The following is a 288358-nucleotide window of genomic DNA, read 5'->3' on the forward strand; positions in this document are numbered from 1 at the left end:
TATTATTTTTATTGACAGTTTCTTATATAGCGCAGCAAATTCCGTTGCGCTTTACAATTTGAATCAACATTAAAATTTTATTGGGTTGTAAAAGACATACATACATACATAAAAGACATACGTAACATACACAAAAGACATACGGACATGCGCCTAAACACCCAGGTTAAGTCGTGAGAACCGGAATTCTCTGACTTAGCGCGTTGAATTGAATAGTTCCGGGAGCTCCCTCCCGGGGCTATTCAACATCGCATTCAATTGAATCGCGGCCACAGACTGGAACATCACTCTCAGGAGGCCTGAGCAGGAGGAAATCCGTTCTGTACATGTGCAGAATCGATTTCCTCCGTTACACAAGGGGGGATCTAGAGAAACAGTACTAAGGCATGAGATGCGACCTGGTCAGATAACGCACTCCTGGCTGCGGTAGCATCTTATACATTAGTGCCAGGCAAGGGGCTAGTGTACTATTAGAAAAGGGGATGCGTTTATGATGCCGGCGGTCGCTATGCCGACCGCTGGCATCTCCACTACAGAATCCCGGCGAGGGTTAATTAACCTACGCCGGGAGACCGGCGCCCGGCGCCCGGCATCCCGATCGAAGGGATGCCGGGCGCCGAGCACAGACAGCCTTTAGGTTTAGGGTTCCGGGGGGGGGGACTTAGGGTTAGGCACCCCCCCGGAGGTTAGGTTTAGGTAAGGGGGAGGGAGGGTTAGGGTTAGGCACCCCCGGGGGGAACTTAGGGTTAGGCATCCCCCCGGGGGACTTAGGTTGAGGCAGCGGGGAAGGGGGGGGTTAGGTTTAGACACTTAGAGGGGGGATTAAAGTTAGGCACAGGGGGGGAGGTTAGGGTTGGGCACCCCTAAGGGAGGGTTAGGGTGTAGATTAGGTTAGCTAATACCTTGTAGACGATCGGGATTTCTATCCACGTCGGGCTGGCGCTGCAGGCATTTGAACATCCGGACGTAACGTATGTATTCCTTAAAAAAGGTATATGTGTCTTATAATTCCACTGCAGCTCTTTCTATCAGCCAGTAGGTGGCGATATCTGCTTTAAGATCTGTGAAATCCAATGGGCAGGTGGCTAGTCTTCTGTAGGCTTATTAAGAGCCTCTGGGGTAAATTTGCTAAAGTGAGAGTTTTTAGACGTGGAGATGTTGCCCACAGCAACCAATCAGATTCTAGCTATTATCTTCTAGAAGGCGCTAGTTAAATGTTAAGTAGAATCTGATTGGTTGCTATGGGCAACATCTCCACTTCTAAAAACTCTCACTTTAGTAAATTTACCTCTCTGGCTTTAATATATAACTACATTCAGGTATAGAACACATTGTTAATGTGCAATTAAAACATCCATGGGGCCAAATGTAAAAGGGGACAGTTTAGAAGATGTGAGAGTTTAGCAGTAACCTATCACACTATTACATTGGTCGAGTTGTATTTTGAAAATGGGAAAACATCTGGATGAGAGTTTGCATGCTCCCGGGGCCTGATTCATTACGGATCGCTATTCTGCTTATACGCATGCTAGTTGATCATATTTGCCTACCCTCCCGATTCGGCCGGGAGCCTCACGAAAATCGGTTGCCGCTCTCGGCCCCCATATAATTACCATACCATACTGATTACCATTTAAACCACAGCAGCGGAGGGACTGGTGATGCGATTCGCGCAGAATCGCGTCATCATGGCCCCGCTCCCTGCTTCACATTGCCATTATTCTCGGCATTGTGAAGAGGGGGTGGGGCCGCGATGACGCGATCGCGCTGTCATACCCATGCTCCGCCCCCATCTTCGTGTCATTTACCTACCCATGCCCCCCCGCTGATGAAGCCCGACAGCTCCCTCCCGGAAGTAGGGAGATAAAAGTCGGCAAACCTGCAGTTGCTAATAGCGGTGATATGTAAATGTTTGAATTCGCATTGCGATCGCAGCCTGACATAAGGACGCCCATTTCCCCTTACTCACATCCGTATACTAGGGCAACATAGAGAAACAATCGGTAACATCACGTAACATCGGACAATGAAGCTCAGACCTTATTCAGAAATTGCTTACTTCAGCGCACGCTATGAGGCCTCAGGCGGCGTCTGGTATCGCAGTGGCTAATTTATGCACGCCCCTGCAACGGCATTGAAACGCACTGCCATGCCTGCATTCGCCCGACCACCTCTCTGTCACTACCCACAAACAGCACCTCTTATCAATCACTCTGCAAAGGGTCTACATAACCTCTGCGATCGCTGTCCCGAGCGCAGTGGCTAGTTCGCGCACTGCAATGCATATGCATGCGCAGAACGCAACAATCGGCCGATTGCGTGCGTATAAGCAACTGCGTTCCTTGCTGAATCAGACCCTCGGACTCTATTACATTTGCCGAGATTAAAAAGTGTGAGCGTTTACTCTCACAATTTCTAAACTTTCTCCCTATTATATTTGGTTTCTGTTCTAGAACAGAACTTTCATAGGGATAGCACAGCGGCACACAATTCTGCTGTGATTTGTTACATCATTTTGTTGTGCACTATCCAAAATAAAGTGACATACTGTATCACACTCACCCACACCAGAGATCGAAAGGGGTCACTCTACCCATTGTGGAACAAAAGTGTTTAATCTGGTAGAAGTTACATCGGGAGTGGCATGTTAGACCTTCTTACATGTCGACCATTAGTGTGTCGGCCTATTGTCCCTGTCGATCTACTGACTGGCTAACATCTTGTGTCTATCTAGACACTGTCAACCTTTTTACTGTCTATCTGTTAATCCACACCTGACAATTCACATGGCGACAGTTCATATGTCGTCATTGTGAACATGTCAACATTATGAGGATGTCGACATGTTGAATCATGTTAACATTCTAATATTCAATTCAGAGTCGGCTGGATCTTTGCTGGATCTCGCCTTGCATGAAGTTAGTGTTTTCGGGGCAGGAACTGGGTGGCGGCTATGCGCACAGAACTGTTCCGGCTTGTGGGAGTGTCATGGGCATGTAACTAGAGTTCCTGAGTCTTATTAACAGTTCATCTTGTTGAAGGCTTCACTCCCTTACCAAGATGGCCAACTAACCTAGTACTGCGCATGCATAGCGCCATCTTGTGTTAGAGCACCAGATTGGGAGACACAAGTCTTCGACTTAGCTTTGTAAGACCTGCAATATACTGCCTTATACAACCTTACAGAGAGTCTAGCTCTGGCTGCACCACTTTCCACGTACACTCACCAGCTGATGAGCTGTAGGATACCTAGCTCCACTCCATAACCAGTGTAGATAACTGTGTGTACGGTTGTGCTGCCACTGATATCAATAGACCAAGACCACCCCACTGGTTAAGCAGTCTGGGCTGTTCGTTGTCTAAGGGCATCTGCTGGTGTGTCCACTAAAGGAGGGTATCCACTACCAGATCTGAAAACGACTGCACGATTACGACATTGTAATCGTTCAGTCGTTTGTCAGTCGTGTGATGAGCCTGCACTGAACAAGCAGACGTTCAGTGCAGGGTCATCAATCATCTGGAAACATGCTGAACCTGACGATATCGTCAGGTTGACCAGCATGTTGGAGAGATCATAGATGTCTAAACGACCAGCAGGCACGGGCATCGCTGGTCGTTTTAGACATTTTTGCAAATGATTTGCAAACGATTGACCGATCAAACGATCGTTATCGTTCAATCGTTCATAAAAATCGCTAAGTGGATATCCCCCTTTACTCTGTCATTCCACCATCACCGAGTTATATTCCAGGCATATCGGAGGAGTCTTCTCAAATGCTTATCCTCTCTACTCATCTCACTTCTCTTCCCCACTGTCTGTTTCTCCTGCGCTGACCAAGCTGTATACCTATACAATGTCTCCCTTACTTTGGCTCTTGACTGTTGCTCTCGGTCACTACTCACCTCGCAGATCCACACCTCAACCTCGGCATTCAAAAGGCACGAGATACCTGCAAAAGTGCTCACGAACCGCCAAGCGACAGTGGAGGGAATCGCGCTTCAATGCAGACTTCCTCCATTTCAAATTTATGCTGTCATCCTACAGTTTTGCCCTTTCCCTCTCTAACCAGTCTTATTACAAGACCCTTATCTTCTTCCAGTACTCCAAACCCCATCGTCTCTACACCACTTTCAACTCCCTCCTCTGCCCCCCACTCCTCGCACCCCCACCTCACTCTCTGCCCTTCACTTTGCCACCCACTTCACATCTAAAATTGAATCCATACATCAGGACATCACACTCCACCAGACCCTCACCACCCGACCCCTTTCTTCCCTAGCCTACCTATCCCCATTCTACCCATCCATTTTGCCAACTGTCTCATTCTTACTAGTATCTGGAGATAAAGTCAATGCCCTAAACCAGTTCTCCCCCCCCCCCCATCAACCTCCCCCTTGACCCTACTCCTTCCTGCCTTATCGGCTCCCTTCTGCTGAGGCCTGTTCCCGTCTAGCACACCTCCTCAATCTCTCCCTCTCATCAGGAACTGCCCCCTCTGCATTCAAGCATGCCCTTGTCTCCCCCATTCTTAAAAAGCCCTTCCTTGACCCTGACTCTCTAATTACTACCTCATCTCTCTCCTCTCCTTTGCCTCCAAACTCCTTGAGTGGATCGTCTACAACCGCCTTACCACCTTTCTTTCCTCCCGCTCCCTGCCAGACCCATTTCAGTCTGGCTTCCGTCCTCTCTACTCCACTGAAACAGCCCTCACTAAAGTCATCAATTACCTCCTTGCTGCCAAATCCAAGGGCCACTACTCCCTCCTCATTCTACTTGACCTCTCTGCTGCTTTGGACACTGTAAACCACCCACTCCGCATGCAGATCCTTAACTCCCTCAGTCTGCGTGATACTACCTTCTCCTGGCTGTTCTCCTACCTATCTGACCGTTCCTTCTCTGTCTCCTCTTGTGTCTCCTCTTCTCCCCCACTTCCTCTACCAGTAGGTGTCCCCAAGGTCCTGTTTCTGGTCCTCTCCTATTCTCTCTTAAACATCCTCATTAGGTGAGCGCTCATCAGCTCTTTGGTTCGCGAATGTCAGCTTGATGTTGATGATACTCAGATCTACCTCTCCTCTCCTGATCTCTCCCCCTTTCTCCTCACTCGTATCTCATGGTTGTCCCAGCGTTCTCTTTAACTTAACATGTCTAAGACTGATCTAATATCTTCCCACCCTCCCAAATTACCTCACCCTCCACAATTTTGCTCTCTTTTTATAGTACCACCTCCTGCTTCTATCTGCTGTAGAGGCTGCAGGGTGCAGTTCTAGGAGGGTGCAGTCATGGCTGCCGGTCACAATCCCGACGGCAGAATGCCGAGTAGGGATTATTGATAGGCGTTGAAATACCGACGCCTAACATAATCCTGATGCCGGAATCCAGAACGACGCGGGACCGAACGAGGTAAGAATGGTCCGCGCGCCCTCATAGCAGTAGGGGGGTGGGATTTAGGGTTAGACACCCCCTTGGGAGGGTTAGTGTTAGGCCAGGGGAAAGGGGGATTAGGGTTAGGCACCCCCGGGGGAAGGTTAGGTTTAGGCATCCCCCCGGGAAGGTTAGGCTTAGGGTGCCGGGAGGGGGATTAGGTTTAGGACCCCGGGGGAGAGGTTAGGGTTAGGCACTAAGTGGGGAGGTTAGGGTTAGGCACCCCTAAATGAGGGATATGGGGGGAGAGGGGAGGGTTAGGTAGTTTACTCACCTCCGTCGGGATCTCGCTGTTCAGCCTGCCGGCGTCGGGATTTCGACCGCCGGGCACTCGTCCAGCAGTCATTCATACCGATCCCGTTCTAGGCATCCTGCTTGCTAGAAGCACAGGTCATGAAATGGCGAGGGTGGTGCCCACAGAGCCCTGTACTCCGTGCAGCGGCACTGGTCGCACGCCCATAGAATCTGAAACTGCAAATGCACACAGCGTCAGATATCTGAGCCCATGGGAGAGGGATCATAAGGCATAGAGTGGTTTACGAAAATGATGTAAGTCAACGGGACCTACATAGGGATCAGGCCGTGTTCCCCACTGATGATAATGGGAAATGCGGTCTGCAGCGCTAATTAGCTTGATTATAGCCCCATTTCTGCAGGTATACTCCCCAGAGCAATACATATACAGTAAGTAGATCAACTAGCACATAGCAACTACATTTAATGTGCACAATATATTTAAGTGCTGCTGTATAAATTCAGCTGTCGTATCTCATTGTACGTTATCGTAACACATTTAATAGTAAATCACATTTTCTATGTGATTGATGCCAGCTGGGTATAAATGAGAGCTGCCATCTCAGGTGCTTCGTATCTTCCCACATTCTTACCTGACCCAGCTTTCAGAGTGTATGGCCCTCATTCAGAGGCGCTCGCAAGAAGCGAGCGCTCGTTCTGAATGAGGGCGGCCGCTTCATTTTTGAAGTGCGGCCTCCTGGTCGTTAGGTAAGCTGTGGGTTACCACCCACAGCTTAACGACCGACCAGGTTGATGGTCGTGATGGTGAACACCATCGCGACCATCGGGGCTTGCGACGAGACCCTAAGGTTGGGTCTCGGCAGCCGCAAGCCCCAGGGAGTTTCCTGCTCTGAAAGAGCAGGAAACTCCCCACTGACATCACTGATGATGTCAGTGTGGCCGCCCACAAAACGGTAGGCGTTCCTTAAGGAACGCTTCCGTTTTGGAAACCACCCCCCCGGCCCGCCTACAAAACGGGGCGAGCTGTCGATCAACATCAACAGCCGCCCCTTTTGTAGAGAGCTCCAGAGCGAGAGAGTTTCTCTCTCGCTCCGGGGCTTGCACACGCACGGTGCGGCTGCTGCGCATGCGCAGGGCTAACTATCAACCCGGTTGCGAGCACATCGGTGCTTGCGACCTGAATGAGACCCTATGTGTGTATGCACCTTATATATAAATTCATTGGTCTGTTTGTCTGGTTATGCATTCAGACAGCCCTGCACTGACTGGGATGAAACCAATGTGAGGTGGTCCAGTTGGATCCTAGCCAGGTTTTAGGGGGGTTAGGGTCCTGGTCGGACTTCATGTTGGTGTACGCTGGGCAAAACTTTCACTCACGGCGCCTGTTCCGAGCCTTCCAATGGATGGATTTGGACGAAAACTTCACAGAGTGGTAACATTGGATCCCAGAAGACATACTAGGGGGGTTAAGGTCCAGGGCGGACCTCCCTTTGGTGTACACTATGCAGAACTTTGACCCGGGGAGCCTGTTCTGCTGGGCCTTCCACTGGATGGATTTAGATAGAAACTTCACCCACTGCTTAAGTGGCTGGTTCGGGGAGCTGATGACGCGATTCACGCTAAATCGCATCATCGCGGCCCCGGGTACACAATGCAGGTAATCTTCACATTGTATAGCGGGAACGGGGCCGCGATCGTGCGGCAACGCCCCTGAAAATCTCATCAAGCCCCCTCCCCCCCCCACTGCTGTGCCAAGCTGGCTGCCTCCTCCCGGATTCTGAGTTTGGTGTAAAGCAAAAAAAAAAGAGCAGTAACTTTGTACCTTGCCAAAACCATGCTGCACTGCAGGTGGGGCAGATATAAAATGTGCAGAGAGATTTAAGGGGCCTATGTATCAAAGCTTGATGTGAGATAAAATTGTGAGATATATATATCACTCACCAACCAATCAGCTTCTAACTTACATTTTGCAGGCTGTGTTTAAGAAATGATAGTTTTGAGCTGATTGGTTGGTGATATATATTTCACATCAAGCTTTGATACATATGCCCCTTAGATTTGGGTGGGACGTGACCAAACCCAAATCTTAATTGCAGTGTAACAATAAAGCTGTCCAGCATTTGTGAGCTACATGCAACAGCACCCACTATTCACCCTGCATGCAAATATTTATATATATATATTTGTCCATCTTGCATTGCAGCATGGTCTGTTCCAGATACAAAGTCCCTTGCATTTTTTTTCCATTTGCTTCCAACTCAGAAACAAGCCCAGTGCTGGTAGCGCCTATGAAAGTGTAACCTGACTTCTCAGGTGCAGAATAGTTTTGCTTCCTTCCTGCTCCAAAATAAAGGCTCGGCTTGAAAAGAAAAACCCAAGTAGCCCACCTGTGGGAGGGGCTGAATTGGATCTCAGGGGAAAAATTCAACCTGACAACAACAAAAATGAGATGTTACTTTTACAAGGAAGTAATGAAATATGAAAACAGACAGTCCTGACGAGTAACACTGAAGACAGCATTGCCCAGAGAGCTGAGGCTGGTGTGGGAACGAGCAGACATCATGGAAATGGTGAGGCTGATTAATAATAACTTAATGCTGCTTTCATTAAGCATAGTGTTGCCTCTGCCTGACAGAGACTGAGACCTATAAACATGCTCTTACTACTTGTGCTGCCTGATCCCCTGTAACCCAGCGCTCATCAAGGGTTTAATGGGAAAGGCTGAAAATGGGTTAGACATGGACATAAATCTGCTATTCTATATTCAGTCATTAGGGGGCTACTAGTATAACCGTCCTGATCTACAACTCCCAAGATTTAATTTTAACATTTAACATGATGCAGTGTAAGGATGTCAATTCCTTTAATAAGTATGTGTATGTATTACCATTGGTGATTATTTTCCAGATCAGGGGTACAGGTGTATTAATTACTGATTGGCTTATTCTATTATGGTAGCACCTGTACTCCTGCTAGATCTGGAAGTTGCACGGTTTGTGGTGGAAACTGTAACGGGATAAATCTGTCTAAAGGTGTGTACACACGGAACTATATATTTCAACGATCTGAATGATAACGATATCGTTCAACGATATATCGTTCCGTGTGTATGCAATGAACGACCAACGATGGGTGCTCCCGCTGGACGATAACCATATCGACCATCGTCCAGGCATACAGGGCAACTCGGACGATATCGTTATCTCTCCATAGGGTCCGCGATTGTTGATCGTGGGTCGTTGGTGTTTTTATTTGGTGTGTGGATGAACAATATCGTTCATCCAGCACACCAGGATTTTTAAATATCGTCATCGCTGACGATCGTTCCGTACGTTGCCAGCATAAGGCAGGGGTGCCCAAACGTTATTACTTGGAGTGCCATATGAAGAAAATGACTGTGAAAAATGGGTCACACCTTGTTTTCTTGCAATTAGCCTCCAAGCAATTAGGTAAGGGTACTTTGCTCAGTAAGGGACCCATTTATCAATAATCACATCCTCAATGCCAGCTGGGTACAATATTTATGCCCAAAATATCCATTGTGCTATTTGGGGGAGATGTACTAAGCCTTCGAAAGTGATTAACTGCCAGCCAGTCAGCTCCTAACTGCCATTTTTCAAATGCAGCCTGTGACATGGCAGTTAGGAGCTGATTGGCTGGTACCTTATCACTGTTCAGTTTATCTCCTAACACAGCTTAGTAAATAGATCCCTGTGTTTGAAAAAATGACAGGAGCTGATTGGCTAGCAGTTTATCACTCTCCAGAGCTTCATACATCTGCCCTAATATCACTGGAATGTATCAAATACCCCATGCGGGAACTGCCCGACCCTGCGATGTGACTGCACTAGCGTTCTCTTCACGCCACGCATGTGCGGCAGCCATTGCAGGGAAGGGTTCTGGTGGAACCCTCTCCAGGTAAATTCTGCGAAGTGTAGCCCGTAGGCTACAGCAGCACAACAACATCGTCAGATGGCATTAGCAGCTGCGGGGGCCAAACTCTCTGCATTCCGGAGCTTGATCTGACATACTCAGGGGGAGATGTATCAAGCATTGGAGAAAGCTAGAATGGAAAAGTTGCCCACAGCAACCAATAAGCTTCTATCTGTCATTTATCTAGCATCACCCCATTTATTGGGGTGATACTTAATATTTGAGGGTGTTCCTCGAAAATGGGTGTTTTTTTGGGAAACGTTATGCAAATATTTAATGATTAATAGGCCCTTATATCTTAACCTATGAAATGCTAAGGGGGAGATGTATCAAGCCTTGGAGAGAGACAAAATGGAGAAGTTGTCCAAAGCAACCAATCAGCTTCTGTCATTTATCCAGTGCAATCTTTGAAATGACAGTTACGAGCTGATTGGTTGCTTCTTGGCAACTTCAAATTATCTCTTCAAGGCTGGATACATGTCCCTTCAAAACTAATAAAAATACATTGAACTAGACCTATTTTTAGATGGCAATGTTACCCCCTGTGATGAGAATCTGCATTAATGCAATCAGTGGGGTTGTTCCTTTGACGAAAGTCCCTGGTCTCTACTCCCTCAGATACTGTCCCTCTGATGGGATCCGGTCTAAAGATCTACAGTAAAAAGGTTGACAATGTCTAGATAGACACCAGATGTCAAAAAGCCGACATGCAGAAATCGTCAACATGTACAAATGGTCAACAGGGTCAAAAGGTTGACACACAAATTGTCGACACTTTTTATTTTTGTTAGAGTTAGGCCATACTTGCCGACAATCCGCTACCTCCTTCCGGGAGGAAGCCGATTGTCGGCTAACAGCGGGGGACGTGCCCGGACAGTTATGACACATTGGGGACGGGCCGCGCGATCGTGTCATCGTGGCCCCACCCCCTCTTCACAATGTTGTTATTTTCGGAATTGTGAAGCAGGGGGCAGTGCCACGATGACGCGATTCAGCACGAATCGCGTCCCCGGCCCTCCCACTGCGGAGATTGCTAGTTTATTCTGGGGGGAGGTCGGGAGGGTTGGTGGATGCCGGGAGGCTTGCCTCCCTTTCCGGGGGGCCGAGAGCGGCGCCCGATATTCGGGAGGCTCCCGGCCAAATCAGGAGGGTAGGCAAGCCTGGGTTAGGCACCAGGAGGGAGGGTTAGGCACTAGAAGGGACAGTTAAGGTCAAGCACCAAGGGGAGGGTTAGGGTCTCCTGGAGCCTACCCACACACAGGGGAAAATGGCAGCCCGCAGTTCGGATGCCCCTCTTGCATACGTGTACCAACGATTGGTGGGCAACCTGGTATCTATCACTTTCTGCTTTTCACAGTTTATTCTCAACTACAATAATTGCTCAAGTAATTAAGGGGTCACACTCCCCACCCACCCCCGTCACTGCTTCAGACCCTTGTTGTGCGGAGCCAGGGACTAGCATGCAAATAATTATTCGAATTATAACCAGACACCTGCCCTGATAACCTGTAATAAGCAGCTCACACTCGCTGGTGGTCCAGGTTCTGTGCAGTGTTTGGGGGAAGTACAAGATACTGTATCCTTCATAGTTAGTGCACAGGGCCCACACTCGCCTATGAGTTCTGTGGATGTTTCTGTAATACACTATTACAGACAGTTACTGAATATATTGCTACACATTCACAATGCACTTAGAATGGGTTTCATCATGTGGAAAATTCAATTAACACTGGTTATTATTGGAATTATTTCTTGGGTGTGTATGACTAGGCTGGGCCCGGGCAACCTGTGCCTCTCCAGGTGTCATGGAACTACAAGCCTCAGCATGCTTTGCCATCTGATAATGGGCAGGGTATAGTGGGACTTGTAGTTTCACGACGCCTGCAGAGTCCCAGGTTGCCCAAGGCTCTCATACGCGTCAGGGGTGTCATTTGTTTTGAGTTTGAAGTGGGTGGGGGATAAAAAACATTCAGCCAATGGAATCGTCAGAAAGTTGGTAGCAGCAGGAGATAGGTGTGCCGATTTTGTGGGTGGCAGTTTAATCTCTACTCTCTGAGAATGTCTGGGAGATGTCTGAATTAGAGGGCGAGCAGGTCTGCATGCCGCATCCAGCGGAGTCATCCGAGGCATGTATACACAATTGGCATCATACATATTGTGAGGAGGGGAATGGAGGCAGCAGGAAGCCACAGGCTGAGAGTTATATAGTGGAAGGAGCAGGGTACCCAGCAGCACAGAGTATATAAGAAGATGAGTGATGTGTTAGTGAAGACAGGGCTGCATGTGACAGGGGCAGTGACATGATGTGAGGAGGGGAATGGAGGCAGCAGGAAGCCACAGACTGAGAGTTATATAGTTGAAGGAGCAGGGGACCCAGCAGCACAGAGTATATCAGGAGATGAGTGATATGCTAGTGAGGACAGGGCTGCATGTGACAGGGGCAGTGACATGATGTGAGGAGGGGAATGGAGGCAGCAGGAAGACACCGGCTATAGTGTAATGTGCCGGATCCCCAGCAGCACAGAGTATATCAGGAGATGAGTGATGTGTCAGTGAGGAGTCGGAGGACATGGCTGCATGTAACATGCTTGTAGCATGCTTGCCTACTTTTGTTTTGTTTGTTTATCTCGGGAGAAGCCCCGAGAGGAGATGCAGCTGCCTACTACAAGAGGGAGGCTGGGCCTTCACATCATTAGGCCACGCACCCGTCACAGCAAAATGACATGATTCAGATCCACAGGGAGGGGATCAAATGATTTAGTATCATCATTTAGCCCAATCCCTTGCCTGATGTGAGGGGGCAGCCAGGTCAGCATGGTGCAACATAGAGATATGGGGCATGGTGCGGCATAGGTGGCATTATGGGGGCGTGGCAGCAAGATCGCATCATCGTGGCCACACCCCTGCTATACAATGCAGTGATTACCTGCATTGTAGAGCAGGAGGCATGGCTGCGATGACATGATTCAGTGCGTATCGAGTCATCTGCTGCTTGCATTGTCCTCTTCACCCAGTAGGTGGTCGTGTGGTGGCTCCGGGAAAACTAGCCCACATTTCCGGGTGGCTGGGAGCGCCACCCAATATTCGGGAGCCTCCTGGCCATGGCAGGAGAGTAGGCAAGTATGGTTTAGACTTTAGACTGACAGGTGTAGTTGAGGCCAATTAGCCTATTGTAGTGTAGAAGGGGAGGGTCCTTATGAGTTTCTATAAGGGAGAGTCTGGTTAAAGTAATTTGCTCTTTTATTCAGGATTCCCCAACCACCCTTCCCTATTGTGTTTTGTTGCATGCCCCTGCTCCGCCCCTAATGCTGCATCATTGCCGCGTCACCTTTGCCCCTCCCCCCCTCCATAGAAGCCTGGCTACCCCCTCCCGCAAGGAGGTAGCTGAAAGTCGGTAAGTATGTGTTGTGGTGGTTTTTGTTCATCTGAGTTCCTTCAATTTAGAACTTGGCAAAGGCTCAGCTAGGCGGGAAAGCTTTGCTTCTCAGCGGCCAATAATTGGCGCAAGTGTTGGCTGCTTCCCTTTCGCTGGGTGAACTGTCTCTGCCCATAAGAGGGCCTGGGCTCCTTCAGTAAGTTTGGGCCCCAGTAGTGCTATGCTAATAGAGAGGGGAGAGTAGGCCTTTGCGGCTCAGTTTGCAATGGGGGCGTACAGCAACTGAGGGCCTGATTCAGAGCCGGACGCTCTGAACGAGCGCCCGCTCTGAATCAGGGCGTTTTTTTTTTTTTTAGCGAAGCGGCCTCTTGGACGCTCGCATAGCTTATGCGAGCGTCCATGATGATGGTCGCGATGGTCAAGACCATCGGGCTTGCAACGAGACCCTTGTGATAGGGTCTCCTTGACCGCAAGCCCTGGAGTGATTTTGGCTCTATCAGAGCCAAAATCACTCCCAGTGACATCGCTAGTGGGCAGCCATGCCCCCAGCACGCCCACCAAAGGGGGCGTACTGTCACTCACCATCGACAGCACGCCCCCTTTGGTGCGAGACCCTTAATGACGGCTTCCCCGTCGTTATTCGGGTCTCGCGCCTCCGTCGTGCGCATGCGCATTTGGGCAACATCGACCTGCTTACGAGCGATCAGTGCTCGCGAGCGGGTCTGAATCAGGCCCTGAGTTTTTGGCAAAGCTTCCTTAGGTCACCTTTACTCAATCTATGTCATATTAATAGAAGCTGTGACCTTAGTTAAATCCCAATACGCGTGTCTTCTGTCTTTTATTTCTAGTTTATGGCTTTATTGTTAAGCTGCATACACACGTAAAGATTTTCTGTCCAACCATCCAACTAGTTGATTGGTTGGAATGAAAATCTGGTAACGTATGGGAGTAACTGATGATCAGCAATTTGCTCCTAAATGCCAGAAAACAGATGAAAATGGTCGGCAGACAAGTTTGTTAAATGTTTGATCTAAACAATTTGTTCAAACAACAGATTTTGTCCATTTTCCAGAGGGTTTGGGAGCAAATTGCTGATTGTCATTTGCTTTCATACCTTACCAGATTTTCATTCCAACCAATCAACTAGTTGGATGGTTGGACAGAAAATCTTTACGTGTGTACCCACCCAGCTTTAGTGATGATAAATTCTGATCTTATGCTGGGTACACACTTGCCGATGCTGGGAGCAAAACAGTGGGGGCCATGCTGCATGCAGGTCAGACGGGAGATGTTGCTGACAGCGCGCATAGTCATCAACGTAGTGGGTACACACCGCCCGATGTGGATGATATGTCGTCTGATTCGCCGGAACGGACGACATATGGTTTAGTGTACTGTATGCCCGGCTCTAGACTATAGTCATACAGTGGGAGGAGCAGGGTCCCCAGCAGCACATAGTGATGATTTGCGGCTCCTGTCAGACTGATGTAGTTACAAACACACCTGTTATATGAAATTAGAATAGTTTACACAACACACACACACGTAACCTTCATAGCCCATAACCTGACCTATTCCATCTGGGTGAATAGAGACGAGTGAATTGGAAGATTGTATCTACGAAATTTCGGCCACAAAGAGGGGTGAAGATTTGTCACCACTTTGCTCAGCTTCTATGAAGGATGTTTTTCCATTTCTGAACTTAAAACTTCTTTTTTTATTTCTAAGCATTAACCTGTGCTCTGTTGCTATCTATCTACTAAAGCTGCAGATTAAAATGGAGCCTCATAGTGGGTGGGAAGAATGACAGAGCCCTACTGTGTGCAGCAGACCCCAGACCTGTTGGTGAGGAGAGCGGTGCGGTGGGGGACGCACCTTAATTTCAGGAACAGGCACATATGTACCAGCGATCCCTTGTATGAGATCCGCTTAAGCTGCATTCATGTCCTGGTAAATAACAGGCAAATCATCAGTGGCCTAAATTGCTTGCGGTCCGTTTTCATTCACAGACCTCCCCGTGAATGGGCCACACGTTAAGACCTGACCACTGTGCTAGCTTCACCAAACACTGGGCCTGATTCAGAGGCGCTCGCAAAAAGCGAGCGCTCGCTCTGAATCAGGGCGGGCGCTTGTTTTTTTAGTTGCGGCCTCTTGGCCGCTCGCATAGCTGTGGGTTACCACCCACAGCTTATGCGAGCGGCCAGGTGATGGTCTCGATGGTCAAGACCATCGAGACCATCGGGCTTGTGACGAGACCCTTGCGGTAGGGTCTCGTTGCCGCAAGCCCCAGTGGACTTCCTGCTCGAATAGAGCAGGAAGTCCACCTACTGACATCACGAGTGATGTCAGTAGGGCCGCCCACAAACGGCTGGCGTTCCTGCAGGAACGCCTCCGTTTGCCCAGCCACCCCCCCGCCCAGCCTTCCAAACGGGGCGAGCTGTCGATCAACATCGACAGTCGCCCCTTTTGGATGCGAGTGCCGGAGCGAGTGCTTTTTGCGCTCGCTCCGGGGCTCGCGTGCACACTGCCTAACAATCGACTCGCTTACGAGCGGGTCTGAATCAGGCCCACTGTTCATGCACAATGTAAGAATGCAGAGAGAGAATGCAACTTACATGCTGCAAATATGCATAAACAATCAATGTCCTCAAAGCATTCCGTGAAGTACGGTGGTAAATGTCAAACTGTGATATATGATCCCATAAACATATGAAGAGATTCACAAGGTGTAGAATAGTTGGGGATATCTTGTATAAGTTAGGTTTATAGCACTGTTTTGTTGTGCCCCATAGAAATGATGGTATCGGCAGACTGTATAGTATGTACATGATGCAGGGTTAATAATATTGTACAAGGTGAATGTGTAGTTATTTATTTGTGTGTAATATAGGCGCTAATCTGGCTTTCTATAGGTGTTTTCTTTTTTTGATAATGGGTTTTCAAAACCTTTTACTCCCAGGTAAGGAGATATTAGTTTCAGCTTGAGGAATGCAGCTAAACTCCTCAGACCTCTGATTTAATGCAGATTATTATTTTGTTTTCCCCTATGACTTGGACAGCTAGTGTGGAACTACAGATCCCAGCAAATACTGATTGGCAGAACTTGTAGCTGAGGGCCATGTTGTCATATAGTGCGCCACAATGTGCTGCATACGCCTTATCCGCTCTTTACTTTAATCGGTTTATTTTGGATAAATGATACCTGGCCACTTAGATGCGTGTCCGTGTCCAGTCGAATTCAAGTTACCATTTTATGCAATGTACCGGATAGCTACAATCTGGTTGCTATGAGCAACACTCCCACGTGTCCCCTTTAGAAAGTTTGATAAATCTCCCCCACAGGCCTTAAGAAATCACCTGCTGACCACTTTTACTGTCAGTGATTTGACCGAATCACTGCCTATACTGATAATTGATTATAAGATTGCAAACATAAAACATGGGGGGAGATGTATTAACGGCAAAAATGCGGTAAAACCCCCGAAAATGCAATTTTCGGGGGTTTTAACTAATTTTTAACGCATTCCCCGCATTCTGCTGCTTCGCGTCGCTAGGTAACGCCACCTTCAGGTGGCGTTACCCAATAGAAGACTATGGGCTTCTTAACGCGACACTCGGTGCTGGGAGGGATCCGATCGGATCCCTCCTATGAGCCCCGCGGCCTTCTACGCATGCGCAGAAGGACTTCTGGGTGTTCAACCCGGAAGCCCCTGTGCCCGGCAGCATCGCAAAGGACAGCTCTCATCGAGACAGCTGTCCTTTGAGAAATCCTTGGTACATACCGCGGTAACGAACCACGGTATGTACGCGAAGTCAGGGGGGATGTAAGGCATTGGCGATATTGCCGTTAATACATCTCCCCCATGATCCCAAAGTAGTTACCAAACTCTTTATACGTTTGTTATAGTTGATCACTTTTGCAGTCCTTGGTAAATGGCTGGAGTTCTACAAATAATGAACACACTCTGATTAATCAATGCTACCGGCCCTTTAAGTGTGAAACTGACCAATCCGGTTGTGAAAGGTTGAACCGCGCAGCAAAAAATGCTGAAACATAACTTGTGACATTGTATGAATGTTTTCCTTTATCGTGCATTCTGCCTTAGAGGGTTCTGTATAAACCTACGAAGATTTGCAAAGGCAGAAACACAAAAAAAACACTCTTCCTAGGGCACTCCTGATGGTTAAATGTCACAGTATCATATAAACTATAACTTTTATTGATATACTCTAAAACTGCATACAAATAAGCAAATAAGTATTAAAATAAATTAAATGTATAACCATCCTTGATACATAATTAAATGGTAATTACATATATTTCTCAAGGTGTCACGAGCTGTGGTCCCAAAATATTATTAATCAAAAAGCTCCTAATACTGTAGTCTGGTCCAAAATAAATTAATATCTATATTTGATTACCACCATACACAAAATGGCTTGGTGCTAAGAATTGAATATATATATAAAATATATCGTTATTAAACGATTAACGAAGTGCATATACAAAAAGCAGCAAAGGACTAATGTGCTTATGGTTGCCCATATAAATATAAACACATGAAAACAGGTGTAACATAAAAATCTATTGATAACCTCTGCGCTGATAATATAAGAGAAGAATGGTATAGAGAAATTCACACACTAATAATGAGCTCATTTTATTATTATTAATAATAATAATAATAATAATAATATTAGAAACAATTTATTGACCGGTCAACAGGGTAATTGTAAAATGTCACAAACATTCTCCATATACATAAAACATTGGTTTTTTTTCCTTAATTTATTCTTTATTTATACTATTATTTGAATAGTTAATATCGCTCCACTTGTTTGGGTTGCTATAGGAGTTGGATCTTATATACCCTATCAAGTCCAATATATAAAAAAGAGGGATATTTGCTCTGTCCACACAGAACTCTTAATAATTGCAGTTATAACCGTATCCTCCTCATCTCAGAAGTATCACAGTCCTTGAACTGTAGCTTGTAGTTAGATTTAATGCAATGATTATGTAAGCAGCTTTGTGCTTATACTAACATTTGTATGCACCATATATTATTATGTCTCCAAATCAGGAGATCGGGACATCCCCCTGCGCGCTGATCAGGGAAATAGAAGAGAGGGAGGCTTAATCTCCAACTGGAGACATGGGGTTTATTTATCAAGCAGTGATAAACATAGTGAAGTGGACCAGTGGAGAAGTTGCCCATGGCAACCAATCAGCTTTGAAGTAACATTTATTAAGTACAGTCTATACAATAATAGGTAGGAGCTGATTGGTTGCCATGGGCAACTTCTCCACTGGTCCACTTCTCTAAGTTTTTCACTGCTTGATAAATAAACCCCTTTAGTGTGGCTAATGACGGTCGGGTTCTCTCCTGTGTCCTTAGTCAGCCGCGGCACGGTCACAGCCTCAACCTCCCCAACACTGCGTTTCCAGCAACACAATGTCCGCTCGCCCTCCGGAGACCAGCAATGCATACCAGTGTGCCGAAGGACGGCCAGACAATCCGGCAACGCAGACAGGTAAGTTTGGTGTCACAGCAATATCCCATAGCTCCAAGCCTCTATTTGCAGTGACACCAAACTTAACTGTCTGCGCTGCTGGATTGCGCTGCAGGCCACGGGGACCCATCGCAGAGTGATTGATGGAAAGTGAGCATTTGAGAGTGTTGATGGGAGGGGGGGGGGGTCAGCGCAGCGCAGGCCTGCCTGGCCACTTGAACACCGTTAAATTGGCCACGGCTATTGCATATGCAGCTCTGTGTGTCAGAAGACGCTCCCAGGCTGCAGCAGTTCTGACCTGCCACAAGGGTAAGATGGCCGCCGACGTGCTTCAATGTTCTCTGAATCAGGCTGTATATGCTTAACTGAGTAATGACGGTCCAGGGTTCACCAATCTGTGAGGAGTTTACCTGTGCAAATATAATATATAATTTTAATCTATTTGGGATATGATACTTTGACATTTTACCAAATGAGTGCTCCAGGAAGAGTTTTTTTTTCTCCTGCCTGTGCAAACCTTTGTAGTTCTGTATTTACAAAAACACTGGGAGCACCACCAATGTAGGGCCTGATTTAGAGATGGATGCTAATGCAATCGCAGCTGTGAAACTATGCTAATAGTAATATAAGTACACACACCTCTGCCTTCTCATGTGTGTACTAGGGATGTGCCGGCTCGGATTAGTTCAGATTTTCCCGCCAAAAATTGGGTCTCAGAAAGAGGCAAAACGTCATCTTTCATGGACAATCCTCATAATTCCTGGACATCAATGCACATCGAGCAGCCATCTTGCCCTTACGGCAGGTCTGACCAGCCGCAGACATGGCAGCTCTCCTGACACGCAGAGAGCTCTCATGCTGTGTAGGAGTTCGCAAGGGCTAATTTATGCACGCCCATGTAACAGCGTTTAAACAGTCTGACACGCCTGCGTTTTATTGACCACCCCCCAAACGCTCACAACCTGTCACTTACTTTGCGATGGATTCCTCTATGCGTCCGTAATTGCAATGTGATCGCTGCGCACATGCAGTGTGGCTTATGCGCATACGCGATGACAAACGTTCGATCTGTGTACGTAATCGCCATTGCGCCCATCTTTGAATCAGGCCCTTAGTGCGGCCGTAATACTCTGGTAATTGATCTGCTTATACATTTGGTTCATATTTAAATGTTATGCTTCAATTTTGCAAAGATATTTAAGCAGGTGATATATAAAGGTACTTGTGCGGACTCAAAAAAGTTTTTATTGTTTTTTGTATTCTGTATAAACCTACCTAGTAGCAGGTTGTCATTTTCTGGCTTTATTCAGGTGAGATCCTGTCACTGTCGTACATGTGCTAAATTCTGGCCGACACAAGTCCTTCACTAATATCTTGAAAAGTTTCAATCGTCCGCCATACCACGATGCTAGCTACTACCAGGGGCGAATTGGCATTCTAGTTTACCCGGGAAGATTCCCGCTGGGGTGAGGGGACACTGGGGCCGGTCTGCCTGTCGGATGGCTCCACCCCCTGTAGCGTGTCGCCAGTTGATTATCCCAGCAGCAGCAACATAAGGCCACTTTTAGAATTTTTGCCAGGGCCACTGCTAGGTACTCCTCATTACCACCACTACTACCTAATGTGGAGATTAATGAGCCTATTTTTACCAATTTAGGTCTCTGCTTCACTGCTGGTTTATTTCTCCCCTCTGGGAGTTGCTGCGGGAGTTCTCTAATACTGCCTTTACATAGACCCGGCTTTTCCGGCGTTGAAGTGGACGCTTGAAGATAATGTCATCTCCAAGCGCCACTGAAGCCGGACCAATCGACCAGCATGCGGCGAGCTCCAGGTCATCGTGACCCGGAGCGTGCCGTTCACACTGCAGGGTTTCACTGGTTATTCCCATGTTAAACCCTGCAAGTTACCTGGGTTGGATCGCCGGATCGCTCGACCCGGCGATCCAACCCTCTCCCCTTTTACACCAAGGAGCTGCCTGGGTTAACCCTGCAATAACCCGAGTTTTAGCTAAAAGGGGTATCACTGGGACCATCTCTGTTAAGCAGGTAGCCACTGGTGCATGTAGGTATTGTAAAGAAAACTTGGGGGTACATTTACTAAGCAGCGAGTATGAAATCCAGTCGGATTTGCAGCATTTATTTATATCGGAGATTATTATTACTATATTTATTAGTATTCCTCAATTCTAAAGTGCTGCCCTCCTCAAATATTCGGCAGTCAGCACTGTGACTGAGTGTTACGGCGCCCCGTGCCACCCACTCCACCCGAACTCTGAAGACATCATGCCAAGGTTTTTGGAGGTTTGGCCACTTACTGCATGCGGTGGGCAACGCCATCTTTAGATGGAGTTACCCAATAGAAGCCTGTGGGCTTCTATTCGCATGTTCCCCTGGGAGGGATCCCTGCCAATGGGATGCAATTATCCTCCCAGGTGTTGGGATGCTGGCGCTCAGAATGGCTGCACCGGAATCCCGACACAAGTCAGAATCCTGGCGCTGGCATCCCGACCGCCGGCATCTCGACTGTAAGTATTGGGGTTACGGTTAAGTTTAAGAACTAGGGGAAGGGTTGGGGTTAAGCTGCAGGGGAGGGTGGTTAGTTTTAGGCACTGGGGGGTTGGGTTAGGTTTAGGCTGCGGGGAGGGGTAGCTTACCTCCTTTCTGTCAGGATTGTGACACTGTCGGGATGCTGGCATCAGGATTCTGACCACTGTGATCTCGAGCATCGGCATCCTGTACCCAACCCCTTCCAACACCAACTACAACAAGCGCAGAATGACTCCTGGGTCATAATCCCGGAAGTCCTTCTATGGCAAAGGACAGCTCTTACGGCGTTGGTGTGTGGCGGGATGTATTGCATTCAAAATGCGATGTGTCATGCATCCCGCCCTATGGGGGAGATGTACTAAGCTCTGGAAAGTGATAAAGTGCAGAGTGATAAACGAGCAGCCACTCAGCTCCTAACTGTCATGTTACAGGCTGTGCACACGGGCCCCTGGGTCCAGGGAGGCCCGGCACCGCACACCCTGCACCCATAGTATTACTTACCTCTCTGGAGTCCCAAGTCGGTGCGGGGGTCCGGCACTGTAAAAATGACTGGAAAATGGCCGCCGCGGCCATTTTCCCGGTGACCTACGCATAATCTATGGACAGCTCAGTGCGCTGCCGGACAGAGAGGAGGGGGCCCATGTAGGAGGGGGCCCTTGGGCAGTCTCCGATCTAGAAACGCCACTGGTTGGCAGCTTATCACTCTCCAGTTTTATCACTTTCCGGAGTTTAGTACATCTGCGCCCTGGAGATCTCTTATTGGTCCATTTATCAATAATCACATATAAATAAAATAGTAATGCCCAAAATCGCATTGCAGAATGTGATAATACCACCGCATTGTATTTAAAAGCACACATAGGGGCTCCAAAAGAAGTCCGCCTCTATGTGCTCAGAGTGAAGTGAACGCATAAACATTCTCTTCGTTTGTCTATCTGGTCTCCTGCACATGAACGGTCTGCTAACCATGCATGTGCGGCGGCCATCGCCGGGGAGGGTTCGAAGTGTAGGCCATAGGCTACAGCAGCACAATGACATCTTTAGGATCCATCACTCTAAGGCCGAGGCACCCAAACTGTTTACTTGGAGTGCCAGTGACTTTGAAAAGTGGGTCACACACTGGTTTCTTGCAATTAGGTAAGGGTTCTTCGCTCAGTGATGGGCCCATTTATCAATAATCACATGCTCAATGCGATCTGGCCACAATATTAGTATCCAAAATTGCATTGCAGCATGTGATAATACCGCCAGAATGTATCAAATACCACATGCAGGGACAGAGACATCAAAAGGAGACTGTCCTTGCGATGTGTTCGGAGTGCAGTCACTCCTCAATTGGTGTAGGGCGTCGCTGTTGCAGTGACGTGCGGTGAGGTCAATGGCTGGGAAGCCTGTCTCACCCCCTATCCATTGTAACTCTCTTCTCACTACACTAAGCTTCAGTGTCCATTGATTCTCCTACCTGCATCACTGTCTTCTCATACTGCCGGTGGCTGGTCACATGACACATCCAAAGTGTCCATCAGTGCTTAAGACACACACACACACACACACACACACACACACACACACACACACACACACACACACGAAATACACAGAGGCATGCCTCTATTAGGTCTCTTTCTGTGCAGCTTACTGCCTGTGGTGTGGCCCCTCCCCCAGCTCTGCAGGCAGTGTCTGACTATACAGAAGCAAGGCTGAGCTGTTGCTGCCTCATCTCTCATCTCACTGCAGTCCCAGGAAGCTCCACAAAGCTCGTGAGTGTTAACTATAAAAATGATTACAATAAACAAAGATGTTTATAAGTTATAAATATCTTCTTTGATTTACTCTAATCCTTTTTTTATATCAAATATATCCTTTGCGATATTATTCATGAATAGTGGCGTTATATATGCCGGCACGCATGCAATGAGTGGCAGGATGTATTGCATGCAGAATGCGAAGCTTGATGCATCCCGCCGTTTGAGTCCTACTGGGAGAAAAATGCTATATAAATAACTTTATTATGAGTGCAGTAGTGCACTGCATATACCAACAATATCTCCATGATGCTCCTTTATTGGAAGCATCTGTCCTTTACCAAGATGGCCGCCGACAGTGTTACTGCGCATGCACGTAGCCATCTTGCCACTGTGTTAGAGAGCAACACAGTACTACACAGACGTGTTGTACTAAACTCCTGGGAAGACCCTGTATTCTACTGATCTCAACATACATGACCGGTCGGTCCACTGTCTGCTGATACTGCTGTGTGTACGGCTGCACAATATCTGAGCACTGCAATAAACCCAAACTACTGGTTAAGTCTCCTTGTCTAGTCAACCTTAATATTGATTCTACTGGTGTACACCACCATCTAACGTGTATATATAACAAATCGTACACACATATCGACAATTATTACTATTAGATGATCACATTTCACCAACACGTCTGCCGTAGGGTGCTGGATAAGGGAATGACAGTAACTGGGGAAGAAACATGCAACTGACCTTCACAGCTTGGCCTGAATTGCTAAATCCATGCAGAAGTAATCCCCCCTCGCCACCTCCATTACACAGACACTCCACAAACACAATACTCTCATACAATAATATCCCATATTAACGGTGAACAATAATCCATTCAGTTCTACAAGCCTCAAGTATGTTTTCTATTAACAATAAAAGCAGAACCAATGTTTAGTCAACAGCAATGTGGGCACAGAGGTGCCAATTTATAGAGCAACCGTACCAGGACCTGTGATCAGAATTAAGAGGACACTGGTCAGGTGCAGCGAAACTGATCTAAAGTATGGGACAGTCGACCTGACGGGAGAGTGCGGTGACTTCTATAGATCCTGAATCCCTTGCACATTTTTTTTTCTCGTATGCACTTTTTTTTGTAATTTATTCTACTCTGTTTTACTCAGTATCTGCGTTATCTTCTTCTAGCTAAAACAATTAATATAATTTATTGTCTATTCTCTATTGTCATTTTATTACAAAGTACTGCACCGTGTGATTCTCCAGCCTTAGTACTGGCTAGGTATGCTGGGAGTTATAGTCCCACAACAGCTGGGGATTCACATGTTGCCTATCTCTGCTTTAATACAGTATGCGGGGAAGCAGGTAAGTACAATATGACCTGTTCTGTGCTATTTTCAATTAGCCCTGAATTGCTTTGTCATAAGTTAAAATTAGATTGTAAGCTCTATTGGGTCCGGGACTGATGTACCGGTGCAGTCTTTATATAAATTAATATATTCCTATTACACTTTAGGAAGAAGAACTATCAGACTTTAAATCACGCATTGCAAAATTTCAAGCTGCCGGCCGCTCCACCACCCTGCCTGCAAATTATTCCAAACCCCAACATGATCAGATCTCCACAACCAATATTTCTAATGTACGTTCCAATCCAGCATTGCAGGATGTTATCTCTATTCTAGAAAGCCAAGTGAAGCCCGTTCCACCCATTGCAAACAAGCCTGCGGTGGTATCGAAGCCAGTTGGTTTTTCGAATGTTGCAAACCCGCCACTCGCCTCGGCACCGTCAGCGCTGAAGCCACCAGTTGCTCTCAGAGACAAGTTACCTGAAGAAAGCGACTCCATGAAGTCGAATAACTTTTTCCGAAAGACTGTGCATATCATGGACAACTCCAGAACAGAAGGGGACGGGGCGTGTGAAAGTCTCCCTCAATTCTACAGAGTGTCCTGGCCCAACCTCCCTGAACAAAGGGCCACCCAGCCTGCGGTCCAAGACTGCTATGAAGTTGTGGGCCCTGATTTGTGGTCAATGGCAGCTTCTTCACCGGTTACTAATGACCCGATCAAATCTGCTCATAGCTCCTCATCAATGAGCTGTAAGGACAGAGGTCGTCCATCTCCATCCAATGATCTTTCTCCAAAGAAAGCCGACATCCCTCCCAAGCTAGGTAAGGGTTCTTTAATCTTTTTAGCTGATTTATGTTTCATTAAATGTAAAGAAAATGGTCCTGATGCAGTGTTGGGAGCATATTGTTCAAAAGAAGCGTGCATGCAAAAAGAAAAATTGCGTATATTCGCCCACGTGCAGAGATGTATATATCTCCGGATTTGGCCACACCTCCTTAGGTTTCTGATTTATTATGAGTCCTCATTATCAGTGGGCACTTGCACCTGTCCTACACTAGATGCAAAGGACATTTATAGTTTTGTTCTATGACCATAATAATTATTTTTTTCTTGTTTTACATTTTCTTTTTTTAATTCAAATATTCTATAACACAACTTATGTGTTTGAGTAACCAGAATGCACTTTATCATAGTTTGATGCTTGTGCGTGTATTTATCCTTTGCGTGTAAGGATTTTCTATTTATATGGAGATGCAAAATGGTGATAAATATGTTTACAACAGGAGCAGAGGAAATTCCCAGGTACTGTAGGTGCAAAGGGGCTGATTCTGAGGTGGGAGCAAAGACCAGACAAAAAAAAAAAAGTAACTTTGTATCTGGAACAGTGGCATCACAAGGGGGGTGCGGGGGTGCAGGCCGCACCCTGGTGTCACCTGCCGAGGGGTGACACCAAAGTGTCGACTCCTACTCAGTGACAGGAGCCAGGTGCTGTGCTGTAGCATTACATGCAGCGCTGAGCTCCTGACACAGTGAGGGAGCCGGCACTGCACACAGGCTGGTCCCCAGGAACAGTCCACACCTCCGGGACCCCCTTGGAGTGATTACAAAGGGGGTTCTGGCCACGCCCCCTTTTTGTTGGTACGCGGCTTCGCCATGCGCTCTACAGCCCTCCCTGCATCGGGTGTCACCGCGGGGAGGGACACCACTGATCTGGAACACACCATGCTGCACTGCAAGGGGGGCTAGTATAACCATCGCGATGGGTATACTAGCGTTCAAAAAGGGGGCGGGCCTCTGGAAAAGGGGCAGAGCATTACGGCAACTCCCCCATTCATGTCACTGTGTGGGCGTGCCCAGCAATCTCAGAGATGCTGGGCTGCCCCCAGGCCGTTTTTTTCTAAACTGTACTGTGTTCTGCTGGGAGAACACGTGTCAGAACAGCCACCGGAGCCAGAGGCGCTGCAGCGGGCGGATAAGTGTGTGGACGGGTGGGAGGTATGGGGAGGGGGTGAGGGGGACACAAAATTACCGCAGGTTTTTTCAGTGCTGCGCATGCACTGGTTGTACGGATGTAACAGCGCATGCGCAGCACAGATTACACCTGCGGTAAGTTAGTGTGGAGAGGGAAAACTATTTCCCGAAAAGCTGTCATCGCAAAAATGACGACAGCTTTTATAAATAGATAGTTATGGAGAGGAGGAATGATGAATTCCTCCGGTAATTAGGTAGAACTCCATGCGACTTCTAAACCTAATTACCTCCATCGAATTTTTAGGTATGATGAATAGGCCCCTGAACCTTATTTAAACACCTCTGAAACCCACTTTTTCACTGGGGGTGATCATTCTGTTCCTACATTACACTGGTACATCCTCGCTTGCCACCCTGAGCTACATTCACACCCTTTGTCTGTGCCTGGCTCCTTTACCACTGGATTGCACTTCTCTTTTGAACAGGACCCTCCCTAACATTTTATGTGTTGCATCTGTATGTATTTTTATTAACCTGTATGTCTCCCATTTATGTATGCACTGTTTCCCAGTGTTTGGCTCTGCAGACACTGTGTCAATGTACAAACCAACAACCATATTAATACCGATCTGCTCACAGACTCCATGCTTAATGTTACCAGTGTAATTGTATACACTGCTAGGCCCTTTAAATCCCCCCCCCCCCCCACAAAACCAACAAATCTGGAAAACCTATTACAACGGAGAGATCTATGGCCATTTGTATTTCCCAGAAACCCTGTAGAGTAATTCACATGTATCACTGATATTTCTTATATAGTGACTGCACAGTCTACATAAGGTTGATGGATGATTTTATTGTAGGTGGAGATGACAAAGGGAAACCATATTGTGTGAATAAGACTCCCGAATTGAAATCTCTTCCATCGATCGACTCTCAGGGACCACCACCCCCCAAATACCCCAGACCCCCAAAGGTGGATCTAAGCACTTTCCTGAGGGGGTCACATCAAGATAGGCCGAGGAAAGGCCATGAAGGTAAGTACAGACCTGGCATACTGTATTCCATTGCTTCTAATTGTTCTCCAAATGCACAACCACATTTCAGTCTTTGGAAACCCCTCCTTTAAAAAAAATGAAGGATACTCCTACCAGTGTGGGTTTGCAGATCAACCTTTAATTGTGCAAGATGGAAATGAGGTAAACATCATTACAAAGTCCAAAATACTTACACCTTACGAACACACAATTCCTTCGTTAACCTTTGTTTTCAAAGTACTGCTCAGCTTAACCAGATTTCAGAGGGCCAACAAATTAATGAGATGAGAGAGAATCTGTTGAACAGAAGCATCTGCAGATTTGATGTATGCTGCATCTGATAGTCGCCTATAAGACACGGATATGATTGAATTGATAATCTCTGATGAATACACCATAAACTACTGGCTTTTTTTGAAGTATTACTGACTCTTCAATTGGAGCTACCTGTGCCAGAAAGGAGAAAGGACTTAGGGTCTCATTCAGACCCGGTCGTTAGATGCAAGCGGTCGCTCTGATTGAGGGCGGCCGCTTACATCTTGAGGTGCGGCCTCCTGGTCGCTAGCTAAGTTGTGGCTTACCACCCACAGCTTAGCGACCGACCAGGGTGATGGTCGCGATGGTCAGGACCATCGCGACCATCGGGGCTCTAAGGGTGGGTCTCGGCACTCGCAAGCCCCAGGGAACTTTCTGCTCTGATCGTGTGCTGATGTCAGTGGGGCTGCCCCCAAACGGCAAGCGTTCCGTCGGGAACGCCTCCGTTTGGCCGGCCACCCCCGGCCCACCTTCCAAACGGGGCGAGCTGTCAATCAACATCGACAGCTCGCTTCCTTTGGTGCGAGACCCGGAGCGGCCGTCACTAGCCGGGTCTCGAGCATGCGCACGTTGGAACCGGCTCCGACGTGCGCATGCCCAGTGGGCAAACATCGACCCGGTTGCGAGTGCTCAGCGCTTGCGACCGGGTCTGAATGAGGCCCTTAATTTACATTTTGGATTCTGGTGAAGAGGTTCTGCATTCCTCTTCTGCTTTCAAGGCAGCAGACTCCACCAATTGGTTGGACTGGGTGCTGCTCCATGAGGAATAGTCACGGCCTCTTGTATCGAAACCTCTTCTTCTTTTCTTTTCTTTTTTTTTTTTTTTTTTATACAGTTTTTTTTTTTTTTTGACTTCGTCACAAACCAATGCACAAGTACCGCAAGCCCCAGTGGTCAGTGTAGGTTAGCAATGTAGTTTTTTTCCGCATCTTGCAGTTAGCGGTGTGAATAAGACACAACTATTTGAAAAAAAGATGCTTACCACAGCTAAGGTGCATGGAATCCGGTGCTACAAGAGGGGCTATTTCGTGCACCTAGAGTAAAAGTGTATGAGGAGGACCTATCTGTAATAACTCTGCTCCTGATTGGCTGGCAAGGCTGCAATCCAGATGGTTGGACCATGGATGCCTGGTGCAAAACTCTGTCCAGGCTCCTCTGCTGCCCAGGTTCAAATGCAGATTTCCTTTCAGAGACCACCTTAATATTAGTGCCTTAGCAGTGCCCCCCACCCAGACCCCTAAGCAGCTGCCTAACTCTGATGCCGGCCCATTCTAGAGGAAGCCTAGAATGGAGCAGAGGAATGAAGATAAAGGGGCAGACTGTGGAGTGGGGGGGGGGGGTGAGCAATATCTATTGAAACAAACACTTAAAGAAAGAAGGGACATGAGGGAAGTAAAATGTAACGGAGGTTAGGGCTAGAACCGACGGCACATAAACTTCTAGTCAGGGATAGAAGGGGTTAATAAAGTTAAAGATGTTTGTTTGACAGCAGGTAGGCAGATGTGATAGGGCGATAGGTCAAGGGGCGTGTTTAAGTGAGAGGGTGTGGTGATAGGGTGAGAGGTTAGGGGGCGTGTTATGTGAGAGGGTGTGGTGATAGGGTGAGAGGTTAGGGGGCGTGTTTAAGTGAGAGGGTGTAGGGAATTTGCTGTGGTAAAATCTGCCTCTTTGAATTTGATCTCCCACCCTCCCTCCCCTATTGTGTCTTGTGTCGGCTTTATTTCATAGCAGGGAAAGACCGGCAATATTGAAGTGTCCATCTTGCGGCAGTAATAGCGGTGCGCACCCCTTCAATGCACTGATGGGCTGATTTCACCCTATTGGGGTCAGTGGCACCTCTCGACCGAGCAGGATGAATAGTGCATTGGCATGGGTGTTGGGGCTGCATCACTTGCTCTGAAAGGGATAGTTGGCCCTTGCAAGTTTTAAGATCACACTTAAACTTATATGGCATAGTTGGCCCTCACAAGTTGTGATATACTTTTGGCCTAAGACAAGTGGACGCTGGTTTTTTGCCGTTCTTTCTCCTGCCACCATGTCTACCTTGTAACCAAATAAAGCTGACCAATTTATTTAAACGGCATAACTTGGTCTCGTGTGTTTATTTTAGTTAAGTTTAGTTTAAATTTATGGGTCACATCTATCATCTGACGATAGAAAGTTTATATAATATTACATGAATAGTCACAAAACATTGGCTTGATAGGGTGCTAGTTTGGCCCAGCCCACTGTACTCCAGTGACTTTCAAAACTGACTTTCATGTCTTGGATACATTTTTGTTAGTTTGTGAAATTAAACTTAAAAATAAATGGTTAGAACAGATGGAAAAGCGCAAATACTGTTGTACATTCCTCCTTCATATATTAGTGGAACATAACTATAATCAAAAGGGCAGCATGGTTAGCATTACCGCCTCACATTACTGAGGTCTTGGGTTCGATTCCCACCAACGCCCTGTGGGGAGTTTGTATAAGAACTCTGGGCCTGATTCAGAGGCGCTCGCAAATAGCGAGCGCTCGCTCTGAATCAGGGTGTCCGCTTTTTTTTTTTAAACCCGGCCTCCTGGCCGCTCGATAAGCCACTGTTTTAGCGGGCGGCCAGGTGATGGTCGCGATTATCGCGACCATCGGGCTTGTGACGAGACCCTTGTGGTAGGGTCTCGTCCACCGCAAGCCCCAGTGAGCTTCCTGCTCTAATAGAGCAGGAAGCTCACTACTGACATCATGAGTGATGTCAGTAGGGCCACCGACAAACGGCAGGCGTTCCTTTAGGTACGCCCCCGTTTGTCCAGCCACCCCCCCGCCTACAAAACGGGGCGAGCTGTCGATCAACATCGACAGCCGCCCCGTTTGTAGCGAGCCCCGGAGCGAGTGAATTTCTCACTTGCTATAGGGCTTGCGCAGTGCCCCACCATCAACCTGCTTGCGAGCGGGTCTGAATCAGGCCCTCTGTACAGAGATAAGGGAGAGGACAGGAGTGTAGAAGGGTGGTGCACCATGCTGTGCATGACTATAATCTATATTACAAACTTTATATATGCCAAAGTCTATTCTTATTTTGTTTCTCTGTTGACCTAAAAAGAGTAATTTACTGTTTTAGCCATTTCCGCTTGCACAAGATCTTAGGTAAGATGATACCCAATGCACGAGCCATGACCAAATGTCCTATTACCCTTCTACCTGAGCTCATCCACGAGTCCTGCTGCCTGACCGCTTTACCTTTTACGCCAGCGGAATGGTGTCCAATGATCATACAATTTATTTTGCAGTCCCACCATAGACTTTTGATACCTGCAGGCCTGTTCTTTGAAATAAACTGAAATAAAACAACCTATTCACCCATACACTGCATCTAAACTTCAAAGCGCTGCACTTAAAACTTCATTTAATGCGTTCAGTAGACTTTTGCAATTCTTTTCTCCAAGATTTTGCTTGTGCTGCTCCCCACCTTTGGAACTCTCTCCCCCTCTTTTTGAGACTCTCCACCTCTCTACTAAACTTCAGACGGGCTCTTCAGACCCACTTCATCAAAGCCATCCAGCTCTCATCCTAACCCACTGCTCCTTCCTCACTGTCTACTCCATCTGTGTCACCCCTGTCTGTCTGCCCCTCCCTTTTTAGAATGTAGGCAGTCACGAGCAGGGCCCTCTTCCCTGATCTGCTTCTCCTTCCTTTACTTATACTGTCTTCTACTCCTAACTCCCCACAACTGCACCTAACACTATTTTGCTGTCGCCCTGGTGCTTATTTCAGTGTTATGATCGCTAATGCAGCAATGTCAATAAACCTTGTCCTGCATTGTTTAGTACTGTTAATAACTCAATTGTTTATGTAAGGCGCTGCAGAATCCTTGTGGTGCCATATAAATAGAGTATAATAATACTCTTTTTTTCTTTTTTTTAATGGAGCGGCCTCCTGGCAGCTCACATTGCTGTGGGTTGCCACCCACAGCTAATGCGAGCGGCCAGGATGATGGTCGCGATGGTCAAGACCATCGCGACCATCGGGCTTGCGATGAGACCCTTGTGGTAGGGTCTCGTGGCTGCAAGCCCCAGAGAGCTTTCGGCTCAAACAGAGCTGAAACCTCTCCCACTGACATCACTTGTGATGTCAGTGGGGCCACCCCCAAACGGTAGGCGTTCCCATGAGAGCGCCTCAGTCTGGGCAGCCACCCCCCCGACCCGCCCACCAAAGGGGGTGTGCTGTCACTCAACATCGACAGCACGCCCCCTTTGGTATGAGACCCGGAGCGACGGATTGCCCGTCGCTATCCGGGTCTCGCGAATGCGCACGACGGAGCCGGCTCTGTCGTGCGCATGTGCTCTGGGCCACCATCGACCCGGTTGCGAGCGCTCAGCGCTTGCGACCGGGTCTGAAGAAGGCCCAGTGTTCCTGATTTCAAGTTGCGCACCGACGAGGAGCTATTTACTGTTTCTTGATGGTGACACCTTTGTGTGTTTGTGTAAGCAGAGGAAATGTGTGGATAACTTAAACACAGCTTTATGTGTCGTTGTATAGATCACCATCACTCTTGTTTTGAATATAAATATTGGATACAATACAAAGTTTATATTTTCAGACGACAAAAGTTAATGCATGACAAAAATTGCCAATATTAACAAGTTGCTTTGTTGTTTTATATTGAGCCACCATACTCCAGTTAGTAGCTGAATAAATGATTTCAGAGTTGACTGCCCGGGTTATCTTGATCATTTTGGAATAACACTGGCATTTATTCCTTAAACATTGTTTTTTATTTTTTTTAAACTTCTGTGACCTACTATTACACACACTTATGTATTAACATTTGATTCATTTACTGGTGGTTGTTTTAAAACCACAAACTTTGGACATAAATTTGTTGTGCTCCATCACAGTGGCGTAACTTCATCCCAGGTGCCCGTAGGCAAAATAAATGTTGGTGCCCCCCCCCAGATTAAAAGTTACCGCCGCCCCCTATGCAGTTTCTCTTATACAGTGCCCCCAGTAGAGGTCCCCCTATGCAGTTTCCCTTATACAGTGCCCACCTATGTAGTGCCCCCCAGTAATGGTCCCCCTATGTAGTGCCTCTTATACAGTGCCCCCAGTAGTGGTCCCCCTATGCATTGCCCCTTATACAGTGCCCGCCTATGTAGTGCCCCCCAGTAATGGTCCCCCTATGCAGTGCCTCCAGTAGTGCCCTTTATACAGTGTCCTCAGTAGTGGGTTCCCTATGCAGTGCCCCTTATTCAGTGCCCCCAGTAGTGGTCCCCCTATGCAGTGCCCCCAGTAGTGCCCTTTATACAGTGCCCCCAGTAGTGCCCTTTATACAGTGCCCTCAGTAGTGTCCCTTCCTATGCAGTGCCCCCAGTAGTGCCCTTTATACAGTGTCCTCAGTAGTGGGTTCCCTATGCAGTGCCCCTTATTCAGTGCCCCCAGTAGTGGTCCCCCTATGCAGTGCCCCCAGTAGTGCCCTTTATACAGTGCCCCCAGTAGTGCCCTTTATACAGTGCCCCCAGTAGTGGTCCCCCTATGCAGTCCCCCCAGTAGTGCCCTTTATACAGTGTCCTCAGTAGTGGGTTCCCTATGCAGTGCCCCTTATTCAGTGCCCCCAGTAGTGGTCCCCCTATGCAGTGCCCCCAGTAGTGCCCTTTATACAGTGCCCCCAGTAGTGCCCTTTATACAGTGCCCCCCAGTAATGGTCCCCCTATGCAGTGCCTCCAGTAGTGCCCTTTATACAGTGTCCTCAGTAGTGGGTTCCCTATGCAGTGCCCCCTATGCAGTGCCCCCAGTAGTGGTCCCCCTATGCAGTGCCCCAAGTAGTGCCCTTTATACAGTGCCCCCAGTAGTGCCCTTTATACAGTGCCCCCAGTAGTGGTCCCCCTATGCAGTGCCCCCAGTAGTGCCCTTTATACAGTGTCCTCAGTAGTGGGTTCCCTATGCAGTGCCCCTTATTCAGTGCCCCCAGTAGTGGTCCCCCTATGCAGTGCCCCCAGTAGTGCCCTTTATACAGTGCCCTCAGTAGTGTCCCTTCCTATGCAGTGCCCCCAGTAGTGCCCTTTATACAGTGTCCTCAGTAGTGGTCCCCCTATGCAGTGCCCCCAGTAGTGCCCTTTATACAGTGCCCTCAGTAGTGTCCCTTCCTATGCAGTGCCCCCAGTAGTGCCCTTTATACAGTGTCCTCAGTAGTGGGTTCCCTATGCAGTGCCCCTTATTCAGTGCCCCCAGTAGTGGTCCCCCTATGCAGTGCCCCCAGTAGTGCCCTTTATGCAGTGCCCTCAGTAGTGGCCCTTCCTATACAGTGCCCCCAGTAGTGGGTCCCCTCTATGCAGTGCCCCGTTATGTAGTGCCCCCAGCAGTGGGTCCCCCCTATGCAGTGCCCCTTACAAATATAACACATAACACCCACAGATTACTTACCTGAATCCCCGTTCCTGCACCCCCGCCACGTTCGCTCCTCTGTCTGTCCTCCCGCTCGGCACTATGGGAGAAACGTCATGACGTCTCTCCCATCACCACTGCGGGAGCCTTAAGGTGGAGCTCATGAGTGAGCTCCGCCCGGCTACCTCTGTGGATAAAGCAGCTGAGAGTCGGCGCCGGTCGATGTGTGTGTTACTGATTGGCAGCAGGGCTGTCTTAACAGCAGTGTGGGCCCTGGGCAAAGCAATGCACTAACCCACTAACCACACCCCATTTTTGTCACACTGGATGCATGCCCACAGTCCCCCTCTCTAGTGAATAGATGCGGCACACTTGCGCATAGCATTTCTTCACAGCCTGCTCTAAGCAGCCACCTGCTTTTTTTTTTTTTTCACTGAGGAATTAGGCACACTGAGCAGGTTATATGGCTGCCGCCGCGGCTCCCAGTCTCCAACAACGCGGTATCAATCTTGCCCGCACTACAATGTGACATTGTGTTGTCACGTCTCCTTCCAACCAAATGGGCCGCCCCTTGCAAGCCAGGGAACGATGCAGTGCTACCAGAGGTGTAGCATGGAGCTGTGCTGCCTGGAGCAAGTGCATGCTACTGCCCCACCCCACCCCACTTCTACTAAAGTGCGGACGGGGAGGGGACATGGCCGGCATTTGGGTGTAGGATCAGGTGATAAAAAGCCAGACTGAAACAGTGCAGCAAATGTCAGCATGTCACTCCCTTACTGCTACCTGACTGTGACCTGAGCAATGAAGACAATTAATCTGCATCCAATGTAAATGAAAAATTGAATAGATATGGCTACTATGCAATATGTATAGCAATAATAGCATAGTGTATCAGACACACATACAGACACACACACACACACACACACACACAGCAGTCACCCGTGTGCTCTTACCTAGCGCCACCTTGCAGGCTTTGTGCAGCTGGCCCGTTCACTTCCTCCTCTCCCCCCCCCCCCCCTATGGGCTGACCTGGCAGTTCTTCACACGGCAACAACTTTCATCCCACCCCGATACCGTTGGCCACGGAGCCAACACACCTACTGTCTGTCCAGAGCACTGCTTCATTGTGCAGTCATGTGCACAAGCTGACAACAGCACAGCCCATCGCATCCCCAGGTGTCGGGCTATGGCTGCCTGCTCCCTCCACGGTGTGGCGCTCTACTCGGCCGCTCTACTTGGGGGGAGGGGGGGCAGGCAGATTGGAATACAGTGCTTTAAAAAAAAAACACATTTACCAACTGGCTGTGGCTGCACTGTGCAGGGGGCTGGCGGGCCCCTTGAAGCTTCAGGCCCTTGGGCAACTGCCCAGAAAGCCCAATGGAAAAGACAGCCCTGATCGGTGGGCAGGGGGAGTTTCTGTTTACTCAGAAACTCCCCCCCCCCCCCCCCCCCCCCTGCGTGCGCGTCGGGTGCTCAGGTGGGTCGTGTCTGTCACATGCTAATTGAGGTCTGTGACCATAGAGCACTCCAGCAGCAGGTAGTGGAGGTGGAGCGGCGCTCCTCCTCCATGCAGCTCCTCCTCAGCAGTGCCCGGAACGGCTGGGTGACAATGGAGCCAGGTGCCCCCTTCAGGGCTGGTGCCCGGCGGCAAATGACTCCATTGTCTTCGGGAGTTCCACCACTGCTCCATTAGTCTGTGGCTTCCTACGTTTCCCTAATACTTTTACACCTGTCACATGCAAAGTAACAGGGTCCCCAGACTCTTGTGGCTTCCTACTGCCTCCAATACCATCCTCACATTATGTCACTGCCCCTGTCACATGCAGCCCTGTCCTCACTAACACATCACTCATCTCCTGATATACTCTGTGCTGCTGGGGGTCCCTGCTCCTCCCCACTATATAACTGTCAGTCTGTGGCTTCCTGCTGCCTCCGTTCCCCTCCTCACATCATGTCCCTGTCACATGCAGCCCTGTCCTCACTAACATATCACTCATCTCCTGATATACTCTGTGCTGCAGGGGGGACCCCACTTCAATGGCCCATTTATATTGATGGGGCTTTTCCATGTAAATGTACAACTCCATTGAAATGAGTTGCCTAATAAGATAAATTGGGAATCCTAGAAATCAAGGCACTTTTCCAAGTGCATAGACCTGCTTTAAATGCAGTGAAATGGAGACACCAGCATCCTAGAAATGCAAATCTGAGCAGAAATAGGATTGAAGCCACAGAACAGAACAGGTTTTCTTTTAATTTTCATATGTCGTTGTGTTAAAAAATCCAGGTGAGTAGAACATAGGAATTGTAATATCTGATAAGGTAACTTGGTGAAAGGACATTGCTTAGTACAGTTACATAATGATTCTACTGTATGTCAGAGGGACTTAACCCACACACGTGCTGCGTATACGTGGATACATATACTGTTTTCTCTTTACAACCATATACCATCATCTTATTGCAAATTAGCAGGCAAACAACATCAGATAAATGTTTATCCACTGCAGCGTGCTGTATGCTAAATGTACCACTATTTTGTTTTCCTGCAGAAGCACCTGGACCAGTATACGAGCTTCCCCCCCCAAGGTACAGTAAGGTGTACTAGCTGTCTGTATGCAATAACGTTACTAGACACTGGGTTACTACAACTCGAAAGCGTATGCGGTCAGGAAGCCGGCGGTCGAAATGCCGTCCGCCGGCTTCCCGACTGTGAAATCCTGGCATGGGACTAATGATGGGCATCGAAATCCCAACGCCTATCATCTCCACGCCGAACGAAGGTAAGCCGGGCGTCGGAAGCGAATAGCCGTGCGAGGGGGGGAGGGTTAGGTTTAGGGGCTCCTGGGGGGACCTAAGGTTAGGCACCCACACGGGAGGGTTAGGCTAGGGGAAGGGGGGATTGGGGTTAGGCACCCCCGCACTCCTGTTCTTACCGTAGGTGGTAATCTGTCTTCCTTGTGCAGTGACTGTGATCGCCTGACGTCTCAACTCACGGCTTCTGGTAACCACCTCTCCTCTGGGGCGCCTTCTGTCGGGACCGTTCCAAGTATCCACTGGGTGGGAACGCCAGTAATCTGTTGCTGTCACATGACTCTACAGCATCTCACACAGCACAGCCACCCGGCATCGCCTACAATCACCCAGGCAACAGATTACCGGCACTCCCAACCAGTGGATACTTGGAATGGTCCCAACAGAAGGCGCCCCAGTGGAGAGGGGGTTACCAGAAGCCGTGGGTGAAGACGTCAGGCGATCACAGTCACTGCACAAGGAAGGCGGATTACCACCTACGGTAAGAACAGGAGTGCGGGCTTCCGCCCCTGTCTTGTCTCACACCCATTGTACACAGACCTACAGTGCCAGTATAATTTAGTGAGGGGACGTATAATACACTTATACGGCAGGTCAGCCCGCAACAAGGGTAAACCTACACCCTACACTCACTGGACACAGGACATATCCCCTATTGAGAATCACTCACTGGGGACCAGTTTACCATTCACTACCGGTCCTACTCGGGTTGTCACATTCCAGTGGTAAAAGGGAAACGTAGGCACTTGGTGCTATACGGAAAGGGACACCCTAAAAGTGTCTCCTTATGTTACCTGCAACCCTATTATAAGAACAGACTAACATTCTGGGCTGTCCCCTACACTCTATGGACGAGCACCCAACCTGGCCATAGGGAGACGTAGACACACCATTGTGCCCCACGGAAAGAGGCACCCTATAGGAGCCCTCTTACCTCACCCACTTAGAGCCATTATCAACAACAGAACATTATTGTAGCCTTTGGACATTTATTTCTCGGCAGGAGCATTGTGACTCCTTTATACGTTTATATATTAAATATCCATTTTTAATATAATTTGTTTCTTGTACATCTAAATAACAACATGCTTGATTATACACTCATTCGCATATAAGGTTAGCGCTGGACACGAAAATCTTATTCTTTAGAACTTGTGCGTCACCATAATGAAGTGTGTTTTTTGCTGACTGCTATTTGTGGGGAGGGTTTAGTGGAGTCTCAAAAGACTTATGTAGCAAATATTGAGGATAAATTCCATGAACAGATTCATGTCACTTTGACAGGTTATATTTTCAGTTCTGGTTTCCTGGTGTTGATTTAAAATGCCTGAAATATTTACCCCCTGGCAACATGCGTGTGCTGAATCTAGACAAAAAGGGCAACTGTGGTCCTGATACATGTATGTACTGTGCTACACACACTGGCGTGTGTGTACTATGTCATCTGTGCTTCTCAAACATCTTATTACTTCAAAAAGAATTCATTTGGCTGAATTTGCATAGGAATATATATATATAATTTTATTTGGAGCGAATAAGCCTCTTTTTGCATTAAGACGCCTCTATCTGCTTGCGTCCTGTGACTGACAGAATAGTGAAAACTGCTATTCTGTTATCTGGCTGTCTTGTGTTTGACCCAGTGTCTCCAAGCTCAACCCGCTGCGCACTACCAATCCCAGTACTGGTCCATAGTAACTGGCCAGTGAGGACTCCAGCCAGGTGTTGCAGCAGCATGACCGCACATACCCACAATAAAGCGGTACCAGGTGCTGGTGGAAGGATCCTGGGTGAAGTGGGCACAGGTGCCAATGTAGAACAATAGAAAGTATAGAAAAAAACCAAGCGCTCTAGACCATACACATGTATATTAATAGTTAAAAACAAGGTCTAAATCCCATCAACAGCTGCTATCATAAGAATAAGTCTGTGCCTTAACCTATTAAAACAGAAAAGAGCAAAAGTTGTAGACAGCGCTTAATGGACAAGATTTTAATAACAGAATAATTAATAAATTACAATATATAAGTATACATAAATAAATAAGAAACAAAAATTGCAATTGGTATAAAAGTATTGAGTTAAAACCGGCCGGTAATTGTACTCAAGAAATAACAGGTTAATATTATTCAACCATAATGATATGTAATTGTATAATATTATAAGTGGACATTAATCAACATGACAATCAATACTGAAAAAACATCACTAGTTAGTGTGCCAACAGAATTACAGACAAACACATATAAGTCACCCGCTTGAGCTCTAAAGATGCAGATTAGATGTAGATAAAGCAGTCAATACTGCAAAAGCAACACTGGTTAATGTCAATTCCAGGCACGCATGCAAACACACATATGAGTCCAAGCTGAAAACTTATATGTGTTTGTCTGTAATTCTGTTGGCGCACTAACTAGTGATGTTTTTTCAGTATTGATTGTCATGTTGATTAATGTCCACTTATAATATTATACAATTACATATCATTATGGTTGAATAATATTAACCTGTTATTTCTTGAGTACAATTACCGGCCGGTTTTAACTCAATACTTTTATACCAATTGCAATTTTTGTTTCTTATTTATTTATGTATAGTTTTTATTTTGTAATTTATTAATTATTCTATGTTATTAAAATCTTGTCCATTAAGCGCAGTCTACAACTTTTGCCAATGTAGAAGCCTGGGTTCCAGTTGCTGATTTACCAGCCTGATAGTTGCAGTGACTGGCACTGCGAGGAGTCGGTAACTGATGGTGAAATGGTTTCCTTATACCCTAGAAGTGGCAAAGTGTTCCCACTCAGGTTCCTCGGGAAGAGTAGTGTGTAGTTCGCTTGTGGGGGTGGCAGGGGGTGGCAGAGGGTGGCAATGAGCTCTGCTCCGGTGGCTGGCTTCACCTATTTTTCTCCTAATGTGATTTTGACTCTGTGGGCAAATAAGATTTTTTTTTGTGTGTGTATTAAAACTATACCCTTTTGTTCCAAAAAGTTACTGCTTTCTCTAACTATTGTTTTGCATATTGCACAAGTCGATTTCTTGGGACATTGTTTTAGTAAAGGTTTTTGTATTAGCAAGTCTCCGATGCCCGTTTAGATCTTTCCTCAGGTCTTGTGTAGCGATGAGTTGCATGTCTGAGTCTTCCCCTTACGTCAGCAACAGTTGACCTTTAACTGTATCACGCAGAAGCTTTGTTCATTCTTTTCATCTAGAGATTTAGTGAAACATGCAATGTGTCCTGTGTGTGTGTGTGTGTGTTGGGACTATGGGCCTGATTCAGAGCCGTTCGCTATTTGCGGTCGTTCGTTCAAAAACAAGGGGTGGCTATTCAAATGATCCCTTCGCAAATTGCAGTCTGTTCCCACCTCTAAGTCTGAACGAGCGAGCAAAACATACGCTCGTTTATTTGATAAAAACGCCCCCTGGCCGCTCGCACCATACGTCATGTCCGCTATTTATTAGATTAATCGAGTACATCGTACAGCGTATGAACTGCTCGCTATTCTTGTGGTTGGTTTTTTCAACCGCTATTTTGCGAGCAGTTCTGAGTTAAAAAAAACCAAGTGACGTGGTCAATGACGCTGCTGTATTAATTGTGCACTCCCTTAAAACGCCCGTTTTGACCTTTAAGCACGCCTGCGTTCGGATCTCCACTCCCCGTTTTCAAGCACCTTCCCCTGTTACCACCCACATACGCCTCATTCTGTCACTCAAAATAGCAGGCCCTCGCTATATTGCGTACCAACGATTTTCGGCCGCACTGACTGGTTCGCGCATGCGTACTAAAAACCGTACGCATGCGCAGATGTGCGAACATCGCTCGGAACGAGCGTACTGCCGCTAGCGAGTGGCTCTGAATGAGGGCCTATATATGTATTGTTTTTATTTGGATGTATCTGTTTTTAACTGGGATAACGTGCATAATGTCCATTCATGGGTTTTAGGTGATAAATGACTGTTCAGACCATAATCAGTGACTTTATATTTTGTCCCAGCCCAGACCCCGTGGATGAGGGTGAATGTTATGAGGATGCTTTCAACTTCAATGAATCAGCAGAAAGTGGTTCCAACGTGTATGAAGTAGAGGCCGTGTATCATGGTATGTTCTTTGCTAACAATCTGTTTAAACACTCAAATTTGTCTTTTTATTTATTTATTTTTTAATTGAATTAAGTTTCGAATATATTTCCTTTAAAAAAAAAAAATCTATATATTTTATTGAAAAAAAAAAAAATGCCTAGTTGGTATCGTACATCTCCCCCCGCCAATGTCCATAGACCTCCATTGTAAACAAGTGGGAGGAAAGCGGATTACCTGGAGGAAACCCCTGTAAGCTCAGGGAGAATATATATACTTTGCACAGTTGGGTTAGATTACCACCACGGCCCTAAGAACTCAGGGCCTGATTCAGAGCCGGACGATATTTGCGCTCGCTCGTTCAGAAAAAGGGGCTGGCTATTTAAATTAACCGTTCGCTCTTTGCGGTCTGTTCACGCCTCTATGTCTGAACGAGCAAACAAAACATGCGAACGTAATTTTGAAAAAAACGCCCCCTGGCCGCTCGCATCATACGTCATGTCCGCTATTTATTAGATTAATCTAGTACATCGGTCGGCGTATGAACTGCTCGCTATTCTTGTGGTTGGTTTTTCCTACCACAATCATGCGAGCAGTTCTGACTATAAAACAACCAAGTGACGTGGTCGATGACGCTGCTTTATTAATTATGCACACCCATAAAACGCCCGTTTTGACCGTTTGGCACGCCTGCGTTCGGATCTCCACTCCCCGTTTTCAAGCACCTTCCCCTGTTACCACCCACAAACGCCTCCTCCTGTCACTCAAATTAGCAGGCATTCGCTATTTTGCGAGCACACGATTTTCGGCCGCACTGACTGGTTTGCGCATGCGTACTAAAACCCATACGCATGCGCAGTTGTGCGAACATCGCTCGGAGCGAACGAGCAGCCGCTTACGAGCGGCTCTGAATCAGGCCCTCAGTGCTGTGAGGCAGCGATGCTAGCTATTACACCAACCGTGCAGACCATGTTGATGTTACTTCCTGGGGTACCCCTATTTGGGTGCCCAAATAGGGGTACCCACTTCTTAAACCATGTTTTGTTTTAATACACCCCTCCCCAACACTCACCGACTTGTTTTGGGTATCTGTGTGATATTGATTGATCTCAAGCTTGGTAATTATCAGTTATTGATCAGTGGTCACTGTCGCATATTAGCACCTGAATAGCTGATTGACGTACGGGAAAAACATAAATTATTATAGACTAGCGATCCGCCCACAGCGTCCCACAGGAGCAATTTCATCTCGCCACTGCCCCCTGCATCTCAGTACTCTCCCCTGCATTTCACCACAGGCCCCTGCTTCTCGCTTATACTTTTTACCACAGTGCCCTGCATCTCACTACAACCCCCTGCTTCTCACTCCTGCCCCCTGCATCTCATCAGTGTCACCACAACCCCCTACTTCTCACTCCTGCCCCCTGCATCTCACCAGTGTCACCACAACCTCCTGCTTCTCACTCCTGCATCTCACCAGTGTCACCACAAACCCCCTGCTTCTCACTCCAGCCCTCTGCATCTCACCAGTGTCACCACAACCCCCTGCTTCTCACTCCTGCCCCCTGCATCTCACCAGTGTCACCACAACCTCCTGCTTCTCACTCCTGCCCCCTGCATCTCACCAGTGTCACCACAACCTCCTGCTTCTCACTCCTGCCCCCTGCATCTCACCAGTGTCACCACAACCCCCTGCTTCCCACTCCTGCATCTCACCAGTGTCACCACAACCCCCTGCTTCTCACTCCTGCCTCCTGCATCTCACCAGTGTCACCACAACCCCCTGCTTCTCACTCCTGCATCTCACCAGTGTCACCACAACCCCCTGCTTCTCACTCCTGCCCCCTGCATCTCACCAGTGTCACCACAACCTCCTGCTTCTCACTCCTGCATCTCACCAGTGTCACCACAAACCCCCTGCTTCTCACTCCAGCCCTCTGCATCTCACCAGTGTCACCACAACCCCCTGCTTCTCACTCCTGCCCCCTGCATCTCACCAGTGTCACCACAACCTCCTGCTTCTCACTCCTGCCCCCTGCATCTCACCAGTGTCACCACAACCTCCTGCTTCTCACTCCTGCCCCCTGCATCTCACCAGTGTCACCACAACCCCCTGCTTCCCACTCCTGCATCTCACCAGTGTCACCACAACCCCCTGCTTCTCACTCCTGCCTCCTGCATCTCACCAGTGTCACCACAACCCCCTGCTTCTCACTCCTGCATCTCACCAGTGTCACCACAACCCCCTGCTTCTCACTCCTGCCCCCTGCATCTCACCAGTGTCACCACAACCCTCTGCTTCCCACTCCTGCATCTCACCAGTGTCACCACAACCCCCTGCTTCTCACTCCTGCCCCCTGCTTCTCACCAGTGTCACCACAACCTCCTGCATCTCACCAGTGTCGCCACAAACCCCTGCTTCTCACTCCAGCCCCCTGCATCTCACCAGTGTCACCACAACCCCCTGCTTCTCACTCCTGCCCCCTGCATCTCACCAGTGTCACCACAACCTCCTGCTTCTCACTCCTGCCCCCTGCATCTCACCAGTGTCACCACAACCTCCTGCTTCTCACTCCTGCCCCCTGCATCTCACCAGTGTCACAACCCCCTGCTTCTCACTCCTGCCCGCTGCATCTCACCAGTGTCACCACAACCCTCTCCTTCCCACTCCTGCATCTCACCAGTCACCACAACCCCCACTGCAGCTGGCTGGAGCCCGGCCACTGGGATGTGCTGGGAAGGGGAGGAGGGTGAGAGCTACCGTAAGCATTATCAGCAGCATGGTGTTCCGATGGCATTGTTTTTATTAAATTCCTGATAGCTATGCCTCCCATGGCTCCTTTCTGGCTACTGTGTCTGCATCAAGGCATCTTCGTGGGTTTGTTGGAGGCGATCTCTCACTCTCTGGGCCTGATTCACATTTGGGAATAGAGTAAGATAGAGCAAGTTATTCTGTACCTGGACAAACCATGTTGCAATGCAAGAAGTGCAAATACATATTTATTTTTTGTGTGCATGTGGAGTAAATACTGGCTGCTTTTGCATGTAGTCTACAAATGCTCGACTGACATCTTAATTCCAGTTAAAAATAAAGCAGTTTGGACACGCCCCTCCCAAATCTAAATTTCTCTGCGCATTTTAAATCTGCCCCATCTGCAGTGCAGGATGGTTTTTACCAAGATGCAGAGTTACTTACTCTTTCTTACTCTATTCCCAAATCTGAATCGGGCTCTCTGTCTGCCTCAGATGTGATCCTGCTCCAGTCCATGACTCCCTCCCCTCTCTAGGCTGCTGCTAAGCAATTGGCAACATTGCTACTGTAGCTCTGATTGGCTCTCACTTTGCTGTTTCAGCACTATGGGCAGCTACTCTGCTTTAGTGTTGCGCAAGATTAGATTTTTTTTCTGTGACTGCATCAGTAAAATCGCCACTGCTCGGCTCCCTTTTGTCACAGATGAATGGTTCATACACAAACTTTCCTCAACCAATGCTGTATAGAATTTTGAAAACCCCATCAAAATCCGTCCAACCCTAGAACCGGGAAAACATGCGCACGCACACATATATAATTAAAACAAAAAGATCTGAGGACACTAGCAAGGTGCAGATATATAAATGTAGACACGGTTTAACCGCACAATTAGTTCCTTGTGGTGAACACGTCTTTAATTCTGGTTCCTGGGACCAATGAGGGTGGATTCTTCTTGTGTCAGTTCTAGGGATACCCCATCAATGGGTTAAATGAAATATCCTGGAATTGGACCCTCTCACCGAAAAATCCCCCCCAAAAATGGCCGGAAGGCCTCTTGTTAGTAAATTACCAATTTGTTTATTTATGATAAAAATAGTTTTTAAAAAATTGGAATTTGCTTACATCCAATAAAATGTTGACCAATACCCAACGCCTATGTGAGGCGTAACTTCACACGATCACCCCAAAGGGTGTGAGCTCTATGGTTGAAAACCTCGCTGGTGGTGGATGGATTTTGACACCAAAACAGATCTTACGCGTTTCGTCCCCAGCATGGGACTTCTTCCGAGAATTGGACAAATTACTCCACAGATTCGTACAGAGCACAATGACCCAAAAAACACGACCAATAATACAGTATATCAGAATGAGAGAATTGCTCCGCAAATTAATGTAAAGACTAAAGCTCCAAATGTGGCTTCAAATCCACGTCCGTTGTGTGCCCAGGAGAAATCTTCCATTGGCAATGTATATAATGTGTATATGTGAGAGATTTGTGTGCATATTATAGATGTGTGTATGAGATATATAGGTTTGTCTATATGTATATATTTATTTATGTGGTAAAGGCGACCGTCTGAGTTGGAAATAAATGACTAAGAAGTCTTTATTCCAACCATTTTAGCTCCATAGAGACCTTTTATACATTGCAACAACAAAACCGGTGTAGGCCTCCTTGTGACGTTTAAAATTACAGTTTCTTCTCTACGGTACTTTTTGGAACTTAAACTCTGAAAGATATATATAATCAGAATACTAAACCTATTAGACAACAAATTACATTATTTACACTAAAAGTCTCTCTTTTTTTTTTTCTGCAGACACATTGGGAGTGGAGGAGAGCGAGCCATTTGTCACAAGGTACAGTAAATACGGTAATAGTAATGTTCTGAACCCTTGTGGTGTATATACTGTACATGTCAGAACGTGTTCTCAAACACTGTTGCTGGAAAAATAGCCCTTCTCGGCGCGCCAGGTCCTAGGGTGATTCGGCCGTGCTGAATGTCTGTCTTGCTCAAAATATGAGTCATATACGCATATATAAAACAACCAGTAGAGCGAATACTACTTTGCTAGACTGCACTGTTGACTCTGATGCACGACATTTGTACATCTGTATCTAAATCAGTGTACAAAGTGCTGCAATGCCGCTACTCTTTCTTCTTCAGGGTCCATAGGCTCCACAGGGAGTCCTTTGGGGTGTAGGTGATGGAACTGAATCCGTGCACCACGCAGTTAAAGCTTTCAGCTCCCAGGATGCATTGGGTCCACTCTCCCTAGTCAGGCCTCCCGGAGAAGACCCAGACTGCAACTGGACTTTACACTACTCATCCCGGAGTGTAACAGTTAAACCGGGTTACTCTGGCTGTATGAAGTATACATGCTTAGGTGTATGTATAAGAGCTTTTTCTTTTGTTCCTTCTAATATATTAAAGAGCGAGGGTGTGTTTTTTTTTTTTTTTTAATTTTAGAACGAGGTCTCCCACCTCCTCTGATGCTGTTGGATACTATCATTCAGGCTGTTCTTAAATCTTAGGAAAGACCTATTATAAACACATTTTTAGCACATACCCTTGCAGTGCTTTGTGTGATAGAGTAGTACAGTGCTGCCGTTGGCAGGAGATGTGATTCTTCCTGGTTAAGACCATAAGGGGAGATGTATTAAGTCATAGGGGCCTATTTATCAATAATATTTTTGTTTAAAAAAAAAACAAAAAAAACATATGGGTGTTTTTTCAGTTTTTTTCACATTATTTTATTATCACATAAATTTATTAAAGGGCAATTAGAGTAGTTTTCATGAAAAACTGCTCTATGCCCTTTTAATTTTACATATTTTTTTATGCAGATCGTATTTCCCATACTTGTAATGGGGAAATGTGATCTGCCTGAGATTTACTAAAAATAAATTGTAAAACAATAAGTGTGAAAGCCCTGTGATAACGTTACCTTCAGATGGCGTTCTCAGGGCTTTCCCCCTGGTCCCCCGACTGACAGGCAGAGCAAAGCTTGGAGCCAGCTCCTGTGATCAGCTGTATAGTCTGAATAGATAACAAGCTGATTATCGGAAAATAAAAATGATTCCAAAAAAAATATCTCTTTCTTGTTTCCGGGGACCGTAGACCAGTGCTCCGGTGAGGTCCCCTGGGGCAGCTGGTCTCCGGGCTCCTGCAATGTGACCCTCGTCAGCTGCTGCACAGAGCAGCTGCCCGGGGGAACCGTTCAGGAGCTGGGAGACCAGCTGACTGGAGCCCCAGAGGGACGACTTCACCAGATCACCAAGGTAAGTGTAAGGGAGTGGGGGGTCGCGGGGGGAGGTATTCGGTGAGTCAGCGGCGCAATGCGAATTTAGGCGAAAATATCACATTACAACCGCATTTGATATGCGGATTGTAGTAAATCGGGCCCATGGAGTGAGATAAAATTGAGAAGTTGCCCAAAGCAGCCAATCGGCTTCTCTCCTTTGTCTAGCAGTCTTTGAAATGACAGAAGCTGTGGGCAACTTCTCCATTTTATCTTTCTCAAAGGTTTAATACATCTCCCCCATCCCCTATATAGTGAGTGTGTAGTTATGGTGGTATTGGGGGGAGTTGCCCTCTTCAAACACTGATCTTTATTATAATCACTGTGCTCAGTACAATATTAACCCTCCTAAGCCCATTGCTGATGTTTCCACTCTTTGGACCAGATTATGAATAGGCAAATAAAAAACACAAACAGAGCAATTTGCACCTTGGTAAAACCATGCTGCACTGCAGGTGGGGCCCATCTAAAATGTGTAGAGAGATTTATAGTTGGCAAGGGGTGTGTCCTAGCTTAATTCTAAATGTCAGTGTAAAAACAAAGCTGCCCAGTATTTGTTCACTACATGCAAAAAGAAAAGGCCGTATAAACACTGCATTGCATCATATGCATTGTAACCAGTGACATGTGGTAAGGTCAATGGCTGGGGAGGCACACCTGGAGATGGGTCTGAGTGCTGGGAGCCTGTCTCACCCCCTACTCACTGTAACTATCCCCTCCCTACACTAAGCTTCAGTGTCCATTGATTCTCCTACCTGACTGAGCTCCGATCTCTAAACACTGCAGTGCACTTCCTGGTCACATGACACATCCAAGGTGTCAATCAGTGCTTAAGGCACGCCCCCCATACGCTGAGGCATGCTTTGATTAGCTCTTTCTGTACAGCTTTACTGCCTGTGGTGTGGCCCCGCCCCCAGCACTGCAAGCAGTGTCTGACTATGTAGAAGCAAGGCTGAGCTGTTGCTGCCTCATTTCTCTTCTCTTTGTAGTCCCAGGGAGCTCCACAGAGCCGGTGAGAGTTAACTATAAAAATGATTACAATAAACAAAGATGTTCATAAGTTATAAATATCTTCTTAGGAGTGTGACAAGGGAGGCTCTGCCTCCCCTGCCTACCCTTACTGCGGAACCTGTATTATATCCCGCCGGACGTAAGCCTGGCGGATGTAATACTGACACTGGAAGCTAGAAAGGACTAGATCCCGACAGGGTAAGTATCTAATCTATCCCTAACCTTTTCCTCCCCCTAACCCTCCCTTAGGGGTGACTAACCCTAACCTCCCCCCCCCCCCCCCAAGTACCTAACCTTCCCCCAGGGGTGCCTAAACCTAACCCCCCCCCCCTCTCCGCACCCTAAACCTAGCCCTCCTGGGGGTGCCCCTAACCTAGGAACTGGATGGTGTTACGCCCGCAATAACCTCTACAGGCTGCTGTTTACACGGCAGCCTGTGTGGATTTACGAGGCAGCCACAGCACAGGGATCTATTCAGAACCCTCCCTGCTGTGTCTGCACTGCCGGGCCACGGAGCCGAACTCCGGGGAACTGCAGACATGTGAGCCAGGAAAAGGAGGGGGGGGAGGTCAGATCGTACACCCGCGTGGGGGGTGGGGCAGTGAAGTCTGCAGCCTGTCTTCAAGAATGTGGAAGTGAAAAGTTTCACACTTCCGAAAAACCACTTTGTAGAAACAGCAGTTTTTCGGAGGTGATAGTTTAGAAGGAGGCATTATGAATACCTCCTAAACTGTGTTTGAACTCGCAGTGAGTTCAAACCATAATTATCACATGTTATAATTATGTTTTGATGACTAGGCCCCTATAACCTTAAAAAAAGGGTAGTGGCTCCAAACTGTAAGGTAAATCCCTCCCCCCCTATTCTCATGACTCTGCCTTGACCTGATCACTGTATTCTCTCCCTAGTTCTTGAGGGCCATCCATTAAGGCCATCACAGTAATGCATTGCAGTAGAAAACTATATATGGGCGGAATTCAATTGTTTTATCGCGGCCGATCTACCATCTAAAGTGAGGGGATATCGGAGGGGCGATATCAATTGATTTTGAGCACACATGCCTTTCCGCTCATGTCAAGCCCAAATAGACTTGGTTTAGCCGCGTAAAGCAGCTAAACCCATCTGAAGTCCTGGTTAGCGTGCCCAAACAACAGTTTGGGCATCCAAAATCAAGTGTTTTCGATGATGTCTGCTCACCACCTCAGGAGGGCGCGAGCAGAAATCTGTGCTTTCTCAGCTCTCAGCATTTGCTCTCGATCAGAGTCGCAATTAATTTCCCACCATTGACGTTATACACAATAGTATACACATGAAGAAAGCATTGCAACGTGAGGTGCATTTAAAAATTTAACCTTTAAAGTCTAAATTACATTTTATTTTTTTATGCCTGTCTCAGCTTGCAGGAAATGGATTCGGAATTGTACGCGGGCGTTCTGAAAGTAAGCGAAAAGGAGAATCTTTACGAACTTGAGGAAGCCAGTAAGTCCCACATTTTACCAATTTGTGTAACTGTCCAATAGTTGTGATTACGTGCTTACCTGTTAAATCCTTTTCTTCGATTCCATAGGGGACACAGGGCGCCCACCCTGACACACCTGGGCGTAGAGAGTTTGATTTATTATTTGGTGCAAGATTTGCAGCTCAAAGAAAATCAGTCTGTGCTGCCTGGGGAATGTACGATGCACAAGCTCATTTCATAGTGTTTCACTAGCATGCAAATACAAAAATCCCCCAAATTACATTTTCACCTCTTGTGGTGCCCTGACGTTTTTGCTTTTAGCTTTTTAAATATTCTTCAACAGTTTTTCATAATTACTTTTTGAAAATGTAATTAATAGCAGACTGGTTCATAATATCCGAAGACTGGGTTCCAGTCAATCTACATTAAAAAGGTTGACAATTTCTAGATAGACAGTCAATAATTCAACAGCGACAAAGGGTTGACACACAAAAGGTTGACCTTGATCAAGACAGACTGATAGAGAAGGTTGACAGGGTCAAAAGGTCGGCACTGAAATGGTTGACACAAAAAATGTTGACACGTAGGTTTCTTTGTTTTTTTCCATCTGGGAGATGCCATTGCTTCTGGGTTATGTGTAGTGAGGTGTAGAGTCGGACACTAGCTAATTGAAAACTGGCTCCCACCCCCTATATAACCCCTCCCCTTTCATCTTAAGCTCAGTCTTGTTTTTAGTGCCTTGGAGGGGATTCAATCGGGAAACCGTCTGACTTAAGCCCGACAGCCAGCTTCGCGATTGCTTTAACCCAGCGAGGGTTAAATGACAGGCATCTAAATCAAGATGCCTATCATTTTTCCAACGCCGGGAGACCAGCTCCCGGCATCCCGATCGAAGGGATGCCGGGCGCCGCGAGAGGACAGCCACGGGGGAGGGGAGGGTTAGGTTTAGGGTACCGGGGAGGGACTTAGGGTTAGGCATCCCCTGGGAGGGTTAGGGTTAGGCTAGGGGGAGGGAGGGTTAGGGTTAGGCACCCCCGGGGGGAGGTTAGGCACCCCCCCGGGGGACTTAGGTTTAGGCAGCGGGGAAGGGGGGTTTAGGTTTAGGCACAGGGGGGGAGGTTAGGCACCCCTAAGGAGGGTTAGGGTTAGGAGGGTTAGGTTCGTTTGTACTTAACGAGGGACGATCTGGATTTCCAGCGCTGTCGGGCTGTTGCTGCCGGAATCTCTGCATCTGTCGGGCTGACGCTGCCGGGAATCGAACTGCCGGCCATGCGTCAGCCGGTCTTTCATACCGAATGCCCTTGGAGTAAGGCACTGGCTAGGTCCTAGCTTTTAGTTTGGTTTTATTACTTTATTTTGAAGTTTGGTTTGGGTGTTTAGTTCCTGGCAACAGGCGACAAGCGCTAACAGAGTGGCCTCTCTCCATGCCAGACACACATCTGAGGGGGCCGCTGGCAAAGAGAAGGTAAGCTTGTTACAGAATGTATAAAGACCTTATTGCCATTACTTACCGCTCCCCGGCACACTGCTTTTGAGCAGGTTGGCCAGGTTTGTTATTACTCGCAATGCACTGTAGAGCTGGCATGTCTCACACCTCCCTGAGGCTTCTACAGCACCACGCCGTTTTCAGTCCCCGACTGTTTCCTTGATGGACCGCTGGAGGGATTACAGAGCAGCAACATGCTGCCGGCTTTGGGGGGAGAGAGAGGCTTGAAGGGTTCCAGGACGCAGCGTCGTTGCACATGTGGTCGTGCAGTGGGTGACATCTTCGTGGGAACGCCGGAGCTTAAGATTAATCAGTGAACACTCCTCCCCCAGGTATTTTGCTTTCAGCAGCTCACGCGGCTGGAAATCCATGCAGCAATCTGATAAGAGCGGCTGAAGTTCTGTGTGGTAGAGCTTACAGCAGATACTGGGAGATGGATGCTAAAAAGAGAAGCAGTTAACTAGGATTATTACTGTTTTCTGGGCTTATAGTTATATAAGCACCTCTTACTGTACTTTTTCTCAGGAATTTAGGTAGTAATATACAGGGGTATATAAGATTTGTTTTTTTTGCTTAGAGTTTGGACTTTTAAGAGCCCATGTTTTTATTTTTTTTGCATTTAACAGATGGATGAATAGAGTGTTAATTAGCCTCTCCTTGGTTTTTGCCATTCAATCAGTGCTACAATTTTTCCGTGGGAATTTAGGTAGCTATCTGTATTGGTTAGACTTGTCTTTTTTTCTCAGTATGGATAAGCCAGACAAGGGTTCTAAAAAAGCAGGGATCAGTCAATGTTCATAATTGGATAAAAAGGTGAGAAAAAATTGCCAAAAAGTATGGGTCGCTTTGTGCTGGTCGTTCACAGGGGGTTTCATTACCGGGAGGTTCGGCTGAACAGCCAGTGATGCCTGATTGGGCCAGGTCTATGGTTGAGGCCATAGGTGAATTACGTCACTCTCAGGCCAATGATATGATACCCTGTGCTCAAGCTCCTACTGTCTGATCCCTCAGTAGAGCCCAGATGGGCCCAGAATATGGGATGATGTCTCGCTCAGATGGCAAAGTCCCTAAATAAAATGATATCGTCTGCAGGGGCCACAGTCGCTATGAGATGTTCAGGCCGTTCCTCAGTGGATTTTCCTGAGGAAGAGGGTTCAGCTACCTCTTCCCAGGAAGAAGGGGAATAGGATTATAACTGGGAAGACACCTGAAAATGGGAGGGCGACTCCGATTCTGAATCTGGAGTTTCTAAGTTGATATATGTGGTCAGGATAACATTGCATCTACAGGAAACCGCTATTCCAGAGACTAGTTCAGTTTCTTTCTTTAAACGTAAGAAGAAACCTGTATCCGTTTTCCCAGGATTTTCACATTTAAGTGTCTTTATCCATTTTCAGACAGGATACCAAGCTTTGGGAAATTCCACCCATGGCGGATACTTCCATTGCTAGTTTGGCCAGGAATGCTGTTATAAGGTGTCCATTAATTTATTGCAATTAACACTTGGATACAAACCATTAAGCTAACTTAACACTAGAAATAACGACAATGACACCACTGCATTGGTTTAAAGATCAATGTTTTTTATTTATGAATTGTAATTAATTTTAATTCAATAAGGGTGGCAAAGAAAGACGCTACCAAGAACCAGATCTAGCTAATTGACTCTCTTAAAAAAAATTGGGGGAATACTAAAATGCCCCCCCTCTATAATGGCATAACCTGCACTGTTCAGGACTCACCACCCTTTACTATAGCACAGTATGGACGCTCTGTAAGGAAACGCCCGCTGTCCTACCACAGAGGTAGGACACACCCGCCGTCTTTCAAACGACCACTTATGCCACATGTGGCCACTGGCTTGTAGCACCTTCCCACCTTCTGGCTCTGCTTAACTTTACTTAAAGGTTACTAAGACAAACAACTTTAAAAGCTTTGGGCGGGTGGGTGGCACTTCTAGACTGAAAGAGGCTGTACCAAATTCAAATCTCTCCTTAAATAGCCCCTTCAAAGGTTTATGCCCCAAACCCTACTCATAGGCCAAATCTTTTGACCAATCAATACCAATGAACCAAATTATCTACCTAGCAACAGGTTCCTAACCTCTAACCAATGAAAACAAATTAGGCCACTTATATAGCTTTGTGCTTATACAGCCGTCAGCTCATTTTCCCACTACACAGTAACTCCTAAAGATCCTATGGATAGAAAGAATGAGGCTGTACTTAAATCTTTATTCACTGTGTCAGAAGTCTCGCTGCGCCCAATTCTGCCAGCGCCTGGGTGATAAAGGCTATAAATCCCTGGATGAACCAGATGATTACTGGATTGCAATCAGGGGATGTGTCTGAAGCTAACTCTTTAGCTGATCAGATTTTGTAAGCTCTAACCTACAGGGCAGATACTGGGAAAAATGGTGACTTCATTTGCCAGATTTCATGCCCGTCCACTGCAAAACCAATTGCTTCATCGATGGGTGAAGCCAGACTCTCCACTATATAGGTGATGCTTTAATAGATACTATTCAGGTAATGTCTTCTATTTCCGCTTTGGCCATTTTCGCCAGGCGTTTGCTATGGCTTAAAACATGGAAGGCAGACATAGAATCCAGGCATGCTTTAGAGGCATTGCCCTTTGAAGGAGGTTCTTTGTTTGGTCCAGAATTAACTAAAATTATTTCCCAGGTCACGAGGAAAAAATCCTTACCATCCTGTAACTACACCTAAAACAAAATCTCCTAGGATTTGTTACTTTCGGACTCAAGGCAGAGGAAGCTCTCAGGCTTTCCGAGGTGTTCCTAGGGTTCCTCAGAGAGGGACCTTCAGGGGACGTGCTGTCCCCAGCACCAGTTGCCCTGCTGCTAAGACACCAGGTCAATCCACATGAATGGCAAAGGACTGGGACCCGTCCTCTGGTGGGAGGTCGCTTACTCTGATTCAATCCGATCCAGATTTCTGGGTAAGTTAGATAGTAACTAGGCATTACATTGTGGATTTGGAGGGTCATGTTCCAAAAAGATTCTGTTCTACTCCTCTCCCTGTCAGGGTTGTCTTAACAGCAGTGTGGGTCCTGGGCAAAGCAATGCACTGGGGTCCCTACCCACCCATTCACGGAAAAAAATGTAAATGGTCAATAAAATTAAACCTTCCTGCATGCCCATCAGACCTCCCACACATGCAGAGAGACTCTGTCTGACTGGTCTGAAACCGGCGGATGAAGTGAAACTGGGACTGAGGTGAGTACTCTTCATGGGGGGGGGTGTTAGATCGGAATACAGTGCATCGGCGGTAGTCTTATAAAAATATCACAAATTTACCAACTGGCCACGGATGCAAGGGGGTCGGTTGGTGGGCCCCTACAAGCTTTCGGACCTTGAGCAACTGCCCAACAAGCCCAATGGAAGAGATGGCCCTGCTCCCTGTGGATGGTTGCAGAAAGGAGGCACTTTCCGATTCTGGAGTAGTTATGCCGGTTCTGCTACTACAGCAAGGCCTGGGGTTCTACTCCCGTCTTTTCTTGGTAGACAAACCAAACTGGTCTTTTTGTCACATTCTCAACCTCAGGGGGTTAAATGCTTCTCCATTTAAAAAAAATCAAGATGGAGTCAATAAGGCCATGGAGGAAGAGGAGTCTCTGGTTTCCATAGATATCAAGGATGCCTACCTCCCACATACCTAATATTGAGGGCTCATCAGCATCTTCTGCGGTTTGCAGTGGGGCATCAGCATTTTCAGTTTCAGACTGTGCCATTCAGTTTGGCCACTGCTCCCAGTCTTTACAAAGGTTATGGCACACATGATATCCCTACTCAGGAGTGGGGGGATAAATGTGTTCGCTTATCTGGATGATTTGTTGCTATGGGCAGCCTCAATAGCCCTATTGCAACAGCCTCTTCAGAGTACCTAAGGCATGCTCCAGAGATTCAGCTGGATCATCAATTTTCCAAAATTAAATTTAATTCCATCTCAGAGGTTGTTATTTTGGGGTCTTCTCTTCGACAACCAGTGTCAGAGTGTTTCTTCCTCAGGCAAAGATTCAGGATGTGCAATGAAGAATAAGGACAATTTTACAGATCACTCATATCTCGGGGCCCGATTCAGACCCGTTCGCTAGGCTGCGTTCACTCACAGCCGGCCGATTGTTACAAACAGCGCATGCGTATAAGCCGCAGTGAGCGTGCGAGAACCACTCACTGCGTTCAGGAGACGATCGCTCTCTGCATACTTCCAGAGCGCTAGTCACTGAGCTGTTTCACACACAGTGGTGTTCGCAGTGCTTGCGGTAGCCTTGGGTCTACCTCAAGCACTGCGTGCTGGTTCGATGTCGCCCGATGGTACCAATGTTTTCATACACTTCCTGAAGATGACGTCTGAAAGTGGGCATGTTTACTCCAGGCTGGTGGGCGTCTAAGTTCACCTGGCGATCACACGTTAGGACAGACACCCCCTTCTTAATTGGAGCTATATCCACAAAAGACCCCTTTGTACCATAACACAGAGGTCTACATAAAGGATCAGCATGTATACCCACATGCCACCAGTATGGATACTGTGCAAGAATCATACGTTGATTTTCTGTTTCCAATAAATGTAGCTTGTCACAAGGGGTTTGGTATGAAATCCCAGCTAACTCTACCATTCTGCCCCCCCAACCGTAACCCTCCCCTGGTGGTGCCTAACCCTAAGATCCCCTGGGGGTGCCTAAACCTAACCCCCTCCCTCCCAGCACCAGAAAAAAACACGGGGCAGCAGCACCTAGTAAAACTTTCACCCTCCCCCAAGTCAAATACCGGGTCACGCAGGGGCTGGTGCTCCTCCTACTGGGCTGCATCCCCCTGCACCCAACTCCGGCACATCTCTCCCTCGCCCTCTCACGCGCCCTCTCTCTCTTTCTCGCCATCTCTCTCGCCGCCAGGAATTCTGTTACCGGCCCTTGGTGACCAACCCGCGGCTTTTTCTTTGTTGCGAAGCTGCAAGGCTCCCGCATCCGGCACTGCTCCCGACACTGGCAGCCGGCCTCCTCTGACAGACGCGCAGCTGTTCAGAGCAGGCTCCACTTGTATCTGGGAGGCGCATGTCACGTCGTCACGTTGCATAAAGCCAGGCGGAGTTAGCGGCAGCCACAAGGAGCATGCGGTGGGAGGCACTGCCTTAACAAAGTAAGAGCTGTGTGGCAGCGGAGGTGCTGCCTGAGTGGGCGCCATTTTGTACAAAGCTTGGGCCTGGCGTGCCCATATAGATTCTTGGCTTTCATGCAAAGGTTTTATATTGGGAAGATTATGTAATTTGTGTTTTTTCAATGTGCCAGGTTCGCGCCCAGCGTGACTAATATTGGGGGTGTGACACAAGGTCATGCTCCTACAAACGTCATACCAAAGGCGTGGGCACAAAAATGGCTGCCGTGTGACCGCTAGGCGCGCGCATGATTTCTGCTCTTTAACTTGACTACAGATTTTTTGGCTCTTTGCCCCTGTCTGGTTGGCCACCCCTGTTTCACCCCATTAAATGATTCGCCTACAGGTGCAGCACTGAGAGTACTCCCTCATTATAGTACCAGGGCCGTAGAGAGCGAGGCCGGACCCGAGTACTGTAGGGGTGGAGCCACACCACCAAGAAAAAAAAATATAGGGCAAATACAATATTGTAGCGCAGGTTACATATATCAATTCCTAGACTTCTACTGTATACTCTGCTCTGCTTTCATCTGTGACCTGTCTTTATCGTCCTTCTGATACAATAATTATTATTTATTGTAGGTACTTTGTCTGACCCAGATCATACAGAATACAGTTATTATGAGGTACGTTTGACCCTGTACCTGCGGTATCAATACAAGTCTTTGATGTAAAAGCACTTTGCCTGTTCTCTATACAATTGCTACATATCATTATTATAGGTGGAGATGATCGATGCTGATTTGTTGAGCAAGAGAAACTGTAGCACTTATAGGGGAACTCTCCTTAACCCCATTGTGCTCATGGCGTGGAACAAGAGAGTGCTTCCATGTCTCTCTCTAGAGGGGAGATGGTTAAAACCTTTGAGAGAGATTAAGTGGAGAAGTTGCCCATGGCAACCACTCGGCTTCTAACTTTCATTTATCTAGTCTATAAAATGACAGATGATGATTAGTTGCTATAGTTAACTTTTCCACTTTATATATCTCTAACGTTTGATGCATCTCCCCCTACACTAGGTGTCAAACATTCATCAGCTTCTAGTTACCATATTATACAATCTATTTTATATTTGATAACTAGAAGTTGATTGGTTGCTATGGGAACCACTTCTAAGTGTCCTCCTCAGAAGGTCTGATACATCTCCCCCCCCCCCTAAGTAGCTTTCCAGTTGATGGTTCCAGAGTAGATGGATGGATAGATACAGATAGATATATGGATGCACCCACTCTCCTTGTGTAGTTAGTCTTCATGTGGCAGACCCTGGGGTAAGATACCTAGCCCCTGTTTTCAACATGGGGATGGGAGACTGGCTAGAGAGCGAAGGTTAGTCTCCTTTTAAAGTTAGATTGCATTAAAGTAGATGTAATAGTAATACACTGTTGTCACTTCCCCCAGCCCTCTCTTGGCACTGAATGGATGCCGCTGGCAGCATCCATTCAGACTCCGGGGTCCTGCACCACTGCACAGCTGCGGCGGGGGGGGTACCCAACCTCCCGACCAGAACACCCGCCGGCCACTTCGGCCCACGGGTGGAACAGCGGGACAGTGCTGTCCCACTGAAATCGGGATGTTTGGGAGGGGTGCGTCCTCTATGGGGTGGTGCCCCTGTTCGACCGCACTGGTCGAACACCCCAAGAGCCGGCCCTGCACCTAAAGAACTGCCTATGACAATTACAGTGACAGTCCTTATAGTGACCCCGTGTAACCCTTTCAGTAGGGGTTCTTCCAATATATGCCATTTTAACTGACTGTTTCTTAGATGTCTTATATTCATCAACTGTGTTTAGTGTGACATTTATTTTGTTAGATTATGATATAATAAATAGCATCTCTTTTTATCAATCAAGCCGCTTTTATGTCAATGTATTTATTATAACTTCATAACCACTTTAGTGCTGTTCCTATACTTATTCTCTATTGAGCGCCACTCGTCATACGAACAGCTGTACTTCCTGCTGGCGCTGGTTTGGTCGCCTCTTTTTACATGTCTAAATGCAGCGATAGTTTGATCTTTTTCTAGACAAATATTTAAGGTCACGGTATATTACGACCTTTTGTGTTTGGCTGTACAGGCAGAACAATTAGTATGTCAATATTTCTGCACTAATCTCCTGTTACCGTCAAGGTTTAAGTTAACTGTACAAATATGCAGCCAGTTTACCTTGTCAGTAAAAAACATTTCTCCTTCCTTGTGCCCATAAATTCACTTTAGGCTTTAGGTTCTTGTCCCACAAGGCTTTCCTGTCTGTCCACATTCTGAGCCTCTACTTCACTGCCATATCTACTGTACGCAAATGCTAATACCTTTTCTCTCTTCCTCAGGTTTCTGAGGCCGACAAAGAACTTGGGTAAGGGTCTCTTACCAACATGGGCCAATTTCAGAGAGCTTTTTTTTTGTTTTTGTTTTAGTATTATTATTAATAATATTAATTATTATTCTAAGGGGTCTATTCATGATAATTATCGGGCTATGACTGATAATTAACATTCTAACTCGCTGCGGACGCCGGAGCAATTCATCATTGCTCCGGTGCGGAGACAGCTGATCCAAAAATCGGCTGTCCCTGCGAGTTGCTTCACTGCTCCTTTTGGAGTAGTGAATTTTTTCACTGAGCAGTGACACTAGTGCGCACCAGTGCCCTGACGTCTGGTGAAAAGGAGCCCGACGGGCAGAGGGATTCGAAAGGATCCCTCTTCGCAACACGGGACTCCTTCCCTATGCGGGTTGCAAGCTCGGAGAGGGAGCATATGCTATCTGAAGATGGCGAATGCTCCTGCACCATACATGCCTACTCTCCCGGAAGTCGGGGGAGGCTCCCAATTTTTCGGGTAACCCCCCGCACTCCTGGTAGAGTAGGCAATTCTCCCGCATTCCTACCCACTTCCTAGTGAAGTGGGCAGAATGGGGAGAATTTCGGCAGCGATCTGAGGTTCTCCATGCAGGGGCTCGGGGCTTAATGGCGCGATTCTTCATGAATTGTAATTTGGTCCCGCCCCTAATATTTTTTTATTTTTTTTTATTACTGTAGATCTTTTGATCCATACCCAGCTGTAACGCAGTCCAAAATTCAAATAGGGGAGTCACACCAACTGCCAGTGAGTCCCAGCCGGCATTGTTTGGCAGCGTTTGGGGTGACAGTTGGTGTGGCTCCACTATTTGCATTTTGGACTGTGCTGCAGCTCCACCTCTCACACCACCACTGTTTTATAAACCTTTTGGTAAAAGGGTACCTGCTTTTTCGGTGCAGGGAAGCAGAATCACTAATAAGCGACCCCCCCCCACAGCTGTTGTAAAACTACACATCCCAGCATGCTCTGCTACAGCTTTGGTATTTGGCCATGCTAAAACTGTTGCAAGGCATGCTGGGATGTGTAGTTCAATAACAGCTGGATGGCTGCTAGTTGCTCACCCCTGCTTTCAACTGCTGCCTTGTAGTCTCCCGCTCTCCTCCGCTTTCTGTCTGCAGGTGTAAGCAGGGCTGCGGCTTGGGCCTGTCTGTGTGCAATTGTCAGGCTGGACACTCGGTAGACTTGCAGCCTTGGTTCTCTGTAGATGGGGGGAGCCAGTGGCGCCACTGGGAACAGCGATAATCCAATGTTTCCGGTAACCGGTGGTTCAACCCCATCGCGTTTCATCTCTAAGACTTTTAAAAAGAATCCTGTCCTCAGTTTGTATCCCTTCTTATTACCTGTGTTTGTATTAGTCTACACTCTGCCAATCACGGTTACTCAAATGTGGCGTTACATATATAATAAAACAATCTTTGACGTAGTAGTAAATAGGTTATTAAAACCTTCCAAACCCTCAAATTTTTTTTTCAGGTCATCCAGCACAGTGATGGGTACTTACCCCAGCTTTACCTCTTCTGTCTCTGAAGGGTATCACAGGTAAGAGTAGTTATTAAAGGCACAGCCAGCACTCATTGGTTTGTTCATGGCCATCCGGTTATGGGTTGGGTATGGGATGCCGGTGTGGTCAGAATACCGACAGCAGCGTCCTGACAGTCAAGATCCTGACACAATTAGGAAAGTGTCCTAACCTCTAACCTCTAACCCACCTTTCCCGAAACCTAATCCTAGCCATTCTGCCCCCAGCAGCCTAACCCTAACCCTCCCCCCTAACACTTACCGTCGGGATTCTGAAGCCAGCATGCCTGGATATATTGTGAAAAAGGTATCTTGTGTGTGAAGAATATAGAAAAGTCAGATTTTATGTTAATTTTACATTTGCAATATTACATAACCAATTTCACAATTTTTATTCTTTGTTTTAGATTTGTAGATTTCTGAGGTGATTAAGATTTTAGAGACATAGGGGGATATGTATCAAGGTTTGGAGAGAGATAGAGGACCAACCAAGCAGTATTCAAGCTGTGTTTGAAAAATGCCAGAAGTTGCTTGGTTGGTCCTTTTATCTCTCTCCAATCCTTGATACATCTTTGCCATGTTACACTATTGTGATAAGTGTCTTGTTGTTATGTTGCCTCTGACGGGACCTATTTCATGTTGTATTTCTTAGCGCTGGCGAGTCTGAGACGGAGATTCGATCAGGTGCAAGGAGAGAAACGTACACCAAGAAGACAAAGACTAGAAACGGTGAAAATGGGCTTCTTAAAGAATTCCAGGTATTTGGTACTTTTTCTTCTGTCTGTATAAATTTAAATTGTGTTCACGAATTAAAGTTTCTGATACTATCTGAAGGAGCAACTTGTGAACTACAAATCGTGAAGATGGGCGTGCCTGTGGTACGGAGGGGGCGTGATTATTCCCCACAATCACCTTTGCTATGCAAAGCAGCATTGAATGAGACCTACCTCCCAAATGCAGACCAGGACAATTTCTACCAGTTGTGATGGCTGTATACACTCCTGAAATTGGGACTGTCCAAACTTTACGGCGTCCAACGGTGCGAAAGTTTCCCCATAGTATACTGTATAATACGGGAAAACTCTCACCATCAGCCTTGACCATCAATGGTTGCTAAACCTTCGATGGTCAATGGCCAACCCTAGCAGGAATGCTGATGTATTGTTAGAAGTTGCTGCCCTGCATCTTTTACTATAAATGCCTGTTGGTACAAATGTATGAAGGGGTTACTGTTTCCACCTATGGCCCACAGGACTAGTGCTATTGCATCTCTCTGATTGGGGGGAGGGGGGTGGGATATTTCCGGTGTGACAGAGATCACTTATTTCTGCAATATTTAAAATTTCGATAGGTAACAGCAAACACACCCGCACATACATTTACGTTACTCAGTGCCCTCCACCTCTGCTGATCATTGAATGTTTTCAGATCTCTGGACAGGAAAATGCAATCTATACAGCAATGATTCTGGATGGGTTTAAGCCTGAAAAGTACACGCTTCCGGTGAATAAAGGCGATATGGTCCAAATCATTCGCATCACAGACTGTCCCAAAGGAAAATGGCTGGCACAGGATAAGAGCGGAAGTTGTAAGTCTTAGTAAATAGCCATGTGCAGATAACCAGGGGGATAAGGTGACATCACGGAGCCCCACAGTAAAATTTGACAGGGGTTGGGGGATGCCCTCCATTCTCCTGTGGCCCCTTTGCTCTTTGGGGCCAGCACATACACAGGGAAGTTTGGCAGGGGTAGGACTATCGCCGTTGTACAAAGTGCGACGGCTATTGGCCACTGTAATCTCTGCACCCCTGCCACTGGAGGCAACTGGGCTACACCAATATTTCACCGATCAATGCGGGATATATTCGTGACCACTCTGCGGCATGAGGCACAAAAGGCTTACGCCATGTCACTAGTCTTTGATGATTTGATTGGTAGCTTAATGTTGGATGTGCACACAATATTTCGGGGGCCGGCATAATCCTATTGCATTGACAATAACTTCGAATTAGCTGTACTATGTCCAGATGGAGAAGCCTATGTGACTGTGTGTCTTGTTTTCTTTACTAGGGTTCACCAATTACACATAGCTGGTTATTATCAAACCTTTCCAGTTGAAGACTAATGGTTGAAGGCTTGTACCATTTCATGAAAGGATAACTGCAGAGAGTGCAAAAGGGTCTGCTCCACCTGTATGTGGTGCTGTGCAATATACATAGAGGTGCACAAATTGGCGAATGGGTGTCTGAGCCCAGCCCAGCCCAGCCCAGCCCAGCCCAGCCCACCCCAAATATTCTTATATGAGCTGGCTTATAAAATGGCCCTCCCCCATTATCACTATCAATTCCTGATGATCTTACGGTGATGACAAGAACAGGTTTGGAAAGGGAGAAATTATATGAGGGAATGGTCGCTCTGCAAGTCCCCTTTCTCACATGAGGGTTTTTGTCTTCTTGGATATTGGGGAACAGCGTGAGTCACCCGTTTGGATAGGGGAGACGGTCTCCCCTGTCATTGCTACAACTCGACCTTGCTCACATTCAGTCTACATACCCCCATGAATAGTTTCACTTATCTCTATTAAAAAATAAACTTAATATTTAAGTTGGTTTCTCATTATTTAAGAAGCTACAGGGTGGCCGCTTGGTATGAAACCCCAAACCTCATCCGTTTTTATTACCCAGCAACCTCTTCTGCCTCCGCTGCTCCTGCTGTTGGACACCCAAGCAACTGATTCAATGGAAGATAGTAGCTTAGGTTAGGTCCCAACAAGACGTGCCCACTTAATAGACATTTAATGGACAAAATGATGGTCTACTCAGGCAGTCAGCTGCTTTGTGTCATTAGTGTTGCCATATATCCCCATTAAACCAAACATATCCCTCCTCCTTCTAGTGTGGCTGCCAAGGTGTCGTGGGAATATAGATTGCACCCTGGTGGCTGGGATGACTCCTACTCTTTCTGTACTACCAGCCTAAAGCCTTAGGCTGATAGTACATATGGAAAGAGCCAAGAGGACAACATAAATATTAGAGCTACCAATGGACTTTAGGGGTGGAGTTTTTTTTTTTTTTTTACTTTGTTAGAGGGAGCTGTTCCAAGCCTCCCTGTATCTCTACAGTAATACGGTTGGGTCCATGACAGAGCTGGAATATAAATTTATTGATTTATATTGATTAAACAATATATACTGTATATGAGATTATATGTCCCTATATTGAATAATATACTTTTACCGTCGCATGGCTTCTGTGTCCTCTCATAGATGGATATGTCCCCGTGTCATGCGTGGAAACCAGCAAAGATGTCCTAAATTTTCATAATTTGCCTTCTTCACTGTCTCCGATCATCCCTGACATCACAACCAGGACACATGATGGGTAACTAAATGGCACTACTACAGTCTTACTAAATCTTATTAAAGTGGCTGTGTCTAACCTCTAGCTAAAAATATGCAAATATTCCATTGTATTTCATGACAATTTGCTTATAGGGGGCACTGTTCCATTGTACTCGATTCTGCATATTAATAATAAATAATCTTATTTCTCTGAAAATACAGTAAATGTGCTGGAGTTATATCTGTGGATTATTTTATTCCCAAATGTTTCACCGAATATTTATATAAAAATGTGTTTTATATATACAATACAAACTATATGACTATATGGCTGTACAAACTATACGCAATACAGACCTTGAAATTATCATCACTGTTTCTTTCCTCTAGTGGGGCTGGAGCAGACTTATACATGAGATCTGACAGCTGTAAGTATAATAATCCCATTAAAGAGGATGTTTTACCTCTCTGGCCGGCCCTCTTTTGCCAAGTGCAGGCTATTAAAGCCTGTAGATAAAACCTTTCCCTCTCCCTCCCTTTGGTTTGAAGCACAGATCAGTTCTAACCTGGAGCAGTGTCTGCAATTAGCATTCTGGTCAGGCTAATTAGCATACTAGTCAGGTCTATTATTTTGTTAAGCAGCCTCTTTGGCTTCCTAATAAACCGAGACCAAGATGTGTCGCCAGGTGGACGTAATAAGGCGGATTGACCTATTAATTGTTTACAAAGACTATTCAACTCCGGTACTTAACACAAGAGGACCTGTCACAGAGGTAGTGAAGAGGTCTATGGATGTGGTGCATAATTACTATTATTATTTATTATTGTATAGGGCTGTGTAACTTGTATTTAAAGGTAAAAATAACTACTTCATAAATCACATGTCGCCAATTTGAAAATCCATGCAAACATGCCCAAAAAGATTACATCCCTTATTAGCTAATTAAGAACTTGACTTTTACGGCAGGAAAATACAATGTTGGGAGCCTGATTTTAATGAATAGTTTAGAATACACGGGGGAAGCATTACTAAACCCCAGCTCCAGACGGGTTGGGTATGAAATGCCTGCTGTCGGGAGTCTATTGTCTGTCAGTGTTTAGCTCGCTGATCAGCTCAGCTGGGCCTGTGAGAGTGAAACCAGAGCATGAGGGAAGGATCATACCTGTGTGGTGCTTTACCGAGAGGGAGAGATGGAAACCGCCAGCTATATGAGCACTGACAAGTCCTCCTTTTCAGGCCGGGCAACAAGCTAGACACAAGTGCCTAACAGGCAGTTCTGGGAACTTGATAGACAATATATGACCGGGGTCAGGGGCCCCCTAAGCCTCTGGGCACCGTAGCAATGGCACCCCCTGCCTCACATTGATGTATTTAAGCATTTGGCCTTGGAGTTCTACCCTGTATAAAAATAAATAAATCATTCTTGATAAGGCCACGGAACTACTGAGCAACTCTTAAGGAGCTACTTTTGCAATATATAGAGTATGCGTGTGCATAATATATATATATATATATATATATATATATATATATATAATATTTTATGACATTTGATGGAGGAAAAGCGGAATTGCACAAGCTCCCTGTATGAGCTGGGAGTATTGTTCACGTGGGTGAGATTGATGACCAGAGATGTCTGTGAGCTGTCCGGTCATGCAGGGGCGTCAGAATGATTTTATGTAAGGGGGGGTAACCTAAAAATCGTTCCAATGACCCTGCCTCCATGCAATGAGGGCCCCCTTCCTCCCACCAACTTACCTGTTGCTGGGCACTTAGGGACTGAAGCAGCGGCCGCGGATGGTCATGGGCTGTGCTTCATAGCAATAGGCTGCACAGCCCCTGCAACGCACAGAGGAGGAGGATGAGGTGTAATGTGCCGTCTTTTAACTTAAACTTGTCCCTTCCGTTCCTACGCCCATGTGTACATTTAATCGCAGAACTCCGGACATCCGCATTTGCTCGCTACCTTTTTTATTATTATTATTATTTTTTTTTTAGTTTCCACAAGCTCCAGTGATACATATGATGATGTCGGCAACAGTAATGTAGCAACAAGCAAGTCAGTACCTTACATAGATCATTATAGAATGTCTACAACTACATGGTTACATAGCAATCAATATTTTCCTATATTGTCATTCCATGACACAGTATTATTGTTGTTTTCCTTGTTGTTTGTGCACTTTTTGGGGTTAGACCGGCTATTTTTCTGCAATCTGTTTTTCAGCTTCAGTCTCCGCTAATCTCATTTTCATTTTCACATACTTTGGTCCGTTCCTTCTGTCTCCATTCTGAATTATGAAACTCTTGTACTTTCAACAATTTAAATGCTTTTTTTTATTAATGGCAATAATAATTTATGCATATTATACTCAAACATTGTCTTTCCACATGGTATGTACGTACAACAGTATTTATTTAAAATATTAGTTTCTTTGCCTTTATGTGACTGTACTATTGGCATAGTAGCCGAACAGTGTGGTGTGCAGCACAGTGATGCTGGATGTAGTTGTTGTCCGGCCAATTTACCAGCCAGGAGAGAATACACAGGCCCAAAGTGTATAAGTGAGTTGCGCAGTTGTTTGGTGCTGGCGGCGGTTAGTCCACACGTGGTACTGCTTAACCAGTTCTTAGGTTTATTGAACCAGGTAGACTCAATAAGCAATAGAAAGACACAGGAGGAAGCGGTATGAAATACCGCTGGCCGCATGGCCGTGAGTTCGAATATCGCAGCGTGAGGCAGACAGCTGGAGAGATCCCGGCAGCGGCAGCCCGACAGCGCTGGAAATCCCGATCGTCCCTAGGTAAGTACTTACTAACCTACCTAACCCTAACCCTCCTTAGGGGTGCCTAACCCTAACCTCCCCCCCCCCCCCTGTGCCTAACCCTAAAACTACCTCTAAGTGCCTAAACCTAACCCCCCCCTTCCCCGCTGCCTAACCCTACGTCCCCCGGGGGGGGGTGTGCCTAAACCTAACCCACCCTCCCTCTAGCCTAACCCTAACCCTCCCGGGGTGGTGCCTAATCTTAAGTCTCCCCGGGAGCCCTAAACCTAATTCCCGCTGCTGTCCGCTCGCGGCGCCCGGCATCACTTCAACATTTAACCCTCGCCGGGATAAAGCAGTCGGGAAGCTGGCTGTCGGGCTTACGTCAGCCGGCTTCCCGATTGCATCCCACACAGGGATCTGACAGGTGTAACAGTAGCAATAATGCAGCCTGGAGCTTAAGGGTACCTCTGGGCATTGTAGTGCGTCAGGCAGTGGTAAATGCACCAGCGGATGGTAGTACTATGCCCCTTAAATATAGTGTGGTAGTATAGTGTACTTGCAGTGAGTTAGCAGGGTCTGCATGGCTATTAAGTGTGAGAGAGTTGCGTCCATTCGGCAAGAGCACCAGGGGGAGAAGGTGAGGAAGGCAAAAAATGTAGCGAATTAGTAGCCCATAGCTACTAATTATAGATGGCTTTATCCTATCGGGGCCAAGCTTGGTAACACTGACAGCTTCGCAGCCTCCATAGAAGCCTACAGGGGCTGCAGCTGCTGTGGGACCGCGGTAGATATGGAGATATCCGCTGCGGTTCCTCCTTCATACAATGGGGGATCCTTAATATTTGCGGATAACCCCAAAATTGGGTGTTTTCTGGGATTATCCTGCAAGTATTATTTGATAAATAGACCCTTAAGTGCCCCCTCACTGGTACATTACAATGAATTTTTATACAATGGTTCATAGCAAACACCAATTGGTGTTTACCGATGTCTCTCTTTCCTCATATACCCATAAGGACGTACAATCAAAGTCATAAGCGTCCTGCCACTTGGCAAGTCATAAACCATGTTTTGCATATCTCCACCCCCTGTCCTATCGCGCCTACACATGATCAATCCTTCTCACCGCCCAGTTATGACCATCATCCAATTGAGTCTTTGTTACACCCACTATATTCTAATTCTGCCCTCATCCATTCTAATTCACCCGTTCTGTTTGAATGTTTCCCAGCATGTGTTCCCATACATTTGTTATTTTGTTGCTGTCGTTTTAAATTGTATGTACCTGCTTGTCTGCTAAATCCGCTCCCATTTCCTAACACTAAGCCCTATTTCTTGTCAGTACTAAACTGTGCAATGCTTCAGTTTTCACTTGCTTCTGTACACAGGGCCTGCTTGAGAATAGATCTACCAAACCCCAGTATTAGGGACATGTCCATGTTGGGAATACCGGATCCCTATTTAATATGCTGCACCATCCATTGAAGGGGGTGTGGCCATGTTATGTTGTGGGCGTGGCTGGCCTCCTCGGCAGCACCCACCCACAGGTCCAGGTACTTTGTAACCATTTTCCCCCACTCTCTGTAGGAGGGTGGGCATTGGAGGGTTGATCCTGGATGGAGCCATTGGTGATTAACATCGATGGCATGTTCTTTCTTAGTTAATGGATAGCCGCCTGTCTCCTGACATATTAGCTCAGCCCTCAGAACCGCCCGCTTTCACTGTAGGTAATGAGTATTTAATGACTGTAGTTCTTTGCCATTTTTTTCTTTTACAAATCTTTAGTCACTTTTTTAATCTAAATTTTAGTATTGGTGGAAAAAGTAAAAGACTTGGGAACTTATTCCGCAAGGACAAAGGCAGAAAATATGATTTAGGGTAAGTTGTGTGTTAAGTAGATTTAGTGAACTGTAAAATCTAAAAATGTCACATATTGTATGTAATACTGGTAAATTTTCAAGTTTAAATCCTTTTTTCTTGGGTCTCTGTACCCCTGTTATGACCTTGCTCATACAGTATATGAGGTATGTGGTCAGATTTGCGGCAGTCACTATATTTAATTATGGGAAAACTGCAGGTTTTCTGTTTTGTTTTGTTTTCCAACTTTATACAACAATAAATGTACTGTACTGTTTGTACATGTCTGTTTGCAGGTTTTATTAAACACGAGATGTAGTTTATATCCTGGCTGTCGGTTTCCGGTGCTGAAATCCCTACACCAGTCAGAATCCCGGCACAAGCATCCCAACTAGGGCCCGTATTCAATTTGAGCGGACCCGCGATTCTTTTTTGCTTCCCGGACTTTTCGCCTACATCGCGTGTTTTGCAGGCGGAAAAGTATCGACGCGTGCCTGCTTATCCCCGTATTTTCATTTGAAAGTAGGCGAAAACGGGACCCGGCGAAACTTAAACAAGCGGAAAGTCCTGTCAGATTTGGGGAAATCAGCCTGACACCCCCCAAAAGATGCTCTGACATGGGGGTTCCCTATGGTACCCCCCGATTTGGCTTGCTGAAGGTATTTTGGTGTTTTTAAACGGGCTCAATAGCTGCTAAATAGCGTTTTTGTATAAGTGGTGAAGAATAGTATTCCGATTTTTTTGCAGAAAATTACTTATCCCAGAAAATTTGGGGTACTTGAAAATGGGGGTCAGCATGTTTTAAAGTTGCTAAAGTGAAGTTTAAAAAATTGTGAAAAATCCACCTGCCTCAAACCCCTGCAATGAAAAAAACACTTTGGGCATACTTGGGGACCCCCCCAGAGTCAAGTTCGCTAGTTTTTATCTTTGTCCCCCAACATTTTTTTTGGGTGTTCTTAAGTCTTTTTAAAAAAATTTTTTTGACAGTTTACCTTTGGGGGACTGTCTGAAGGCTGCACGGGGGTTCCCGCAACGTTGCACCCCAAAACCCCACTTCTGCAGGCAAAAATGATGTCACCTGCGAAAAGTTTTTGCCAAAAACAAGCAAAAACGGCTTTTGTGCTCCAAATTGAACACGGGCCTAGAAGTATTGGGGTTAGGGGTAGGGGTAGGTTTAGGCTGCAGGAACGGAGGGTTAGGGGGAGGGGGAGGCCCTTGGATATGACACCACTGATCTGTTTTGCGCTGGATAGGAAAGCGTTGAAGCCAGATAAAGTAACATATTTAATAAAAGTACAGGGATGGTATCAAAAGACCCATAAATGAAATTCACGAGGAGATAAAGTCTTAATTTCAGTTCAGACGTCCTGGTCAGGTTCCAGGTAAAAACACTGGTCACATGGTCACAGCATGGCTACCCGCTACCCGTAAATAGGGGACTAATATAATAATAATAATATTAGTAATGACTTTTCTCATCAATTTTATTTACATATTTCTGTTCCTGCAGATCTGGATACAGAAGACCTAATTTAAGTAAGTCTTTTATAATCTATGGTTTAAAAATTGTCAGCAGCATTGATTGATTGCAAAGAGATTGGTGCTTGTAAACACTGACATTATTATATTACCAACGTCACCGCGCCATTCTGTTGAAAAGGGGACGGGCGTGACTCAGAGATGGACGCTAATGCCGCCGGCGCTGCATCGGTGTACACAGCTGGTGTGCAAAATGTGCAATTGTCGCAGCCGGATTTGTAATGAGGCGCCTACCTGCGGCTTCGCAAATCCAAGTGACCTGTGTACAAAGATGCCGCTTCGCTCTCAGATCATACGATGATCACAGATTTCAGTAACCCCTGTCGAAGCCGGATGATTGGCTGAGACAGAATCTGTTAGAATCAATATCTGCACAACGCCATTTTGCGACTGCCCGCCCAACGCCATTTTAGCAAATCTCACAATCCGTACATACGGCGATGTTATTATTTAGCGTTGTGCGTCTCCTACGCAATAGAACACTATTAAAAGTCCTTACTAAAACTATATGTACATTTCTTAATACCCATAACAGGAACAACTCTGCAAAACACGTATCACGGTGCACCCCACAAACACGTAGACGCACAACGCTAACTAGTGTCTTTTCTTAATATCCTTACACTTACACATTGCACACCTACATAGAAAGGTTCCCTAGCATTAAGGTTAATATTCAAGGTTATATTCATTATTAATTATGTTATGAAGTGACTGTATTTGAGATCTAAGGTTTAGTACATGATAAGCAGACCGTGTTTGGTGCTATTCTAAACCACTGTTTATTTGCAGACTTCCGGTTCCATCGGTGAGGAAATCGCAACATGCGTCTGCGAATTATGGATTATAGAGAGATAGGCATTGAAATGCACTCTGTAATGTAATGTTTATTAGCCAGTTTAGACTTGTTCTTCGGCGGGAAAATGGACACAAAGAGCTGTTGGAGGCAGAACTATTACAATACAAACTGACCTTTGCAGGGGCAAACGCAGGATTCTCAGGGAGGGGTTTCCATTATATAAGTCTACACACACACACATGTATAAGTAGGTGCGTGCGACAGAGGCCCCCAGTAGTAGTCCTCCCTATGTAATGCCCCTTATATAGTGCCCCCAGTAGTAGTCCTCCCCCTATGCAGTGCCCCTTATATACTGCCACCAGTAGTAGTCCTCCCCCTATGTAGTGCCCCTTATATACTGCCCCCAGTAGTAGTCCTCCCTATGTAGTGCCACTTATATAATGCCCCCAGTAGTAGACCCACCTATGCAGTGCCTTATGTGGTGGTCACCCCTATGCAGTGCCCCTTATATAGTGCCCCTGTAGTGCCCCCCCAGCAGTGCCAGAGCCCCAGTAGTGGTCCCCCATATGCAGTGCCACTTATATTGTGCCCCCAGTAGTAGTCCCCCCTATGCAGTGCCCCTTATTTAGTGCCCCCAGTAGTGCCCATTAGATAGTACCCCCCAAGCAGTGCCAGTGCCCCCAGTAGCGCCTCCCCCCAGCAGTGCCAGTGCCCCCAGTAGTGCCTCCCTCCAGCAGTGACCCCCAGCAGTGCCAGTGCCTCCACTAGTGGTCCCCCCTTGAAGTGCTTCCAATATAGTGCCCTCCAGTAGTGCCTCCCCCAGCAGTGCCCCTTACATATACAACGAAAAATTCACAAAAAAAAAACAAAAACACTTACCTGAATCCCTGCTCCTGTGCCCGTCTCCGTCCGTGAGCCGGAAGGTGGAGCCCGGCTCCGGCAATGCTTCCCTCTGTCTAGCACAGCCCATCCACTGCCAAATCAGCTGTCAGCGCTTCCGCTTCAGGTGGTATGAAATCCACCTGACGCGGAAGCGCTGACATCTGAACTGGCAGGGGCCTGGCCGGGCAGCGCCACGCAGCCGATCGTGGGTGGCCCGGGGATGGTGCAGAGATGGAGACGAGGCATACTGCGACATATGGGTCAAAATGACCAAGAAGTGTAGAACACCTTTTCCTAAGATTGGTAGCTTTGATTCGGAGGTTCTGAACAATCTCAGAGACAGTATATGTTTAGTGAAGTCTCTGAAGAAAAGGTTAAAGTTTAACGATTGCTTGAAGTTGTGGCAGCACGAGGGGGATATGTGGCTTAGCGGTGTGCACACGATGCAAACTAGCGTCTCGTGCACGACGCAAGGGAGCGCGTACGCAAATAGCATTGCATGCGCGCTGCAATGTAGCGCGCACGCACAGCGAGGTAGCGTTGCGGAAGGTAATGTCAGTAGTGCACGCGCACCACCACCGCCCTATGCGGATGGGGGTGAAGGTACAGTCGATCTAAAAACTCATAAAAATGTAACAAGTAACTTGTACCCTCTTCTAAGTAACTATAAGGAACATGTTTATGATGCAGATGATGAACCTGTTATGTCCGCTCTTTCCCATGTTGCACAAATGTTAAATGTACCACCACAGCAAGCACAGGTAGCTGCCCCGCTAGTACCAGAAATGGAGGTAGCCCCACCAGTACAGGAAGTATTAACACCCGCTTTAACAGTAGCAGAGATTACTAATACCATACGTAGTAGCAGTAGGCTGAACCCTCAACTAGGTAATCAGGCCAAAGGTAGCATTATGGCAGGCATCCATCTCGTCCGGACAATAACTGTTCCCAATGGGAATCCAGACGTGCATGGTGTAGTGGCCACAAGGGATGTAGCGATGCATTGTCCATGGACAAGAGCAGAACTACGTTCCATAATGACAGATTTCCCTGACCCTAGGAAAGAAGTAGCAAAGTGCCAGAGATTTGTAAAGGATTTAGGTAATGCTCATGAGCCAACCAATAAAGATTGGCAAGTGGTATTACGGGCATGTCTTCCACACAATACCGATGTGAAAAAGTTTATCACGGATTGTGTATTGAATGGAGATAGTCCCATAACTGGTGTAGGTAATCAGGACAATATAACCCACATTGTCACCCAATTGGCTATATTTTTCCCATTAATTGTTAACTGGAGTAAAATCTTCACGATTAAGCAGAAAGAAAGTGAGTCTGCAGCAGATTATTTTACCAGAGCGCTGCAGACTATTACCCAATACGCAGGTATTGAGGATATAAAAGACAACACCCATTACAGGGAAATGACAATCACAGTGCTTATGGATGGTCTTAAGGACTCTCTAAAAGCCAGGGTTCAGACCTCACTTCCTGGGTGGAGGGGAGTTACAGTGGGGACACTCAGGGAATCTACAATTGAACATGATAAAAACATCTTTAGGAAGAGAGAAATGCAGAGCGAGAAACTAATGGCTGTTAGTATTCAAGCTCTGGAAGGAATGCAAATAACACCTCAGCAATCTTATCACACACAGCCACAATACACTCATCCCACACAACCTCCAAACCCTTATCCCTATACTCAACCACAATCATTCATCATTCCCAACCCACACAACAACAACCTTTCACAACACGTCAACCATGAAGGTGTTATAGATGTAACCAGGAGGGCCACATAAGTAAGTTCTGTAAGGCTAGGAAATGGGAAATGCCAAACCAGGGAACACCGAACATACCCACAGAAGGGGCACACACAACAGAAAGGACAATTCCAGCCATCACCTGCTCACGTCGCAGCAGTGAATGCTTTGCTGGAAGAAGATAGTCAGCTCTAGGGGTCAGGTTACACCTGTAGTCTACAGGCAGTCAGGTTAACTGGGGATGTTAGAGAAGAACCTGTAATGTTAATTGATGTAGCTGGTACTAAACATTCTTTTCTTGTAGACACAGGGGCGACCAGATCAGTGATAAAATCTCCATCTAATTTACAGGTGACCAGTGAAACAGTACCAGCAATGGGTGTACCTGGTAAAGTGCAACATTATCCTTTAACCAGTTCTGCAGAGGTTACTATCGGTCCATTGCATACCAGGCATTCCTTCCTCCTGGCAGCAGCGGCCCCTACTAACCTACTGGGAAGGGATTTATTATGTAAAATGGGATGTGTCATTTATTGTACCCCTGATGGTATATTTCTAGATATCCCAGAGAGCATTGCGCACGAGGTGAAGGATATACTGGACACTCCCCAAAGGTTAATGTTTCACTCTACTGTTTCAGATAAAAATCCATCTCAGGTAGAGCAAATGCTATCCCAAATACCAGGTTCACTTTCGACCAAAGATGGACAGGACACTGGATTAATGGCAAATGTAGCTCCAGTAATGGTAAATCTATAAAGCGGTAGGCAAGCTCCAAAAATTCCCCAGTACCCATTAAATCAGGAGGTAGAGATAGGGGTTTATCCCATAATTGAGCGGTTATTACAACAGGGACTTTTAGTCCGTACAGCCAGTGTAGCCAACAGTCCCATCTTTCCTGTGAAGAAGAGTGGTGGGAGGGGTTATAGGCTGGCACAGGACCTTAGAGGGGTTAATAAGGTAGTAGAGAGCCAATTCCCCATAGTGCCGAATCCAGCTGTCATCCTCATGCAGATCCCACCAAATGCAACCCATTTTACAGTCATTGACCTCTGTTCTGCCTTCTTCTCTGTTTCTCTTCATCCTGACTCAGTACCTATTTGCATTTACATACAGGGGGGTACAATACACATGGACACGATTGCCCCAGGGTTTCATAGACAGCCCCAGTATTTTCTCCCAGGCCTTACACGACTGTTTACAATCTTTTCAACCTGCCAATGGATCTGTACTAATACAATATGTAGATGATTTATTGTTATGTTCTGCTTCGTTTATGTCATGTTTAAATGATACTAAACTACTGTTGCTTCATCTCTCACAGACAGGACACAAGGATGCTAAGGACAAATTACAGCCATGCCAGACTAGGATCAAATATTTGGGACACTGTCTAACCCAGGGATTACGACATCTGACCACTGACAGAATCCAGGCCATACAGACCATGACACTGCCGCAGAACCAACAGCAAATCCGTACCTTCTTGGGAATGTGTGGATACTGCAGAATGTGGATCCCAGGTTTTTCTATTTTGGCTTTACCATTACAGCATTTAGTCTCTTCCTCAAGGCCCGATCGTGTCATACACACAGAGGAAACAGAGCAGGCTTTCCTTAATCTTAAGGACAGTCTGACAAAAGCCCCTGCATTGGGATTACCAGATTCTGAAAAACCGTTTGATTTGTACTGTACGGAAGCTAATGGTTGCGCAGCAGGTGTCCTCATACAAAAACATTGTGATACCAGTAGGCCCGTAGCATACTACAGTGCACAATTGGACACTGTGGCAAGATCACTCCTAACGTGTTTAAGAAGTGTAGCAGCAACTGCTCTATTGGTCAGTAAGAGTGAGGATGTAGTATTAGGCCATGATATGATTGTCTATACACCCCATGCTGTATCTGCTTTGCTAAATTCTGCCCAAACCAGACATTTCTCCTCAGCTAGGTTCACGAAATGGGAATTAACTCTAATAGCACCTGCAAACATCACCATTAAGCGGCGCAGTACGTTAAATCCAGCAACGTATTTACCATATGTGCCTCAGGATGCACAAAGGGTGGAGAGAGGTGAGTCGCTGGTGGAAGGTGAGATCTGTAGGTATAGTGATGCACATGATTGTATGGAATATTTGAATCAGACCTTTACTGCAAGACCTGACATATGGGACACACCTTTAGAAAATGTAGATGTGACATTTTACACGGATGGGAGTTGTCATAGACAGACTGACACTGGAGAGTTATGTACAGGTTATACTTTTGTAAATGACGAAGACATCATAGAAGCCGCACCTCTTGGTCCACCTCACTCGGCCCAAGTGGCGGAGCTGGTGGCACTAAGAAGAGCGTGTGAATTAGCAAAAGGCAAATCTGCTAATATCTACACTGACTCTAGGTATGTCTTCAGGGTAGTACATGATTTTGGTGCTCTATGGCATCTGAGAAATTTTATGACAGCAGCAGGCACACCAGTCATACATTCCAGACATATAAAAGGACTACTGACAGCGATCCAATTGCCTAAGGCAGTGTCCGTAATTAAGGGTAAAGCCCATACATGTGAGGATGATCCGGTGTCACTGGGCAATAACAGGGCAGATGAAGCTGCCAAATGGGCAGCAGGTTTAAGAATAAACATGCCAATTAACCAAATGATGTTTCAAACGATTGATATGCAGAAATTAATTGAGATGCAAAATTTGTGTTCCATTCAGGAAAAGGCAGTCTGGAGGTCCAAGGGATGTGGGCAAGAGTCCTCTTGCCCTTCTGCTCCACGGGAGGTTTTCTGTCCTCGCTAAGCTCGCCTCTGGACAAGGTAAGCCGGTGGCACCCAAGGCATACTACCCAAGCCTGGCTGAGGCAGCGCACGGTCTGACTCACCTGGGAAAGCAAGGTATGTGCAAGTTGGTGAGAGCATACTGGTGTGCACCGGGTTTTTCCTCCCAAGTGGAAAAGACAGCAATGTCCTGTTTGACCTGCTTGAGGAAAAACATTGGGAAAACAATCCCTACCGAGCCATCCCACATTCCTCCGACCGACGGACCTTTTCTGGTAATACAAATTGATTTCATCCAATTACCACCCTGCAGGAATCTCAAGTATGTATTAGTGTGCACTGATGTGTTTTCTAATTGGGTTGAGGCATACCCAGCTGCCATTAATACTGCTGCATTTAATGCTAAGAAAATTGTTCAGGAGTTTGTATGCAGATACGGTATCCCTAGAATTATTGAAAGTGATAGAGGTACTCATTTCACAGGTGATGTCTTCCAGGACATGTGTAAGTTGATGGGTATTAATAGTAGACTTCACACCCCTTACCGACCACAAGCCAGCACCAAGGTGGAGAGGATGAATGGTACTATTAAAAATAAATTAAGTAAGATCATGGCAGAAACTGGACTGGGGTGGCCAGAAGCACTACCACTTGTCCTTCATAGTATCAGGACAACTCCTAGACCCCCTCTCAATCTGTGCCCCTTTGAAATACTGTTTGGTAGACAACTTCATTTGATTATAAGTCCGCAGGAAGATTTGAAAAGTTTCAACAAGGTTACTGTAAGGTATCTTATAACAATGAGTAAACCGTTAAAGCAGCAACAGCAGAAACTGAAATTGTTGCCACGTGATATGCCAGAAACAAACTGTCATGATGTTGAACCTGGAGAATTTGTTATGATCAAAAATTTCTTGCGTTCAGGTTGTTTGACAGATCGGTGGGAAGGTCCGTATCAGGTGTTGCTGACAAGTACAACTTCCTTGAAAGTGGCAGAGAGAGATACCTGGGTCCATTCCACTCACTGTAAGAAGGTCAGCCAACCGGTGGAGAGACAAGGCGGAATCGAGGCAGGTAACGTAGACCTGTCAATTGCGACTCTGTTTCGGGAGGGATGATTATGATGCATTCTATTCCTTATGTTCTCCCCGACGATGTATACTTTATATGTGGTAGGAAAGCATATAAGTGACTCTCTTCGAGTTCAGAAGTTTGTTATCTGGGAAGAGTAGTCCCAGAGGTTATGACCCTTACACATGGTGAAATGCTTGGTATTCATAAAAACACACCCATCACCATTTCTTCACACACACAGTATGAACACCGTGACAAAAGAAGCATGATACCTGGTGATGTACATAAAGCCACACAGTTAATTAGTGAAACAACTGGATTTCAAATTTTAGTAGCATTGGATCCCACCAGGATCGCTCGGAGTACTCTAAATTTCCAATATACTGTATTCAAGATCTTGCTAAATTAATAGATAATATCACCGAGATGTATGATGACACGTTTAGGTACACAGGTAAGGAGTTACAGGCCTACAAGAAAGAACTGGTGCAACATAAACTAGTGTTAAATTATTTAACAGCTGTCACTGGAGGGTACTGTGTGACCTTAGCCACCCAATTTGGTATAAAGTGTTGCACATACATCACAAATGATACTAGTGACCCCAAGGAGGTGATAGACTGGAAGATGGACGAAATTCTGCAGTTAAAATGGAAATTTCGAAAGAACCATAATGCTTCAGTGGCTGAAGTAGAGGAAAAGGTAGAAGAATGGGTTTCTTGGTTGAACCCAGTGAAATGGTTCTCTGGCCTAGGAGAGTGGGTCCAGGAAATGGTTGCTAGTATAGGTAAACTCCTGATCCTCATATTGGTTGTCATCATAGTAATTGGCTTATGTGTCAAATGTGTTCCTATTGTGTTGAAATGTGGAAAATGTAAAGATAAGGTAAATCGAAGGAATTAAATTACAATGGTGGTCAGTAGTAACAGTATGAATACTGAGGTAAATGAAGGACTGCATTACAACCCTGAACTGGAATGTACCATCAGATGATGTATAGTTTTAGCCATGCATGAAATGTATTATTAAATGTCATTTTAAACATCCTAATGTAAGTCCCTATCCCCTTCAAGACTTCCTTTATAGGTTAGGTGCATCCCCTCATGTTTCCCATGGTCTCCCAAGATCTGCGGTGTTCGTATAAGGGTAGTTTTATGTCCCCCCTCAAAGACTCATTATTGATGGTTTAAGAACCACCTTGTGCCATCCCAAAATATAACATTAAATAATATGCCAATAGTGTACGCCTAAATGAATTTTAAAATCAGAGTGTGATAGCGTATTGTTTGCTATCAATGGGTGGACTGTCGAAGCCGGATGATTGGCTGAGACAGAGTCTGTTAAAATCAAAATCTGCACGACGCCATTTTGCGACTGGCAACAAGACGCCATTTTGCGAATGGCCTCCCAACGCCATTTTAGCGAATCTCACAATATCCGTACATAGGGCTATGTTATTATTTAGCATCGTGCGTCTCCTACGCAATAGAACACTATTAAAAGTCCTTACTAAAACTATACGTACATTTATTAATACCCATAATAGGAACAACCCTGCAAAACACGTTTCACGGTGCACCCCACAAACACGTAGACGCACAGCGCTAACTAGCGTATTTTCTTAATACCCTTACACTTACACATTGCACACATTTCCTAGCATTAAGGTTAATATTCAAGGTTATATTCATTATTATGTTATGAAGTGACTGGATTTGAGATCTAAGGTTTAGTACATGATAAGCAGACTGTGTTTGGTGCTATTCTAAACCACTGTTTATTTGCAGACTTTCGGTTCCATCGGCGAGGAAATTGCAACATGCGCCTGCGAAGTATGGATCATAGAGAGATAGGCATTGAAATGTACTCTGTAATGTTTATTAGCCAGTTTAGACTTGTTCTTCGGTGGGAAAATGGACACAAAGAGCTGTTGGAGGCTGAACTATTACAATACAAACTGACCTATGAACTGTATCGTAACAGAAGAACCAGGAAGAAGAACCAATGGGATTATGCCAACTTGTTCTATTGTATTGCCTATCTCTGTAAGGGTACATAAGCAAGCACGCTGGATCTGATAGTTAGTCATCTTTCTTTTCAGTTGACGGAGGTTTCATAGTTGATGCCGGGAAATCTGGATCCAGAGCGCATGCGTACTGTACCTTGTGATCGTATAATTTGTTTGCGCTAATTGCATTTAGATCACAGTGTGTAACTATGTGCTTTTTGGTGAATAATATCTTTTTGTGCTTTGGAACCACAATCAAAGTCTGGAAAGCATTTATTTCTTGTGCGACTTACAACGCTAAATAGCGACATTTAGGGTGTACAGATCATTAGGTTTTCATACCCCAATGCTACTCAGAATGGGCGCAAGAATGCAGACGCCGGAGCCATTTTCAGGTGCAGGCTGTGACATACCCAGAAAAATGGTTGCGACACGTCTGCGTTCTTTGTCATCGCTTCCCGTTACCTCCCACAAACTATCCCTGACTGCCAATCACATGCGAGGAAAAAGTTGCTGCAGGCGACTACGGTAATGTACCTTGACACATGCGTAGTTTATCAATAATCGCTCAACTGCAAATATATCATCATAGCGTCCATCTCTGAATACGGACCGATATTGGGATTGTTGCTGAATACTGGTACACTCCTCAATCAGATGTCTGATTTTATTCTATAAACTTCTATACAAAAAAAAAAAAAAAAAACCTGATTCCGGGCAGTCTGCATTGGTTTTAGCAACTTTTTGCTCACCTGTGCATCGGTTGTCAGTCACATCTCCTATTAAGTTCACTGGCCTGGTCACATGCAGGACTGGATGCACGATCCCCAAAAATGCGATCAAACCTCTGAAAATGCCTTTGTAGGAGGTTTGACCGCATTCCCCATATGCATCAAGCTCCGTAAAGTGAAACTTTCTGGAGCTTGTTTCCTATTAATGCCCGTTTTTTTTAAGTGATCTTGAGCACAGGTGACTAAATTAGTAGCTCATTAGTTGTGATTTAGCCGTCTTTGCTCAGTCATGGATATCCTAAAAACCTGGACTATTAGGGTGACTTGAGGACAAAGTTTGGAAATACAGCTGTTCGACAGGGATGCAATTGGGAAGCCAGCTGACCTTATACCAATAGCCGGCTTCCCGACTGTCATATACCGGCGAGGGTGAAATGCCCGGCGTCTAGATGTAGACGCCGCTCATTTCCCCGGCGCCCGGCATCCCGATCAAAGAGATGCCGGGTGCCGCGAGCGGACAGCCGCGGGGGGGAGGGTTAGGTTTAGGGCTCCCGGGGGGGACTTAGGGTTAGGTACCCTCCCGGGAGGTTAGGGTTGGGCTAGGGGGAGGGAGGGTTAGGGTTAGGCACCCCCGGGGGGAGGTCAGGGTTAGGCACCCTCCCGGGGGACTTAGGATTAGGCAGCGGGGAAAGGGGGGGTTAGGTTTAGGCACTTCCAGGGGGGATTAGGGTTAGGCACTTGGGGGGGAGGTTAGGGTTAGGGGGGTAGGTTAGGTTAGTTAATACTTGCGTAGGGACGATCGGGATTTCCAGCGCTGTCGGGCTGCCGCTGCCGGGATCTGTTCCAGTGTCGGGCTGCCGTTGCCGGCGGTATTTCATACCGATTCCGTTTAACATGTTTATCTATATCCATCACTCTCACTGCCCTCTACACAGAACACTACAAGTTAGAGTGGAGTTAGGTACTGATTCACTACGGAGCGCTATTCTTATACGCACGCAACGCAGTTGCTAATATCAGTGGTGACATGTAAATGTTGTGCATGCCCATTGCGATCGCAGCCTAACATAAGGACGCCCACTTCCCCTTACTCATATCCGTATACTTGGCCAACATAGTGAAACAATCGGTAACATCGGACCCATACGCACAGTTATGGCAGGTCAGATCTCACTCAGGAATTGCTGACTTCTGCGCACGCTATGAGGCCTCAGGCTGTGTATGGTATCACAGTGGATAATTTATGTACACCCCTGCAACGCCGTCCCAACACACTGGCACGCCTGCGTTCGCCCAACCACCCTGCATTCAGCATCCAGAGCGCACACCTGACTCTGTGCAGTAAGTCAGGTAATCTATCGGGTACGTTTGTCAGACACAAATTTTCCTTGCAATCCCGCTGTGTAAATATCAGGAACTGTTTATGATCATATAAATCCTCAACATATTTTCAACAAATTTAATGCATAATTGTGTTATAGGGGTCTATTTACTAAGCAGTGTTGGGAGACAGTGTGAAAAGTGATAAGGTGCCAGCCAATCAGCTCCCAACTGTCATCTCACAGGCTTTGTTTGAAAAATGACAGTTGGGAGCTGATTGGCTGGCACCTTATCACTTTTCACTCTGTCTCCTAACACTGCTTAGTATATAGGGCCGATTCAGACCCACTCGCGAGCGGCTGTCCGCTCGCAAGTGGGTCGATGTTCTGGACTGAGCATGCGCACGACGGAGGGAGCTCCGTCGTGCGCATGCACCAGACGCGACGAGCGAAGGAAAGTCCTTCGCTCGTTGTGTCTGATCAAAGGGGGCGTGCTGTCGATGTTGATTGACAGCACGCCCCCTTTGGTAGGCGTGCCGGGGGCGTGCCTCCCTGACGGGGGCGTTCCCATGGGAACGCCTCCCGTCAGAAGCCGGCCCACTGACATCACTAGTGATATCAGTGGGAGTGATGGCTCTGATAGAGCCAAAATCACTCCGGAGCTTGCGGTTGAAAACCTCAACCGCAGGCTCCGGCTCGCAGTTTCGATGGTCGCGATGTTCACGACCATCGCGGCCATCAAAATGCATGCTCGTATAGCCTGTGGGTGGTGACCCACAGCTATACGAGCGTCCAGGAGGACGCTCCATTCTCATGGAGGCCAGCCCTCATTCAGAGCGTGCGCTCTGCTCAGAGCGTACGGCTCTGAATGAGGGCCATAGTCCCCATAATGTGGAAAATGTTCAGCCCTTGGGGTTTTAACCAGATCCTGACTAAAATTGCTCTAGCTGGACTGGGAGATTAGTTTCAAACTGTAGAGTAAAGTATTGTATCAATTATTAGATGCATAAAAATACTACATTCCAAAATAATGCTTTCATAATAATAGTATAGCGATATTGCCATAATATGGGGAGTAGCAGTGCAAATTAGTATATAGGCAGCAGGGGACATGGCACAACATTTATAAAATCTTATACCCCTTTTCGACTGGCCAAAATATCCGGGCTATACCTGTGTCAACCCAGGTAGCGGCTCAGGCTCAGTGGAAATGGGTAACCCGGGCCTTCTGACCCAGGACCCGTTTCCAGCATGGTGATTGGGTGGTATTCAGAAGCTGTCACTGGAGAGGGAGAGATCACAACCTCCCCGTATTGTCTGGTCCATTCCGGTTTTTACCCCGTCCCCGCTTCATATGGGGAGGCTGTAATCTCTTCCTGCCTGTCTCCCCGGTAACAGCTGTGACATCATCCAGCCTCTCGAATGAGCCCCCCCCGGGCGCCGGTCCGCTCCGGTTTGCCGTTCAGGGGACAGCTGAACTTTCCGGCACTTGGTGATGACATAATCGCCAAGCACTGGCCCTGCACCCGTGTGCAGTGTGAACTGCGCCGACCTGGGATATTCCCGGGTCAGCGCCGCAGTGGTAACTGGGTGAATCCCGGGTCTGATCCGCCTTGGAATAGTGTTCCAAACCCTGGGACAGACCTGGGATTTTGGTGGAAAAGGGGTATAAGTAGCCCCTGTGAAAGCAAAAACTGGTACGGATAACAGTTGGCGTAGTGGATGGCATTATTGCCTCACAAGTTCCATTGGTGACCAAACTACTATCTGTGTGGAGTTTTTATATTCTCCCTGTGTTTCTGTGGGTTAACTCTGGGTGCTCCGGTTTCCTCCCACACTCAAAATATACTGGTAGGTTAATTGGCTGCTGACAAAAAATATTAACCCTTGGTGTGTGTATATGGGGTAGGGAATATAGACTGTAAGCTCCACTGGGGCAGGGACTGATGTGAATGGCTAAATAGTCTCTGTAAAGCGCTGCGCAATATGTATATATAAATAACTGGTAATAAATAAATAGTTCTTTTGTTTAATAACTTTATAAATGTAGCAAATTTTATGCTAAACAGATTTTACCTAGTACTGCATATCGGTTTCTCCTTGTGTAATACATGTCCCCCAATGCCTAGAACCCAAGTGTTTGGTGCCACCTGCTGGCGTGATTTTTTTTATTGGTGCAGCTTCCCATATTTTCCGATTTATTGAATTTTCATCTTAATTAAATCATTCTAAAACAAAATCCTTCCTAAATAATAATTGATTTTTTATTTTCTAATTTCAACAGCCGCGACATCTCAGGAGGGAGCTGAGAACTCTACCTATGATGACATTAGCACACCACAACAAAAGTGAGTTAGTTCTGTTTCTTTGCTTCCCAGCCATAGATGGGACAGAAAGACACTAATGTATAATTAAAGTCATTTACATTTAAGAGAGAAGGAAGAGAAGTCGGCAGTTTGGAGAACAATATTCCACTCAAACAAGGAGCAGAGAGGGAGATCCGAGAGCCTAGGAGCGGAAGGGTCTGTATTTAATTGTGATTTCATTTTCTACAAATAATTTCACTCTTAAGCAACCACTAAACCACCGTTGCCGACCTCTCTGGCTGCCTCCTCTGGGAAGCTTTGCAGCCAGGTCGGTGGGGGTTGGCGGCAAAGTGGGCAATGGGGTGGGCATTATGGCATGATCGGGTCAAACTGCCCCTGCTGTAAATTACCGTGGTTACCTGCAAGCCTGGGGCCACAAGTCGCGCCATCAAGCCGCCCATACCGCCCACTTTCCCTGAGGGCGAGGAGGGAGACTTCCCGGTGTCCGGGAGAGCGACCCGAGATTCGGGAGCCTCCCTGACTTACCGGGAGAGGAGGCAAAAATGCACTAAGCATAACATACAAAAAGATCTAATGTGAAAAAGGCACCTTGCAATTTTAAAACCTCTTAGTATATGTATACTGTATATACAGTGACTATAAAGAACTATTCCGGTTGGGCTTACCCCTTACAGCGATTTTATTTCCTTTGAAGCCTTCCCAGCAGCGCTTGCTGTTGCTGTATCACTTGGAATATTAAGTCCTAGGATCTCTTTCAGCAGTCCGGTACAGTCATCGTCTAGACACCATCATGTCGACACTTACAAATTGACGACATGTTCAGAATGGTGAACATGAAAAATGTCGACATACAATTTTCCGCATGAGCCTAACATTTCTATCGATGACAGTTTGAAGATGTTGAAATTTTAACCATGTCGACATTGTCAGTTGACATTATGGTGTCGGCATTGTGATTGTCAACATAATGACTCGTTACCCTCTTGCAGACTGCAGCAGGTTTTCCGCCAAGATTTGTCTGTATTTCATGCTACCCCTTTTTTTTTTTCTTTCCTCTATTTTGGAGTCCATGGAGCACAGAGCCACCTCCGTTGTCTGATGGTAGTGACTGTGTTTTTTGGGTGTACTTGCTGCATCAGGCATGCACCAAATATCGGACAGGATGCACTATCATAGTGCGCTACTTAGCGCCACACACCACATTCCTACTGATCGCATATGCACTAACATATGCGATCAGTAGCACAAAGGACAGCTCTTCCGATAAGAGCTGTCCTTTGCAATCCGCGTAGCCACGTTGACTTCCGGCTTTATGACTTGGGAGTCCATCTGCGTATGCGCAGGTGCCGCGGTGCATGCTGGGAGGGATCCAATCGGATCCGTAATACCAGAGCGATGCGGTGGAAGCCCATAGACTTCAATAGGGTAATGCCAGCAATACCTGGCGTTACCCTCCGCATCGGAAACCCGGCTGCCACACATTAGTGCATATGGAAAATGCGATAAAACCCTGGAAACAGGGCTTTTATCGCATTTTCCATTTAGTGCATCCCGCCCATAGTCACTTTGGGGTTTACTGTATGTATCAAGCTGTGAAAAGTGTGGAGAGGCGGTCCAGTTGCCCATAGCAACCAATCAGCTTTTGAAATGGCATTTATCAAGTACAGTCTAAAAAATAGATGGGATCTGATTGGTTGCTATGGGCAGCTGGTCCACTTCTCAATGCTTTTCACTGCTTCAGAGATGGACCCCTTGGTCTCATCGTGCCATATAGTCTTCATATGCTTGGTAAAAACTGTTAGCATGGTGCCCTGTGAGATTTTTTTTTTTCAACAATGTACCCTCCCATAAGGCACAGATTTGTGAAGTGCCCAGTATACTGTTGCTGCTTTTTTTTAATCCTAAATCTGCCATAACAGAATGTAACTTTCTCATTCTTGACACTAGCCCATGGACACTCTGGCCCTGATTCAGACCTGAAGGGCGTTTAATTTTTTTTTTTTTGACCGGCTTTCTGGCCACTCACTAAGCTGTGGGTGACCACCCACAGCTTTAGCGAGCGGCCAGGTGATTGTCGCGATCGTCCATCACGACCATCGGGCTTGCGACAAGACCCTTGTGGTAGGGTCTCGTCTGACGCAAGCCCAGGTGAGCTTCCGGCTCTAATAAAGCCGGAAGCTCACCACTGACATCACGAGTGATGTCAGTGGGGCTGCCCCCAAACGGCAGGCGTTCCTCCGGGAATGCCTCAGTTTGGCAAGCCACACCCCCCTGCCCGCCTACAAAACGGGGCGAGCTGTCAATCAACATCGACAGCCGCCCCGTTTGTAGCGAGCCCTGGAGCGAGTGAATTTCTCACTTGCTACGGGGCTCGCGTGCGCACTGCCCAGCCATCGACCCGCTTGCGAGCAGGTCTGAATCAGGCCCTCTGTTTTTAAGAAGAGTTGGTCCTGGACAACATGTATGCCATTATTTCCCCATTCCTTTTTTTTCCATTGCTACATATATTTTTATATTCAAAATGAAAGAAAGTAAAAAAACATAGTACAGAAATGTAAAAAATTTAAGATTTTCAATTTACATGTCAGCATGGGCCTTCAGGGCTAGGCAGACCTAAGAAATAGGAGAAAAAACAAACAAACAAATCAAATGGACATATTCATGCTGATTCTGAGTAGAACACTTTTGCGGCAAGGCTGAGGGCACACAAGAATCCGCCTGTGGCTACAGAATATTCATGCATCTGCATGTGAAAGTCAATCCTGTCCACTGTTTTTACGTCCGCGACAGCCCTCACTTGCAAACTTCATCATTGCACCTAAGCCTTGTCCGGTACATGAGCAGTCATTGATTTCTTTCTGTGGTCACTGAGTAAAGCTGAAATGCGTAGGATCCAGGAGTGTATGTGGAACTAGTATTTCCTTGGTTGACATTTCTAAAAAAGACAGGACTATCATCCTTTTCAGATGAGTCAGTAAGTGCACCACCCTTTGGGAACAGTTAGAAATATTGTCCCATGTGTAGGGGCCTTTTGTCTAATACCTAACGATTCGACGCAATGGAGCGACCAATTGTCAAAATCCTTCTGTGTGTATGCGCTATATCGTTCATTGCTCGCTCTTGTGGGGTTTTCAGATGCATCTACTGATCTTTTGAACATGCAGAAAGATCAGGCGTTGTGGCTGACGATCCCATGCAGTTCTATGCGGAGGGCGCCGGCATATACGGACCGCCTGATATGTCTGCCTGGGATCGTGAGTCGCATCGGCAGGTACACAATCGTACCAGGTGTACCCACCTTTAATCCAGATAAGATCCTCTAAATTATTTGTTTGGTATGCTTTTTTTATCTTGTATTTTCATCGAATTGCCTTCTAAAAACTACTTAAGCACGGTGCCATGTTCTTCTCTGTTTATCTCCTTTTCTGAGAAAATGGCACAGAAAGTTTTATCCTTATCAAAAGCTACAATTATCACTACATTAGGTCCATGTCTGGTAGAATTTCTTTTTTTATTTCTAAACACTTATTTGAAATATCGCCATAAATAACAGAGCTTAACATTCACAATCGCTTTGACATAAAAAGATAACAAAATATAAGGTCAATTCCATATACAGAAAAAAACAAAAAAATTTACAATCCATTTTAGAGTTTAACAGTTATTAAAGCTAAAACAGGGTACCATAATAGACCGCATTGCTGTAGGCCTTATAAAAAAAGAGAAGAGATATAATAGAAGAAAGTGGAAAAAGAGGAAAAACAAAAAAAAGGAAAGCAATGAATAATATATAAAGAAGGGAGAAGATCTCTGGGACAAGACTCAAAACACATATAAAACTAAATATAAATGACTGTTATAGGGCAAAAGGTAAGGGGCATTCTCCCCATGTCTTTATGTTTGATATGAAAGCTCTCCGGGAGCTATTAAAGTCTTTGAAATGTTCTCCTATCCTTCCTCTGATTGTAGCTTTTCTATACATGTTTTGCTTTTGATCTTCACAATGAAGCTCTTGTTTGGAAATGTACTAGCCAACATTTGGACCCCTCGCAGACAGCTGTCTTAAATTTAAAATTAATTGAGACATTTGAACCGTACACACAGGTGGGCTCCAGTCAATTAATTTAAGACTTTGTAGACCCCACAACATTTTTAAAAAATACAGCTCCCACTTAGTATCAAACCTTAGAGAGACAGAAAGTAGAGAGAAATAAAGTTTCAATCAATCAGCTCCTAAATGTTATGTTACAGGCTGTGTTTGAAAAATGACAGAGAGATAAAATGGAGAGAGATAAAGTACCAACCAATCAGCTCCTAAGATTTGAAAAATCTGCCCCTTAATACTGATTCCAGCACTTGATAATGGCGTAATGGCGTCAGCCGCCATTTCTGATGGAGCTACCCTTTAATGTCTTTAGGAAAGCTTTACAATGGATGATTTCCCATTGCCTATCTGGCCCTGTCACCATTAAGCTGCAGCCGGGTGGCGATGGACCCCCTTTTACCAGCTTATGGTGAGAGTGCTAATCTCTATATTTGGTTCATAAATATGACGGTACCAGGTGGGCTAATGTATTGCTCATTCCCTTTATTAGAGTATGGCGTTCTTGGTTCTCAGTATCCTATCCATGTTTCCTTCCAGAAAACTTAACGCCCCGGGAGTACTGAAAAAGTTTGCCAAAGAAGAGAAGAATTTCCGGGAGAAATTCAAGGTATGGATACAGCGCTAGGAGCACAGGATAGGGAGACCCCTATAGGAGTGATTTACTAATAACGCAAAATGCTAAATGGCCACTCACAGCGTACTCATTCTAGGTCATTATCGACTCCATCTCTATAGATTAACACGTGTAAAGAATAATGTGCGATTAGTATTCAACTAAGAAATACAGAGCTAACATAGAATCAAGTCAAGCAGTTGAAACTTAAAACACTGTGGTTTTTTCTTTAATAAAATATAAAGTTGGGTACGATATAGGTATTCTAACTAGGGATGTGCAGGCTCGGATAGGTTCGAGTTTGCACGTTGATTTCGGATTTTTCCCTCCAAAAAAACGGAACTCAGAAAGAGGCAAAACGTCATCTTGCATGGACGAACATCATCATTCCTGGACAAAAGACCAGGAATGATGATGTTCGTCCATGCAAGATGACGTTTTGCCTCTTTCTGAGTTCCGTTTTTTTGGAGGGAAAAATCCGAACTCAACGTGCAAACTCGAACCTATCCGAGCCCGCACACCCCTAATTCTAACCCACCCCTCCTGCAGCCTAACCCTAACCCACCCCTCCCGCAGGCTAACCCTAACAGTTACCCTCCCGCAGCCTAACCCTAAACCACCCTTCCCGCAGCCTAACCCTAAACCACCCTTCCCGCAGCCTAACCTTAACCATTACCCCCTCCGCAGCCTAAACCTAACCGTCCCCTACCACAGACTCCCCCCTAACCCGCACCTCCCGCAGCCCAACCCTAATGGTTACCCTCCCATAGCCTAACTTTAACCATCCCCTTCCACAGCCTAACCCACACTCCCCGCAGCCTAACCCTAACCGTCCCCTACCGCAGCCTAACCCTAACCATCCCCTACCGCAGGCTAATCCTAACTGCCCTCTACGGCAGCCTAGCCCTAAATCTATTCCTAACCCTATTACTCGCCTTCGGGATCCATCAGTATTTTGGTGTCGGTATTGTGACCATCTGGATTCTCACCGCCAGGATCCTGACTACATCCCAAAATATATGTGTGTCATGGTGACTGTGGCCACATCATTCTATAAGTCCACACTGAATCGATCTGTTATTTGATTGTCGGTCTCGCTCTGTGTATTGATTATTATTGACTGTTTTATTTAGTACACCGGAGATATTAATGTGGTGAATGTTGCTACGGTCAATGATCTGGCTCCGCTCTCAACAAAAGAGAAACTGGATCTCGCAGTCAGGGCGGGAGAAACCGTTGAGATCATAGACGGCATCGATGAAGAAAAAATCATTTGCCGAAATCTTGCTGGGAAATGTGAGTCTTGGTCTTCTGCCCTCTATCTCTTTATAATGGAAATGTGAGTCTTGGTCTTCTGCCCCTATGTTCTTATAGGGGAAATGTGAGTCTTGGTCTTCTGCCCCTATCTTCTTATATGGGAAATGTGAGTCTTGGTCTTCTGCCCCTATCTTCTTATAGGGGAAATGTGAGTCTTGGTCTTCTGCCCCTATCTTCTTATATGGGAAATGTGAGTCTTGGTCTTCTGCCCCTATCTTCTTATATGGGAAATGAGAACACTTCAAGCATTTTATTACATAAAAATATAAATATTTTAATCTATGGTTTTGCCCACCCCTGATCTATGGTCTTTACTCCCACGAACCCCTGTTAGCTAACTCCCCATCTGGCGCTTCCGTACCAACTCTCTGATTCAAATGTTCCCAACTCCCAGGTTGTTGGCGTTTTGTTTCCTAAAATCTATTATAAAATGTTTTTGTTTGGCTTCCCCATAGTTTTACCTCTAATTTCCCAAGCGACCAATGCCTAACCCCTTCTTCATTGCAGCGAAACCCTAACCTACCTCTAACTTAACCCTAAAGTCTTGTCCCCAAAGCTAATTATCTTAATGTCTGATAGGCGGATATTGGCTGACAATAAAAAGGTCGACATCAGAATGTCGACACGTTCTGATACCGAAAAGGTCAACATGGTTAGTAGGTCCACCATCATTCTGTAGACATGTATTTAGGTCGACAGTGTTAAATGGTCGACGCAGACAAAAAGGTCAGCAATTTAACATGTCGACATGATGGTTAGGGTTTAGGGCAGGGGCATTTTAAGAGAGGAGGGGGCCCGTGTGCAGACTCAGTGCGGGCCCCCTCCTCTCTCTAGCGGTGCCGCGGTGGGTGGTGTAGTAGTAGATTCTGACTTAGTGGCTGAATCTACCGTGCAGGTCTCAGGGAAATGGGTCCTGCGCTGTTTTCCCAGGGACAGCAGGACTACGCATGTGCGGGTCACCAGGAAAATGACCACCGCCAGCAGAGCAGCACTCTGGAGACAACAGACAGGTAAGTATAAAGAGTATATGGGTGCAGGGTGCACCCATTATAGATATGCCCCTGGTTTAGGATAAAATCACAAACAGAAAGTCGTCAACGTATTAAATGTCGACATTTTGGTTGTGTTGACCATTTTAACCCTATAGACCTAAATACATTTCTACATGATGGCCGACCTAATGATAATGTCGTAATTTTTACTGACGACATCCAGAACCAGTCAACCTTTTATATCACACCCCTGATAGGTGACTGTCTTTGATTATACAAGCATTTGCCTGCTCTAGTGTAGTACTATTTGCATAGAATACTGAAATCTTTGTATTATGTGGCAGCCTAATTATTATTTTGTTGTTGTTATTGTATTCTGTATAGTGCCATCAGTGATGCAGTGCTGTACAGAGAATATTAATCATTGAAACTATCCATAACAAGCGCTAGTGTCGTGTTTCATTCCTCACCTCTTTTAGATTGTAAGCTCTACGAGCAGGACAATCTCTAAATGTAGTTCCTGTACTGTTACTATGTATGTCTCACTGACTGCGCAGTGCTGCAGAATACGTTGGTGATTATATAAATGAGTATATTAATAATAAAAGTTAATTGGTAACATACAAACGACTATGCTTATCTTTCAGATGGATATGTCCGGATCGAGTATTTAACTTTTAAGTAAGTTGATCAGTGTTAATGTTTTCAGCACATTTATTGACAATGTGACCAATGGTGAAGGCTGAGGGGCCTCTTTATCAGCTCTCCGTTCTTATCGGCACATCGAGCAGTGATTATTATTGGCTTATTCATCATAATTCCCATGCCAGGATAGCCGCCTATGATGAGAGCCCTTCCTGGTAAAGTGATAGCTCACGCTATTATTTTACTGGCAGGTTCAGACCCTGCTTGTCAACTGCTCGGGGCGGCCATCGGGACGGGCTGCCGTGGAGAAATCCGGAGGTCTCAACATCTTTTTTTTTTTTTCATAAAACTGTACCCTATATGCTACAATAACAATCACCATCGGGGCTTGATAAATTGCCCGTTCTTTGGGGGTGGGGCTGCTAATGCGACCAAATACATGGGGTACTCTCCTAATAAATAAACTATACATACTTAAATAATGTGGAAATACTCCAAAAATACCTTTATTTTTTTAAAGGATTGGTCAAAAAGTACATTAATAAATAAGCCCCAAACTGTAGAAGCTGAAAAACATTAGTTAAAAATGTTAAATTCGTGTGTGTGTCTATAGCGCTGTTAGTCATGTGGCCACTCCCGCGACAATTTATTTATTACCAGTTATTTATATAGCGCACACATATTCCGCAGCGCTGTACAGAGAATATTTGGCCATTCACATCAGTCCCTGCCCCAGTGGAGCTTACACTCTATATTCCCTACCACATGCTGTCACACAGGGGTTAATTTTTGTTGGGAACCAATTGACCTACCAGTATATTTTTGGAGGCTCCCCAACAGTCCAGGTTTTAGAGATAAAAATGTTAAATAGAGACGATCTGCTGGAAGCTTCTCTCGCGTCTGTGTCCACGTTCCTTATCTCATGTCCAAAATCATGGTGGCGGCTATCTTACCTGTGCGGGAACCCGTTACACGGCACCCGAAATTACCAGCAACCTATATATGTAAATAGGCAAACTAGCGCTTAACCTACCAGATATATGGTATTCTCTACTGACTTTGTATTATGACTGCAGCCTTGGAAACAATTGTGGCAATTATACCTAGCACTCGATCAAAAACTAAAAACAACAACAAGTATTCAAAGCCCTGTCAATTAATACACTTTCAAATGGTAAATATATACCAATGTTTTAATTAACATAAAAATCACATAATACAATAAACAGTTTTCACATATACTGAACAATATTCCTGCCAAACATTTACATAAGTACTACATATGGATGAACAGAGATTGCTGAAAAACAGCCTATATTCGTGTTAAATATCTGAATATCCAGTTTGCACTTAATAAAAGGGATTTGGTTACAATTTTTATGATGAAACAACTCATGTTATGAAACCAAGGCCCTGATTCAGACCCACTCGCGAGCGGCTGTCCGCTCGCAAGTGGGTCGATGTTCTGCACTGAGCATGCGCACGACGGAGGGAGCTCCGTCGTGCGCATGCGCCAGACGCGACGAGCGAAGGACTTTCCTTCGCTCGTTGTGTCTGATCAAAGGGGGCGTGCTGTCGATGTTGATTGACAGCACGCCCCCTTTGGTGGGCGTGCCTCCCTGACGGGGGCGTTCCTAAGGGAACGCCTCCCGTCAGAAGCCGGCCCACTGACATCACTAGCCAAAATCACTCCGGAGCTTGCGGTTGAAAACTTCAACCGCAGGCTCCGGCTCGCATTTTCGATGGTCGCGATGGTCACGACCATCGCGGCCATCAAACTGCACGCTCGTATAGGCTGTGGGTGGTGACCCACAGCTATACGAGCGTCCAGGAGGACGCTCCATTTTTATGGAGGGCGGCCCTCATTCAGAGCGTGCGCTCTGCTCAGAGCGTACGGCTCTGAATGAGGGCCCAAGTCTCCATTAGAAAGTGAATTGCTACAAAACTTCAGAGACAGGATACTAACAATCCAAATTGCCATTGTCTGCTGAAATCGTTACATAGTAACATAAGCTGTGATAGAAGCATCACCTTGAAATAAGGAGCTCTCTCTCTCTCTCTCTCTCTCTCTGCATTTTTTTTTAAATGTTTGGCAGGAATATTGTTCGGTATATGTGAAAATTGTTTATTGTATTATGTGAATTAAAACATTGGTTTATACCATTTAAAAGTGTATTAATTGTCAGCGCCTTGAATATGTGCTGTTGTTTTTAACCTATATATGTAACTGTAAAACTAGAATTAGCATGTTGATCCAAAAGAACATGTGTAGTAATCGCCTTTTTGTTTTCTCTTGCTATAGAACGGAACATTTCCAATAATAAACAATCTGGCGAAACTGACTGGAGAAGAAATGGACACAAGATGAGGAGCTGCTCAGTGCACAATAACATAGTATATGGGGGGTGGGGGGGCATGTAATATGTTGGAATTGCACAAATCCTAAATGGTTGGATATTTGAGTCTGTTAAGTTCTTATGATCTTTTTATCACACAATAATGAAATGTTCTGCACTTTCAATTCTATCGCCCGGCTTTTGCTTCTTATATTGTTCCATAGGCGAGGCTTGTAAGTCTACAGTAATCCAGTTACCCAAACAAGTCTGACGTAATAGTCTAAAGATCGGGATTCACTCACTTCTTGTGACCAAGTTGTTACCGAACGAGCAGAATGCAAGTGGGGGGAGGGGGAATAGACTGACGCACTTACCCATGTACTGGTCTTTGTATTAGCAAGAATCATTTTAGAAGGGGTTCACTTTACTTCTATCTGCGTTTCATATTGTTTAAGTCTATGTAATGGTGATGAACACTTTATATTTAATAAAATGTGACCGAGGTGGTGAGGCGGTGTTTTAATTTACAAAGGTTTGGGTTGTAGAGCATCTTCTATAAAGGTACAGCGGTATTACACTGGTCTTACATCCAGATGGAGGAGTTTAAATGGAAATTAAAACTGAACATTTGTAAAGCTTGCGGCTGTTGGTAAGGGGTGTGGTATGTTGACATTTCAGAAGGTTGACTGCCAGCGTGTCGACAGATTCTGAATGTCGATAGTCGGACTGTTGACATCGACAATATGTTGACAACCAATATGTCAGCATACAATTATATCGACATGTTCAGAGTGTCGGCATTTAGCATGTCAACACCGGAACATTGACATTTTTTTTTGCTTATTTTAGCCAAACACTAAACCAGGAGTATTCAACCTTGACCCTCCAGCTGCTGTGGAACTACACATCCCAGCATGCACTGCCACCTTTTTGATATAACAGCATGCTAAAACTATGGCAGTGCATGCTGGGATGTGTAGTTCCACAGCAGCTGGAGGGCCAAGGTTGAAGACCCCTGCACTAAACCCTAACAATCAACTAAAAACCATTCTGATATCGACATGTTAAATGCTGAAATTTTGAACATGTCGACATGCTAACCATGTTGACCTAATTGTATGTCAACATATTGGTTGTGGACCTATTGTTCATGACGACGTTACAATTGTTGACTTTCACAACATGTCTGACATTCTGAATGTTGACCTCCTGACCAAATACCAATGTTAAGTTAGAACATTTTAATTAGAACAATCTGAATTATTCCATGCAGACGTGTATTATGATGGCTTTTAATACTTCTGTTTCATTCGGCCATGCTCTTCTAATTCCTTCCTCTGCAGGCGGCTGCCCTGTTAGGGGAGGGTAGGATAATCTTATTACAGAAAGAGTGACTGACAGATTGTCAGACTTGTTTGCAGGAATGAGTTTAATCGATTCGTGGACTCAGGCACAGGGCAGGTACATTATGTAGAAAGAGTCTGTTCCATGCAGTCCTGCAGAGTTTTCATAACTAGTTCTGTGTTTAAAAGTTTTATTTACAGATCGCTTGGCTTGGAGCGTACAGTGGGGCTGATTCAGACCCGCTCGCAAGCGGGTCGATGTTTGCCCCCTGCGCATGCGCCGCCTCCGGCATGCGCAAGACCCGGCCAGCGACGGGCGCTCCGCCGCTATGGGTCTCGCACCAAAACGGGGCAGCTGTCGATTGTGATTGACAGCTCACCCCGTTTTGCAGGCGGGCAGGGGGGGTGGCTACACAAACTGAGGCATTCCCGAAGGAACGCCTGCCGTTTGTGGGAGGCACCACTGACATCACCAGTGATGTCAGTGGTGAGCTTCCTGATCTATTTAGAGCAGGAAGCTCACTGGGGCTTGCGGGAACGAGACCCTTCCACAAGGGTCTCGTCAACCATCGCGACCATCACCTGGCCGCTAGCAAAAGATGTGGGTGGTCACCCACAGCTTAGCGAGCGGCCAGGAGGCTGACACAAAAAGAAAAAAAAAAAAGCCGCCCTGATTCAGAGCGAGCGCTCTGTGGGTGTTCTGTTCACGCCATGTTGTGAATCCTGTGCCCCAATTCCGTTAATGGGTAACGTGACTGCACCCACTTGTCAGGCTGGGCCTTGACCACAGTTCTTTGGTACCTGTCAGACCCCACTCCTACAATAGACCTGCAAAACCAAGCTCCGTGTCCTTGTGCGACCTTTTGACTGTTTTTATCAACCATTTTCCCAGCAGCTATGTGCACCAATGTAAATCACCCCCCCCCTCTGCTCCCTAATATTACTAATATATACAGTAGATACCACTATAGCATTCTGAAGGCAGCTTCTATAAAATACAGAGACCTGCTATGATGTGATGCTCTAGCCTAGTATCCCCAGTGTCCACCAACCATTGTACAGTGGCAATACTCTCTAACCCAGGAGACAAGCAGTGACTATATCAGTACTTCCCGCTCCCCTTAATATCACTGCAACCTTTTGACATAAAAGTGGGTTTGAGAGTTTTAACATCATACATGTGTTTAACAAACCGACAAACACAATAAAAGTCTCTTCACACTCTTATAATTTAATAAAATTATGCTTCTATAATTTAGGTAAATGGGATTATAAGTGCAGCTGTGTACAAATCAATACTGTGTCTAGTCTGTATTGCACATGGTATTATAGATGTCACTAACAAATCTAGTCCTTTGATAACTACACACAAGTATTACAATTTTTTTAAAAACTTTTTGACATGACACGTTACAAGATTGTCATACATAACACAATTGGTAACAGATATGATATTACTCTCTTCTTGCATGAATAAAGCGCGATAAGCCCATGTTACGGTCTACTAACGTAAATGGCAAATATTCCAACAATCGCGGTTCATGCTCCTCGCTCAGTTTGGCGTAGCAAATATTAGGAGCAGTTTCTGCACACTTTCATACCATTGTTGGTGCACATGGTCACAATTTTGGCAAATTTGTGGTCGTATAAATTCCATTTCTCACAATTTTACAATTTTCTTTCTTGTTGCTTCATAAAAACATATTTCCAAAGATGGAAAGATCCACAAAGCAATATTTAAGGCACTTTATTGAAGTGCACTAATTTGGTATATGAAAGCAAATTTCACTCATCCTACTCTAGCTCTGCATGCACTGTGTAATGGACAGTGGATGGAAAATCCTTTAGCGATCCTGTGGCATGACCCTGGGTAAGGGTGTTCTGGGCACCCCCTCCTGAAAAGATTTTTTTTTTTCCTATTGCTTTTACAAAAGTAGGAAAGACTCAGGGAATGTGGGCAGTCTGATTGATTGATAATGGACATGTGAATGTGGGTAAATTTGATTGTTTGTAGGTCTGAGGGCATGTGTGGGGTGTCATGGGCATAAAAATTACACATTTGACCATGTCTGTTGGGCATAAAAATGACGGGAGAATGAGTGTGTGTATGGGGGCATGTCAAGGTTTGAGGGCATTTGAGGAGTCTGATGGGCATAAAAATGGCATGATGGGAGTTCTGTGAGCACCAGATATGGTGTGTATGTATGTATGTATGTATGTATGTATGTATGTATATATAATATATCTGTATACACACAGCTTTTGGAAACATAACCCATCATGGACTGTGACCGAGTTCTTCTGTTACTGTTTTTTTTTCTATAGGGATCACCAATCCCTATGATTCTGTAACTAACCTCCGTCCACTGTGCATTAAACTTTTGCCAATAAGACCAGGGAAAACCGTTTATATTCTTGAGCCTTATGAAAATACTGGAATTTTGCAACAAAACGTTTCACTTACATATTCACATTAAGACAGATACAGTGGTTGACATACAGTATAAATAAAGACATTGTCACTGCTTGTGTACCCTTCATATAAGGAGACTGGCGAAGTATTGATGCAAAATCACTGCAGCCAGTGCCGCATATTAAACAAAGCCCCAGTCTGTTTAGGTTTTGGTATTAATACATTTCTGCATAGTCTGAATAAAGATGGTTATTGGTTAACAAGCCAGCAAGTTAACAACATATTTTTATTTTTTTAACATATCTACTATAAATATACAAATAACAAGGAATAAGGCAATCCAGTGTGACATGACTCCAAAATATTCAACAAAGCGTAAGTGGACCTGTCTTCTATACGTACACAGGGAGCCATGTCTGGTGCAGCTCGTCTGCTGTGTATAGTAGACAGGACTGCATTAAATAAAAACGTACAGTATTGTCAGTTATGTTCTTAGCTCTCTCTTTTCACATTCTGGGGTCTAATTACTAAGCAGTGTTAGGAGACAGAGTGAAAAGTAATAAGAAAGTGATAATGTGCCAGCCAATCAGCTCCCAACTGTCATCTCACAGGCTGTGTCTGAAAAATGACAGTTAAGGTGCCAGCCAATCAGCTCCTATCACTTTCTTATCACTTTTCACTCTCTCCTAACACTGCTTAGTAAATAGACCCCTCTATTGTGTAAGCCTTCTGTAATACCCATTTCATATGTTACTCTCTAGCCAGTACAGGCCATACATATGGATGATGGCTTGCAGGTCGGAAACGTGCATATATGAGCATCACCTACAGTACTCAGAAACTGATGTAGTACTGTCACTCGGTTCATTTGCATGTCTCCACCCACACACACTTCTGTTGTGGAGCATTGTGGGCAAGGGGGTTCATTTTAAGATATTGACAATTGACAGCCCCAGATCTTCTCTATGGGGCTGATTTAGAGGTGGACGCTATTCACACAGTCACTGCGTCTTTGTACAGCATGCAGCGCATATTTGCCTACTTCCTACTCCGGGAGGGGGCAGACAGAATGGCAGACAGGGGGGCGTGGTGGTCAAGAAAGTGGGCGGTGCAGGGGTGTGTGATGGCACACACATACCCCCACCTCCTGCTATACAGGGCCGCAAAAACGCATTGTATAGCAGGGGGCAGGGCTACAATACTGCGGATCACATCAGGCCCCTTAGACCACCTACTTGTGCTCTATACATGGGTGGCTGCAGGGGGGGGGGGGGGTGTGAGCGGGGTGCTAGCGATGGAGGGAGGTGCGGTAGAATTGCCTACTTTTCTGTGTGGTCGGGAGTGCCACCCGACATTCGGGAGCCTCCTGACCATTCCGGGAGTGTAGACGAGTATGAAGCAGCGGATGTGCGCAATTATGTAAAAGCCGGAGGCGTCTTATGTAAAGTCATGTAGCGGCTTTTGGGACACTGCGAGCAACATTGCAGACCCAGATCTGTACACGCGCGGCGCGGCTCCTGCTCATGTTCAGATCTTAAATCATCAGAAATGGGCGATAACATTGAATTAGCGTATATATCTCTGAGTCTGCCCCTGTGCTGTGTATTGTCTGTTGCTTTCAATCTCTTATTGGTACATTATTATAACAGATTCTTAAACCACTTCATCGCCCAATAATATGCTGACTGTTCTCGCTGCAAATTAAGCCACTGTCTTTACACATTCCCGGTCCATAGAGTACTTCATACTGCCACAATTATTGGTAATGCTACCATCTGTTCCATAAATAACTATTCTTGTAGTGCTGAATCTTTCTACCTTTATCCTACATCTACTGTGCCAATGGCATTGTATGCCAATAAGGCAGACTGGCGTGCATTCCGGAAGTTTAAAAAAACGATGTCTCATTCTAGGGCATATGTGTGTGAATTATTGGATTTTAGACCAGATAATTGTAATTTTTATAGCTGCTTGTATCGTTGGAGTGCATTAAAAACCGCATCCAGGCACAGAGGATACAGTAGGAGCCCGTCCCTGCGATGTGTACAAGTACAGTGCTCGATAACGTGGCCACTTTACGTTCTTGTTTGGGGGTACTGCGCATGTGCGGTCATCTGAATCTGCATGTGTGAGCAGGCATTACCAGGGAGGGGTCCTGCAGATCCCTCTCCTGGTAAATTGTGCCTGAAAGTAGCCCATGGGCTTCAATAGCCAACAATATATAAAAATGGCCTTACTAATAGACTCCCTCTTAAAAATCTATGGGAGCTGTTTATGCCATAGGAAACCGGTTCTCCCCTAGGCACATCCAAGATGTACTTTGCAGATATCGAAAGAAAACTGGTGTTTTCGGGGGATCTCATGCAAATGTCTCATGATAATTATGCCCCTTCATGGGGAGGGGGAGTAGTAAAAAGGTGGTTTCCAAAAGAGTTAAAGTTAAAAATAGGGAGTGACTTATTTTGTTTTCAGAGGGTCAGAGAACTGTTAGCCAATGTGGTTTCACAACAACATACTATATTGTATCATAATAAATTAACAATTTTGGACTAAATGCAATCTACCGCCTTAAAATCCTAAAAATACAAGTTCACTAAGGTACAAACAAAACCACAGGAAAGTATGAGGTTATTGACTCGTAGGTCTCCAGATCAAGTGGAACTACACGCCCAAATAGTCTTTCTCTGCAGCTGGGATTTGTAGTTCCACAGGCGGAAAGTTACAGACTTCCTACCTCTGTTTAATATTTCCAAACAAGTTTGTTCTCTGCGGTTTGCAAATATACATTTTAATACTGTTTCTGTGTGTTTTCTGTTCTATACGAACAGAAAATGGCCGTTTAGCAAGTCGGCGTGGACGTTTTCCTGACCCTCCCTAAACTTCTCTAAGTATAAATTACGCAGGCTCCAGATAGTGCGTCATCACTCAATTTGTAAATAAAAAAATATTGTAATAGTTAAAATCTATATAAATCCATCCAATACTAGAGTAGTATCTACTTTCATATAACACCCACCTGTAACGTGTGAAGTCCTCTATAGACCATTATGGACACTTCTACAATAATCCACATTAAAATGAAAGCTCTTTCTAGAACAGGGAATAAGAAAAATTCATCGGATTATCAGATGAAAAGTTATTACTACTCCAATTAATCATTTATTTGACCAATACACCAGCCCGTACAAAACTACCTTATAGTAGCCATAATGTCGCATACATTATCCAGCGCTGACTGCTGCAGATGATGACCGGGAATAAACCAGGAGTATCCAACATGCGGCCCTAAAGCTGCTGTGGAACTACGCATCCCAGCATGTCCTGTCGCAGTTTTTCTATTAGGACATGCTAAAGCTGTAGCAGAGCATGCTGGAATGTGTAGTTCCACACGACGGCGCTGTGACTGATTGCCCCAATTCCCCGTTCTGCCAGATCGGAATAATCCAACATGTTGGACAATCTCGATTTCGACCCAAAAATGGTTGGAATCGGTAAGTGGGGAATCATTTGAATGTTGAATATCCCGATTCCCTGCCAAATTGCCGATCATTGATGTGCGCGGATTGGGTCGGAATTGGGGAATCGTGGCGCTGATGTATAACCCGCACATTTTTTTTTTAATGACCAATCTAAAAGTTTTGGGGGTTTTTTTGCACCGCACAGAATTCTCCCACATGTCTGGTAGGTAACTGCGTTCTTTACTTGCGCACGTATAAAAATAAAAGGCAGCTGTTCGTAACACTACTATAAAATAGCAAAAAAATAAATTAAATTAAAAATCTCCAGTCCTATTTATAAATTAGCTGTTTAATATAATCAGCACATATACTGTATTTTATTACTCCAGAGTCCTAAAAAAAAACAAAAACTAACCTAATGGGAAATAATGATCTATAAAATATCTTACAGCTAACTATCGGAAGCAGCAGCTGTGTGGGGTTTGTGGTGTCCAAGTGCCTGCTTGTCTGCACTCTACACAATGCCTGAGATCATTTATAAAGCTTCTAAAAACAACCCACCAGACATTACCAATTGTGCCGTACGACCAGTTCTGTTTCCAAGTTTGGACGCCCCCAGTCCGCGGCATTCGTTTTAAAAAAATAAATAAAAACATACGTCCAAAGTTTCGGAACCCTCACCTGCCTGTTCACCATAATGCAGATGCTGCGCTCTCTATTGCAGGATGGAACCCCCGTCTGATAACTAGACGCCACCTGCCCCAGGCGTCGGGAGGTTGGGAACAGAACTGGGCACGTCACAATAAGAATAACCACTAACTGTTAACGAGCTAAAGTGGTAATTAGGCTGGCGCACATTTCGAAGAAATCCATGGTGTGACTGCCAATCCGTGGGGTGGACTGAGAGAATGAGCCTGAAAGGGAGCCATAGAGAGGTCCACTTTGCGACTGGCATTCGGCTGTTGCTGAGTCAATGCTCAGACGTGGCCGGTGCAGGCCGGCGGCCGAGCACGAGCGCTGTGGCGTTGAGGACCCAGACTTGTGCTCCATGGATTCATCTGCAAAACAAAGGTGACAAGATTTCATTGTGCGCCAGGTTAGGGGGGGGCGTGGCAAAACTTCTAAAGAGGAAGGTGGCGGTGTTCCTAATAGCAACCAATCAGCACATTCTATAAAATGATAGATAGAAGCTGATTGGTTGCACTTTAGAAGGCTGTATAAATATTTACCCCCTATGTCAGTATGGGTCTGCTCCTGAATAATGCCTCTTTTCCACCAAAACCTGGGTCCGACCTGAGTTTACAGACATGGTTCTAACCCAGGTCAGACCCCGTACACAGCACCATCGATCTGGGTTATTGTCAGGTCAGCCCCGTTCACACTGAACCTGGGTCTGCCCTGCTAAACTGGTGAGGTCATAAAAAGTGGGAGGTGACTATTCCACAACCACCAATCAGCTCATTTTAGGCATGACCCAGGTCGGATAACCTGGGTTGCTCCGTTTACACTGCACCATTACCCAGGTCCATCCTGGGTCCGACCCTGGTAGCTACCTAGGTTGGATTGCAGGGTCACTTGACCGGGTTTATTTTTCAGGGACCCTTTTACACTGAGCTGCGACCCGGGTAGACCCAGCAATAACCCAGGTTTTTGCTCTGGTGTAAAAGGGGTATAACTAGTAAACAAAACATACAAGGTGAATTATTTGACGAATAATAGTAACATTCACAAATACATGAGTCCTCTTATAATGTTGCTCAAGTTGCGCCAAATAGTCCCTCTCTGCTGGTTTGCACTGATCAATTTGATGTGTGACATTTGTATATCTGTACGCGACTGCGTCTCAATCTGTATACAAAGTGCTAGAATGCAGCGCCCACGGCTTTACCTCACACCAAGTTTTGTTGTGCATTATGTCAAACGTGACTTTGTATGTGTGTAAAACTAAAGCTGCTTGTCCACTAGACGATAAATTGGACGATTTGAACGATAATGATATCGTTATTGTTCATCGTCCGTAATATCGTCCAGTGGATATGCTGTCAACGACCCGCAATGCGCGCTTCCACTGGTCGTCGCCGGCATTTTTCATCGCCCGTAGTTGCAGGGCAACCTGATGATATCGACAGGTTCTGCAGGTACGGGGATGGGGAAGGGTGACGTCACTGAACGATATATATCGTTCAGTGTGGGTGCTCAATGTTGTTAATGACATTGAGCACATCGCTGCCAGGGAAACACTAGACGATATCGCTCATGGAGCATATAGTCTATGGACATCCGCCTTAAGAGGTAGATTTATCAAAAGCTTGGAGAGAGATAAAGTACAAACCAATCAGCTCTCGATTGTCATTTTACAGGCTGTGCTTGAGAAATGACAGTTAGAAGTGGATTGGTTGGTACTTTATCTCCAAGCTTTGATAAATCTCACCCTAATTCCTGTGCGTAAGTCTGTCATTTATAAAAGTTACATTTATATACATACATATGACTTAGGGCCTGATTCAGAGCCGGACGCTCTGACCAGAGCGCTCGCTCTGAATCAGGGCCCACCTCCATAAATATGGAGTGTCCTCCTGGACGCTCATATAGCTGTGGGTCACCACCCACAGCATATACGAGCGTGCAGGATGATGGTCGCGATGGTCTTAACCGCAGGGCCAGGAGTGATTTTGGCTCTATCAGTGGGGCCGTCTTCTGACGGTAGGCGTTCCCTTGGGAACGCCTCCGTCTCGCAGGCACGCCCCCGGCACGCCCACCAAAGGGGGCGTGCTGTCAATCAACATCGACAGCACGCCCCCTTTGATCAGACACAACGAGCGAAGGAAAGTCCTTCGCTCGTCGCGTCTCGCGCATGCGCACAACGGAGCTCCCTCCGTCGTGCGCATGCGCAGTGCACACCATCGACCCACTTGCGAGCGGACAGCCGCTCGCGAGTGGGTCTGAATCAGGCCCTTAATGTTCTAAAACTATGGAAGGACAGCTCATAGAGCCTTTTGAAGCCTAAAATTCCACGCAGTCATATATGTGTGGAGTTTCTATGCTCTCCTGGTGGCTGCGTGGGTTTCCTCTGGGCGCTTCAGTTGCTGCCCAAATCCCAAAGACACACTAGTAGGATAATTGGCTTCCGAATAAATAACCCTAGTGTTTGTGTGTGTGATAGGGAATATAGGGCCTCATTCAGACCCACTCGCAAGCGGCTGTCCGCTCGCAAGTGGTTCGATAGTGCGCATGCGCCAGACGCGATGAGCGAAGGACTTTCCTTCGCTCGTTGTGTCTGATCAAAGGGGGCGTGCTGTCGATGTTGATTGACAGCACGCCCACCAAAGGCCGGGGGCGTGCCTCCCAGACGGAGGCGTTCCCAAGGGAACGCCTACCGTCAGAAGCCGGGCGCACTGACATCACTAGTGATGTCAGTGGGAGTGATTTTGGCTCTGATAGAGACAAAATCACTCCAGGACTTGTGGTCGAAAACCCCGACCACAGGCTTCTGGTCGCACTGGCGATGACCATCATCCTGCACGCTCGTATGAGCTGTGGGTGGTGACCCACAGCTATACGAGCGTCCAGGAGGACGCTCCATTTTTATGGAGGACGGCCCTCATTCAGAGCGAGCGCTCTGCTCAGAGCGTCAGGCTCTGAATGAGGGCCATAGATTGTAAACTCCACGGTTTTAGCAACTGATATCAAGGGTAAATATTATCTGTAAAGCGCTGTGCTTAACCATCTGGGCTCGAGGTTGGATATCCTTAAAACCTGGACTGTAATGGTGGAGTTTGGTAACCTCTGGCTTACAAATAAACAACAAGTAAACAGTATACAGTAAATAGACCTGTTAATGAATACACATCCTTTTTCAGATAGTTCCCCAGTTTCAAAAGCTGTTCATGGGTCTCTGTCATGAGGGAACGTAAATTGTCAGCTCCACCGATGCAGAGACTGATATATTCTCTGTAAAGCTTTATAGCTTTTAGTTACATATAATGGAAAATACCTCTGCTGCTAATGAGAGTAAATCCTGGGTATAGGTGATACATACAGGATGCACTAGTACAGTCCACTCAGCCAACTAGATTGTAGCTTTCAGCTATTGGGCAAGAATAGTCCAGGAATTATTGTATTAAAAAACACAGGCCCTCATTCAGAGCCGCTCGTTAGCGGCAGTACGCTCGTTCCGAGCGATGTTTGCACATCTGCGCATGCGTACGCTTTTTAGTACGCATGCGCGAACCAGTCAGTGCGGCCGAAAATCCTTTGTACGCTATATAGCGAGTGCCTGCTATTTTGAGTGACAGAATGAGGCGTATGTGGGTGGTAACAGGGGAAGGTGCTTGAAAATGGGGAGTGGAGATCCGAACGCAGGCGTGCTTAAAGGTCAAAACGGGCGTTTTATGGGTGTGTATATTTAAAACAGCAGCGTCATTGACCACGTCACTGGGTTATTTTATAGCCAGAACTGCACGCAAATTTGTGGTAGCAAACACCAACCACAAGAATAGCGAGCAGTTCATACGCTGGTCGATGTACTCGATTAATCTAATAAATAGCGGACATGACGTAGGATGCGTGCGGCCAGGGGGCGTTTTTAACAAATAAACGAGCGTATGTTTTGCTCGTTCGTTCAGACTTAGAGGTGTGAACAGACTGCAATGTGCGTACGGATCATTTGAATAGCCACCCCTTGTTTTTAAACGAACGACCGCAAATAGCGTCCGGCTCTGAATGAGGGCCACAGGCCCCCATTTACAATTAGTGATAAATGTCACTGTGTATGATAAATTGTGCTCCAGCCAATCAGCTCCCAACTGTCATTTTTCTAACAGGTGACAGTTGGGAGCTGATTGGCTGGAGCACCTTTATCATCCACAGTGACATTTATCACTCGTTTTGGTGATAAAACACATTTGTAAATGAGGGTCTCATTCAGACCCGCTCGCGTGCACGGGGCTTGATTCAGCAGGGCATGCAAGTGCTCTGCTGATCACAGATTCCCGATTATCGGAAATCTGCACGCGCGCAGGACCCATTCTGCGAGTGTGCAGAATGTGTCCTGCTAAGACGCATGCAAGCCCTTGAATACCTCTGCCTGATTGACAGACAGAGGCATTTAAGGGGCGGTGCGGAAGCGGCACCCAACATTTCCAGAAGTGGGGACGTGTCCTCCCCATTTTCCAGGAGTGGCCAGCCCAAAGACTGTGTGGACGTACTCATACTTAGTCAGCTGTCCAGCCGCCCTGCGCCGTCCACCATCGTGACCATCGATGGTTTGCGATGGTGATCTCAGCCTGCGACCACCGTCGCAGTGCTGGGATCGCAAATGCAGCAGGGGATGTCATTGCAGCTTTGCAATTGCGATCCTTGCTGAATCGTTACAAGTTTAAATGACTGTAGTCATTTTAACGAGAATACTAATTATTAAAATGAACGTTTATTTATAAGGAGCCACAATGTGTAGGCAGCGTCACTTAGTGTAAATCAGATCTTAAGTACACTGCACAAAGGAAAACCATAGCACATAGTCACAGGCGGGAAACGATTCAGCACTGCGTGATCCTGTGCCCAACGTATGGCCGAGCAAAGGGGAGAAGGAGACAAGAGAGTGGAATAGTGGTAACATGGATAGTGCTAGGGAATAACAAGATGGAGGAGGGCCCTGCCTGTAAGAGCTTATATCAGAGGTTCCCAAAACTCCACCATTACAGTGCAAGTTTTAAGGATAGCCATGCTTGGGCACAGAGGGCCTGATTCAGACCCGCTCGCGAGCGCTGAGCGCTCGCAAGCGGGTCGATGTTGGCCCAGTGTGCATGCGCACGACGGAGGCGGCTCCGTCGTGCGCATGCACGAGACCCGGATAGCGACGGGCAAGCTGTCGCTCCGGGTCTCGCTACAAAGGGGGCGTGCTGTCGATGTTGAGTGACAGCACGCCCCCTTTGGTGGGCGGGCCGGGGGCATGGCTGCCCAGACGGGGGCGTTCCCATGGGAATGCCTACCACCTAGGGCCGGCCCCACTGACCTCACAAGTGGGTGGACTTGTCAGTCATCATGTCAGTGAGTGGACTTCTTGCTCTGTAAGAGCAAGTCCACTGGGACTTGCGGCAACGAGACTACAAGGGTCTCGTCGCAAGTCCGATGGTCGCGATGGTCTTGACCATCACAACCATCATCCTGGCCGCTCGCACTAGCTGTGGGTGCCCAGGAGGCCGCTCTAAAAATACAATAGGCGGGCACTGATTCAGAGCGAGAGCTCTGAAAGAGCGTCCGGTTCTGCATCAGGCCCAGAATACTTATTTAGCACCCCAGGCAATTTGATTTAATCATCTGGGCTCAAGGTTGGATATCCTTAAAACCTGGACTGTAATGCCTGTGTTTGGGGACCTCTAGCTTACCTAGTAAGGGGAAGGGGTGAACATTTGGAGGGTGAACTGTGATGGATGCACATAAAAGAATTTATGGATATATTATTATTCTGTTGTATCTATATTTCTATACGGTATGATGCAGAATAGCACAAGCAACTTTCTAACGTACCATCGATGCTTTTAAAGTCCAGAAGATAGCTGCGATTATCCACTTGGTAAAGCTGGAGGCTCATTTTGACGTAACTCCCGGTGACCGGGTTCTTCCTCCGCACTCGCAGGTGATAAGGGTTCACCACCTGGGAAGAGGAATATTGTGACAATCTGGGGGCTGGGAAACATGGCTCTGACGTGCCGTGTACTGGGGGCTTCTTGTCCATTCACTAAACAAAAGGTTATGTGGGCATTCGTGCAAAGCTCTCCCGCACCACAGTAACGTGACCGGACATGTAACTATGTCTACACACAAGCAGCAGGTTTCCTAACTCACAGATTTATTTTTGGTAACTGTATAAACATTTACTAACAATATTGTTACTGACACTTTTGTTTCGATGCATCTCAGCGAAGCATCTACAGACAATTTGTATCAGCCTCTCAAATATTTTCGGATGCAGAGACAAGACATAAACGCAGAGTGAGTAAAACTCCAGTTGGCGGGGCGTACTTTGCATGAAATCGTTCTGCCGTATGTACGCATATACGGCATTATTCTGCCGACTACGCCCAAAAGCGTCTAGAGAAATGCCAATGGGGGAGGGTATAGGCCAGGTATGTTGGTGCCAATGCAGACAAGAACACTGATGTCTATACGCCTGGGAAAGCCAGCAGTCTCCAGCACTAGTGATCCGCACGTGACTACAATGTACCACCTACACTGGTGGGCATGTTCTATATTATGTGTGCATATAGTATTATGTTACTGTGTGTATATTGTAGCTATTATTTTGGTACACAAGCAGGTGAGTTGCTTCTGCTGCATTATAGAGTTTTCTGAAGATTTATTAATGCATATTCAGTGGTGTATCTATAATAGGGGGCCCCCACTGATCACCCTCCACCCATAGACGTTACACTTGTGTGCACCTGCGGGTGTATCTGCATGTGAAATGCTATGTTACAGTATCCCAGCTGCTGACACTGTAACGCAGCATTTTGCATGCAGATGCACCCAGAGTCGCTCACAGAACATAGGTATGCCACATATCATTGTAATCAGACCGTCCACCTCTCTTCAATCCTTCAAATGGGCTCTCAAGACCCCACTATTTTATCAAAGCCTTCTAGCTCTCATCTTAACTTGCTGCTACATACTCCTTTCTCCCTGCCTACCCCATCTGTATCACACCTGTTTGTCTGTCCCTCCCCCTTTAGAATGTAAGCTCTTACGAGCAGGGCCCTCTACCCTCTTGTGCTTCTCCCTATTTTACTGTCATCTACTTTTTACTCTCTACTAGGGCACCTAACACTTGGCTGCTTTGCTCTGTTGCTTATCTGGGTGTTATGGTCGCGAATGTAGCAATGTATATTATCCATGTCCTGTATTGTATTGTACTGTAAGTCACTGTAAATCAACCTATTTGTTTATGTACTTTGTAAGGCGCTGCGGAACACTTGTGGCGCCATATAAATGATAATAATAAATCAGCAGAAACTGCCTTTGCATTTATTCGCATGCATTTGAAAGTAAAAAGTCGCACGAAAAAACGATCGGCGCTACCGAGTCACACGGCATTCATGCGTTATGTTTAACGCGACTTGTAGCGCACGGAGGATAGATGTATGTGGACACATCTGTACCTTTCTGACACCACTGCCGGCGCACGAGCGGCACAGAGACGACACACCGGCCCCCTCCTCTATTAAAATCCTATGTGTCTAAAGCCGCATAAACACTAGACTATCTCTATGAATTATGTGGACGATAACGATATCGTTCAACGATATATGTCTTTTGTCGTCCGTACATGCAGGCCAATCTGACGATATCGTCAAGAATTGCCTGTTCAGAGATGGGGTGGGACTTCACTGATAGATATCTTTAAAGATGTGTGCTTGGTGTAAACTGGGGGCTTTTGCTAAATACGCCTCAGAATATGGACGTAAATGCTTTATGAGTATATAGCACGCCGAATTTGTGAGTCTACACCACGCCCACAATGCGGAATTCTTACATTTAGGCCCCATATGTGAAATGCTAAGGACAGAGGAGGCGATGTGAGAAAGGAGGAAGGTGAGGAATATAGAGGCGTTACCTGATTTCAGACATAAATAAATTATTACAGGCTGATTTATATAAATGTTTCAAACAACATATAAGCTGGGCCGCAACTAGGGCGATTATTACTGCAGTTCTCACCTTCCAATCAAAATCCAGCTGCTTCATTGCTCTGTACACCTCGGCCATGATGTCGTGGGGCTTGCTCTGGCTGCGGATTCCCAGGTGCCACTTGGCTTTCTTCACCGCCGAAGGCTTAGGTTTGGTAGTGTTCAGGGCATCCAGAGGACACCGAGACTTGGGGCTATCGGCAACTAATGGCGGCATGCGTTCTGGGTGCGGCTTGACACCGGGAGGGATGTGCATTTCATCCATAAATGAGCCAGTGGGTGGGCTGGAGGCGAGGTAGAACTCACTGGCCTGGTTCATTATCCTCCTGTTGTCTATGATGAGATGGTATGCCACCGCCAGCTGGTCCTGAGGGTCTCCGCTGTACAGGCTGTTCATAAACTCTGATTCTGTACACTCGAACTTCTCACAAACCTCCTTCACCGCCTCATCATCAATCACGTTGGCATCGTAAGAGGGGTCTTCTGGGAACAAATAGCTGGGTAAATCCTGCTTGAACCATTCATGTTCCCTGTATAGACAGACCAACATGGTTTTAATAAAAGCAATCTTGTATGTTTCAGACTTGACTGAGAACAAGCAGCAGAAAGACAGAGGGGTCTATGGACTAAGCCTAGGAGATAAAGTGGGCGGAGAAAGTACCAACCAACCAATCAGCTCTTAACTGTCACTTTACATGCTGTGTTTGAAAAATGACAATTAGCAGCTGATTGGTTGGTACTTTCTCTCTCTCCAAGGCTTAGTAAATATATCCTAAGTCAGGGTTTCCCAACCACGGTCCTCAAGGCACACTAACAGTCCTGGTTTTAAGGATAGCCATACTTAAGCACAGGTGACTTAATTAGTATCTCAGTTAATTTGATTTAACCATCTGTGCTGCAGCATGGCTATCACTAAAACCAGGACTGTTAGTGTGCCTTGAGGACAGAGGTTGGGAATGACTGCCCTAAGTTATACAACTAAAAGCCACATAATTAATCGGGGAAAAAAAAAATCATATAAAATCATATAGACCTCGTTTACAGTAGAAAGGTGTTAAAATTATTATTAACTTTTTCTCCTGCCCAAACAATACAAAAAACCCCCCCACATATATAGTAAAATGTATTGTTATGTATATTATCAGTTGGACATTGCCATTGATACAGTACATTATCAATCCTAGTACAGTACATTATCAGGTTTGGAAGACAGAGGTCTCGGCTCTCAGTTCTGACCCGTACAGCGTCAGAGATACGGATAAGGTTTAAAGGGCATTTTAATTGTAATAAAAATATATAGAGCTGGTGCTTAGTAAGTCTAATCACAAAAACTCATTATAGTAATAAAAAAAAAATCCCCCAAAAATCCATAGGAAAAAATAATAAAAGTCCAAAATGTGTATGCCTAGTGACCTCTCTTGTATTAGAGCAGAAGCTCCTCTCCCAAATACACCAAAAGACTCATGAATCTTGAAAAACAAAAAAAATAAAGAAAATGGCGCCTCCTAGTGCAGCAAATAAGAACACCACCTGTGCTGTGTAAAGCTGGGTACACATTAGACCAGTGTTGGCTAACCTTGACACTCCAGCTGTTATAGAACTACATAACCCAGCATGCACTGCTACAGTTTTGCTATTAGGGCATGCTAAAACTGTGGCAGGGCATGCTGGGATATATAGTTCCACAACAGCTGGAGTGTCAAGGTTAGCCAACACTGCATTAGACGATATGTCGTCCAATCCGGCGGATCAGGCAGACATATCGTCCACAACGGCCAGTGTGTACTCACTATGAACGACCCTGTGCGCTCTGCCAGGGTCATTCATCGCGTTGACAGATCGAGTCTACATGCAGCTCAATCTATCAATTTGATGAACGACCCTATGCATTAGGATGAGGCTGGCGAACGACATATCTTGCAGCGGTTCACCAGATCGTGTGGTGTGTACGGACCGCACGATATGTCGTCCGTCGCATCGTGGGTCTGCTGGGTACACTCATCGTCTAATGTGTACCCAGCTTCAATATAAAAAAAAAAAAAGCGTGCAATGGCCCCGTACCAAAATCTGACACAACATAGCGTAATACAGTCTGCACAGGTGCTTAAATCCACACAGGATAATAAAATGCACAAACAAGATAAAAATCAATTAAGAGGGTTTATCTGATATCCATAGGATGTGATCATGAACCAAACTGGTCATACAGGAAACGTCCACTCAACGCATTTCGTCGGAAACACAAAGTGGTGAATCCAATGACGTCATCAGGGGTGATCATGGGAAGATGGCGCTGCGCTGCGCAGTGACCGCAGTCTCTAGCACTGTGCCAGAGCCTGCTCTCTTGTGCGCATGTGCCATCTTCCCGAATATCACTGGGAAGATGGTGCCGCAGAGGAGGAGGGACCTGCTTGATGGCAAGGTCCTATGGCAGGGGCGCTCTCCTATGCATCCTATGGCAGGGGCGCTCTCCTATGCATGCTATGGCAGTCTCTCTCCTATGCATCCTATGACAGTCTCTCTCCTATGCATCCTATGGCAGTCTCTCTCCTATGCATCCTATGGCAGTCTCTCTCCTATGCATGCTATGGCAGGGGCACTCTCCTATGCATCCTATGACAGTCTCCTATGCATCCTATGGCAGTCTCTCTCCTATGCATCATATGGCAGTCTCTGTCCTATGCATCCTATGACAGTCTCCTATGCATCCTATGGCAGTCTCTCTCCTATGCATCATATGGCAGTCTCTGTCCTATGCATCCTATGGCAGTCTCTGTCCTATGCACCCTATGGCAGGGGCGCTCTCCTATGCATCCTATGACAGTCTCCTATGCATCCTATGGCAGTCTCTCTCCTATGCATCATATGGCAGTCTCTGTCCTATGCATCCTATGGCAGTCTCTCTCCTATGTACCCTATGGCAGGGGCGCTCTCCTATGCATCCTATGGCAGTCTCTCTCCAGGACAACAGGATGGCATCACACACCCCACTGAGTGAAGTCATCTCCTAGACAGCTGATGGCTCAAACGGTGCTTAAGTGACTTAAACTCTTCTGTCTTCCGAAATGCAATTAAGTTTTCAACTAAACTAAACAAATGAAGACATGAATATGTGAGAGGAAAAAAAAGATCTGTCTTTTAGAAAATTGTCTCAGAAAGTCAGTGTAAAACCCCTTCCCGAGAGGCCCAGAAAAGGTCAGCGAGATGTTCACGGCTGAATAACTGCAAGAGAGCAGCACAGAACCTGGATGTGAGCGTTCGAGCGTTCGTGCGATTGGCATTTGATTCAGGATGTGGAAAATTACCCATAATCCCCCCTTCCATGCTATAATACACTTTGCTATGGATACAAGGAGCTCGTCATAATACAATAGGCCTCACAGCTATCAGTCAAAGCTGTGACGCCAGCCCCGCTCTTGCTCAGGGTCACGTGCAGGCCGCTGTAACCTATTTACCTTTACGCCATCTCAGAGTCACTTATGATTCACTTCCCAAAAATATTCTACAGTTCCTGCAAACACATTTAACACCAGAATTGTACCTATTGTGATAGGGTTAGACAACCTGCGTCTCTCTAGCTGTTGTGGAACTATAAATCTAAGCATGCCCTAACGGAAGAAGTTCCGCAACAGCTGGAGAACCCCTGACTATAGATATCGAAATTCGAAACACAACTGTACATCACATAGATCTCTGCTGAACACCAATGTAGTTTGTATGTTCTCCCCACATTTGCGTGGGTTACCTCTGGGTGCTCCGGTTTCCTTCCACGCAGCAGAAGCACGCTGGTAAGTTAACTGGCTTATGAAAAAGCGATTACTATTGTGTTTTAGGGCATAATTAAGGCTGGGATGTGCTAAAGGAAAAATGCGGTAATGCCCGATTTTCGATGGGGAGGGTTACGCCAGGTTTTTCTGGCGTTACCCTATAGAAGCCTATGGGCGCCTCGCCACTCCGCAGTCGCACAACACCTCTCACTTCCGGCCTCACTCACCTCAGCCTCTTATAGGCTCCTCCTGGGTCCCCCGCCTCCTTTGCCTCCTATTCTTCTTCCGGGTGCAGGGAGGAAGAGGAGGAGCCCGAGTCTTCCTGCAGAGGCCACCAGCACAAATCTCCTGGGGCTGGGAGGGGGAGGAGATCTGCGGAGCCCCCTCATCCGATGTCGGCAGCTTCGCAAAGGGCAGCTCTTATCGCAAGAGCTGTCCTTTGCGATACTAATCACATATGTTAGTACATATGAGATTAGTCATTTTGCGGTGACTGGAGGGATGTACACCGCAAAGTTAGTACATCAAGGCCTTAGTCTGTAAGGTGTGTGTGGTACCCCGCCAAGGTGAGGATAATTAATGGAGTGGGTGTAAGATGGAGTTACCTCTGTAGTGGAGACACCTCCTCACTTCTTCCTTCTGTGGCAACTCTTAGCTAAGACCACACCCTGGCAGAGAGGCAAGGACCCCACCATTACCCCAAGATCAGTGACCAACAATTGTTATGAACAAAAAGAAAAGTTTATTTAACTCCAGTCCAAGACTGCAATGCTGGGATACCTGTTCTTTTTAAATGTTGTATTTCAGTTAAACAAATATACCAACTACCATCACAGTTCTGCAGTACAATGTATAAATTAATTAACTATACTACTATCTATTGGTTTTTATATCCTTAGCTACTAAGGCCCTCATTCAGAGCCGTACGCTCTGAGCAGGAGTGCACGCTCTGAATGAGGGCCGCCCTCCATAATTATGGAGCGTCCTCCTGGACGCTCGTATAGCTGTGGGTCACCACCCACAGCCTAAACGAGCGTGCAGTTTGATGGCCGCGATGGTCTTGACCATCGCGACCATCGCCACTGCGAGCCGGAGCCTGCGGTTGAGTTTTTCAACCGCAAGGCCCGGAGTGATTTTGGCTCTATCAGAGCCAAAATCACTCCCACTGACATCACTAGTGATGTCAGTGGGCCGGCTTCTGACGGTAGGCGTTCCCTTGGGAACGCCCACGTCAGGGAGACACGCCCCCGGCACGCCCACCAAAGGGGGCGTGCTGTCAATCAACATCGACAGCACGCCCCCTTTAATCAGACACAATGAGCAAAGGAAAGTCCTTCGCTCGTCGCGTCTGGCGCATGCGCACGACGGAGCTCCTGCCGTCGTGCGCATGCGCAGTGCACAACATCGACCCACTTGCGAGCGGACAGCCGCTTGCGAGTGGGTCTAAGTTTTATAACTGCTCCCTTTTACCTTTACTTACTCACTATATTAGTTACACTTTGTAGCACATGTAACACAATACTAGCAATACATTTCGTTTAGATCCTTATAAGCTTATATGCTGTCTTGAAAGTCCATATCACCATTTATCACAATAGTCCTATTAGCTGCAACTAAATAGCTGATGCGGTGGTGCACATACTGTAGCTGATGCGGTGGTGCACATACTGTAGCTGATGTGGTGGTGCACATACTTTAGTATCATTTACTTTTTATTATTGTCACGTACTGATAACTGGCTGTGATTCATAAGTTGCTGCAGTTCCTTATTGAAACAAAGTCACTGTTGGGATAAAGTTGTGTCACTATATAATTTTAATATTGAGGTGAAAACTTTGCCTGTAAACTACAGCCCTCTCCTGCTGCCAGTCACTGGGTCACTGCACTGTATGGATGGGGCAATTTACCTCAACACTCACAGAATAGGATGAACAGGTCAATTCAATTGGAGCGAAAAGTCAGTTTTTGCGATAATTTCGCACTGATGACGTCATTTTCGCAGGTTTTGGTTTTACACCGTATTCAATTTCAAAGACTTTTCGCAGGTTCGAATAGTCTATGAAAAAAACGGGGATAACTTTTCTCCACTGAATAGGTGGCGAAAAAAAGTGCAGAATTGGGGTTTAGGGGTGCAGGCTTAAAAAAAAATAGCCTGCATCCTTGGGAATGTCATTTTAAAATAAACTGTGTCAAAAAAAGCTTTAAAAAAAAATAGGGACACCCCAAAAAAATGATTTAAAATTTGGGGTGAAAAAAAAAAAATGGGAAAAAAGTGTTTAAAAATAGGTTCAGGGCTATTCTGCAAGTATGCGGCAGGTGTATTCTGGAATAGGCTATTAGCGGCAGGTGTATTCTGGAATAGGTTATTAGCGGCAGGTGCATATTTGCAGAATTTTTAAATAAAGACTTTAGGGACTTAAAAATATGCTAGTACCCATTTTCGTGTACCCCAAATTTGATGGGACCACTTAAAAAAACGAAAAAAAATAACCTAAGTCTCTTCTGCATCACTTCTTCAATGTCGGGAAAAAAACACCTGCAGCCGCTATTTAAAACCCAGACTTTCATTTGCTGGCCAAAACGGGGGTACCCATAGTGATCCCCCATGATTTTACAGCTTTAGGGGGATCCTACAATTTATTCCAGGTAAACTTCGTTTTTTTTCGCCGATCCCGTTTTCATAGCTTTTAAATTGAATACGGGGATAAAGCGGGCGCGCGCCCAATACTTTATCCCAGGAAAATCTCCGATGTGGAGCGCTCCCATATTGAATACCCCTCGAAGCCTCAAATACAGGGGTGGAGCAGCTACATGTGATCTATTCTCTGGCCACTCCCACCTTAGACTTTGGGTCAGCCTCAGCGCTCTGTTCCTCGGCAGCTCTAGTATCCCTCAGATCAGTTGCCTGTATCAAAGTCCTAATCTCTGCAGACCTGACAGGAGCGCACAGATCCCTCCGCCTGAGGTACCTCTCCGAAAAACCATCCTCAGCACCACCTCACAGCATCGCTCTTTTGCCGGACTAACTGCCACTAGCTTCCAACTGTCACTCCCCTGCCACCTGACCCTGATCATGTGACCTGCTCCTGTCCTCTTGACCAGCTGCAGAGGTTGCCGACATGACAGGCACATGCAGTGCAGAAGTGATGCACAGTGTCAGGTGTAATATTTGACATAGCAGGGTATTACAGGTGTATTTACTAAAGTGCGGGTTTATAGTAGTGTAAATGTTGCCCGTAGCAACCAATCAGATTCTAGCCAACATCTTCTAGAAGGTGGTACATAAATGAGAAGTAGAATCTGATTGGTTGCTATAGACAACATCTCCACTTCTATAAACCTGCACTTTAGTTAATATACCCCTATGTTCTCTCTAACTATCCTATGTAGAGTGATGCATAATATATGTAGGGTGCTGTAATATATATATATATATATTAGAATGTAAGCTCTCATGAGCAGGGACCTCTTCCCTCATGTGCTTCTCTTTACATTTTCTTCTACTCTCTACTCCCCATTAGGGCACCTAACACGGGACCGCCAACTCCCGGCAGCTTATTGTGAGTGCTTTAATCACTATTTCAGCAATGTATATAAGTTGTGTCCCTGTCCTGCACTGTAAGGTACTGTAAGTTACTTGTTTCTTGTTCACTTATTAGTTCTATGTACTATGTAAGGCGCTGCGGAACACTTGTGGCGCCATATAAATAAAGGATAATAATAATAATAATAATATATATATATACATACACTCCGAACTCCCCCCCCCCCCCATCCTCGCCGCACTATCGCCCCGCAACCTACTCTTACTGGTTCCACTTAAGAAAATTAATTCTAGGACAGACCAAGGGGTATATTTACTAAGGTGCGGGTTTTTAGAAGTGGTTCTGTTGCCCATAGCAACCAATCAGATTCTACTTAACATTTATCTAGGACCTTCTAGAAGGTAATAGCTAGAATCTGATTGGTTGCTATGGGCAACAAAACCACTTCTAAAAACCCGCACCTTAGTAAATATACCCCCAAGACTCCACAACACCATGGGGGAAATATATTAGCCTGCGACTTTAGCACTTGCAGGCATCGGCGACATTCTGGTGGAGTCTGCCAATGTTTTAAAGTGTCAATCATTTAAAAAGGCAAAACCAGGTTAAAATGCTAATTTCTGAACTGAGAAGGGAGATCGGGAGCAGGGGGCTCTGGGCTCAGCACTGACCACCTCGGGCATGAGTGTCACATTTTTTTTCCAAAAATAAAATATTGGACGACACAACATTTTTTTTTTTTAAATCTGGTGACATGTTCTCTTCAAATATAATACATTCCTGTTTGCCACCTTCGTTACTAGAATATTAGGATCCCTCTAACAGTTCATCCCGTTACCTGATGTCTTTGATTGTGGCACGTTTAAGTGGGTCGACCTGCAGCATATGCATTAGCAGCGTAGCGATAGAACGGTTCAGGTACTCGGGAATGTAAAATACTCCGCCGCGGATTTTCTTGAACAGCGTCGGAACGTGTTCATCATCGAATGGCAAAGTCCCGCAGAGGAGAGCGTACAGGATGACGCCGCAGCTCCATATGTCCACTTCTGGACCAGCGTACAATCTACAAAGGCAGGAAGGATATTTCTTATTTACCCTGAGAACAGAACCATAGTGTATGTGGTGACAACTAGGGGGGGGGGGTCCCCGAAATCTTTGAGAAGTCCCCAGTTTACCCCACACCCGAAATCACTGCAGTAGCTGGCCCAACCTGCTTTTTGTAAGACTTCAGTGACACCCTATTGCCTCCAGTAAATCCCTGCAATCCCACCGGTGCTGCTGAATTATGTTGGGGACTAGATGTGCCTGTTTGGCATGCCCGTGCCCCGATACACTATACCTGATCCCTTGCCCCCCGATCAGCACTCCTGGGTACAGCAAAATACCTGATATTTAGATCCCTTATTTATGCAGATCCCTGAGCTCCATCCAATAGTACATCGTACATCTGGGTTAGAGTTCTTCCCCAGACATGGGTGTAACTACCATAGGTGCAAGGGGTGGGCAGCTGCTATGGGGACCAAAGCTGATGGGAACCCATCTTCCTTTTCAAAGTTACATGAGTTATACACATTTTTCACTATTGGGTGGTACAGAGGGGCCCTTACAAACTTTTGCTATGGGGCCTTAAAATACCTAGTTACGCCCCTGTCCCCAGACATTATTGTATCGTACTATATAACAGAGGTTCCCAATCTCTGTCCTCAAGGCACCCTAACAGTACAGGTTTTAAGGCTATCCATGCTTGAAAATAGGTGATTTAATTAGTACCTCAGTCAATTTGGCTTAACCACCTGTGCTCAAACATGGAAATCTGTAAAACCTGAACTGTTGGGGTGCCTTGAGGAGCGCGTTTGGGAACCTCTGTAATATAGTACGATACAGTAATGTCTGGGGACCCTCTCCTATATGACAAAAGAACGCCTTCTAGTGTTCATTGTACAGTATCATATGTTTTGGGGTTTTTTTTGGTTTAAAAAAAAAAATAATAATAATAATATATAATATATATACCTAAAATCATGTAATTTTTGTAATGCAATACCCAAAATTCGGATTTAAAATCCGAATTCCGAAACGCGGGAAGATCAGAGAACCATGACTCGGATCTGTCCGGATATTCGGGTAGATTCGGATTTCTGGAGAACCGAACTATAAATCTCTACCAATAACATTTATGTATCATTTTCCACAATTGAGGGCCCCCTTGTTATACTTATATCTGTTATTTAAATTGTAATATATGCAAAACACAATGAAAATGACCTTTTATTCAATAAGTAGATGTACAGTACATCATATAAAGTCATTTACAGTAATACGCCCCTTACAGATTTTACCTTCCTGATATAACCTCAGGGGCTGCATAGTTTGGAGACCCACAACTGGTTCTCAGGAACTCCCCATCGGACATCATATTGGATAGACCTGGGCAAAATCATACATTACATGTATTAAGGTCCAAACTATTAAGCAAATTATTATTCTTTGTTTTATGAATATAAATCGATAACAAAGTAATTATTATTACTGAATTTACTGAGCACTTGTGATTATTTCACATAAAATAAATGGTATTTCCATCTCCCTGCTTCAATGTTTTATGAAATGTGCAATTTTGACTATTTTTATATTAATTGTGTGAGTCCCTGTTCAGGACTATCCCCCAGTCCTATGTCTGTCCCATCATCTGCTCCTAACTTTACGCCGAATCTGGTCGCTGTAACAGTTTGCGCTGGTACTCGGTGGCCATAGCAACTTGGTAGTGGAAGCAGGAGACTAGGAAGTTGTAGTGGTCTGCTTGCAGCCTACCTGTGGACCCCACAGTTAAAATTATGAGAGTCAATGGGGTGGGGATACTTTTTATTTCCTGGAATAGGTGAAGTTAACATTTACGTTTTCTGCAGGACGATGGTTTCATTGTTTTGCAGAGAGCAGCAACGTGACTTTCTGACATGTTTTCCATAGTGAATTGTGAAAGGGGGAAATATCAGCCTACGGACTACTATCTGTTCAAACTCACTCGTCATCTGAATTCACTAGCTCACAAGTAGGTAGGTAGGTTAGAAAAAAAATAAATATGTATTTTTTTTCTACCAGATGACAGAAAAAAAATAAGTAAATAAATATAGATTTCATATAATATTACTATGGACTGGGGAATATAAATTGGGGAAAAAAATGTGGAGCGGTCTTGTACGGCAGATGAATCGGTAATCAACAAGACAAATTAGCTTGTGCTAGTGAATTGAAGAACATTGTGGGATTGATTCAGAAGTGAACGCAAGTCGGAAGTAATTACAGATGCATCGTGGGCCTGATTCAGACATGGCCGCAACGGCGAGGCTGGGTGCAGTGGATGTTTTTCCCTCTGTGCATGCGTCAAAGCCACACGCGCGGCGATGGATTAGCGACCACGGTCACAGGGACAAAGTGAATGACAGGTAGTCAGTGTATGGGGGAGATAAAGGGGATGGTTAGAAAAAAAAACAGGTGTGTTGGGATCGCTTCCTGGGCGTGCCCTAGTGAGCCTCTGCGAATTTGTTTGCACATGGAGAGGTCCCGGCGTCTCAGCATCGGCTTACTCAGAAGTTGGATGTGTGACCGATGTTTCCGATGTTCCTGCTTTTGTACATAAGAGGCAGATGTGAGACACCAGAGGTGGGCGTCTCAGTGCCCAAGACTTCAGCTAAGTCATTAGCATATTTTTGCATGTCAGCTGGATACGGAATCGCAGTTGCGACGGCATTTGCGCCCATCTCTCAATCAGGCCCTGTGGGAAAAATGCTATATACATCTATATTATGCATAGCTGCAATAGGTCTATCCACGCACTTGGTTAAATATCCGTCATAATTTTCAGTGTAGCCTATCCCAGCTGAAAACACACGGATCTCTGCTTACAAACAGCCAGCAATACCAGCAACATACCCTCAACACGCATTGGCTAAAAATGTGTCACCAGTAGATGTGTACACTCGGCTAGGGAGCATGCACAGTGCTACTATACACAAGCACGGCCATAACCAGCGGCGTGTGAGTGGTACCGCCCCTGGGGTAGCAATGCTCGCTGCTCCTGGAACGGCACCCTACAGCCAGTATGGCTACCGCAGAGCTGCCCAGAGCATCCTTTGATGTACCCTGCAGCCTGTACAGCAGTGTCCTACTTCTCAGAGCTTCTCAGAGTGACATCGTGATGTCATCTGTTCAGGGGGTGGGGCTGGCACAGGACGCAGAGTAGCCTGGCTCTGGCACTGTACGCAAGAGCCATCCGCAAAACGGACGTGCGTTCAACTCTGCTGTAGTCCCTATGTTCCCTTATAAAATGTATTACACTAAATAACTTACGGAGAGTGGATACTAAAGGCTGCACTGCACTGGGTACATTATCAGGGAGGGTCTTCTTTATGGTAAAATTATATGTCACATTTATTTCCTATACATCCTCATCAAAAGTTAGACAAAATCTAAGGACAAATTCAAACATTATGTACAGTTTCTAATTATTTTGTAAACTTGAGATATGTGTGATTCGGCAATACACAGAATTTCTACTAAAGCTGCGCGCACCTCCCTGTTTTGATTCTAATTCATCACCGTGATTTTGCTTTAATTTTTGGCAAAGCCACCCTCCAGTGTTTTGGTTCGTATTCGGGGCCTGATTCAGACCTGCTCGCGAGCGCATAGTGCTCACAAGCGGGTCAATGGTGGCCCAGTGCTCACGCGTGAGCCCCAGAGCGAGTGAGACCTTCACTCGTTACGGAGCTCGTAGAAAAATGGGGAGGCTTTCGATGTTGATAGACAGCTCGCCCCGTTTTGTAGGCTGGTAGCTGAACAAACGGAGGCGTTCCCGAAGGAACGCCTGCTGTTTGTGGGCGGACCTACTGACATCACTCGTGATGTCAGTAGTGGACTTCCGGCTCTATTAGAGCTGGAAGTCCACTTGGCATTGTGAGTGCCGAGATCCTATCAAAAGGGTCTCCTCGCAATGCCGATGCATCGCCAGGCCGCTCGCACAAGCTGTGGGTGGTCACCCACAGCTGTGGGTGGTCACCCACAGCTGTGGGAGCGGCCTGGAGGCCGGAATTAAAAAAAAATAGGGACGTCCTGATTCACAGCGAGAGCACGCAAATAGCGTGCGCCTCTGAATCAGGCCCTCGGTTTTAGTTCCCTTAAAAAAAAAACAACCTAGAAAATATCGATAAAACAGCTATTTTGGACATGTTTACATGCAATCCAAAATCCAAGTTCAGTGCTTAAATCCGAGTTGATTGCAGAACCGAACCAGGACTCGGTTCGACCCGCACATCTCTCATTTGTACAGCAACGTGTGGCGCTCAGAATTCGTTAAACTCTAACTATCCCGGTTATTGTCTCATATGAATTATATGTTATATGTTCATGACAAATATGAACATAAATAATTTGTACGTCACTGTATAGAGACAGCCATCCTAAGCCGAATGATGGCACTTTTATAAATGTTCATTCCGAGATTAAAAAAGGGGTATATGTAATAGGCCGCGATTTTCATGAACCAGCGCAATGTCGGCAAATTAAACCTTCAGATTTAAATTATTGCCGCTTTAAAATCTACAGTCAAAATTGCAAAGATCACCGGAAATCACGCCCTATTACATATATACCCCATAGAGTTCACCGTATTCAGATTTAGAAAATGTTAATAGTTCTGGACCTGTTCTAGAATCAAGCAGGATCCTCTTAGTGTTCTTACACGCATCAGGATAAGTCAGACTTATCATCTCACAATTATTTGTTAATATGTCTTTTTTTCCTCAGCTTATGTAAGAATTTGCAGGGTTCTGAAGAAGAGCTCTGTAGAACAAGTTACACTGACAACCTTCAGCAAACGACCCGCTGGCTGGCTGCATTCCTGGAGGGCCTGAGGAGTCACATACCAAAGTCAGCAATCTTGGCATTCATGTTTGCGTCCAGCAGCACGTTCTCTGGTTTCAGATCTCGGTGCACCACCATATGTCTGTGGCAGTAATCTACGGCAGAGAGGATCTGCTGGAAGAGGCGCCTGGCCTCAGGCTCATCCACCTGCAAGGTGTGAAAAAAAAGGGCTGGTTATCTATCTCTGGGGAAGTGCACAAGGCTTATGGCTGGCCTGGATGACCACATGACAAGCGTGACGTTAGAGTGTCAGTGACAGCATGGAAAACATGAAGTATTAACAGTGCGATAGACACACAGTGGGGGAGACGTATCCATCCTCCTACACAGGACAATTGGAGGTGTTTCCCATAGCAACCAATCAGCTTGTAGCTGTCATTTTATAGACTGTGCCTTGCAATTGACAGACAGACATTTACTAAAGCTACGTCCTAGTGCAAGCACCGCATTTTATTATGTACAATAGCCATACCTCCCAACTGTCCCGCATTCAGCGTGACAGTCCCGTTTTTCTGGGACTGCACGGCATCTGTTCACTAGTGTAGGGAGAGCCTGGGGGGCTGCCCAGCATCTCGGAGAGTGCTGGGCACGCCCCCTATAGTGACATAAACGGGGGTTTCCGTGAGGCTCCGCCCCGTTTTCTCTGTGACACACCCCTTTTGGGAATCCCCACTCCCTTTTCGGGCGCATGCGCATTCGCCGCGCAAAGAGTCCCGCATCCCTGCCTTAGAAAGTTGGGAGGTATGCAAAAGCTCCTATTTCACGTCTTAAAAGATAGTTCCACCCAAATATAAAATAAAACATGAAGGAGTTCAATTAAATATATCTATTTACAGGGAGATGTGCCATTTGTTGGATGGGCAAATGTACTGGGTGTCTGTAATATAAAGGACAGATGTTTACACAGAGTAAAATGTGCAAGAATCAAACAGTGAAATAAAGGGGTGCAGTAGGTATTACCGCCGGACGCATTGCCGGCGGTTCAAATCCCGACAGTGGCAGCCCAGCAAGGGTGAAAATCCCGATCGTCCCTAAGGTAAGTATCGCTAACCTAATTCTACCCCCTAACCCTCCCTTTGGGGTGCCTAACCCTAACCTCCCCCCCAAGTGCCTAACCCTAATCCCCTCTCTAAGTGCCTAACCGTTACCCCCCCTTCCCCGCTGCCTAAACCTAAGTCCCCCAGGGAAGGTGCCTAACCCTAACCTCCCCCCGGGGGTGCCTAACCCTAACCCCCCTTTCCCCTAGCCTAAACCTAACCCTCCCGGGGGGGTGCCTAACCCCAAGTCCCCCGGGAGCCCTAAACCTAACCCTTACCTTCGTTCGGTATGCCGGGCGTCAGTCTTCCGGTGTCTAGTTTTCGACGCCTGTCATTAGTACCACGCCGGGATTAGAAAGTCTGGAAGCCGGCTTTCGGCATTTAGACCGTCGGCTTCCAAACTACATCCCAAATAAAGACCCCACAAGGTACTCTTACTACAGTATCACATACCCACCCCAATGATTCATTTCACGTTTTACGCTCTTTGAAACCATTGATTTTGCGCCAACAGCCGCAGACATCATCATTAGTAGTGACGCTTGCACCAGGCCCATCCGTCAGAAACAGGCTTGCCTTCCCCGTACACACGACTCCGAATCACAGAGAGCTTTTGATTCACGCCCACAACGGTTCCTACTAGTCACTGGTGGTTCATGAGATCGCTTTGCTGCCGCCCATTTCCCTCCCTGAAACTCCCTATTCTGCGGAAAGTCAGATCTGGCCAATTTGCATCCGGCTCAGAATAGGACGGACATACGGAAAAATGCGTAGAGTCGCTTCTGCACCTGCGCTGTGTGCAAAAACTCGCCATTTGCACCCGTGAATAGAGATCAGTACATCCCAGAATAAGCCCCAGTCAGCGCATTGAAGAATCAACATTGGCAGATTTTTGAAGGGATAAACACATCGTTCTCTCCTCGTACTAATACAATCTGACTCACCCGCCCGTGTTTGCAGATATAGTCGAATAACTCTCCACCGGGCACATATTCCATCACCATGAAGAAATCTGTAGGGGTGCTGATCACTTGGTACCTACAGAAACATCAGATGCCACATTTTTATTAAGACATTATAGAATTTACTTTTACTTCCTTATATAACTAGCTAATATTCAACTACCGTATATGGGCCCTCATTCAGAGCCGGACGCTGTGAGCAGAGCGCTCGCTCTGAATGAGGGCCGTCCTCCATAAAAATGGAGCGTCCTCCTGGACGCTCGTATAGCTGTGGGTCACCACCCACAGCACATACGAGCGTGCAGGATGATGGTCGCGATGGTCTTGACCATCGCGACCATCGCCAGTGCGACCAGAAGCCTGTGGTCGGGTTTTTCGACCACAAGCCCTGGAGTGATTTTGGCTCTATCAGAGCCAAAATCACTCCCACTGACATCACTAGTGATGTCAGTGGGGCCGGCTTCTGACGGTAGGCGTTCCCTTGGGAACGCCCCCGTCTGGGAGGCACGCCCACCAAAGGGGGCGTGCTGTCAATCAACATCGACAGCACGCCCCCTTTGATCAGACACAACGAGCGAAGGAAAGTCCTTCGCTCGTCGCGTCTCGCGCATGCGCACGACGGAGCTCCCTCCGTCGTGCGCATGCTCAGTGCACACCATCGACCCACTCGCGAGCGGACAGCCGCTCGCGAGTGGGTCTGAATCATGGTCAGAACAGATTCATCAACACGAGAAGGCATATTATTTACCAAAGGGATTTGCAGGTAGTCCTCCCAAAAAGATTCCACCGGATTTACTAATTGGGCGGGGGGGGGGGGGGGGGAGAGGAACTGCAGCAGATATCTACGATAGCATCCTCAGGACCCCTCCTCTCCTGCCCATACTTGCGCATTCAGCTCTACCCGGAAGTTATCACTTTGCTTTTAACTCTTCGTGGGACAGGGGTTTTCTCAGAAGCTCTCTCCCGTCACCTGAAGCTTAGTAAATTCTGACAGTAATTTACATTATCGCTTTGCGATTAAGGTTGAAAAGATCACACAACAACTGCATTTTAAATGCATTTTGTGGTAAATATGCCCTTAAAACTCTATTAGCCCCAACACCTTAACGTTCCTACTTATTTTAGAACTCTCTCAGCCAATCAATGCTTCCTCACTGTCTTCAATAGGAATGGCCGCGTGTCCGGTAAGGGTTGGGTTTGTGTTTTTTTTTTCTATACTGAAGACGTATGGACTACTGCATGGACCCAACCTACAGAGTCCTGTCATTATTTTAATATTTTCTTTACAGTGAGACTACAGGTGCCAGAAGGCCCTTAACGTTCGGGCATGCTGGTCTGCTGGGACCTGTAGTCCCACTATAAAGAACAATATTACAATCTATTTTTACACCATTAACACTGCACCCACCCCTGCCAGGGGTGCAGGGAATAGCGGTGATCTACAGGAGAGAGGGGACCCCATGTTATTTTTGGTGTCACTTTCTGAGGATTTCCAGTCCAGGGATGACCAGTTTGGGGCTGTTTTTATGTTATGGCTGGGGGACGCCACACTGTGTGTCTCCCTACTATAGCATAGGCCCCTTGGCTGGTTCAGCCCGGTGCCAGTTATTGGAAAATAGAAGGAACTGCACGCCGTTTTCCCCATTATTTTCCAGTACCACACCAAGCTGAACGGTCCAGGGCTGGTTATGGGGGAGCCACACAAATAATTGTTTTACTAATTATTAACTAGTTCTATAATTTTAAACATAATGAAGCCTGCACAGATCATAGTGATCCGTGCAGTGCTTCTCCCAAACTCACCTGCCACAGGTTTATTGTTTGGGCTTTGGCGACGGATTTCAAAACCTCAGTGTGATAAATCTATGGGTCTATGCTATTCTCTTCTTTCTATGGTCTAAAACATTGATGGTGCTTTGTTATTCAATTCTGTTCTATTCTATTCTGAAGTGTGCCTTCACAGCGGTTTGGCGGCAGTTTTGGCATTAGTAAACAGGTGGGTAGGAAAACCACCAGATTTGGAACCCGTGCTTAGTCAATTTTGCCCATTGTTTTAAAGATGTGCCGTGTGATTTCATATTCACATTGTCTATAATGAGAGTGCGGAGGGATTGCATTTAAATCTTACAGGGTTTTAGCGGACTGTGAAGAAAACAGTGTATAATATACAAAGGCCCATTTATCATTAAGTAGCCACAAATATTTAGCATCCCCCAAATGTATGAGGAGGGACCACTGTAGTCGGACTCGGCAGTGCTAAGCGTCACTGCTCTGAAAGGAGCATTGAAAACATTAAGGGAGACAGCTGATTTTAGATCACCGATCGCCGCGAGTAGAAATGTTAATTATCTGGGTCCACCCGGACCCTGATAATTAACATAATGAATAGACCCCTATGTATCAAGCCCTTTATTTCCTTAAATTATGTGTGAAATGTCAGTTTCCGCATGATTTTAAGTACTGGGGCTATGTAGCAAACGCCCAATGAGGGACATATCACAGAAATCTCCCGCAGCAGGCTAATTAGACCACAGGCCCCATTATTCTCAATGGGGACTTAATTCTGACACTATGTACAGTACCAAGCGTAGCTTTTCGGAGCTTGGCCCAGAAGGCTGACAGCATCCTGAGAAGGTGGAAGCCACTTTATACCTTTGGAGGCATTTTTCGCAGGGAAGGATCTTGCGATCCCCCTTCTGCAGTCTCCATCCTCTGCCAGAGTGTTTCTGAAAGTGACACTGCACCTTTGTGCAATGACAGTAATTATACAGCAGTCTTTGGAAAATACAAAAAAAAGACTCCTCATTTTGTGCCAGGATATCTTACACAGAGGCAGCTGTTATCGCTCCCTCTGTCCCTGACTATAGTTTTAATACCTAGTTGTGATAACTATTTTCAAAAGGGCAAAATGATTGTTAATAATCGCGGCACCGCATAAGCCCCTTTTAGATTTGTATAGAAAGAAACAATAGGCTAAGATACAGACACAACATAACATCCCGCAGACAGATCTGCAGTGTAAACTTTTGTTTATAAACTTTGTCTCTGAGATACAGTAACACGTCAAGGTCAAACTCACACACACCAACAATCATATCCACCAGGGTGTACATACTTTGTGCAGAGATAGATATGGTAAATATGGAAACATGGACGTTGTGTTGTGTGTATAATATAGCAATATTTACAAAGCTACAATCAGAGTCCAAATGCCCTCAGTTAAAGAGAAACATCCAATTTGTAAGTGATTGTCTGCATTCAGTTTATATTATTTCCTCCAAGCTGCTTGATTTTGTATTTAAGTAACCTGAGGGAAAATTTAACATTTGCAATAAACACCAACACGCGACACTTACAGTTTAATAATGTGCGGGTGACGGAAAAGCTTCAGATTCTGTATTTCTCGTTTAATTTTCCCGACCACATCCAAATTCCGAATCTTCTGTCTATTTAAGATCTTCACTGCCACTTTGTGTCCTGTCAGTTGATGTTCCCCCACTGAAAAAAAGAGAAAGGAAGAGTCTGTTAACATCTGAGTGATGAGTGGATAATATCACATCGAGCCTCCTAATCAGGCAAGGTAGCCCTGTCCGTATTGCATATGGAAGATAGGGATGTCTTGTCCATGTCAGCCACACTTACACCAGCCTTACTAAGGCTTTGTTAAGCTGCTCGCCTGGTATAGCTGCTGTTATAATGGACAAAATCCAAACAGCAAGTTACTGATAATCCTGATTGTGGCAGGAACAGCTGAGACGACTTCCAAACCTTTTGGTTTTCCAGGAAGTAATTAATTACTAGAAGTGATAATTTACTAGAATTTAAACTCAAGATTCATCGAGATTATAACTGTGAATTTGTAACAAATGGTGGTACCATTCAAATGTGCTCTTTATGCGCTAAGTAGCTTCTTCGCTGCCTATTAAGAAATTGTGAGTTTTCTAAGAACCTGGGTCCACCCAAGCAGTGAATTTGTTACCATTGCTCTAACACCAGGGCCAGATTAACAATGGTGCAGATGAGGCTGTATCCCCAGGCCTCCACATAAAAATAGGCCTATCATCATGACTACCAGCCGTCCAGCTGGTCACACAGTCGCAGGGGGCCTGCAGTGCCTTACAGAGTATATAATCATACAGTATGAACAAAACAAGAAAGAACGGCATTGCAGTACAGAACATTGCAGGACATGGACAAGGTTTATAAACATTGCTGCATTAGCAGTCATAGTACCCAAATATGCAGCAGGGCGGCAGAACCCAAGGGATTGAGGTCGTTGTGGGTAGTTGGGAGGAGATGATGGTATAAGTGAGGGAAGGAAAAGCACATGAGAGAAGGTTGTGATGTGGTGTCCTTAGTATATGACTTCAACCTATATACATACTTTCTCAAGAATATCTCTACATATTCTGAGAAATGTGCCATTTGAGAATCGATACCTGCCACTATTGGTCTCCCAGGTGGATTTTTTAAACATTTATGAATTTTGGGAAGAAAATAAAATATTGGTATCACTGGATTATTTTTAACAAGATACTGAAATTCATCTTTGTTTATGATCTCTTGTCTTAGTGCATCTAACAAGATCACTCTAAGTTCTTCTACAAACCCTAATGTGGGATCCACATCAAGTTTATTATATGAGGAGACATCATTCAGCAATCTCAAACCCTCAATCTCATAATTCTTCCTGTTCATTATTACCAAGCCCCCTCTCTTGTCTGCTTGTTTCAAAATAATCTCATCATTACTTCTTAACCTTTTTAGGGCATTTTTCTCAAAATTGGTGAAATTGTCCTTAATTTTTAAGCCCTGAGGGGTGCTTTCTACCTCAAATAAGTCTTTCTTGACTAATTCGTAGAACATTTCAATTTGACTACTCCTTGATTCTATAGGATAATATTTCGAGGGAGGTTTTAAACCAGATCTGGAGCAGTTATTAGTACTATTCACTATTACTGGCTCCTTTTTTTTTGGAAATATCTTCTTAACGTGAGTTTTCTAATAAATTTCTTCAAATTGATGAACAATTGGAAGTTATTAGACTGTGCAATGGGAGCAAAGTCGAACAATGAAGTTCAGCTTTTGTAAGCTCAAAGGATGAAAGGTTAAATATGCCCTTACTCTTAAGGTCTATCTCGGTTTTTAATTTGGTGGATTTCTTATTTTTTTGTATTCGTTTAATGCCTCTTCGTCTACAGGTCTCCTTTTAGTGGTGAGGATCGTCTCACTTCTTCCTGACAACTCATAGGTCCTATTGATTTCTCCCTTGTGTCTGAGGCCATTGGAGATAAAAAATCTGAATCAGTATTTGATTCTAATCTACTTAGAGTGGAGTACCGATTTCTATTCTTAAACCTCACTCGTTTGGGTGTCAAAATCCTATTACGTGTAAATTTGGGTATATATTAGGGATGTGTGCCGGACCATTCTTGCTGGATTTGGCTCTGATTCATCATCTGGCTTTGGATTTGGATTTGCCAATCCTGCCGTGACTGGTTTTGGATTTTTTACAAAAATGTTAAAAAAAAGGCTAAAATCACATAATTTGGGCTTTTTTTGTTCCTAGAGTATTATTAACCTCTATAACAACATTAATTTACAGTAATTTACAGTCAATTTAGACCACCTCACAGCTTATAATATTGTTTTCACCATTATTGGCCAAAGGTTGCAGTGAGCTGGCTGGTAACTAAGCGACAGAGCAGCGGCGCAGATACCACAGTTTAAAGCACATCTATGAAACACTGCCACACAGCAGTGGCAGAAATGAAAGATAGTGCAAGATGCAATTGTCCTTGGTAAGTGGGGTACGGCCAGCAGAGTCACAGTACTTGTATACACAGTGGGCTACGGCCCAAGGAGTCACAGTGCTTGTATACACAGAGGGGTACTGCCCTAGGAGTCACGGTGCTTGTATACACAGTGGGCTATGGCCCAAGGAGTCACAGTGCTTGTATACACAGAGGGCTAAGGCCCAAGGAGTCACAGTGCTTTTATACACAGAGGGCTATGGTCCAAGGAGTCATGGTGCTTGTATATACAGAGGGCTAAGACCCAAGAGTCACGGTGCTTGTATACACAGAGGGCTACTGCCCAAGGGTCATGGTGCTTGTATACACAGAGGGCTAAGGCCCAAGGAGTCACGGTGCTTGTATACACAGAGGGCTAAGGCCCAAGGAGTTATGGTGCTTGTATACAAAGAGGGCTAAGGCCCAAGGAGTCACGGTGCTTGTATACACAGAGGGCTAAGGCCCAAGGAGTCACGGTGCTTGTATACACAGAGGGCTAAGGCCCAAGAATTCACAGTGCTTTTATACACAGAGGGTTACAGCCCAAGGAGTCATGGCGCTTTTATATACACAGGGCTACAACCGAAGGAGTTACAGCGCTTTTATATACACAGGGCTAAGGCCCAAGGAGTCACAGTGCCTGTATACACAGTGGGGTACAGCACCAAAAAATACGTTTTTTTTTATTTCTTTTTAAACTTTTAACTTTCTTGAAAGTTTTGTTTATTTATTTAAACTTTTTTTGTACACACAGCCACTTGTGAGTCTCGACACTTTAATCAGCAGAATATAGCGCAACTTACATCAGTGTGCAATGTGCCCCCTATACACAGTCACATTACCAGCACAGCCACTTGTGTCTGGACACAGCCACTTAATCAGCATACATCAGCTTGCAGTGTGCCCCCTTACACAATCACTTTGCCAGCACAGCCACGTATGAGTCCCTGTACACAGCCAGCTATCAGCAGAGCAGTGCGCAGCGTGGTAGTGAAATGGCGCTGAGTCCCGGTCTCGGCGCCTTATGTAGACGTAAACTCTCGCGAGAATCTGATGTCAGGAGGAAGACGTTCGGCCTCGTAGTGGGCTCCAAGTCAGACGGGAACACCTGAGCCGCGGCTCGGGTAAACTCGGATCCCCACTGTTCGAAGCACAATAGCAAGCCTTATTGAGATGCCGATCGGATCCCTCCCATCTCTCCCCGTCCGTGGCGCGCGTCCTTCTGCACATGTGCAGAAGGATGCCAGAGAGACTTTCGCAGGTATGTACCCGATAATGGGTGGTAAGTACAGCATCGCGGATGCAATGCTTAGTACATCCCGTCCAAAAACTGGCCATCTCTATATTTACACTGGATTTTACAGTTAGTTAAAGCTGGGCCCACTTCACACCTCTAAAAGAGGGATATTCATTACCTACCCCTCCAGCACTATATGGTTCGGCAAGGTGCAAATTTTACACCCAGTAACTGGATTTGCCCCTTAGAGCCCTCTCTTGTGTAGGCCTCATTATATCAATCTCTGATACCTGAAGGGGATGGGAAGAAAGACCCCCTCCAACAAAATACAGAGTATTTATTAATATCTAAAGTCAGGTTTTATAACATGCAGTTATCCTATAAATATAACTGACTCACATACAGTAAAGCTGGCCACACACTAGACCAACTTACATCCAACCAGCCAACTTGTTGATTGGTTGGAATGAAAATCTGGTAACGTATGGGAGTAACTGATGATCAGCAATTTGCTCCTAAATGCAAGAAAACAGATGAAAATGGTCTTTCAGACAAGTTTGTCAAATGTTTGATCTAAACTATTTGTTCAAACAACATTTTTGGTCCATTTTCCGGCGTTTGGGAGCAAATTGCTGATTGTCATTTGCTTTCATTCCTTACCACATTTTCATTCCAACCAATCAACTAGTTGGCTGGTTGGACAGATAATCTTTAGATGTGTGGCCAGCTTAAGAGTAGGATCATGTATAGCAATTATTTAGGCGTTTGGCTGCTCTGTTACATTACATGGAGGATGTACTAGGACGCTGGAAAACGGAGGGAAAAAAGGTATTTTTTTTTCCAAATAACCACCTAGTGTTGGCGTATAACAGGCCTGTGCGGTAAGAACTTCATTTACACTCAGTGCTGCAATGAACACTATGGGGCATAATTATTACATTTATGCATTAAAGCCCTGTAACATTAACATTACTCACCACCGCATAACGCAGTGATTTGTAATGCTTATTCTGGTCTATGAGATGACAGGACATGGGCTAAGCGCGATGCCAGCGAATGATAAAAAGCAAAGTGTTTGCACAGCAGGACCAGAAAGCAGTGCGCAAATGTAGCCCCTAAGCTACAATCAGCGTTACCTAACGGTAACAAGCGCTTGGTAATTTGTGCATTTTTGCAATCACCATAGAAACCTATGGGGACGGCACTTGCGATCGTAAAGATGGGGGACAGTAGCAGACAGCTGGACCCTGCATATTTCTTATATAATTCTGGTTGTTACATTATACTTTTTTTTTCTATAACATTGCCCACATATTTACTTTGATTTTATTGATTGGGGCCCCCACAAGTTTGTTGCCCAGGGGCCCCCACAGACCTTAATCCGGCCCTGGGTGCGGGGATGGGGAGGTTAGGTTCAGGCACCGGGGAGGGAAGAGTAGGGGTAGGAGTAAGGGTTAGCGGTAGTATACTTACCTAATGGTGTCGGGAATTGAGTGTCTGGATGCCGCTGTCGGTATTCTGACCGGTGGCACCCCGACTGCCGGGATCACATACCAAACCCCTCAAAGAATTTTAAAAAAAAACAGCACTGATTTTGTTTTCTCCAAAGAACAAAAAAATTACAACAAAAGAGAAAAAATAAGTGTAATTAAAGAGGAAAGAATATGAGCTTCATTATTTTCCTTTCCAAAGTAGATGTTAGATTACCTATAATGAGGGAAACATCTCAGCAGTTTGGAGTTTGAATGAATACATATTATGTAACTAATGTTTTGTAAACATTAAATAACATTAACGAGAGCGGTGTCACTCAGCGACAGACTGCCAATTTCTCCAAAGTTTTTAAACATCATTAGCAGAGCCCTGAAGGAACGTATTATATTTTGGAAAGCTGTAAAAAACATGCAGGTGGATTTAGGTAAATGTCTCCAATGTTTGATTGTACACATGGTAATGAAAAAGGGAAATCTGTAGTAGACTGTAAAGAATTTCCTCAAACAAATGTCCAACACCTATGAGTTAGCATTCATAAGGTGCGAAGTGCACACTGGCCCCTGTGTCACCGGGGGCTCCTTGCCAACACATTACAGCTAGAATAGATCCCACTGTGTGCCGAGCAGTAGACTGTGCCCCCTGTACCTGCTGCCAGGTGCCGTCTTTTGGGTGATATATTCGGAAAGAGGGTGCCGATCAGTGGTGGATTAAGAGAGGAGGGTGCGTGTGTGCAGCCCTTGTGCGGGCCCCCTTCTCTCTCTCCAGGGGGCAGGTGTGGGTAGACTCTGGTCAACTGCACATGTGCGAGTCTCCGGGAATATGGCTGCTGCTCCATGCTCACTATGACTTCTGTACTGGGCATATCTCCGGGAAATGGCGGCTCTGAAGAGTATACAAAATGGTTGCAGGGTCTGCAGTGTGTGCCAGTGTGCACCGCACACCCTGAACCCATTATAGATAAGCCAAATGGCACCTGTGCAGGAGATCGCTAAGTCCCTTGCAGTGTGCCAAAGCCTTAGCGCATGGCTCCATGTCTCTGAAAATATCACACGAAAGATGGCTGTCTGCAGAAGGTATAGGGGACTGCACTGAGCAGAGAACGCAGAGCACAGGCCCACAGGCAATTTATTCACCTCTATATTCATACATGGATCGCCTATATTACAAATGCATGAGTACATGTCTGCTCCCCTGGCTGACATAAGATGGTGTCCACACACAGAGCTTACTGAACCAATAACTGCCTAAGTGATGTCACTGTTTTCTAGTTAATTGATTGGTTGAAGTCTCACAAATGCTGGTTAAGTCTCTACTGTGTCTAGGAGATGGTTTTTCTACTTGACCACGCTCCCCCCTCCCTACACATTGCTGCAATACATAGCATCACACAGTGGGGGCATGGAAACGATCACCTGGGAGGGTTTAAGGCATATTTGTCTACCCCCCTGGGATGGCCGGGAGCCTTGCGAAAAATCGGGTGGTGCTCCCGGCATCTCGGAAGATTGGGCAAGTCTCCTGGCCAGCCCGCACCCCCCCCGCCACCATCCTCTCCCCTTCCCCCTGCCTGCGCCTGCTTCCCCCATGTAAGTGGGCGGTCCAGGGGAGCTGATGATGAGATTCGCGCTGAATTGAGTTATCGTGGCCCCGCCCCTGGCTGCTCAATGTGTGGAAGAGACGTGGTTGCCATGATGCGATCATGCTATCATGCCCCCAATCCGCCCCCAAATTAGCGTCACAGCCCCCCCTGCTATGCCGATCTGGCTGCTTTAAGGCTGTGCCAAGAGATGGGGAGAACCTCAGAAATTCGCAAGACTTAAGGCCCCCATACACGGTGCAATTCAAAGTTGGTAAGATGTGTTGTTTGATTGCCCTTGAAATTCTTCATAAGATGTGGTCAAATGGTGGGTCTCATTCAGACCCGCTAGCGAGCGCAGGACGCTCGCAAGCGGGTCAATGGTACCCAAATGCGCATGCGCATGATGGAGGCTGCTCCGTCGTGTGCATGCGCGAGACCCGGTGAGCGACGGGGAGGCCGTCGCTCGGGGTCTCGCACCAAAGGGGGCGTGCTGTTGATGGCGAGTGACAGCACGCCCCCTTTGGTGGGCGTGCCGGGGGTGGGCATACCGTCTGGGTCCGGCCCCACTGACATCACTAGTGATGTCAGTGGGAGTGATTTTGGCTCTGATAGAGCCAAAATCACTCCAGGGCTTGCGGCAGCGAGTCCCTACCACAGGGTCTCGTCGCAAGCCCGATGGTCGCGATGGTCTTGACCATCGCCACCAATCATCATGGACGCTCGCATAAACTGTGGGTGGCAACCCACAGCTGTGCGAGCGTCCAGGAGGACGCTCCTAAAAAAAACAAAAAACGCCCTGATTCAGAGCGGGCGCTCGTTCAGAGCGTCCGGCTCTGAATCAGGCCCGGTGTACGATTGATCGTTACAATCATAGCATAAGATGCATAGAAGTGTATCACACTGCACTCAAAAGATCATAGATCTCTCTGCAAAACCATCTGATCTGCGATCCAACTAGAGGACGGCGGGGACGCGCATCGGAGTCGCAGAACACACAAAAAACACCTATTTTCATAAGATTAGTCTGTCCAACCTGCTGAAACTGTCCATATCGGGTAAAATATCGTACCGCGCATGGGCACCTTTACATACATTACAGGAGAGTAAGCCAGTATGGGGAGCATGGAGGGCACAGACTGTTGCACATGACCTAACAAAAGGTTACACAGATATGTCCTTGCTCATCTAGCCTCAATCCACCATGCAGCGCGATAGGCCTGGCGCGAGTGAGCCGCTAGGTCCCTTGCAGCTCTGCTAGCGTTGGGAGTCTTATTTTGCCGAAAATTATTTTACGTCGCAATGTGTAGGACGCACCAGGAGACTGCGCTGATTCATATGATATGTGACACTTGTATATCTGTGTGCGACTGAGACTGTAAGCGGAACTTTGTCATGGGAAAAAGCTGCAGCCGCAACATCGTAGCAGTTCGTATGCCGATTGAGAGACTCAGGGGTCTATTTACTAAGCAGTGTTAGAAGATAGAGTGAAAAGTGATAAGAAAGTGATAAGGTGCCAGCCAATCAGCTCCCAACTGTCATTTTTCAAACACAGCCTGTGAGATGACAGTTGGGAGCTGATTGGCTGGCACCTTATCACTTTCTTATCACTTTTCACTCTGTCTCCTAACACTGCTTAGTAACTAGACCCCTTAGTCGCACACAGATATACAAGAATCACATATCACATGAATCAGCGCAGTGCATCCTAGAAGAAATAAAATGAAAATAAAATGAATGTATAATTTAGTAGGGATCTCTGTGTAACGCACCGCCTGGTGATGTTTTTGGCACTGAGAGGGCTGCTCTGATGTTCCCGGTTATAGACAGCACTATCAGCAATTTAAGTGAAAAACGATTTTCACAGGAAGAAGAGCTACAATATAATTACTGCAGTTCTGTCTTCTCAGCATTTTAAATGAGAACGTGTAGTTCTGTACTAAGGCGACGCTGATCCTCTGGTGAAAAGGGTCGGCAGATGGCAAGGCCCGGGTGTAAGGATGTAGTGTCCGGAGGGTGCTGAAAAAACCAATGGAGAGTGGTGAAGGAGCACCTGCAAGAAGCACAACTTTTAATTCTGCCCAAATATTATATTCCCAGCAAAAGACTGAGGGGCCTATTCATCATAACTAAAATGTCTCTGGAGGTAATTAGGATTAGAAGTCGCATGGAGTTCTACCTAATTACCGGAGGAATTCATCATTCCTCCTCTCCATAACTATCTATTCCGAAAAGCTGTCATTTTTGCGATGACAGCTTTTCAGGAAATAGATACTCTTCACGGTCAGATGTTTCTTCAGATCTGAACAATTTTAAAAATCGTTCATATCTGAAAGAAAAATCTGACATGTGTGAAACAATGAACGATGAACGTTCCTATTTGTCAGATAACGATATCTGACATCTGATGTGTTTGCAGTCAGTTTTGTACGATGTCCATTCATTTTAATAAGGCTGAAATCGTTCAATCGTTCACAGATCGTTTGCAAATCGTTCAATCGTCCAGTCGTTCAAGCGTTCATCTGACATATCTGACCGTGTGTATGCACCTTAACTTACCGCAGCTGGAATCAGTGCTGCGCATGCGCCGTTACATTCACAAAAGCGCGCACACGCAGCACTGCCTACAGCTGCGGTAATTCTGTGTACCCCCCCCAACCCCCTGCCCCCCTCCCCGACTTACCTGCCCGCTGAAGCCGCCTCCCGCTCCGTCTGCTGTGCTGACACTGTGTTCTCCAGGCAGAACATAGTAAAAGTTTAGAAACAAACATAAATTTTTTTTTCTTCTAAACTTTACGGTCTTCTGCTTGGAGAACGCAGTGTCAGAGCAGCAACCGGAGCCAGAGGAGAGACCAGGGAGCACCAGAGAGAGCGGAGGAGGACCTGCCCACGCTGACACAGGTAAGTGTGGCCCGCTGTACGCCACCTCACAGTAGCGGATATTAACTCCATCAAATTCCAAAAATACATAATTTTCGGAATTTGATGAATACCATAATTTCCATATCCCCATACTAATGTACTAATGTACTAATGCACTAATGTATGGGGAGTGTGGAAATGAACGCAGGGGGACTTAACCAGGAGATATCTGTGATATCTCCTGTGTTAAGTGTCTTCATGAATACTAAAATAACGGTAATTAAGGAAAATGTCCTTAAAAACATTATTTTAGTGTTGATGAATAGGCCCCTGGGGCTGTAATTTATGACACTATGCGTGCAGGTTAGCACCAGTAGCATATGTGCCTGGTTCGTGCCAGACATATATCACAATCAGTTACTCCCATGTTTTCAACAATTTTATTTTTTACTTGCAAAATACACATTTGCGACTAGGCATAAAAAAAACAACAACTAAATAACAAACCCTCTCCAATACAACATAAACAGCTCTCTGTATTGTGTACAATTAAAATGGATCAGATATGCACCAAAAAACATAATATGCCCGAGCAACGAACAACACACCTAACAGCATCTGCGCAGCATTTGCAAACAACCAATCACATTCGGTTCCCGGTGCTGGCGAGGTGGCTGGACAAACAGACGCGTTCCTGAAGGAACGCCTGCCGTTTGTGGGCGGCCCTACTGACATCACCAGTGATGTCAGTAGTGAGCTTCTGGCTCTATTAGAGCTGGAAATTCACTGGGGCTTGCTCATACTTGCTGACATTCAGCTCCCTCCTTCCGGGAGGGGGCTGAATGTTAGCTTACAGCGGGGGGCATGGCCACACGATAACACTGTTGCGTGGGCGTGGCCAGTGCGGGCCAGGGGCGTGGCCGCGAGATCGCATCATCACGGCTCCACCCCCTCATCACAATGCCGGAGTAAACGGCATTGTAAAGCGGGGGGCGGGGCCACGTTGACGCGATTCAGCGCGATTCGCGTCACCAGGGCTCCCTGGTGCGGGGGTTTTCCTAGTAACTCTGCGGGGGGTAGGGAGGGATGGCGGCTTGCGGGAGGCTTCCCTGCCTTCCCGGGGGGGCGGGAGCGGCACCCGATAGTCGGGAGGCTCCCGGCCAAATCGGGAGGGTAGGCAAGCCTGGGCTTGCGGTAGACGAGACCCTACCACAAGGGTCTCGTCGCAAGCACGATGGTCGCAACCATCACCTGGCCACTCGCAAAAGCTGTAGGTGGTCACCCACAGCTTAGCGAGCGGCCAGAAGGCCAGACACACAAAAAAAAAAACACCCTTCAGACCAGCGAGCGGGTCTGAATCAGGGCCAGTGTACGCCCAGCATCACAGTTAAAACTTAGTACAACTCTTACAGGTGACCTCGGTGCACTTACACTGATGTAATAATACATTTAACCACTCACAAAAGTGCAGGGATGAATTAAGGTTTGTCGGGTCCCCAGGGAAACTAACTAGTGGGGACCCCTACCAATAAGATTATCAATATGATATGCTGGTGATGTTATTAGAAGTATAATGTGTAAATACTCCCAGCACTGCAAATGTGTTTAACACACTGTAGTGCCCCCAGTTCACATTATTCAACACAGGATCATAAGTACACATATGCCACAGTTCCCCCCGCACTGGGGATGTTGCTATGACTGCCAGGTTGCCATGTTATTAATCTGGCTTTGCTGTAATAAATACTGTCCCAATGTTCTTTCTTCCTATGATTAAATTGGGCTATAAGTAGTACTAAGCCAAATAATATTTTAATAAATAGGTAAAAGTTGATATGACTGAATTAATGTTCCTAAGGTGGAAATAGGGTGGTCTTTATATTGATATTTTTACTGTTTCCACTGATGTATCCTTAAACTCCCGAATGTAAAATAAAATGTATAGAGGGCTAATTTGGCGTTCCAAAGCAAGGTTTAAAGCAGACTGAGTGTTTCCTGGTCTCACCAATATAAAACCAAAATAATTCAACAATATTACAAAATAGGAACCTTTCAAAGATGCTAAACCTTAGTAACTTATTATTATCCTTTATTTATATGGCGCCATGAGGGTTTTGCACCGCCTTACAAACTACATAAACAAATGAGCAAAAACAAGTAAAACGAGGACTTACAGTACAAGATTATGCAGAATAAGTACATGTTTTATAAATGGGTGACGTATAAGATATCAACAGGTATTTCATCGACAATGTATAGGTCAACACCGAATGGTCAACAGGCAATCGGTTGACAGGGTCAAATGGTTGCCAGGAACAAAAGGCCGACAGGGACAAATGGTCGACACACATATGGTTGGTAAATTTTTTAAAGTATTTTAAGCCTAATCCTAACCCTTCCCCTAGTGCCTAACCCTTCCCCTATACCTAAACCTAACCATAGCCTATCCCTAACGGTCTCCTCCGGCAGCCTAACCCTCCCCCCTAATGTATAGAGGCAGCCTGTGGCAGGGCATACTGGGACTTGTAGTTGTAAAAGCGCTGGACAGCCATTGGGTTTTCTACCTCTTCAGTATATGCTAAAAGCGAGATCTGAGCCAGACACAAACGGAAAAAGGAACGCACGCAACCAAAAGCCGCATACATGGTGCGCATGTGTCGCACAATGCGTCCACAGTAGCAAGTAGCTCCGTGCAAGTCGCATCTTGAGCGGACGCAGCCTTTAGTGGAAGGGGTGTATCAGGGTGCCGACCATGCGGACGCACGGAACAGATCTGTCTCACAGGAGAGTGATGGGAGTACCGTGGGCGCGTAGCCCAGGTTCTGCGCTTGTTCATGGTGCCTGCCTGTCTCACATGGATCTTTTGCATCCGGCATGAGGTACATTAGCTGATACTTGCATGATTAGCATCAACTAGTACATAGGCTGCCACTGCCGGATGCGCAAAAGTGCCCAACCCAGAACCAGGCCCATAATATACAGGAAAGAAGAAAATATTCCACTTCAAGGGTGCACATAGGCTAGAGAACAGGCACACAGATGAATATCTTAATATAATAGTTTTATTAACACTTTTAAAATCAAATAATTGCCTTTTATAAAAAAAAAAAAAAAAAAGGGAATAATATTATATAAGAGGGAACCAATCAAGATCCAAGTGATACATGCAAATAAATTAACTGGATCAAAGCCACAATTATATTTGAAAGGTCCTTAAGTACAGTATGCTGGCCTCCAGACAATAAGATAGGTGTAGACATGGAAAATGTATGCAGACTGCCTGGTGCCTTCCTGTGTAAGCACTCTCACACCATACTGTAACTCTAGGTCATAATACAGAGGTCACATATATCTATCTCTATAGGAAGACCACCACCCTCTTTATAATACTCCCTACAAGCCTCTTTCTAAGCACATACAGCATTCTCACAGATAAATCTGCCCCCAGGAGTAAATTAATAAGCACCCCCCTTCCCCGGCCCCACATGTAGCAATCACCCTCATAAGGTGGAGATACAGCCCCTTATTAAGGTCAGACCGTGTAATTAGAGCAGGTGACTGCGCTGTACTGATACCGGGGGCTAAAGTGATACATTGTATCAGTTACGCGGCCAAGTGACAGGTGGAAGTCAGCGCTATTCACAGAGCGCGCTGCGCCGCTACCAGACGCAGCTGCCGTGTACTGGCTCAGCGTAACGCCGCCAGCGCAGCCCAGCCAGCAGCAGCAGCCTCTCCCCCCCAGCAGTGACAGTGATAATAAGGCAGGATTATGCACTCAGCTTTTCACTTTCCCGAAGGTGCCGACTCCCAGCGTGTCCCCCAGGACGTAGTGTCCTATCTTCACCCGTCCATCGTGCTTCTGCTTCTCAGCCATCTTTGCATCCTGCTTGTACCCAGAATGCAGCTGGGAGAGGTAATGCCGGCTCGCTGGCTCCTGACAGCTCACCACTGGCATTTGTCACACAGGGTCTGACAGGCTGAGCAGCTGCTGGGAGGGTGGGGGGTAATGGGCAGCTGCACTGGGCAAGAGACAGTTAAAGGTGCAGTGTTGATGTTTTCTATTGCTAAACATAAACACAGGTATCACATCCTGGCTGCTCCTTCTCATTACGCCCCAAGGGGAGGGGTGCCACTGCCAGCCTGCTAAGCACGGCTATCTTTTGTGCTATGGGGAGCAAATCAGGGGTTGCCAGTACTCATCCACTTTGTACAGAGGTAGTGTCCTATGTCCATGGCCGTAGAAAGCCATGGACAACGGGGGTGTGGCCTAATTGTAGGGAGGCGTGGCCATTTTGCCGTAAAATGTAAAAAATTGCGGGGCTGGGGGCGCTGTGACCTGTGCCAATCCAGAGAGGGGAGGAGAGTTGTCGTCAGACCTGGTTGACAGGTATAGAAGGTCGACTGACAAAAGATCAACTGTACAAAAGGTTGACCCATGTTTTTTATGGGTTTTTTTCAACATTTTTAGGGTTAGGCACTAGGGAGAGGGTTAAGTACGGATGGCCATCTCTGGGGGGTCCATCGGTGGTTACCATCTATGGTGAACATCGATGCTTTGCACTAGTCGATGGCCACCACTGCGGTGGAAAACAGGTGGCGCGGGCCAATCAACAAAACAGGAGCTACCACTCGTTCATCGATGGCTAAGAACCATTGGCCATTTTAACATCGGCCATAAACCATCAATGATTTTGAATCGTCGATGGCCATCCCTAGAGTTAAGTTGGGTACACTACACACTAAAGGATGTGTACCCTGGGTGATGTCGCTAGTGACGGGATCCGGTGGGGGTGCCGGCATTGGTAAATGCATACACACTTGCCGATGACGGAACGTCGGCGGGGGCCATGCTGCATTCGGCAGCATGGCCCGCTTCTAATGATATCACCCGTCGGACCTGCATGCAGGTCCGACGGACGATGTCACTGACGATGTGTGGGTGCACGCATCGTCAGTCACAGTGCATACACACTAGACGATATGAACGATTTGTCGTTCCGATGTATCGAACTTGTCCAAATCGTTTATAAAATCGTCTGGTGTGTACCCAGCTTTAGGATTAGGGATAAATTGCAAAAAAATGTGTTGACAATTTGTGTGTTGACCATTTGAAACTGATGACTTTTTAACCCTGTCGACCTTTGGTCAGTCGACCTTTTGTTCATGGCGATCTATTGCATGTTGGCCATTTGGTGTCAACCTATTGACCTTTTCATTATTTATCTTTTATACAGTACCACACCCCAGGTCATGTTGGGGGTGTAGTGGCCTATGTCTGTATAGTGTATGCAGTCAGGAAGCCGACGGTCCAAACGCCGTTCGCCGGCTTCCCGACTGTCATATCCCGGCAAGGTACTAATGACAGGCGTCAAAATCCCAACGCCTATAATTAGCCCTACGCTGCAAGACTGACGGCCGGCATACCGAACGTAGGTAAGCCGGGCAGCGGACAGCCGCCGAAGGGAGGGTTAGGTTAGGGGCACCTGGGGGGGGACTTAGGGTTAGCCCCCCCTGAGAGGTTAGGCTAGGGGAAGGGGGGGTTAGGGTTAGGCACTCCCGGGGGTGGTTAGGTTTCAAGCACCCCCCCGGGAGGGTGCGGGGAGGGGGGGGGGTTAGGTTTAGGCACCCCTGGGGGGAGGTTTGGGTTAGGCACCCCAAAGAGAGGGTTAGGGCAGGGCCGGTTCTAGACATTTTGGAGCTCAGGGCGGAACTTCCCAGTTGCCCCCCCACTCAAATGAAAAAAAGGTTTTACAGATGGTGTTCCTCTGCGCACAAGCTTCCGGAGCCGGAAAGGCGGCGTGGCTGATTGGGGAGCGGGTGTTTCCTTGTGAAAAACCCCAATTCATCACCCTTTGTAATACATTATACCACATGCAGTAATGCCCTTTTTGACACATTTTGCCACACACATGTAATGCCTTTTATAATACATTATGCCCAGAGGAGTAGTGTGAAACCATGACGCCTGGAGAAAGTGCATGTCATAGTGTCCCCCCGCCCTGTACTGAACTGTGCCAGTGAGGTATGTCCAGGGGAATACTGAAGTCAAGAGCAAAATAGCACAGTGGCAGTATCGCACTAGGCGTTAAGGTCCCATTGGAGGAATAGAAAGCTTTGGTGATGCACTATCTGACAGTAAGGTGTAGCTCCATTGGCACTGCTTTATTTCTGTATAGCACCTAGGATCTGACTTTTATCTCCTTTGAATCATTGTTATTAGGCAATAAAGGAGATTGTATTATATATTCTGATCATTTAACTTAAAGTGACAGAGTACATGTGCTAGAGTGATATACCACAGGGTGCACAGCTTATTACTGTAATTACTGCCCCAAGCAGCTATCACTGGAGTGGGAACACCTATGGGAAGCTCCATTCTCAGCTATGCTCCTACTCTGCAAATATACATTGCACCTATATTAATGTGAGTACTACTAACAATGTCATGTTCTGACTACCACCATTATTATTATTCCAGGTCTCCTAATATTTTTTAAAAGACCTTTCAAATTTACACCATGTGGTCATGCCTGGGAATATTTCACTACTTTAAATTAGGCATGAGCGGCCCCGATCCGAGCCGGGAACCGAGTCCAGCTCGGGTTTTCCCGCCAGACTCGGTTCCCGGAACGAGGCAAAACGTTATCCTCGCGCTGTTGGATTGTCACAGGTTTTGGACTCTACAAAAGGTCCCTGCGTCGGCACCATTTTTCACTCCGGCTGTGGACAGTGAAGAGGGAGGGTGGGGGTTGCTGTGCTGGTGCTGCTGTTGTCCATAGGGGCTGGCTGGGCTGTGTTGTGCAGTGCTGTTGTCCCATAAAGGCTGTGTTGTCCATAGAGGGAGGGTTGGTGTTGCTATGCTGGTGCTGCCGTTGTCCATAGGGGCTGTGTCCAAAGTCCATAGGGGCTAGCTGTGCTGTGTTGTGCAGTGCTGTTGTCACATAAAGGCTATGTTGTCCATATGAGCTGTGTGCAGACAGAAGAGGGGGGCTTCAGTGGCTCCTGTGTCACTGTAGTCCTAAAGGGGTGCTGTAGTGTTGTCCAGGGGGTGCTCTGTCCATCAGGGGTGCTCCCCCCAAGGGCAAAAATAATAATAATTTTTTTCTGTGTTTGTGTGTGCCTTAGCCGCACGTGCATCAACAAAGTAGCAGTGCCAAGTATGCGCCTGTGTCATAAGTCAAGGGCCGGCTGGTCTGTTGAAGGGTGGTGAAACCCCAAGTGCCCCAAAAAATTTAATTTTTTTATTGTTTTTATTTTTCTGTTTGTGTGCGCCTTAGCTGCACATGCATCAACAAAGTAGCAGCGCCAAGCGTGCGTCTGTGTCATAAGTCAAGGGCCGGCTAGTCTGTTGAAGGGTGGTGTAACGCCCAAAGTGCCCAAAAAAATTAAAACATTTTTTTCTTTTTCTGTGTTTGTGTGCACCTTAGCCGCATGTATCAATCACATAAATGGAGGACAAAAATTTGAAGGATAAAATAGGGAAAGATCAAGAACCACTTCCTCCTAGTGCTGAAGCTACTGCCACTAGTCATGACATAGACGATGAAATGCCATCAATGTCGTCTGCCAAGGCCGATGCCAATGTCATAGTAGAGGGCATATAAAATCCCAAATGCCAAAGTTCAGGAAAATGACCTTAAAAAATAAATTTAATTCGTCAGAGGAGAAACGTAAACTTGCCAATATGCCATTTACGACATGAGTGGCAAGGAACGGCTTAGGTCCTTCCCTATGTTCATGACTAGTGGTTCAGCTTCACATGACGATGGAAGCCCTCCTCCTCCCGCTAGAAAAATTAAACGAGTTAAGCTGGCAAAAGCACAGCAAAGAACTGTGCGTTCTAATTCTAAGAAGATATCACAAATCCCCAAGGAGAGTCCAAGTGTGGCGACGGTTGCAATGCCTGACCTTCCCAACGCTGGATGGGAAGAGGTGGCTCCTTCCACTATTTGCACGCCCTCTGTAAATGCTGGAAGGAGCACCCACAGTCCACTTGCTGATATTCAAATTCAAGATGTCACTGTTGAAGTACAACAGGATGAGGATACTGGTGTAGCTGGCACTGAGGAGGAAGTTGGCAAGGAGGATTCTGATGGTGATGTGGTTTGTTTAAATCAGGCACCAAGGGATAGAGTTGTTGTCCGTGGGATGAAAAAGACCATCACGATCATGCCTGGGCAGAAGTCCAAACATTCCACCTCTATGGTCTGGAAATATTTCTATCCAAATCCGGACAAAACTGTCTTGCCATATGTACCATATGCAAAGGTGGAATAAGTAGGGGTAGGGACGTTAACCAACTAGGAACATCCTCCCTTATACGTCACCTGCAGCACGTTCATAAAAAGTTACTGTCAAGTTCAGAAACTGTGGCTAAGACTGTAAGCAGTCCAGGGACACCTAAATCCCTTTGTCCTGTTGTATCCAAATGTGGTTGTACCCAATGTCCACTTAACCATGGACATGTGGACAAGTGGAACAGGGCAGACTAAGGACTATGGCCCTGATTCAGAGCCGGACGCTCTGACAGAGCGCTCGCTCTGAATCAGGGCCGTCCCTCTGTTTTTTTTGAGCGGCCTCCCGGCCGCTCGCATAGCTGTGGGTGACCACCCACAACTATAGCGAGCGGCCAAAAAGACCATCGGGCTTGCGATGAGACCCTTGTGGTAGGGTCTCATTGCCGCAAGCCCTGGAGTGCTTTCGGCTCTATCAGAGCCGACAGCACTCCCACTGACATCACTTGTGATGTCAGTGGGGCCGGCCTCAGACAGTAGGCATTCCTATGGGAACGCCTCCGTCTGGGCAGCCACGCCCCCGGCACGCCCACCAAAGGGGGCGTGCTGTCACTCACCTTCGACAGCACGCCCCCTTTGTAGCGAGACCCATAGCGACGGCTTGCCCGTCGCTATCCGGGTCTTGCACATGCGCACGACGGAGCTGGCTTCCTCGTGCGGGCCAACATCGATCCGCTTGCAAGCGCTCAGCGCTCGCGAGCGGGTCTGAATTAGGCCCTATGGCCCTCATTCAGAGTCGATCGCTAGATACAAGCGGTCACATTGAATGAGGGAGGCCGCTTGTGGTGTGAAGTGCGGCCTCCTGGTCGCTAGCTAAGCTGTGGGTTACCACCCACAGCTCTAGCGAGTGACCAGATTGATGGTCGCGATGGTCAGGACCATCGCGACCATTGGGGCTTGCGACGAGACCCTAAGGTTGGGCCTTGGCAAGTGCAAGCCCCAGGGAGCTTCCTGCTCTGATCGAGCAAGAAGCTCCCCACTGACATCACTGCTGATGTTAGTGGGGCCGCCCCCAAATGGCAAGCGTACCGTCGGGAATGCCTACGTTTGGCCGGCCACCCCCCCTGCCCGCCTCCCAAATGGGGCGAGCTGTCAATCACCATCGACAGCTCGCCCCCTTTGGTGCGAGACCCGTAGCGTCAGAGCGGCCATCGCTAGCCGGGTATCGCGCATTCGCATGTTGGAGCCGGCTACGATGTGCGCATACCCAGTGGGCAAACATTGACCCGGTTGCGAGCGCTCAGCGATTGCGACCGGGTCTGAATTAGGGGTGAGCGGGTTCGGTTTTACTCGGATTTACTCGGTTCTTATCGCCACTTTACCGCAAATTCGGATTTATTATATTGGCTATCCAAAACACATGATAGGCGATAGCCAATAAAATGCCGTTTAAAGATCCAAGTAAATCCGAGTAAAACCGAACCCGCTCACCCCTAGTCTGAATAAGGCCCTATGTGACTGTGACAGCCAACTGGGTAGATGTATTGCCATACGCAGCAGCAGCATCACCAGTAGCAGCATCTCAGAAACGCCAGCTCGTTCCAAGGCAGGCTACGCTGTGTATTACCGGTTTCAGTAAGAGGCACACCGCCGACAACCTCTTAGAGAAACTGAGGGAAATCAACGCCCAGTGGCTTACCCCACTTAGACTCTCCTGGGGATTTGTGATATCTGACAACGCCACCAATATTGTGCGGGCATTACATCCTGGTAAATTCCAGTACGTCCCATGTTTTGCTCACACAATAAATTTGGTGGTGCAGAATTTTATGAAAAACGACAGGGGCATGCAGGAGACTCTTTGGGTGGCCCAAAAAATTCTGCCCACTTTCGCCATTCAGCGACTGCGTGCCGAAGACTGGAGCTTCAGCAAACACTCTTGAACCTGCCTTGCCATAACCTGAAGCAAGAGGTTGTGACGCGGTGGAACTCAACCCTCTATATGCTTCAGGGGATGGAAGAGCAGCAAAAGGCCATTCAAGCCTATACATAGGCAAAGGAGGGGGTATGCACTTGACTCAAGCAAAATGGAGAATGATTTCCGTGTTGTGCAAGGTTCTCCAGCCCCTCGAACTTGCCACACGTGAAGTCAGTTCAGACACCGCCAGTTTGAGTCAGGTCATTCCCCTCATCAGGCTTTTGCAGAAACAGCTGGAGAAAGTGAAGGAGGAGCTAAGACGGAGCGATTCCGCTCAGTATGTGGGACTTGTGGATGAAGCCCTTCATTCACTTTGCCAGGATTCGAGGGTGGTCAATCTGTTGAAATCAGACCACTACATTTTGTCCACCATGCTCGATCCTAGGTTTAAAGCCTATGTGATGTCTCTCTTTCTGGCGGACACAAGCCTGCAGAGGTGCAAAGACCTGCTGGTAAAAACACTGGGCCTGATTCAGAGCCGGACGCAAAACTGTGTTCGCCCGCAGTAGGTATGACCGTAAATATGTAAAACCAAGCGCTCGCACGTGTGGTCGCTCATAGCGAGTCTTCCGCCCCATATTTTCCCAACCCCTCCTCTAGCTAACGAGTGTCAGAAATAGCGAGCGCTCTATTCGTTTTTTGTTGATGTGTTCGCTCGCAGAAGTACTACCGGAAGTAGGCCTGTCATTTGTCGATTGCCTTGTTTCTTGTTCGGCAAACATCCGTGAATCGATTGGTGCCAATCATTACCTTAATTTACTTAATTGTTGGTCGAATGTTTTCAATCTTGTTTGTTTTTTGGATGTCAATAAACTTTATTGTTTGTTTTGTGTTCCGTAGATTCCGTCCGCTTTTAAGGGCAAACTTGTTGTTTCTTTTAATTCCAAAGACTGTTTATTTGGTTTTGGTTTTTTTATTTTGGTTTATAATATAGAAAATCTTTTTTTTTTCTTTTGTTTGGATTGTTGCTAACGCACCAAAATGCATCAAGCCAATCCTAAGTCACAATATATTTTTATGGGTTGTTCACATGACTCACACATTAACCAATAGAATTGTTCATGTTATTTCTGAAAGTACATTAGCCAATCAAAATTTAGGGGTCCCTGTAATAAAACTGATGTGTGTAAAAGAAAACCCATTGCCATCATGAGAGCCAGTGCTTGTACACGGCGTGAGCTGCTGGTGCTCACCAAAGTGATCGATAGCCGGTTAACGGATAGGCCGCCCCCCGTCACCAACATCCAAAAGCGACAGGCGTACGCGGAGGTGCGGCGGAGGCTGCGTACTTTGGGGTATCGCCGGACCATCGGACAATTAGAGCGCCGTTGGTCTGATTTGCGATGGATCCGTCGGCGTAAGTGGATATTTGAATGTTTAAATATCTATGTCAATCTTATTTTTGTCTTTGCTAATGTAAATTTGCATTAATGCGTGTGCATGTGTGCAGTATGCGTTTTTATTTTGCTAAATGAGACCTTGTTAATCTAAATTTCTTGGTTTTTTTTTTTTTTGGTTAATGTTTTACATTTCAAATGTTTTTTGGAATACATATTTGGTAATATTCCAAACTATACATAATTTAGGTCAGAAGCGGAGCCAGAGACATCATCGGAGGCCTGCCTGACCCCTCTCCCCAACTCCCAACATGTCCTCCCCTGCCCACTCCTCCCAAATTTCTCCACCCTCCCCTGACCTGGACATCCCTCTTTCAAATCCCTCTCCTAGACCCCAATCCCAAATTTCCCCTCCCTCCCCTGTCCTCCCCATACACATTTCCACACCCTCCCCTGATCCATAAATATTACACTGGTGGAGTTGAGCTAATTGGACTTGTAATTACAAATAAATACTTAACGTGGCAGAAATTAATTCAAGATACCAAATAAATCTAACATATTTAATAAACACACAATAAGCATGTCAATAGTGGTATACAAATGACATATAACAATCAACTTAATATTGTAAAAGTCTATACAGACTATCATGCATTACCATGGAACTTCTTAGTTCCTAATAAAAACCTACATAACTGGCAAGCTTACTAAAGGAAGCAAAAAACATAAAAAATATATATATAAAAATTGTATATTTCATATATAATGTGACCAATTTTGATCTGACAGTTCTCACCCGATCAAAGTCCACATGTGAGAGTCCTAATATCCCCTTGATTCTACCTCCGGGTTTTAAACAAGGGGTACCGCTGAAATGATTTCCAAAGATGTAAACCGTATTATGTTATTTAGGAAACATGGACTTCACGCTAATTTGAAACGTATGTATAATCCACCTCTATATCCTGAAGAGGTGTAGCGGTTATTGGTATCTCCTACCGCCTGGCCAATGGACAAGGTTATCCTCTGACGGGGAAATCCTGTGGCTGTAATATGGTCAACACATGACCGCCTGATTTTCTCTCACCGTCCTGAATCCAGCCAGCGGGCACCGTCACCGCAATATATATAGCGCTTATGGCTCTCCGTGGAAATAAGCGGGTGTCCAGGGTCAGCAAAACGACTGTGTCACTTGATGAAAATACTCTAACTAGTTTCGCTTCCACTACATGAAGCTTTATCAAAGAGCATTTATCATCCATGAGCATGATCCACCCACTATTTCTTCAACTCCCTTCCCTTCCTCCCCATCTCAAATAACCCCTCCTTATTTCTCAATCCATTGGCTGACATCGTCTGAGGAGGAGGATCTCGCCCAACCTGTCCCTATTCCTGAAGCTGCAGGTAATTTGTTTTACATGTGTGCAAGTAATTCCAGAAAAGGTGCCCTATATGTATACACTGTGGTATCCTGGAATACAATCTAAGGGCATTACAAATTTGAACAATTATGTGTTTTTTTTGGACATTCATCACATGGTTTTTTTTTTTGTTTAAATGTAAAATTTAAGGTCCATTTTTTACATTACAATGTCTTCCATTTTTTTTATTTTTTTTTATTTTTGGGGTGTACAACAAAATGTTTTTTGTTGTTTTTTTGGGGGGTTTCTACATTCTTCTTTACAAAATACTTTTTTTCCTGTCCACATATGCCACAGCCCAATACAAGTTTCTTGTGGCTTTTTTTAATTTGTTGTATTAAATCAAAATACAAATTGTGTAAGGATTATTTCAGATGCCAAAGTGATTGTTCAACCCACTATTCTCATGTTGTTGCTTAATTTTTTTGGGGGGGGCCAATTGGTAATTTATGAGATTTCATTTAACCACTATATTTTGATCAAAAATTTAGCATGGTATGTTAATTAATTTTCATGGTAAATCATACTGTCCTTTTTTTGAAAAAAAAAAAGTATATTAATACACAGATTTCTCTTTCAACAGAGCCAAGGATGCGGGATCATCTGATTTTGGAACAACTCCACAATATGCGTGGGCATTTGATCCAGATTCTTGTGGCCATGGACCATTTGGTGTCTTTATTGCACCATTAATATTGTTTTTTTTTGCTTTGGTTAATAACATTTTTTACATTCAAAAAATCTAATTTATTGCCTCAAACATTAGCTACCAAGGACAATCAATTTGTTTGCATGTGTTAAATGTTTTTTGCTTCATTTTTTTTGTTTTTGCTTATGAAACTGCAAACAATGTTCTAGACAAAAAAGTTTTACATTTTAGGGTCCAAAATTTTAGAAATATTTTGAAAAAATGACAACATACAATCTGAGTGGTTTTCCAGAAATTGTAGACATAACTTAAAATTTCTAATATTTGGATAATTGACATTAACTCCATAATGGTTTGCTAGAATACCCTTATGTAGTTAATGCATTTTTTACCAAAAAATATTGCAAATCCAAAAATGGGAAAATAAAGCAGAAAAAAGGTTGTCAAAACTATGCAAACATGTTGTTAATTTTTGGAACTCAAAATTGAAACACAAGAAAAACCCAACACTTTACACTTGGAAACAAATTTCAAAGGTACTGTCCATTTGTTAAAGGCTTTTGGTGTATTTTAAACTTTAAAAAAAAAATTAAATTCAAATTTTATTACACATTATCACAAAAAAACAAGAAATATACACAAATTTAAAAATCACAAAATCGAGAACTGGTTGAAGATGTTGCATGCCAAAATGTTGTCAAAATTCACGATAAAAACATTTGTCCAGGTGTTAAGTTAATTTTTGAGTCATTATTGTCACAGTCGTTCAATTTCAGGGAGTAAGCAGGTTGTTGTTTTGTTTGGGAAAAAACAAGAAAAGAAGCATTTTACAATTCAAAACATAGGATAGTTAACACACATAATTTACCTTCTTCCCAATGTAAACAAATGTTAAAAAAGGAAAATAAAATACCTGAAAAAACGAGAAACTACCTCATCACGTATGGCCCCCCCAGACACTGTCCTCTGACCAACCTCGGGGGGGCCATCCTCAGGCAAGGCATCTTCTGGCTGCATTGGGACACCACTCCTTATGGCGATGTTGTGAAATATCCCACACAGGACCACAATTTTGGAAACCATAGCCGGCAAATACATGAGGTCGCCACCAGAGCGGTGGAGGCATCTAAATTGACCTTTTAAAAGGCCAATGCAGCACTCCACCACCTGCCTGGTGGCAGTAAGTGCGGAATTATATTGACTTTGTGGCCCTGGTGTAGGAACCAAATAAGGAGTGAGCAGCCAGGGCGTGCAAGGGTAACCACTGTCTCCTGTGAAAATAAAAAAAAATTCAGTACCATTTCTAAGTCAACAGTGTTTGTTTTTAAAATTAAGGGTACCACTTACCCAGAAGCCACGCATCACCAGCTTGTAGGTTGTTTAATTTGTGCCAAAGCCCTGATTGCCGGATGACAAATGAATCATGTGCACTTCCTGGAAATTTGGCATTCAGGGACAGGATCTGGAGGGAGGCATCACATACCACCATTACATTCATTGCAGGGAAATGTTTTTGGTTCCTAAATATTGCCTCCAGCGCTGCTGGAGGCTGAAGTGGTATGTGAGTGCCGTCCACAACCCCTATGATGTGTGGGAAGCCTGCAATTTAGAAAAATTTCTGCTTAACCACATTAAGGGACCCCATATCCAATGGCATATTATTAAAATGATGGATGTGCTTAAATAGGGCATCCATTACTGCCCTCAGGATCCTTGAAAAGGAGGATTGGGAAATTCCCGCAACGATGCCGACTGTGGTCTGGAAGGATCCTGAGGCGTAAAAATGTAACACCGACACTAACTGCATAAGTGGTCCTATTGCTGTTGGATTGTTAATTTGCCTTTCAAGATCACTCTCTATTAATGAAAGAATGTCTAGGATGATTTGGGGTGGTAGGCGGTAACGCCTTAAGACCACATCATCAGGCATTCCAAAAAGGGTGACACGTGTTCTAAATATCTGGGGCCTTGCACGCCTACAAGGCCTATGCCTAGGAGGATGTTCAGGTTGGTCAGGGTCGTGGACCATCGCCACTATAATTCGCCCAACATCAATCTGAAATGTTAGACAATGTAGTTATTTTTTCGAAATTTACCAATGTGAAAATATACTTATCTTTTTTTCACATTAAGAAGAATCTTACAGGGTTGGGCAGTGACATCTTGAAGTAAACCTACGAATTAGAATTTCCATATAAATAATGTAAAAATTTTCACCAAAAAAAGACAGGCTAAGGCTAAAATATAAAGAATGCATGCACTACACAGATGATGTTGTTATTCTTGGATTTTACATGAAAATTGTAATGTACGTTTAACCTACAGACAGGAGATGAACAAACTATACGCAATACAGGTTACAAAATAACACTTAATGGTACGCTTAACCCACAGACAGGAGATGAACAAACTATACGCAATACAGGTTACAAAATAACGCTTAATGGTACGCTTAACCCACAGACAGGAGATGAACAAACTCTGACTCAGGCCCACCGTCAGCTAAAGCGGAACGTGACACGTCAACAGCTCCTTCATTTTCTCCCGCAACTGGGGCTGCCAGGAAACAACTTAGATATCCTAACCAACCCACTGGCGATGATGCAGGGCAGGCAGGACCAACTTTGGACATCTGGTCCGGACTGAAGGACCTGGCAACAATTTCTGACATGTCTAGTGTCACTGCATATGATACTGTCACCATTGACAGAATGGTGGAGGATTACATCGGTGACAGCATCCAAGTAGGCATGTCAAACAGTCCGTACCTGTACTGGCAGGAAAAAGAGGAAATTTGGAGGCCCCTGTACAAACTGGCTCTATTTTACCTAAGTAAAAGTGTTAGGAATGCCCTTTATAACACATTATGCCACACTGTAATATAGAGCAAAAAAAGTTTATATGCAAAACATTAACAAGACAGAAAGGAGCATGGGGATATTGGCTATACAGTCAGGTGCATAAATATTGGGACATTGACAGAATTTTCATATTTTGGCCTCTATTCACCACCACAATGGCTTTAAAATGAAACAAAGAAGATGTGCTTTAACTGCAGACTTTCAGATTTAATTTGAGGGTAATTACATCCAAATCAGGTGAACGGTGTAGGAATTACAACGGTTTCTATATGTGCCTCTCGCTTTTTAAGGGGCCAAAAGTAATGGGACAAACTAAACAATCCTAAATCTAACTTTCACTTTTTAATACTTTGTTGCAAATCCTTTGCAGGCAATTACAGCCTGAAATCTGAAACGCATAGACATCACCAGACGCTGGGTTTCATCCCTGGTGATGCTCTGCCAGGCCTCTACTGCAAATGTCTTCAGTTCCTGCTTGTTCTTGGGGCATTTTCCCTTCAGTTTTGTCTTCATCAAGTGAAATGCATGCTCAATCGGATTCAGGTCAGGGGATTGACTTGGCCATTGCATAACATTCCACTTTTTAGCCTTAAAAAACTCTTTGGTTGCTTTTGCAGTATGCTTCGGGTCATTGTCCATCTGCACTGTGAAGCACCGTCCAATGAGTTCTGAAGAATTTGACTGAATATGAGCATATAATATTGCCCGAAACACTTCAGAATTCATTCTGCTGCTTTTGTCTGCAGTCACATCATCAATAAATACAAGGGAACCAGTTCCATTGGCAACCATACATGCCCACGCCATGAAACTACCACCACCATGCTTCACTGATGAGGTGGTATGTTTTGGATCATGAGCAGTTCCTTTCCTTCTCCATACTCTTCTCTTCCCATCACTCTGGTACAAGTTGATCTTTGTCTCATCTGTCCTTAGGATGTTGTTCCAGAACTGTAATGGCTTTTTTAGATGTTGTTTGGCAAACTCTAATCTGGTCTTCCTGTTTTTGAGGCTCACCAATGGTTTACATCTTGTGGTGAACCCTCTATATTCACTCTTGTGAAGTATTTTCTTGATTGTTGACTTTGACACATATACATCTACCTCCTGGAGAGTGTTCTTGATTTGGCCAACTGTTGTGAAGGGGTTTTTCTTCACCAGGAAAATAATTCTTCTGTCATCCACCACAGTTGTTTTCCGTGGGCTTCCGGGTCTTTTGGTGTTGCTGAGCTCTCCGGTGCGTTCTTTCTTTTTAAGAATGTTCCAAACAGTTGATGTGGCCACACCTAATGTTTTTCCTATCTCTCTGATGGGTTTGTTTTGATTTTTCAGCCTAATGATGGCTTGCTTCACTGATAGTGACAGCTCTTTGGATCTCCTATTGAGAGTCGACAGCAACTGATTCCAAATGCAAATGTCACACCTATAATCAACTCCAGACCTTTTACCTGCTTAATTGATAATGAAATAACGAGGGAATAGCCCACACCTGTCCATGAAATAGCTTTTGAGTTGATAGTCCCATTACTTTTGGCCCCTTAAAAAGTGGGAGGCACATATAGAAACCATTGTAATTCCTACACCTTTCACCTGATTTGGATGTAATTACCCTCAAATTAAATCTGAAAGTCTGCAGTTAAATCACATCTTGTTTGTTTCATTTCAAAGCCATTGTGGTGGTGAATAGAGGCCAAAATATGAAAATTCTGTCAATGTCCCAATATTTATGCACCTGACTGTAAATTATCACTTCTAGCATTAGCACACTGTCCCTTTTCATTGAAAGGAGGGTCTCAGGATGACTGCACATAAGTAACAATATAATATGCCTGTGTAACTTACAACAGGGGCCACATCTTATGCCCTGCGAAATGCCAGGTCTGCAGCACCCAGCCATCATGTCATCATCATAGTACAAGGAGGTTAAAACAGGGAGCACATCCACAGTGAGATCAGACTCTATCACAGCCGGGTGTTCTTGAAGTCTCTAAGGGGAGATCATTGAACAGAGGACCCCGTGGGCAGCCCACGTCTATACTCACACAGAAAAGCAGCGAGCAGCACTCCCTAACCCGGGTCAGTGTGGGCACATGCACCCCGAGCCCAGCTCACACCTCCAGCTGCCTACCCATACAGAGCTCCCCCCTGGGATGGCCGCAACCCTCGCCACTCCCGATTAAAACTTTGGCAGCGCTCTCTAGCTGGGCATTCACTTCATTCGCAATGAGCTCTGTGCAATGGCTGCCCGCGATTCCCTCATCAGCGGTCCGTCCCGGCAGTCCTCTCTCCTCCACACTCATCGGCGGTCACGCCTAGCATTCTGGGACTCCCAGAATGCCAATGCGGTACCTCCGTGGTGGGAGGGAGCAAGTGGCAGCTGCTGTGTTGTAGACGGAGGAAGTGCAACAGCCGGGCGGGCAAGTGCAGATGGCTGCCTTCTGCTTAGATGGCGCTGGCAGGGATACTGTGGCTGCACCCTTAGGATGCAGCGCCCTGGGCAATAGCCCTGCTTGCCCGCCCTAAGAACCGTCACTGGGTTAGGGGGGAAAGGTTAGGGATAGATTAGATACTTACCTTGTCAGGATCTGGTCCTTTCTAGCTTCCGGCATCGGTATTACATCCGCTGGGCTGACGTCCGGCGGGATATAATACCGATTCCCTGTATAGAGTGTAATAGATGTGTATTATGGTCATGTACAGTGGTCAGGACATGTTGGGGGTGTAGTGTCCTATGTCTGTATAGTGTGTAATAGCTGTGTATTATGATCATGTACAGTGGTCAGGTCATGTTGGGGGTGTAGTGTCCTATGTCTGTATACAGTGTAATAGATGTGTATTATGATCATGTACAGTGGTCAGGTCATTTTGGGGTGTATGTCCTATGTCTGTATATAGTGTAATATATGTGTATTATGATCATGTACAGTGGTCAGGTCATGTTGGGGGTGTAGTGTCCTATGACTGTATATAGTGTAATATATGTGTATTATGATCATGTACAGTGGTCAGGTCATGTTGAGGGTGTAGTGTCCTATGACTGTATATAGTGTAATAGATGTGTATTATGATCATGTACAGTGGTCAGGTCATGTTGGGGGTGTAGTGTCCTATGACTGTACACAGTGTAATATATGTGTATTATGGTCATGTACAGTGGTCAGGTCATGTTGGGGGTGTAGTGTCCTATGACTGTACACAGTGTAATAGATGTGTATTATGATCATGTACAGTGGTCAGGTCATGTTGGGGGTGTAGTGTCCTATGTCTGTATACAGTGTAATAGATGTGTATTATGATCATGTACAGTGGTCAGGTCATGTTGGGGTGTAGTGTCCTATGTCTGTATATAGTGTAATAGATGTGTATTATGATCATGTACAGTGGTCAGGTCATGTTGGGGTGTAGTGTCCTATGTCTGTATAGTGTGTAATAGATGTGTATTATGATCATGTACAGTGGTCAGGTCATGGTGGGGGTGTAGTGTCCTATGTCTGTATACAGTGCAATAGATGTGTATTATGATCATGTACAGTTGTCAGGTCATGTTGGGGGTGTAGTGTCCTATGTCTGTATACAGTGTAATAGATGTGTATTATGATCATGTACAGTGGTCAGGTCATGTTGGGGGTGTAGTGTCCTATGTCTGTATACAATGTAATTGAAGTATATTATGATCATGTACAGTGGTCAGGTCATGTTGGGGGTGTAGTGACCTACAGTACTTGTCAAAAGTCTGAGCACACCCCTGAAATCGAAAAGAAGCATCTTTATCGTACATTCTGCTACTTGTGTATGAATGGAGTATGATAAAAATAACAAAATATATTATTTCCGTACTGATGCAACCGGGAAAATCGATAGAAATGTGTAAAAAAATTAGTATACTATAATAATGGCCACAGTATACGTGCCGCTTATACTCAGAATAAATGCCCACGGTAGGCTGGCTAAAAGGGGCTGGCTATTTAAATCATGTGCTCGCACTGCGTCGCGTAAAGCCGCCCACTAAGTAATAGCGAGCGGCCGTACTATGCGCTCGCACCTGTATAAAGACGCCCCTTTGCCACTCGCAACACACGTCATCTCCGGCAGTTGTAGGATTAATCGGGAACATCGAGAGCCATCGGAGCTGCTCGCAGCGCTTGTGGTAGCCTTTTCCCATCAAAACATAGCGAGCAGTTCTGGCTAAAATACAACCCAGTCACGTGTGTAATGATGCTACTTTGCTAATTATGCACACCCATTAAACGCCGTTCTGACGGTCGGGCACGTCTGCGTTCGCACAACCACACCCCTGTTTTCAAGCACCTTCCCCTTATACCATCCACAAATGGCACTATCTGTCACTCAAAATAGCGGCCTGACTGCGGAGTACGGGCGAGCACTTTCCCATCGCAATGACTGGTTCGCTCATGCGCATTGCGACTCATACGCATGCGCAGATTGTGAAAAATTGCTAAATGCGTGCGCAGCATAGCGTCCGGGTCTGAATCAGGCCCACAGTACACACTACACACACAGTACATATACAGTACACACACCATTCATACAGTACAGTATACACATTAATCAATGCTACTTATCGTGTGATTGTGCTGCTTTCTTATGCTCCAAATTGTCAACAAGTTTCCTGAAAGCTCCAGTTAGTCAAAAATGGCCAAAAAGAACTGTGAGTTAAGTGTGGAAACACATGCTCAAATCATTGTTTTGAGGGAAGGTTATTCTTGCGGCAAATCCACAAACGGTTGAAGGTATCCGTTGGGGCCGTGCATCGGGCTATTGAACGAAAGTCAAAAAACGATCAAAATGTTACAAGAAAACGAACTGGTCATCCAAAAACAACTACTGTTTGTGAGGACAACTTCATTGTGACTACTAGCAAGCCTAAAAGACGTTTAACAGCTCCGGAAATAGGAAGGCAGTTGCCGAAAAGTTGTTCCCAGCCTGTGTTCGATAGGATGGTAGCCAGGCGCTTGCAGGAATATGGCCTTAGTGGTAGAGTTGCGATAAGAAAACCACTTCTGTGTGCTACAAACATAGCAAAAAGGTATGCATGGGCTAAGAAGCATAAGGATTGGACTAAGGAACAGTGGAAGAGGGTGCTTTGGACCAACAAATCGAAATTTGTACTTTTGACACATTCAACTCCAGCAACGCCATCTTATTTGCTCGTTTCCAGTTCACCCTGACCTTCCGATCTGGAGCTCTTAATCAAAAAGCGGATGCTCTGTCTAGATCTCCACTCTGTAACAACAATTCAGAGACCCTACGTAGTGCCCCTGTGCTTGTTAGGATTTGCGGATAGCAAATCATCTTGGTGGCAATTCCCAGTCTTAGTTGTTACTGGGATTCTGCATCATGTCCTATCCTTGTTCTGGCTTTTTGCAAGAACCTGGAAATCCTGTCTTGTCTGTGTCAATTAATTGCCTGTCATTCAGGTCTGTCTGTGTTTGTGTTGTTTCATGTGTTCACTAATTAACTAGCTCTCTCCTTGCAGAGCAGGTACACACATGCCTTTTAATTAGGAATCACTCTCCAGGAATGGTTTCTGATTGGATCCTGCATCTCATAAGTATACACCAAGCCCTGATCTCATTGCCAGCTATACTGTGTCTCTACCAGTGTATGTTTGCTGTGTTCAGTTCCTAGTGCTTGCCGGTCTACTGGGTACTGGTTATTGAATCTGGATCCTGTCTCCATTCAGCCTTGAAGTAATATACCACAGTCCTGTCTGTCTGCATTTATCTTATTACCTGCAGTGTTTCCACCTCACTGCCACCATTGTGTGTTACTGCAGCATCTGAATCCACCTGTCTGCTGTCTAGGCCCCTGCCTAGACCATCTCAGCTGCTTGTGTCAACCGGGCGACACAGGCCGACTATAGAGTGTCTGTGAGTTCCCTCAGCCTGGCTGCAGAGTCAGGTTGTTCCTGTTCTCCAGGACACTGAACTCCCATACGGCTTCCTAACCACTCCAAGTAGCTTCCGTGCTACCACCTATCTCCAAATGGCTTCCTGGCAGCTCCTGTGCTGCCATCATTCACCATACGGCTTCCAGGCCGCTCCAAGTAGCTTCCATGCTACCACCTATCTTCAAACAGCTTCCTCGCCGTATCTAGCAGCTCCCGTGCTGCCATCGTTCACCATACGGCTTCTTAGTCGCTCCAAGTAGCTTCCGTGCTACCACCTATCTCCAAAGGCTTCCTAGCCGTATCCAGCAGCTCCCGTGCTGCCAACATTCATCCTAAGGCAATTGCCCCAACATCGGCACCATTGCTGCAACATCGGCATGGTTGCGGCACCATCGGCTCTCAAAGCCATTTACTATCCCTAGACTGTTTATCTATGGCTATAGCCGCACCATTGGCACCCTTGCCACACCATCGGCATAATTGCTGCACCATCAGCATCACTGCCACACCATTGCTGCACCATCAGCACAGCTGCCACACCATTGGCTCCCAAGCTATTGTCCAAAAAATCAAACTGTGCTCACGCATCTGGACCATCGATATCCTTATCATCAAGTGTGTCAGTCCTAACTGTACATTACTTACCTATTGAATTCCCCTGTATCTCCATGTGAGCCACTACTACCTCGAGCATAAGTCCAGGCGGCCGCCTAAGTACCAGTGAACGTATCCTAGTTCTAAGAGAACAATGGGCGGTTGTTATTGGCGGAAGATCTCGCTAGCTGGGTTCTTGTGGTGTCACATGGAGTAGGCAGTGGAATTCATAACAGTGCTGGAGTCAAGAGTGTTTGCCACCGTACAAATACAACCCCCTATTGGGAAGACCTTTGTGGCCCCGGAGTTAAGGAAGCAGCTCCTCACCTGGGCTCATTCCTCTCACTTTGCAGGTCACTCAGGTAGTCGGAAGACTCTGGAACTTTTAAAAAGAAGTTACTGGTGGCCATCCATGAAGGCTGATGTGCTGGAGTCTATTTCCTCATGTACCTCATGTGCTCAGCATAAGTCTTCGCATCAAGCCCCAGCTGGTGAATTGTTGCCCCTGCCTATTCCATCACGTCCATGGATGCATCTCTCCATGGACTTTGTAACAGATTTACCGAACTCTCAGGGTTACACAACCATCTGGGTTGTGGTAGACCAATTTTCGAAGATGGTCCATTATGTACCTCTAAAGAAACTGGCTCCTGACTTGGCTCATCTGTTTGTCCAGCACATATTCCACCTCCATGGACTTCCTACCGAAATAATTTCTGATCGTGGTACGCAATTTGTGGCAAAATTCTGGAGAGCCCTGTGTTCTGTTCTACAAGTAAAGTTAAACTTTTCCACGGGCTATCACCCTCAAAGCAATGGATCCACAGAGAAGGTCAATCAAGACCTTGAGACCTTCCTAAGGATCTTCATGTCATCATCCCTAGACAATTGGTCTGAGTTGCTACCATGGGCGGAATTTGCACATAATGCCTCCTACCATTCCTCTACTAATCAAACCCCATTTCTGATCGTCACGGTCTTCATCCTCGGATTCCTGAATTCCGAAGCCTGCCTGTCTTTGATGTGCCAGCCGTGGAGGATACCGTACAAAGATTTGCATCTAATTGGTGACAAGTACGTATTGATTTGGAGAAGGCCTCTTCTCACTACAAACTTCAGGCAGATAGGAGAAGTAGGAAGGTACCATGCATGCAAGTTGGAGACCAAGTCTGGTTGTCCACCCGGAACCTCCACCTTAGAGTACCGTCAATGAAAATAACAGAAATCATCAACCCTGTGGCATATCACCTTCAGTTGCCCGCTTACTTAAAAATCCCTAACTCATTCCACATCTCCCTCCTGAAACCCCTAATCTTGAACAAATTTTGCAAGGTCCTTCCTGTTTACCCCCCCCCCTGCATCCAGACTGAGAGAGGCGTGGAGTACGAGGTCTCCCAGGTCCTGGATTCTCGTATCTGCATGGGGATGACTACAGTATCTCCTAGATTGGAGGGGTTACGGCCCGGAGGAGCGCTGTTGGACTGATGCTCGAGACATCCATGCTCCTGCACTCGTCAGGAGATTCCACACTGCTCATCCTGGAAGAACTGGTGAGTGTCCTGAGGCCACCCATAAGGGGAGGGGGGTACTGTCACGAACCGGGTTTCTCGGCATGGTGGTTGGGTATTACCTGTGAGGTCACTGTGGTGGGGGGTGTCTGGCGGTGGTGCTGGTGTGTGGCGAGGGGCATTGGCTGTGCGTGGTTCTGCACGGGCATGCTGTCATGTTTTGCTGGAGAGGCCTGGCAGTGCTTCCGTTCCATTTGGCATGGGCGCCGCCATCTTGCCTCTGGCCATGTGATTTGCTCGCCCAATCCTAGTTTGTCACATGCTCTCTCTAGCCAGTCACGGCACAGCACTTGGTATTTAGGGAGGTTCAGAGCCTCACTTCATTGCCAGTGCAACGTGTTTCTCAGCATAGCTGAGAGAGAGTTCCCTGTTCTCACCACCTGTTACCTGTGATACGCTACCTGCTTGTCTGGTCCAACCCCGCTGGACAACCCTGCATCCTCCATTACCTTCCCCTTGCCTGAGTACCTGTCTGCTGTTCACCCTGTACCTTGCCTCCACTGACACTCTGCTGGATATTTCTTCCTCAGTCTGCATTCTTCATTAATCAGTCACCACCTGGACAGTTCCCCTTGTCTGCCACTACCTGGACATTTTCTATTAACCAGTCACTACCTGGACATTTTCCATTGCCTGTCACTAACTAACTGGACTTTTTCCTATTTGCCTCACTACAGCTCCCAAGTGCACTTTAGTGCTATACCCGGACTTTCTGTTTTACCACATTCATGTCTGTTAAGCCACTGATTAAAAACTCCACATTTACTTTTAAACCTGCTTCAGTGTCTGCTCCTATTACTACCCCGGGTCCACAACAAAACCAGAACCTCACAGAATGGATCGTCAAAAGTTGGAAAAATAAGTAAATAGGATGCCAAGGATATGCAAAGTGCTTATCAAAGCTAAGGGTCATCACTTCAATGAAAGCAGACTACCTAAAACTACCTAAATAAACTTGCCTAAAAGTCAAAACAAGTATTTTTTTTTCCTTATTTTTCAAACAGTTGTTTATTTTGTAAACAAAGCCAATAAAACAGGTTTTATTTAGTTACTGTGCAGTTAAATTGAAAATTCCTTAAAATATACTGGTGTTCTCAGACTTTTGACCAGTACTGTATGTCTTTATAGTGTGTTAGAGAATTGTATTATGATCATGTACAGTAGTGAAGTCATGTTGGGGGTGTAGTGTCCTATGTCTGTATACAGTGTAATAGATGTGTATTATAATCATGAACAGTGGTCAGGTCATGTTGGGGGTGTAGTGTCCTATGTCTGCATACAGTGTATTAGAAGTGTAGTATGATCATATTGGGGTGTAGTGTCCTATATCTGTATACAGTGTATTAGAAGTGTAGTATGATCATATTGGGGTGTAGTGTCCTATATCTGTATAGGGCAGGCATGCGGCCCGAATGAACATTACACCCGAACAAACACTACTGGGGGCACTGCATAAGGTGCACTACTAAGGACATTACTGGGGGCTCTGCATAGGGGGAATTACTGGGGGCTCTGCATAGGGGACATTAATGGAGGCTCTGCATAAGGGGCATTACTTGGGTCACTGCATAAGGGGCACTACTAGGGACATTACTGGGGTGACTGCATAAGGTGCACTTCTAGGGGCATTACTGGGGTACTGCATAATGGGCACTATTAGGACATTGCATAATGGGCACAAATTCAGGGGACATTGCATACGGGGTACTAATACAGGGGGGAATTGCATAAGGGGCACTACTACAGGGGGCACAGTGTTGTTTTTTATTAATAAACCTTTCAAAATTGCATATAAGACTTTTTTTGTTGTTGTGCCCCCACGCACTCTTAAGCTGCATACACACACAACGATTTTTTGACCGATAATCGTTAAACGATATCGTTTGAAAAAATCGTTCACTTTCTGAGTCAAATGATGAACGATTATTGTTCATGCGCGTTCACGTTCGTAGTTTGTAGTTCAGTCAGACTTGTCAACTGAACGATTTTCATTAAGGGAATATGCAAAAATCGTTTGTAGTTCATAAAAATCGTTCATTACACTTTAAAAAATCTGACAGATAATCTGACAGAAAATCGTTCATAAAAATCGTTCATAAAATCGTTGGTAACAAAATCGTTGTGTGTGTATGCAACTTTAGACCTAGTCTATTCGGCCCGGTTGGTATTTTGAGTTTGACATGCCTGGTATAGAGTGTAAAAGATGTGTATTATGATCATGTACAGTGATCAGGTCCATGTTGGGGGTGTAGTGTCCTATGTCTGTATACAGTGTAATAGATGTGTATTATGGTCATATACAGTGGTCAGGACATGTTGGGGGTGTAGTGTCCTATGTCTGTATACAGTGTAATAGATGTATATTATGATCATGTAGAGTGGTCAGGTCATGTTGGGGGTGTAGTGTCCTATGTCTGTATACAGTGTAATATTAGTGTATTATGATCATGTACAGTGTCATGTTGGGGGTGTAGTGTCCTATGTCTGTATACAGTGTAATAGATGTATATTATGATCATGTACAGTGGTCAGGTCATGTTGGGGGTGTAGTGTCCTATGTCTGTATATTAGGGGTGTGCACCGGCCACTTTTCGTGTTTTGGTTTTGGATCTGGATCTTTCTTCGTGTTTTGGATCTGGATTGGTTTTGCCAAAACCACCCTTGCGTGTTTTGTGTTTTGGATCTGTATTTTTTTTTAAAAAAGCATAAAAACAGCTAAAATCACAGAATTTGTAGGTTTTTCTGCTCCTATGCTATTATTAACCTCAATAACCTTAATTTCCACTCATTTCCAGTCTATTCTGAATACCTCACACCTCACAATAGTGTTTTTATGTCCAAAAGGTTGCACCGAGGTAGCTGGATGACTATGCTAAGCGACACAAGTGGGCGGCACAAACACGTGACCCATCTAGGCGTGAAACTGCAGTGGCAGACAGGATGGCATTGAAAAACTAGGCCCCAAACTGTACATAATGCAAAGAAAAAAAAGAGGTGCAAGATGGAATTGTCCTTGGGCCCTCCCACCCACCCTTATGTTGTATAAACAGGACATGCACACTTTAACAAACCAATCATTTCAGCGCCAGGGTCTGCCACACAACTGTGGCTGAAATGATTGGTTCGTTTGGGCCCCCACAAAACAAGCTGGCAATTTATCTGTCCCTGCACAAACTGGCTCTACGGAGGCAAGATGTCATCCTCATCCTCCTCATCCACCGATTCCTCACCCTCTTCAGTGTGTACATCCTCATCCTCACAGAGTATTAATTCATCCCTGCTGGAACCACAGGTCCCTCTGTACGTTCTGGAGGCTGGTCTCCCTGGAAGAGTTGATAATTCATTTTATGAACATCATCTTCTCCACATTTTGTGGAAGCAACCTCCTACGCCTTTCGCTGACAAGGTTCCCGGCTGCACTAAACACTCTTTCGGAGTACACACTGGAGGGGGGGCAACTCAGGTAAAATAGAGCCAGTTTGTACAGGGACCTCCAAATTGCTTCTTTTTCCTGCCAGTACAGGTACGGACTGTCTGACATGCCTACTTGGATGCTGTCACCGATGTAATCCTTTAACAGACAGACGCACGCTTGTCGCTGCTGCTTTGAGGATGCAAGTGCGGCTACAGCCCACACAATTCACAAAGACAGAAAAAAGAAGAATAATATTTTAATTGTTTGTGTAGAACACTTTGAGGTGTCACCACCCTTTAACAGACAGACGCACGCTTGTCGCTGCTGCTTTAAGGATGCAGGTGCGGCTACATCGCACACAAGTCACAAACACATTAAAAAAATAGTTTTTTATTTTTTGGAGCACTTTGAGAGTTACACCACCCTTTAACAGACAGACGCACGCTTGTCGCTGCTGCTTTAAGGATGCAGGTGTGGCTACAGCCCACACAATTCACAAAGACAGAAAAAAGAAGAATATTTTTATTGTTTGTGTAGCACACTTTGAGGGTGTCACCACCCTTTAACAGACAGACGCACGCTTGTCGCTGCTGCTTTGAGGATGCAGGTGGAATCTAGACGGGATTTGGAACCGAGGACACACTACCTCCATCAATTGTCTAAATCCCACTGCACTAATGTCGGATACCGGACGCACGTCTAACACCAACATAGCAGTCAAGGCCTCAGTTATACGTTTTGCTTCAGGATGACTGCTGTCGTACTTCATCCTCATCGCTAGGGACTGTTGGAGGGTCAATTGTTTAGTAAAAGTAGTGATGTTCCTACTTCCTCTCTGGGATGATGAACAACTCCCAGCAGCAGCAACAGCACTAGGAGGAAGTGGTTCTTGATCTTTCCCTATTTTATTTTTATCGGAGAAAGTTTGGTCCTCCATTTATGTTATATTGATATATATACGTGCGGCTAAAGCGCACACAAACACAGAAAATATTTTTTTATTTTTGCTGGAGAGTAGTGCACTTTGTGGGTTACACCACCCTTTAAGAAATGAGCCAGCCGGCTCTTTACTTATGGGACACAGGCGCACGCTTGGCGCTGCTCCTTTGTTGATGCACGTGCAGCCACAGTGCACACAAGTCACAAACACAGAAAATATATATTTTTTTGGTTTGGAGTGTACTTTGGGGGTTACAGCACCCTTTAACGGTCAAGCCAGCCGGCCCATTACTTATGACACAGGCGCACGCTTGGCACTACTTTGTTGATGCACGTGCGGCTACTGCGCACACAATTCACAAACACAGAAAATATTTTTTTTTTTGTTTGGACTGGAGTGTACTTTCGGGGGTTACAGCACCCTTAACGGTCAAGCCAGCCGGCCCTTTACTTATGACACAGGCGCACGCTTGGCACTACTTTGTTGATGCACGTGCGGCTACTGCGCACACAATTCACAAACACAGAAAATAATTTTTTTTTTGGTTTGGACTGGAGTGTACTTTCGGGGGTTACAGCACCCTTAACGGTCAAGCCAGCCGGCCCTTTACTTATGACACAGGCGCACGCTTGGCACTACTTTGTTGATGCACGTGCGGCTACTGCGCACACAATTCACAAACACAGAAAATAATTTTTTTTTTGGTTTGGACTGGAGTGTACTTTCGGGGGTTACAGCACCCTTAACGGTCAAGCCAGCCGGCCCTTTACTTATGACACAGGCGCACGCTTGGCACTACTTTGTTGATGCACGTGCGGCTACTGCGCACACAATTCACAAACACAGAAAATAATTTTTTTTTGGTTTGGACTGGAGTGTACTTTCGGGGGTTACAGCACCCTTTAACGGTCAAGCCAGCCGGCCCTTTACTTATGACACAGGCGCACGCTTGGCACTACTTTGTTGATGCACGTGCGGCTACTGCGCACACAATTCACAAACACAGAAAATATATTATTTTTTTAGCACTTGGGGGGAGCACCCCTGATGGACAGAGCACCCCCTGGACAACACTACAGCACTCCTTTAGGACTGGGACACTGCACAGGACTTTGGAGTGGACACAGCCCCTATGGAGAACTGACTGCACAACACAGTCCAGCCAGCCCCTATGGACTTTGAAGTAGTGGACACAGCCCCTATTAACAACAGCAGCACAGCACAACACAGCCAGCCCCTATGGACTTTGAAGTAGTGGACAACAGCAGCACTACACTACACTACACTACACAGCCCTAACTCCCACCCTCCCTCTTCACTGTCCACAGCCGAGTGAGAAAATGGCGCCGACGCGGGTACCTTATATAGGATCCAAAACCCGCGAGACTCGGAAGGCGGGATGATGACGTTTTGCCTCGATTTCAGATCCGAGTCAGGCGGGAAAAGTCGAGCCTGACTCGGATCAGACTCGGATCGGGGGGGCTCTGGGGGGTTCGGATTTCAGAAATCCGAACCCGCTCACCCCTACTGTATATAGAGTGTAATAAAATTGTATTATGATTCAGCCAGTGTGTTTATAGAAGGTGCTCTGGCATATACAGAGGCATGAGGAGGCTATGATGGTATATAAGCAGATAGAATATAAAGGTGTATGTGGGGGCAGAAATCAGAGACATAAAATAACTGCAACCCCTTTGTAGTTTTGGCCGCACCCTTTATCAGACCCACTGTATGTGAATCTGAAAATTAGACACTAAAGCTGGGTAAACACTATATGATCCATCGTAGGTTATATCGTTCTGTTACGGACAAGAACAATATATCGTACACATCATATAGTGTGTACGCCCGATCCACTGTTCGTGACCGTCGTTCATCGTATCGTTCCATCTGCTGTACTTCACGTCATGTTGGATGATTCAATGAATGACACGGTGCAGTTACATGCAGCATGTAACGGTAACTCGTGCCATCATACGCCGGATCGTACAGTGTGCGCGATGCACCGTTACATTGCATCACACCGTTACTGGGTGGCATCGTATGGTGTGTACCCAGCTTGAGTTGTAACAGTCCTGTGTGTGATGTAGGTAAGATGTGTGTATGGTATATTGAGCAGTGAAGCAGTAGGTATTGTTTAAAATGCTATGTGCGAGCAGTGTGAAGTCAGGCAGGAAGCGCTCCGCAAACAGTTCTACGCTGAATTCTGCCTCAGGTCTGTTGTGTTTTTTGAGTCCGCGTTATGTTGTGTCATTCAAAAGTGTGTAATTTATACAAATAACCCAAACTATTAACATAACAGGCATTTCCTTCACGTAAGTCAGTTTTTCATGCATTCCTGGGAGGTATTCCGCTGGCTCATAGGAAACCCAGGTTACAGTAACACAACTCTGTGATTAGTACAAACACTTTTCTGTGTGGAAACGTAAAATTCCATTTTTGTCTTCGATAAACTCAGCATTTTTATGGACGTGAGCCCAAAGGCTCATGAATACACGTTCTTGTGCAGTCCTGAATAAATCCAGAATCAAAATTAAAAAAAAATAAAAAGTAGGTATACATCATTTTATAAATATTTCCTTTGCTGGGAATGTGTCTTTTTGGGAGGATTAGTTGGACAAGTCTGTGTATCACTTCACTCTACAGAATTAGATATTACTATGTTACTGATCTCACCAGGTTTCAGTATACAAAAGGTGTTTGATCAACCAGTTTTACAGCTAATCACAGTCTTATAATATCCTTGTTATTAATAGAAGGCGGAGGATACAGGCACTATGTTGGCAGTTATGTCAACAGTGTTAAAATGTCAACATAGAACATGTTAACATTTGAAGAAAGTCGACATTTTCCCGTTCTGCAGGACGGGAGGGTTAGGGTTATGCACTGGGGTTGGGGGTTAGAGGTAGGCACTATGGGGAAGGATAGGGTTATGCACTGGGGTTGGGGGTTAGAGGTAGGCACTATGGGGAAGGATAGGGTTATGCACTGGGGTTGGGGGTTAGAGGTAGGCATTTTGGGGAGGGTTAGGGTTATGCTCTGGGGTTGGGAGTTAGGTAGGCACTAGGGTTAGGGTTATGCACTGGGGGTTAAAGGTAGGCACTATGGGGAAGGTTAGGGTTATGCACTGGGGGTGGGGGTTAGAGGTAGGCACTAGGGTTAGGGTTATGCACTGAGGGTTAGAGGTAGGCACTATGGGAAAGGATAGGGTTATGCTCTGGGAGTGGAGGTTAGAGGTAGGCACTATGGGAGGGCTAGGGTTATGCACTAGGGGGTGGGGGTTAGAGGTAGGCACTAAGGTTAGGGTTATGCACTGAGGGTTAGAGGTAGGTACTATGGGGAAGGATAGGGTTATGCTCTGGGGGTGGGGGTTAAATATAGGCACTATGGGGAGGGTTAGGGTTATGCACTAGGGGGTGGGGGTTAGAGGTAGGCACTATGGGAAGGGTTAGGGTTATGCACTGGGGGGATAGAGGTAAGCACTAGGGTTAGGGTTATGCACTAGGGGGTGGGGGTTAGAGGTAGGCACTATGGGGAGGGTTAGGGTTATGCTCTGGGGGTGGAGGTTAGAGGTAGGCACTATGGGGAGGGTTAGGGTTATGCACTAGGGGTGGTGGTTAGAGGTAGGCACTAAGGGGAGGGTTGGGATTATGCCCCGGGGGGTGGGGGTTAGAGGTAGGCACTAGGGGGAGGGTTAGGGTTATGCACTGGGGGGTGGGGGTTAGAGGTAGGCACTGTGGGGAGGGTTATGCACTAGTGTGTTAGAAGTAGGCACTATGGGGAGGGTTAGAGTTATGCACTAGGGGGTGGGGGTTAGAGGTAGGCACTATAGGGAGGTTTAGGGTTATGCACTGGGGGATGGGGTTTATAGATAGCCAATATAGGGAGGGTTAGGATTATGCACTGGGGGGTGGGGGTTAGAAGTAGGCAATAGGGGGAGGGTTAGACTTACGCACTGGGGGGTGGGGGTTAGAGGTAGGCACTAGGAGGAAGGATAAGGTTATGAATTGCGGGGTGGGGGTTAGTGGTAGGCACTATGGGGAGGGTTAGGGTTACGCATTGGGGGTGGGGGTTAGAGGTAGGCACTATGGGGAGGGATAGGGTTATGCCCCGGGGGGTGGGGGTTTTGAAGTAGGCACTAGACGGAAGTTTAAGGTTATGCACTGGGGGGTTGGGGATGACAAAATATTCCGAACCCGAAGGCGGTATATTATCCAATATATAATGATTTGGAAGCACATAGGGGCTGATTCAGACCCGGACGCTAAGCCGCGTTCGCTCATATCCAAAAGGGGCCGGGTATGCAAATTCCACGATTGAAATACAACCAAGTGGCATGTACAATCATGCCGCGATGGTAATTATGGATGCCCATTAAACGCTGTTTTACCGCCCAGAAACGCCTGCATTCGCAGCACCACTCCCCTATTCACAAGCACCTTCCCCCGTTACCACCCACAAACGGCGATATCTGTCACTCAAAGTAGCGCTCAGTCTTTGTACTACGAGTGCATGATTCCCGATCGCTGTGACTGGCTTGGGCACGGGCACTGCGACACATACGCATGTGCAGACGGGCGACTATCGGCCATAGCGTGCAATCACGGCTTAGCGTCCGGGCCTGAATGGGCCCCATAGTCTCTTTGTATAGCATGTGAGGTGGACCTTCATGCGTAGCCCATACACTGATCCTGAGAGATCCAGCGGCAAACTGCTTCTCAGACATCGTTGAATTGGTACAAAAATGTAGAAAACTCACCTGGTTTTCTTGGAATTTAGATCAATTGAATTAGATTTTTTCAATCTGTGCAAGGTGCCAGGTTCAGCATGTGTGAGCCAGATCAGTAATGTTCGGCTTGAACACATTTGAGCTTAGATTGATATATTTGAACTTTGCTGACAGCATGTCATGGTCTGTTATCATGTTTAGAATGTTGACCAATCAGATTCTTCCTATCATTTTATAAATGATAAATGATAGCTCCTGTCCTCTTTAGAAAGATGGATATAATTGCCACATAGTGATGTCTATAGGCTCTTGCGCACAAGTGCAGCTCAAGAAAAGAGTCCTGAGATCCGTTTATCATCGCCATAAAACCCTATTTCCACGCTCTCCTCCGAGCTGCGTTTATTGACCCCCTTACAAAACCAGTAGACTTGTCCGTTGACACGATTACAACATTCTATATATATTTAGAAGGTTTCACTTCATGGACACAAAAGAACGTCTCGCCTAGGATGTGCCTATGCCCACCATGACATGTGCCACTTTAGTGGGATTGTCCACGTAATCTCTTACACAAATAATTTCTATATCTAAGTAAAGTATATTTAAACAGTCTGAAAGGAAGTGCAGTTGTTTTCGGTGTCTATAGTGTGTTCCTTAGCAAATCCTAGTTTACTTTGCGCTGCAGAAAGTTGTCAGGGCCATTGAGGTTGTGAGTTAATGACGTGTGGCTTAAGTAAATAAACGGACATTGGAGGCCTTGGGTGGGTCTGTGCCTACAGCTGCATGCCATTATACTGTGCGCTGAAGGTGAGTGGTTAATCCCAAATCTGAGAGCATTTATCACTCGCAGTGTGTACTGTTTACCCGTCACCCCTCTCTGCAAAGATAGAGGATTAATATTGTATCGTATTACATTGGTATTGTGATTACAATTCGCCAGGCTTGTCCAATCATCAGTCTATCTATTATATTCCCCATTTGTGTCATAGCTTTTACAGACATACAATAGAATGAATTATATGTTGTCACAGTGAGCAGGTTTACATGTCCCCAGAAATGTATATTGCTCGGGTTTCTGGTTTTCAAAGTGTAAACTGATAATATATATATATATATATATATATATATATATAATATATATATAATTAGCGTTGTGCACCGGCCACTTTTCGGGTTTTGTGTTTTGGTTTTGGATCTGGATCTTTCTTCGTGTTTTGGATCTGGATTGGTTTTGCCAAAACCACCCTTCCGTGTTTTGGGTTCTGGGTTTTGTGTTTTGGATCTGTATTTTTTTTTTAAAAAGCATAAAAACAGCTAAAATCACAGAATTTGTGTGTTTTTCTGCTCCTATGCTATTATTAACCTCAATAACCTTACTTTCCACTCATTTCCGGTCTATTCTGAACACCTCACACCTCACAATAGTGTTTTTATGTCCAAAAGGTTGCACCGAGGTAGCTGGATGACTATGCTAAGCGACACGAGTGGGCGGCACAAACACGTGGCCCATCTAGGAGTGACACTGCAGTGGCAGACAGGATGGCAGTTTGAAAAACTAGGCCCCAAACAGTACATAATGCAAAGAAAAAAAAGCGGTACAAGATGGAATTGTCCTCCCACCCACCCTTATGTTGTATAAACAGGACATGCACACTTTAACAAACCAAACATTTCAGCGCCAGGGTCTGCCACACGACTGTGGCTGAAATGATTGGTTCGTTTGGGCCCCCACAAAACAAGCTGGCAATTAATCTGTCCCTGCACAAACTGGCTCTACGGAGGCAAGATGTCGTCCTCATCCTCCGATTCCTCACCCTCTTCAGTGTTGTGTACATCCTCATCCTCACAGAGTATTAATTCGTCCCCGCTGGAATCCACAACCATAGGTCCCTCTGTACGTTCTGGAGGCTGGTCTCCCTGGAAGAGTTGATAATTCATTTTATGAACATCATCTTCTCCACATTTTGTGGAAGCAACCTCCTACGCCTTTTGCTGACAAGGTTCCCGGCTGCACTAAACACTCTTTCGGAGTACACACTGGAGGGGGGCAACTCAGGTAAAATAGAGGGATGATGACGTTTTGCCTCGATTTCAGATCCGAGTCAGGCGGGAAAAGTCGAGCCTGACTCGGATCTGACTCGGATCGGGGGGGCTCGGGGGGGTGCTCACCCCTACTATATATATATATATATATATATATATATATAATGTGTGTGTGTGTAAAAATATGTGTTTTCCTTTTACTAATTATATAGTCCAAGAGGATGTCTAGGGCCCTACGGCGGATGCTATTCGGAATGCAATGACTCTATTGGCTCAGCCTCAATCACAAGCTGACCATCGGGGATCAGAGGAGTGTGTGCTGAGTCCTGATTGGAGGGAAGTGTATCATTTTCCAGAATGCAAAAGAGAAGTGATAGCTAGAATCTGATTGGTTGCTATGGTCAACATCACCACTTGTCTGTTTTAGAAGATTTAGCAAATCTACCCCTGGGTGTCGTTTTTTTTTTTTTTTTTACCTCCTTGCTACGCTAAAATATCAACTGTCACACAGTGGTAATGGTGGGGGTCAGTAAATCTAGTGTTTCAAGACTGTTTAAACTTGTCAGCAATATGATCTGTGCCACCAAAATTGAAGGGGAAATGAGGATGTGAAAGTAAAACACAAAAAACTATTGATTAGGATAAGTGTTATTTGTCCAGACGAAGCAAGCAAGAGCACACTAAGGGGTCTATTTACTAAGCAGTGTTAGGAGACAGAGGGCCTGATTCAGACGCGGACGCTATTTGCGGACGCTCGTTTTCAAAAAGAGGCCGGATATTTAAATTGAGCGCTCGCTCTTTGCGGTGTGAGGACGCCTCTATGTCCGTGCGAGCGTCCGCTAAATACGCTCGCTATTTTTTCAAGACGCCCCTTTGCCGTTCGCAAATCACGCCATTTCCTGTTTTTATTAGATTAATCGGGAACATCAAATGGCATCTGAACTGCTCGCAGCGTTTGAGGTAGGAATTACCTCCCGTAATCACTGCGAGCAGTTCAGGCTAAAAGACAACCAAGTGACATGATCGATGACGCTCTTTTCCTAATTATGCACTCCCATTAAACGCCCTTTTGACCGTTGGGCACGCCTGCGTTCGCACAACCACTCCCCCATTTTCAAGCACCTTCCCCAGTTACCACCCACAAACAGCACATTCTGTCACTCAAAATAGCAGCCCCTCTGTGTTTTACGAGCGCACGATTTCCGACCACAATGACTAGTTTGCGCATGTGCATTGTGAACCATACGCATGCGCAGTTGTGCGACCATCGCTCAGAGAGAGCGTGCGAACGCTTACGAGCGGGTCTGAATCAGGGCCGGGCTTTTTATTTATTTTTTTTGAACGGCCTTCTGGCCGCTCTCATAGCTTTGGGTGACCACCCACAGCTATAGCGAGCAGCCAGGAAGATGGTCGCGATAGTCAAGACCATCGCGACCATCGGGCTTGCGACGAGACCCTTGTGGTAGGGTCTCGTTGCCACAAGCCCCAGAGAGCTTGTGATGTCAGTGGGGCCGCCCCCAAACGGAGGCGTTCACATGGGAACGCCTCCGTTTGGGCAGCCACTCCCCCGGCCCGCCCACCAAAGGGGGCATGCTGTCACTCAACATCGACAGCACGCCCCCTTTGGTACGAGACCCGGAGCGACGGAGTGCCTGTCGCTATCCTGGTCTTGCGCATGCGCACGACAGAGCCGGCTCCGTCGTGTGCATGCGCTCTGGGCCACCATCGACCCCGTTGCGAGCGCTCAGTGCTTGTGACCGGGTCTGAATCAGGCCCAGAGTGAAAAGTGATAAGGTGCCAGCCAATCAGCTCCCAACTGCCATTTTTCAAACACAGCCTGTGAGATGACAGTTGGGAGCTGATTGGCTGGCACCTTATCACTTTTCACTCTAGGGGAGATGTATTAACGGCAAAATGCGGTAAAACCCCCAAAAATGCAGTTTTCGGGGGTTTTACCGCATTTCCCGTCGCTAGGTAACGCCACCTTCAGGTTGCGTTACCCAATAGAGGCCTATGGGCTTCTTAGCGCGACGCTCGGGGCTGAGAGGGATCCGATCGGATCCCTCCCATGAGCCCCCGCGGCCCATGGCCTTCTGCGCATGCGCAGAAGGACTTCTGGGTGTTCAACCCGGAAGTCCCTCTGCCCGGCAGCATCGCAAAGGACAGCTCTCATCGAGAGAGCTGTCCTTTGCGAAATCCTTGGTACATACCGCGGTAATGAACCGCGGTATGTACGCGAAGTCGGGGGGGATGTACCGCAACGGCGATGTCGCCATTAATACATCTCCCCCTCTGTCTCCTAACACTGCTTAGTAAATAGACCCCAAACACATAGAAGTTGCTGGATACTGACTGATCCTTCAACAGTGCAGGTCATATGTCTATAAGTGGGAAGAACTGCAAGAAGACCAGTAAAAAGTAAATCATTACAACTAAAATGAAGAATGCTCATGTAAAACCAATTATGGCAGCTAAGTGTGGTCATGTTTATTATTAATAATATGTGAATAATTCTATGTATGTTTTGAATACACAAAACGCAGCAAAACAACTTTATCTCAAGTCATTTACACAAATCTGTCACTATATACAGTAGTTATGCTACAGTATAACAATGTAATGGTATAATTTTCCACATTTAAAATGTCATCTTAGCAAAATTATTTTGATTCAGTACCTAAGACCCCCACGGGAAAAATACACTAAAATTATTATTTATTTGATATCAATCCATATTTTATAGAGCCCTCACAACTCCATAAAATAAGAATTTGCAGGTTATTATTTGGTAAATACAAATAGCATTGTTCCATGTTATTTCTTAATTTGGCCACGTAGGGGCGCTGTTCTGCAATATTTTATTTCTCAATACATTTTTATATATAGAAATAATTTGTATAGAAAATAAAAGAATTCCTTGAATCTGTTAATCCAAGGCAAGTATTTAAGTCTAGGTAGTTTAATATATCATTATGCCACTTGAATGACTAAATATTTTTAGCAAAGATTAAAAAAAAAATGTCATTTTAATTAAACATCTGTGGGGACAGGTTTTATTTTCAATACCTAAGGAATTATTTTTTTACTGCATGCAGAACCAAAACTGTCGGAGACACAGGTGCAACAACACAGAAATCAGTAAATCCAGGAGTTACGTTATCGTAACCCTGAGCAATAAGTCTTTCCATGACTCCTTCTCTTCAGGAAAACCATTTCCTTGGTAGTTCTGGGGCGGTGATTTAAATCCAATGTTACGATAGAGTGTAAGAAGCCATTATTGTTGATTAAGTTGCCCCTTTTTATTTTCCAGCCCTGTCGAGGTAAACTGGCTATAAATCTCTCGCTTTTTTTGGACGAAGGTATAGAAATTTCTAGTAAATACACGCACCACCTCATAAAGTCTTTATATGTCACCGAACATGTTTCACGTGGATCCGCCGCAAAACGGGAGAGACCGCACACAAACATTCATCAAAACTAGAGAAAAAGGCTGCCTAAGTGGCTTAGGTGCTGGGCCATTAACGTAGACACACAAGTTAATATTCCGACATTTATATAAGGGAAAACGTAAGCAGTCCGCACACCGAAGAGCTCAGGTTTGTGCTCTTTCTACGTAACTCGTGGAATAAAAAATTTAAGGCCATGATTACTTCTGTTGAGATGAAGTTCAACAGCTGAAACGCTCTGGTGCCCATCAAACACCTCCTTCCATCCAGCGGCTCAATGACTTTGGGGTTGATGTATCAAAGCTTGGAGAGAGATAAAGGGCCCAGTCATGTTACAGGCTGTGTTTGAAAAATGACAGTTAGGAGCTGATTGGTTGGCACTTTATTTCTCTCCACTTTATCTCTCCCCAAGGCTTAGTACACAGACCCCATGTTCACAGGTTGGAACCTATCTAAATAACGTAAGCAAGTTCTCTTATTATTTGGGTTCTTTATAAAATCCAAACCGGTCACCTGTGATTTATCATATTCCCTGCAGTCTTACCTGGGAAATAGGGACATTAAGAGGGGTATTCAATATGAAAGGTTAACTTCCCTGGCGAAGTTAACGTTTCATATCGGAGTTTTTTTCTGCATAAAGGTATGGTGCGCGCTCCCGCTTATCCCCGTATTCAAAATAAAATTAACGAAAACGGGAAACTCCAAAGTTGGATTTGCGTAAAGTTATGAATTTTTCCTTAAAATAATTGTAAGACCCCCCTAAAGTTGTAAAAACATGGGGGAACACTATGGGTACCCTCGTTTTAGCCTTTAATTGAAAGTCGGGGATTTAAATAGCCGCAGCAGGTGTTTTTTTTCCGACATTGAAGAAGTGATGCAGAAGAGTACTTAGGTTATTTTTTTCATTTTTTTAAGTGGTCCCATCAAATTTGGGGTACATGAAAATGGGTACTAGCATATTTTGGTGTCCCTAAAGTAATTTTTTTTATATTCTGCATTTGTGCACCTGTCGCTATAATTCTATTCTAGAAAACACCTGCCGCATACTTGCAGAATAGCCCTGAACCTATTTCCCTATTGTTTAACAATTTTTTCCCTTTTTTTTTTTTGCACCCCAATTTTTCAATTAATTTTTTGGGGTGTCCCTATTTTTTTTTAAAACTTTTTTTGACACAGTTCTCTTTTAAATGTCAATCTCAGGGGTGCAGGCTATTTTTTTTAAGCCTGCACCCCTAAACCAACCCCAATTCTGCACTTTTTTTCGACACCTATTCAATGGTGAAAAGTTATCCCCGTTTTTTATCAAAGACTTTTCAAAACTGCGATAAGTCTTTGAAATTGAATACGATGTAAAACTAAAACAAGTGATATTAATGCAAAAAACGATGTTATCGCACCCATATTGAATACCCCCATACGTCTGCCTTACTCGTACCCTAACTATATGCTTCCCGAAAACCTTGTACAGTTGTTTTTTCCAGTGTGGTTACCGTCTCCCTTCAGCCTCCGATTGATGGACTGATTAGATGTCAATGTATAACGACCCAAACAATTAGCAGTTTTACTTTGTTGGAGATAAAGGTCTGGTAAGTGTCCCAGGGAATGGCACAGTACAGGCCCTGGTGTGTGAGCCTTTCCATATCCAATCTTTTCACGTAGTCTCAGTGGATCCAGATTTTAAGAGGTGGATAATGCTGGGTTAGCGCTACTGAATCTGAGGGAGGTTAGAATGTCCTCCTGGCATGTGCTGGTGACCATGAGGTCACAGGAAGCCTGGCTGGCTCTCCAATTACCGGCCTCTTAATACACCCACAGACAGGACGGCTCCTACAGGTATCACCACTGTAACTGGGATCTTACTGGTTTAGTCCTGGTCGCAGCTCAGCACTGAGAAGTCAGAACCAAGGTTTTAACTGAATTATGTTATTATGTTTATTAAATTTTTGTTTTGTTTTTTTGCATGTTATCGATACTTTTCCCTCTTAAATAACTAGATAAAAATAAATAAAATACATTGATATCTGTGACTCCTGTTTCCCCACCTCCACAAACCATTAATGTTACTTATACCCTTTTCACATCAAGTGGAGAACTCTGGTTATTGCGGGGCAATCTGGTGCGACCCAGGTCATGCACCCCGGGTTCGCTACCCGGGTCAATAGCAGGAATATTCCCAGGTCTGACCCGGGTCATGCCTAAAAAGCTGATGATTGGCCGGCTCAGGAGCTCTCCAAGCATCCTGTGTGAACGGTGACGACCCGGGTCTAACGGGCGGTCTGAACGGGGTAAGTCATCTGAATCCCCATCTTCAACCTGTGTTCGGTATTCCAGGTCGGAGCCAGGGCTTCAGTGTGAAAGGGGTACTAGTGTATCCCCTCACTTCCTGGAAGACTCCACCTGTCTCAATTTAGATGGGGCAGAGTCTATTATAGGACGCTGTCTTACCTATACCCCTCTCAGCACTACTGGGGGAGGGGTGAGCAGTTGGTACACAAACTTGCCACTGGGGCATGCGGGGTACAGTGCAAAAACATGTAAAAGACGCTCCGCAGACGGGCATATGTTCAAACCTGCGCTCTGAAGATGTATGAGAATGGAATCTCTTTTTCCTTTGATGATTTACAGCGTATTCACAGACGCAACCAGAAACATTTGTCGCAGCTCCCTGCATTTTACCGTCTTGTACAAAAGAGGAGGAACAAACTGTGATAGTCAGGGATGAAACCACTCCAGAATATTACCACTAATGGTATTTCCACAACATTCCATCTTTTCAGGCTACAAAAAATCATTCAGCATCCCAAAATCTGCTTATTCACTAAAAGGAATAAGGACCTGATTCAGACCCGCTCGCTAGATGCGTTCACTCGCTCAATGCTTATGCAAATTTCGGAAGCCAGGCGATCGCAGGCATTAGCATGCCCACTATGTCTTGGTGTGCGGTCGCTTTGTGTATGCAGACGCCCACCGGCCTGTCTTAACACACCCACTTGCGCACGTCATCTCCACGAAGTGTATGCAACCATCAGTACATCGGATGCGATCGCAGCGCTTGAGGCAGACCATACCCTACCGCAAGCACTGCGAGCACTTCAGTGTAAAATCCAGCCAGGTGACGTCTACAATGGTCGCTGTCTCGAGCGAACTCTTCATGATCTCTTCGCGCACATGAACTGCGATGCGTATGCATGCGCACAATGCAAAAATCTCCCAGCTACGAGCGAATGCATGCTAGCGAGCGTGTCTGAATCAGGTCCTAAGTCCTATTGATCATTTATATATTTGTTGGGTAGTGAGGCTCAATGTTACTCGGTAACCGATGCATTGCCCCCTGGGTTGGTTATCGAGAATATATCTGTCCTGTATGTATATACTATATCTGCAACATTTATCAAAACCGTTTTAGAAGCATCATAGTGTTTAAATTCTAATTTATGTGTATGTTTTTTTGCATATAGTGATACTACTGTACATAAATGAATTAATGAAGAAAGGGAGAGACTGTATTAACTGCTAAACCTGCCTATATTACCCATTAGGGGACATATCGTTAATGATTAAATATGATCACCACAAGGTGATCATTTATATATTTGTTGGGTAGTGAGGCTCAAGGTTACTCGGTAACCGATGCATTGCCCCCTGGGTTGGTTTTGTACACCTGTTCACTTTTTATTTTCATTATAAATTGGTACTTTAAAAATACTAGACAATGTGGAATATTCTCCATTAACGGCTAGCAAACCTAAAGTCCAAGTTCCTTTATACAGAAGTGATAGTCTTAACATTTGTATGTAAAATATTCCGTAGTTATCGTCACTGAAGATATTAGAAATAAGGGATTGGTTGTTTTCAGATCCAAACGTAACTTATTAGAACCAAACCGCTCATCTATACCTTAGAGCAGGGATAGGGAACCTCAGAATCATGCCGTCTGGCCCTCTGAGTTTTTCTCTGCTAGCCTCATCTGGCTAGTAGGCTGCCTAGAATGTCACAATGCAGCCAGAATCTATGCAGCAGTGCCACCTGGGGCGTCCTTAGGACGCTTCAGACAGTCACACTGCTGGCCTTACAGCTCCCTGGAGCATCCTCAGGATGCTCCGAGCATTGCTGTAAGCACCGGCGATTGTGGCCCCACCCCCGTGTGACATCACATGGAGGGGGCGTGGCCGTCACCGGGCCTGCAAATAATGTTATATATATCAAAATGGCCCTCTGCAGAAAAAAGGTTCTCCATCCCTGCCTTAGTGTAGGCAGGGCAGTAACTACGGGTGTACGACTGGCACTGCTGCCCAAGGTGCAAGGCTGAGGAGGGTAGCACCATCGTTGCCATTAGGGCACCCTGGATGGGCAGCCCGCCACCCTTTTCACACCTTGCTGAGTGCATGGAAGGCACCCCACCACATTGAAGGGCACAGGGCGAGTCATCCTCCTGCTCCCTGTCCTCCCCCCTCCCCTCGCTTGTTATGTGATATCCGGTAGGGGAGGGGGTGCAGTGGCAAACACATGTTTTCTACAGAGGGGTTTCTAAATGCTTGATTTTAAAGCAAGTGTGGCCATTACATGAAGAGGGAATAATCAGCACTTACCCTATACTTTGTATGATGCATATTAAAGCTGGCTATGTAATTATTCTGGCATACGCAGGCCCAGCGATCACAGTAAGCCATTATATGCGGCAGTAGGGCCATCCTGCCTGAGCTGAATGTTTTTATTGCAGATGTGGGCTACATTCCAGATCATTTGAGCAAGTTCGGGGGTCTGGGGGGGAGCAGAAGAAGAACCTGGCACTGCCCTGGACATAGATGTACAGAATTATCTCCTTATGCACTGGATAGTGTATTATTATACAGTATTAATAACTGACCCTATAGATGGTCTATATTAGTGCACCCCTAACAGTGCATGTTTTCCAGATCTCCTAGTTGGCACACAGGTGTATTCATTACTGGCTGACACATTTTAAAAGATCAACAGGTGGCGCTAATTATTTCATTTGTGACACTGAGGGAATCTTAAAATAAAACAAGCAACTTTTAGGATTATATGCTATTTCTATTGTGGTCATCATGGTGTGGGGTAGGGAAGGGGGTTTCCAGGCAACCGGACCTCCCCCTGCGTTTGCCTATGGGGTGCTCAGTCGGCCAAGATGCACACTGCTACAGCACTATTAAGCTATTTGATAATAATTCAGAATGCTAAGTAAAACATTCCATGTTGTTAAATGTTATTATTTGATTTTGATTGCTTTGTTGTTTGGATTACACAACGGTCTCACAGGTCAGTTCAGAGGCACTAAGATATTTAGCTGAAAAATATTGCAGATATTTTGACATCAGTGGTAAGATCATATAAAACGACGTTAAACAGAGGAGAGGGCGGAGACTCCTCCTCCAGCGTCAGTTAGGAGCTAATAATCTATAATTCTAAATATTCTATTAAAATCAAGGCAAAGTAGGATTTTATTATGTTATATAGTATTTTTTTTTTATAACATTGTGTTGGATAAGATAAAATAGATGTTCTTGACCAAATTCAATCATAAAAAGAACACAACAATTTCTGAGCGTTTTTTGGAAAAAAATGATGCCAGTTAAGTGGTTAAGGATTTCATGTTTTGCTTTGTAATGATGTATAAATGAATCCTGCTTGTAGCCAGTAGGTGTCACTGTTGTCTGCATTAGTAATTACAAACTTTTTGTTGGGGCAACTTTTACAAGTACAGATTATTATATAATATATTATTATTATTATTATTATTATTAAAAAGCTGTAAATTTCATGTGTTTATTTCCTTTGAACTGTGACACATTTTTTAACCTGTTATAGGGGTGAATTCAATTCAGTGCGATGTTGAATAGCGACGGGAGGGAGCTCCCGAAGCTATTCAATACGCCGTGCTGTTTGGGCGGGCTAAGGATTCCTTCTCGCACCCCCCTGCGGATGTGAGGAGAAATCTGACCAAAGTGCCGGGTGCACAGCTGTTTTTCTGCTTAGTGCGGCGCTAACAGCGGCGTGCCCGGCACTTTGGTCAGAGAATGCCGGTCATTCTCCGACCACACAGCGCACTGAATTGAATAGCTCCAGGAGCTCCCTCTGGGTGTCATTCAATTTGCGTTGAATTGAATCACCCCCATAGTTTTCTTGTTTTATTTATGTACAGTTATATAGTGCACAAATATTAAGCAGTGCTATAAAAAGGCAATATTAAAGTTATTCACATCAGTCCATATCCCAGTGGAGTTTATAATCTATATTCCCTATCACTTGGACACACACATACCCACTAGGCACTGGCGTAACTACAGGGGGCACTCGGAAAAAAAATGTCCATTGGCCTCGGCCAATATGCAGCAAGTGATCCTGTGTGGGGCGCTCTTTTCTAATAAATTAATTGATATCAGGAAATATACATAATTACAATATAACTTTTAATTGGTTCCCTCTTTAAAGAGATTGGGGATTATTTTGACTCTGAGTGTGAAAATATGATCGAATCACCCATCAATAAACACCCATAACTACCATATAGTTGATATCAGAAAATGAACATACAGATCTGCCCAGCTATTTTGTTGCTCATGGCATGGCGTGGCGTGCAGGCCTCTGAGTCGCGCCATGGACTTGTGGAATACCGTGGTATTCTTCAACGAAGGATATGGTACGGCATGTAATACAGTGCTTAACCGCTGGGTGGCGAGTGCTCCACTGTACTGAATGTCTATCATATTCACAGCATTTGCATGAACGCACAACCCATACTGTATTTTTAATGTCGCATAATATACTGTACAAATCACTGCACATACTGTATTGTACATACGGTACGGTGCAGTAACTGAATAGTAGAGAAGTTGCCGGAGTTGTTGTCACGGTATAACCGATACTGTAGAATAATTAGATGCACGCACAGCTTTCACTGATATGGGATGCATTACAGTATGACATTTTTTTTTTTTTTTTCATTAAAAACAGCAGCGGGAGGAGTGCACAAGGATGAGGCCACTCTCTGTTGTTCACTGTACTGTAGCTGTCGTGTGGGCTAGTGGTTAGGTGATCACTTTGGTAGAATTATGGTCCGGGGTTCGATCCCTGGAAAAGAATATACTGTACCGTACTGTATATTTTTTTTTTGTCACTGTCTGCTCTGGACACTGTAGTGCCCAGAGAGGGCTCTGTACTGTACTGTATTTCACTGAATAGTGATTTCATACTGTGGCTATGGTGCGCCCAGAAACCGCAAAATGCAAACATGCGACAACGCATATGCGGGTACAAAATAGCGTTGCATCCCAAACTGATGACATTGGTGATGCTGCTCCAACCTTGCACACTAAGTACGGTAGTAGTGGGATCTGTAGGAGAGCTCTCTGTATTACACGGTTGCCGCTACGGTGGCTGCGATGGATTAGAAATGGAGGGGGTTACAATGGGATCTGTGGCGCCAAGCCATACGCCATGTAGTGCTATGCTATCACTGAGCATGCGCAGTTGGCTGTATTACTGCAGTCGGTACAGTATTGTATTCTGTTGCATTTCCATCTCTGGCGGGCGCATGCCAAGTAGCAGGGTTGCGATGGGATTTCTGGCGCATGCCCAGTGGGCCGAGTGTCATACACAGTGCATCAGGTCCCTTCCCCCAAAGCAAGCCAAGAGCCTCACATTACCATAATAAAGGAAGCTTTGTTAATCCATTTACTGTAAGCAGTCAGCTCTGCCCTAGTGTCCTGAAAAATGCTACGAATTGTCACCATTGCCAAAGACACCATCCCCCGTCTGCTAGGACAACTAGTGTGCCGCTATGAATGTGCCTGTACTGAATATTCAAAAGTGACGGTGCCCTACAATTTAGCACCACAGAATAGTGATTTCATAACTGCAGGAACTGTTAGTGAAACTACTGTCTAGAATGTGAGACAGGCCTCTGCATCACAAACTGTGCGCCCAGAAACCGCAAAACGCAAACATGCGACAACGCATATGCGGTCTCAGCCTCGCGCACTATGGCTACGTCCCTTGGACTGTGTCTGAGAGTGCTTTCCGTCTGTGAGAGAGCGCTCTGTGTTCAAAGCTGACTGTGCGTTTGATGCGCAAAATAGCGTTGCATCCCAAACCGATGACATTGGTGATGCTGCTCCAACCTTGCACACTAAGTACGGTAGTAGTGGGATCTGTAGGAGAGAGAGCTCTCTGTATTACACGGTTGGCGCTACGGTGGCTGCGATGGATTAGAAATGGAGGGGGCTACAATGGGATCTGTAACTTTTAATCGGATTCTATCTGTAAAATAAATTGGGAATTATTAGGACTCTGATTATGAAAATATGATAGAGTCACCCATCAATAAGCAAACATACATATCCTATCCATCACTAAGCACACATACATATCCTATCCATCACTAAGCACACATACATATCCTATCCACCAATAAGCACACCAGGGCCGAAACTAGGATAACTGTCACCCGGTGCAAGGTAGCAATATTGCGCCCCCTCCCTTCCCGTACCTGTATTTTGTCCTTGCTCCTCCATAAGGCAGTGCACTAGTCAAACGTCCCTGGTATAGTGACTTACATTATTCCACACACAATAATGCCCATTACATATTATGCCACACACTGTAATGCCTATTACCAAAGTGCCACTTGCATATTTGCCCGACATCATTTTTATGCCCCACAGTAAGGCTTCTAATTACTTTAAAATTACCTGCTCATTGTCAGGGGTTTTATGCTCATTGCCAGGGGGTTCCATGCTCGTTGTCAGGGGGTTTCATGCTCGTTGCCAGGGGGATTCATGCTTGTTGCTATGGGGTTCATGCTCATTGCCAGGGTTTACATGCTCGTTGCCATGGGGTTTATGCTCGTTACCATGGGGTTTATGCTCGTTGCCAGGGGGTTTCACGGGGGAAGATGCAGCTTTCAGCAACTTCTCCTGGCACTTGCGCTGGCCTAACAGACACTAGAGGTGCAGTAAAGAGCTCTAGCATCTGTCTTCTCCTTGGCGGCGGCCATTTTTGGATTTCTGACTTTCCAGACCCCAAGCCACCGTGAGTCATCCCTTTTTCACCCCCTGCATTCCGGCACCCGGTGCACGTGCACCTCTAGCCCGCTCTAGTTGCGGCCCTGGCTTAGTGATGGATAGGATATGTATGTGTGCTTATTGATGGATAGGATATGTATGTGTGCTTAGTGATGGATAGGATATATATGTGTGCTTATTGATGGATATGATAGTTATGTGTGCTTATTGATGGATAGGATATGTATGTGTGCTTAGTGATGGATAGGATATGTATGTGTGCTTATTGATGGATAGGATATGTATGTGTGCTTAGTGATGGATAGGATATGTATGTGTGCTTATTGATGCATAGGATATGTATTAGGGGTGAGCGGGTTCGGATTTCTGAAATCCGAACCCCCCCGAGCCCCCTCGATCCGAGTCCGATCCGAGTCAGGCTCGACTTTTCCCGCCTGACACGGATTCTGAAATCGAGGCAAAACGGCATCATCCCGCCTTCCGAGTCTCGCGGGTTTTGGATCCTATATAAGGTACCCGCGTCGGCGCCATTTTCTCACTCGGCTGTGGACAGTGAAGAGGGAGGGTGGGAGTTAGGGCTGGCTGGGCTGTGTAGTGTAGTGTAGTGTAGTGCAGAGTAGTGTTGTGCTGTGCTGTGCTGCGCTGTGCTGCTGTTGTCCATAGGGGCTGTGTCCACTACTTCAAAGTCCATAGGGGCTGGCTGTGTTGTGCTGTGCTGCTGTTGTTAATAGGGGCTGTGTCCACTACTTCAAAGTCCATAGGGGCTGGCTGGACTGTGTTGTGCAGTCAGTTGTCCATAGGGGCTGTGTCTACTCCAAAGTCCTGTGCAGTGTCCCAGTCCTAAAGGGGTGCTGTAGTGTTGTCCAGGGGGTGCTCTGTCCATCAGGGGTGCTCCCCCCAAGTGCTAAAAAAAATATATTTTTTCTGTGTTTGTGAATTGTGTGCGCAGTAGCCGCACGTGCATCAACAAAGTAGTGCCAAGCGTGCGCCTGTGTCATAAGTAAAGGGCCGGCTGGCTTGACCGTTAAAGGGTGCTGTAACCCCCAAAGTACACTCCAAACCAAATAAAAATTTTTTTTCTATGTTTGTATATTGTCTGAGCAGTAGCCGCACGTGCATCAACAAAGTAGTGCCAAGCGTGCGCCTGTGTCATAAGTAAAGGGCCGGCTGGCTTGACCGTTAAAGGGTGCTGTAACCCCCAAAGTACACTCCAAACCAAATAAAAAATTTTTTTCTGTGTTTGTGAATTGTGTGCGCAGTAGCCACACGTGCATCAACAAAGTAGTGCCAAGCGTGCGCCTGTGTCATAAGTAAAGGGCCGCCTGGCTTGACCGTTAAAGGGTGCTGTAACCCCCAAAGTACACTCCAGTCCAAACCAAATAAAAAAATATTTTCTGTGTTTGTGAATTGTGTGCGCAGTAGCCGCACGTGCATCAACAAAGTAGTGCCAAGCGTGCGCCTGTGTCATAAGTAAAGGGCCGGCTGGCTTGACCGTTAAAGGGTGCTGTAACCCCCAAAGTACACTCCAAACCAAATTAAAAAATATTTTCTGTGTTTGTGAATTGTGTGCGCAGTATCCGCACGTGCATCAACAAAGTAGTGCCAAGCGTGCGCCTGTGTCATAAGTAAAGGGCAAGCTGGCTTGACCGTTAAAGGGTGCTGTAACCCCCAAAGTACACTCCAAACCAAATAAAAGTTTTTTTTCTGTGTTTGTGAATTGTGTGCGCAGTAGCCGCACGTGCATCATCAAAGTAGTGCCAAGCGTGCGCCTGTGTCACAAGTAAAGGGCCCGCTGGCTTGACCGTTAAAGGGTGCTGTAACCCCCAAAGTACACTCCAAACCAAATAAATTTTTTTTTCTGTGTTTGTGAATTGTGTGCGCAGTAGCCGCACGTGCATCATCAAAGTAGTGCCAAGCGTGCGCCTGTGTCATAAGTAAAGGGCCGCCTGGCTTGACCGTTAAAGGGTGCTGTAACCCCCAAAGTACACTCCAAACCAAATAAAAAAATATTTTCTGTATTTGTGAATTGTGTGCGCAGTAGCCGCATGTGCATCAACAAAGTAGTGCCAAGCGTGTGCCTGTGTCATAAGTAAAGGGCCGGCTGGCTTGACCGTTAAAGGGTGCTGTAACCCCCAAAGTACACTCCAAACCAAATAAAAATTTTTTTTCTGTGTTTGTGAATTGTGTGCGCAGTAGCCGCACGTGCATCAACAAAGTAGTGCCAAGCGTGCGCCTGTGTCATAAGTAAAGGGCCGCCTGGCTTGACCGTTAAAGGGTGCTGTAACCCCCAAAGTACACTCCAGTCCAAACAAAATAAATTTTTTTTTACTGTGTTTGTGAATTGTGTGCGCAGTAGCCGCACGTGCATCAACAAAGTAGTGCCAAGCGTGCGCCTGTGTCCCATAAGTAAAGGGCCGGCTGGCTCATTTCTTAAAGGGTGGTGTAACCCACAAAGTGCACTAGTCTCCAACAAAATTAAAAAATTTATTTTCTGTGTTTGTGTGCGCCTTAGCCGCACGTATATATCAATATAAAATAAATGGAGGACCAAACTTTCTCCGATAAAAATAAAATAGGGAAAGATCAAGAACCACTTCCTCCTAGTGCTGAAGCTGCTGCCACTAGTTATGACATAGACGATAACACACATACATATCCTATCCATCAATAAGCACACATACATATCCTATCCATCTCTAAGCACACATACATATCCTATCCATCACTAAGCACACATACGTATCCTATCCATCACTAAGCACACATACGTATCCTATCCATCACTAAGCACACATACGTATCCTATCCATCACTAAGCACACATACACATCCTATCCATCACTAAGCACACATACGTATCCTATCCATCAATAAGCACACATACGTATCCTATCCATCAATAAGCACACATACACATCCTATCCATCAATAAGCACACATACACATCCTATCCATCAATAAGCACACATACATATCCTATCCATCACTAAGCACACATACATATCCTATCCATCACTAAGCACACATACATATCCTATCCATCAATAAGCACACATACATATCCTATCCATCACTAAGCACACATACATATCCTATCCATCACTAAGCACACATACGTATCCTATCCATCAATAAGCACACATACACATCCTATCCATCAATAAGCACACATACATATCCTATCCATCAATAAGCACACATACACATCCTATCCATCACTAAGCACACATACGTATCCTATCCATCACTAAGCACACATACGTATCCTATCCATCAATAAGCACACATACGTATCCTATCCATCACTAAGCACACATACACATCCTATCCATCAATAAGCACACATACGTATCTTATCCATCAATAAGCACACATACGTATCCTATCCATCAATAAGCACAAATACATATCCTATCCATCACTAAGCACACATACATATCCTATCCATCACTAAGCACACATACATATCCTATCCATCATTAAGCACACATAACTATCATATCCATCAATACGCACACATACACATCCTATCCATCACTAAGCACACATACATATCCTATCCATCACTAAGCACACATACATATCCTATCCATCAATAAGCACACATAACTATCATATCCATCAATAAGCACACATACACATCCTATCCATCACTAAGCACACATACGTATCCTATCCATCACTAATCACACATACATATCCTATCCATCAATAAGCACAGATAAATATATTAGACATTCTGTAATTGTGTATGATCATATTTGATCATTAACAATGTATCCCCTAATGGGTAAAATAGGCAGCAAGAACCAAAGAGGTTCAAAAAGGACAGATAAATTGTTAGGCAGGGCCGGCTCTAGGGGTGTTCGACCAGTGCGTTCGCACAGGGGCGCCACCCGTAGAGGGCGGCACCCCTCCCAAGCATCCCGATTTCAGCAGGACAGTACTGTCCCGCTGTTCCACCCACAGACCGAAGTGGCCCTCGGGTGGTCAAATCAGGAGGCTGGGGACCCACACAGCCGCAGCTGTGCGGCGGTGCCGGACCCCTGGAGAGTGAATGGATGCCGCACACATGCGCGCGGCAACCATTCACCAACGGGAGAGGACTGGGGGAAACCCAGCCAGTGACGGAGTGCTGGGCTTTACCCCCAGCCTGGCGTTATTTGGAGGCGTGCCATGCGGGCACCCCTCCAAATAATGTCACACAGGGGAGTGACCGATGGTAATTAGGCCACGCCCCCAAGGCTTCACCGCGTGCGAGATTAGGGCGCTCTCTCAAGAGCCAGCACAGGGTGCTCAGAACCCTGGAGCCGGCCCTGTGGTTAGGTACGGCCTAACCAAATTCATTGACAACTTCGCCTTCCTGGCTTCCTCACTTTCTCTCCTCTGACCTTCCCTCTATTATCCTAGGTGACTTCAATATTCCTATTGATATCCCCACAGAAGCCTCTGCCTCCAAACTCCTCACCCTCATGTCTTCATTTGGTCTCTCCCAATGGACCTCCTCACCCTCCCATGTGAGTGGGCATTCGCTTGACCTGGTCTTCACTCACCGTTGTGATATTTCTGATTACTCCAATTCCCCATTCCCCCTCTCAGACCATCACCTTCTCTTTTAACCTATCCTTCTCTCCTTCCCTTCCTCTACCTCCTATGGCCACTATCACTAAGCGTAACATTGATGCTATTGACACAGTTTCTTTTTCTTCCCAGCTTGACTCACTTCTCTCCCTTGCCCTGAACAAGCCATTTCTCTATACAATACCCCCCTTACTTCTGCTCTGGACTCTGTTGCTCTGGCGATCACTATTCACCCTCGCAGATTTACACCTCAACCCTGGCATTCCAAATGCACCAGATACCTGCAAAAGTGTTCGTGAACTGCCGAGCAACAGTGGAGAAGATCACACTCTAAGTCTGATTTTCTCCATTTCAAATTTATGCTCTCATCATACAGTGCTGCCCTTTCCCTTTCTAAACAGTCATATTTCAAGAACCTCATCTCCTCTCAGTCCTCAAATCCCCAACGTCTCTTCACCACCTTCACTCCCTCCTCCGCCCACCCCCTCCTCGCCTCCCCTCCCTGCTCTCTGCCCTTGATTTTGCTACCTACTTTACATCTAAAATTGACTCCATACGTCAGGACATCATATCCCACCAGGCCCCCTGCTATCCACCTCCTCTCTCCCCAGATCACCCCTCTCCTTCAATTTTACCGACTCTAACTTTCTTCTCCCCTGTATCGGGAGATGAAGTCATGTCCCTCATCCAGTCCCCCCCCCCTTCCAACCTCCCCCCTTGACCCTATCCCTTCATGTCTCCTCCGCTACCTCTCTCCTTCTGCCTGCTCCCATCTTGCCCACCTCCTTAATCTTTCCCTATCATCAGGCACTGTCCCGTCTGCATTTAAACTTGCCCTTGTCTCCCCCATACTAAAAAAACCAACCCTTGATTCTAACACTCTCTCCAACTACCGTCCCATCTCTCTACTCCCTTTTGCTTCCAAGCTCCTTGAGCTGTTTTCAAGCACCTTACCACCTTTCTTTCCTCTCATTCCCTCCTTGACCCTTTTCAGTCTGGCTTCCGTTCTCTCCACTCCACTGAAACTGCCCTCACAAAAGTCAGCAATGACCTCCTTGCTGCTAAATCTAAGGGTCACTACTCTCTGCTCATTCTCCTTGACCTTTCTGCTGCTTTTGACACTGTGGACCACCCTCTCCTTCTGCAAATCCTTCACTCTCTTGGTCTGCGTGACACTGCCCTCTCCTGGCTATCCTTCTACCTCTCTGACCGATCCTTCTCTGTCTCCTCTCATGACTCCTCTTCTCCCCCACAGCCTCTTACAGTGGGTGTTCCCCAAGGTTCTGTTCTTGGACCTCTCCTTTTCTCACTCTATACATCCTCACTAGGTGAAAACATCAGCTCTTTTGACCTCCAATATCATCTCTATGCTGATGACACTCAGATCTACCTTTCCTCCCCCGACCTCTCTCCCTCTCTCCTCACTCGTGTCTCCAACTGTCTCTCTGCCATTTCTTCCTGGATGTCCCAGCGATTTCTTAAACTTAATATGTCTAAGACTGAGCTAATCATCTTCCCTCCCCCCTACATAACCTCACTTCCCATTATTTCTTTATCAATTGATGGCACAACTATCTCCTCTAGCCCCAAAGTGCGCTGTCTTGGAGTTATCCTGGACTCCTCCCTCTCCTTCAAACCACATATCCAGAATCTCTCACAGTCTTGTCGCTTTCATCTTAAAAATATTTCCAAGATTAGACCCTTTCTCACCCAGGATGCCACTAAAACCCTCATACACTCATTGGTCATCTCCAGATTGGACTACTGTAACATTCTCCTATCTGGCCTCCCCAAATCCCATCTCTCTCCTCTCCAGTCTATCCTTAATGCTGCTGCTCGGCTCATCTTCCTCTCAAAACGCTCTGCATCTGCCTCCCCTCTCCTACAAGCCCTCCACTGGCTCCTCTTCCCCTTTAGAACCCAATTTAAGGTTCTCACGCTCACTTACAAAGCCCTCAGCCATTCCTCTCCCATTTACATCTCTGATCTCATCTCCCTTCACTCTCCTCTCCGCTCTCTTCGTTCAACTAATGCACACCGCCTTTCATGCCAGCTGATTACTTCCTCCCACTCCTGCCTCCAAGATTTTACCTGCACTGCTCCCCACCTCTGGAACTCTCTCCCACTCCCCATCAGACTCTCCACCTCTCTACAATCCTTCAAACGGGCTCTCAAGACCCACTATTTCATCAAAGCCTTCCAGCTCTCATCGTAACTTGCTGCTACATGCCCCTTCCTCCCTGCCTACCCCATCCGTGTCATCCCTGTTTGTCTGTCCCTCCCCCTTAGAATGTAAGCTCCTATGAGCAGGGCCCTCTACCCTCTTGTGCATCTCCTTACTATACCTTCATCTACTTCTTACTCTCTACCAGGGCACCTAACACTTGGTTGCTTTGCATTGTTGCTTATCTGGGTGTTATGTCTATATGTTTATGTGCTTTGTAAGGCGCTGCGGAACACTTGTGGCGCCATATAAATAAATGATAATAATAATAATAACCATTTATCTGTCCTTTTTGAACCTCCTTGGTTCTTGCTGCCAGCTCATTTATGAATAGCAGTGTTCATGTATTTACCCTGAATTGTTTTTCCATGAAGTATAAATAATAATCACAGGAGACAGGGGCTGCAACATTGTATATATAACTAGATGTGTCATTTATTTATTACTTATTCTCTATTATTTGTTCTAATACATGATACTGAATTGCTGCCATTTAAGGTTGAGAGAAAGACAGAGATAAAACAAACTATCTCTCATATAACAAAAGTATATAGAGAATATATCTGTCCTCTATGTATATACTATATCTGCAACATTTATCATAACCGTTTTAGAAGCATCATAGTGTTTAAATTCTTATTTATGTGTATGTTGGTTGCATATAGTGATACTACTGTACATAAATGAATTAATGAAGAAAGGGAGTGACTGTATTAACTGCTAAACCTGCCTATATTACCCATTAGGGGATAGATATATCGTTTATGATTAAATATGATCACCACAAGGTAATTATTTCATACACAATTACACAATGTCTAATACATTTATGTGTGCTTAGTGATGGATAGGATATGTATGTGTGCTTAGTGATGGATAGGATACGTATGTGTGCTTAGTGATGGATAGGATACGTATGTGTGCTTAGTGATGGATAGGATACGTATGTGTGCTTATTGATGGATATGATATGTATGTGTGCTTATTGATGGATAGGATATGTATGTGTGCTTATTGATGGATAGGATATGTATGTGTGCTTATTGATGGATAGGATATGTATGTGTGCTTAGTGATGGATAGGATATGTATGTGTGCTTATTGATGGATAGGATACGTATGTGTGCTTATTGATGGATAGGATACGTATGTGTGCTTGTGGATAGGATACGTATGTGTGCTTATTGATGGATAGGATATGTATGTGTGCTTAGTGATGGATAGGATATTTATGTGTGCTTATTGATGGATAGGATACGTATGTGTGCTTGTTGATGGATAGGATACGTATGTGTGCTTAGTGATGGATAGGATACGTATGTGTGCTTAGTGATGGATAGGATACGTATGTGTGCTTATTGATGGATAGGATACGTATGTGTGCTTAGTGATGGATAGGATACGTATGTGTGCTTAGTGATGGATAGGATACGTATGTGTGCTTAGTGATGGATAGGATACGTATGTGTGCTTATTGATGGATAGGATATTTATGTGTGCTTAGTGATGGATAGCATATGTATGTGTGCTTAGTGATGGATAGGATACGTATGTGTGCTTAGTGATGGATAGGATATGTATGTGTGCTTAGTGATGGATAGGATGTGTATGTGTGCTTAGTGATGGATAGGATGTGTATGTGTGCTTAGTGATGGATAGGATGTGTATGTGTGCTTAGTGATGGATAGGATATGTATGTGTGCTTAGTGATGGATAGGATATGTATGTGTGCTTAGTGATGGATAGGATATGTATGTGTGCTTATTGATGGGTGACTATCATATTTTCACACTCAGAGTCAAAATAATCCCCAATTTCTTTAAAGGCCTCGGCCAATGTGCAGCAAGTGATTCCTGTGTGGGGCGCTCTTTTATAATAAATTAATTGATATAATTGATATCAGGAAGTATACATAATTACAGTATAACTTTTAATCGGTAATTGATTTGTGCTCCTGCCTGCCGCGCCACTGAAGAGCTGCTGACTGATCTCAGGAGATGATGACATCATCATCTCGCGAGTCTCTCTTTCCTGGGCTCCGGGCGGGGACTGGGAGGGGTGTGTTGTAGTGCAGCAGCAGTCAGGGGCAAGGCTCAAGTCATCGGAACGGAGTTTGAGAGAAGACTCTGCGAGTGACACTATGGTGCAGCAACTCCTTCTCCTAAAAGTGATTTATAATTTCTTCAGAAATATAATATGCTCATTGTAAATATCTATCTATATATATATATATATATATATATATACTGTGTGTGTATATATATATGTTTATTATGTATATATACATTTATACAGATATATATGTATACGGTATGTGTATATACATATAATTAAAAGAAAACAACATCTTTTTTTGTTCACTTGCCAATGGTGGCTGAAATCCACCATGGGGGTGGGGGCTTTGTGAACCTTTGCTATGGGGCCCCCAAAAAGTCTAGTTACGCCCCTGACACTAGAGGTAATTTTGTCAACCGACCAGCTTGGGAGGAAACCAACACAAACACTGGGAGTATATACAGGCAGACAGATTGGCCATGACTGGGAATTTAACTCATTACCTCAGAACTATGAGGTAGTAATGCTAACCACTATGCCAGAGGTTCCCAAACACGGCCCTCAAGGCACCCCAACAGTTCAGGTTTCACAGATATCCATGGTTGAGCATAGGTGGTTAAATTAAATTGACTGAGGTACTAATTAAGTCACCAATGGTCAAGCATCCATATCCTTAAAACCTGGACTGTCAGGGTGCATTGAGGAGCGAGTTTGGGAACCTCTGCACCATGCCAATTGCGCTGTTCATATTTACATTTATTGTCATGAATGAAAGCTGCCATTTTGCTTATTCTAGTGGTATATTTGTCAGTGGGGCTCCTGATGGCCACATTATACCCCCAGTGATAGAATAGCGTGACTCCTCTTTCCTTCCCGCCTTGTGTAATAGTTTTGCTGGTTCCAACCATCACACTTGCAACCAGCCTGCCCCTCACACAGCGCTAGTCATTTTCTTCCTTTAGATCGTAAGCTCATGGGAGCGAGGTGCCATTTACCGTTTGTTCTGTACATATATGAGCACCTGTTACTACTTGTATAGCTCCACATTAAAATGTTGGTTCATTGTTAATACTGATATATAATGAAGAAAACAAAATGTGGGCTCTAGTTTGCGGAACAGAATAAGATAGTAAATGCGATCTATTAGGATTTGCAGAAAAGGTGTTTTAGTTTAGTAAATGAGATTAATAGTTTAATTGCAATTTAATAACATTTAGAACTGAAATATATTGACAGACACCAAAGCTGTAATCCTTTTTCTGGATTAATGGTTTCAAAATTAGTTACAATTAAAGTTAATAAATAAATAAATACAGGTTTTTTCATTGAAAGGAAATGTTATTTAGCGTAGAAGCTGATTTCACCTGTTGCATTTGTTATGTTTTAAATAATAATAGAATAACACCAGTGACAGAAACAACATTGACCATTTACTGTAAGTTCTCAGGTCACTAATTGATACCAATTTATCAAGGGAGAATTTGTTTTCTTTACAGTGAAACTCCAGAATCCGTATCTATAGACCATCCCCTATCCTCTTCCTAAGGACATAATGGCTCATTGTGTTCCCCCGAAACTGGCATTGTATTGGTGCTGCCTCAATGCCTATTGTAATGGTAATCTGCATTGTGCCTTGGCACTCTCTCACTGTTAACCTGCAGTGTGTTTGTGTTAGTTTTAACACTCATGTCTGCCAAAGTCACCGGGTGAAGTTTTATGCGACTGGTAAAAGTATTTTTACAATAAAGGAAACTGTAATATCATAAAAAGCACATTTTAATAGACGTGAATTCAGGTTCCTAAGACTATGGGGCCTATTCATCATCAATAAAAGGCGCGGTAAATATATTTTAGTTACGGGGCCATACATCATCAGAGGTCCGATAGGACCCCCTTATATTCAGCAAACTCACAACAATGGTTATACACTATTGCCTTGTGTCACTCCACAAACACTAGATGGCAGCATTCAGCTACTCTTGAAATAAAATTTCCTATTAATGTTGCACTTTTATGTATATGAAATATAATTTTCCTTGATGCAGTGGGTTGATTCAATTGACTATATAACATGTACTTTTGTGATGAAAGGTGACCACCTGTGATTTTCAAGTGTTAGTTTATTTTTCTGCATGGGAAACCCTATGATACACATGTTTTGTAGACAGAAGATCAAATTCATTAATGAATGCACATGTTCATTATCCACCTCTCGCTGGCAGATGTTTTGTTTACACTGAAACTTTTTTTATTCACAGTGTGACCCATCCTGACAGCCCTCGATCTAGATTTGCGGTTGGGAAAATTCTTTTGTTATCGACAAAGCGCCCTGTTGAACAATTTTACACTTTTAACTCTTCCGCTAGAACCAAAGGATATAATTACTGGTAATCTTTACAGGCCCGGAGAGTCGTTAGCGCCGACTGACCATGTCGTTTTGTATAATTACAGCAATGAGTACTTGAGTTCTTTTTATGGTACTTGTATTTTTTCGTGATGGACTGGTTTCCTGGATCAATTATCTATTAATTACAGTCTTTAACTTTTGCTCTTCAAAGTGACCCAACCAGTCTTCCCTCCCTCATTGTTAGCCAGTTATCACAAATCCAACATCAACCAGTCTGACCTCTCACCTCTAATGCCCACCCCACACAGAATAAGGTTACAGGCTATTCTTATGTACACTCCAGATGCTTGTGAGCTGGTTGGTGTCATGTAATCATTGGGGTTAAGCCGAGGTGCAGAATACTATACCCTTTTCGCATTCGACAATCACCCAGTGGTACAACAAAGTGTCAATGTAAAAGAACACAGGGAACGATTCAGACCCGGACGCTAAGCTGCGCTCTCTCGCAGCCGACAAGGGCCGGACGTGCAAATTCCGCGTTCGCACTGTCTTAGCGACAGCGCACGCCGGTGTAATGACGTCCACTTTTCTTTCTTAGCACACGTCATCTCCAGGAAGTGTATGATTAATCAGAACCATCGAGAGCCATCGGAGCTGCACGCAGCGCTTGAGGTAGACCCCACCCCGCCGCAAGCTCTGCGATCACTGCAGGCTGAAATACAACCAAGTGACGTGTACAATGACGCCTCCATGCTAATTATGGACGCCCATTAAACTCCGTATTGACGCCTGCGTACGCACCACCACTACCACGTTCACGAGCGCCTTCCCATTACCACCCACAAATGGCACTGTCTGTCACTCAAAGGAGCGCTCAGTCTGTGTACAACAAGCGCACGATTCCCAATCACATCGCGCACTGCGATGGGCGCAGATGGGCGACAATCGCCCATAGCGAAGGTTCGCGGCTTAACGTCCAGGTCTGAATAAGGCCCTTAGTTCTTAAAAAATATTTGCAGAAATAAATTTTCCTCAATTATTCAGCATGTACTGTACTATAGGGCATTTAATTTTCTATGCACTTTACGTTCTCTTATGTTTGCACTGTACTTTTGTATGCACATTACGTTCTATGTACTTAAACGTTGTCTAATGTTTGCACTGTACTTTTGTATGCACTTTACGTTCTCTTATGTCTGTATACTTTTATATGCCCTTTGTCCACTGCTGCCCATTGTACGGAACCTTTGTGGTGCCTTATAAAGGATAATAATATTAACAGGGATATTAATAGTGTATAAATATCAATCCATTTTCTGCGCAGAGGGCAGCACCTTATCTCTCTCCAAGGCTTGATACATTTCCCCCAGAGTGAAGTACCTGTAATAGACCGGGACCTGCAAGTGACATAACAGTGATTGACACTTGCTGCTGGAGTTCGCTGATTGTTACCACAACCAGTACTGTGGAAGCCCTGGGGATGCCTCATCCAGTGCTGACCGTTTAGTTAATCGCTCTTGTCTGTGACGGACTTTAATTGTCCAGGAAAAGCAGCCATTAAAATCTCTTTAAGTGCAGAGCAAACTATTGTGTTCTCCGAGCTGTCAAACACATGCAGCGATGTTTATAAACTGCTGTTATAATGCCAACCCCACAGAGATTACAGGTTATTCTCCTGCACAGAGAAATCAAACCATCCCCTGGACACGTCTCAGAGTTATGGGGAGATTGGTGTGCACACAACTCCGTTTGGCTTCTGTTTGCTCCTGTGCACCAGGCAGGAGGTACTGTAATGAGATCCCACCACCTTGTACACAGTGATTTTACCTTTAGTCCCTTCAGAATCCAGGAGCAGGAACTTCATTCATTCTCTGTAAATGATTGTGGGCTCTGCATTGTACATAGGGATCGGCGATCTCTCTCTGCAGCTCTTCTCTTTCCTCTGTTGGACACAGTGAAGCCGCAGATGCAAACTCTTTTGGTGTGGCAATGTGGCCCAGTTACCCAGTTATTCGAGCAGAGCACAGTTACGAATTTAGGGTGTCATACTCACTCACTGCTCGAGGGGACCCTGCCATACAGGAGTTATATATACAGTGTGTGTATGTGTGTGTATATATATATATATATATATAATATATATACATTTCAGGGAGATAGTGAAAGCAGCACCTATGAGCGTGGCGGTAAAGTGGGCGTGTCCTGCTATATCTGAGAGGCGTCATAATACTGACTTACATCCAAATGTAAATAAGCCCCAAAACAGTAAGATCTACTTGTTGATGAAAACACGATACGTTTCAGAAAATACATGTAGCCATAGGGATCATTGTGCCTTATAACCAAATAATGCAGGGAAATTATACTTATGATCCCATTTGAATGTATATATCTCTGTTTTTTTTTATATATATATAACCGCTACATAATGGGGTAAGGTGCAATCAGGGAGATTGATAGACTCTTCAGGGAGATAGGGAGATTGCTACTATTTCAGGGAGCTCCCAGACAACCAGGGAGAGTTGGCAAATATGACCAGCAGTCATATATAAAATATTGAATAATGTCCCACCTTTTAGTTTACAAACCCAAATAAAAATAAATAAATGTTCAAAATTAAATAAGCCCTCTTTGCTTTGGTGCAGGCAGTGCCTCTGCTGGGCCTATTTTCTGAAAGGGTCCTGTGTCTCTTCCCGTCCAAGATACTGTTACTGACCAGGGTTTGATTCTATTATAAGTTTATTCACTGAAGACTCAGGAAGTACAGAAATAGTACGGACCCCTGGGCATTGTGTGAAATTGTTATGTCACTCTTGCCCGGACTCCTGCACCTCTATTCATTCCAATACAATTATCTGCAGTATATGTGCGGAGGGAATGACTCATTACCGGTAACCCATCATCGGCTATCTCATAGCATGGCAGGGTTCATCCAATATTATAAAGTAGAGTTGAGGGCACACAACTGGAAGCAACCCAAACATATTGTGCTGGGCTCTAAAACTTCTATCAGACACCAGTTTCTCCAGCTGTTATAGAACAGGGGATCCGGACTATAGATAGACCGTAAAAAGGTAGACAATATCTAGATAGACACCAGATGTTAGACAGTCAATAGGTCGACAGGGACAAATGGTCGACACTGAAGGTTGCCAGGTACAAATGGTCGACAGGGTCAAAATGACGGCACAAACAAAATGGTCGACACCTGTTGTTTTTTTTCTTAAGGTTTAGGGTTAGGTACTTACCGGAGGGTTGGCGTTAGGCACTTACCCCGACAGTTAGGCACCAGAAGGGTGGGTTAGGCACCTACCCCGACGATTAGAGTTAGGCACCAGGAGGGAGGGTTAGGCACCAAGGGGAGGGTTAGGGTGAAGATTAGGAATAGAAAAAAAACATGTGGCGAACATTTTTGTGACGACCTTTTGACCCTGTGTACCTGTCGACCATACATGTCGCATGTCGACATTTAGTGTGCCTGTCTAACATCTGCTGTACATTGCCGACCTTTTTACTGTCTATCTTTTAAACCACACCCATAGAACTGACAGGGCATACTGAGACTTGTAGTTATTATACAGCAACTAGACAGCGACAATTTTCTTTGTTTATGCAATGCTTATTTCATCTCTGATAGGAGTTTTGCGTCCCTACAAGTTTTATGGACCTCTTTATCTAACTCTGTTCTGAGGATACATAAGTGATCATTCATGGGTGCTGAAGTACCCCCTGTCTCTTTCCTAGTAGGTCCCTGAGCTAGAAGCTGTAACACTGATGGCTTGCTGCAATTAATTACATGGCATGGTAATGAATTGTGCCTCAGAGGATATCATTTATAATTTATTTATGGGGGACGGGGGTGTCACAACCGCAGGAATCCGGGGCCACAATTTAATATTTTTACCTATTTCTGTTTTTTCCGTGGAAGCATCAGATAATTGTTTTATTGTTATTGATAGTGGTTTGAGGTAACGTGAATAGTTGTGGAATTTCATGAGAATTTCAGGCATGTTCCTGCAAGTCTGCTTTACTCTCCAGAGAGTTCCAAAAACTATGTTCTTAAAAACTTTTTTTTTTTTTTTTTAAACAATATTTTTTGCCAAACCCTTCATGGCACACAGCACTTTCACCAGCCAGCAAAAATCTAAGATGCAAACTACAGTATTGAGTACTTCCACCATAAGAGGGACCCGAAAGCATATTCTGGGGCCCATCGTCGTAATCCCAACCTACAAATTTTGCATCGCTGACATAACGTCACCGTTAGTTATAATAGTATTATGTAATGATAGTGATATAAGTTTTAGCTTGCTTTGACCTTTATGTGTGGTAATGGCTGAACCCGGACATTTGAGACAATTACCCCACATGGGGTAAAAATTTAATTCCTGGGGGTAATGGACAGCAGCCGGGCATGCATATGAATCATTCTATAATATAGATTGATACATATGCATGCCCAGCTGTTCCGCAGGGAGGCTCTAAGCCGGACGCCCGCTTAGATGTTATTACCAGCGGGCGCCCGGCTCCTTCCCTGCAGAGCCGCGTTAGCCGGAGGCTGGAGTTCTCTTCTGAACTCCAGCTTCCGCCTCTCTCCATGCGCACTATGGGAGAACCGGCATGACGTCTCTTCCATAGTTCCGAGGAGCAGCCGGGCGGACAGGACGGCGGCGGATGCAGGAGCGGGGATTAAGGTAAGTGTTTTTTTTTGTATAAGCGGCACTACAGGGGCATTATATGGGAGCACTACTACAGGGGCACTATATGGGGGAACTACTACAGGGGCATTTATATGGGGGCACTACTACAGGGGCATTATATGGGGCACTACTACAGGGGCATTATATGGGGGTACTACTGTATGATTACCTTCCTTTCAAATCAAAGGGGTAACGTTGGCGTATCTAAATATATTTTGGGGTTAAAGGTAAAAAAGTTCCCTGACCCTTGATCTAAACTACTAAATCAGTTGCCAGAAAAAAAACTTACATTAAAATCTTCCATTTTTTGTTAACATTGACTCTATGGGGACGGATATAAAAATGTACAATACGTGACAACAAACCTATGAATATTCTTTGCGCTTATGACGTCACTAAATCCTAATGAACCGACAGACTGCATAAAACGCCTCAGTGATGTCATTAAGCCCTAATGCTTTCATAGGCTGGATTTTGATGAATATCGCACCATTAAATGGGGAAGCAATGGGTTCACATTCAGGGGGAGATTTATTGAACCTTAAGAATAGGGCAAGTGGATATGTTTCCAATAGCAACCAATCAGATTCTACCTATCATCTGCTTAGTGCATTCTATAAAATGATAGCTAGCATCTGATTGGTTGCTATGGCCGCAACGCCTCCATTTGTTCTCTTTAGAAGGTGTGATAAATGTCCTCCCAAATGAGGAAATCTAACATATTCCGCAGTAGATTTAAACTCTAGTGAGGGGAAGTGGGCCAGTAGAGAAGTTGCCCATAGCAACCAATTATAGACTGTACTTGGTAAATGCTACTTCAATGCTGATTGGCTGCTATGGGTAACTTCTCCATTCTTTTCACTGCTTGATTCATCAATCCCTAAGTAAGTAAATCAGCAGATTACTGCATGTATCATTTGACATATATGGCTAATATTAGGTGGATCCTTAAGCACTCAGCGGTGGGTGTTATAAGCTTGGAAGTTGCTAACACGTCCTTCAGCCCGGTGCCTCTATCATGCCGCTGCATGCCAGGTTTATGATTACAGACTGCTGTTCTAGATGGGACATATGTGAGATAGACAGACTCATACAGGCAGATCGGTATCACACATTGAGGCTCATCACCGCCATTTCAGTCTAGACAGCTCCGCTGAGCGAGCGACCTCTTGTCTTCTTTCCCCTGGACTTATGAACAACCGTTTACTGCAAAGGCGTCCGGGATCACATGACCAGATTCGTCAAGGCTTCAATGCACCGGAACCCATCTCTGTACTGTACAGTCTGGTTGGGATAACATCACGTTAAGTAACACTGACGGACTGTTGTGCACTGAGAAATACCTACAGCTACAGGCCGCTGGATAAAAGAAAATGCTTAATATGTACAGTTCTTGCAGTCCAAGCAAAGTATCCGATACCCATACAAGTTTATACAAGCAAAGGGCAGGCAGAGGGAAAAATTTGGGATACGTGGTATAAATTAAGTAACTTTCACCGAGGAGAAAGTGTTTGTCCAGCCCACGAGTTAGTGACAGACACCTAGATACTTATGTCATTTTATGTGGACGGGTAGAAAAGTATCCAGAATTAATAGTATACATACAATTAGACAGCTCTTCAGTGATGTTACTGATTCCAGCAAATTCATAAGATGCAAACTACTTCAGCCCCCAAAATGGCTGCCTGCGCTGTGTTGACAAGAGTCCACTTAAATGATTGGTACAGTTATAGGGGTCACATCTTCTATGAGGGGGAAAAAAAGTTTGCTGTGCAAGATCTCTAAAAGTCCTTTCAGGAAATCTTAAAGTAATGTTTTTACTCATTGTATTGGCTGGATTTTACAAAGCAACGCCTTTTGCAAGCTGCCACTCAGCAGGTTTTACCTAGAATCTTAAAGAGGCAATAATATGAAGTGCAAAACATGCCGTGCTTAGTACTTAATATTATCGCCACTTTAAATTTCCAGGTCAAACCTGATAAGAAGTGGTAGCTTGCAAAAGCCATTGCTTCATAATTCCGTCCCTATATCTCTTTTTATTAATATTTACTTACAGTATAGAGTGCCAATACACCGCCAGCATATTCTATTGTGCTTTGCAATTGGGAACAAACCAGTAATAAAACAAATCTGGGTGATAACAGATAAATAAATCAGAAAGAGGGCCCTGCTCGCAAGCTTACAATCTATAGGTGCTTTTTTAACACCCATATAGTCCTATAGTCCTGATACTTGGACCCTGGAAGGGGTGTGGCCTCTTGCAAGTTAGCATTGAGTCATGGGGATGAGGGGCAGAAATTATGCTTTGAAAACAAATAAAAGTATACCACCCCCCCAATAGGTAATAACATCATTAACATGAGTGATATTACCTCCCCCCTCCCTCCAACCCCAATAGGCAGCATCAAATGACAGTTACAATGGGCTCGATCCAATTTAACGCGAATTGAATAGCGCCGGGAAGGAGTTCCCGGAGCTATTCAATTAAGCACGCTGTTAAGCCCGACTAAGGATTTCTTCTCGCATCCCTCCTGGGGTGCGAGCAGAAATCCGACAAAAGTACAGACGCGATGCTGTTTTCTGCCCTTAGCGGGAACAGCATTGCGGCGGGAAGTTTAGTCGGAGAATGCCCGAATTTGCGACTAAACACCCTGTTTAAGGCTCGAGGGGCGGGAGAATGGGCATTCCCCGACCTAACAGCGAGCAGGATTGAATAGCTCCGGGAGCTCCTTGCCGGCACTATGTAATTCGCATTCAATTGAATCGAGACCAATATTGCTGCATTCTGGGAGACACGTTACCCTTAATACTGCAAACAGAAAAATTCTTCATATCATTTTATTAATAAGGGAATATGGCAAATACAATATACAATCTTCAGTAGGTGTTTCCTTTTCCATTAAGCTTCCAATTAGGAATATTGTAGTTTTATGCATTCTTTTATTCTCTGTGTATTTGGATATATTAATATGAGTGAGATCCTTTGTTCTGATTGATTTGCTAAAATAGAATATCAAGGACCCCAATGGAACAGTAGGATGGCATGTTACTTATTACCAATAATTTTTAGTTTTTTAGAGCTATTGCCTGAAAAATCTGGCAACACGATGCTGTAATATTATCCAGCAGGTACCTGCAGCAGGTAGCCACATTACCAGATAGCTGCAGATTTTTACAAGGTCATCCATAATGTTCCAACCTTGGAAATGGTGCAGCGCAGTTTATTATGTATGATACTGTAGTCTTTGCACATGGCTTGCAGGGTATACTAGTATGGCTCTTACACCAAATCTAAACACCTGATAGTTTACAACAGTCATTTATAGTCTGGGACCTAAGGTGCAGTATGGAGACAGAGGAGCTAGGTAAACATACCGTACAGTAAATTATAAACCTGCTGTATTGTTAATGAGTATTAAACACAACATTACCTGAGGCTGTAGGGCGGGCCGTAACCCCTTCCTGCCCAAATTTACCTGTGTGTAAGCAAATACCTGTCCATCTCCAGCCATAACTTTTTATATATACAGTGTATGTGTGTATGTATATATAATTATATATATATAGGTTGAGTCTCCCATATCCAAATATTCCGAAATACGGAATATTTTTAGCATGACTGAGAGAGTGAAACCTTTGCTTTTTGATGGTTCAATGTACACAAACTTTGTTTAAAGCACAAAATTATTAAAATACAGTATAAAATAACCTTCAGGCTGTGTATAAGGTGTATATGAAACATAAATTAATTTCATGTACGTACACAAACTTTTTTTGATGCAACAAAATTATAAAAAATATTGTATAAAATGACCCGCAGGCTGTGTGTATAAGGTGTATATAACACATACATGCATTCTGTGCTTAAATTTGGGTCCCATTCCCAAGATATTTCATTATGGTATGCATATATTCCAAAATACGCAATATTCCGATATCCAAAATACCCCTGGTCCCAAGCATTTTGGATATGGGAGACTCAACCTGTACATATAATCACACTGCCATGTTATACAGCTGGAGGATCATTTGTCACCTGTGACCTGCCACCTGCGGCTGAACTACAAGTCCCAGAATCATCTGATTGATTTAAGATTAGGCAGCACATGCTTCTCTGGCAGTATTGCTGGTCCTTGTAGTTCCACATCAGCCAGTCTCTGGCTGACTGGACATGCTGGGTCTTGTAGTTCCACCACAGCTGTAGACCCACAGTGTGCCTTAAAAAGGGAGCTTTGGGAGAGAGCTAAGTGGCAAGCCAAGGGTTAAAACTTATCAGCTGGACCCAGCCCCAGACATGCCAGCAAATGGCTGGTGACAGTTTTTTTGCAAGTTCCCACATGCATTGCAAGATGTGAATGAACACACACAAAAAAAACAAGATTTACATTTTTTAGGTCTCATAGTACTGGCAGAGCCTAATAAGCTTTATGTAGACCTGTAACCCCACCCCGGGAGGTACAGCAGCTCTGATTCCTTCTACCTGCAACCTTTAGGACGCACAGTCACCTTTCTGTCCCTCCTGGGGGGAGGAGGGCTCTGGGCAGTGCTCTGAAGTTGTGAAGTTCTGCAGCACACATTACTGATTCCTCTGCAGCCTCATTCTGCCAGGGTCAGCTCTTCTGGAAACTTGAAATGTGCAGTTAATTATCATATGTATAAGTGAGTTCTCAGGAAGGGGGCTGTACAAGCAAAATCCCATCAGAGCCAAGGCAGTAACTTTAGGGGGTGGAAATCAGACTCTGGGATAAAAGTGCTGGGGGGGACAGCAGCTGAGCAGGAGGAGCAGAGCCACTCTCAGCAGCAAGCAAGGCTGTGATCCCTGTGCATTTAGCAGCCAGACGGACCCCCTTCTCCATCCACACCAGCCTGAGCAGGACACTAGTTCCCCAGCCTGGACTGACTGTGCGCCCTGGACACTTCCCAAGGACTGTGCTCATTTTGCAGCGCTGCATCTGACCTCCAGGACTCAGCATAAAGGACTTTGCTCTGTGGGATTGTCAGCAGAGGACAGTCACTGTGCTGTCACTGACTTGAGGCAAAACTGGGCAGCCTGGATTTAAAGAGAATTGTATCCAACTGTTCCACCAGCATGCAGAACTACAAGTATGACAAGGCGATGGCCCCTGAGAGCAGGAACGGGGGCAGCACCACTTTAAACAACAACAATGGCCCTGGGAACTGCAAGAGGGTTCTCCTAATCTTCCTGGATCTATTCTGCCTTGTAGTAGGTGAGCAACAATCCCTGTCCCTACACCCCATGCAGGGAGCTGTCACTGACCAGCAGACCCCTGTACTCTGCTTCTCTTCCTTTACTTTGGTTTACTCCTCTGACAATGATTTATATGTATATTTGTATATTCCTCTCTTACTGCATAGTAAACTGACTGCTGTAATGTAGACTGACTGAGTCTGGAGTATTGTACTGGACTCCCATAACTTTCCGCACTCTCCCCAATGCTCTACTTACTTTCCACAGTTCCTCCAATGCTGCCCTAACTTTCCACAATCCCCCCACTGCTCCCCTAGCTTTCTACACTCCCCCCACTGCTCCCCTAGCTTTCCACACTCCCCCCACTGCTCCCCTAGCTTTCCACACTCCCCCACTGCTCCCCTAGCTTTCCACAATCCCCCCACTGCTCCCCTAGCTTTCCACACTCCCCTCACTGCTCCCCTAGCTTCCCACACTCCCCTCACTGCTCCCCTAGCTTTCCACACTCCCCGCACTGCTCCCCTAGCTTTCCACACTCCCCCCAATACTCCCCTAACTTACCAAACTCCCCCCAAAGCTCCCCTAGCTTTCCACACTCCCCTCACTGCTCTCCTAGCTTTCCACACTCCCCCCACTGCTCCCCTAGCTTTCCACACTCCCCCCAATACTCCCCTAACTTTCCAAACTCCCCCCAAAGCTCCCCTAGCTTTCCACACTCCCCCCACTGCTCCCCTAGCTTTCCACACTCCCCCCAATACTCCCCTAACTTTCCACACTCCCCCCAAAGCTCCCCTAACTTTCCACACTCCCCCAATGCTCCCCTAACTTTCCACACTCCCCCCAATTCTACCATAGCTTTCCACGCTCCCCAAACTTTCCACAGTTCCTCCAATACTCCCCATACATTTAAAATTTCCCCCAATGTTTCCCTAACTTTCCACACTCCCCCTAAATGCTTCCCCAACTTTACAACCTTCTCCCAATGCTCCTATGACTTTCCAAACTTCCCCCCAGTGCTCCTGCTACTTTTTCTCGTGTTTGGATAAAATGAGCGCTTGTAATACCCTTTGTGCTGTATTCTGTATATTCCCTGCCTGGCTCCAGGTTACAGATGTCTGATTCCTGGAAGAGAAATATTTTTATGCGACTGTTCAAAGTTCACAATATATCTGGGTGCAGGAAAAGCGGAGTATACATTTCTCCCATATGTTACTCCAAATATAAACTTTCACTGACAAATCCCTGATGCCACCACAGTGACTGGTGCAGCATTGAGTTTGAGAGGTCTATTTACTAAGCAGTGTTAGGAGACAGAGTGAAAAGTGATAAGAAAGTGATAAGGTACCAGCCAATCAGCTCCCAACTGTCCTCTCACAGGCTGTTTGAAAAATGACAGTTGGGAGCTGATTGGCTGGCACCTTATCACTTTTTTTTATCACTTTTCCCTCTGTCTCCTAACACTGCTTAGTAAATAGACCCCTAAGTTGTGCTGTAAATTAATAGCATGAAAAAGAAAGTGTATTTAACTGGTGGAAAGTACCCGGAAATTCCTAATATACTGGACCTGCTTCCCTGCTAATTAGTTATCTGTGGAAAGTCTTAGTTGAGGCTATGCATATGTTATCTATACATGATATACATAATACTGCTACACTAGACAACCGCCCCAAGGGCAAATATACTGCAGATGTAAACTGAGATATATGTGTGGTGTGTTTGTTACATAAATATTAACATTATACAGATATATATATATATACATATATATATATATATATATATATATATATATATACATACACACAGTACGTGTGTGTGTCATTAATTATTGATTGTCTTTTTATGTGCATAAAACACTTAAATATCCATCTGCCGCTATGGAAATTGCATTTGTGTGTTTAGATTGCAGCTTTCACCATATAAACCAGCAACTGAAGTTGTACACACCGCTGTGTGGTCTTGGTTACAGAGGGGGAAGGGGTGCAGCTAGGATATAAAGGTGGCTAAAATTCTGTGTGAGCGGAACATAAACTTTAATAGTTCAAAACTTATATTCTTGATTTTTTTTGATGGGTCTGCAGGATTGTCTCAGCCTTATCAGATTTAGGAGCGATCCTCTCAGTACCTTAAAAGAATAATCTCTGAAGTTTTTTTGTCTTGGACCGAATGCTTTGGGTTGCCTCCTGCAATAAATGTCATGTGGAGTTTTCATCCATTCAGCTGCAGAACACAATTTCCTTGAACCACAACAAGCAGACACAAGACCCCCCCCCCCTTCCAGTGTGAATGCTGACGGTTATTGATGATTGAAATGTGATAACTAGAGTCAAGGCGAGGAGCCAGGTCTGCCCTGCGCCCAGATAGTGTGGTTGAAGTGGTGTCTCCAAACCGTCCACATATGTCTTCTGTTTTAGTGCATCTTTCCTGGGGACAAATGTCAGTGCCATAAAAGCTCTCGTAATGACTTGGTTCCAAAGGTCATGTTATGGAAGTGTAGGTATGAAACACTTTATATTAGTGCTAAGCTACACGTCAACAAAGACTAGGTAGCCCAGGATGCTTATGTGGCTTTGCTGCACTCTAAGACTTATCTGAGTGCATCAATCATGACACAAGTGACATCTGTTTCGTATTGTTTGGTGTAACTGAGAAGAATGGGGGGGATTGGCTGGAATTAGGTTCTTTAAACTCAGTAAGTGCCCCCTTGACATGCCAGCAATCTCGGCTTCTGTCCAGCTAGTCGGCGGCAGATCTGGGTGTCCCCCCCTGTCATTGCTGGTGTAAATTGTTGCATGATTAAAGTTTGCTGCGGTTAAAAGTTTTATGTTACAAGAATTAGTGGAGACTTAAAAAAAATAAAATAAATAAACTCATCAGTCAAGTAGTTATCATAGGATGCAGAAAACCTTTGCAGAAAAAGTTTTGCCTCCGTATAGATCTCAGAATTTATCGCTCTAAACTGTCAGCGGTTTCGTCCAGATTAAAGGCCCAGATTCCCCCTAATAGTATTATCTTCTTAAATTCAAAAGACGAGATTTGGCAGATTAACTCGGTGTTTGCAATGTAAACTTTCCAAATATAGGAGCTAATCCGGGACTGCCCACGAAATCACCACCTAATCCACCACCTGCAATTGCGAGACCATTGCCAGATCACTTATCTATTGTGGTTTTTCTCATTTGAATTTACTGGTACAGCAATTTTTTGTTTTCCTCTGCAAATTGATATTGAACTTACTACAGAGATATCGGCTGCATCGGAAAGGACAGCTGTCTGCTCTGTGCAGGCAGCAGTGTAGGGTCTCGGGGGATACAAATGAACATGTACAGTTGATCCCCGAGTGCGGTTACAGTATTCTCCTGAGGACGTCTTGGTGTCACAGTATTCCTCTGATGCTCAGTTACTGCTGCTGGCTATGAAATATGATGTCCAAATTCTCTAGGAGGGACAGATATATCGTGTGACACCTTACAGACGCTTCCTGACAGTGTTGGTGATGTTGACTGGTAATCGGGATCCTGAAGAAGATATTGAAGATCATCATATCTTTTTTCACCGCGTAGTCTCTGAACTTGTGGCAAAAAAAAAAAAAAGAAACTTAAAGTTATTCATAGCTGTAGTGAGAATGATCTATGGCTGCCTGATATCTATATCTTAACATAAAGAGGGCATGTTTGACTTGCGCCAATTCCAAAGAATTATGGTGGCCCAACTACGGTATTTTATACATAACAGACGAAGTGTCTAATATTGCAAAACTGGCCAGCTGGGTGGATTTTGGATGTCAGCAGTGTGGAGAAATATGTTTGTGCCTCCAAGAAGTAAGAGGGCATGTATTAAACTTTCAAAAGAGGACAATTGGAGGTGTTGCCCCCAGCAACCAATCAGCTTCTAGCTATCATTTTATCAAGTGTTGTCTATTTGATGACAGCTAGGAGCTGATTGGTTGCTTTGGGAATATTCTCCACCTGTCTCGTTTGAAGGTTTAATATATATATCCCTCATATGGTCTTCAATTAAGCAATTGATTAACTGGAGATCATTGGGCAGACAACCAGTACTTCTCCACTGGCTGAATATCATGAGAGTTGTAGTGACTATTGGTTCCTCGGTAGAGTAAAGGCTTCAATATGAGTCTGTTGCAGTAGAATAGATCTATAAATCAAGGAAAACGACACTGGCTGTCAACAAGATGTTTGCTCTGTCTGGGGGTGGTTAGCATTTAATTAGTGAATTCAGATTGTCATGATTGCTGAATTCCTGAGACGGACACAGTGGGAGTCACCATTCTTGTCTGCAAACTTCACTTCCAAGGTGCCAGCTCCATAGACCAATGCACATAGGTGTATCTACACAAGCTGTAGGTTCTCGTTCCCTGTGGACCCAAACTCAACGTCTGTGGCAAAGTTAAACCCCCCACCATACAGTAAATGATTACACCAATGTACACGGTTAAATTGCCCTCTTTCTAAAGCAGATCATTGTTGTTGTACCTCATTATTGTCACTGTGCTCAACTGTCTGATTTAAGTTGACGACTTGTCATGTGGGAACTTCCTGACAAAGGATTCATTAGTGAGTGTTCCGCTTCTTTAAAGAGCCTCCATGAATAAAAGCAACAGTCACATTTACATAGCTAATTGTAGAAGCAGGTATCTTTAGCTGCACCTATAATGGATGGGTATGAGGACAATTAGTTACTTGCCCTAGGCTCGACTTTGCAACCTTGCCCTGCAACTTGCACTTGGAACATTTAGGTGGTTACCGTGAGTCTTAATTCCCATTGGGGATTAGAGAAGAATAACTTAATGGCAGCAGCATCTCGATAACTTTAACAGTCATCGCAGTAATACTTCTTGGTATGAAGGAAAAAAACTGCCTAGGACTCAGTGAGGACAGAAGCTGCTGGGACGGCCAGGAGAGAAAGTTAGATGCTAGGTCAGTTTGAGGGGAATTGGAGCTTATGCCGGCTGGTATAGCTGGTTCAGCCAATGATGGAGGGGGAGGGGGGAGAGTGAACACCTTGGACCTCATTGCTCTCCATGATTGCATCCAATGTTCTGTAGGTCATTGCTAAGATCATGTAGACCCTTCAGTTTTATAATGAATGATTGACAGTTGCAAAAGCTTTTGGACCTACCTAGAAATGAGTTATTAGAGGGTCCGCTTGGACAACGTTTTCCAGCAGAACATTTTCTAAGTCGGTTACATGGTACCGTAGGTGGGTAGAAAAATCTCAAATATTTCTCCAATTCTGGGCAGCCAATTGCAGTAATTTAACCCACTCAGTTAATAATATTTACAGAAATATTTTTTCCCCTGTGTTACTGGACTGGAAGAGGCTTCAGGGACCATCTGGAATAATTTTTGGTTGGAGATGTGGTGAGGGAAGTGTTTAACTCTTTGTGGCTTAGGCAAGCCATGAGTTGTTAATGTTACGAGGCCCGATACAGAGATGGACGCTGCTGCGTCTGCTGCAGGAGTCGTGGCTGAGATGATCTGCAGATGCTAGTATCAGCCTCCCCCTTGTGTAGTAGCCTGCGTCTGAGTGTATAAGCAGCTAGAAGACCATGTTCAGCGTGTCTGCACGCAGCAATACCGCTGGCGATTCTTTAGACGCCACCCATCGCGTGCACCATTGACACTTGCACAAGCCCTATGGTGGTGCCGTGTCTCCGTCTGAACATGGCCTCTGTGGCTGAGGCTGTGCATGCGGGTACGCAGCCACTGACAGCGACACTGCCATAACACGCACCAGACAGACTTTTATTGCGCTCACTTCAGGTCAACGCCCATCTCTTTGCCGCCACATCTCTAATACCCTCTGTCCCGATCGCAGCCGGACCTTTGTCCGTGCACTCTGTGTAACGCATGCATCATAGGGGTTTTCTTATATTTTTTGCGTATCCGTGCAAATAATCGCTCAATCTCGTAAACATCGCCATTGCGTGTCCTCGTCGGGCCATTCGGGGACTCGCCGTCTGCAAATACAATTACCTATAAGATATCTGTAATGCGGGTACGGCCCAAATGGGAAATTCAAACTTTCCAGGGAAGCCTAATTAAACAGCAGGTAATGTGCAGTCCCCTTTTTGTGGTCAAACCTTTCAAGAAAAGTTCAGTCACTTCTTACCCCCCCCTCCTCTACCTTAATTACTCATGGAAACAGGATCTCCCTGCAGGTCTTTAAAGGGGGTAGCTCCAAGCTGTACAGACGCTCCTGACACGGTCTGGAAACTGGCGGGTGAAATGATATATATGTGTCTGTTTTCTTTTAACTGCTTTGCTATTTTATACTTCAAAAAATACATATAAAGGTCTTGGAGTGTATGAAGGTTCTTCGGCTGACTCTGCGGCTTTGGTCCTGAGTCTTGAAATATGAGAGTTTAGCTGGCGCTCTGCTCTAGAGGTGACCTTCACACGTTCCCCATAAGTGAGTATTATAATGACAGCTATGATATGAAGGCTGTATACGTGCAGTCACTTGCTCTAAGCAACCTGCCGGGTAGGTCTTCATAGTTATAACGTAACATTGTCAATAAAGTTGTGAGAACTCCCTTGATTCATTCATAAATCTATATAACTATTTTAGAGCAGATGAGTATAAGGTGTGATGTAAATAAAAGGGCCATCTTTCATTAGGTACCTTTCAGCTAGAATTAAGGGTAGGCCATAAGCGGCCCTCCAACTGTTGAACTACAAATCCCAGCGTGCCTTGCAACAGTTTTAGCATGGCTAGATAGCAAAACTGTGGCAGGGCATGCTGGGATGTGTAGTTCTACAATAGCTGGAGGGCCGCTAATTTGCCCACCCTAGGTAGACACTATGAAGTGCATGCTTTGTTTTGTTTTCGTGCAAGCCCAACATGGCAGCTCCCATTATGCATGTGTGAATGCATGTTTAAAGGAAAACAGACCAATCCATATACAGGAGAATGAAAGTCTACCTATTGTCTAGGTAGGAAGAAGTGCCTCATATCATAATAATATCACTGCAGTGCCTCATGCCTCAATGATGTCACATCATTGGTTCCAAGTGAATGGGTAGGCATACAATGTTTCATGCTGTTTATCAGTAATATCACATCCCTGGTTCCTAGGGCATGGAGAGAAATATAGTGCCTCTTGCCTCAGTATTATCACATGCTTGGGTCCTAGTGCATGGTTAGGAATACGGTGCCTCATGTCTCAGTATTATCACATCACTGGTACCTAGTCAATGTATAGGAATATAGTGCCTCTTGCCTCAGTAGCATCACATTCCAGGTTCTTACTCCAGGTGTGTCCTGCTACATTTTTGCCACCGATGCTGCAAATGTGCGCACACATTGCGACATGCGACTCGTGTACAGTACATCGCGCCAGCGTTCGCACCATGCAATCTTGGGTATTGCAGGAGCGAACAAGATGCACGCGCCAATTTACAGGTGCACGACCAGCGGCAAGTCGCAGCGGCGGCAAAGATATGGCAGGACACACCTGTAGTGCATGGCTCAGAATATAGTGCCTCATGCCTTATGCTGGGCATACACTCTACAATTATCTGTCAGATATCTGTCCAATCTGGTTGGTTGGAATGAAAATCTGGTAATGTATGGGAGCCAATGACAATCAGTCATATGGTGTTAAACACTGGAAAATGGGCAAAAATGATTGGTCAAACTGGTTAAATTAATTTGATTTAACCAATTTATCTGGATGACAATTTTTGTCTGTTTTTCAGTGTTTGTGAGCAAATGGTCGATTGTCATTGGCTCCCATACATTATTACCTGGTTTTCATTCATTGGACAAGTGGAGAAGTTGCCTATAGCAACCAATCAGCCTCATTTTTTAGAATGTACTTGATAAATGTTAGTAGCTAGAAGCTGATGGTTGCTATGGCCGCAGCTATTTAGGAAGCTTGTTACATCTCCCCCAGCTATTCTGATTGGCTGATGTTTCCCGGAAGGTATTTCTGCCTTATGATACATTATGTTTTATGAGCAATGCATTACTTATGAGAATACCATTTTCAGTGGGTGGCTGGGATGAAGTATTATACAGCAATTCTCTATTGTAACATTATGTTGAATGTGGATTCCAATAAATACTGTTTTAATAGGTTGTTAAGTGTAGGGAGAGACATAGTGTAGTGCATTATCTGATTACAAAATCACTTTATTGTATTCACTATTTGCCGGCAGCTACATAACCAAAATGTTGTTTTGCATAGATTAAAGCTTTCTGGAAAGTTGATTTCTCTCTCTTTTTATTGCTCTAAGGGCCTGATTCAGCTTCAGACGGAATTGCAAAGCTGCTCGCAAGCAGCTTTGCAATTCCGTCCTTGCAGAAATGGTAATGGCGTCACGCCCCCTGCTGCATTACGTATCCAAGCTGCCAGGGCTGGACTGGCCATCGGGCCCTTCTGGGGCCGACGGCCTAAGGACCGGCTCGAGGAGGGGTCAAGGAAAAGACCCCCGCCCTCCACTCAACGGCTCCGATTTCACGATCCAGAAGGGGTGGAGGCGTGTTTGGGCCGGCGGCGGCTGTGCTGGGCCGAAAAGAGACGGGGCGTGCCACGAGGCCAGCCCCCGTGACTCGCGGCACGCCCCCTTGCATTTACCACGCCCCCCCTCTACACGGAAGTGCTGGGCGGACTGCCAGGGCTGATATACAGCCCCAGTCCGCCCCTGCGAGCTGCGTTGTCCAACGCAGCATCGGATACTCTGCGGAACATTGGCCAGCTAAGATGACCCATGGGGTCACGCCGCCGGATGCCACAGTTGGGAGTAAGAAGCCAGGAAATCTCTGTCAGCCGACGGAGATCCTGGCTTCTTCTCTCTCCCCCCCAACGGCGGCGACATGCCTCCATTTAGGGAAACAGAGGGCATCGCCGCACCATCCCTGCCCACAGACGGCAGCAGAATGGCACTTGCGCAGAATGGGTCATGCGCCTGTTGAATAAGGACCTACGTTTTCATATCTATTTTACATGTGTTTTATGCTACCCGGAATGCAAGGTCTAACTCACTCCTCCATAATACTAGCAGGCCAGATATGCCAGGCAATGTACGTCACCAGGACAACCTAATCATGCTCCTAGGCCGGGTCTAGATTTTTCTATAGAGTTCTAGCGGAATTCAGCACGCACAGCCGAAATACATTATTTTGTATAAATAGTGGACAGAAACCATTTTATTTGTACTACCTGCCTCTGCTGAGAATGTTTGATTATTGCAAGATAACTTTTAAAAAGCTATTTTATAAATAATGACAAATTATTTATTTCTTGCCCGTAACAACATTACCTCAGCCGAGGTCAGCTGGAATAAATCCCCCGATGTCTTATGTAATTGCATTTGTCATCAAATACAAACAATTACTATACCAAACAATCTTTACTTGTATTCACATCTCCATGTTGCTTCTGCAAGCGTGAAGTATACAACTTAAAGTGTACACATAAGCTTGCAGGCAGCCATATTTGTGGGCCTGTCTAATAGTCAAGAGAGTACAGCCTATTAATTCACCATAAGCTAGAGGCCACATTGAAGAGTGAGGCACAAAATGGACACAGATTCCTAATGAATTGATAGACTGTCTTTCGAACTTATATTTACAAAAATAAAAAAAAATGTGCTTACACAATGGATTCACCTGTGCAAGGAAACAGACTGAAAGTCCAGTATTGGCGTAATGATTTATTTTTTGGGATGGGGGGGGGGGGTTTGTAGTCGATTACAAAACAGCGAAAATATTGACTCAAAATGGGGCTTTAAGTCAATAGATATTGTTGAAACACATGAAACAGGGTCAAAGTCTTGTCAGAACACGAAACCAAGAGGGAAGGGGTCAGTCAGAGCTTTTAGAATAAATGACTTTACGTGGTTCACCTCACGTAGAATAGAAATTGCTGTTGGTTCACTACAAAAAAAACAAAACCAAAACATGACAGTGAAAATATGCTGGTTGGGTTTTATTAGACATTAAAGAACTGTTGCTATTTTTTCAATATTGCAGCTTTACTCTAGTCTGCATTATTTAATACTGTTTTTCGCATCCTGCCTCCTTTGTGCAGTTTGCAGCCAGCCAGAACTGTTTTCACTGCTTATTCAATAGCTTTGTTGGCGAAAACCCAAGGGCATTTAGGATGTAATATCTGTAGGTTTATGTTGTAACAGCTGACAGGAAAGCACTTGTAGCGTTCGGTGTAAGAGCCACTCTGACTGCAAACACTCTGATTTTCCACTTTTCATCCTAATCCAGACAGCATCTGATTTTCCACTTTTCATCCTAATCCAGACAGCACTGAGTAGAGGAGGTGCAAGCTTATTATTTCTGTCTCTGGAGATTTGGAAGACTTATGTTATAAGAAAGTGACTCCTCCTGCTCTAGATAATAAGGTTACACAGGAATATACAAGAAATGTTACTATATAGGATAACGTACTCTCGACTGTAAATTATAGATATTCTTTACAATACGCAATTTTATTATATTTGCTTCAACTTCTAGAAATAATGAGCCCCATTTACCAACGAACCTTAATACCAACGGCATATTTTGTTTAGTATCACAGTGATACTAACAAATATGTTACTGGTATTCAACATTACTTACCCCTCCAGCAAGGTACCCCTCCTCGGCGGCATTTCTCGCTCTGTTGCTGATAGCCTATCACCAGCGGCGAGCTGCTGTTTCATTAGCGTGCGCAACGTACATTACACTTTCACCCAGCAATTCCTTTAAGGCTTTGGTGAAGATGAAAATGCTGCTGGCGGGTCTCCATTGCGACCGGATCGCACTCGCGCTCTATAGATAACATAAGCGAAACAGTGAGAAACAGCAGTAATCTTAGTTTACAGGTGTTTCTTAAATATTGAAAGGAGGACATACCCCTTTAGTGAGTGCTCATTGATAAATGGGGCCCATTATACGGTATGTATGAACAATGATCCCTTGGGGTAGATTTACTTAGCAGCGCTTTTCAAGACCATCTAGTCTTTGGCGGTTTTAATAGGCAATAATATTAAATGCGACCCCAGGCGTGTTTTGCATTTAATATTATTGCCCCTTTAAATCCAGTGAACAGAACCACCGCAGATGCGGCAGTTTTGAAAAGCGCTATTTAGAAAATTTAACCCCTGACATAACTTCGGTGTTCATTAGGATTTTGTATATTATAATAGATAACACATTATAATCATTACAGGCATCAGAAGTCTGTCTCGTAACGCATATAAATGCATGCAACCAGAAGCCTTCAAAAGGTTTATGACACAGGTTCTCAAACTCAGTCCTCAGGATCCCAAACAGTGCATGTTTTACAGGTCTCCTCACAGAATCATAAGTGAAATAATTAGCTCCACCTGTGGATCTTTTAAAATGTGTTATGGTGCGTACACACTACACGATATGCTCCCTGAGCGATAATGTGTAGTGTGTCCCCGGCAGACTGTACTCAATGTCGTTCATGACATTGAGCACAGTGCTGAAAGATATCATTAACGATATCGTTCAGCGCCGGGCTCTCTCCCCCATTCCCCAACATGCAGCAACCTGACAAGATCGTCAGGTTGGCCTGCATGTCAGCCCGATGAACGATGATGATGAACGACCCGCGGGAACGCGCGTCGTCGTTATCGTTCATCGTTTTGGGGTTAAAAATGGACGATAAAGTGGCCGACTGAACGATAACTATATCGTTATCGTTCAGTCGTCCACTTTATCGCCCAGTGTGTACGCACCATAAGTGAGTAATGACTACACCAGTGCACCTGCTGGGTGACCGGGAAAATGTGACCTGTGTGGGGTCCTGAGGGCCGAGTTTGACAACCACTGGTTTATGATATTCTTATAATCTACAGCAGGGGTAGCCAACCTCAGTCCTCGAGAGCTACTAACAGTTCACTTTTTCCAGACCACGTAGCTGGTGCACAGGTGTATTCATTACTCACTAACTCATTTGAAAAGATCCACAGGTCGAGCTAATTATTTCACTGGTGATTCTGTGAGGAGACCTGGAAATTATGCACTGTTGGTAGCTTTTGAGGACCAGGGTTGGCTACCCCTGATCTACATTAAGGGGTAAATTATTCCATCTATTAAAATTATCATGACCAAGAGATGACAACAGTGGCAGAACTTAAGCGAGGGCACCAGGTGGTCTTGCCCCTGGAAGCCCCTCTTACCCCGCGGCTGTCGCATTATCTGTACCCAGAATAAATTTGCATAGGACAAATGCTGGGTATACACTAGACGATATGTCGTCCGATATGGCGGACTGGAGCGACATATCGGACACATCGTCTAGTGTGTACCCATTATATCGCTGACGATGTGTGGTCCCGTGGGTCGCCAGCAACATCCTCTGTCGGCCCTACATGCAGGGCCGACAGGGGATGTAATTAAGGAGAGCCATGCTGGCAAATGCAGCATGGCTCCCGCCATCGCTCGCTCCGTCGCTGCCCGCATTGGCAAATGTGTATGCACAGATGTCGAGCTGGGTACACATTGTCTAGCGTGTTCCCAGCCTTACAATTGCCGGTGCTCCCTGCCCTGAAACCTGGGGCCCAATGCTTCTGCTGCCTCCGGGAGTTCAGACACCTGCGTGTTGAGGACAACCTGGAGCTAAGCTTAGAACAGTGGTTTCCGCCATCTTTGTATCACCTGAGGTAACGGATGCAGACATGTTATCTGTCTCTGCTCATCCGGTGTGATAAGCGATCCATCCTACGTTCCCTCACATGCGTTTTCCCCGCCAGCCATCTGATTAGGAAATCAACAAGAGCCAACAGGGATCTCAGCCATCAAACCTAGAACAATGCTCCTTTCATCTGCCTGATCTAATTTAGTAACTTTGAGATGTGAATACGACATTGTGCATGGCGTCCTAGCTGTCCATAGAAAAGACTCGGTGAATGCCAATTCATGCTGTACATAACTCTCAGCAAGCCCAATGCCAGTGACTTTTTCTTCCCACCAATTCTATTGAAATGTCTCCACAATGGACTTTGTTTAAGGGGCGTCTCCATGGGAACCGGCATTGGAACCCATTTGTGAATTTCATCCTGAATAATACACCCATGTCCGTCATATCACCCCAATAGTACAGCAGCATCATTATTCTTACAAACCGATGTCACTGTAATATTTATACCCAGATATAGTAAAGGAGTACAATAAATATTTGTTTTTAAGTACCTGTTGTCCTGCACTGTCTGATTATAATATATATATATATATATATATATATATATATATATAATGAAAATAAATGGATACTGTGTAACCAGCCTGCATGCTTGCGGAGTGGCTGCATTAAGTCCTGTGTATGGTCACAATGACAGTGAGGGTCATCTTGTCCTTACATTACATTGTTTTATGAGGGTCACTAATGGGAGCGTGAAAACAGTATTTTCTGAGTGAGAGAACCACACATTGTGAGGCAGGTTCAGTCGGCATCTGGTCCGTTGTCAAATCTCTATTCAGACAGAAGCCATGTTGAAGGGTGCTGTGATTAACACGGGGGACAGTTTGTGATGCATTTGTGTTCATGCTTCACCTCTGAAACAGAAATACCATCTTTGCCTGAATATATATACAGTATATATGTTATTTTGATAGAGGCTCGCAGAGAAGAAAAGTTGTGGGTTCATCAACAGTTGCATAGACTTGTATTATGATCACACTTTGGACTGTATTTGTCCTGTGTCTGTATTGGGTGTAATATAATTATATTGATCGTGTACAGTGGTCGGGTCATGTTGGGGATGTAGTGTCCTATGTCTGTATAGAGTGTAATAGAATTGTATTATGGTCATGTACAGTGGTCAGGTCATGTTGGGGGTGTAGTGTCCTATGTCTGTATATAGTGTAATAGATGTATATTATGATCATGTACAGTGGTCAGGTCATGTTGGGGGTGTAGTGTCCTATGTCTGTATACAGTGTAATAGATGTGTATTATGATCATGTACAGTGGTCAGGTCATGTTAGGGGTCTATTTACTAAGCAGTGTTAGGAGAAGTGAAAAGTGAAGAGTCAAAAGTGATACTTTGCCAGCCAATCAACTCCCAACTGTCATTTTTCAAACACAGCCTGTGAGATGGCAGTTGGGAGCTGATTGGCTGGCACCTTATCACATTTCACTCTTCACTTCTCCTAACACTGCTTAGTAAATAGACCCCCTAGTGTCCTATGTCTGTATACAGTGTAATAGATGTGTATTATGATCATGTACAGTGGTCAGGTCATGTTGGGGATGTAGTGTCCTATGTCTGTATACAGTGTAATAGAATTGTATTATGATCATGTACAGTGGTCAGGACATGTTGGGGGGGAATCAGTATGATTTACCGCCGGACTCATACCCGGCGGTTCAAATCCCGACAGCGGCAGCCCAACAAGGATGAAAATCCTGATCGTCCCCAGGTAAGTATTCACTAACCTATTCTACCCCCTAACCCTAACCCTCCCTTAGGGATGCCCAACCCTAACCTTCCCCCAAAGTGCCTAACCCTAACCCCCCCTTCTCCGGGGTTCAAGTTCAGGATACAGAAAGCTTGACAGGCCCGTGGGTAAAAACAATGAGTCTTTTCAAGAGGACAGCAGCGCGTTGGCTTGAATGCAAAGCAATTTCTTTTGAGGAGCGGACTCAGAATGAGTGTACGATTTCTCGGCACACAAACATTCAATTTTATTTGATTTTTATTCGGTGGAAAATCCATCGGGGGATGAAAAAAGAAAAAACAAAACTTCAGAAGTCCTGGTGTTTTTGTTAGAGGCAGGTACAAGTATCCCGAATGGTCCTAAATTTCTTGTAAATTGATCTCTCTCCATGTGAAGGGAAGTGGCATCTGGAGATGAAATTTAAATTGGATTAAAATATTTTCTTCTGCTCCTTGCCCAGATTTTGCTTCCTTGGCAGCGTTATGGACAGACGTGTGCTGACCTGGACGGTCTGTTTTTGAACTTTATCAGGCAGTTGTGGTATAGTATTTTCTGTTTTGGGCTGTATCTTTTTTTAATTTTTTTATTAGATGTTCTAAGGAATACATCATTGCAGTGGTGCCCAAACAAGGTCCTCAAGGCACCCTAACAGTCCAGGTTTAAAGGATATCCATGGCTGAGCACATATGGCTATATCAAAATGACTGAGGGCCTGATTTCAGAGATGTACGCAAATGTCTTCGCCGCTGAATATGTGTACCCAGCTTACACTTGCCCACTCTCCCGAGACTGCCGGGAGCCTCCCGAAAATCGAGTGCCGCAAAAGTAGGCAAGCCCCCCGGAATGGCGGTGACCCCCCCCCGCGATCGCCGCAAAAGTGGCCGGTCCGGAGGTAATATCGGCATTATAAAGCGGGGATGCGATCGCGTCAGCACGCCCCCGCTCTGTCTGCCTAAATTGCCCCCACCCGCCCTGTTGCACTTACCTGGTAGCCCCCTCCCGGAGGGGGCTGGCCAAAGATCGGTAAGTATGAAGCAGCTGTGATGTGAAAATATGAAAATGCCGCAGCTGCCAGGTGATGTAATGATGCGTCTCACCTGCGTATTTGCATCTAAGACAGGGGTTCCCAACATCGGTCCTCAAGGCACACTACGGTCCAGGTTTTTGGGATAGCCATACTTGAGCACAAGTGACTTAATTACTAACTCAGTTATATTGATTTAACCATCTGTGCACAATAATGGATATCCCTAAAACCAGGACTGTTAGTGTGCCTTTCAGGACCCAGGTTGGGAATCACTGATCTAAGATGTCACAGCATCTGCGTACAAAGAAGCAGCGTCAACTGCAGATCATTTGATAGCCGCAGTGCTAAGTAAAGCAAAATGGCGGTGGGAACTGCCACCCAGGAGCCATATTTTTTGCGTACGGGACCACAGTCGCGGGATGTGACAAGCCCCAGAAATGGTTGCGACACTCCTGCTTTCTTTGCCTCCTCTCCCCGTTACCTCCCCCAAACGCTCCCTGGCTGTCAATCACATTGCGAATAGACGTTGCGAGCGACTAGGGAAATGTACCTTGACGCACACTCAGAGCGACTTAGACGTATGCGCAGACTGACGATTATCGCTCAACTGTGAAAAATATCGGCATAGCATATAACTCGAAATCAGGCCCTGAGGTACTAATTAATTCACCTGTGCTCAATCATGGCTATCCTTAATACCTGGACCGTTAGGGTTCTTTGAGGACTGAGTTTAGGAACCAGTGCATCAATGCAATGATATGGTAGTTGGAACAAGTTGTTAGGGGCAGCTGACCTTGCAGGCTACCATTTCACAAATTGGCCAGGATCCCTTTCTAATACTTGATGTCCCAAACTGCACATCCAAAGGAATGAGAGGATAAATGTCTAGGTCAGGCCTGGCCAACCTGTGGTTCTCCAGCTGAAACTACAAGTCCCAGCATGCCCTGCCACAGCTTGGCTATTAGGCAATGCTAAGACTCTGGCAGGGCATGCTGGGATGTGTAGTTTCACAACAGCCACAGGTTGGCCAGGCCTGGTCTAGGTGATAATTCTTGTTTCCCATAGCAACCAATCTGTTTCTGGCTTTCACCAATCAAGTACAGTCTATAAAATGAGTACTATAAGCTGATTGGTTGCTATGGGACACTTCTCCATCTGTCCACTTTTTAAGTTCCATATGTAGCTGGGTAACCATGGTTGTTCTACTGTATCTGACTGAGGCTTGTATGCTCCCTCGTATCGATTTTCATGAGTCAAAGTAACTTAATATGAGATCTCTAGTGGACAATGGAACATTTGTGGAAGCAGCATGTTTGCCAATAGATCTTCACAGCAATAGATTTGTTAGTAATGCAGTTAATGAGTAACTTTCTTCTAACTAGTGACTGGTAATTTCAAAGCAGCAGCTCTCTGATAACATTTTCCTAACCACTGGGAATTTTCTGGTTCATCACTTCCAGGCAAAGGAGAGGTGTCGCAAACGTTGGAGAGAGAAATAAAGTACCAACCAATCAGCTCCTAATTGTCATTTTTACAGGCTGTGTGAAAAATGACAGGTGCTATCCCATAGAGCTTTGTAGATAGATAACTTATATCATATATGGTTTACCATCCAACCCCTCCAGGGCCGTTTCAACCTGATTTTAATGGAAACAGCGTCTTTGATAACCAGGCCCCTTAACCTGCTCCGGTTAGCACAGTGCGATGACTATCTAGTTATTATACAGTGCCATGGTATATGCTGGCTCTATAAGTATAACGTGAGCCTTTGGGATATTCCATATCTACAATATTTCTATTTTCTCACATCCTTCACTCGGACTGCACGTCATCACCGCCATGCACCAGGGCCCAGCGATAATAGCGTGTCTGCCTGCTGCGCGATTTTGCAGCTTTTCCCACTGTAGCTGCCTCTGAAGACAATGGAGAGACAATCTGTCAGCACATGTTTATCTGCAGCCCCTGCTTACAAATCAGGCCGCAGCTCTTTCTGTAGGGGCTCTCAGGCGTTAGTGATTAGATGGTGCCAGCTCAAGACGTTGGGTTCTAGAGGATAAACAGAGAGGCCGGGAGGAATGCATTTGATCTAGAGGACGGTTACAGTACGGGGCATTAACAAAGGAAAGTAAATGAAGTTGTAGTCCGTGAATATTTATTAATACTGATGATAGTAGCAGCATAAAGGAATATGATTACAATGAGAATTATTTATTTTATATAAATATACATTACTTTGTTCCTGTATATAACAATTGCCTGGTGAAAATAAAAACATACACATATGTAAGATCACATTATTATAATCTTTTCTTTATTTTGGCACCACAAATGTTACGCAGCACAGTACATAGGCGTCCCTGCGTCATATGCACGTCCTCATGATAGCGCCGAAGTCTGGCTGCATGGACACATCACTCCGAAAAGCCGAACTCTTGGGTGCGTTTGTAATGTAGGTGCCCAGTTGCCACCCGGAAATGGCCATTTCGCGGGCAGAGAGAACCGGCCTCGCACCTAGCTTCCATCAAAGAGTATACATACTTGCGCATTTTGCTAAAAATATCGCTACATACGTCTGGTCTTGGATTTGAGCGCGACTGAGAATCAGCCCCAAAGTGCATCAGTACAAAATGATAGAGACAAGATAATAACATACACAGGGGTCTGTTTACTAAGCAGTGTTAGGAGACAGAGTGAAAAGTGATAAGGTACCAGCCAATCCGCTCCTAATTGACATCTCACAGGCTGTGTTTGAAAAATGACAGTTGGGAGCTGATTGGCTGGCACCTTATCACTTTTCACTCTTCACTTCTCCTAACACTGCTTAGTAAATAGACCCCACAGTTACATAATTGCAATGCTCGGTTACATAATTACAGAGATAATGCAGAGGGTATGGGGCCCTGCTCGTGAGAGCTTACAATCTAGACATTGGATGTCACCTGTTGCACAAAGCAAATATTCCTCTCTCCACAATATCGGCCTCATTCAGATATGTACGGCTACTGCACCCGCAGCTGCATTTTTTTGTGCCGCAGTGCGGCTGCGTCTTTGCCGCGGCCAATGATGCCCACCAGCTGCGATGCTAATCCGCCGCCGTGCGTACCAAGACGCACCATCGGTCGCACCATCGGAGATAGCACCAGTCCTGTGGAGGCCCTGAATCTCTGTCTGAACATGGCCGCTGCTGTCAGCGCGACTGCGGCAAATGACGTAACAGCTTACCGCGACACGCCTGCGATACACCCACGTCTGGCTAGCTACATCCCTGTTACCAGCGAGAAACGTCCATCGAAATTTTCTCTCTCTGCATCCTAATTCGTTCTGCGTCTTTCTGTGGTAACTAACAGGGCGCACGTGTGGTGTAAAAACATGGTCTGCGTGCATACGGCATCGACACACCGCGTGCACCGGCCGAATCACTCCCCATTTCTGCTACGAGATGTGTAAAGTCACTTCCCCATTCTGACACTTTCTAATAACAGACCTTGACGTATTGATTAGGAAAGTGGCTTTTTTCCGCTCTTCAGGGCAAACGTTTGGGAAACAGGAATAAAAAAATGACAGCCTGCAGCTGTAATCGTCTGCTCCCATCCACGGGTAATCTAGTGCCATGTAATTGCATAATGACATAGTCACAGTCCTACGTACACCACACTCCTGATTAAATTGTTTTCCAAGCAGCCCCTGATGATTGCACCCCCCTCCCCCTTAATGATGCGTTGGCCAGCAAGCCACATACAATTATCAGCTCCTCAGCCCGGCACTGACTGAGCTCCAGCTAAGTTCTTGTTCCCTTTATAGGGGTGCAGGAAGCATTCTGGCCTTGCTGAGAACTTATTAAAATCAGCACATCTCCCAGCTAGTGGGGATGTAACTGGCTGATTATTTAGGGCTTTCAGAGGTGCAGTGACTCATGCGTCCGATGTTTAATCATAATGCAAAAACTAACTTTATTACCTGAATGCGCCTTACGTGTTTTATATTAGGGCCCTGGAACATAACCTTCTGTCTGTCTGGGTATGCATGTTTCCAGGTGCCATTTTATGCTTGTATGTATGCACCTGCGTCGGATTCAGTTTCTTGTAATAATCCATTTTAATAAAAGTTTTGGTACAGGCAGGTTTAACATTTACTGTAGTAAAACATCACATCATTTCAGCAACTAATAATTGCTGTATTATAGCTTTGCGTTCTCCTGGTTTCCACCATAGTCCAAAGCCATACTGGTAGGTTCATTAGCTGCTGGGTAAATGGTCCGTGTTGTGTATTTATGTGCCAGCGGGTAGGAGATTAGAGTGTAAGCTCCATAGGCACCAATATGCCTGACTGTAATTCTCAAACTGTATAGAGCTGCAAAATATGTTTTTCGCTATATTCATAAAGGGCGATACATTCCATTCCACGCAGCTTGAAATCTACTTTTATATTGAGAGATCAGAGGACCCTTTGTTGACAATGGAGAGGAGAGAGGTGGCGTCCATCTTGAGCCCTCGTTAAGTCCATTTTCTCATCGCGTTACAAGATAGCAGTGCATTGTTACCAGATCTTTAAAAGGACATTGGGGCTGATCAATCTCTTTTTTTTTTTTTATATAAAGGAACAGTGTACATATTGTTTAGGGTACGTGGTGAGTGACAGTTGTTTTTTTCTGCCTGCTTTGCCGTTTAACCTGTTCGCTCCTGGTGCGGATTTAATAGCCTGCAAGGTTTAACATGCAGACTGAGCACAATGCTTCCTTCATAGCCGAGCCTTTTGTCTGTGTGAAAGTAAGAGAGCGGTGAATGGAGGTCAGTGGCTGAGCCACCATAGTAGTGAAATCCCTCCCGTGGGAATTGAAAGGATTCCCTTGTTGCCATGCAATCCTCACAAACCTGCGTGCCGTAGGACAAAGGCGGGGGATTTAGCACGCTAGAAATCCTATTCAAGCCAGGTGATTGAGCAAATGTAAGCATAATTAGCCAGGGCCTGAATACTGCCGCTATTAGGGAGCATGTTTGGATGCTCCTCACGTTAAGTGCTGTTCACCGGCACCCTCAGCTCACAATTAGGGAAATATGGAGATTGTCCTGAATTCTTCTAGACTATTTATCGTCTTTTTAACATGCGAAAACAATGCCTTATTTTACTAATGTTTGGGGAAAGATTACTGTTCCCTCCATAACTGCGGCCACTCACAATGGAGCCCTGTTTGCACAGACTCAAACTCACACTGATGTACAAATGTCGCACGCCCCGGTGGCCGGTGTATCTACTAGTACAGTTCTGTTGCTCCCAGTTGTTTTATTTATGCAAAGTGGAGATTTTGCCCATAGCAACCAATCAGATTCTAGTTATTATCTTCTAGCAGGTGCTAGTTAAATGTTAGGTAGAATCTGATTGGTTGCTATGTTCAACATCTCCACTTCTAAAAACTCTCACTTTAGTAACTATACCCCTCAGACTCTTAGCAATACTGCAGTTGTGATCGGAGGGGGAAATGTTGTCTTATGCACAGCAGACTTCCTGTTGGCAATCACATTGGATGATTCTACATACAGCCTCTTTTAGCCAATGGAAAGTCAACATACCCATGTGTTGCCCCTTATAGCTATGTCTGAGTCCCATTAATAGCTCCTTTACATACAACTTAGATAATAATGAGTCAGTAGACACAAAACGCCATTTGCACATTTTTACCGAATCGTCAATATAGAATATTTTCAAGGTCTGGAAACCCTGTACTGAATCAGTAACCAAAACATGCGGGGGTCATAAATTCAGCGCCACCGTAAACGTCTACTTCAGATTGAGAGTCTAAAGTATATATATCGACATAGGAAATACCTTAAGATACTTTTTCTTCCCAAAAAACTCATTAGCGGACTTTGTAGAGGCATGCCAAATATTTCCGCTTTCCCTTTAAACTGCTAAGGTTCCCGGGCTTGTATTTTGATAGACATTCATACACTTGTGCTGTTTATGCAGGTGGTAGCTGTCTGCTCTGAAGAAGGGGCTGCACGTTTACAATAGAAACATTGATGGAGTTGGCAGTGCACGTTTGGCTGGTACAGATACATAAATCTGGTGCTTTACTATCACATCCTGGGGCTCGGCTTAATCGTATACTACATTAACCAGTCAGTCATGAAAGTACTTTCCCTGAGGACCTGCATAAAACCTGTACTTACAATTGATGGGTTCTACCAGACTCAGAGATGTCAATATAGCTATGGAAATCAACTATTAAAGTTCAGCACAATATGAATGTGGAGACTGTGCCATATTAAAAGTATTTTGACTAAGGCTTTTATAATGCTATATTCATGTAGTTATCTACATAACTCTTCCCTTAATCCCGAGAATGCAGCCCCTTCATTCACTAGTGGGAACCAGTGACATCATTGAGAATGCAGCCCATCCACTCACTAGGAGCCAGTTACATCACTGAGCATGCAGCCTTTCCATTCTCTGGGAACCAGTGACATCACTGATTATGCAACCAATCCGGTCACTAAGAACCAGTGACATCATTGAGAATGCAGCATATACATTTACTAGAAACCAGTGACATCACTGAGTATGCAACCAATCCAGTCACTAGGAACCAGTGACATTACTGAGAATGCAGCCTATCCATTCACTAGGAAACAGTGACATCACTGAGAATGCAGCCTATCCATTCACTGGGAACCAGTGACAACACTAAGAATGCAGCCTATCCATTCACTAGAAACCAGTGACATTACTGAGAATGCAGCCTATCCATTCACTAGGAACCAGTGACATCACTAAGAATGCAGCCTATCCAGTCATTACGAAACAGTGACATCACTGAGTATGCAACCAATCCAGTCACTAGGAACCAGTGACATCACTGAGAATGCAGCCTAGCCATTCACTAGGAAACAGTGACATCACTGAGTATGCAACCAATCCAGTCACTAGGAACCAGAGACATCACTGAGAATGCAACCTATCCCCTCACAAGGAACCAGTGACATCACTTCATGGCCATTAGCCACTATAGGATAATTCATCAACAAGCAAACACTCACCTCTGTACAGCAAAGTGGGACAACTACATAGTGAAACTCATAACTTGATGCCAGGGAGTAGGGCCACACTGAACATTGGGCAATTTCCTATCTCCACAGAGCTCTGTTGTAGAGACAAGGCAGAGAGGTGTTAGAGTGACCACGTTTGGTATCAGTGGGGTGGGGGGGGGGGGGAGGGGCTGTATTTTCTGCAAAGAGGAGGCATGTTTTATTGATAAGATGAACAAGCCCTTTCATGGTCCCTAATGAGTAGATGGGCTGCACTCCACTCATGAATTATGTTTGACTCTCAAAAATGGTTTGTTTAATTGGATGTTGGCCTTAGGCACTTAAGTCGTGTCCGTAGCTCTTGTGAAAAAAATAATAATATTCACATATGTATGAATGTTTTGGTAGACTGACTTTATTTTTGAATAGTTCACAGCAATTCGAGAGGTTGGAAGCTGGTCAGGAAGTGAGTGCAGAAGCAAAACCATTCCCCTAAACCACTGAGGCTGTGTTTTTAGTTATATTAGTTTCTTTTAAGTAACTTTTACATATTTTTACACTAAGAGACCGGCATATGTGGAACGCCAGGGCAATTTAAGATGAAAAGCGCAAATATAGGCGGTTTAGAATAAATACATGAACACATTAATTGGGCCCACAAATCATTTTATATATGTGTAAGTGCTGTTTAATAACACCGGCAGGGTGGTAGCTGAACAGGGAACATCTACGGAGGTGTTGTACGCAGACATCGTTTCTCCATAAATGCAACAGCTTCAAAGGGTCCCCAGCAGAAAATAAGACATTCAGCTCCAGTCGCTTTGGCTGAGAGCCAGTTTCAATAATCTGAACGTATATTACAAATCAAATGAGGTTTACACGTACCCCAAGACCAGTAGCCCTTAGCTGCTTAAAATAGCAACCCTGGCACATGCGTGAAATCATAATATTTACTGTGCAAGTCTAACTCCAGTATCACATACCAGGCCACGCTTCTATACAAGTCGCCAAACCCCCACCCCACCCCCCTTTACAGTCACTGGCCTGGTTCCCAAAATTAAACTGCTACCAAATATTAAAGAGAAATTTCCAAGCTCCGTCTTCAGCCCGCGGAACTTTGTAATGTGAAGATTAGTCTAAAGAGAGTATGTAGCACCAATAACCTGTCTCTTTGGCTGTCAATAAATAGCTCCTTGTTGAAGACAAGCTCACCTAACAGTATAACAGCTTGAAGTAACAGTAGAAAGGAGGGCAGAATGTAAAGGGCAGTCTGCAATTCTGTGACAGAGTATTTCTTACCTGTCCAATACAAACAAAAGCAAAGGCAGATCCTGTGACTCTATGTAGGACAAAAAGCTGAAGTTGCAAAGCACAGCATGTCAATTATTTTACTTTAAATTTGCAGATACATCTCTGCATGTAAGTCTAGCAGTCTATACATAGCTGTTCTTTTAACTTGGAGATTGTAAGCCTGACACCCAAACCAGTGCTATTAGACAGACCCAGGGAGATAGATGAGAGAGAACCTCAACCCTTCTAAGCATCAGAATATATGACATTATTTTTAGAGTGTGTTCAGTAAATGAATAGCTAAATCTCATATCACTGCCCTCTCTTAATATCTGAATATTTACATCATTGATAGAGTGGGAGCTGTAATTTTTCTTTCTTTGGCTATGTAAATTAAACTCATATGTAGATTGCAATAGAAAACCTACGCCAGTACTCCAGTGTTTCTATTGTATACTGTCCCTTATGCATTAATATTGTATTTAGCAAAGGATACCTCCCACCAAGACTGCCCTCTGTCATACGTGTGTATATAAAATACAGGACAGGTAAATAAAAAATGGCTTATTAGCTGTGCTCACAAATGATGCCCAGACTTTACTGGAAGTTACAGAAACTAATGTAATTGTTTTGAAAGTCCTTGTCCGACAAGATAAATGACCAGATTACAGCCATAGAACCCACCGTCCTAGCCGGGAATTCCTAGAAATTGCTTACAATAATAACTTTACCCCCACTGGTATCGGATATTTTTTTCTGGTTATAGTAAAAAAAAAAAAAAAGAATCTCTGAGGTTCTCCTGTACTGGATTAAACATATCCCACTAAGACCACAAGTTTGACTTACCAAAACCCAACACTATTATATGACATCTAGGTTTGAAGGAAAATGCAGGACTATTCCATGTCAGTTTGATAAACAAGAGCTGACCAATGCGGCAGGAATCCCCGTCAGACATTTGCAACACTTTATGGGGTTGGTGAACAAAGTTGAATTAAGGCCCTTTAGAGGAACATCTGAAAGCACTTAACCTCTTCCATCATCAGCCCTTCTAGTAACAAACGGATTAAATGGTTTCCCCTGTAATATTATGACATGTGCAAACTTTGTCACATGCAACCGTCTTCCAGAGATGAAGTGGTTAACATTCCAGTAAAGTCCGCTACGTGTAACAACATGTGTTTTACAGATCTGTCATGTGCAAGCTATTTGCAGAAGAGCGTGAATATAAAAGTATAGTAATGACACTGAGCCACGTAAGTACGCTGCCACGGATGCTGGTTAAGATGTTTTTCGTGGCTAATCTGATTTCATCGTTTGGATCAAGTCAAGGTGCAGAGCGTAGTGACATCAGCGGAGACCTAGAGTAAAAAGATATTTCACTGTGTTCCTCCAAGGGCTAGAAGGCCCGGTCTGTTTGCGACATGCTGTAAAGATGTTATTATGTTCATTGTGCAATGTGTCAGAGGAGTAAACCCTTCTTAACTTTCTCCCCTATCCAAAATGTGTCTGCTATGCTTTATGTTTATGGTCATTTTAAATATTTGTTTTTATTTTATTTAAAAAAAAAAAAAAAAGTTTATGGGAAAATGTTTCATAAATGTAATTCCTATTTTCAAGATGTGAGCTCACTGAAATTGACGTAAACTGAAGCTGAATAAGGGTAGTGTAATTAAACTCGCTAATCCATAGGATGCTACCAGTGCCGTCCATGTACAGTATTGCTGTAGGTTGTCTTGTCCCGACCTTTCAGCTTGTTGCAGTGAGAGACTGTATAGAATAGTCATTTTGGAATATAGGGCCTGATTCAGACCCGCTCGCTAGAAGCGCTCGCTCGCATAGCGGCCGATGGTTACAAACTGCTCATGCGTATTATTTGCAGTGCGCGTGCGTGAACACTCATTGCGATCGGAGTTAGCTCGCTCGTACGCTAGTTTGAGTGACAGAATGTGCCGTTTGTGGGTGGTAACAGGGGAAGGTGCTTGTGAACGGGGGAATGGTGCTGCGAACGCAGGCGTGTCTGACCGTCAAAATGGTATTTAATGGGCGTCTATAATTAACAAAGGTGCGTCATGGGTGCGTCATATGACGAGGCTTCAGGTGTAATTTTACTTCAAGCACTCGCAATGCTTGCGGTAGGGGAGAGCTCACACAAGCACTCAATTCAATTCAGTTATTTTGCGATCGCACACCGGCCGCTCGCAAAGACATAGAGGGCGTCCTTATGCCTTGCCGCACGATGGTGCTGTTAGAATACCCGGTCCCTTTTTGATGCGAGCGCAGCTTAGCATCCGGGTCTGAATCAGGCCCATAGCTCATAACTCTGGCTACATTGTATTCCCAAGTGCAGTATTAAAACTAACGAGTCCAACAGTATAAAGGGGTATAGCAAGTAAGTATGCATTATACCATTTCATTTGATTCATTTTATAGTTGCTTAAAGGGAAATAGAGAATCCTACCATTATCAACAGTGGTTTGACCAACTTATTTGGGACATTTCGCAAGTCAGTAACATATTTCAGGCCAATTATTGCTTGGTGTACATTCAAGTTTAACTTCCCCCCAAGATGCAAACTATGCTATTTTGCATAGTCTGGAAAATACTTTAAAGTACATCACAAATGCCCAGAAACGCGTTAGTTTCACGCATTTTACCCATTTTCCCAGTTAATATGTGTTAATGGTCCCTTAATATGACAAAAAGCACAGCATTAAACTTCATTAATATTGAAAATAAAATATATGATATTAATATAAATATAAAATATATGTCCATTAAACAGGACAAAGTTCACGACCTGCACTGGTTTCCCACAGTGGCATTTACACGGTAGGTACCATAAGACGTGTTGTGAAGTCAGATGATTAATTAGTTGGGGGAAGTGTGGGTGTTTTATAAGAGCCAAGTGAAGCAAGAAATGCTGGTAATCAGCATTAGTAACCGCTGGTGTTTTGGATGTACATTGTAACTGTGACATTTCACCATTTATTCTGACAGCCTTCGCCCCGGCAGCCGTGATGAACTGTACGTCTCTTATCTTGCCCTACCAGCAGGGATTTTACTGCAGTGATGAAAGCATCAGATATGAGTATCAGAAAAGCACTATATCTGTTCCACTGCTTCTAGCATTGGGGGTGTTGGTGACGCTGGTCTCTGTAAGTGAAATGTACAACAGCTCGGAGCCTGCCCTGAGCCCATGCCAGCTTCTAAAAGTAATGATGAAATCCGTGCAGGAGGGCGCACTGACACCTAAATGTCATGCGCCATCTAACTGCTCCATTACGGAAAGCCTCTTTACAGCCAGAAGGTGTGGCATTGCCCCAGGTGGCCCGTGCTGTGCTTTGGTGTTTTACGTGCATTACCCTGTGCATTGACAATGTTTTCTTGTCTCTCTCCCTCTCTCTCTCTCTCTTGCTCTTTCGCTAGCTGGCCTTCCTTTCCTGATAATTGAATCTAATAAAATCCAACCGTATCACCGGGGGTTTTACTGTGACGATGAAAGTATCAAGTATCCCAGCAAATCTGGAGAGACAATTAATGATGTTATGCTGTCTGTTGTTGGCATTATAATTTCCATCCTCGCTGTAAGTGCCTTTACCTGTCAGTTACAATAATTCTCTTTTTTTTTCCCTTTGTCGTGTTCTGTTGTCTTCCAAAAAACGTCTGCAACGAGTTCTTAACCTATTAGTCAGGGCTAAAAAAAATATGGCCGTCTGTGCTGTTCAGCAATAGCCTCCATATTTATCTCCTTTTTTTTTCATGGATTGTGTCCTGCCAACTAGTAAAAGTCTTTATAAATCATACGTTAATATTAGTATCTTGTAGAATATATCCAGTATTTATTAACAACAACGTACTTAAGTAGACCAAATTAAAAGGATCAGACGGAAGTTCGTTGGTCCTGATTCGCCGTTGTGCGTTAATGGCACCGGTCGCAGATCGTTAGATTATCGCAGTCCTGAATGATTCAATGGTCCCGTAGAATGGCCACGGGAACCGAGATGCAGGAGCCTCTTTCTTACGTATGGGATCGCAGACGCAGGATGTGACACACCCCCAAAACGGTCGACACAAGCCTGCGTAAGAATCTTTGCCGCCACTGCCCGTTACCTCCCCAAAACGCTCCCTGACTGTCAATCACCTGCGAATAAATAGTCGCTCGCGGTAATGTTACTTGAAGCAGGCCCATAATCCATTACAGGTTGAGTCTCCCATATCCAAAATGCTTGGGACCAGGGGTATTTTGGATAACGGAATATTCCGTATTTTGGAATAATTGCATATCATAATGAAATATCTTAGGAATGGGACCCCAATATACACACAGAATGCATATATGTGTTATATGCACCTTATACACATAGCCTGCAGCTCATTTTATACAATATTTTCAATAATTTTGTGGCTCAAGCAAAGTTTGTGTACATACATGAAATAAATTTATGTTTCATTTACACCCTATACACACAGCCTGAAGGTAATTTTATACCATATTTTTAATAATTTGTGCCTTAGACAAAGTTTGTGTATATTGAACCATCAAAAATCAAAGGTTTTATTATCTCAGTCATGCAAAAATTATTCCGTATTTCGGAATATTCCGTATTTCGGAATATTTGGATATGGGAGACTCAACCTGTATTAATTATTTAATCAGCAGGATCTGGATGCAAGGTTAAGAACTCTTGTGCTGAGCTATCTGTGTTGGATTTAAAAAAAAAAAAAATTGGGTCAGAGAGTAAACGCACAATAGTATAGATGTATGCAATTTAAATTGACCAAATGCCATAGGTAGTCCCTTAGCTGTAATTACTCCACAAGCATTAGTTGGTTGCGCCAAGTGGTCGGGACAGCGTTTTTTTTTTAACGCAATTAATTTAAAAGGAAGGAAATACAGGTATACAGTATTATGAAATGACAGTAGTAGACAGCCTCATCCAGTTTTATAAAGTCTCCACGAACTCAAATTTTGGCTTCTATTGCCCAATAGTGTCTCAGGACTTTAATAACTGCTTTTTGCCCCCCAACATATCTGCCTCTAGCGCACACAAGCCCCTAGCAGCTTAGGGGTATATTTACTAAAGTGCAGGTTTTCAGAAGTGGAGTTGTTGCCCATAGCAACCAATGAGATTCTACCTATTATCTTGTAGAGGGTGCAGTTAAATGATACTTAGACTCTGATTGTTTGCTATAGGCAACAACTCCACTTCTAAAAACCAACACTTTAATAAATATACCCCTTTAGATTCAGACATTAGCTCGACACTACAAGTTACAGTCTTTCCCTATATAGGGATTATCACAAACATTTCTCAAGCCGAGCTCCACATTTTATACCATTCATCAGTACAGAGTTTGGATTTTCCTTTTCTCTTCTGCACTTCTGGAAACAATTATTGTTATTTCTGTTTTATGTGTATCTGTTTTTAATTACTACTGATTTATTCCGCATTATCTGCTTTCGCATCGGTGTTGGGATTTTGCCTTCTCTTCCATATGTATGAATCCTTGGCTCAGGGCCCCTTCCTAGAACTTGCTTGGCCCCCCTCGAAGACTTTATTTCAGGGAATAAATGTTCATATTTACTGTATATAAACTTCTGTGTCTGCCGTTAACCTGAATTTTCATCTTTATGTTAAAGTTCATCTTGATTATCGAACTTTTCCCCCTTACATTTGTATATTATCTATGTATTATGTATTAGGTAATTGGATAACTCATTGTTATGTAATAAATGAACCCATGGTAACTGTCTTTACACAATCATAAGGGTCTGCAAAGGGTAAAATCAACACATAGGACAAATAAACATATTTAGCCACAAAGGGACTTTATTTTAACAAAAAAAGATAGTTATTAGGCCTCATACGTAATGGCAATTTTTTGTGCTAAACAACATGAGTAAAAGGCAAGTGTAAAAGCATGTTAAAGCCCGACGCGTTTCATGATTTTCATGTCAGTTAGACTTCCCCAATGTATATACTTGTGATAAAAGCATATTAAGGGGTCTATTTACTAAGCCTTGGATGGAGATAAAGTACAAACCAACCAGCTCCTAACTGTCATTTCTCAAACACAGCCTGTGACTGATTGGCTGTTACTTTAGAGTCTATTTACTAAGCTTTGTTAAGAGGGTATACGTTCAGGAAGCCGGCCGTCGCAATGCCGATAGCCGGCTTCCCAACTACTTAATCCTGGCGAGGGTTACATGACAGGCGTCTAAATCTAGACGCCTGTCATTTTACCGACGCCGGCAGACCAGCATCCCGATCGAAGTAATGCCGAACGCGGACAACTGCGGGGAAGGGGGAGGGTTAGGTTAGGGGCTCCCGGGGGGGGGTTAGGGTTAGGCGCCCCCTGGGAGGTTAGGGTTAGGCTAGGGGGAGGGAGGGTTAGAGTTAGGCACCCTAAAGATGGGTTAGGGGGTAGAATTAGATTAGTTTATACTTACTTTTAGGACGATCGGGATTTCCTCATCTGTCGGGCTGATGTTGCCAGAATTTGAACCGCGGGCCATGTGGCTGGCGGTGAATCATACCGAATGCGTTAGCAGATAAAGTGAACGGTGATAAGGTACCAGCCAATCACCTCCTAACTGTCATTTTTCAAACACAGCCTGTGACATGACAGTTAGGAGCCGACTGGCTGGTACCTTACCTCCATTCACCTTATCTCCTAACTAAGCTTAGTAAATAGACCCCTTTGTCTCTGTTCACTTTATCTCCATCCAAGGCTTAGTACATAGACCCCTCAATATTAAAAAAATAAAATAAAAATTGCAATCTGATAAGTTCCCTTTGCTATTGTAAAAGTTATTAAAATGTATTAAAGTCATTTATTTCTTGTAGTTTTAAGTTCACACAAGATAATTAATATACCTCATAATTAAAATCTGAATATTCAATTGTTAGTTGAAAATTCCTAAAAAGCTAATGACGACTGTAGTGTCATAGAAAATTAACATTATAACTAACAATGTACATATATAGTAGAATGATATGGTCATCAGGCTTTCCCAGAACGGTATACAGCTTTTCAAATGTGAATCAGTATTAACAATCGTTCTAAAAGAATTTCAGACTGATAATGGCCCATTATACCCAATTCGGGAATTTGAGAGCCTCTTGTATAACAGTTTACAGTAATTGCTGCCTAACCCCATCTGGGAAGAATCAGGGTCTTTACTTGCACTCGACGTTCAGCACAAAATATCTGTTATTTGTTATCTGTTTTCCTACCAAAATAGAAAACACACCACAATGGTTCATTTGGTGGAGGCTTAATTCTCCAATTAATTCTTTGCAGCTTGCTACATCTGTGTTATCATTAAGACCACCAACACAGGCTGTGCCAGATAGGGGGAAGAATGATGGGATCCTGAGAGTAAAATAAATACAAGGTGTATCAACACCCTTTGCTAATAAAAATATTTAAAGGGCATTCATTCAGTGCCATGGGACCCCTAGGTACCATCCTGATGCTGAATCTCAGTCTTCAGGGGGCTTTAGTTTAGTGCATTACAGACCTGTCCATTTTTATAGTCTGTTTCTGTTATTTTTAAAATAATTAAACACTTGTATAATTAGGCGATAAGAGTTCAACTACTTATCTCTTTTATTCAATGTGTTTTTTTAAATGTACCGGTATTGTCTAAATATATTAGAGGCATCTACTTTCCAGGCTGAACCACATATCAGTTCATTTGTTACTAGTGATATCACTAGTAACAACGTGTGCTTCATGCCTCAGTTAGGCAAATATGGATTCAGGCCATATTATGGCAGCCTGCACTAGAGTATGTGGATATGTGGACAAAAAAAAATAATTGAAGTGGCTACATTGAAATAAATTCTGAGACTTTTTCAGTACACTTCATACAGATGCATTATAGTACAGAAATATAGTTTGCCACATTCTTGTTTGGTATTCCAGTTCTTTCTCTGGGCATTCCCCAAATGTACACATAGCTCCCAACATTTATGAACATAAAAAAATCAGGGCAAAACAAACAGATGCGACCAACCTCCACCCCAGTGTACCTAAACGCGTCAGAATATTGACTGAGCTCAGCCAGTGTCAGTAAAAGCTCCACCCCTTTTCCAGGTCTGCAAATCAATTCAGTTGTTTGGTGTGCTAACAGCTTCAGCAACATGGCCGGCACATGCGTGTACTCACACTTGCAAAGCCCCAAGCCTGATCAACATGGATCAGTAGAGTTTGGCATTTCCACATGTGGTGCTAAAGCCTTCCTAGGTCTGTTTATCCAGGGTCTGTGCTGAACAGCCAGTCACATATGGACAACATAAAGAATAGCCATATTAGGTTAATTTTGCAGATTTCATTTGATCCTGACTAGTCATCCTTCCTCTTCTACCAAAGACAAACATAACAAGGATAATAAATACTGCATGCTCTTATCTCCAGGGTTTCATAAACAGAAGAGTCGCTTTTACCCGTCCATGTACAGTGTCATGGCTCATCTCACAGCGCCTTAGACCAAATGATGCATCTGTAGTTTACATGCAGCGACATTAGTACAAACAAACAAACGTCAAATGCTTTACATCTCCGTATAAATATTGCTCTTTTCTTGTATAACTTCCAGCCCGCAGTCCAGGGCAAAGCCTTCGCGTGATCGCGAGCAATTTAGGCCCAGTCCTTCTTTTCGGAGATCAAGGTCAGGTTGAACGCCATTTTACAGCCTGATTTTAATTATGTACCCTTCCAAGCCAATGACACACGACGTCGGCATCCTGTACGCCGGGATGCTGGCTACATCCCCTCCAGACGCTTTAGGACTAGGGTGTCTATTTACTAAGCAGTGTTAGGAGACAGAGTGAAAAGTGATAAGAAAGTGATAAGGTGCCAGCCAATCAGCTCCCAACTGTCATTTTTCAAACACAGGATGTGAGATGACAGTTGGGAGCTGATTGGCTGGCACCTTATCACTTTTTTATCACTTTTCACTTTGGGCCTGATTCAGAGCCGCTCGTAAGCGGCTGCTTGTTCGCTCTGAGCAATGTTCGCACAACTGCGCATGTGTATTGGTCGTAATGTGCATGCACAAACCAGTCATTGCGGTCGGAAATCGTGCTCTTGCAAAACAGCGAGGGGCTGCTAATTTGATTGACAGAATGTACCGTTTGTGGGTGGTAACAGGGGAAGGTGCTTGAAAACGGGGCAGTGGAGATCGGAACGCAGGCATGCCTAACGGTAAAAAGGGCGTTTAATGGGAGTGCATAATTAGTAAAGGAGCGTCATCGACCACGTTACTTGGTTGCCTTTTAGCCTGAACTGCTCGCAGTGATTGCGGTAGGAAAATCCTACCACAAGCACTGCGAGCAGTTCAGATGCCTTTCGATGTACCCAATTAATCTAATAAATACCGGAGATGACGTGTGTTGCAAACGGCAAAGGGGCGTCATTACAAAATAGCGAGCACATTTTTCGTTCGCTCGCTCAGACATAGAGGCGTCAACAAACCCACAAAGAGCGAGCGCTCAATTTAAATAGCCAGCCCCTTTTTTGGAATGACCGTCCGCAAATAGCGTCCAGCTCTGAATCAGGCCCTCTGTCTCCTAACACTGCTTAGTAAATAGACCCCTAGGTCATAACTCTGATTTAGAGAGAAGGGTTACCGTTTGTTGGGGCGTCCATCATTTAAAAAAATTACCATAATCCCGACAGATTGGCGACTACACACAGCAGAGAGGGCAGATGTAACGGCTCAATAATTGTTTAACGTCTGCATACTGTAGAAGATATAAAGTAATGCGGAGCCGAAGGCGAATCTCTCTAAAAGCTATGATTATGTAACTGAATCCTAAACCGATAAACAATATTACACAGGTCGATTTTTATCGTTCAACTCTAGTCCATAGACTATTGATGAATTGCCCGTAACACCACTGTTCAAGTTGCTAATTTCTTAACTATTGTAAACTGTCACCGTTTATAAATTAATTTAAATAGTGAGCTTTGATCCTGCCTGCGTTCTTTAGCTTATAGACGGACCCAGCACTGCTGTATTAATACAATCCATGATCGGTTTGTCAAGATTTACTGCATTCATGTGCAAATAAGACTTAGGATGGAAAACTTTCAAAGGGGCTGGGAATTAGCCCACTCTATTGTTTCCTCAGCGGTTACATTTCTGCCACCTAAAATCCGATATCTCAGTTAAAAGACTGGAAGAGCTGTAACTTGTTATCACTGTGTTATCCCCCTGCGTAGGGGAAACCATGGTTCACGGGTGATGGAATACTCTGAACAAGCATTCATTTGTTACAGGTTGTACTAACCTACATGGGCGCTTGTAGTTTGAAGTAATCTCCTTGAACTAAATTCAGTCTTTTGGTTGTCATCGTGGCAAAAAGAACACACGACCGCACCTTTCTATAAAGGAGCTTGCTAATACTGACATAAAGGGGGCAGTTCAGTTCTGTGCGATAGCCAGGAGCTGGCGGTGTTATGTTTGTGGCACCTCCCGACTACCGACGTCACAGATTTTTCCTCACACGCCACTAAGATGCGAAGGAAATTCGGCGAAGTTGGGCTCCCGTAATTCTGAGTCATGTACACAGCCGCACATCGTGACCGGACATTGCAAAGAATTTAATTGCCTCCAGAGAGTATACAATGCAGAGAGGCATATATCAGATAATAAGACATAATAAATTGGAGCACCCTGGTGAATATACTCTGGAACATTTCTAGTAGCCCAAAGGTAGATGTGGAATTTGGGGGCTTTGGGAACAAACTTACTGCTGAGCATATATGGAAACTGGTGCGTCAGGAAAAGCTGTCCCCCATAGTGCCAGTCATTTGTAAATCACCCATATATGCAAGTTCCTTTTTCACGTCTGACCCATACATAAAGAGCCTATAACTTCAGACACTATGGACCTTGGGCCTGATTCAGAGCCGGACGCAAGTAGCGCTCGCTCATTCAGAAAAAGGGGGTGGCTATTCAAATGAACCGTTCGCTCTTTGCGGTCTGTTGACGCCTCCATGTCTGAACGAGCGAACAAAACATGCGGACGTTTATTTGAAAAATACGCCCCCTGGCCGCTCGCATCATACGTCATGTCCGCTATTTATTAGATTAATCGAGTACATCGATCAGCGTATGAACTGCTCGCTATTCTTGTGGTTGGTTTTTCCTACCACTATATTGCGAGCAATTCTGACTATAAAATAACCCAGTGACGTGGTCAATGACGCTGCTGTTTTAATTATGCACACCCATAAAACGCCCGTTTTGACCTTTAAGCACGCCTGCGTTCTTAATTCCACTCCCCGTTTTAAAACACCTTCCCCTGTTACCACCCACATACGCCTCATCCTGTCACTCAAAGTAGCAGGCATTCGCTATATAGCGAACAAACAATTTTCGGCCGCACTGACTGGTTCGCGCATGCGTATTATAAACCGTACGCATGCGCAGATGTGCGAACATCGCTCGGAACGAGCGTACTGCCGCTTACGTGCGGCTCTGAATCAGGCCCATTGTGCTAACTGCGTGGTCCGTTGATATTGTTAATGTTCCCCTTTGCATATTACACCTGTTTTACGTGCAGGGATTGTCTGACCTGGCCTTAAATTGTCCCTGTCAGAGCTGCTTTGTGGTCTGAACCAAAATCCTGCCTGTTTGTTCACTAGGCCCATGTGGCATCACTGAGGCATGAGGCACAAAGACATACGTTCAAAGGCATGAGGCACAAAGACATACTTTGTTATCTAAACCAATTTGTCCAGCTCAATTTGAGCCTCGCGCCTCAGTCACCTCATAAGTGAATTGATAGGCAGCCTTCTTGTGAATATCTGTTCAGCACACAAGATGGCTACCCCTGCCATGTGTAGATACATTTGGAATGTACCATTTTATATATTACTATATGTTTCTTCAGTAACTAGCTTTCCTCTAATTAAGGCCTACTGTTTTTGCAGATCATACTGGGCGAATTCTTCCGGATCTATTACTTGAAAGCGAAGTCCCATTCGTTCATCCGAAACCCCTACGTCGCCACTCTATACAAACAGGTGGGGTGCTTCCTATTTGGCTGTGCCATAAGCCAATCCTTCACGGACATTGCCAAGGTCTCCATTGGTCGCCTGCGACCCCACTTCCTGGACATCTGCGATCCAGATTTCACGCGCATCAATTGCTCTGCTGGACACTACATCGAGGATTATACGTGTAGAGGCTCGCCAAGCAAAGTGACCGAAGCAAGGTACGTTTTACACACGTCAAGTCCTCTGGTTTATTCTTAGCTCTCCCAGAACCAGTGAGACACATACGTATGAAATATGGTTATTCTAGTAATCACAACTTCTAAAATTCCAAGACGGGATTAAAATGCCTTTGGCCAAATTCTGCTGGGTATAGTAGTTCCACAACTCTCTTCTAACATTATTTTGTATACTGTTATGCATGAAACATACTCATGGATGTATGATGTTATAGATCCAGCTCTTTGGTAAAAACAGAAGAGGTTTCACTGGTATGACAACAAGCTATTTATTAAAATGTCTGAAATTGATCTTTGCAACCTGTAGGAGTGTGTAATTATGAATCATGAGTTCAGCTCCCTGATCAGAGTCATTTTCTCCGTCTTATCCTGCAGTCGTTTATGTTTCCAGTTTAATCTGATTAGATAAATGCGCCTTCACTGTATATTAGTACAACATATATACCACACTTATATATTGAGTTATGGCATGATAAGGATGTGAGTCAGAGTTTGCACAATCTGATGAATGTGGTTAAAAGTCCATGTAATTTCTATTCTTATCTTATTTAACCTTTATTTTACAGAAAGTCCTTTTTCTCCGGACACGCCTCTTTCTCCATGTATACAATGCTTTACTTGGTGGTAAGTTGCTATAATGTCATATAAATCAATGTTTTTTTTTACAGTCATTCATTTAGATGGCAGCGTAAGAGTGCTTTGGATAGATCCAGCACGGGGGCTAGGCTTTGCTGTGCCCAGCGCCGTCCTGTGTTGCCGCCCCTTCCCTCCTACAGATCTACACCAGGGAAGGGCCTTGTAGCGGCATTAGCGTAAAGACGCAGACGCAACTGCCGTAAAAGACGGAGCCTGCGGCAAACTCGGAATCAGTCCATAAAGGGCACTTCCCCTTCATACAGTGCTTTACCACAGGCCATTGTGTTCATTTGCCATTGTCCTTGTGTGTAACAGATGAATTCATGTCTGTACACTGACACAGTTGTAGCCGATGTGCAAATTTGTTGTTGTATCTAAAGGTGATAAAAATATAGAAATCTGGATGGGAGTTACAATTGTATTCAGTGCACAGAGGTGATCTGTGTCATGTCCAAAACAATGTAACCACTCTTTTGGAAACTATGCCCCCTGGCCGCTCGCATCATACGTCATGTCCGCTATTTATTAGATTAATCGAGTACATCGAACAGGGTATGAGCTGCTCGCTATTCTTGTGGTTGGTTTTTGCTACCACAATTTTGCGAGCAGTTCTGGCTAAAAAAAAACCCTGTGACGTGGTCAATGACGCTGCTGTATTAAATATGCACACCCATAAAACGCCCGTTTTGACCTTTAAGCACGCCTGCGTTCGGATCTCCACTCCCCGTTTTCAAGCACCTTCCCCTGTTACCACCCACATACTCCTCATCCTGTCACTCATATTATCAGGCATTCGCTATTTTGCGAGTACATGAATTTCGGCCGCACTGACTGGTTCGCGAATGCGTATAACGATCCATATGCATGCGCAGTTGGGCAAACATCGCTCGGAGTGAACGAGCTGCCGCTTACGAGTGGCTCTGAATCAGGCCCTAAGTGCAAGTTGCAGGAGGGCACGTAGAAACCAATAAGTAAAAGTCGTATAATAGACCCTAATAAGAATTTGTTGTAATATCAAAGTCACAGTGTATCCAGTCTTCTGTTGAGATTCAGTAACAGACTTTGGGGTCTATTCTCGAGCGGGCCTGATTCAGACCCGCTCGAGAGCGCATAACGCTCGCAAGCGGGTTGATAGTGGCCCAGTGCGCATGCGCGGTGTGCGCAATGCGCGTGCGCGAGCCCCGGAGCTAGCGAGACCTTCACTCACTCCAGAGCTCGCAGCACAACGGGGCGGCTGTCGCTGTTGATCGACAGCTCGCCCCGTTTTGTAGGGGGGGTGGCTGAACAAATGGAGGCATTCCCGAAGGAACGCCTGCCGTTTGTGGGCGGCCCTACTGACATCACTCATGGTGTCAGTAGTGGACTTCCGGCTCTATTAGAGGTGGAAGTCCACTTGGCATTGCGAGTGCTGAGACCCTACCACAAGGGTCTCCTCGCAATGCCGTTGGTCGCGATAATCGCGACCATCGCCAGGCCGCTAGCACAAGCTGTGGGTGGTCACCCACAGCTGTGCGAGCGGCCTGGAGGCCGGATTTTAAAAAATAGGGACGCCCTCATTCACAGCGAATCTGAATCAGGCCCTAAGCCTTGTAGAGAGATAAAGTGGGTTGGAGTTAAAGTACCAACCAATCAGCTCTTAGCTGTTAGGAGCTGATTGGTCGGTACTTTATCTCCTTTCACTTTATCTCTCCCCAAGGCTTAATACATAAACCCCCCCATATTTATTAAGGTCTGGAAAAGGATTTGAGAACACTGACCTCTGCTTTGCATTAACATATTACCTGCTGCAGGTGTTAGAGGGGGAGGTGGTGGTGGATTTCCTCAGCGGCAGAGTTAGTCCCCCCCCCCCCTCCCCCCCCCGGTCTGCCAGAAGTTATACTCTTTCCCTACTTGGGTGCTATGAAAACATTTTAGTCCACTAAGCTCCTCTAAAACTACCATCATCTCTTCTGCTTGTACGCTAACTGTTTTCATAAGCTCCTTCCCCCAACATTATTAACACAGTAGTTAACCTATTTCTGTTACTGAATGAAAGTTTTGTTTTGCTTATTTAATAAAAAAAAAAAAAAACTTTCATGTTATTTGAAATTGAAACAGGGCCTTCTACTTATAGGAACTTTGGTGAAGTTTTTCATTAATGATAACAAAAATATATACGTTCATGAGATACTTATAAGGCTTAAATATGATTATTGAAGATTTAGAACTTTTCAAGGTGTCAAAGGGTGAGACATCCAATTCAACTTATAACTCTAAACTCTTAATGGTGCATACACACGATCAGATTTTTCCTTCAGATATGAACGATAACGATTTAAAAATCGTTCAGTCGTTCATATCTGAAGGAAAATCGTTCATATCTGACATGCCTGAACGATGGACGATCAACGATGCGCGTTCCCGTTTGTCAGATAACGATATCTGCCATCTGATGGGTTTGCAGTCAGACTTGGACGATTCCATTCATTTTAATGCAGTCAAAAATCGTTCAATCGTTCAAATCATTCAAAACTTTGGTAAAATCGTTCAAATCGTTCAATCGTTCAGTCGTTCATCTGACAAATCTGACAAGTCTGACAAATCTGACCGTGTGTACGCTCCATAAAGGTGCATACACACACAACGATTTTTTGAACGATTATCGTTAACGATATCGTTTATCGTTCAATCGTTGTAAAAATCGTTCACTTTCTGAGTTAAAACGATGAACGATTATCGTTCATGCACGTTCACGTTTGTAGTTCAGTCAGACCGACCAACTGAACGATTTTCATTAAGGGAATATACAAAAATCGTTTGTAGTTCAAAAAAATCGTTCATTACACTTTAAAAAATCTGACAGATAATCTGACAGAAAATCGTTAAGAAAATCGTTGGTAACAAAATCGTTGTGTGTGTATGCAGCTATAGCTTTTGGATACATCTTGGGATGGACCCTTAATGTATACCTGTCAAAGTTCACATTGGACTGCATCCTAACAATTCATTAGGAACCAGTGATGACATTGAGGCATGAGGCACAGCAAATTAACAGATCAGTAGGAACTACTGAAAGCAGTGAGGCACAAGGCACAGCACTTTTAAACTTTCACTAGGAGCCAGTGACATAGCGGAGGCACAAAGCATCGTAGTGTAACAATTCACTTGTAACTATTGACATCACTGGGGCAGAAGCCATTGAAATCTAATAATCACTAGTAAACCAGTGACATCACCGAGGCAGGAGACACTGCACTTTAACAATTCACGACAAACCAATGACATCAACAAGGCACGAGGCACTGATTCCTGAGAAGCCACGTTGCCAGGAGTTCTGTTTAAGCATAAAAATGGCTGAGGGCAACAGGTTCTTATGAAAATAATATTTGGCTTTTAATCAGGAGTCTTAATATGTGCGTCAGATAGAGTTTAATGAGGCACCGCCGAGTGTTTGTAAGCAATCATTGCGCTTGGCAGCAACTGTGTGAGCTTGGAGAATGCCCAGATTTTTCTTTTCGGAATATTGACACCACAAAACCTGTCCGACCGGAAATGCAGTGTTGTCACTTGGCGCAGAGAAGACTGGGAATAATGAAATCGTGCCCAGTATGTGTAAAACCTTGCCTTATTTTTTTACTTAGGGTAATTGTTGTGGATTTATGGACAGTCGGAGACAAGAGCAGGAGTTTTGGATGTTGCCTATAACAGATTATCTTGTTGAAATACACACGGAGCATAGAAATCAGCTTCGTAATTAATATATAATGAATCATTCACTGCACAGAGGCAACATTGTCTCGGGCATTCACCTGGCTAAAACAAACATAAGATTCTCAGGTCAGCGACCGGCAACACTCTCTCTGGCTCTCACTTCAACAGTAAATGTATTTTTAAGTAAGTCTAAAGTTACCTGTATATGACACAGCATAAATTGTTGGATGAACAATATTTTCTATATTATGTATAAGTTTGAACAGTTGTACAGTGGGCCTGATTCAGAGCCGCTCGCAAAAAGCGAGCACTCGCTCTAAATCAGGGCGGCCGCATGTTTTTTTAAATCCGGCCCCCTGGCCGCTCGCATAGCTGTGGGTGACCACCCACAGCTTTTGCGAGCGGCCAGGTGATGGTCGCGATGGTCATGACCATCGCGACCATCGGGCTTGCAACGAGACCCTTGTGGTAGGGTCTCGTTCCTGCAAGCCCCAGTGAGCTTCTGACTCTAATAGAGCTGGAAGCTCACCACTGACATCACTCGTGATGTCAGTGGGGCCGCCCCCAAATGGCAGGGGGCGTTCCTTAGGGAACGCCTCCGTTTGGCAAGCCACTCCCTACCCCGACCTGCCTACCAAACGGGGCGAGCTGTCGATCAACATCGACAGCCGCCCCTTTTGGATGCGAGCGCCAGAGCAAGTGATTTCTCACTCGCTCCGGGGCTCGCGCACGTGCAATCGTGCACACTGCCTAACAATGGACCCGCTTGTGAGTGGGTCTGAATCAGGCCCAGTGTTCATTGGGCCTGATTCAGACCCACTCGCGAGCGGCTGTCCGCTCGCAAGTGGGAAGATGGTGTGCACTGCGCATGCGCGAGACGCGACGAGCGAAGGACTTTCCTTCGCTCGTTGTGTCTGATCAAAGGGGGCGTGCTGTCGATGTTGATTGACAGCACGCCCCCTTTGGTGGGCGTGCCGGGGGCGTGCCTCCCAGACGGGGGCGTTCCCAAGGGAACACCTACCGTCAGAAGCCGGCCCCACTGACATCACTAGTGATGTCAGTGGGAGTGATTTTTGCTCTGATATATCCAAAATCACTCCGGGCCTTGCGGTTGAGAAACTCAACCGCAGGCTCCGGCTCGCAGTGGCGATGGTCGCGATGGTCAAGACCATCGCGACCATCAACCTGCACGCTCATATAGGCTGTGGGTGGTGACCCACAGCTATACGAGCGTCCAGGAGGACGCTCCATAATTATGGAGGTGGGCCCTGATTCAGAGCGAGTGCTCTGGTCAGAGCGTCCGGCTCTGAATCAGGGCCATAATCTCTAGCTCACTGCAATTGCAGCCTCTGAAGGCATATATATATATATATATATATATACACACATTTACCTAAGTTCACACATGCTCATGAACAAAGGTAGCACAGGTGGAGAGATCCTATCGGATCCCTCTTCGCAACCAGGACCTCCTTCCGATAGATAGAAGCGGGACTCCTGGACCCAACCCCGCCTGAAGATGTGTAAGGTACCGCTGTCAAACTCTTGACACGTTTCAGTTTGATGAATGAAGGTCCCCATACTACAGTACGTGGACGGCGACCAGGATCGGAGGTCAGAGATATCAGTGATGTCTCCTGCATTACCACTGCGCTGAATACCTCCGATACCTGGATTTTACAAATGGAAGTGAAAATGACTATTTCCACTTACATATAAGCGATGATGAATGGGTCCCATCGTCCGTGATTCCCTAACTGAAGCACTTCTGATATTCATGTCTTTCTAACCGGGCAGAACCGGCCATGAGACTGGAGGGCCGAGCGATCAGAAGATAGGAGAGCACATTCAGCGCGGTCTGGCGATGACTGCACACAGGGGGTCATTCAGACCCGCTCGTGAGCGTCAGGACGCTCGCAAGCGGGTCGATGTTCCCCACTGCGCATGCGCACGACGGAGGGAGCTCCGTTGTGCGCATGCGCGAGACCCGGCGAGCGACGGGCTCACCATCGCTCCGGGTCTCGCACCAAAGGGGGCGTGCTGTCGATGTTGATTGACAGCACGCCCCCTTTGGGGGGCGTGCCGGGGGCGTGCCTGCCAGACGGAGGCGTTCCCATGGGAACGCCTACCGTCTGAAGCCGGCCCCACTGACATCACTAGTGATGTCAGTGGGAGTGATTTTGGCTCTGATAGAGCCAAAATCACTCCAGGGCTTGTGGCGGGGAGACCCTACCGCAGGGTCTACGTCGCAAGTCCGATGGTCGCGATGGTCAAGACCATCACGACCATCTTTTTGGCCGCTCGCATATGCTGTGGGTGGTCACCCACAGCTATACGAGCGGCCAGGAGGCCGCTCCATTTTCATGGAGGAGGGCCCTGATTCAGAGCGAGCGCTCTGGTCAGAGCGTTCAGCTCTGAATCAGGCCCACAGTCAGATTGCTGTTATCATTCCACTACAGTTACACCAAGACTCCTCGGTATTTGAAATATTACAATAAAATGTTGATCAGAATCGCCAATTGCTTGGAGCATAAGTGCGCTGACATTTGTTGTCAATACATTCTAAAATGACCTAATTTATCATCGGAATGGCAGCGAGCAAAGGCACCTTTACATTATAATTTATTGCTTGATATAAGGAATAAGGTATTGGTTGGGGCCAGGGTGTTTTGTTCCTGGAAGAAATATTTCAAAGAGCTCCCATACCCCATACCATTGTCCATAGAATCTATATTAAGGTGGTTCCACAGTGCTGTTTATTGACCACAAGTGATTCTGGGCCTGATTCAGAGCCACTCGTAAGCGGCAGCTCGTTCGCTCCGAGCGATGTTTGCCCAACTGGGCATGCGTACGGATAGTAATACGCATGCGCGAACCAGTCAGTGCGGCCGAAATTCATGTGTTCGCAAAATAGCGAATGCCTGCTAATTTGAGTGACAGAATGAGGCGTATATGGGTGGTAACAGGGGAAGGTGCTTAAAAACGGGGAGTGGAAATCCGAACGCAGGTGTGCTTAAAGGTCATAACGGGCGTTTTAAGGGAGTGCATAATTAATCCAGCAGCGTCATTGACCACGTCACTTGGTTTTTTTTAACTCAGAACTGCTCGCAAAATAGTGGTTGAAAAAACCAGCCCCAAGAATAGCGAGCAGTTCATACGCTGGTCGATGTACTCGATTAATCTAATAAATAGCGGACATGACGTATGGTGCGAGCGGCCAGGGGGCGTATTTTTCAAATTTACGTTCGCATGTTTTGCTCGCTCGTTCAGACTTAGAGGTGTGAACAGACTGCAAAGAGCGAACGGATCATTTGAATAGCCATCCCTTGTTTTTGAACGAACGAACGCAAATAGCGAACGGCTCTGAATGAGGGCCTCTGTCAGATAATATTGGTCCTTGTTCATCTCTTGCTGTCCATTATCAGGAGAGAAATTCGGTCTGTAATGTATCAGGACAGCACCAGACTTGCACCAAAGGCAATAGTCCTTTCTGTCTACTCTTTGTCCAGGCTTGGCTACGCAGAGCTGTAACTAGACTTTTTGGTGCCCTGTGCCAGAGAGAGCATTGGTGCCCCCCTATTTTTTAAATAGGGACATAAGTCAGTGCACCTGAAAAAGGCCCATGGCCTCATGGGGAAGGGCCAGGGAAGAGATAGGGGAGGCCAGGAGATGCTGGGGATAAAAGAAGAGGAAGCTACAAGTGAGAGTGATAATAAACAGGAAAATTGACAGGCCCAAACAGCGCCCCCCTGTGCCACGGCACTGGTCGCACCACCCTAGTTATGGCCCTGCGGCTAAGTATGTCTTTAGGTCTGAATTAGTACAAAACCGTTTATGAATTTACGCAGTCATTAGTTTTGTGGAAATACAAGTACAGAGGGGAGTAATTAATAATTCAACAGCAGCATCTGCTCGACCATGTGCCGCATGTGACTGGCCTAATCATCAAAGGGTTTGGCTTTGAATTTTGCCTTTCTTTGGGAAACACTAAAATATATATATAATGCCACAGTATAAAGTATAGTAGCAGCTAGACTGGCAAGGTGGTGCGTCTGATTCTCCCATGGTATGTAGTAACCACGTCGACATTCAGAATGGCAACACTTTAATGTCGACAGGTTCGGAATGTCGACATTTTCGGTTAGAATGTCGCCATGCTCATAATATGTCAACTTTTAGCATGTTGAAATTCTGATGATGTTAGGGCTAGGCTATAGTAGGGGTTAGGGTAAAATAGGACTGCCGACATTCATAATGTAAATTAGACCATGTCGACATTCTGGTTTCTACACTGTGAATGTCGATAATTTGACCATTGAGATGTTATATAACACCCACCTTCCATACTTGGATGTGACTCATGACTATAAAAATTTATTCTTTGGTGTTACTAGAGCTGACTGTAGTCTCCATTGGGGCTGAAACACTTTACAGTATATTGGCCTCTGATAATCTTTGTAAGGTCCCTAGGTTTCTCTAGAACTTGTGGTCATTGCCTGTGTAGATTTCGGGAGCCAGTCACAAAACAAGGATGAAGGGAAGTCCTGTAGTCATTATGTTGTAGCCCACATGTGTGGATAAATTTGGGTAACAGTTATGCTCTTTCCAAGCTCGTAATGATCAACCAGATCATGATGTGTGGCTAGACTTAGGGGTCTATGTACTAAGCTTTGGAAAGAGATAAAGTGGACGGAGATCAAGTACCAACCAATCAGCTCCTAACTGTCACTTTACAGGCTGTGTTTGAAAAATGACAGTTAAGAGCTGATTGGTTGGTACTTTATCTCCGTCCACTTTAACTCTCTACAAGGCTTAGTACAAAGACCCCTTTGTTACAGTAAGGGTTCACAATGCTGTTCTGTGTCCTCAGTGGGATAATCTCTTAATTGATCACTCATTACAGCACGGTTGGTGTAGGGGTTAGCATTACTGCCTCACAGCACTGAGGTATTGGGTTGAATTCCCTCCAGGGTCTTAACTCTGTGGAGTTTGCATGTTCTCATCCTGCTTGCGTGCTGGGTGCTCCAATTTCCTCCCACACTCCAAAAACATAGGGGTAGGTTAAAATTGGATTCTGACCCCCCAAAAAATGAACCCTAGTGTGTACTGTATGTGTGAACGTGGTCGGGAAAATATAGAGTGCAAGCTCCACTGGGGCGGTGATTCATTGTTGTGAATGACCGAAATACTTTCTATAAAGCGCTGCGGAATATGTGTGCGCTATACAAAATAACTGTTACTAAAGAAATAAATGAACTCCCAGGATCCTTAGTCTATTAATGTGTTTAATCTCGGAGCGGGATAAGAAGGGTCTACAACCAGATCGGATTACCGCTGTCACAACACACAAATGATCCCAATCTCGGGCCATTGTGTTTCCCATGAAGTTGATAAAACAGTTGGAGGATGGAGGTCTGAGTGTGTGATGAGCAGGAGACACTGGTAGCCGGAATATGTCACAGAATATGTCACTTGGAGGTGAGCAGAGGGGTCACCAGGACCCAGCCAGGTGACAGTGTTGACATTACGCTGCCAGAGTTACCCTTTAATGCCCCGGCAATCCCTTTATCACTCCCTCATGCGCCTGAATCTGCTCTGAAAGCTGAAACTGTTCAATGCAATTTACAACAATGGAGATTCCAGCAGAACTAATAAAGTGAAATAAGTGGGAGGGAGAGAGGGAGGTTTAAATACCAGAAGGATCTAAATCCAGTTCTTGATTCTACTCTTATTGTTTTACCCTAAAGTACTACAGTATGGACACAATATAGAATTCAGGCGCCAGTCAGTGATATTTAGGAGCCATTAAAGACACATCTGGAGTTTGTATCCAGTTTCCAAACTGATGTAAATTGAATTCTGTTTCCGATACTGTATAAGCCTGATTGTGAGTCGCACACTACTGCCAACACTTTAGCGTCATTTGCCGCAGTCGCGTCCACGACTTTAGGCTAATGCTAGTATCAGCCCTTCCCCTGATGTACAAGCCTAGTGAGTCTTTAGACGCGACCATCGAAACTATGCTAGGTGCAGGTTATCCGTCACCGCACTTCCTCCAGTGTAAGCGATTAAGCATCTGCATTCGCATCCAGATATGTGACTCGCCCACAACACTCCCAGCAGTCATTGCATCTCTGTGCTTTTGACTAATCACTGTTCAGGGGCGCCCTTATACATTTCTGAGTCAGTCTCTACTGCGCCTCTGTATGTACACACTGCGGGACGCACGCATTGCGCGATTTTTTAGCAACTTGACATCATGCGCAGTTCAAAAACATCAACCATTTGCGCGAATATCATCGTTGTGTGCGACTCAGAATTGGGCCTATGGGCCTTATTTATCAATGAGTGTTATCATTCACAGCGAGTAATAAAGCTTGTTGCATATGATAAATGGTGCTCCAGCCAATCAGCTCCCTACTGTCATTTTGTCATTTTACAGCTGATTGGCTGTACCACAATTATCATACACAACCAGTTTTATCACTCATTGTGAATGATAACTCTCGTTGATAAATATACCTTATATGTGCATTGACTCGCGCAAATTTTTGGACTTGCGGCAGTGCTGTGCAAACAAAAGAACGCGGCTGCACCTTGTTTAATTTTATGTTGCTGTTATTTTCTATTTTTAACTACTTCAGCGTAACACTTAGTACATTTGTGGTCCATTGATTATTTTGTATATTGGAGGAGATGTGTCAAGCCTTGGAGGGATATTCATGAAAGCTTGGAGAGAGATAAATTGTGAAAGATAAAGTACCAACCAGTCAGCTCCTGTCATTTTCCAAAACACAGCCTGTAACATGACAGGAGATTGGTTGGTACTCTCCCTCCATTTTGTCCCTCTCCATGGCTTTATATACAGTATCTCCCCCATTGCCTGTGCAAAAATGTAAAACTCAAGTTAGGGATCTCAAGCTTATAAGCTACTAGTAATAATGAACAGAAACAAAATACTAAAAAATAACAAATTTAGATTTGGGTTGTAGGAACAGGGCTGTAAGTAGGGGTGTATGGTGTAACACAGGGCCCTGAGGGAGACACCGTCACTGCCCCACGGCACCTGCAGGTGGGTTACATGTTGCCCGGAACGGTACCCTGCAGACAGTAGTGCAGGTATTCTTACAGAATTGATCAAATTAAAAACGGTATCAGTGGTAGACAGACGGAAATATTCTAACTTGTGTAATAATTGAGCAATTTTTGTTGTTGTTTTTTTAATTACAATATGGCACGGTGTTTGTTTGGCCGTGAATAATGACATTTATCAGTATAATCTGTGCATTATCGGGTTATTGGGAAATATCTGGCATTCTGCATCCAGTGACTAACGACCTAGGCGTGAGTCACTTCAGGGTTTCACACAGGGCCATAAATTTTGACTAAAACTCTGAATAATAGTTAATGAGAGAGGAAACATCACTTCCAGGGTCAAAGGGCGGAGGTGGGGAGCGAAAGCTGGCATCGCTTGACATCACGAGAAGATGAGCAGAATCCGTCCTCTGTATAATGGTAGGAAAGGAAAGTTGCAGATCTTGCAGGAAAAATCGGAAGTATGGTCTCGGTGAGATTAAAGACGCGAAATATTACAAACTAATGCAGGAAGTGTATAATAACCTAATAAAGGTGACAGTTTGTGCAGGAAAAAGTTAATTTGTTGCCCATTATCTCTCCATTACATATTTTAGTACATTGATGCAAGTTATCTTTTCAGCACAATATATACATAGTCAAATTGGCACAGTGGAAATCCGAGCTGGGAAGGAACTGGAATGAAGTGTAGGCAATGGGGGCAGCCATCTTGCTCAACGCTTTGACATCGCTGATGTCACTGGTCCCTAGCAAACTGACAGGCTATATATATATATATATATATATATATATATATATATATATGTAAAATTATATATTTCTTGCTCTGTAAGTGTCAGAAAGTAATGCTCGCCTCACGGAGTTCCTGCATATTGTGCGAACGTTTCCGGACACATAAGACTCAACTTAAAAATATACCTTTAACCTCTAGCACGAGCAAGCAGACCAGGCCCTTGGCTTCCTTCCTATAGGAAGGGTGCGTTCTGTCGTTGGGCCTTGTAAACTGGCTGTTCCACTCACTCGCAACCTGGTCATCCACAATCAGCTTTTGATTTGTGGGACGAAAGTATTCGATTTTCCTGTGTCTCTTTCCCCTTTGTCTGAAATGGTTCCCACAGGAACCTAGGAAGCGGTCCGGGCCAAAGTTCAGACGGAAACAGCAACAAGTAGACAATGAACATCTGACAATATGTTTATGCCCAACCCCCCACCTACCACCCCCCCCTCCCAAATCAATATGCATTTTATGGCCAGTGCTTGACAGAGGTACGGCGGTCTCTAACGTCTGACGACCCCAGTTAAACAGCTGGAGACAAAAATAAACAGCAGTTTCGCTGTCACATGATCACCTTCCTTTAACGGCCTTAAGTCTTTGTTTTATTTTATTTTATTTATTTTAACAGCTGAAAATATACAGACCGCTGTTTTCTTTTGTGCATTTGAACTATTGCAATGTGTGGTGTCCTACTAGTGTCATCAACTACACTGGATAAGTAGCCAGTGAGTATAGATTGATAAATTACATTTAAAGAAAAGAGATTAATAATTCACAGAAAATTGTTGTTGGGTTTTTTTAAATGCAAAAACAAGATAGAGGCAGCGAGCAGAGAATTACTGAATGGAGAAGACCTCATCTCATAGAAATGTCTTTATTTATGAAGCTAGTGATTCCCAAAACGTGCCGACACAGTGTTTATTCCATAGTGCATGGTGTAATATGTAATAAGCATGAAGACAGGGTTCCTCTATGATGTCTTCAGGGGAGACAGCATTTAGGGGGAGATTTATCAAAGCTTGGAGATAAAGTGGAGACAGCTAAAGTACCAACCAATCAGCTCCACTTTATCTCTCTCAAAGCTTTGATAAATCTCCCTTGTTAATTCGGCGCATTATCCTCGATACCTCACAGAAAACAGGTATGAGGTACAGTGGAAGCTACCCCAGTTGACAAAGGGGTCTATTTACTAAGCAGTGTTAGGAGACAGAGTGAAAAGTGATAAGAAAGTGATAAGGTGCCAGCCAATCAGCTCCCAACTGTCATTTTTCAAACACAGCCTGTGAGATGACAGTTGGGAGCTGATTGGCTGGCACCTTATCACTTTCTTATCACTTTTCACTCTGTCTCCTAACACTGCTTAGTAAATAGACCCCTTAATAGCACATATAGTAGCTGGTTGCCTAACTTAGGGCCTGATTCAGAGCCGAACGCTATTTGCGCTCGCTCGTCAAGAAAATAGGGGTGGCTATTCAAATGAACCGTTCGCTGTTTGCGGTCTGTTCACGCCTCTAGGTCTGAACGAGCGTACAAAACTTGCGGTCGTTTTTTGGGAAACTACGCCCCCTGGCCGCTCGCATCCTACGTCATGTCCGCTATTTATTAGATTAATCGAGTACATCGACCAGGGTATGAACTGCTCGCTATTCTTGGGGTTGGTTTTTGCTACCACAATTTTGCGAGCAGTTCTGGCTATAAAATAACCCAGTGACGTGTTCAATGACGCTGCTGTTTTAATTATGCACACCCATAAAACGCCCGTTTTGACCTTTAAGCACGCCTGCGTTCGGATCTCCACTCCCCATTTTCAAGCACCTTCCCCTGTTACCACCCACAAACGCCTCACTCTGTCACTCAAAATAGCAGGCATTCGCAATTTAGCGAACAAACGATTTTCGGCCGCACTGACTGGTTCGCGCATGCGTATTATGATCCGTACGCATGCGCAGTTGGGCAAACATCGCTCGGAGCGAACGAGCAGCCACTTGCGTCCGGCTCTGAATCAGGCCCTTAGATCGCAAGTGAACCAACAGTCGGAGAACATGCTGTATTACCTACTCTCACCCGGCAATCCCATCCATGATTACCCCATATTTTCCTGCCTATAAAATAGTACACAAATACATTGAACCGTTCGCTGTTTGCGGTCTGTTCACGCCTCTAGGTCTGAACGAGCGTACAAAACTTGCGGTCGTTTTTTGGGAAACTACGCCCCCTGGCCGCTCGCATCCTACGTCATGTCCGCTATTTATTAGATTAATCGAGTACATCGACCAGGGTATGAACTGCTCGCTATTCTTGGGGTTGGTTTTTGCTACCACAATTTTGCGAGCAGTTCTGGCTATAAAATAACCCAGTGACGTGTTCAATGACGCTGCTGTTTTAATTATGCACACTAAGAAAACCTCTTTCTATCCCTGCAATGCAGTACTGTACAGGCCCGCGTTATTGTTCCTATAAAGCAGCGTCACATCCCTAGTTTAGGATTTCAGCCTTTACGTTGCACAGTAGTTTCTTTGGCCTCGAAATTTACAAGTCTTAACATACACAGTTGTGACAGCTTTGGCCTTCATTTCCCCCATCATCGTCTGTGCCAGTAAATGTAATTTTAGCTAAATTAAGAGCTCGCTCACTGCAGGCGTCAGCGTGTCACGGAGAAAACTGCTTTCACTAGATCTCTATCTCCTATGAATAAAAAAATAACAGTGAATCTCTTATCATTGCAGCTAAATGAAAACCCCCCTTTATATATTTATTAGCAGCTATAAGTGCCTTTTATTCCTATAGATGCTCAGTAAAACACCTATGACTCCTCCTATTGGTGCTTCTATACAGCTCAGATCAAGCTATATTCAGATATTACTGTGAAAAACTGTAACTTCATAAAATAGTGATGATGTCCGTTATGGATTGTTAGCTCCACTGTCAAGGGGGAGAAAAAAAAAAAAAACTTGTTAGGGAAGCCTTGGAGAAGTTGCCCAAAGCATCCAATCAGCTTCTACCTGTCATTTATCTAGCACAGTCTTTGAAATGACAGTTAAAAGCTGATTGGTTGCTTCTGGCCAACGTCTCTGCTTTCCCTCTCACCAAGGTTTGATACATTTCCCCCATTGTGTGTTAGATTTTTATTCAGTGTGCTCTGCAAAATGACTGTATAAATTAGCAATTATTATTTTAGGGAACCATATAAAAATATTAACACATTCATGTTCTTATTTCGCAGTTTTACCTGCAGTCAAGATTTACGTGGAGAGGGGCCCGCCTCCTGCGTCCGCTGCTGCAATTCACCCTTCTCATGATGGCCTTCTACACAGGATTGTCCCGAGTTTCGGACCACAAGCATCACCCCACCGACGTGCTGGCAGGCTTCGCTCAGGGGGCTTTGGTGGCATACTGCATAGTGAGTATTGAGCATGGGGAAACGGTTCACACAGGAAATTAAACAGCCAGACGAAATTCCCATATGTGCGAGAGCTTGAAAGAATTCTGCCCAGGCTGTCTAATAAGGGAGCCAATGAGCTGTGACTCGGAGATCTAAAACAGAGATCTAAAACATAGCTGGTTCCTGGTATAAAGTGCGCCTGTGTTGTGTGCGCAGGAGCTTACATTCGCTTTTATCAAGAATTTCGCTGTTCGGCATTAGGCTGAAGAACGAAGTGCGTGACTGAGAACACCAGTAACAAATGTACTGTTAGGGGTAAATTTACTAAAGTGAGAGTTTTTAGAAGTGAAGATGTTGCCCATAGCAACCAATCAGATTCTAGCTATTATCTTCTAGAAGGTGCTAGTTAAATATTAAAAAGAATCTGATTGGTTGATATGGGCAACATCTCCACTTCTAAAAACTCTCACCTTAGGAAATATACCCCTAAGAGTATTGCGAGATCATATATTAATATTTAATATTTCAGCATTTATTAATTCCACTAGTGGCCTCACTATCTGCTTACACTCACAGAATACCTGCCTCCATTTGTGTTGCCGCAGTTTGGGCCTGATTCAGATTTGGGAATAGCATACCTCCCAACATTGTGACACAGCAAGGAGGGACACGGTGCGGAAAGGGGGCGTGGCTTGTGGGGAAGGGGGCGGAGTCTACAGAAACCGGGGTGGATCCTCGCGACTTCCCCCATTTTTGGCACTTTGGGGGCGTGCCCAACACTCCGAGATGCTGGGCAGCCCCCAGGCAGTCTGTACACAAGAGAACAGATGCCGTGCGCTCCCCTATTTCCCTCCCACCGCGGGACACTGCGGCCCGCGGGTGGGACAGCGGGACAGTCCCAGAAAATCGGGACTGTCCAGCTGGGAGCGGGACAGTTGGGAGGTATGGAATATAGAGCCAGTCACCGTGCACCTTGGTAACACCATGCTGCACTGCAGGTGGGGCAGATGTAACATGTGCAGAGAGATTTAGAATGTATGAACTTACATACGGCAAAGGCATTATTGCAAGTAGTTCCATGTGTAACCATGAGTGTAGGGAGTAGAGGAACTATTTGGGCCTGATGGAGTGTTGGTCTCAAATTAGGGCACAATTTGCGCTTCAAAAAGCCACAAATAAAAATAGCGCGCATACTGCATTGCGTGGAGCAAGACGAAACCAGCTGCATATGCACCCGACATATGTCACATACACTGACATCCATGTTTTTATCCGTTTATTTTGCTTTCCAAATACCCATTTGCTATTTATGACACATATCTCTAAAACAGCATGGCGGCTCCCGTCTCGTGTGCGGAAAAAAAAATGTAGAAAAAATATCACAGAGGAATAAATGAAAGCATTGATCAGCGTCAGCAGAGCTTTCACAAACAACCTATTGATGGCGACTGTCGTTGTCATCACCATTGCATTTGACCACCCGCATATAATCGTCATTCTCTGGTTTATATGTATCTGTTCCCCAGTCTGTATCTGCCCCCAATTGGCTATCACACTCTGACTATACTCATGTGCGTTGGAAGGCCCCCTCCTCCCCAGGGACAGGTGGGTGAAGGTGCCAGAATAACCAATGCCACTGCGTGCACCTGTTTTTGGGGATGCCCATAGGTAGAGCATTTACGCAACAAAACGCCATGCCAGCAGGAGTAACACACACACGCTGCACCAGTGCACTTTGCACAAGTTAGTCATCCACTTTGCCCCCTCTGGGATAGTCTGCCAGCTCCTTATTGGGAAAAACCTCTTGATTCTAGATTTGGGATAATCAGTTTACCATGATTGCAGCTTAAAGTCACTTTGTTTCGTCTCGCGCGACTTATACTATAAAACAATTACCAGAACGCCGCCAGGGCGACATGTGTTACCACTTAATATGGGAGCACAGTGGAAAAGATTAACATGTAATCAAGCTGTGTCTCCAGCCTTATGTGAGGTTGAGGCACCGGTCAACACAAGAAAAACACAGGGGAAAAAATGCAAAAGATGACTCCGTTCTCCCAGTTGTGTAACCTCGCAGAGCGTTCAGTGGCCAGATAACATGGCTAATGCCCAGCACGCCCAGGACGCAGGTGCTTTACTTTGCTGAAGTGTTTTTAAGATGATTTGTTTTTGCCAACAAGTTGTAGTAAGTTACTGATATCGCATTTAGATGTCAAATTTCGGCAACCATCTTAGAGCCAGTGACACAACGTAAGCGATTTTGTGCTACAGTTTAGTGCACTGTTAGTAAATAACCCCTCGTCGCTGCGTAATGCAGGTGAGTGGTATGCGTGACGGTGGGTAATTCTTTTTTATTATTACTAAGGAGATTATCACCTCATAAAGGGCTCCAATGTCTTTGGTACAGGTGCACCTCTGGGAGGGGGGATAGGGAGCACTGGAGCATGACTAACCAAAGAGGTCACATGATCGGCTTATGTCACACTTTGGGGTTTGGGGCACCCTGTTCAGGTATTTACGGAGTTGAGTGCGATCTAGAATCCGACTGAAAGTGTGACGCTGTTGGAGATTTGACTGTTGTGCCCACGGCTTTACCGCTATCTTAGCTCACTGGGGCTGAAGGCGAATTAGTTATTTGGTTTCCATGATGTCTGTCCCTCTTTAGTCTTAGTCCTGTGTCCCAGCATTTTATAGCAGAGTATTTACAGACTGGGGCAGTACGTCCGTATAGGAAACAGCTGGTCGGGCACAGCTCGTATCGTGTATATATTCCAGACCACGCAATGCCCTTACTATCTCTTTACATTATAAAAGCACAGGAATCACTTGTTTTCACAGCTATATTATCAAGTGTAATGGTAGAGTGCAATGGCGCTGTTCCATCATATAAATATATATTGTATAAATTGCAGGAGATCATCTCAAAATGTGTACTAAGTGCTGGAAAGAGATACATTGTAAAGTGATAAATTACCAGCCAATCAGCTCCTAACTGTCATCTTACAGGCTGTGTTTGAAAAATGACAGTTAGGAGATGATTGGTTGGTTGTTTAAAAGGGCCCATCCATTACCCGACTATGTAAACAATACGAACAAAACCAGGAGGTTTTGGTCGCATTGTTCACAAAGTCGGGTAATGGATAGCCGGCGATGCGCGTGCACACTGGGTCCTTGCCGCCCCCGGCTGTCTACTGAACATGCCCGTCAACCTGACGACGCTCATCAGGTTCGGCATGTTCGGAGATAGGAGGTCGGGCTCCTTCACTGAATGACGTTCAGTGAACTACGTTCAGTGCGGGCACCGCACCTCGGCGACCTGAAGGTCTGAACGCTAGATGTTCAGACTTTCAGGTCGCCTAATGGATAGGCACCGTAACACTTTCCAATTCATCACTTTCCAGAGCTTAGTACATCTGCCCCGTATTCTGAAAACTACAGACATTTATTAGCATCTCATAAAATGCAGCTTACATAGTTGTCCTTTAATCCTTTATTTACATATGCAAATGAGCCTGGTCATCCACTTCCTCTTACAACCACCGCAGATAATATCTCTATGAATCAGCTTGGCCTCTGTCAGTGAATCAGCTGCGACCTTAGTGAGACGGAACACTATGGAGTCATTGTTTCGGATGGGGTAACGCCGCTACTGAGCACTTCGGACATGTATATAACAGTCTGCTCAGTGTCACACAAATGTCAGAGAAGAGAATTAAAAAATGATTTTTTCTTCCCAAACATAGAGCAACGTCCGTCTGTCCCCCCCCACCCCCCCCCCCCCTGGTTCTGTGTCATCCTCACCGCACAATGCTGACATGTCACCACCGGCGGCTTCCGCTGTCATAGAGTCATCTTTATTTGATAGGAAATGTACGTTATCATCACCACACTTCTGTAGCAGGATATGAGCCCAAACTGACGTACTAGATATCCCATATGCCAGGATAAAAGCAGCATCTCATTCTCTGCAGTCAGTTACTGTAATGCCCTAAAATGGATCATGTACCCATCGTCACAACGCAAGAGGAAGCTGCCAAGGAATAAAAATGCAGCCTTTCAGTTCACAGGTTGCCAATGATATCACTGAGGCACGAGGCACTTAGTGCCTCATGCCTCCCTGCTTCCCAGTCAGTTTAGTTATGCATGTTAGTGATGTGTCCAATTAAAATATGTATAAGTAGTTTTTTTTTAATATACATATATATATATATATATATATATATATATATATACACACATGTTCAAGTAAGTGCAGCAAGTACTGTATTTTTCTCTGCATATATCAGTTTGCTAAGACAGCAGCGACTGGTTTCCCAGCAGCGGTAAATTCAGTGACGACCAGCAATGACAGAGTTCCCTTAGTGACTAAGGGCCATATTCAATTTGGAGGGAAAAGTCCGAGGCCGGAGGTTTTGCCAGCGAAAAATTATCGCGCGTATCCCCGTATTCAATTACAAATGTGCGAACACGGGACCCGGTGAATTCTAAATTGGCGAAAAGTTCTGTCAGTTTTGGGGAAATCAGGCTGAAACCCCCCTAAAGATGCTCTGATATGGGGGTTCACTATGGGTACCACCAAAGATGTCTGCTAAAGGTATTTGGGGTTTTGAAATGGTCTCAATAGGCGCTATTTAGCGTCTATGAGCGAGTGGTGAAGAATAGCATTTTGCAACTTTTTTCGGGAAAATAAGTATTCCCATCAAATTTGGGGTACATGAAAATGGGTGCAAGCATATTTTAAAATGTGTAAAGTCAAGCATTAAAAATCGCCAAAAACGCACCTTCAGCAAGCACCTGCAATCAAAAATACACCTTCCCCCATACTTGCAGACCCCCCTAAAGGTTATTTCGCTAGTTTTTGAATATGTACCCCCACTTTGATTTTTTTTTTCGACCATTTTTTCAAAGTGCTTTTTTGGGGTGTCCTTTGTGGAGTTTTTTTGCGTTTTTTGATGCAGTCAGGGTACAGACTGGTTCCCGAAACATTACACCCCAAAACCCCAATGCTGCACTTTTTCTGCTGGGTATTCATAGGCAAAACTTTTTCACCTATTACATTGCATTGCATTATCGCGCCGGCGAAAAGACGCTAAAGTTTAATATAGGGATAAGATGAAACCGGCGAAAGCGACATCATCGTTGAAAAAGTATCGCCGAAACGGACTTTTCACTCCTAATTGAATACGGCCCTAAATAATTATAATAATGATTAGACATTTGCTAGTCTGATAATCACTCATTACACAAAAGTGCCCCACTAACATTTCTTTCCACCCGTGAACTTTTATTATTGTCATTTAATAACCTAGAATTAATAACCTAGAACCAACATATTCCACGGCACGACAGAGATGTCAAATAAAAAATAAAGACTGAACCGACAGGTCCTGACCACCAAAGCTGGCAATCTAAAATGTAATGCTCTGTTTACACTAGAGCGCTGTCTGCTGAAAGGTCGTTAATCATTATCACAACCACTCCCGCTCCCCGGCTTCTTAAGTATCGGTGGTCCAATGCCATGGGACCCTCAACACTTGGCATGCCTTATAGAAAGTCCCCAAAGATGTATTTTCCCTTCTCTGAAATATGTGTAAAAAAGATGAAGAGGCTTAGAAATTTGACAAATCAGCCCGGAATGAATACACATTCCTAACCCAGATCCGCAGTTTACTTATTGGGTGGGGAACTCACTTTGCAGGAAATGGACCAAACCCAGTAAAAAAAAAAGAGCCTCCCCCAATTCCCTCTATTCACGACCCTTTATTGTCTGACATAGTCGAAGCACAAGGAATATTTAACCCAGTAACCTAGCCCAGGAGGGGTTGTATTTCGTAAGTCCTGCCAGTGTTTGTATAACCTCAGACCATAGTGGAACGGGCCACAGCTGCCGAAATTAGACAAAGAGCAGCGTATTAGTAACTTAGCAATTTCACCCTGAAAAACCAGGTAAACTGTAAAAAGGATTTCGAAGAGTCTCCGCTGTAACGTTATACACCTTAATCACCCTTTAAGTCAACATTTAAATTCAATTACTGCATGTACTGTGCTGGCCACTGCAAGTTTACATCATTTGGAACTAGCACTATATTTATATATAGATACTTAAATTGAGGGAATCTACTTTTATTCTAAAGGTGCCCATCCACTAGACCAGGGGTCAGGGAACTTTTTTACCTTTTTCCCCAAAATATATTTAGATGCGCCGACGTTATCCCCTTGATTTGAAAGGAAGAAAATCATACAGTAGTGCCCCCATATAATGCCACTATATAATACCCCTGTAGTAGTGCCCCCATATAATGCCCCTGTAGTAGTGCCCCCATATAATGCCCCTGTAGTAGTGTCCCCATATAATTCCCCTGTAGTAGTGCCCCCATATAATGCCCCTGTAGTAGTGCCCCCATATAATGCCCCTGTAGTGCCGCTTGTACAAAAAAAAATACTTACCTTAATCCCCGCTCCTGCATCCGCCGCCGTCCTGTCCGCCCGGCTGCTCCTCGGAACTATGGAAGAGACATCATGAAGTTTCTCCCATAGTGCGCATGGAGAAAGGCGGAAGCTGGAGTTCAGAAGAGAACTCCAGCCTCTGGCTAACGCGGCGCTGCAGGGAAGGAGCCGGACGCCCGCTGGTAATAACTTCTCAGCGGGCGTCCGGCTTAGAGCCTCCCTGCAGCACAGCCAGGCATGCATATGAATCATTCTATATTAAGAATGATTCATATGCATGCTCGGCTGTCCGTCCATTACCCCCAGGAACTTCATTTTTACCCCATGTGGGGTAACTCACCCCTGTTCCCTGACCACTGCACTAGACGATTAAGTTGAGTGATTGAACGATAACGATCGTTCAATCGTTCATAAATCGTTTGCAAAAATGTCTAAAACAACCAGCGATGCGCGTGCCCGCTGGTCGTTTAGACATCTATCATCGCGCAAACATGCTGGACAACCTGACGATAACGTCAGGTTGAGCATGTTTGCAGATAATTGATGAGCCTGCACTGAACGACTGCTCGTTCAGTGCAGGCTCATCACAGACTGACAAACGACTGCACAATTACAATGTCGTAATCCTGCAGTCGTTTTCATGTCTGCTAGTGGATGGGCACCTTAAGCATTTTCCTGCTAAGTCATGTTTGTCCAGATGGAAGCTGCCATGCTAGACATACTGTAGAAGTGGTTGGTAAATGCTCATTACTGGCGTGTGCAAAGTCTATCGCAAACTCTTACAAGGAAATTTGACCCTTTTTTAGTAGATATTTTTTGTTCCAAAACCTAAAATATTTGAACAGAGGTTATGCGGACACATAACTGTACTCCACAACAATGAGTGGAATTTGCAAAACTGGCTTTAAGATTTTATAGATTATTTGACAATTTATTTTTGATTGTTTGAATTCACAAACAATTAAAAGAATATTCTATGGGGGGACTTCAATTGAGCACTATGTCAAGCTCCAGGAATAAGTGCCCGGAGCTATTCAATGGTCCACAACGTGGCTGGCACTTAAGTCGGGAGATATTTTTCGCCGCCCAAGGTTTAGTCGCGGTAAACAGCATTTTCTGACGTAAGTGCCTGGTGAGATGCTGTCAGCCCGCAAATCGCATCACTGTACTAGTTAAGTCGGATTTCTGAGCGCACCTCAGAGGGTGCCAGCAGAAATCCTCTAGTTGCGGGTTTACAGCAAGGCCAATGCAATAGCTCTGGTCACTCATTCCCGGAATAAACAGCATTGAGTTCAATTGAATTCCCTCCTATGTTACTAAACTGAAAAGCCGCATTTGAATTTTACTTGGAAAGGGCGGGATGCATCAAGCCGAAATTGCGGTAAAACTCTGGAAACCGTTTTCTGAGGTTTGACTGCATTCCCAATATGCACCAGGCTCCGGAAAGCGAAACTTATACCCCTATAGATGGTGTTGCCTAATAGCATCCAAAATGTGTTGTACTAAGCATCGCATCATGGATGCGATACATCCCGCAACTAATCGGGTGTCAGGTACATACCAGTGTTAATCACGATGGTATGTAAATATAAATGCGATTAAAATCGCAAAAGACTGATCTCTCGATAAGATCTGTCCTTTGCGCTAGAGGGACTTCTGAGTTTTTTTAACCCGGAAGTCACTATGCGCAGGCGCAGAATGGCGTGTGTGCACCGCGGGGGACACTGGGAAGAATCCGATTGCCCATAGCAACCAACCAGCGTGCTGCTTGCATTTATCAAGTTCTATAAAAATGATTGCTAAAAGCTGATTGGTTGCAACTTTTCCACTCTGTAGAAGCTTTGAAACGTTTCCCCTTATATGTGTGAAAGATGAAGAGAGAATTCCGTGAGTCTGTGTATTATTCTTCCATTAAAATTCCTTCACATGGGTCATTGCCCTGGAGATTATACACTCTGTGCCTCAGTCCTATCTCTGATTCCTGGTACATTGATAGACTGGGTCCTGTAAATGGCGACCGGTGCGCTGTCATTTTACAAATCAGCAAACAGGATGGCTGCCTCCGCATTTCTCAATAAGCACAGATACGTACAGAACGGTGTATGATCACGTTATACCGAATGTCTATAAACTCGATATAATAACCCATAAAAAAAAGTATAAAATTAAACTCAAATGAGTAAAATGGGGTAAAAATTACCTCAGAGATATAAGATTTTATTTATCTTGCACATTTTGCTTTCTCTATTGTGTCTTGTCCCCAGCTGACACGTTGGGCTATAGAAAGCACAGGGAGGCGGAGGAAGCTAGGTGGAGGTTTCCCTGCACACACCCCTGTTCTGTTATATATTTCTGCCCTCTGTTAAATGTCGTCTATTTCACATCCTGCAGACGGCTTCCGTTATTGGGTATTCAGGAAATCGTGGTCAAATATCTCTTCCTTCCATTGGCGTTAACCACCATGTAATCAGGGATAAAGGTCAGGGCTTGCAGTATTTTATGTTACTTTACATCATTCTAGCACTCATCTGCTAGGACCTGGGGCTGACCAGCTGATGAGTAACTACCGGGTGAGCTGGGACTTGTAGTTTCACAAAAAATTTCAGAACTATGGGAGATTTGTAGTTCTGAAAGTTGTTCGGCAGGCAAAACAATTTTTCTTCTCTGTGTTAGCCAAACCTCTCGACAAGGTTCGGTCGCTTCAGGTGCCGCATTGAGTGCTTGGAAATAAATGCAGACTTCCGCGTGTGTGACAGTACAGTAGCCGCCATGGCTATCAGCGTGCAAGTGGTGTACTTGAAGGCGTGCGCAGTTACTAAACACCAAAAGCAGTGTTCTCCCCAGGCTGTTTTCTGCAGGCGCATCGCACCGACCCCTGCCGTGGAACGCTGGCCTCTGAAGTGACCGGAGGCCACCCGCGACGTGAAGAGGCTGCCCAGCGTGCCTGCTGGATCTAGTTAGATCCAGTCAGAGCGAGGCAGTGGGAGCGTGAGCGGCGGGCAAGTTAAAGTAAGTTCTGGGCTGGGACCGGGGCCAGTCTGGGGGCACTGCCTAAGGGGCACTATTTAAGCCTGGGGGCACTGCATAAGGGACATTATTTAAGCCTGGGGGCACTGCATAAGGGACACTATTTAAGCCTGGGGGCACACATAAGGGACCAGCCTGGGGGCACTTCATAAGGGACTCTATTTAAGCCTGGGGGCACTGCATAAGGGGCCAGCCTGGGGGCACTGCATGTGGGACACTATTTAAGCCAGGGGGCACTGCATAACTGGCCAGCCTGGGGGCACTGCATGGGGGACACTATTTAAGCCTGGGGGCACTGCATGGGGGACACTATTTAAGTCTGGGGGCACTACATAAGGGACCAGTCTGGGGGCACTACATAGGGGCACTACTTCATCCTGGGGGCACTGCATAAGGGCAAAGCAAAACTACAGGGGGCAATTCATAATGGGGAAAACTACAGGGGGCATTGTATAAAGGGGAAAACTACAGGGGGCAATCTACAAAGGGGAAAACTACAGGGGGCACTGAATAAAGGGCACAAATACAGGGGGCACTGCATATGGGGATAACTACAGGGGGTACTGCATAATGGGCATTTTTGACTGAGAGCCAGTGGGGGAGCAGCCTGAGACTTGTCGGGCTGGAATGGTAAGGGAGATACCCCTTTTCCCGGTGCGCGCATAATTGCGAAGGCCCCCACCCGGCTACTTCTTGATGCCACCCGGCTGGAAAAAATTTCTGGGGAGAACACTGCCAAAAGATCTGTCCGCTAAGCGGGTTTGCGTTCAGCTCTGAATCTCGCTCTTAATTAAGAAACTTTATGCAGTTTGTTCTAATGGTGCAATAAAGTTCCTGCACCCAATTTGCTAAACATGGAGGTGCTATGCCCAGGACCCCCATGGTTTGTGAGGAACTCACCCAATACCAGCGGGTGGCAAACCCTATCCATTGCGATTTATGTTCAAACTTTAGGGTGTGTGTTACTCAGGTCCCACTGGCACTCCATAGAGCTACTCATTGAAGGTTCAGTTGAGGCCGACAATTGAGATTTATAGAAAGCAGAAACTTGCATATAACATGAATATATACCATTTGCAATATATTATGTAAAGTTTTGCAGCTTTTTTCATACATTTGAGAACGTTATGAGAATTGTCTATTTGGATTAAAGTGCAGTTTAGTTCAAATGGGCCAGACAGCGTTATAAATGTGTGAAGAGAGGAAAATAGTGTAAACTCACTAACGGTTTATTTTTACGTGTTGCACTTCAAATGTTACAATGTTTAGAGAGAGATAAATTGGATGGAGTTAAAGTACCAACCAATCGGCTCCAAACTTATTTTTCAAACACAGCCTGTAAAGTGATAGAAGCTGATTGGTTGGTACTTTATCTTCAGCCACATAGGGCTCGATCCAATTAGGTGCGATGGGTGCGATGTGCCGTTGCAACTGCATTAAAACAGCGGCAACGGCCCGGCACATCGCACCCTTCTCAGCCCCAATCGCCACTGAATTTGCCTGACTTTGCTCGCTGCCCTATGGGGCAGCGAGCACTTTCAGGCGAATCCGGGCGGCCGTCAAGCACCGCCACTGTCGCGACGACTCGCACACGCGAGTACATCGCACCTAATTGGATCGGGCCCTTAATCTCTTTCCAATGCTTGGTACATAGACCCCTTAATACCAATAAGTTATCATTTTAAAATGCAAAAAAAACCACAAAAAAATGGACCACAGTGTTGGCGTTAAAAACTTTGTCAAATTTTATCGGCAACTAATAATTTTTTAAATGGTGGCAGCATTAAAGAACAGACAAGACAACCAACATGCACACGCGAAACCCAAAAGTTGGTGTTCAACTCTCCACTTACCACAACCCACCCATTGGTGTTGTAGCAATTTCCCGTGCAGGACAATTGGCAACATACCCCCATGCAATGAGAGCGCACCCACTAAAAACATTAACTCAAACCACCAAACTACCATTGTATACTTCCTCATAAGCAAAAGACAAACATACAACCCTAAAACTTGAACAAACAAAATAAGTTACTCTGCCTCACAAACAATATAAACAACCCCGCTCATACTGAACAACTATTGGCTGCTAGCAATACAACTTGCAAAAAGTTAAAGCGTAAACCACACCAGCCACTTTTTGAAGTGTCAACACTCCAAAACACCTCATGGTTTAATGTCCCTCAGACTTAAAATTCCAGCCTTCAGTTTCATTACAGTGTGTCTAAAAAATAGAGCTGCTTAAAGGTTTTCAGGGGAACCAATTAACCAAAATCACATTTTTGTCTTCATAGGTATTTTTCGTATCGGACCTTTTCAAGACCCCGAAGAAGAGCTGCCCCCCACCCGTTGTCAAGAAGGAAACTTTGTCACCTGTGGATATAATTGACAGAAACATTGTATAAAAGCCACAAGCCCGATTGCAGAAGAACTTCTGACAGTGAATCCAGTGACCTGCTGCTTTCAAATCTCATCAGACAATAGAATGTAGGGAAAAACTGTGTTACCCAACCAAAAGACGAAAAAAAAACAAAAAAAAACAACGATAAAAAAAAAAACTGTCTGCTATGAGGCCTTTCAATTGCAACGTTGCATAATGTGGGGGATGTTCAACTAACTGAAAGCCAAGCAATGACGAAACGCGGAGTTGGAATTCCAGATGTACAATTGGTCTTTATCTGTTCATGTTTTAATGAACAACACATTGTTCATAAATTTATGAACGCTAAACTTTTTTTTTTTCTGTAACAAAAGGGAGTCATCTATGAAACTAGAAATTATTGCCTCGTAGTGAAGCTGGCAATTAATGATAGCACTATATCTTTAGAAAGAAAAAAAAGCACTGACTGTAATTAGGGAGCTTTCCCCGGGTGTCATGTTGTGGAGGTTGTATCTGTGTGAATAAGGATTGATTGACAAAACCAGAGGCATCTTTCTGTGCAAATCAATATATATATATATATAATTATAAATATAATATGTGTAATTTACCAATAATTTCGAAACCTGATTCAGGCATTCCCACTAAGGACAACAAAGTCGACAACCTTTTTGTATGGCTCTTGGGGCAACCAGAAAGCAGCAAGGCAGTAAACCGGAGTTGCCCAACACAGTTTCGAGTTCGTTGAATTGTTTCTTCTGTGGCCAGAAGTCTGTCTTGCTCAAGACTTTTGAAGCACTATAAACTTTGGGGTTGATACCCATTGTACATTAATTCAGCCATTTCGATAAGTACCGCTGGACGGTAAACTCATAAATCAATTGTAGTCTGTCCAGTCTCTTTGTGTTAAGGAAGTCAACGCATTTCACATACCAACCATAAACAGTCTACAATATCAAGTTTACAATTTACTGAAAGAATTTAAGGCACGTATAAATTTTTTTTAAAGAGCTACACCTAAAAAGGACTATATTCATCATATAAATTTTCCATTTGCACAGCCTTATGACAAGAGAATCCGTCCTATCATTTCAACTATAGCAAGCTATGATTTTTTTATATGATATATTATATAAATAATGTATAAAACATTAAAAATTAACTAAATCTTATTTCTGAAAAACAAAACAATTTTAGATATATCCACTATGATGATTAACTGTGTCTTGACCTGTGTTATATTTTTGCTGCTTAAAATAAAAAGCAACATTTTAATTTTTGTATAGTCAACTAAAATATTTTTTAGATCTGTGGTAGTAATTTCACTATTAAACAAAAAAAAAAACCTACAACTAGAGACTTGTATAAAATGAAATAAATTGTCAGTATTTTTGTAATGTTTCATATTGTAAAGAGAAAAAAAAAAAAACCAACAAAAAAAGAATATCATTCGAATACTTTTTTGTAGAATACAAAATCAAAAAGTTTGTTTTTTGCAGAAATTGCTGTACAAAGATGCTTTTTAAATAAAAGCTCATAATGTTTAATTATTCTACATTTTGTTTTGCGTGTTGTTATGAATTTTGGGTAGAGTGGTATTTGTTGTTTCATATGAATTGGTTTGGAAAAGGTTCCTGGACCACGACTGAATTGTTTTTCACAAAACTCCTTTAGTAAGGTTGAAAGTGAATTGTTTCTTGAAAAATAGGTAATTGATCTATGAGCCTTATTCAGAAGTGGGCGCTGCTTCTTTCGCTCTTGCGACTGCTGCCGGGTGTAATGGCTGCGATAATATTCAAATGCTAGTCTGAGCCCTCCCCTGGTGTAGTAGCCTGCATCTGACATGCCCACTTTCAGTGCCTCTGCACGCTGTAACACCGCCAGTGATTCTTGACACGCCACTATTGCGTGCTCCATCGACGCTTGCACCAACCATATCGCGGGTGCAGTTTTTCTGTCTGATCATGGGCTCTGTGGCTGCGGCTCTGCGTCTGAAACGCAACCGATTTCACTGACGCGCCCATGATACTTCCATAACACGCCCATGAGACAGACTCTTTTTGCGTTGACTTCAGCCAACTCACAGTCAATGCCCAAGAACGCCCATCACTTTTCTATCCCATTTCTGATAAGGGTTTTCAGAATTTTTTGAGCACATGCATTTGTAATGAATCGCTCACCTACGTGAACATCGCCATTGAGTGTGACTATGAATTAGGCTCTTTGTGCTGTATTGGGCAAGCCATCAGTTTAATAGGCGCTGCCTAGATTCAAAATGTTCAGAACACTAAGGGGCTCATTTAAAGATTGACGCATACGCTCTCAGAATGCTTCCCGGGAAAAACACATTAAAAAGTATATTCGTGTGCATATTGTATGTTCTGTCGGACACATCTCATAAACAGCAGCATCTGCGCCAAATGTACAGCAGTAGTTACAAGTATGTATACTTACACCCCTTGATGGCCTAGAGATGGCGCAAAGGTGTGAAAGTCGCATTAACCTATTGGTACACAATATAATATTGAAATGACATTTCACCTACACGATAGAGGATACTCTTTGGAAGTTATTGATAAATATGATAAATATGAAAGTACTCTTGCACGCCCTATTTGACCTTCCCAAGGTGTAAGGCGACACAGGTCATCAATACACAAAAAACTACATACATTGTTTGCACATGAGCAGTTCAGAAATGTCTTTCTTACGCAAAATACACATTTCCAACTCTTAATGAGAGGGTCATTCAGACCCGCTCGCGAGCAAATTTCGTTCGCAAGCGGGTCGATGTTGTGATACTGCGCATGCGCACGACGGAGGGAGCTCCGTCATGCGCATGCGCGAGACCCGGCGAGCGATGAGAAATACGTCACTCGGGGTCTCGCACCAAAGGGGGCGTGCTGTCGATGGTGACTGACAGCACGCCCCCTTTGGTGGGCATGCCGGCCAGACGGAGGCGTTCCCGTGGGAACGCCTAAAGGTCTGAGTCCGGCCCCACTGACATCAGTAATGATGTCAGTGGGAGTGACTTTGGCTCTGATAGAGCCAAAATCACTCCAGGGCTTGCGGCAGCTAGACCCTACTGCAGGGTCTTGTCGCAAGCCACCATCATCATGGACGCTCGCTATAGCTGTGGGTGTCATGGAGGAGGGCCCTGATTCAGAGCGAGCGCTCTGGTCAGAGCGTCCGGCTCTGAATCAGGCCCTGAGTCCTCAAATCTTCAAAAGACCATTTTTCCACTTCAGAGGAGGTGGGGGCAAGAACCAAGTAGATGTTGAGATATATATATATATATATATATATATACATATATCCTATTGGGTTAGTAATCGCAATGGGTGCACAGAGCATCCTTAACCAGGGTACTGGGTTTATTGGTACCAGCAAGTATGGTGTTAACAGTGGTGCATTGCCATAGCACAGGGGTGATAATGCAGGGGTTAAACGACTGGTACATGCATAGTGGTGATATAGCAGTAGCAACCTGGAGCATGCAGGGTGTGCTGGGCGTTGTAGTGTGCCTGGTACAGAATGCACCTGTTACTGTGTGGCTAACAGGGTGTTTGGGCACCTAAGTGGTGTTGGTACAGCATAGGTAGGCAGCCCTTGTGGCAGGGATCGGGAAGCCCGGGGAGCATTTAAGCATGTAGGACACCTGAGTAGAAAGACATGCGGGCTTGCCACGCATGCGCAATAACGCGTGTTGGAGGAGGTACCTCCCGTGAGAGCCGCGGCAGGTCCTAGCGTCCACCGACTGTAGCCTAAGCGATGGAGGCAGCGCAGAGTGCTTCACTCCCAACATTAGATACATGGTGAATTACATTAAATGCTTGTATTATATAGTACAGTTACCATCTAAAGCAGGGTACACACTATATAATTATCAGGCCAATCAGACGATAATTGGCTGATCAGCCCGATAATTGTATAGTGTGTAGGCAGGAGCATTAACCGATAAACGGCATCAAAAGCTCCTGCACAGTTCAGATCGGGTGGTCCGGACCTGGGGCCTGATTCAGACCCGTTCGCAAGCGGCCACTCGCTCGTACGCGGCCGATGTTATGCATTTGCGCATGCGTATGCAGCGCAATGCGCGTGCGTGAACTAGTTTGAGCGATCAGGTAGCGCTCGCCCAGCAAAGACAGCCCAGTGGAATGAGTGACAGGAGAGGCCATTTGTGGGTGGTAACAGGGGAAGGGCAGTAGTAACGGAGGAGTGGAGTTGCGAACGCAGGCGTGCCTGAGTGTTTCAATGCCGTTTCAGAGGCGTGCATAATTAACAGGCAGCGTCATAGTACACGTCACCTGGTTGATTTTTACACAGAACTGCTCGCAGTGCTTGCGGTAGGGTACAGTCAACCACAAGCGCTGCGGTCTGATCCGATGGTTCCCGATGTACCAATGTTTTAATACACTTCCTGTAGATGACGTGCGCTAGTGGGCGTCTCACCATACGCTAATGGGCGTCAGCATACACAAAGTGATCGCTCGCCAAGACATAGTGGGCGTGCTTATGCCTGGCCGTGCGATCACCTGTCTTGACGTCATTTAGCTGAATTTGCATATGCTGGGAGCAAGCGGCCGCATCTAGCGAGCGGGTCTGAATCAGACCCCTGGGGTGCTGCACACGCTATCTCGTTCCCGTCACCCAGATCCCGTGGAAAACATCTCAAGTCAGTACACACTGAGCTAGAAATTGCTCACAGTGTATGGTGCACGCCGATCCGATAATCACTGTCAGATTGGAGCGTTTATTGGATCGGCAGAGTTTTTATGATATCTGGCATAAGCAGGCATGTAAAGGCATCAGTCAGTCTCATTTACATCACCAGTTTCAGTAATGTAAATTAGTTAGATCCTAAAGAGGGTCAGTGGATCTCAGAATTCAAAAATGACACAACGGAGATGACAGAAGCATGTCAAATCCATTTCTGAGGAATGCAATGAATGTAGCTGATGTCAGACTGACATCATTCTAATGTGGAAAGTCAAGAAAAGATCACTTTTAGATACAGTACTCTAGTCTAAATACATTTAGCATATTCTTTTTAGCAATGAGTATTTATTAGTAAAGATGCTATTGTAACGCCCCTCTGGTATACACCATTTGTGGGGGAGGGTGTACTAACTAGCAACTAACTTCTCACAACTTCTCGGTTACGATATTGGCAGCGGGTGTAATTCTGAGATGGATGCTAATGGCATCGAATCAATGGTCACAGCCAATGGCCATATGAGTAAGCCTAATCTTACTGGCCGTGGGAACTGCTCGGCCGAGGCCATGAAATCTGCGTTGGAAGACACAGATCCTGGACTCGGCGCGTCTGCAAAACGGGGGTTCTGCACAGACGCATTACCCCCCACCATTGGAGATGTACGCAAACCATCTGTCTCCAGACGCAAGAATGTTTTCTCTCATTCTTTCATCATACTTTGGGCCGTATTCAATTGGGGGCGAGAATAGCAAAAATCCCGCACCTGCAAGGTTTTTCCTGCAGGTGCGGGATTTTTGCTATTCAATTATGTGCTCGTTTTTTTCTATTTTGAGCGCTGTGAGGTTTTTTTTTTGCGCACCTGCAGAGCACGACCAATTTTTCCTAAAATCCACAATTTTAGGAAAAAGGTCGGGAAACGCTCTGGGACCCCGGCGGCACCCCTCCTAATGACTAATTAAGCAATTGGAAGTTTCCAATTAGCTTAATCAGTCAGTAATACTCATCTTCCGAAGTGCTGTTTTCTGCATCCAGGGTCGGGGCCCGGTCTCCTGCAGCAGCCGTGAGTATGTCAGTGTGTGAGTGAGTGTTTATGAGTGAGTGTGTGTGTGCATGAATGTGTGTGACCCCCGGTGTGTGTCCCCTCCGAGGGTGAGTATGCCCCCATAATGGGCACTGGGAGAACTACATCTGCCAGCAGCCCTTGTGCCTCCCTGTAGCCTCCCAGCTACCCCCAGGACTCCCAGCAGCCCCCTCCCCTGTGAGAAGATGGAGGTGAGGCCACGGGGAGCCTCAGACACCACTGGAGACCCCCGGGCAGGTAAGTGTATTTTATTTATTTTTTTATGCCGCTCAGGGTTTTCAGCTCTGAAAACCATGCAACCACTTTTTTTAAATTGGATACCACGGGTATCGGGAGAGCTCATACCGGTGGTAATCCAAAATTGGGCGCGAGGGCTGCGAGGTTTTTTCCTCGCTAAACCTCGCTCCCGATTGAACATGCCCCTTTGTCTTGTTCTTCTGACCAGATAGTTTAGAAGCCTGTGGAGCAAGTCTATAGGCCTCTCTGAATTCACTCTTCAATTGCTCTACATAATAAAAATGTAAATTTCTAGTGACGCTTGTATCGGAAACTCCAAAGCAGATATCCACCAGGGAGTCATCTTTGAGGAATTCAAATCTAGGGCAAACATGATGCTCATGGGCACTGCCATTTTGGATGGGCCCATTATATCCTGCGGTCCCCTGTTTATGGAGCACCAAGAGTACCAGGGTTCTACACTATTTTGGGGTCTATTTACTAAGCCTTGACTGGAGATAAAGTGAACGGATAATGTGTCAACCAATCAGTTCCTAACTACCATGTCACAGGCTGTGTTTGAAAATTGACAGGAGCTGGTTGGCTGGCACCTTATCTCTGTTCACTTAATCTCCATCCAAGGCTTAGTAAATAGACCCCTATATTCCTTAAATCACATTGATTATCACATTAACACAAAATACAGCTTTTTTTTTCATGGCCTTCTTGTAAAACAACTGCAATCTACAGCCAATTACTTCTGGCTATACATTCAACTACTGCTATACAAATCACGTACGTGGTCCAACCTTGCCTCACATTCCGCAGACCCCAAGAGCAGCTGCAGAGCATGTTACAGCCTGTGGACCCATGACGTCTCCTCGGCCAACACCTATCCACGTTACTGAGTTTTTCCCTATTGAAATATTAATTCACTTGCAGTATAAAGAAGTAACGCAATTTCACTCTACTTGTAAAAATCATTAGATCAGTGAAAATAAAATGTAACATTTAAAAAGCTAAAATAAAACCTAAAGCTAAAATGATGTAGAAAGTCCATATAATATGCTATTACATGTTGATGTTTTTGAAGTGTATGACAAAATGATTTTGAACGAAATACAAAAATTTAAGTTTATAACTGACATTTGGTATTCTCCATGATTAAAATGATGCAAAAAGAAAAAAAAAAAAAAGATTTTGAAAACGTAATTTCTTTTTCTGAAAGAAAATGAAGCTTTGAGATTTTAAAGTGCAAACTTTAGCAACCTGTTGCTTTCCAGTCTTGGGCTGGTAGGGAATGCTCCAACTTGTAGTCATGTCCATGTGTTTTGGAACAGTGGTGGAATGATAGTGGGTGCAAACTTGCAGCTCCAATGGAGCCTTGAAGTGAGAAGGGCTTGCAATTTAGGGTCATCACATGCCCTCATTGGCCCGTGTAGCCCCTTGACATAATGGAGAGTGCAGCTTAACAATTATATGAGAACCAATGACATGACAAGGAGTGAGTGACATAATTGAGAATGCAGCCGATCCATTCACTAGAAACCAGTGACATCACTGAAGATGTTGCCTAGCCATATTCTAGGAACCAGTGACATCACTCATAAATTGAATATAGCCTATCCATTCACTAGGAACCAGTAACATCACTGAGACTGCTGAATAACCATTCACTAGGAGCCAGTGACATCACTGAGACTGCAGAATAACCATTCACTAGGAGCCAGTGACATCGCTGAGACTGCAAAATAGCCATTCACTAGGAGCCAGTGACATCACTGAGAAAGCATCCTATCCACTCACTAGGAACCAGTGACATCACTGAGTTGCAACCTATTCATTCACCAGGAACCAGTGACATCACTGAGATGCAACCTATTAATTTACCAGGAACCAGTGACATCACTGAAAATGCAGCCTATCTTCTCTTTAGCTCCAGGTTTTCTATTAAATAGCGTAGAATCTATCATTTTGTGACATCCTTTTACCTCCGCTTAAAGGATATTGTCATTGCTGGTCTGTATGTTTGGTGTCCTTACTAATTCCGAACTCTCACATTTCGGTGCCCTGACCTTTGGACTGACCGTTCACCAGAACCTTTCTGAGCTTCTGCAGTGAATGTCTTAATCTTAAATAAAACATGCTGTGCTGTCTAGTTATTATTGTGATTGTCGTCCCTCAGCACTGTTCATTTGAATCAAATACATGGGAGCTTACATTTTATTTTCCTTAACTCAAACTCATTCACCAGAGACAACGTAGTAAGACTTGAAAGAGAATCTCTTTTGGCTGAGCTGACCAGCGCATTAATCTGATCTTAGCCGTATATGGAAGGCAATCTGCATATTTTGATCATCTATAAGCACAACTGAACCTTCATTACTGTTGCGCTGCATACCGTTAAAACGTGTGTCAAATCTTTAACACTTCAGCTCCAGAATATCACTTTGGGGGTGTTAGTTTCTTCACTGTAAATAGTAACTATTTTAAATGCTTTCTCTGCTTACCTGTATTTACCAGCATAAGTACTGCAGCGATTGCAATACTGTTGGAGGTGAGTTTGGACAAAACAGTCAGAAGCAATAGTTGATAATGTATAGGTATAATTAATGGGTATAATTAATCTTTAAGACACAATAAAATACTTTTGAAAAGATAGCGCCAGAGCCTGGGTGGACCCTGATATTGGAGGAGCGCGTCTAGACCCTGTCGGCTTCCCTACAAAGAAACTATGTGCTGCCACAATATGGCAGGAAATGCTAGAGGGGGGGGGGGGCATGGTTGTACTGTGTTGAAAGGCTTTGTTACAACTCCCTGGCAAATCGGGGCACCCAGAGAGGCCTTGATCTGGGTACATTGTACACTTGCTTGTCACGGTGCCCCTGGACTGAGCCACTCAATAAGCTAGTCAATAAGTTTAAGTTGTATTAGCCATGTAATATTAGATTGTTATGACAAGTCATAGAGACATCCCTCAGACATAGGAATACAATTGTTATTAAACATTATTCATGTCACTGTATTACGCTAGTGCTGGTATGTACAGTATTCCTTCAGCTTTATGACCCTTTGTTGACTCTTGTAGACAAAAATCAAGTCCAGACCTGAACCATTTAAACCTAACACCGCTGAGGCGGAAAAAAATGTTTTGTTATACTAGATTGGAGACGACTCAGTTTTAAAAATTCATGGTAACCCTCGTGAACAAGTTCTGATTTGTCCCATTGTCTCCTTCCAATGGCTGTGTAGAACATCCAAGTACCTGTCATGCACTGGGAGAAATCCATCTTTTAGTGAAATAATTGTTGAAATCTTTCCCATCAAATTCTGTGATTTACAAACTCACGGGTTCATTTGGGGATTTTTTGGGGGGACAAAGATGAACCAGCAGAAGTTAGAAATTTCCCAAAAAAATTATGTCAAATATATCAAGTGTTATTGGGGCTTGGCCACATTCCCTAGAGGTGTCACAACGGAATCAGTATGATTGACTGCTGGCCGCAAGGTCGGTGGTTCAAATCCAGACAGCGGAAGCCCGGCAGGGGTGAAGATCCCAAAACTACATAAGGTAAGTATAATTAACCCTATTATACCCCCTAACCCTCCCTTAGGGGTGCCTAACCCTAACCTCCCCCCCAAGTGCCTAAACCGAACCCCCCCTTCCCCGCAGCCTAAACCTAAGTCTCCCGGGGGGGTGCCTAACCCTAACCTCACCCCGGGGATGCCTAACCCTAACCCTCCCTTCCCCTAGCCTAACCCTAACTGTCCCGGATGGCTGCCTAACCCTAAGTCTTCCCCGGAAGCCCCTAACCTAACCCCCCCACGCGGCTGTCCGCGCCCAGCTTACCTTCGATCAGTATGCCAGGTGTCGGGCTCCCTGCGTAGGTCTAATGACAGGCGTCGGGTTTTCGACGCCTGTCATTTGTTCCTTGCCGGGATTTCACAGTCGGGAAGCCGGCGATCGGCACTGCGACCGTCGGCTTCCTGACTGCATCCCGTCACAATATTTGGTAGTTGCATACCTGTTCCCAATTATAGGATTCCCATGGCTGGGGCCCATGGAAGCAAGGTGAGTAGTCTCGGTTTGGACAGAAGCAGTGACACATTTGGGCTACTGTGTAGGTAAGCAGCTAGGACCAGAAATCAGGTTGGAGTTTATGCCCCAGGCACCGGAGTGCAGACCTAGCCAGAATCAGAGTTTGGTACATGTAAAACGGTCAGGGTACCAGGTTGGGGACAGCCTAAGACAGAGATGACAATAGCCAAAATTCGGTACATGTTTGGAAGGAAGCCCCTCATCAAGGGAAGAGGAAGATACATGGGAACCTCTCATGGTCATTCAGTTTTCTGTTCTAGGACTTCCATTCATTGCACCAGGGTTTAATGGAGCCTGTAAGCTACTTGTGAAGAAGGGAGTAGTGTCAAAATATCACAAGAAAAATTAGAAATGCACATTAACCTGGGTAGCGTTGATTTGGAAGCAGTGATTCTACCAAGTGAGCGACAGCAGCTGTTTTGATTATTTTTTTTTAATAGCCATTTAAAATCATTGAAAGTTACACAGGCAAATTGTAGTAGAATCAATGATCGATGTAACAGACTGCAACTAGAGATGTGCGCCGGACCACTTTTGCTGGTTTTGGTTCTAATTCGTCGGGCGGTTTTAGATTTGGTTTTGCCAAACCACCGTGACTGGTTTTGGTTTTGGATTTTTTTCCCAAAATTTGGCACAAAAAGATAAAATTACATAATTTTAGCCTTTTTTTGTTCCTAGAGTATAATTAACCTCAATAACATTAATTTTCACTAATTTCCAGGCAATTTTTGACCACCTCACAGCTCACAATATTGTTTTCAATATTCAATTTTGCGACTGGGTCATACTTGCTTCCCTTTGCAAAGGATTGTTCAACAGTCAGTTGTTGTAGCCAAAGTCTACCTGTGTTTCCTGTCAGCTGGGACACAATCACCAATCAGCAACAGGCACTGCATATAAAAACACTTCCTGGATGATCATTCAGTGTCTGTACAATGTCTTCTCCAGTCCTAGTGTTTGGCTCCTGATATCATTTGATCTTGGAATTCCTGTTATCCTCATGTCCTGCTCCATGTCATAAGACGCCACCTTGGATACAAAGCCTGCAGCACCTAAAGACGCCACTTTGGATACAAAGCCCACAGCACCTAACAACGCCACTTTGGGTACAAAACCGGCTGCACCCATTGATGCACATCTGTGTACTTTATCCATATCACCGTGACACATCTCAGTGTACTATATCTGGAGTTCGACGCAACATTGTGTACACAAGACTCACTCTCATCGCAAGCCTATGACGTCACAGTCTAGCTGGATTTACCTCTACACCTTTGACCCAGGATTCCCGTCTCATCTTACTGGGTGAACCCCGGTGACTCGGACTCAGGAGTCATAACGCCGTCTATCAAGGATAACTCAGCATCATTTGACTAGTGTGCCGCTTGTGGAGTACATGCACTAATACCAGTCATCCCACTCCTACTATTCTGCTGCATTCTTGTCACAGATTCATGTTCCTATCGTTCTGGACTTTTGTTCTGATTCTACCCATCATTCCCAATTCTCCGCTGTTTGTTTAATAAAACCTTGTGTTCTTTCAAAAGCTACTAAGATTCAAGTCTTAATTCTCCTATGAGGAAAAGCTATCTAAAACCTCCTCAGTTCTTGCTACCACGTTCTCAGCCCACAGAGTTTGATTCATCTCAGGAGGCCAACTTTCCTAAAGTCGTGACACCACTCATCCTCTTGCACTTCCTCGGTGGCATCCTCAATTTCTGAGTCATCAGCTATATTTGTGCTGCTCATTACCACATTTGCAGAGGGAGCAGAAATGGTGGAAGGTTCTCTGCAAGTACAACAGTATCAAAATGGTCAGGCTCACACATCGCACTTGTGGACACACTTAGGGGTAAATTAACTAAGAATCGTGTTTGGGCGAGATTAAACTTGAACAGGTTCCCACAAACACGCGTGAGTTTTCCCAGACCAAACTCGCAATTTACCAAGAAGTGAGTTTTGCAATATCGTGTTTTTCGGTGGTGAATGCAAACGTGTTTTGTCGTGTGAGTTTTAGGCAAAACACGTGTGAGAATGGTTGTGTTTATAAAACACACAGGAGATTGCATGCCTCATCCTAGAAACATGTTCTAATTGAAGCAGTCACATCATGTACACACTGGCTAAGCCTATAAAAACACCACAAACAGTCCAACTTTTGAGGGATTTGTTGGTTGGATGTTGCAGAGGGACAGTGAGGAGTGTGTTTAGTGGTGTAGGAGAGTCTTTGGCTACTGGAATAGATTGCTGCTTGGTGTGTGGAAATAGTTTTGTGCTTATTTATTGTCTTGTCATATATCTGTTTGACACATGTTTCTGTTTTTCTTGATTGTGTTTTTTTCTTTTGTCCTGTCAGTGTTTTGTGTGTGTGTGTATGGGTGGGGTGGGTAGTAGGAGAGGAGGTTTGTGTTCGTTTGTCTTTTTTTTCTGGGTGTTTGCATTTGTATAGGGAGGGGGAGGAATATGTCCTGGGCAGAGGAGAGGCAGGGAGAGAGTGAGGTGGAGGAGGTTGCATCTCAAGAGGCCCTATAGAGCAGTACAGGCAGCAGTGATGAGGCGCCCAGGCAGACGGGCAAGTCCAAGATGGGGCGCAATGTGATTTTTTCTGTGGAGTAGATCATGGTCCTTGTGCAGGAAGTCATGAAATCCCACCATGTGCTGTTTGGATGAAAGGCTGCCAGCAGATTGACCCGCCGCAAGAATGCCATATCACCCAGGACATTAGGCATGCCCGCAGTGCTAAAAAAAAATCTACCCTGACTGCATGCCACTGTGACTCCTAGCTAGGGAAGCAGATGCAGGAATCCATTAGTGGCTCAAATGCCGCCATTTCCAGAGTTACTGTATGTACCGTGAGAATGTTGACTGGGATATCCCGAGAACTCTACTGGTCACAGACTAAAAATTACCTGTAGCCAGAGACAGAGTGGGAATGTGCTGTGTCAGGGTCTACGTTCAGTTTGAATTGGTCATATAAATGGAATATGTTGTTACAGTTCATCTGGAACATCTGTTTGACTTCGCCAGCGCCCAATGTGTTCAGGTTCAAAGTCAAACACATCCAAAAAATGTGCCCCAAGCAGCCTTTGTGATACCTGCTTTACCTCCGTTTCTGCTCAGGTTCTTCCTCCTGCGTCCTTCCAGCCTAGTAGTAGAGCCTCTGAATCCCAGCCACATGCAATGAATACCAATGGTAGTATACAGTATATTGCCATTTTTGCTTCGCAGAAATCAGTGCAGCTCATTTAGCCCCTTTAATAGGCATCATAATTGTTTTCCCACTAATTGCCACTTGAAACACCTGTGAACACATCCAAACTCATGCAAACACTCACCTCAGGAGGTCGTCTATTTGAAAAGACTTTTTTGTTGAGAGTTTGGTAGTTTCTCATGCGAGTTTCAAAACTCGATTCTTGGTAAATTTGCGTGTTGTATTACTTTCTATGGAAAGTACTTGCGAGTTTGGGCGATGGTGTATTTGGTCGTGTTCTGATGTCTGTTTCCTGTGAGTTCACATGTGTTTGCCCTTAATAAATTTGCGAGTGGGAAAAATAGGAAAAACTCGCGTGAGATTGCAATCTCGCCCAGTAAATTTACCCCTTAGACTCTCCTCATGGATTGCTGACATTTCTGTTTCTGAACGCACAGTTGTTCTACTGCCTTAGTGGTTTTAATTTTTTTTACACCTCTTCTACACTCTTGGGTATATTTACTAAGGTGCGTAATTATAGAAGTGGAGATGTTACCCATAGCAACCAATCAGATTAAACACTGTTCGCATAGTCGGGCACGCCTGCGTTTGGATCTCCACGCCTCCGTTTTCAAGCACTTTCCCCTGTTACCACCCACAAACGGTTCATTCTGTCACTCAAACTAACGACCTGGCTGTGTTCAAGGGGAGAGAAATTTCTGATCGTAACAGCTAGCTTGCGCACGTGCATTGCGGATTTTACGCATGTGCAGTTTAGCGAACATCGGCTGCGTACGACCGAGCGACCGCAACGACCGACTCTGAATGAGTGGCCGACTTATGCACTGAGGGGTGGGGAGAGAGATTGGCAGACACACAAAGGGACGGGGAGAGAGAGTGACAGACAGACACATACAGGGGTGGGGAGGAAGAGTGACAGACAGGCAGACACACAAAAGGGCAGGGAGGGAGAGTGGCAGACAGAAACACAAAGTTGAAGTAGAGTGGCAGACAGACACACATAAGGGCGCGGAGGGTGAGTGGCAGACAGAGACACATAGGGGCAAGGAGGGAGAGTGGCAGACAGGCACACATAAGGGCTTTGAGGGAAAAATGGAAGACACACAGATAGGACAATGATGCACACATAAAAAAATAGATTGGAGACAGGAAGGCAAATACAAAGGGGGAGAGAGAGACTTGGTGGTGACAGGGACAGACAGACACAAGCAGGGTTGAGTGAGGAATTAGTGCAGCATAGTAATGAGGGAAGCAGCTGGGGTAGGAAAGATTCCTGGCAGTTGCGCTCCCAATAAGGAGAAAGGGCAGAAATAAGCTCGAGGGCATGCATGTTTGCTGTATCCAGGAAAGGGTACACTTTCCATGTAGACAAAGTAGCTGCATACTACCTGTATATGGGAATAGGGATCACCAACAATATGAGCCCACAGGATGCACCCCTCCGGGAGGCATACAACTCGCGTCCATGCCTATTCACCAACACTTGTCATGCCTCACGCAATACCTTCAATACATATCACAGCCCCATCGCACATCACATGATGTTATCATACTTTGTACAACCTCTTCCTGCCTGGACCTGACACATATTGCGTAATTCTCCCATTTCCTACAAGAAACATCAGTCACCATCAGTGTCGGACTGGGACATGAAGGGCCCACCGGGGCCCATGCTTAAAGGGTGTGGTCATCCACCAGTGGGGGTGTGGCCAGCCACCACAGATACTTGGCTTACCATTAGGCAAATCTTGGTGTAGTTTCTATAGAAGGGAACCAAGCCCCCATGCTGATCAGTGGTCCTGCTCCACCAGGTATCTGACCGTCTAATAGAGTAATAATCTATAATTTGAAGTCTGGAACCTGACACCAAGAGGAGGGGGTGGGGCCCACCGGGGATTTCCCCTGTACCCCTGTGGGCCAGTCCAACCCTGGTCACCATAGGCCCCTGTGTAGGTAAAATGTTTGTCCGATAATTGCAAAAAAACTATACATGATTCAACTATTTAAAAATCATATTTTAATATATATTTTATTTTGACTATGAACAATGGGCCTGATTCAACAGAGTCCCCATGGTCGGGAATCTGCGCAGGTGCAGTGATTGACACTCTACTGCCATTTGTGGGTGGTAAGGGGGAGGCTCCGCCATTGGGGGGGGGGAGAGGCCAGGTGACGGAGGTTTCCTGGCCTCTTTCTCTCATCTGCGGCAGCTGGCTTGCGGGACCCCATGGGTCACTTAGCCGGCTGATGTTCTCGCAGATTAGCCGATGCTCCTGTTGCATTACCATAAGTGCAAGTGCAAGGACGGAATTGCAAAGCTGCTTGTGCGCAGCTTCGCAATTCTGTCCTGTGCTGAATCAGGCCCCATATATTTAACTCGTATCCTACAATAAGTAATTAAAGAGAAGACACAATATAAACTGTGCCCTGGAATTTGAAGCTGGCTCCCAGATCTGGGAGCATAAAAAGGTTAACCACTTCCCGACCACTAGCTATTTATCTATATCCTGTCAGGCGAGAGAAGACATAGACAAATGGCGTGTAGAAATGGCAGCCATGCATCCGTGTCATAATTGTAAATAGAAGCACTGCGCCCGAGTCGTGGTTGCCGTGGAAACTGATGATGTCGCTAGGTTCTCCTTCTCCAGCAGGAGCTGGTCCTCTTAGGGCAGAGGGGACACAGCTCTTAGGAGTGATATAACAATACTAATGGGCAGATAATTTGTGGACACGCAACAACCAAAGTGTTAGAACTAAAATGAAAGTACAAATAAAAGAATAAAATGTGACATAAAATAAAAATAAAGTTGAAAGATGACCTGTGTGTGCAGATGGGGGAAATAATTGTGTACATTTGTTCTTGGCCTTAGAGCTACCACAAATGGGATGGGTACAGGATGCCGACGCTCGGGATCCTGTAGGTTAAAATCCAGATGCCGACATCCCGACAGGGTTAGGATACCGACACCTGTCGGTCGGTATCCTAACCCTCCCCCTCTCCCTCCCCAGAGCCTGAACCTAAACTCCCCCTCTAGTGCCTAAAACTAACCTCCCCTTCCCCTAAACCTAACCCTCCCCCCTAGTGCCAAACCCTAACCCATACCTCCCAACTGTCCCGCATTTAGCAGGACAGTCCCGTTTTTCTGGTATTGTCCCGCCCGTGGGCGCATTGTCCAGCGGTGGGGGGGAAGTTGGGGGAAGCATACACGCTGCTCTGCTATGCAGAGCAGCGTGTATGCAGAGCTAGAATAGACGCTGTGCGCATACGCAGAGCATCTATTCAGAGTACGGGGTGGAAGCCCGGGGTTGATGTAAATGGGGGCGTGCCGTCAAACCACGCCCCTTTACGGTTAGGCCACACCCCCTTTTCGGACCCATCGGCGCGCGCAGGTCCCAACTCCCTCCCAACAAATGTTGGGAGGTATGCCCTAACCCTCCCCCCTAGTGCTAAACCCTAGCCCTCCCCCTAGTGCTAGACCCTAACCCTTCCCCCAACCACGCTATTTAACTTCGGGATGCCGGCAGAAAGAATGCCGACTCTGGGCGTCAGGTGTCAGGATTCCGGCGGCTGCATTCTAAGCTCAGGCATCTCATGTGACTGAACGTATACCACCTCAAACATGTTGTAAATAGAGGTTAGGCACCACGGAGGGGGTTAGGGTTAGGCTTTGGGAGTGGGTAGGTTAGGGTTAGGCACCACTGGGGGGTGTTAGGTTTAGGCACTAATGGGGAGGGTTAGTGTGCGGGGTGGGGAGGGTTAGGGGGCAAGAAGGGAGGGTTAGGGGGAGATAGGGGGAGGGTTAGTATACTTACCTGACCCCTGTCAGGATACCGAGCATCAGGATGCCGCTGTCGGCATTTTAACAGCAAGCATCCCGACTGCCGGTATTTCATACCCAACCCGTGTAGCAGATAGTGGGTGACTCCCATAGGAATGCCCTTGTTGGCTGAAGTTGAGGGATAGATGGCGCCGTGGATCGGCTCATTTACACATCAGTGTTACCAATCCATCCCGTCCACCATCTAGAGCTCTATGAGCATGCCCAATAGTCATCTCTATAGAGCATCACTGAAGGGAACTGGATGGGTGACGTCCTCCAGGACTGGTAGATGCTGCATGATCTGGCATCGCTGTTTCAGGCTGAAATGTGATCTGCGGATCTCAGACCTAATTAGCTCCAAGTGGAGAAGTTGCCTATAGCAACCAATAAGTTTCTTCCTATCGTTTTATAGAATGTGCTTGATAAATACTTTCTTAAAGCTGATTGGTTGCTATGGGAAAGCTCTCCACTTCTCCACTCTATAGTATTGGGCAACACTCTGACTGAGCAGCTTCACAAAACATTTCCAGGGTCAGAGATGTAAAAGTGGCTTTTTTTTCTGATCTGTGTAAGAATCATGTCACCGGCAAATAGGTCTCAGGAACACAACAAGAACCCTGTGCTGGAGCCGCTGTCAGTGGCTGTGTGTGGGATATTGTGTTCCGGCCTCTGCCAAGCCACACACAGTTCTCACAGTCACCCTACCTGGACCCACAGGATATTGCTCCACTTTATAAACAAATTTAACTCCATTGCTGCCAACAGGGCTTTACTGGTCTCTGATGTATTCCAGGGTAACTTGGTATTGATAGTGGTTAAAGCAGGGCCATAACTAGAGAAGGTATACAATCGGGAAACTGGCTGCCTTAATACCGACAGCCGGCTTCCCGACTGTCATATCCCGGCTGTCATATCCCGACTGTCATATCCCTATATCTAGACGCCTGTCATTTCCCCAAGGCCGGGAGACAGGCGCCCGGCATCCCAGGCGCCGCGAGCGGACAGCCGCGGGGGGGGGGAGGGTTAGGTTTAGGGCACCCGGGGGGGACTTAGGTTTAGGCCCCCCCCCTGGGAAGGTTAGGGTTAGGCTAGGGGGAGGGAGGGTTAGGGTTAGGCACCCCCGGGGGGGACTTAGGGTTAGGAACCCCCCCGGGGGATTTAGGCTTAGGCAGCGGGGGGGGTTTGGGTTAGGCACTTAGAGGGGGATTAGGGTTAGGCACTTGGGGGGAAGGTTAGGGTTAGGTATCCCTAAGGAGGGTTAGGGGGTTAGGTTAGGTTAGTTTATAGTTACCTTAGCGACGATCGGGATTTCCAGCGCTGTCAGGCTTCTGCTGCCGGGATCTCTGCTTTTGTCGGCCAGGCGCTGCTGGGAATCGAACCGCCGGCCATGCGGCCGGTGGTATTTCATACCGATTCCCTA

The 288358-nt window shown here is 45.2% G+C and overlaps 3 protein-coding genes across 5 annotated transcripts; 2 read left to right on the forward strand and 1 right to left on the reverse strand.

The window, feature by feature from the left end:
• The first annotated feature begins 7830 nt into the window (after window positions 1-7830).
• FYB2 (FYN binding protein 2) lies at window positions 7831-93473 on the forward strand. Of its 2 annotated transcripts, none has more exons than XM_088447887.1 (23): window positions 7831-8247; window positions 24314-24968; window positions 26982-27155; window positions 36386-36422; window positions 40637-40740; window positions 45291-45330; window positions 49179-49261; window positions 56483-56526; window positions 58226-58251; window positions 59726-59791; window positions 60423-60528; window positions 61199-61358; window positions 63035-63149; window positions 63500-63537; window positions 65109-65169; window positions 67688-67756; window positions 69246-69271; window positions 82916-82979; window positions 83064-83153; window positions 87601-87670; window positions 88810-88972; window positions 90633-90666; window positions 92933-93473. In XM_088447887.1, the coding sequence occupies exons 1-23, from the start codon at window positions 8239-8241 to the stop codon at window positions 92949-92951; spliced, it is 2253 nt and encodes a 750-aa protein (XP_088304013.1). In that variant the 5' UTR covers window positions 7831-8238; the 3' UTR covers window positions 92952-93473. The 2 variants fall into 2 exon arrangements, with proteins under 2 accessions (XP_088304013.1, XP_088304012.1); XM_088447886.1 differs by having other exon boundaries at window positions 7833-8247; window positions 83049-83153.
• Window positions 93474-95922: 2449 nt separating this feature from the next.
• On the reverse strand, window positions 95923-140968 carry PRKAA2 (protein kinase AMP-activated catalytic subunit alpha 2). Its single transcript, XM_088447888.1, has 9 exons — window positions 140830-140968; window positions 127448-127589; window positions 124074-124167; window positions 122095-122239; window positions 118516-118603; window positions 117015-117239; window positions 108896-109394; window positions 106709-106835; window positions 95923-101238 (listed from the first exon to the last, which is right to left on the reverse strand). The coding sequence occupies exons 1-9, from the start codon at window positions 140921-140923 to the stop codon at window positions 101003-101005; spliced, it is 1650 nt and encodes a 549-aa protein (XP_088304014.1). The 5' UTR covers window positions 140924-140968; the 3' UTR covers window positions 95923-101002.
• A 64680-nt stretch (window positions 140969-205648) lies between these two features.
• Window positions 205649-271285, forward strand: PLPP3 (phospholipid phosphatase 3). Of its 2 annotated transcripts, none has more exons than XM_088447891.1 (6): window positions 205649-206357; window positions 233108-233265; window positions 242060-242343; window positions 242928-242985; window positions 257781-257957; window positions 269708-271285. In XM_088447891.1, exons 1-6 carry the CDS (start codon window positions 206219-206221, stop codon window positions 269816-269818), a joined length of 927 nt encoding a protein of 308 aa, XP_088304017.1. In that variant the 5' UTR covers window positions 205649-206218; the 3' UTR covers window positions 269819-271285. The 2 variants fall into 2 exon arrangements, with proteins under 2 accessions (XP_088304017.1, XP_088304016.1); XM_088447890.1 differs by lacking the exon at window positions 233108-233265 and adding an exon at window positions 233537-233694 and having other exon boundaries at window positions 205659-206357; window positions 269708-271281.
• The last annotated feature ends 17073 nt before the right edge of the window (window positions 271286-288358 follow it).

This window comes from Taudactylus pleione, unplaced genomic scaffold (assembly GCF_031769625.1).
Source record: "Taudactylus pleione unplaced genomic scaffold, aTauple2 ptg000442l, whole genome shotgun sequence".
Lineage (NCBI taxonomy): Eukaryota > Metazoa > Chordata > Amphibia > Anura > Myobatrachidae > Taudactylus > Taudactylus pleione.

Excerpts from the sequence above, each read along its gene's own strand:
- FYB2 (XM_088447886.1), top strand. Across the intron at positions 56,527-58,225 it reads CAGAATACAGTTATTATGAG|GTTTCTGAGGCCGACAAAGA; the intron begins GTACGTTTGACC and ends TCTCTTCCTCAG. Across the intron at positions 88,973-90,632 it reads CCGAAATCTTGCTGGGAAAT|ATGGATATGTCCGGATCGAG; the intron begins GTGAGTCTTGGT and ends CTTATCTTTCAG.
- PRKAA2 (XM_088447888.1), bottom strand. The coding sequence starts at position 140,923 with ATGGCTGAGAAGCAGAAGCACGATGGACGGGTGAAGATAGGACACTAC. Across the intron at positions 124,168-127,447 it reads CACCCGCACATTATTAAACT|GTACCAAGTGATCAGCACCC; the intron begins GTAAGTGTCGCG and ends ATGTTTCTGTAG. Across the intron at positions 106,836-108,895 it reads AGCTGGATTTTGATTGGAAG|GTGGTGAACCCTTATCACCT; the intron begins GTGAGAACTGCA and ends TCCTCTTCCCAG.
- PLPP3 (XM_088447891.1), top strand. The coding sequence starts at position 206,219 with ATGCAGAACTACAAGTATGACAAGGCGATGGCCCCTGAGAGCAGGAAC. Across the intron at positions 242,344-242,927 it reads AGCAAAGTGACCGAAGCAAG|AAAGTCCTTTTTCTCCGGAC; the intron begins GTACGTTTTACA and ends TTTATTTTACAG. Across the intron at positions 257,958-269,707 it reads CTTTGGTGGCATACTGCATA|GTATTTTTCGTATCGGACCT; the intron begins GTGAGTATTGAG and ends TTGTCTTCATAG.